This window comes from Gambusia affinis, linkage group LG15 (assembly GCF_019740435.1).
Source record: "Gambusia affinis linkage group LG15, SWU_Gaff_1.0, whole genome shotgun sequence".
In the NCBI taxonomy this organism is placed as follows: domain Eukaryota; kingdom Metazoa; phylum Chordata; class Actinopteri; order Cyprinodontiformes; family Poeciliidae; genus Gambusia; species Gambusia affinis.
In genome coordinates, this window is record NC_057882.1 from 24,140,411 (window position 1) to 24,428,768 (window position 288,358).

A 288,358-nucleotide genomic window follows, 5' to 3' on the forward strand; every position below is an offset into this window, starting at 1 on the left:
AGCTGTGCCAAATTACTTTAACTTGAAATCATAATGCAATCTATCTTTTTTGGACATCTATCAATCAATTCAGAATATGTGTATTTTAAGATGAATGCAATATCTTAAGAAGCTGAGGTAAATTAGAAACAAAAGAAATCTAATGAAAATGTACAATATCAGCCTTCGGAGCTGAAGTGTTATGTAGTTAAAGTGGTGACACCTGATATGTTGGGCTTAGAAAGTAAATGGTAGAAGATTTCCAACTCTGTAATTTCTGTATATATGTGGAGGTGAACTCAAAGATTGTTAGAATGCTTTCAGAGCATTCACACAATAAGAAGAGTAACTGTGTTATGCAGAAAAGAAAAAGGTCACAAACTGTTTATCGGAATATTTATTATTTTTTAGTGCATTGAACGTCATTCTGTGTTCTTACAAGAGAAATGAACAGAGTGTTGATGTGAACTTGGGACAAAATTCCATCATATGCTTTTTAAGGCTAAGCATCCAGATTTGTTTCTTCTAATCTGAATAACCAGCTTCAAACCGTCACACAAGATGCTTAAACTGTTGTATTGGGTTCCTTTTTGACAGAAATGTAAAGTAAACATTTGGTATGTCTTTCTAAGTGTTTGCTTCTTTTTTCTGTATAATTATTTGGCATTATTAAATAAAAAACACCACAGTAAATCTAATGTAGCCAACCACAAACTCTGCAGAAAGCGCCTGTTTTTTCATGCCCACAAACTATAGTCATAGTTCAAGCTACAAATCGAAGAAGTCAATGCGCTGAACTTTACTACACACTCAAACTGTTCATGATTTCATTGTGCTTTGAATTTGTCATTATAGAGAGAGAAATTTCTGTTTTGGAAACATACCTATTATGACAGAAATATTATTAATATCAATCTTGAATTTGAAAAGAAAGGTGCTGTGTTTTACTTTTGACATGTGGAGACAGGCTATAAGGATAGGCTCCTTCAATTTTTTAATTCAAACATTCAGTAGATTCTCCATATTTAGCTGGTTGCTATAAGGCCTATGACTTAAAGAAATAATTTGCTAATGAGACAAGACAGGACATAGTCTATTTGATTAATTATCTATATGACAGTACAAATTATTCCTTCCTTTGAAAATCTTTCACTGACTTGAGATTTAATAATTAAAATAGTTTCATAATCAGAACCCTTGTTAGACCATTAACCAATCACTAACCCATATAGCTTATTAGTGAAAGGTAAAGGCCAACAGAAAAGTAGCTAAACTTTTCTAAAATCCCTGCAGTTGTTTGCCATCTGTTCAGGAGGCCTATACTGTAATAATTTAAATACAATGACTGTGACTATAAACACTTTACATAGCTGATTGTCTTCCTGTCCTCTCTATAGCATGAATGTTCAAAACACTCAATGACTGTGTTAAAAGTATGTGGCTGTGGTGGCGTTTCAGTTCCAGCGTAGATGCATCCATGGCCATGTGATGAAGGATAAAGTGCATTTAGATGTACAACTGAGAGGCGGCGCTGGCATCAGTCCTCCTCATCGCTCCAGAATTCATCATCATCCACATCGACACCATGGAAGAGTCTGCAGAGGTCAAGGACAAAACAGTCAGACAGCTTAAGTACTGCACAAACACACTGGCCATCGATCTTGATAGAGCTTTAACATTTTCTTATGGTACAGTGAGCATCAAAAGGGTTATTTATGACAGGTTTTAGGCAGCTCCTCTGGTCAGACATGGTTGAACTTCATTTTCACAAGAACTGGACATGGAGAACACACAATAATGTTGCCATTGCAGTTTCCTAAAAATCTGCTTAAGAAACTGGTTTATTATTTAAAAAGTGGCTAGATTAAAAAAAAAAAAAGTTGAAAATTGAGGAATTTAATATAAAATATATCCATCCATCCATTTTCTTCTGCTTTATTTGGGGTCGGGTGGTGGGGGTAGCAGCTTCAGAAGGGAGCCCAGACTTCCCTCTCACCACGACAGACCAGTACAGCGCCCGCCTCGGATTTGGAGGCACTGATCCTCATCCCGGCCGCTTCACACTCGGCTGCGAACTGCTCCAGCGAGAGCCGCAGATCACAGCCTGATGAAGCCAGTAGGATCACATCATCCGCAAAAAGCAGAGATGTGATCGTAAGGCCACCAAAACGGATCCCCTCAACACCTTGGCTGCAACTAGAAATTCTGTCCATGAAAGTAATGGACAGAATCGGTGACAAAGGGCAGCCCTGGTGGAATCCAACTCTCACCAGAAACAAGCCCGACTTACTGCCGGCAATGAGGACCAGACTCTGACACCGGTCATACAGGGACCTGACAGCCCGTATCAAAGGGCTCGGTACCCCACACTCCCGGAGAACCCCCAACAGAGCTCCCTGAGGGACACGGTCGATCGCATTCTCCAAGTCCACAAAACACATGTAGACTGGTTGGGCGAAATCCCATGCACCCTCCAGGACCCTGCTGAGGGTGTAGAGCTGGTCCAGTGTTCCACGACCAGAACCAAAACCATACCACTCTTCCTGAATCCGAGGTATCTGACAGACCCTCTTCTTCTCTTCCCTGAATAGACCTTGCCAGGGAGGCTTAAGAGTGTGACTGCCCCCAATGTCCATGCAATATTGCAGAGTTGCATCAGCCAACACAACCCTACAACATCCAGAGCTTTAAGGAACTCCAGGCAAATCTCATCCACCCCCGGGGCCCTGCCACCGAGGAGCTTTTAACCACCTCGGCGACCTCGTCCCCAGTGACTGGAGAGTCCAACCCAGAGTCCCCAGGCTCTGCTTCCTCAATGGAAGGCATGTTGGTGGGATTGAGAAGGTCTATGAAGTATTCTGCCCAAAGGCCCACAAAGGCAGTGTAAGGGCAGTATAATTATAATTATATTATAAAATATAATTTAATGAAATATAGAATCTAGCATATAAAAGTAGTATATAGTGGTATAATTAAGGCTTAAATTTAGTTTTTTGATTTCTTTTAAACATTTTAGAACAATTAAAAGTTTGTCTTGTTTTCAAACATCACATAAGATTTAAGGAAATGTTTTTAAAAAGGGCTGCAGCATAATTACACTAAAATTGAGTTATTCCTCAGGAAACAAGATAAATATGTGAAAATGTACTTTTTGGTCAATGTTAAGGATTAGAAACTAATTATGATGATGTGGGTGTTTTTTCTTTAAAATACTCTAGGAACCTTTGTAGAGAGCAAGCTATTATGTTACTGTAACAAAAGCAGCATTTATTAGAGCCTTTTTAGCCATCCATACTGAAAGTGCCTTTAAATGTGGATAAACCCGATAAGAGAGTCTTACTGGTTAAAGCAGAGTGAGTGTGGGTTGTTGAAGTGGCTGTATGGGTTGACTTTGCTGAGGGCACCAAGGCACAGCCAACAGAAGTACTGCTTACAAGATGTGCACGTCATCTTATTACAGCCATCCACTTTCTGAAAGATACAAAGTGCCGCAATATTATGTGAACAGGCATAATTTGGATGGAACCATTTTTAAAGGTTCTGATGTCTTAAAGCATTGTAACCTCTAGGGGGAGATAAAGGCCACCTGTATATTGGTTCCACAGCGGGGGCAGCATTTGCAGTTCTCCTTGAGCCAGTCTCTGCTGAAGGATTCCTCCACCGCTTTCTGGACCACCCTCTTCCCGAAGCGTTGCTCCATGAACTTCTGGCCCTCAGGCGTGGCTGACAGGTACTCATCTCTTAGGTTACGCAGATCATCTGAGGAACAAAGCAGAAGCTAAGACAGTTAGAAAATACATTTTCTAACATTTTCTACAAAATTTTCTGATTTCCAGTGGGGGATTATTTTGCATTTGTGTACATTTTATTTCTGCTCTGGCACATCTTTTCAATGCAACTCATCTCAGTCTTTCCACAGCTCCAACCCAACTACTTGTCTCCCACTTGACTCTTATTTGTAATGTGCTACTTTTTCTTTTCTAACAAAGTTTCACTCCTGCCAACTATTTTTAAAAGGAGTTAACTGTGGTCACCTGCTGTTATTTTACAATGAGAGACGCCATGGTATCCCAGCTTGCACAGCGTGCAGAAAGCGTACTGACAAGCTGAGCAAATTCCCATGGTTGTGTCTGGCTCCACCATAACAGCTGTCCCACAGGAGTGACGGGGACAGTAGACGACGTCAGCCATGAGGTCCAAGCTTGACTGAAGGAGCAAACGGTCATATCGGGCAAATAACTCCTCGTCCACAAGCTGTTTCACCTGAATGAAAAAGTCATGTTGTGAGAGAACTGCTGATATGAACGAAAAACGTAGAGAAAACTCAGTTAATCTGCCGCTCTTACCTGTGACGGAGTGGCTAGAGAGGTACATTCGGGTTCAGGGCAGTTAAGGCACTGGACGTTGCCGTCCCGTATTTGAATCTGAAAGTACTCTGTCATGCACATCTTACAGTAAACATGTTGGCACCCCTTGAAGCAGAGACAGCTGGCACCCAGTTTGTCTGAAAAACAGATGCCACAGCAGAACACCTTTCCATCGAATGCCCTCTGCCGCTGCGCCTCGTCAAAGTCCAGAAGCTGAGGTAGGGGGTCCGAGTGGGGGTCCATCAGAACCACAGCGCGCGGGTCCAACTGAGAGGACGGTGAAAAGTGCTGGTCAGAGTTCTCTTTCTTCACATCTGTTTTCTTCTCCTCTGGTTTTTCAGACTGGCTCTGTGTCCCAGCTGAACAGAGAAAAAAAAATATGTTTTTCCAAATGCAATTAATTTTTAAAAAATCTTTAGCATAAACATACAGATGGCTGAGCAAGAATTTTTTAATTCAAAGAAGATAAAAACATGTTAACATCTGATATAAAGCCAAGTCACGAGTAAATCTAAGAGGATGCTTCTAATAAAGCTGAAGGTGTAATTTGCATTTGAAAAAAGTCACCAAGCCAAAATCTACAACAGACAGAGTCAATGTGTCAGAAATAGTAAAAGTAACTTAAACTGATTTATTTCATCAAGTCATCTTTTACACATTATGCATAATTTTCAAACAGGTTAAGGATCCAGAGCACAAAACTAACTTTATCTATCCCAAACCAGTTTGATGTGAGTTTACTGTCTGTGTTCAAGCTTCAATCATCTGACCCAAACTGGGAGCCTCAGGTGGTTGACACTTACACTGATAATACAAAGGACTCTCAATTTAAAAATAGCCACTCCAAAATGAAATTTATATTTTTAAAAATGAGCTGATTCTGTCACCTAAATGTCAACTGACAAAAATTCCTGGGTATAGTCCGGGAGCCTGCACCTTTTACAATCCAAAGAGCCATTTTTGTCCTCAGACCAGCTAAAAAAAAGTTGTTTAGAACCACAAATGTTTCATGGCCTTTTCAGAAAAGACAACTTATTACTGTAAATAATTGATGTAATTTTTGAAAGAAAAAAAAGCACCATTCTATTTATAACTTCAAGCTTCAAAACATAGAAAAACATTAAACTTTTCCAATAGAGAATGTATGCGTTTTATTCAATGAGTTTATGATTTGTGTGTTTCTAAAGCAAATTTTGTTAGCAAGACAAATTGATTAAAAAAGTATTACTAGCACTTTTGGGTCATTCGGTTGTGCTTATTGATAAATTTTAAAAAACGGCAAAAACTTGAATTTCTTATTATATTTTACTGAAGCTTGCTGTTAAAATTAGTTAGTTATTTATCATTTTTACCCAAAGTTATATTGCAGATATGCAGACTCCCGGGAGAATCTTGTTGACTGAAGCAAAATACCTTTTGCTTCAGGGTCTGTTTTCCTCCGTTCACCGCCGCCCTTAATGCTGATCCTGTTGAGTTCAAGAGGAGACTGGATGCTCAGAAAGTTCAGCGTCTCCTCTTTCAGGAATTGGATCCACATGAAAAGGACCTCAAAGCCCTGATTTTCTTCCCACAACTCATCCAAGCGCTGGCACAGAGAACTCAGCTGAAATGATCAAATATTTCACATCATAAACTGTATTTGTAGATTTGAATAAAACTACAAGTCATATTTCTGGAATATGGGAGGAAGCCAAAGTACCCAGAGAAAACTTGTTTTTGTCATATAAAGAAATATAAGAGTTGGCATGATGAGTCCTACCTGAGCTTTGGTCATCCATTTGGAGCTGAGAGAAAAAACCGGTGGAGATGTAGACGGATAGTCTGCAGGAAGCTCGAAATTGAGCACCAAGGGAGGTAAAAAACAGACATTATATTCAGCTGTCTTCTCTCCTGTAACAGAGAAGGGGGGTAATTAGCATTTCTTGTTGTTATATGAATAAACTGAACACTCACACCTTTTCTAACGGATGTACCTTTCACCAGCAGCTTGAAACCGGGAGGGAGCTCCAGACACAGCTGTATCTCTCCACCCTGAGCAGACTCTGCGCGGCGGAACTCCTCTTCATCATAGATACTTGCTAAAGCAAGCAGTTCATTCTCCTGGGCTTCCTTATCCTCAGACATTTACATACCTACAACAACAACAGTACACGATTGACAGCATTATGAGATGCAGTGGCAGTAGCAGCGCCTGTCATAACATAAACACTGTCAAAATGAACTGTACCTAATCTTCTCGTGAATCTGACAATAAACTGTTAATTTACCAACTGGCTTAAACTGTTAAGCATTGTGTCTTAAACTGCAAACCAAAAAGAAAGTGAACAATATAAGAAAATTTAATAAACTACTACAGGCAACACGACTTTTCATATAACTTAGCTTTAGCAAAGCTACGTTGTTATACAAAAGTTGGAGGATGTATTTATAACCCCTTAATATGTGTGCTAATAATGCAACACCGGCAAACATAAAGTGTTTTAGAAACTCTGATGACATTATTCAAGCTGTCGATTAGTTTCCGACTTAGCTAACAAACTTGAGGTAGTCACTGCATGAGGCTAGCAAGCCCTGTTAGTTAACTGCGGCTTTGTTACTGCAGCTAAGTAGCAAAGCTAGGCCCTGTGTCATAACCATTATTATCCAGATCAAAAATATTACAAATTCTTTCACTGAAAAGTACACTGCAATTAAAACGAAGACATTAACTACCTTATATGTCCCAAGTGCAAGTGACTTCTGCCCCCTTTGACTATCATGACGAGTCACTGTAGGTTCTTACAGCGCCACCTCCAGGAGTATGGAGATCTCAGCTAGCTCAATAATGGCTGGACCTGTTCCTTATCAGTCCGCCGGCAAGCAATCCGGCTGACCGGCCAGGATGATGAGCAGCGAAGAACGATTCCACCGAACTCCTTTTTTTCATAATGTATGTATTTTTTAAGGGGGATCAATATAATATAATAAATTTAACTTAGTCAAAAATATATCTACTTAAATTTACTTTGTGCATTTATAATTTTGATAAACTGTTATGGCCTACGATCAATTATAAAGCTTTTCCAAACAGACAAATATTCAGACACACTTCCTTTCTTACTGGGTGCACGTTTATATATATATATATATATATATATATATATATATATATATATATATATATATATATATATACATCGTGTACAACTTTTAATTTCTTTATAGTTTAGAATGTTTGTCATTGTAAGTTTACAGCCATTTGCAATTTTGTCCTTCCTTGTTTGCTCGTTAAGTTAGACAGTTGACATATTTGTTACAACTGTCACTATGTTGTGACAACATGGTATGAAACAGAAAATCTGTGAAAAGACAGAGATCCTCTGCTAACAGGAATGAACAGTTCAGTCAGAAACAACCAATCACACCCAGGAGGCAAGACTTAGCACTGTCAGTTTTGATCATGTAAGCCTGCCCACAGCCTCCAGATTGTTCTCTACTACATGTCATGAATACTCAGGTTAGTTAATATGGCCATCAATCACAGCGGATAAACGTATTCCCTTGAAAAGAATGTAAAAATTATTTTTTTTGTAAGTTACATATCCCAAATTTAGTATTTTGTTTAGAATCTTTAATCCCTGTCATTGCAATGCCTCGTACTATTTTGTTGTGCTTTTCTGCTACATTATCATGTTTAGGTGGACAAGATACAAGACAAGACAGGACAAATTGTTAGCGATATTTCATCCAATCTTCTTGTGCAGGATTGGAAAGGGGCTTCATTTACCAGTTTTCTTGAACAGTAATAATTACATCCCAGCTCAGTTTTTGTTTTAAGGTTTATTTTTGCATTTTTCAGTGATGTGGCAACAACAGCAGCACCCAAAAAGGAGATTTGTTGCACCAGCAATCTCACTGTCAAGTAGAAAAAAAAAAATAAAACAACAAGGCTACCGAGAACAAACGGATCATTTGCTTTTGAATGAGAAAAGCAGAACAGTGAAATACTGCATGACAGTAACTCTTGGTATCTAAATTCAACTTACAGTACAAGAGAAGAAATTTTTTTTGAACTAAATACATCATAACCCAGGAGTTACAAGTGTTTGTGGTGAAAACCCCGAAAACAAAACCCCACCCCACAAGATGACATTTACAACTTTAAACTATTGATGTCCCCTTCACCAACGCATTAGATACCTTATTTAAACAATATTTTACAATTTCAACTTTGCTGACATTCTTAGCTTAAAGGTCTTCAGGAAAAGCTAAACAATCATCAAAGCAGCACGAACTAAGCTAGCAACCCACACCTGCTACTTCCCCGCCCTCAGGAAGTCATTTCAATATTATTATTATGCAATATTTCTATATTCAAAGAATCCAAGAAAGCACATGCCGTGAAGGCAGTCTGATGAATAGCACTGATAAAGGACGATGTTGTCTGCGTCTCCAAAAGAGGCTACCATGTCATTAAGAATTAACTCCGAAAAAAAGGGCTGAACAAGGTGAGAAGCAGTATAAATTGATGGGAAACTCAAAAGTTGGCAGCGGCAAAAGTTTAGTCAATGTCCATTTCAGGGAGCTTGTTTTCTGCAGTTTGCTGCTGTGTGGCTGTTGGTTTTGTTTTATCTGGGTTTCCAGACTGGCTTTCTGGTTCAGCCTGTCCATTGACTGGACCGTTCTCCGTTTTCTCCTCCTTAGGAGGCTCCACTTTGGGCTTGGGTTTATTTATCACTGGATTACAGGATGAGTAAAGCTCCTAGGGGATGAACAGATCAAAGTAAGCAAGTGGATCTTAGGTCTAATTTTCTATGGAAACATATAAAAACATTTGTGTAGCTGTCTCCAAGTACCTTTGTCTTGGCCTTGATTTCTCCTACTTTGACCACTGGGTCCATTGAGAGGTTCTGGCTGTTCTGCTGGTTCATTTTGGTATTCATCCAGACCATGGCCTCATTGACCTGCTTATCCACCCGAGTCACCTCCAGCTCATCCAGGTGGTCATACAGCTCATCCTGTAAAATACAGAAACAATTAACAGCCGTTTACAGTATTTCAACAAAACTTCCAGATACATTTGTTTATTGCATTTATTAAGAGCAATTCTATTTTTAACGTACAGATATTATTACCTTTGCCTTGTAAGATTCAACAATCTTCATGTACATCTGTATCTGTCTACCAAGCTCCTCAAATGCTTTTGGTCTCTCTTCAGCTTCCAGGTATCTATCGTAAATGGGCTGACCGATTTTCTGTAAAAAAAAAAATAAAAAGGCAGATCAAAAAGTATTCCCCCTCTCCAATTCAATTTTGTACTCTTCTAAGTTTCGATTCTTTCAACTTCTTCATGTATGATGGGTCGCTTGCTATAAGACATTTCATTGTGACCATAACAGGTGAAGTCAAACAGGCAGGTGGGAAATTTTGTAAACATTTTGCCATCCAATGCATTCATTTTATGTAATTTTATTTAGTTTATTTATATGATGCAGAATTGCTCCAAATGTTATTGCAACATATTTTATGAACAGGTCTGATTGATATGCCGTAATGTAGAATCTGCTTCATTTCTCATAACTTTAATGCAAATAAGCATTAAACATTCAGAAGAACATCCACAAGTAATTCTGGTAGCAAAGAAGGTTTATTGTTAGTATAAACTGCAGAATGAGGGACAAAGAGTGTTTCATCTAAACCAGCTAGTAAGGAAAAGTGATTGTTACAGTCACTAGTGCCCTTTACCCAGAGGAGAGACTTCATTCAGTACCTTTTTAAATTTGAACTTTTTAAGCTTTTCAAAAGCTCACCTTCAGTTCTGCTAGTTTGTCAATGTAAACTTGTTTCTGTTGGTCCTCTCCATCTTCATACAACCAGGTTTCCGTGTCTTCCAGTTTTAATGAGAACGCATCACGATCCTAAAATTTCACAACAAAAACCAGAAAAACATGAGCGCACGACAGAATACTACATTTATACACAGATGTCAAAAATAAACATACAGTTGAGAGGGTAATTGAGTCCAATGATGAATCTCGTTTGTACTTACAGCTTCATTCACAAACTTCTCCAGTGACCCGTGGAGTTTGTCCCTCATTTCATACACATATTCTTCAACGTTGTTTTTTGCATCATTTCTCTCCTTCTCAAGCTTGTCCTGCATGATCATCTTCCCCTACACAAGGCACAGCAAAGGTCTGATCACTTTACTTAAAAACAGTTAAGCACCACATCAGATAACATAGAGCTCTACTGTAATTCATAGCCATCAAGTGACCATGGGTTTTAAATCTTAATCAAATACAGTAACAGAAAACACATCTGAGACTTTTTTTTTTTTTATGTGTGCATGCCGAACATTCCTGGTGATTTTTTAGGACATTACCTCATTCTCCATAAATGTATTAAGTTCTTCAACAGGCAGCTGCCTCTGCAGTTTGCCCTCTATGGGCAGATCCACAGACTTTGTTTTTACTTTGGCTTTCTTGGCTTGAGGTGGCTGGTCGTTCTTCTTCTCCTCCTTGACATTCTCCGGTGACGTCTGGAAAAATAAAAACTGTTAAATATATTTAGAAAATCTAATTCTTAATGTTTAAACAATCACATAAAAACTGAAGTGAGTAACCTCATCATTATTAAAGTTATGTGGAAACTTAAAAGCTTGTTTCCACACTTTCCACATCACTTCGTAAAAGGTCAAAGTGTAACCTGTAGTTTAAACGATCCCAAAACCTTCATAACATCACATTTCTGTTGCATTAACCTGATTTTTGTCCTTTTCCAAGTGAATGCATCAATCGTATGTAGAAATTAAAATCATCAATTCACCTTTATTTTAAAGCTTATAAAACTAACGTAAAAAAACATATCTTTGAGAGGAACAACTTGAGTCGTACAACTTGAGGAAACGGTTTCCAGAACAAATGGATCAGCTGTCATTTTATGAAACAATGTGATACTTGAACATTTTAACTGTAAAGAAATAATAAAAATATTAAAAGTAAAGTGGCAAAGGGAACACATTTCAAAATTGTAAGTCCTAAATCTGCAGTTTTATTTTTTTAAGTTTTTCCATAAACCCCATGCTAACCATCAAGTACAAAATTGTAGCTAGAGAATTAGAAAAGAATAAATAAATAAAGCTGATGCACCTCCTCCACTAGGTACCTAGTGCTGGGCGATATGGATGGAAAGTTTCAAACAAACAAAGACTTTTAGATTTTGTGTCATTCAGGATTAGGCTCTGGAAGTGTGATGAAATAAAAACAGGGCATTTCATTAGCTTCATGTAATATTGTGATTGTGTTCCCACTTGACTTGTATACTAGTGTCATTTTGAACACTGTAATATTCTATTTACAATAAGTTTCTAAGGATGTGTGTGACCCGTCACTGACAGACAGAACTGAAGCAGCCAATATAGTTTCTCTTTTACTTTACATGTCATCATAAAGGATAAAAACACTTGGAATGATCAACATTTAGCAAATGTTGATCATGAACACTGGTGCTGCAGCGGACATAAAACTACAGACTTTACAACAGCAACAGGGATCGAGAGTTTAGTTTGGTGAGAGGCTTCGATGCAGATTATTTAGAAATGCCTTGAATGGGTCCTGACATTTAGGATCAGATCATTTATTTTTGTTTATTACGAGTTTCTAAATTTTTTAAAAACTAGAACTGATGTGTTTCATATACTCTAGCAACATAGGAGCATTGATTTAGTACTGTACAAGCGTGTTTTTAGTTTATTATTGATATCTTGGCAAAGAGATATTTTTCCTTTATATAAAAGGATTTGATCAAATGCACACTTGAATTTGTCCTTCTTTTTTGTCTTTTGTAATTTGCATTCCTTACAAAGACATTAGGAGCAACTCCACTTACAGAGGACCAATCTGTAAGTGTGATTCTGCTTCATATGCAACAGAGCAGCATGAATACTGTCCTATCGCCCAGCACAAGGTTACCTCCATTTCTTCTGCCTCTGATTTCTTGTCTTCGTTGTCTCCAGCTTGGGGTTTCTGATCTTCATGGTCCACTTGCATTTTGTTCTATTGCATGGTAGTAAAAGAAAGCATATACAGAAAATGTATTAAGACAACACCTTGTAGATGATTTTTCAGAACATCTCAACAAATTAATTTGTTTCAGATTTACTAATTTAGAGCAGTTCATGCAGGTTTTTGCTTCTTTTCAAGTTTTAAATTTGTCAGCAAAGGTTGCTTTTCCACAGATAAAAAAGAGAAATATTCTAAATCACCTTTCTTTTTAATTCACAAAAATTTTTTAGAGGGAGTAAGAACTGAAGTGGAAATGAAAGACAACAAACACATTTTAGTATCTCAAAATTACTTAATTTGTAACCTTAGTTTTGACCATCTCTTTCCAAAAAAGCAAAAAGCTTCTCTTTCTCCCTTGCTATCTTTTGCCTGACTGCTGTGTTTTGTTTCTTGTATCCAACGCAGATACATACCTCCTCTTCCTTCACCGTTTGGTCCGTCTCCATCGGCTCCTCTCCTTCCGCATCTTTTATGACTTCTACCAGAGCCGCGCTCGAGACACTGAACACACCGTGAACATTGACGCGCACTTTCACTTTCACCTTGGAGCTCTCTCCTGATGCACGAGGAACCACATTCTGGATCAGAAACTGACCTGAAAGACAGATGGATGATGTCACAATGCCCAAGTATGGTAAAAAACAAAACAAAAAAACTCAAAATAACAATCACATGAAAGTTGGTCTAATGGGCATCCTGTATTACCTATTGTTGCGTTAGGGTAGTTTAACTCCTTCAGATTATTGTAATAGGCTTCCAGCATGAAGGGCTCTTTCCGGTAAAAAGTCAGCACTTTGGAGAAGGGAGCTGCATGGTTCTTTGGAAAAACCTCACAGTCACTAGAAAAAACGTAGAGAGATACAAGTGAGATGCAAGTATTCGCTTAGCAATTAAAGTTTGGATGAAGTGTATGCATCTTCATCCAAACTTAAGCTTAACTACTAGCAGAAGCTTATCTCAGGACACTGTATTATCTTATGACCAGGAATGTTTTCTTACCTCAGTCCGTCCTCTGCAGCTGAATTCCACTTTAGGGAAATGGAGTACGGGACAACATCTGTGATGGAGAACTCTCTGACTTTGAAAGCAGGTGACAAAATGGCACACTGAAAAAAAAAAAACCCAATAAGAAATCAATAGTTACTAATTAATATCAATAACCTTGAATTTGGGTCTTTATTTGTTTGTATTCCTTTTTTTGTGCTCATCACCTTTACTTAACTTCTGGTTTATGTATAATGCTTTTATTTTGAAGTGACCACTTCCAGTTTGTATGTTAATGAACTGCAACTTAACAACAAAAGACACAAGACAGTTGTTTATACAATGTATCTTGTTATTAAGTATCCACTTAGAGGCATAAGCTTTGTTTATTTTGTAAATAAGTATGTTTTCAATATTGAGTTACTGAATCTGTGCATATTTTTTATTGTATACTAAGTCTGGAGTTGTCTTTAGATCACAGGCAGTATTTTAAGATGTAAAATGTTATTTTTAAGATGTGAATGTTAACGGTTGTAAGAGTGTGGTCTTTTAGCTGACACAGTTTTTTCTGTGGACATATTTCCAGCTCTTACAGTAAAACTCAGGGTGTTCCTTCTAAACCTGAATGTTCATCAGTAAAACCGGAACCTTCAAGCGGGAGGGTAGGGTATGCTACAACTAAAATAGGCTTCAGTGCATAAGACACTCATTGTAAATAGCAAACTGAAATAATAAATGGACTGAACTTGTATAGCGCTTTTCCAGTCGTTTTGACCACTCAAAGCGCTTTACACTAGAGTCACTTTCCCACATTCGCTCTCACAAACACACACACATTTATACACTGATACGCAGATCGGTAGGCAATTTGGGGTTAAGTGCCTTGCCCAGAGGCACATCGACATGTGGCAGGAGGAAGCTGGAATCGAACCTACAACCTTCCGATCGCAAGACGACTACTCTATCATACAGCCACAGACTTTATTCACACCAAATCCTTTTACTTCTGACTATTAAAGAATAATAAAGCATAAAATTCCCCTGAACCAACTGCCAGTTAATCTGCTGTGTGTGAAACTAACTAAACTGTGGAGAACTTAAATGTCTGAGCCGTACCTGCAGAGCACAGCCCCGGGCCACCGCCTCATCTGCATTGAGGGTGGTGCTCAGCTCTTTGCCGAAGAATTTGCAAATCCGCTCCTTGATAGATGGAATTCTGGTAGCTCCGCCCACAATCTCCACGGCGTAGATGTCTTCCTTTTTCAGCTCTGGAAGCAGAGCGAGACGATCAATTAATCCCGACTTGTTAGGGTTACAAAGTCACAACTTCCCTATCAAATGCAGTCGGATTTAAAACAGCCACAAGTGATGCGCTTCGCTTTGTGTAAACTGTTCATGATTCAGTCAGGTGAGGCAGGAGCAATAAGAGATTAATATATAAGAGGAAATTACAAGAAGAATCCTTCGCCTCAAACTACACGCTCATAATGACTTTATGTGTTTACACATGATGGTGAGGATAGACCAGTAGTGATTAAAGTCATATGTACTCACTGATCTGTTCCATGACGCTACGCAGGGGACCCTCAACTTTGGCCAGCAGCCCAGCACACATTTCTTCAAACTGACCTCTGTGAACATGGTCATAAATTATTAATAGATATAGCTTAGCAACACAAACATACGCACTCTAAAAAAAGGAAAAAAGGCACAGCACTGGCAGACTAATGCAAGTCTTTAAAAGTACAGATTTTTTAAAATATATTTTGTAATGTTAGACCTGCAGACTTCATTGTATTTCATTTGTAGGGCATAAAAAATACCTGAACAATAACAATAAGCTGACTTTTGAAAGCATTTTTTAGGTTTACCAGTCTAGTAGTGGTTAAATATAAATGCCGTAAAATTTTGATGATTTTTATTCACACAAAACGTTAAAAATTGTGAATCATTTTCTGGGTTAATTTATCACAAATAAATAAATAAATCACACTAAAGTTTATTGACAAATCTTTGGACAGGTTTTATTAATTATGTATAAACATAAATCTCACCTGTTCAGTTTACTGGAAACATCAATGTCGTTCATGAAGCATTCAATGTTGAGAGGCAGGTCAGAGGAGTTGGCACTCATCAGCTTCTTCAGCTTCTCACACTCCTGGTAAAGACGCACTAAAGCTCGAGGTTTGGACCTGACATCCAGTTTATATTTCTTCGCAAACTCTTCGCAGAAGTAATTCACCAGGATGTCGTCAAAGTCCTTCCCACCGAGGTCAGAATCAAAAGCTGTAGCCAGAATCTTACAGAAAGAAAAAAATGTAAATATTGAAAGTAATCCACAGTAAAATAACTAGTAGTTTATTTTCTTCTAATTTACTTAATTTGTCTGTCTTATCAAGGTGTGAAGTTATACTGAGTTAGTGGTACAAAAGCTGAAGCAGCAGTACATGGTAGCACAACTACTAACATTAGTATCTATACAAAACTACTCAAAAGTTCTTATTAACTTACCTTGAGCTTTCCTTTGTTAAAGGCACAAACGGATACCTGGTAACCAGAGTGGCCCAGATCCACAAACACCACTATCCTGGGTTTCTCCTCCGGAGCTGGAAGATCCTGCTTATAGATTCCATAGGCCAGAGACACTGGAACAGAACAAACAAATGGAATAAATATGCTGGGAAAAAACAAACAAAAAAAACCCAACAAAAAACAAAAAACAAAAAAAACACTGGAATTTTATGAGGTTGTTAAAGACCCTTTTCTGAGCAGAAAAGGTAAAATAGGTTTGACTGACACCCTGCTTCTGCTGAAAAAAATTTGTCTTGCATCAAATTTCACAGATATTGTCTCATGTTGCAGTATCTGCAGCTAAAATGGAGTGTCAAACAGTTTCAGATGCCATGTGTACCTGCTGTGTTCTCATTCATTAATCGCAGACAGTTGAGGCCTGCAATCTGAGCTGCATCCATGACAGACCTCCTCTCCGCATCAGTGTAATAGCTTGGTACCTGAGATGAGGAACAGAAAATATTTAGTTTACACATATATTCACATCAAGAAATGTGAAAATGATGCATGGACGTTTATAAATTAAAAAAAAAAAACAAAAAAAAACTTTTATTCATCTTTGGATACTAGGATCAAAAGATAATCCCAGTACCATCTGGGATCAGCTCAAATAGAAACTGCTTTTCTCAAAAAGGTGTCCGGATATTGTCACTACTTTAGCAAGTTGGGATGCCAAAACAAAACGTCCCAATGTGGAAAGGTTCAAGAGCTAAATTTAGAGACAGGCCACAGCACGAGTAACATGTTCTCTATCACCAGGGCCTGATGTCACCTATAAATTTAGCTTTGGTACAAGTCACAGCCCCTCTGTGCTAGATCTATAACATTACATAACGGTTGCTATTTGTGCTCTCTCATGCTGAGCTCAACACACACTTCCCACTCTTTACCGACTGGGTGCAAGAGAGGAAATGCAGCTTTCAGACAGACATCTGGTGAGGAGGCTAACGCTCTAATGTCACATGAACAGGTGACAATCCACATATACACCAGAGACTTTTTATATACATGTATACATGCATAGATGAACCCAAATCACATGTCATTGCAAAAGACATGATGGCAACAGCCATAAATGATAAGTTCAGGTTTAATAAGCAATTTAAAGCGCTGAAGGAAAAAAAAAAAAAAAAAAAAGATGTCACGTTAGAACTCATTAACAAATCATCAAAACAAGACTGCAATACAGAATCCTAAAATCTCCTGAAATTCAGAGATCTTGATACCGAGATGACGCAGTCGACAACTGGCTTCTTCAGTGCACTTTCAGCCGTCTCCTTCAGCTTGGTTAGCAGCATCCCGGTTATCTGCTCCACGCTGAATACTCTCTCTTCCTCCATGTACAGCACCTGCAACAGGATATTCTCAATGAATTACCCTTTTCTAAACAGAAAACTGGGCTGCACAGTGGCACAGTTGGTAGAGCTGTTGCCTTGCAGCAAGAAGGTCCTGGGTTCGATTCCCGGCCCGGGATCTTTCTGCATGGAGTTTGCATGTTCTCCCTGTGCATGCATGGGTTCTCTCCGGGTTCCTCCCACAGTCCAAATACATGACTGTCAGATTAATTGGTCTCTCTAAATTCTCCCTAGGTGTGAGTATGTGTGTGTGAATGGTTGTGTGTCCTGTATGTCTCTGTGTTGCCCTGCGACAGACTGGAGACCTGTCCAGGGTGAACCCGCCTCTCGCCCGGGACGTAGCTGGAGAGGAACCAGCAACCCTCCCGACCCCATTAGGGACAAGGGTGAACATAAAATGGATGGATGGATAAACAGAAAAGTCAGCAAACTTACACATGAGGTGTAAAATTTGTTCATATTCTTTTTTTTCTTCTTTTTTTTTTATAAAAATTGGATTTTAAGGCAAAAATAGGGCCATGCAATTTTTAGGGTGGCGTCCTGCTGGACTAGCTGGCATTATCATTTATGAACTCACAGCAAGGTGTATAATTCAACAATTATTAAAACTGTTAAGTAAAACAGAATCAGAACAAATACTTTATCTAACAATAAAATGTCAATGTATTTTACAGAAAAACCCATCATACTTTGAATAAATTCATAATTGGAACAGACTATATGTAAAACATATTTAATGGACAATTGTTATGCCTGCATTTCAATAAATCAAACATTGACCAATGACAAGAAAGGACACTTTACAAAAAGAAATCCCAGAGGAAAAAATAAAAACATAAACAGCTTTCTGGGTTGTTAAATATTGGCATACACCACAAATAAAATCCAACATCACTTGACCTCTAGCCCTCAGTATCAGAACAACAAAATAGGGGCTAGCCTCACCTTTATACCGGTGGCTCCTGAAGGCATCTGTGCCAAGTCGTACACCAGGTTGGACTTGGCTGCCTGAACAACTGGGTCCGAGAACGCCCTGCCATGGAAACGCTTGAAGCCTTGCACTGTGTTCTTACAGTTGGTCACCACCTGGTGATTATGATAATTGAGCAGGAAAATAAAGTTTGAAAATGTTCACTCTTTAAAATACAGTTTTGGATTTTTGGGCAAAAGATTAAAAATATAATGCATTTAATTTGGAAGAATCGATATATACCTGGCTTTTTGCAGCTGCTCCAATTGATCGATTTCTTGGACCAAATGATACAAATGACCTGTGGGAAAATGAATAAAATGTAAATTTGATTATTATAATCAAGCAATTGGAGGTTATCAAAGTAGAAATTCAGTTTGTAACTACAAGCAAAACAAAGGTAAAGTTTGTTGCCAGAGGTTACTACACAATATCCTGAAACGCGAGTGGGTTGAGCTTAGGCTCAATCCACACGCAAACACAACTACAACAATCATTTTCATAGTGTAATAACACCAAACTTTCCTTTAGTTTAAGCCTACTTTCATTCTTTTTAGGGTACATTTACAGCCATTTTTCATATCTAGTACTACCTGCCAAGTTTTAAAAAGTGGCACTAAGAAATGACATAGTATACAAATAGGTTTTGGAATAAACATGTTTATATTCACAACATGTTATCAAAAGAGAGAAAACTTTTGGTTTTAGGCACATGTGCCATGTGTTTCACAAAGACACTTAATGGTTTATCAAGATTTTAAACCACAACAGTAAAAAAATTGTAACTTAAATGTTAAATCATACCAATCATATAGTCTAAGGTTTCTTTTTAATTGTACTGAGGAAGCAGTGCTTAAAGCAGTTAAAGCAGTGCTGCCTTAACTCCACCTTCTCTGCTCACAGCCATTCAACTGGATGAAATGAGGCTGTTGCTGCTTATTTGGAACTATTTCCAGGCCCAAAAGAATCACTTAGTTGTGAAGTAAAAAGCTAAAGGACTCCTCACTCTTAATCAGGTACTGTATTTTAAAGGCTATGTTTGGCAAGACTAATAAATCAATTAATATCATGTCTGTATATTTGTGTTACTCAATAAAGACAAAATCAGCTAAATGTACATTTTTAACAAGATGCGATCTAAATTCCCAAATAATAGAAAATAAGAGCATTATTAAAACTGTAATAATGTGTCATTTAATTTTAATGTAACTATGAACTATTTATTAATCAAGATTATATATATATATATATATATATATATATATATATATATATATATATATATATATATATATATATATATATATATATATATATATATTGTTTCTCCTGTTTCAAATAAATGCATTGAATTGCATCAAATACAGCTTTTGTATTGTTTTTAGTTTACAAGTAATAAATATTTTTACTCTACGTGTAAGAATCTCGAGTAAAAGAATACATGTTTTTTATATTCAAGAATAATACAGCGGTTATCGTCAGCCTTTTGACTTCGCCCCCAAAATCAAATTCACCAATTATGACTTTTATGATTTAAGATCTTTATGCATTATTAATTATGAGTCACATATAGCTTTTTTGGCAACAAATACACAAATTCAAGCAAAGCAACCTCTTTAATATCTCAAAACATACAAAGGAATTGTAATAATTATTAAGACGACAAAAATAACCAGAAGCATTACAACACGAGCCGTTTATACGGTTTGTGTTTTTAAACTGTTTAAACGGTCTAAAAAGTAAACTCATGGAGAAAATACTTAAGAAAAGTTAACGAATGTGCAATAATTATCTAGTTCATTTTTAATCACTACATTTTCGGTGGACATGATAATTGCTAGAATATTCCACCAAAAGCTCGACTGATGTCGTCATCGAACGAAACCTTTCACGCAAGACGCACGTTTTGTCACACGGGACACACCGGAGTTTAGGCCTTCAATGCATGTAAGATAATTAGAACGACAGAAGGAAGCACCGCCTGCGCGGGGTCATCAGGCAACTAAAACACGTTTTCCAACAGTCAGTACCGTTAATAAAACTGAGGTGTTTAGCTGTCTAGGTTACAATTGTAGCTCCGGTGGTAAATGTTTTTAATATAATGTTTACCATATAAAATCAAAACAGCCCTTTTTGCAGCTAAGACTCAAGTGCACAAATAAATATATCTTAGAGAAACACACAGTGAAATGAAGTTTGATTGATCACACACGAACGTGTATGAAAGTTCGGCATATGGGTTTAAAAATCCGACTTCATTATGAAGACAACACACAGAAAATGATAAGACATCCAACAAGGTTACTATTTCAGAATTTTAACATATTAAATGTGATGTTTAATACTTACGGCGTACATCTGTCGCTGTAGTCGTTAGCAACTGTCTCAATTCCTCCAGCTCGGGCTACAGCTACATAGCAGCTCTGAAAACCCAAGTCAAATCCCACCACTGACATCTTCTACAATATGCTGGTCTCTTGGCTGTAAGGTTGTCTGCAGCGGAACTTAAAGTAAAGTTAATGTTTATTTAAACCTTAAAGAGTACAAAAATCCTAATAGAGTTGCTGTGTTGCTCTCTGTTAAAAAGAGATAGTACTCTTCTTAATCCACGCCGCTGTTACCGGTGTCCCTGATCTGCACTGGCAGCCCTTAGCAGCAAGGTGGTTTAACAAGCTTCTCGCGCTCTCGTCGGTAATTCTCGCGAGATGTACGTTATCCAGACGTCTCTGGATTTTTCTATAACCATGTGAGGTGAGAGAAGTTTCTCTAACTCCTAGCATTTTTGAGATAGATCCTGAGACTTTTGCGCAGTTTTTACATAATTTCTGAATGTAGCATATGCCTTAAATTACAACAACAAAATTACGAGATGTGAAAAAATATTATTTATTATTTTATATTTAGTGTAAATTATTTTTTCTTATACAATCAAGTATCACCAGGCAATTTCTAAAACAAACAGGCATAATTTGTAATTCAATTCTTGTTAGAATTTGAACTCAAAATTGTAATCAGAAATCAATTGATTTCATTCCACAACAATTCAAACATAAGATCCACTTATATAATACGGAAACAGTCGGTAAGGTTGTTTTCATTCTTGTTACAATATTAAGTGTTAGTCTATGTGGGCCGATGATCTAAAAAGTTGAAATTATTGAAATAAGCTTTACAATGGATAGAAGAAATAAGACCTTTAAAACAATTATTTGTTCAGCGTTTAGTTAAGCTCTAGCCAGTGTAACATATAGTCATTCAAATAAAAACTAGATATTTTATTAGAAATACAACAATCATTATTATTTAGGTTACAAATGGTGTGATAAGTTCCAACACATATTTGGATTAAGACAAATAAAACAGCAGATAGGGAAGAAAAAAGGCAACAACAGGACTAACAGTTCATTATAAAAATACAGCAACATAACGCAGGAAAATGTCTACTTTGTGGAGGAAATTAGATATTCGAAGAGTTATTAAGTGTATTACAGAGAAATTCAGACATAAAAAGCACTTATATTTTAAAAACATTTTTTGGAAAATAGATTACTTGAATATATATATATATATATATATATATATATATATATATATATATATATATATATATATATATATATATATATATATATATATATATATATATATATATATATATATATATATATATATATATATATATATATATATATATATATATATATATATAGATATATATATATATATATATATATATATGAAGACATTTTTAGCCATATTCCATATCAGTAGGTGGCAGTAATACCACCTTTAAAAATTTTTGGCAACTGCCAATAAAAAAATACAAGAAAACAGAGACGCCATGATGATGTTGCGTCTCCAGTAGGCGCTGTTGCTGTTCTAGACTTTAACCGTAGAAACGAAGAAGAAGCTAAACCTGGGAACATGGCGACACCCATGCACAGAATAATTGCGAGGAGACAAGCGTAAGTATACCCTTTATGTTTGGAAGTAGCAGTGAAATTGTTGTACAGTTTGTGAGCTTAGCTTTCTGTTTTTTTAACACCAACAAAATTTAGGTCGTTAGATGCCATCTTACACGCAGAAAGTCAATAACTGACTGCAGCAGAGAAAACGGGGAGCGCAGATCCTTCGCTGCTTCTGTTTACAAGATCTTTTTTTTATTTTCCATTGGTCTATTATTTGTGCTGAGGTGTTTACGTCTTATTTAGGTCAGATCGGGAGTAGCATGTCGTAACTGTGACAAAAAAAATTCATTTTATTTTATAGTTTCCCAAACCAGTACATTTATGTGAAAAAAAAATTGTATTTAAAACATGAAGGTCTACAAACTTCATTCCTCTTTCCAATATCAGTCACACAATCAGGTAAAAATTTCTAGTCCTGTTTTACAAAAGAACAATTAAATTTAAAGGGTGCAGTTTAGTCAGTGTGTGGTATAGAAGTTAAGACCAGAGTAAAAATATAAATGGTACAGATTATACAAAAAGGCCACTGAAACAAATAAGATGATGCACACGGGGGAAGGATGCAAGATTTTATTAAGAATTTAGCCATGATTGGTCTTGGATAAAACAGTTTCTAAAACATAAATAAATGTTTCTATAAAAATAAAAAAAATGTATAAAAAATATATCATAAAAATTTGCTAACTTTAATTAAATGAATGCAAATTTTCTAGTCCTGTTCTGTCTTATTTAAGTCATATTTGTCTTTTTTTTCCTTTGTCTACAGGGAGGCAAACAAACAGCATGTGCGATGCCAGAAGTGCTTGGAGATGGGACACTGGACATACGAGTGCACTGGGAAACGCAAATATTTGCACAGACCATCTAGAACAGTTGAGATGAAGAAAAAGCTGAAGGAAAATGAAAACAAACCTCTCAGCGTCACAGGGTAAGGGCTTTTCATGCCTTTATGCTATGAGATATTCTTCCTTTGTGCATCCATTTGTGCACTAAAAAGCTGATTGCAGAACTTTGCAGTGATCATTCCCTGTGATAATTCAATAAAAGTATATACTATCCAGCAAATGTCAGTGTTTATTTTAGACACTGACAGTGTCAGCTTTTAATATTTGGATTTGATTGCCATTTATTGACCTGTTTCATTTCCAGTTCAAATGTTTTATAAATTAATACAGGCGCAAACCAATAGAATTTTAATGCATTCATTGTCATTGTCATTTTTCCTGTTAGCAGATCAGGAGGAGAAAGCTCAATTGAAAAGAAAATCAAAAAGAAGTAAGTATATTTTTTTCTTTATTTTTAACTTAATTAAATTTATACCTATTAGGTGTTTGAAAAAGCATATGTACTCATGGATTTCATGTTTATTTAATAAATTAATTTATTTATTTAAATTAATTTTCTTATGTGGTTACTGGAAAGAAGCAACACATTTCTGTGTAGAATGGCTGGTTCTACTTTTATTTCTCTCACATAGACTGTTGTCGGCAGTCTGTTCATCATCAAAACACACATCAAACCATCAAAGTAGCTGAAATAAATTATAGTTGCATATTAGATTATTCACTAAAGACAGAACATATATAACTGTTTTTGTTTTATATTTTTAAAGTGATTGTAGAGTACTGGTTGTCAACTACAAATTTGTAAGAACAACTGTAACATTTAAAAAGGTTAAACTTTGTCACCTCTGTCCAGCCCTTTTTAATTTAATACGAGAGTGATAAGAGTCCATGGAACAGTCCGGTGAATGTAACAGGTACAGTTACATTTCCTTCTTACTCTGCGCTCTGCTTCTTGCTCTCAGGGCAAAAGACTTGAGCGACGACAGCAGCAACGACTCAGACGACTCGTCCAGTGACTCATCAGACAGCAGCAACTCTTCCAGCTCCTCTTCAGACAGCGACAGCTCTTCCTCCTCCTCTTCCTCCTCCTCCTCATCCCCTTCATCAGAGAGTTCAGACTCGGAAAGCAGCAGTGATTCAGATGAGGGACCTCCAAAAAAGAAGAAAAAGAAGAAATAAACATGTTGGGAATTGAGGAGCGATTTCTTGACAATACTCAGTGTTTCAAATAAATGTTCTTTTTCTAAAAGCAGCTGGTTGAAAATTACAGCGGTGTGCTAAGGAGCGTGGGCTAGTCTTGAGCTTTGTTTCCTCTTGAGTTTTAAACACTTTTCTGCTGTTACTTCTGCAGCTGAGACATTTTCTAATGTTTGTATTTCTAGCAAGAAAATAAACTTCAAAACCTGTTAAGAATACACAATTATTTGAGTTAATTTTTTGAATTTTTGTTCTTAGTCTTTCCAGATGAGCAGGTTCTGTACAACCTGTCAACCTGTTTGAATAAACTTTAAGATTATAAAGTACTCTGAACAAAATAAGTATTCCTGCTGTAAAAATATTTTTTCTTACTAATAATTAAACTTGGCTTATTGTTTGTGCTTACAAATGGTGTCTTGCAAAAGTATACCTATGCCTTTAACCTTCTCAATTTATTTCCACATTATAACCACAAAAGTCAACAAATTGTATCAGGTTTCTCCAACAAAATGCAGTCTAACTGTAAACTGGAGGGGAAATAACATATTTTTTTTTTATAAAAAAGAATCTGAAAATAGAAAATGGCTTATACTTGTATGGTGCTTTATCAAGTCCAAATACTCCAGAGATCTAAAGTAAGATTTTTTTTTTCTTAAGAAAAAACAAAAGCATTGACAATTATCATGCTCTACTTTGTATTATTCTATCTCAGAAAATTTCTACAAATTCAATGGAAGCTTGTGATTGTGACCAGGCAAAATGTGAAAAGGTTCAAAGAATATAGCATGGATCTGTAATTGACAGCTCTTTTTTATGTTAAAACATTTTCTTCCAACTGAAGCAGAAAGCCCTTTGGGTATGTAAATGAAGCATATAAATATATTCCCTTTTTGTCTTGATTTGGTCTGGTCACAAGCTATGTCTCATGCTGCAGGGAAATATTTAAAGTGTGTTTGGTGTGGAGGAGGTCAGCCTTTGAGGCTATAGAATCATTTTGGGGCCAAGAGGTCAACAGCAGTGAATGACCTCCAGTGAACTGGTCTTCTATTCAGAACTGAGATGCCCCTTAGCAAAGTACAACACCTCTTGGTTGTTCACCACCCTGGAGGAATTAAGAGATAAAACTCCCATGTGAATGGTTATTTTTATATTAACTCAAATCTGATTTGAATAAACAAAAACTACTACCCACAAAGCTAACACACTCAGGTACTTGCAAAATCAACATCCATCCAGAGCGGAATGATGCATATAGAAGTGCATTTGTTTTTATTTATTTATTTATCCTTTCATTTATTTCCTAAAAGTGCATAACAATCAGAATAGGTCATTCACCTTATGGTTAAATAACAAGCTCTCAAATGACCAGGGAATAATGAGACGTGCGTGATTCCCCTCTTTGTTCTTTTTTTCTCCTGTAAATAAATTATGCGTCAAACAGTGCGGGTCCGTAGTTAGCAGACAGATTTCTGTGAAATAAATAGAACTTCACAAAAAGGAAAGGTACACAGCAGAAGTGAAACATTCCGGCTATCTTTTCTTCTGGCTTACATTTTTTTTTTTTTTTTTTTTTGCGTGATTCCCTTCAGTACGTCAAAACATGGGCAACCTTTACGTCACTAAAATGCTACGTTCAAGTACAAGTGGAATTATCCCAAGTAACTGGCCTCGATCTCAGTGTAAACAAAACAGGTTTATTTGATTTTCTCAATTAGATAAGTAAGTTTTTACTCAATGTAGCCATTGAACACAGTATTAGGCATAAAAACAGGGAAAACGTGCAACGATTTATTAAAATGCGCAGAAATAATTGTAAATTAAAGGAAACAAATTACAAGAAAACCTCTATTGCATAACCCTTAGACATTAAAAGCGTTATTTGGAAATACTTTTTAAAATTAATTTAATAGCCTTTTCTTATATACGTTATTATAGCTTATATACATTTTCTCATCTTTTGACAATTTCTCTTATTTCTTGATTTCCTTTTAAATACTTTTTGTCTGCTGAATATTGGATTTATTTATTTTTTATTATTATTTTCCCATTCAGGTGCCTGTTTTTCTAATTCTTTTATTTAAATAACAACGGTGTTTAAGCTGTTCAATATTTTTCAAAGGATGGTTGTGTTTGACATATTTCTGACGGATAGTGAATGCAACACTGGCTGCTGCCATCCACTCCTGTCTGTTGTACCTGCTTGGCTGCTTAACTTAGCTATCAGTCACTTTTATTTAGATATAAGAACATGAACGACAGAAAAAATGATCCCGTTTTGTTTCCCATTTGGCGTGCAGTTGCGGTTTGAGAAAACCATGGGAACCGTCCGTTCGGTCTCAATAATTTAGCTGTTTAGCTGAGTCCATTTTGCGTCTAACTGGAAGTGGAAAAAGACAAAGAGAAAACAGCTTTCCAACAGCTAGAATGGTTTGGGCCTAAAAAGAAGACTAGAGGTAAGGATTGTCAGTGTCGGGAAAGGTCTCGTTTCTCAAGTAACCGTGCTATGTAATTTTGTTACGTTTGAAACGATTGTTAACTTCAATTTCCGTAAAAAATAAAAATGTTTTATACAGGCTAGCCGCTAGCTTAGCAGCTAAACGCCGCTAGCTAGCAAACGTTCTGCTTAAAGACGCAGGTAGTCCTGCAGGTTAGTCCCTTTTTAAACCTAAATAAGTTTAGAAATTGGGTCTTCCATTGACTTTAGTTCATGGGTAACCTTCTTTATTTTACAACTAAATTGTAGTGAGTACTTTTGTACGTGTTTTGGAGATTTTGTTGTGGCAAACTGAGTCAAACATTAAGGTGGAAGCTATGTTGTTTTTGTTTCTATAATGTATGTCTAAAAGCCTCACATTTATGTTTTCTGTATTAACAATGCCTTTTATTACTTGAGAAAATAAATATACACTTTGAGGTAAAGTCACATTGTTAACAGTTAAGCTCAGAATCCGCTGTTGATGTATGTATAATGTACAAGATTATATAAGAGCCGCACTCTGGATATTCCCAAAGTCGGTAAGAGGAATTTGTTGTTTAGTTGTTTATTTTACACAGATTTGTTTTCTTTCACCAGTTGTTCTTTGTGCAGCCAGTTAAAATTCATACTCATGCAAAAGTATAATTTGTTTTTGGAAGGAAAGCCTATTTCAGTTTCTAGGAAGCATTTTTAAGCCACGCACTGGGGGAAGGGCCAGAGAATGCACTACAAGTCTAAAGTTCCCTTTTGCCAGCTAAATACATAAGTCAGTAACGTGATGCAGTCATCCGAGTTTCTTTAGACAAAGCAACCTTTGTCATTTGGCTACAGTTGCCTTAATCAATCATCCAAAGATTGAAATCAGCCAATTTTTTGAATGTTCAGTAAAAGCTGGATTTTGTAAATTCCACTGCAAATCTGTATTGACTGAGAAAAGCGTCTCCAGAATTGAGATTATGTAATCAGCTGAGTTTCACTGTAATATAATATAATCCCAGTTGAATTACACTTTGTGTCTCTATACAACTGGATTACATTGGCATAAGTTTGATTAGTGCAATTATACATTTCTGAATAATTGGATACAAATTAGACTTGTAAAGTGCTTTAAGATGTAAAGTTTTGAAATTACATGTTAATAAGAAATGTAATGATGTAGATGTTTAAAACAAGCATAATTGACTTCAATACATAACCATTAATAGGTGGATATTAAAAAGAACAGGTGTGCCACATGAGCAAAAGTTTCTTACCTGTTGATTTTGGTTGATACCTCCCTGGTTGGGTCATTTTAAGGTCAGGGACTGTTATGGCAGGTAGATTTGAACCCTTAGAGATTTAATCAAGACAGAGCTTAGACATAAGCCGTTTGGATGATAAACAGTCCCGTTTCGAAGTCTGGTGCCTTATTAAGTGGATTAAACATTACCCTGTTCAGAAATTTGACTGATAAAAATAAGAATTATCAACCAGAGATTAAAATTGGCAATTTTTTATTTGATCTAATCTGTAATCTGTAGGCCAAGTACTAAAAAAATATCTGAACTTAAAAAAAAAAGCCATTTAAAGGGCAGTGCTTGAAAGAGAAAATATTGGGGGGTTTTTCACTTTCTTCTAGATTTAAAATTACTACTCGTATCAAAAAATATTGAGCACATTATTTACTATTTTACACATTAAAGTACTCAAAATCAGCAAGTGAGATCTTTGGTGGAGGGAATTTAAATCTGTATGATCAGTTTTTCTCTAAATCCTTTTTATACCACCAGAAGTGATTATATTCCCAGTTTATGATAGTAGAAATGTTCCTTGTTGTCAGTGTTCAAACTTCCTATTATTGCATGTTTGTACAAAGGCAAAAATTAGTAACAGTTCTCCTTTCACTTTCATGTTTTTCAACACCATGATTTGGCAAAGAAAGCTATCCACCTGTCAGGTCAATGACATTTTATCACACTTGTTGAGCAGCAACATGTTCTTGCCAAACTTTGAAGGTTAGCTTTGTTTTATACTACTGGAAAACTAAATTGAAGCTCGTTCACTGATTAATTGACCCATTTGTAAATGAGATATTTGACAAATATGTCAACAATATTTACCATATAATTTAAAGTCAGAGATAAGCTGTTGATTAAAAATAGCCAATTGTTTAACAGAGGTTAGTTTTCCATGCAGTTCTATGAAGCCTGGATGTAACAGTTTGTATTTGCGCTTGCACTGAAGACAAATGATGCAAAAGCAAAGTAAGATTAATACCAGATGTTTGACTTCACCAGATGATTTGAATGATACTAACAAAAACAAGCAGCTAAAGCAAACAACACATTAGTAATGTGTAACTGTGCTCCCTGTGACATGACTCGCACTGAATTCGCATCCTGTTTAAATTTTGCCTGGGGGCTTCTGTCAAGCTGTTTCCCCTGTTGCCACGGCAAAGGGCACATGCTCTGTGAAGATGTTTCAGTGATTTGTTCGTGCAGTCCAGACGGCGCACAGAATGTGTGTTTTCCTTGGCTTTGAGGCAGTTAGTGTACACTATAATGCAGTTTTCCTTACTGAATGTTTTGGAAATAAGAGATGCCTGGTTCAGGCCAGATTTTTAAAAGACAGGATAGATTACATTTTTGTTAAAAGTTGGATTCAGTTTAGAAGTTAAAATCATATTGTTTTCATACTGCAGCTGATATTTTTGAGCATTGGCTGTCAGAATTTAATTAAATGTTGGTTAGGTTATGTATTTAGGTCTATAATCAAATAACATTTCTTTAGCTTGACAGGGGTAAGTTGCTTGAGTTGCTCTTCCAGAGTCTGCCAACTCAATTAGTCCAAATCTTATCAGCATCAGTAGCTGTATTTTTTTTCAGTCTCTCAGAGCTCTTGCTCACACAGCAGAAAAATCTGCAGCTCTCTGTGTCCTGACCTCGTGCATCTGTTCTTCTGCTTTTGTTCTGTAGGATGAGAGTTAAGCTCTCATGTGGCTACGCAGTGCTGTGAAGGTGAAACTCATTAAGGCCGTTCTGCTTTCTGTGATCTGGCGCAGACATGGACTGTGAAATACTTTGTTCTTGCCTCAAAAATATTACAATACCAGTCTTTGTGTTGCATTGGGGGAGTCAGATGTCTCATAAACACTAATGGAATGCATTGAGCACAATGTCCTTTGTAAGCAGGTTAAGTACTTTGCGGGAAATAGAAAAAAAAGATGGATCAGTGTAACAAATTGCAAAAGTATCAGAGTAGGATGTTCTACAAGAGTCGTTGCCTAAAATAATCAAATGCATGGATACAATTTATGTGTGCTATGTTGCTATTTTGCAAAGTTATATATTTAAATTTTGGGGTTTAATTTTTATCATGTCATTCTTTCTGCAGCTGCTGATTAGGCATTGACGAGTACCCTGTTGTTACTGAGAAAAAGAAAATGTCTTTTTAAAAAAAGAAAATGTCTTTTCTAAGTAACAAAGTTCTCCTGTGATAATGAAGTCAATTTAACATGGTCAGAATGTCTTAATAAGCCAATAATAATAAAAAAGTTGTTATGCTGTCAAATGTGACATTGGTTTTTACAAACCTCATTTTGTTAAGATAAAGATTCCTCTTTTTGCTGTTTTAAACGGTGTTTTCACTGTTGGTTACAAAATACTGTCAACAGATGCTGTGTTCATGTGTTAAAGTATGGCAGTGCTGTTCCTGTTTTGATATTGTAACTTCTCTATTAACATCGTATTTGTATTTTGACTAAATGTATGCATTGGCAGATTTCTAGTTAGATTATGAGGAAACTTTCAATAGTCTTTCTCACCATTTTAATAAAGTCAACAAAATACTGTGACTTAGAATTATTCGTCTATTGCCAGTCTTCAAGGCCTCCATATTTTAGAAAACTGTAGTTGTAGCAGTAATTTTTGTTTTTTGTAGTTGGGAGTACTAACTGTCGATAGTGACACTTGTTTTCATGCGTAATCCCTGTAAACTGTTGATTTAGCTGAGATTTTGCTTTCTAACCCAGCACTCTCAGACAGACAGAAGCTGAACTCAGATTAGCTGTCTTCTTATTTGCTCTGATTTTTTTCTCTCACACTCTGGATGAGGTGCAGACATGTAGCAACATGTGGAATATACAGATTTCTTTTCATTTGCATGTCAGATCTTCTCTGACTTTACTTTAAAATGCCTTTCAGATACTGAAAATTACTAACTTTGAGTCCTCTGTAGTCCTTTCTCAACATGTCTTGTGGTCAGCATGACAATATAATAGTATAATTTTCTTAAAACGGCTGTTTTCACACCTATTCAATCCAAACGTGATGTTTTGAATTCCTATTTTCTTGGAGTAAGATGAATCTTGGAATTTTTTTTAAAAACTGACCAAACTTAATCAAGGGTTTGGACAAATGTTGAAAAGTTCCTGAAAAGTAGATTGGTTTGAATGACATTCTTTCAGCAAGGTAACAGGAAGATGTGTTTCATGTTCCAGTTGCAGTTTGGCAGAAAGTACCCAGAGCAGTGTGTTATCTGTGTAGGAGCTCAGAGTTGGAACATTGGCTGATTGAGATGGGCTAAAAGCAAACATAATCCAAGGTACTATCAAAATTCCCTTCCCCTTATAATCAATTTATTATTTAACTAAAAGACGGGGTTAGAGGCTGCTGGAAATGGACTATTTATTTATTCAGTTTCAGTCCTAATTTTCACTTTTTACATTTGGGATAATTCTCTTACCTAATCAAATTAAAAAAGCTCCTAAGACTCCATAAAAGAATAATTTGTACATAAACATTTTTTTAGATTTGGGTCTGCTGAAGGCATTTAACTGGTCAGGGAAGACATTGTAGGTGGAGAACATTTTACAAAGCTTTTTTTCTTTGAAGAAGAAAGAAAAAGACTCAAACAGTTCAGAGATTCTGAGTCTTGAAAAGAATTGAATTTGATTTGATCATTGTACTAGTATAAAAAACTAAAACATATTATGAGAAAAAGGTTGTCGACCTTTTGATTTTCCCCCATAACTAATAGATACAAATTTTAATTTATGAACGAATATAGTGCTAGCTCTTTGCATGCTTATCACATCTTTAGCTTTTTTTTTCCAATTAGTTGATCATGTAGGTTCTAGACTTTCTAGCAGTAAAGAAGAGTCAGTCAAAACACATTTCTTTTTTCTTTTGCCTTTATTCCTTTTACTTGTAGGTTTTAACCTGGGCCAAAGATTCTTGAGCTAGGTTCAGTTCAAATGCCAAACCAAGCATTAAAATTATTGCTAAGAATTTTGTAAACCCTGGCTATTATTGATCACAAACTATGAGTTAAAGGTTGCTGTAGTTTATCTAGAGACAAAAAGTCTTCAATTTGCAACTGAGATTTTCACATCATGAAAACTATTATTTCAGGACAGTTTCTCATTTTTTCGTACTTTGCTTTGATTATAACAGCAGCTCTCAGGATTCCTCCCTAAACAGCTGCTTACAGAGGAAAGGTTCAGCTGAATTGATGCTCTCTCTGGAATTCCTGCCGTCAGCAGGTTCACTTCAAAAGCACCGGGGGCAGGGAGGAGCTCTCACCTCCGTCTGTACCCATTATTTCCCCATACTTTTCAACTGAGGTGCATTGGCTGTTTCTTTGGTAGCTTTGTCAATATAGCTGTGAAAACATTTATTTTTTCTTTTTATTAACCACCTGTAAAACTTTGAGTGATACAATTCAGCCTTGTAAACATTTATTAAATATTAAATATCTTTTAATAAATATTCATGTGGACTGTTTCAAAGATACTTGTAACTTGTACAATACATCATTCAATGTGTTACACCACAGTATTTCTGGAGTCAGACTTTTTTTTTTGTAATTCAAATTTTTATTGATTTTCTGAATATTATCTCGCATAAAACACAAATGCAAAACTAAAAAGGCTGGTGCACCACCCCCCAACCCCCAATACCCAGGGTACAGTCACATAGTATATGTATGTTACAGTGTCAATTCAAAAACATTCAGTAGTTGAGAGAAAGGTAATTGTCTGGGAAAATCAGACTTCATCCAGATACATTACTCGCCATAGTAATAAAAAAGAAGCCATAGTTCTTTTCAATGAGTCCCAAAAGCTATCCCATTCCATGTCCCTGTTCCCATCCATGTTGTTGAGCATGACTTCATAAGAAGCTGTATCCGTCATTGATTTAATCCACTCATTTAGCTCGGGACACTTTGTGGTCTTCCAATGTCTTAAGATGATCCTGCAGGCTGTCACCAGACCGACCATCACAACTGCAAAAGCTCCTTTTGGGGTGTTTGGCATTTGAGATCGGTCTCCCAGTAAACAGTTCTGGAGTCAGCCTTTTTCATTCTGTAAAACATACCAGAGATAGATTGGATCTGCTGAGGGTAAAAAGCTTTCGGTTAATAAGCATTGTTTTCTGAGGAAATCTTATTTTCAAGAGTGGAATACTGTGAAACCTGAGCAATTGTTGCTTGTTGTAATAGGATCTTCTTAGTTGGGCTTCTATTGCTTTTAGTGATTTGCATATGGCTAGGATCAATGAGGACAGATAATTTGAATTGGTACCTTCAACAATAAGTAGAAATTTGGATGTGCTTTACTTGAGGGGATTATTTGTTTTGAATAGATGTGTGCTGATTAATTGGTGTCAGTGTCCTTAATTTTGATCAATGGGCAATCAGCCCATGCTTACATTTGAAACCAGTCTTATCCTCTGATCTTATTCACATCTCCAAAGTTCTGAAAATCAAGCAAAGGTTGCTTTGCTGGAATGGAGGGCTGACTGATGGATCCCCCACCAGGTCATGTCTGCATGTGTGCGGTTAACAATGGTCACCTCTCTGTTGCCAATCCATCATCTTTGTCTTTATATTTAGGAACAATTTCGTCCAAAGCTGCAGTGCAGCAGTGATATGGTCTTTGGTCCAAACTGTGGGGTTTATTTTAGGTTTCAAGAACCCATTCATACTGCAGGTGATAGTTTTTAAATGAGACTATTCCAATTCTGACTCACCATGTTGAAACAGGTTGCAACAGGCCATTGATATTTGCCATCTTTTAAGCTGTCAGCCACCAGCTGATATTTTCAGAAATCCTGGCTGACAGACTCCAAACATGGTTGTTCTCTCCATGTTGCAGGATTAGCTTTTGATTGGTTAATAATAACTCTTTACTATAACAAAAAAATGTTTCTCATTGATGTGCAAATCAAGTACTGAAAAATTGTTTTCCCCAATTGCCTAAGTAAAAGCTATGATAATTAAATTTTTTTACTGCTGGTACTTTGATGGTGTAATTTTGAGTTTCTCCTGCTTCATTTTCTACTGGATTTAAAAGTACTAACTTTATCAATGAACTTTTTGTGCTATGGTCTTTAAAAAAAATATTAATCATAATTGGAATGCATAACCCAAAGAAAAAAATTGGTAATCATTATAGGCTGGGAAAAAGCTAATCAGTTCATCTACATTAGACCTTAAAACATGAATAATTTGTTACTCTTACTGTCTTACTTAAAGGCTTTAGAGAATCAAAAATGCCCCTCAGAGGATATATCTTAAAACCAGATTGTATGTAGATAACTCAAGATTAAGTAGTTTTATATTTTCGCAACATGTACTCGATGGAAATTCTTGCAACATGTTGTGATGCCACATCTGCCCGCTTGTTTCATCAGCGTGCGTAGCTGATGAAAATGTGTCATGTTTGTTAGTGAGCAGTGTCAGGGCAGAAACCTGTGCACTGTCTCTTTAACAGACTCCATGGGTGCTTTGCCTTGTGCCTGGGGCATAGTGGGGAGGAGGGAGGGAGTTTGTAGACTGAAAGATGAATTCTGATTGGCTGTTCTGTGACATCACGCAGACAGAGGGCCTGTGGTGTAAAATAACATCTCCTTTTATGGGAGGAGGTGGACAGTGCCACTCTCAGAGAGGTGAGATTTATTTCTCTCTTATTGATCCCCTTTTTCTCTTTTTGAAATATTATTTATTGTCAGTCTTGTGTTGTTATGTTTTCATACTTTGATTTACTCTTCTTAGTTTTTATTTTGTAATATGTATTTCACTCCAGCATATTTTCACCATTTTCTTTAATAACTTAATCACATCCAGTAAAAACATACTGATATTTAACATTTAATAACAGTTCATCCAGCATTCCTGATATTGTATATTCCTAATTATCTGAATATGTCCCCCATACAGTTAGTCATTTCCACTGTTTTTTTTTATGTACTTTTTTTTTGTAAAAAAAAAAAAAAAAAAAAAAAAAGCTTTAACTTCCTACTAAATTTATATATTTACAATTAAAATGTCTGGACAAAGTGGCACCAAAGTCAAATTCCTTGTTTTTGTGCACAAACTTTGCCAATAAAGCTGATTCTGATTATTCAGAACAGCCTTCCACATACATTTGCACCCCCAGGCTCTATTCAGCTCTCCAGGTCTCCATTCATGCTTTAACATCAGAACAACAGAACGGAAACAAAAGCAGCCTCAGCCTCTAGACTTTACCTTGCATGTGACTCCCCTGCTGTTTGCAGACTTGGTATCTACCAAGAGCAGGCAGTCCCCTCCCCTCTCTGAGTCAGATTTGTCTCCACTCCAAGGAAATGCACTGAATCTTCGGGTCGAGTAAAGAAACTGGAGTTGTAGTCTTACGGCTGGACGCTAAAAGATAACATTTACTGGAAAAGGGGCTTCAGAGGAGGCGGTCTGTGCTCAGGTCAAGGTTGAGAGAACTTCTGAATCCCTAGGAGATCCTTTGAACCTTCTTCTTCCAATGTTTCAGTGGTTGAGGCCATGGCCTCTCAGTCAGGGTAAGACATACAAGTTCTTGCTTTGTTGCTCTTTTTTTTCTTCTTCTGTTCTTTTTTTTTAATCTCTTGTCCATCAAGAATAAAATCATCCAATGTTTTATGCCCAACTTGGATTTCTTTTCTCTATTTGCTTGAGCTTGCATAATGACTGTGTGACATAGGCCCTGTCCTGTATTCATGGTGATCAGATAACCATCGGCTCTCCCTTTTTCTTGAATATAACACAAGGCCTGGCTGTTATGTTGTGAGTTACAGAGAGACGGTTGAGCTGATTAATTTAGGTACAACGTGACTGGAGTTCTCAACTCTGGAGACTTTGACCTTTTAAGTTTGGCAGACTATTGATTTCACTACAGTTACACATGGATAATAATAGTATTTAAGAGAGTTAGACAGCAATGAGAGCATTTTAATAAACTTTGCAGAAGTCCAGAAACCCCAACTTTTTTTGTTAGATTAGTGTAGAAGGGCTTGGATTTCAGATGTGGGCTTGGCCAAATATGCAAGTCAAAGTTGACCTGACTGTAACTTTAACCAATTATGTGAGATCAGAATTACCATCTGTTTGACATTGATGTTTCCAAAACAAGTTAGACCTTATAATGATATTTTGGGGGTGAACTTTGTAGAATTGAGGTAAATGGTGTCTAACATGTGATTCAAGTCACAGATTGTACATTTTGGAGGCTTCTGACAAAATAGTAAGCTTGTATAGATTAACCTAACTTACAGTAACAGTTTTAATCTGTCAATTACTGAAAATTAAGGTAAATGAAGGATGTACAAATGCTATGGTGTATTCTGAGGAATTATGAATAAGACAGGAAACGCCTTCTACATTCATGTAGTGTTGACTGAAGCACATTAAACAGGTCTGCATTTTATTAATAAGCTTATTTTTGTATAGTGTGTAGCTTGTTCAATTTACCACTTTGGTTACCTTTGTACATAGTTGCTTTTGTATATTGTGGTCCTTTGGGTAGTAATTTTAGTACGGTAGGTTGAAAGTTGTAAAAAATTGTGTAGTGCAAACAAACACATCAGAAATCACCTTTCACTTACAAGAATTGTTTTTCTCCAGGTCAGTTCAAAATGCCCCCACTAACTTTTTATGTTTAGCAACAACATTTTCCAATCTTCAAAGTGGTTATGAGAGGTATTTTTATTTTTTTAAATATTGGGGTTTCATTATGTTAAAATTACAGGCTTTTTCTTTGTGGGGCTCCAGGTTAATTCACCAATTCATGCTGTTTTGTAGACACATGTAGCACTTGGGTGCTGATCATTTAGTCTTGGGATACCTTTTGAAATATTGCTTGTCTCATAGCTAGCCTTATTGAGGCCACTAACTTATTGGTGGCCTTTTTTTTGCTGTTTTCGCAGCATTTCATACCAACCATACATTAGTTTTTACCTGGCAGGAAGACATTTTATATTTGCTTTGATAATCAATGATTTTATCAATGTTTTGATCAATGATTTTATTATGTGTTTTCTAGGCACATAGTGCCATTTTATAGCACAATCAAGTAACTGATACTTTCTGAAATAAAAATGGTGTATATATAAAAAACAACCTGAATGAAATTTGACTTTGGAATTGTCTGTCTCTTTAAGAAGCCCATACTCTTTTTGAGACTCCCCCTTCAGCACATAATGGCAACAGTGCTCCTCCTTGATACCATTTACAACTGTTCTTAGGAGAAATCAGAAGCATTTTGTATGATATGCTCAGCAGACATGCAGTTCCACCAGGTGTTGGTAATTGGTAATTGATGCTGCCACTAGTCTAGTGGAGTTGAGTGGAGGAGGGGTAAGCTGGGCTGGAGACTGAAGCTTCAAAGCAGACCTGTAGGTAAATAGGTGGCATTTTTTGAGCAAACATGTAGGCACCCTGAATGGCTGCCACCAGAGATATTTTTAAACATGCATTAAAAAAATCAAAAAAGCAATACTCCAGGTGTATTTTTGACAAGGGAATTAGAACGTGACATAAAGAGCTTCAAAAAGTTGATTTTATATAATATCACCTTTTAAAATTTAGGTGGTTAGCATAATGGAGTATATTCATGACAATTTTTTTATATTGTCATGAACAAATACTTGTTTACAATAGAAAATAATCTGAAACACTGTCATTTAGGTACCATGGTATCGTTGCCTTTTTGTAGATTGAAACAGCTTTCTTCCCATCCACCAACAGTTTATTTCCTTGTTGAATGGGAATTAAAGTGCTTAAATTTCTCATATCTGTTTTAATTATATATTTTCTGAAAACTTAATATCACACCCTTTATCAGGTTATTTGAGTTCTGATCCCCATTTGGGCCAGTTGGCCTTTATTTGTTTGACACCAGATCAATCCAGAAAAAGTCTGGACTACCTCCTGCTTATAGGTCATTTTCATTTAATCCATAAAACCATGATACACCAAAAAAGTTTATTTTTTATCATCTGTTGAATTTGCCAGAGGGAACAGACTCCAGTTTTTATGAGTTGAGGCTTAGTCTGTACAAAATGTCCCGAGACAAATGACTCCATCTTGTACCCCAAAAAGTCCAACATGAAGCGGCCAAAACTGCAAAGTTTCAAAGTGGTGAAAGGGTGGAATGCTCTGCTTGCTTTGTCCTCAGCGCAAATGCTTTACTAAGCATGAATCTATGCAAAATGTACGCTTTGCTGCTCATTGTTCAGCCCAAGTTACATTAAAACTAACTTTTCTCCAGTGATGACTTTCCTCTTTCTCCACCATTTTTGTTTTCTGGTTTGGAAAGGGCTCAAAACTAAAACTGACTGGTGCTTCATACGTTTCTCCACGTCTCTGCTTCAGCTTGCTAAAACCAGCAACAGTCAGTTGAGCCTTGCGTGTGATGATTTCCTGAGAGGTCTACCACAGTGTGACAGTCTCTCACCCCTGCTCACAAACATCAACAGATCAGGTCAGTTCGTGGTCTGAATGGACACGAGCTTTGTTTACAAAAGATCCGGTTGCCGGGGCCTTTGATTAACATTGTGGTAATGGCGGATCATTCACACATGCAAACCTACTCCTTACTAACATCAATGAGCGCATTTGCATTTTCAATCCCTATCACTTTGGTGCACGAAAGACACTATAGCTTGGTATCAGTTTCTGTCTGAGCAGTCAAAAAGTATGGAGCAATATTTCTTCAATGCTTTTTTCTTAAACCACAAGAAACATTTATAGCTTGAAAGACCCTGAAATAAAAGCTTGTTCCTGTGAGTTGTGAGGTAGAGGAGACCAAATAACTATCATTAAGCACAGTTTACTCAAATGTGGCTTTAGTAAATCATCCACACAGGGAGCTGTTGTAGACACTCAATGTCTGAAGGTGGTAATCAGTGGTGGGACCAGTTGTATTAAGTTTGTCATGAAAACTATTTTGTTACTTTTTTCGTTCTGTCCTAATTCATCGATGTGCTGTAAATCAAATGAAGTCCAGAGATGATTCATGTTGTACATGTTTACTGATTAAAACCAGGTTGAATTTAATAGTTATGATTCCAGTCACTTTACTTTCTATGAATATTTCTCATCTATGACGGAACCTAATATGAATGTGTATTTGGGAGTGGCTGATGACGTGAAACACGTTTGTTTTAGAAATGTAGAACCTCTGAACAAGTGGTCTCCTTTAAACTCTGTTCTGGTTGGGTTTTAGTTGCTGGTTCTGATGACACATTTCATCTATGACTCATTTCCTACAGAAAGCTCATGATTTCAAATGGACACTTCCCCCAGTCTTGTATTTTAATGCTGGATTATGCAGCATGCTTTGGAATAGCACCTGTATGAAGTGTGTTTAGTACGTAATCTAGGAGGAGGCTGGGCGGTTGCCGTACAGCCACACTTTGTCAACATGCGTAAAGTTATTGTTTTCACTGATGGATTTAGAGGTTGTCTGTTTAAAGTGGCAGGTAACCAGCTAAACTGAAATGAGTTTGTTCCCATTTTTAAAATTCTGTGGCTGCTTTCTGGTAAACCTTGAGCACAGAAAGGAAAAATACTCATTGGTCCTAGATCAGATTGGAATTAAGGAATGCTCATGTTTTGTCTAAAATCATGTTTTCATCGAATTGATCATATCAGATGAGAGGTTTTTATATATGTAAATATAAACTATATGCACTGTCATGCTGTAAAACTGGCTCGAATGTGGTGCCTTATGGATGTGTGTTCACTGAAAACATAAAAGCTACAGTGAAAGGAAGCTGTTTAATGACACTTTGGTAGTTTTATATTTTCATTGTTTTTTTTAATGTTGCTTGTGTCTAAAAGTATAAATTGCAGATAAGATTATTATTATATTGCATGGTTTCTGAGGGATGGAGTGGTCAAATTTTAATAAAAAAATAAATTGTGGAACAAGAAGGTACCTAAATTTGATTTAATGGCATTGGTCCAAGTAGTGACTAGCACTTGTTCTGGCACAGCATTTAGTTTTAAAATGTCACCGGTGAAGCCAAACTCAATTTGTTTTGAACAACACACCTTTCTACCTCTTGATTCTATGTAGATCTCTTTATTTATGTTTACTTTGCAAATAGTTTTGTCGAAATTCTCTCTGAGTACAAAGGCAGCTGAAGCATGATGTTTGGTATTTGCACCACGCCTTGAAAACCTGAATTTTATTGTTTTTGCTTCTTAGTTGGATCAACATTGATGTTCAAATAGAAAACAAGGAGCAGAGAAGTATTTTTAAACTGGTTTTAGTGAAAACTGATTTTTGATTGCACTTTTTTGTCTTTTTTTTAAATCAGTTTTGTTCATCATTTCAATAGTTTTACTACTTTTTGTGCCAGAAGGATAGAAAAAAAACAGTAAGACAAATATTGCGAAAATAATCTTTGCCTATTTTTGAGAAGATATTGTTCTTACAATATTACATCAGTGCTGTTGGTTGTTGTGTGAAATTACATTGATCATCTGCTCAAGAGGATTATTTACAGTAGAAGTCGGAAACTAAATTGTGTGACGAGCCTAAGCTTATTAGAGGTTACTTTCTCCACCGGTCGTCTCTGTTATTGTCTCAGTGATTTCTCTTGATGTTATATATAATGGCAGCTTGAAAAATGTGGTAATGTTTTATGAAATGTTGTGGGGGGGAAACAACCAGGGAGCTTTCGGCATACTTCTGTTTCCTGTGCAACCTAAAATTGTTCATTTAAGATTATGTGAGCTGGTGTAGCATATTTTTATGTTGACTCGATGCTCTGTTTTGTGTTGACAGCAACATGAACCGTGAGGACCGGAATGTGCTCCGAATGAAAGAAAGAGAAAGGAGAAATCAAGAAATCCAACAGGGAGGAGGAGGAGAGGCCTTTCCAGCAAATTCCCCCCTCTTCCCTGAACCATACAAAGTGGTACGTTTTCTTTTTCTTTCTTTCCCCTCACAGCTGGTATGTATTTGATCAGTTTACAAGTATTTGCAATATAGGCAGGAAGTGAAAACTTCATTATCAAGAGCTTTCACGGTGGTGCAGTTGTCATTGTTGTGTCATCTGCTTGATGCAACAGAAAAACACCCCACAAGATATGTTGTTGTGTTCCAGCATGTCTGAAAAGTCTCATAGTGATGCTTCACTTTGTTTTAATCCAGATAATCTCAGAGATTAAAGTGTATTATCATAATGATTTGTTTCAAAGAATATTAGGTGATTAATGTAGTCAACTTTCAAATCAGAAAACAGTATGCTGACAACGAAAGTCCATCAGCTGTTTAAAGTAAACAAAGCAGCTGACTATGTCGTTGTTGCACTTCCTCCCATGTCTTCCGCATTATACCTGCATGCGGAAATGTAGGCCAGCCAGCTCCTGTCTGCCAGTTTAATTGTAAAGAGGATTTTAAGTTCTCTGAACCAGTTCTAATCTTTGCCACTAACCAGATTTGAGCAGATGTAAGTGGCTCCTCTCTCTTAGTTGGAGCTAGCCATCAAAGAAGCAGGAAGGAATGTGTTCTGACAGGTTGTTCTGATGGGAAAGCCACCAGAGGTGAGTGAGTGTTAGGGTGTATGTGTGTGTGTGTGTTTTGGACCACAACAAAGTGAAAGATGAAAGCTGACATTAAAGACGGAAGACTCTTTGACCTTTATCAATAACATACAGTTTTTTTCTGTGCAGATTTTCTCAAGTTTTCTTAGAAAGTTGTTTTTAAAATGAAGTTGACTTTAATGGTAAAGTTGTGCAGATGAAGAATGACAAAAGAAACTCAAAGTCTCAATTTTTTTTTTACTTTGTGTATCTTGCCAACAGCTTGTGCGACCCTTATATGAGCTTTAGTTTTTCTTTCTGACTGTCACGCTTCACTAAGTGGAAGTTTACAGCAGTATGCTTAAAAGGCCGTGTGCACACACAGCTGCAGCTGCGGCCTCCCGGATCTAGACCAGTGCACCAGGAACCTTTTTATGGGGCAGAGTTTATATGCTTGCTCATTCGCGCAGAGTGAGGAGTATTTAACTTTCTATAAACGCTGTTGTATGTAGTGCATTTTATTCTAATTTAAAACAGAGGGCCTATAAGCAACACCTCTCAAATCAGTCTCTTTACCAAATTGTGCCTCAATTTGATGAGACCTGAACAGGACAAAAAGTATGTTGAATGTTCTTTCTGTTTGCACTGCATCTACTCTAAAAAAGTTCCATACAGGTAAGCACAAGTAGACATTAGGTTAAAAAAATATTTGAATTTACTTTACTTTTGTATGATGCTTGATATCTGGGACTAAACAATGATTTTTGTGGGGTCAATTTGAAACAGAGGTCATTTTTAAGTTCTTTTTTTCTTGTAGTTTGAAAAAACTCTACTTTGTTTTAGTAAGTTTTGATGCTGCTATGACCCCTGAACGGTTATGGTTTGTTACAAAAGTGCAATACAATCAGTTTTGCACAATGGACTCATTGTTTAATATGCTCACACAATATTTATATTGCTGCACAGCTCTAGTACTCTGCAAACGCAGTGAGAAGTGGTGCAATCAAACATCTTTACAAACTAAGACAATAATGAAGCTGTAATGTTTACAGTTTTAAACTATAATCCTTTGTGTGAACTTTTCTCAAATTTACCCAACATTTTACTTATTGGTCATAGTTTAATTTTGCTTTCGTCATTGCCATTCGCAACATCGATTGAAGCCAACAAACTAGAAGCCAAAGAGGTGCTACTACTCTTCCTCCAGCTGTGCTAATGAGACCCAGGCCCCATGCTAGCAGGAGGTGCAGGAGTGCACATTATGACCAAGCCGCTAACATTTCCTGCTGCAGATAACGGCTTGTGTTTCCTCACCCTTGGTGTGAATCTGTCAAACAAAACAGAGGTGTGGGACTGCATGTGAAACTGGAGACTTTGCACAGTCTGCAAACAAATCAACTGGAACCCGTGGCCCTCAGAGTGATTGATTAACCTCTGTGCCGACACCGACTCTTATCTCAGTTCAGAATAAACAAACGGGGTTGGTGAGGCTCTTGGGCTAGTTATGTTCTGGAAATGTTTTTATATTCCATCACTAGTGGTATAACTCTTGGTGTGAAATTTTGTTATTTTTTTAGGGTAAATTTAGAGACTCATCCAGTATCATTTTGTGGCTGATTTCATGGTTTAAAAGCTGTGATCTGCTCTTAACAATCTTACCACATTCTGATTTCTTTTAAAGAAAAATAATTGTACATTTAAGACCAGCATTGAAAATATTTCTTTCTAGGCCCTCTGGTGTTGAAGCAGAGGTGACGTCACACAGTGTGAGTCAGAGAGGAGTTTCTCTAAACGGGGGTTTTATAGTGACTTTAAAATAATGACAAAAGTATTGAACAGGTGTTTTAAAGCATCTTAAAAATGATTTATATCGTTAGCATAAGTCACTGTAAATATCTGAATTTATACCAAATTCTGAGGATTTTTTTAAAAGGCTGTTAGAATTTTCAAGTCTGGCATATTCAACAAAGATGAAAAAGCTTCATAGTTATATTTGAATGTGCTTCATGCAGTAACCACCAGAGTGGTGTAATAAACACACAATGCTTAGAAATGTTACAAAACAGATTAGAGTTTTACATTTTACACCAGGCAGTTAATGGTCAGGGCTGATCAGGCTTAAAACCTTCTGATTATGTTTCAGTGTATGACCTCAGAAGCAAAAACTACACAAATACATTTTTTATTTTCCCTTTCTCGTTCATTGATCCCTCAGCTTCCTGTTTTTACTTATTTCTGATATCTGCATCACTCATTCTTTGCTCTTTATTAATCCTCACTCCATCATCTGCTTCTTTTCTCAGGCCAGCAAGGCAGATTTACTGTCCAACCGTATCCAGAGCATGTTGGGCAATTACGACGAGATGAAAGAACCGATTGGTGACACTCTTCCAAAGCTTCCTGGTAAACCTTCGAACAGCTCGTCTTCCTCCGAGGAGAAGTCCGGCCCGCCTTTGTTTGGCGGAGACCAGCGAGGTGTGGGTAGTGGAGGTGGTAGCCAGAGCAGTAAGTGGACTCCTGTAGGCGCACCACCGGGTGGATCTTCCTCTCAGTCACAGAAGCGTTCCGGACTCTCAGGCGGACACAGCAGCCAGAGGAACAGCGGCAGTAGTAGCGGCGGCAGCAGCAGTAGCCAAAGAGGGGAAGTGCGGGAAAAGAAATCTAGTAAGCACAGCGTTGGCTCGGAGCACTCAAAGTCTCACACTTCAAGTCCGGCGAAGGGTTCGTTGAGTTCTTCCAGCAGCCACTCGCGGAGCTCCTTGTCTGCTGAACAGCATCACCCCAAGTACCGCAACAAGTCGCCCAGAGACAGAGAGGCTAACTGGGATTCCCCCTCACGGGTTCACACGTCTTTCCCCAGCGGGCAGCACTCGAGTCAAGCCTTCCCCCCGTCACTCGTCTCCAAGCCCAGCTCCATGCTGCAAAAGCCCACGGCTTACGTGCGGCCTATGGACGGCCAGGAAACGGCCGAACCCAAGAGCTCACAGGCCGAAAGCTACGGCGGCCAGTCACACAGCAGCACCATGGGAGAGGTGAAGACCATGGGCAAAGCTTCGCTTACAAAACTCAAGATCCCATCACAACCTGTTGAGGTAGGACTTCTATAAAACTTATCAAGCTAGAAAAGGATTTCTTCATGACTATTAAGAGAATAAACAGAACATATTTCTGCTTTCTCAACACCATTCTAACTTGTAGTGTCTGAAGGATGACTCATGGTACTTTATGTGGAAGCCTCCTCACCTGTTCTATTGAAATCATGCTTATGAAAACATCAGCTAATCATTAAATTAATGATTTTTTTCAACAGGGATCCGGTGATGCCAATTGTGTTGATGAAATCCTAAAGGTATGTAAAAACTGGTCCTTTTTAAAAAAATAGTTCATCAATCATCAAAATACAGAGGGAAACAATAGGACCAGGGTAATTCAGCGTTACCCTGGTCCTAATCTAAGTTTTTTTTTTTTTACTCCTTATGTTTATATGCCTCTATGTGTGTGTGTGTTTTCTGAATTCTTTTTTTCTTTCAGGAAATGACTCAGTCATGGCCTCCTCCACTTACAGCCATCCACACTCCCTGTAAAACAGAACCCTCCAAGTTTCCATTCCCCACCAAGGTCAGCATTGTGCCAGCAGTTTAACTCATTTAAGTGATTCTCTGATTGTTCCATAAGGGCAGTCAGGCTGTTTTTTGCTTTTATGAGGAGAAAACAACCAAACCTTATTTTGTAAAATGATGATGATGATGATTACTATTTTAAATTGTGGATTTAAATATGCAAATCAGACAACTTTAAAGCGAAAGAAAAAGAAATAAACAAATTTTTGTTTTATCTTGTTTACCTTAGGATGCACACCCTTTTCCAAGTGGACATAGTAAGTTCTGCAATTCAAATTTATATTTGCACTTTTTGTTTTTTTGTTCATGTTGACAATTAATTGTACACATACTATGTATTTCTGAAAAGTTTCTTTTTAATTTTCCTTGTCTTAGAGCGTGGTAGTTCATCAAAGAGCTCCAGCAGCAATCAGAATAAAGATATCGCGTAAGTGTGGCTTGTCAGAAGTGCATGTTTTTTGTTTTCTTTCTTCATTGATTCACATTAAAGTTTAAATAACTACATTGTTATCTTGGACTTAATAAAAACTAGACAAAGCTCAAGCCCTAGTACTAGCAGTTGTAGCACTTAAAGCTTTCATCGTCTTGAAATTTTGTTTGCTCAGCATACTGAAGGAAGATCTGGTAGTAAGTAGCAGTGAGGACAGCGATGGAGAACAAGAATCCAAGAATGCCTCAAGGAACACATCAGCAAGGTGAGGTTGGCAGCATGAAGAAGTCGGTGTTGTTTGAGTCCACCAGGTTATAACTCAAATGGCGTTTTACATTTTATTAAAAGCGTATTATTGCAGTATGCATATTTTGGGATACTACGTTTTCTAAAACTGGCCCTGTAGTGTTATTGTCTATTTTCTTTTATATAAAATGCCTACTTAGAGCCAGCATCATATCTGGTTAGCAGTATGAATCCAGCCTTTAAACATATTTCACTTTTCAGCACTACGAAGCTCGTCATTGTTCTTTTTAATTAAGCTAGTCAAAAAATATCACAACCAAACCTTTCACTATTATTAAATTGCTTTTGTTTGAAACAGAAAAGATTAGATGTAGAGCCATTTACTTAGTATTTTAATGTTGACACAAATCTCTACAATAATCTTATACAGTGAATCAAGAGCTGCTACATTTAGCATTGTAATACTAACTTACTTAGCATTGTAAAAAAATTACAATGGTAAATTTAACAAAGATCAAGATGGTACATGTTAAAAAAATATTTCAAATTTTGTTTTAAATCTTAAAAAAGCATAAATGTTACCTAAAGCCATATGTGAATGTAAAGGTTTTATGTCCTCATGGAGAGTCAGAGAATTACATTTACCTGTTGCTGTCTGTAAGATGTAAGCACTTCCTGTTTTTATTCGTGAACAGCAATAACAGTGAAGCTGCTGAGCCGTCCAGGGATGACTCGAGCAGCCACAGCGGCTCCGAGAGCAGCTCAGGTTCCGACAGCGAGAGTGAGAGCAGCACGACGGACAGCGAGGCCAATGAGCGCCCACGGACCACCTCTCCTGAAGTAATCACTCACTCAACATCGTACTAAACTGTGGGGCTGCAAAAAAACATTTAGACTAATTAGGTGTGTTTCAATAAGTTACAAGAGCAACAAAATGAAACCCATATATAGATTTACACATAGTCAAATATTTGAAGTTTTGTTTTTCTTCTACTTGGATAATTATGGCTAAGAAAAACAAACAAAAAAATCTGTTCACCATTTTACCACTATGGACCAAACATTTGGTCCATACATTTTGGAAACTAGATTTTACTTAAAATAGGACAAAACAATAGTTCAATAACAATATATATTGTGGTAGATATATGATCAATATCAGTAGATAATATATCTCATAGAATATTCAATATGTCAAATATTCATTATCCAGAAACACACAGCATTCTGGGAGATTTAGGCAGAGGAAAGACGTTGCTGTTTAACCTCTCACTGCCAGCTTAGTAAGGCTGATGGCATCAACTAACTCATTCACCCTTTGGTTACCTAGCAACTCATTCACTCTTTGGTTACCTAGCAACAACCTGTTGAGTAACTTGCACTCAAAATTGTTTAAAAATAAAAAAACAGAAGCGTGGAGAGAAAATAGTGGATAAAACAGGAAAGGTCACACCACACCAAAAAAATATACTGATAAATAATTATTGATATCGACAGTTATTCATATCAACTGTTATGAAGCGCTTTTATCATGTTAAGTTTCTCGGCTATGCCAAAGATTTTTTTTTCTTACAGCCTGTTAAACTCATAAGTTTTATTTTATTTTATTTTGTCCATTTTGGCTGTTAATCTATTGCTGAACTAAAACTTAGTCATTGTAAAATGGGTTTTAAATGGCAAACAAAAAACGATATACTTTTCCAATCCTTCCTGAAAGAGGGTGAATAAGTAGCAAAAGCCTCACAGGATGCTTTATCTAATCACACTGGTAAAGTTAAGTGGAAGGAAAACGTGGCATAAAATGGTCTAACAAGCGTATCAATGATATTTTAAGTTCTTGAGAGGCATCAGTAGAATGTGGAATAGTGTTTGGTCTTTCTTGTGTCCAGAGTAATTTTGAACATTGTATTTGACTTTCTGAGTACCTCTCTTAATTCTGCATTCTGCTGTTTTCGCTTCAGCCTGAACAGCCTGTGACCAACAAGTGGCAGCTGGACAACTGGTTCAAGAACGTTCCACCCAAATGTAAAAAAGAAGGCCGAGACTACAGCTCCAAAGACTCGGCCCCACCACCACCTAGCAGGGACAAAGGTACAGAGGGTGGCCGGGGGCGACAGAAGTCCCCCGCCCAGAGCGAAGGTGGAACAAATCCCAGAATACGAGTTGGTAAAAAGCAGCCTAAGAAGTCTGAGAAGCCCCCAGTGGTGGAGGAACCCAAGGGAGGTCTGAAAGTGGAGACTGAACCGGCTCCAGAGATTCCTCCTCTCCGGCCCATTGCTGCCACAAAAGGCTCACGCAAACCAAGCATCAAAAAAGAACCCAAGTCTTCTCCACGGCCGTCGGCAGCTTCTGTCACCACAACCACAGACAAGCGGAAGGCCAAAGCGCCCACCAAGTCTCGTGAAATTCTTTCTACAGACTCTTCTTCGTCTGATTCCGAGGGAAACGACAGCATTCCGTCCTCGTCGCAGACTCCCAAGTATACGGAGAGCATCAGGACCCCCGTGTGCGTTTTCTCTCCTGTGTTGTCTCCGCTCAGCGACCCAGAGGAGCGCTACCCCACAAGACAACCTCAGCAACAAGTTTTACTCGTCAAGATTGGTCAGTCAAAACTTCTTATACGCCTTACAGTAACATGGAAACTAGGCGTTCCTTTTATTTTGGACAAAATGAACCCATTCCCTTCCCTTTCCTTCCTATTTCCCATAGATCTCAGCTTGCTGTCGAGGATCCCAGGGCGGCCCTACAAGGAGCCTGCAGAGATTAAAGTGGAGAGGGAAGATTCTCAAGATCGAGAAAGCAGTAAGCAGAGCAAGTCCAAGAGGAAACACAAGGTAGGGGTTTTTATTACAAAGGTTTTTAATGTCTTAACACTGGAAATAAATAGAAGTAAAGACATTTTTAACATCTTAAAATGTTTAGAAAGAGAAGATGGAAGCGTTTTTAAAAATATTTTTCCCCTTCTCTCTTTGATAATCACAATCATTAGTTGTCTTCCACTTTTTTCCATTTCATAGTTTATGTCAGCTTAACCGTTTTTGTTTCTGTTGTTTCATCATAATTTATTTGTACATATATGGACCATAAATATATCTTCATATTTGTAATTAAATACACATACCAGTATGTAAGATTATTTACATACACATACAGGTGCATCTCGATAAGCTAGAATATCATCAGAAATGAACTTTCTGATGAACTTTCTGATGAACTTTCAGTTATTTCTTCTGTGAAGCTCATTATTTACATTTACTACACTCACAGTGATGTCAAATATTTTAATTTTGTTGCTTACAATTACTAACTGAATTTTCATTTTGTCATTACATTAGAATATCACATACAGGCAATAAAAAAAGATACTTGTTCAGAGTCCACTACCCAAGCATATGTATTTAGAAAGTTAAGTGCAAGGAAAAACTCTGTTAGAAAAGGAGGTAAAAACAAGAATCAAGGTGGTCCTACCAAACTGAACAAGGCAGATAATTTAAAGGTCTACACTAAACAACTTGGGCTTTCTAATACTGACATAAACATACTTTACAGTAGACCAACACTTCTTTATTTAAAAAGTGCATTGCTTTTATTTAATATTTCACATTTCTGGAAAAAAAACGGTTTTGTTTCTGTTGCTGTCAGCTAGAGCTCCACAATGTATTCTGACTATACGGTCAACAGCAACAGAGTACGCAGCATTAAAATCACTCCAAGTTAGCATATTCCAGTTGTTCAAGTATTTTTTCTAATATCAGTCAATGTGAGAGGAATAATTTCTGGATTTTATGGCCATTTGGATACTCCACAAATTGAATTTTTTCCAAAGCAAGTGTCTCACAAGGCTTTGAATGTGGAACAGAGGGAAAAAAGAAGCAGAAAAATGTCCACAGGGCTTTAAAAGTGTCACAAAAATAAAATAAATTCAAATAAAAAAACAGAGAGATTTATCTTTCACTATTGCAAAAAATGGGAATACGTAGTACAAGTTTATAGGTTGTTAAATAAAAAAAATTAAAAAAAATACACAACCCACTTATAAATCAAAGTTTTCCTGAGATTTTTTGATGTTTTTTTTTTCAGGCCGATGAGGAAGGCACGAAGCCAGAGAGTAAGCGATTCAAGCCAGATGATAAAACTCAGTCTCCTCATAAAACCAGCAGTAAAGAGTGAGTATTCTGTCTCTTTGTCCTTATAATGATTCACTCCACTCTGGCCCACTTGGTGCAGCAGCACTAGCTCATTTTGTAAGGAAAAGCAAATGTATTTACAAGCTTTTTCACTTCTCTTACAATTCAGAAAATAAACCCATTAGCATTAAGCGTAAACCCGAAATTCACATGTTATGTGCTTGTTAATTACATCTTGGTCATAAAGTACCTGTAATGTTAACATGTCATCTTCCCCTGTTTTCACTCTAAGAACTTTATAGCTGCAAAATACGTCTGTTATTACAGTTTTATCAGAGCAATGCTTTGTATTCCACCAGGTCAAAGAGACCTTTGGAGAAGAAAGAGGAGCCGGTACCCTCTCCCTCCATATCGGGTCCTCAGCGGACACCCAAGTCGGACCATCCAAGTCGAAAGGGGACGGTAAACCAATCATCCACGTTGCTATCGAGCGGCAGCACGAGTAAAAAAGCGGGTAGCCATGGCAGCAAGGGTAGCTCCACTTCCAAACACAAAAAAGGAGACGACAAGGGACGCGGCACGCGCGAAGGGAAAGTTGATGTGAGGAAGAAATTTTCTCTTTTAATAGTTTTCATATGTCCAAATTTACAGAATCATAATGTTTTTTGTCCATTACTCTGTTTTTCTAATGTAACAAAACAATTGTCTTGTTTTTCTGCAGGAGAAAATATCTACTAACCAGCTGGCTGTGCCTCCTCTTTCCACGGATGGCTCTAGGTCTCAAAGATCCAAGATGGTGTTTGAGGACAGGTAGGAGGATCTGTTTCCTCTGTGGAACAGAGAGATTACTGTGGGTCTTTTGCATTGCCTTTGTGTGAAGCTGCTGGAGGTCAGGGAGGTTGTTTATAGATCTGCCTGGATGACTGAAAAAATCAGGATAAATCCATTATGAAAGACCAGCTGATAGAACTCTGTTATTTTTAGCCTGTTTATTGAAGAGATGTAGCTTTAAAAAATAGTTTTTTAGGAAATTATTAGGCTTTTGTCAATTACACATATTAATAAATTTGTTTGGCCTGCTTATAATTTTGTTTCAGGGTTCATTCAGCTGATCACTACTTGCAAGAGGCTAAGACACTCAAGCACAATGCAGATGCACTGGTAAGAACAATGTTTACTGCTAGAATCTGTAGTGTTTTTATGCAAGTTCTTGTATATTTGAGAGGACTTTTGAAACCAGGTTGAAACAACGTACCATCACTCTCTAAGGAGTATATGACCAGTTTCTTATGATGGCAGGAAAATTATTCTATTTTACTTTGTCAGTTTTAGAATGTAGTTTTTTTTCCCACCTCTTAATTTCATTCAACAACAAAACAAAAAAAACATTGTTTAGTTTCATGTTTTGCACTGTAACATTAAAAGGCTATGGTAAACTTTATAAAGCACATGAATTATCTAAAACTAAACTGCAATATTAATTATACTCTAAATAGTTTACAATTTCATTTAAACAGGAAGAGGAGAGAGAAATCAATATGGTAGATTAGTGTTTGATCTAACGATCAAGCATAACATGAACCAATAAAAAACCCGTCTCTCCTGGTACTGATTAACTAAAATGAGAGCAAAGGAAAACAAAACTTAATCTAAAGACTGCTTTTAAATGCAACTTAACCACAAAAGTAAGTTGATTATGAACCTAAAAGTTAACAAAACTCAGTTTCGACTCAGTAATAGTGATTTTTAAATTCATAAAACAGTACAATAAAAAATTTTACATTTCATTTGGGAAAGCCAGTGTATTTCTAATATGTTTGGTTTCAGCAACTAAACTAATGGTTCATATGACCTAAATCATAAATGAAGTGAGGCCAGCAGCACTGGGTAGATGAGCAATGAATGTGTGTTCTTCAAAGGTCCAAATTAATATTATTTACACAAAATTAGCTCTATGCAAGATGTTTAATCTTAATCCTTATCGCAGTTTCTATGTTTGTTACATTTGATTTGCAAAGGTTAGATATTACGTCTCGTCATTTATTCACATTGTGCTCTCCAACAAAAAGTTGGAGGTCTACTTTAAAATATAATTTTGTTTTATTGTTCTTTTTCAAATTCATGAGTCATAATCTCACTGCTACAGAACCAACATCTTTTAGCTGCATACTCTCACATACATATTTACAAGCTTAAAAATGTTTCAGTTTTGTAAAGTTATTATTTGTACCCTGTTGCTGGAGTCAAATGAACAAAATGTTAACATTTAGTTCTGCATTTAGAGACACAACAAAAGTATTTGCCCCACAATTTATTAGTATTTTGATCACACTCTTACAGACAAACCGTTTTGAAAAGGCAGTGTACTACCTGGATGCTGTGGTCTCGTTCATTGAATGCGGCAACGCTCTGGAGAAGAGCGCGCAGGAAGCCAAGTCGCCCTTCCCGATGTACGCTGAAACAGTGGAACTCATCAGGTTAGTAAAAACACAACAAAACCATTGAGGAATTACTAAACACAGTTTGCATGTGTTTTGTATGAAACTTTGAGTGGCTCTAAAATTTAATGAAGATTGTCAAGTTCTACTGCTCCTGCAAAGTTGAAAATGTTTTTATATGTTTCATGTAAATCTCCTGCTGTCCTTTTCAACTAAAATGTCTGGGTTATTAACCTACAACTCCATCCTGCCTGTGCACTCAGATACACTATGAAATTAAAAAGCTACATGGCCCCAGATGCCACTTCAGCGGACAAGAGGCTAGCTGTCCTTTGGTAAGTGCATTTGCTGACACCACATGATGATGCTTCATTTCACGTGGCTGAAGTGTCCTGAACCCTCAAAACTACTTAGATATGACTGTTAATTTATGGAAATCTGTTTGTAAATAGACTCTTTACGAATTAACGGTCACTCTATTTTTGAGTTCTAAAAGTTTTTGAGTTCTAAAAGTCTTTGTCCACATTTTTCTCTGCAGTCTCAAATGCCAGTCTCTTCTCTATCTGCGGTTGTTCAAGCTGAGGAAAGACAGCGCTCTAAAATACTCCAAAACTCTCACAGAACATTTGAAGGTATTCCAGCTTTTATAAGCTCCAATCCAGTTTTCTTTGGAAAGCTTTCAAATGTCGTAAAATATTCCATGCATGATGTTTTCATCTGTAAATATGCATTTTTCTTTGCACTTAATGTTCTTTCACTTTTTTTTCTTCTGACAGAATTCCCTGAGTAACACCCAGGCTCCCTCTCCTGGATTGGGAAAGTAAGTCATCTGCTTCTGTTTGTTTGGAAATTTTTTCTTATTGTGTAGGAGAGGAGAAATGTTTCTTGCAGATTTTGTGCAAACGTGGCTGATAGATTTTCAGAAAAAACATGATCCCCTTTATCTTTGCATTTAAATATTTACTTTTCATACATTGTCATTTCTTAAAGAAGTTAACTTTATTATTGTATGTAAATTTAAATATTCTGCTACATGCATTTCATATGTAATGCCATGCAAAAGCATTCACAACCACCGCTTCATGATTTCTCATGCTTGCCATAACTTCTAAATCTGAATTTATGAGTAGTTTTGTGAGGCAGTGCATGTATACCCTAAAAAACAGCCATTTTCTGTTTCTGTCTGCAGTAAGGCAGCAGGAATGCCTTCTCCAGTGTCGCCCAAACTCTCACCAGGCACAACAGGAAGCTACTCGTCAGTCAGTAGTAACAGCAGTGCCAGCTCATCTGTGACCATACCTCAGCGTATCCACCAGATGGCTGCCAGCTACGTCCAGGTCACCTCCAACTTCCTGTACGCCACAGAGATCTGGGACCAGGCGGAGCAGGTTTCCAAGGAACAGAAAGGTAAAAGGGCAGGTTTTATAGTTTGTTATTCCAAACTTATCTGTTGTAAGATGTACTTAAGTTGGCTCCAGATGTCATGATTCTTTCATTCATATTTTAATTATTATTTAAAAAAATATAAAATCAGTGCTGAATAAGAAATGCAGACAGAATTTATTAGATAAGGTTTTATAAAAGGTAAAACCCCCAAAGAAATGTCAAAACTCCAAAAGCAAGGGATAGAAATTGGGTTTCTATGTTTTTAGAAAACAGTGGGCCGGTTTTAAAATGACCAGTTCACATATTGGTAAACTGGATTCAGAATCATTCAAATAACTGAATTTATAGTATTAACATCCCTTGAACCTTTTCAACCACAAACTTTGAAGTGTTTTAATTAAAATGTATGATTGACCAAAATAAAGTAGGACACACTTGTGAAGTGGAAAGAATAAGATGCATAGTTTCTAAAATGTTTTCCAAATGAAAACCTGAACAGTCTGATGTGTATATTTATTCAATCTTATTTTCTGTACAAGTTCTAAAAAATAATTACCAAATTATCCTAATTAGGAAATAGTTCTCCTGTATTTGATTATAGATGTTCTGTAAAGACCATCTCCACTATGGTACGTGGTGATGGCAGCATCATGCTATGGGGATTCAGATCTTCAACAGGAAAGAAATGGAAGAAAACTTGTTGGAGACTGAAGAACACTTGAGACATATCATATGGATTTTGAGTAGTTGCTGTGTGACTTTTAGTGTCACAATCTTCTGGCTTTTACTTGATGTTTAGCTGTTACCTGGTGTTTAGCTTTTGTTTGTTTTCTCTTCCTTTCCCAGACTTTTTCTCTGAGCTGGACAAAATGATGGGTCCTCTGATCTTCAACACCAGCAGCATGACAGAACTGGTGCGTTACACTCGGCAGGGTCTCCACTGGCTGCGACTGGACGCTAATCTTAGCCACTAGCGAGGACTTGATTGCTGCAAGCTGCTTCCTCAAACACACACACACTCACACCTCAGCCTTTCATACTTAGCAGCCTGTGCTCAAAGACACAACACGGATACATACTCTGCAAACACAGCCCACCTCTGGTCCTCCATGTATTCTTACATGCTGTTAACCTCTGAGACATATCTCCAACACTGTGTCCATTTTTCTGCACCAGCTTGCCAAAACAACACTGAGCAATTTAGAAAATCTCACACCTTCAGCAGCAACGCATCAAATATCCCAAGAGCTTCTGGCCTCTCTTCACATTTCGACGTCTCTATTAAAGTCTTCAAGGTCTTTTTTATCTCTTCTGCTAAAAGTGCTGTGGGGATTATTTCTTATGAGTACACTAAACCTGTGATTTTTTTTGTTTTTTTTTGTTTTGCTTTTTAGGTTACTTTGGCTTTTAACTTTGTTTTTAAACTTTATTTCACCAAAGTACCTCCCAGAAACACCAAAGGTGCTTTAAAATGACGGTTTCTCTTTATCATTTTTGTGCCTTGTAAATGAGCTACAGGTAAAGTCACCAATAAGATCTGATTTCTTTTTTAATATGTTTTTCCTCACTTAATGGCATTTTATTCATCTTTTAGTAGCAAATTAGGGCTGGCAGTTATACCTTTTTAAAAAAAACAAACAAAAAAAAACAATTTTAAATCTTTTTAAGAGGATTACAGAGATAGTCATTTTCAGCTCTCTGGAGGAAAGGCTAGGGAGGATTCTGACCAAATTTAAAAAATACCAGAATGGGCTTCAGGTGATACAGTCTCATTCAGAAGTTCTATTTTATAAAGGTGTAATTTTATTTGTCCGTCAGTAATTTAAATTCTTATCAAACTGGAGATAGCTTAATCATTTAAACTTATTCTATCAACAGCTCCTGAGAGACACTTTTATCACTACATTGTTTTAGAAATTTTCTCAAGCAAGGGCCACTCCCACATGGTGTTATTCCCTTGTTTTTGATCCCTTTGTTAACAGTGTATTTTTCTAAGGAACTGCAGGGATTGTAAAAGTATTGCAGATTGTGTCCACACATACAATGCAAATGCAGTTATTTATTCTGTAGTTTTTAAAACAAACCAAGGTTTTTCTGATTCGTCAGGGCTAAGACAAATTAAAAGTAAAGATGAGATTTTTTTTTCTTATAAGAGGGACAAATCTTATCATTGACAGAGATTAGCAGTGTTGTATTTATGTGATAAAGATTTTGTATATCTCAGAAAAGAAATATAACGACCACTATAGATTCTATTTATATGCCAAGCAGATCATTTGTCTTTTAGCAAGAGCAAAATGCAAAACTCATTGGGGGAAGTATATGAACGTGTTTGTACTGTTGTTCCTAAGCAATGACATTTTTAAAATTGAAATTATACTTTTCTTACAAGGAAATTGGAGACGCATTGAGTGACTACAGCTGGTTGTTCTCCAGAAATGTTAAATTACTAATGCTAATAAAGCTTATAGTTAAAGATGCACCAGTCAGGCTTCCTATTTTCTTTTAAATCAGACCCACATGTTACGATTTTGACCAATTTGATATTTATTTTCCCTTTCTTGAGGAACATAACATGGAAAACGGGAAACATGTTCCGCAGGTTCTTTGATAAATCCATGAATCAAACCATATGTTTCGATCATTCATCTGTTAATCTCCAAAAAGTTGAAATTCAATTAGTTGACACTTTTACACATTGAAAATAGATGATATTCAGTGAACTAGGAAAAAAAATCAGCATTTCTCTATTTGAGCTGCAGGTTGAGGTGAAAATGGTCTGATTCTGATCTCTGACTGGTGCATCTGTAGTTATAATGCTTATGGGTCTTTAAACGCCATTGTCACTTGAAGAAACTTTTATGTTTGATTCCTAAGACAACATGCGGGAAATCCCAAGCTTGGGTCAAATAGTACTTGTGCTACAGTTATTGGTTGATTTTTCTTGATAAAATGAGAAAGTGCCACAAAGTTTAGAAAATTTATTTAGCTTCTTTTTTAAACCTAAATACTGCTTACTGTTTGGCCCAGCTTGGACCATTTTTCTTGTTGCTTGTATATTTTAGATTTTTCCACTGGCTCCCTGGACTTCTATCGCTAGAGGGAATACTGTTATTTTCTCTTATACTTAAAGAGGAAAAAGTCAGAGGAGGTATTATTTTTGATCTATGCAGGATTTTTACAAAAACAAACAAAAAAATCTTTAAAGGGATAGAAATCATTTTTATGCTTTGGAGTTTTCTTCCTTTTTTCCACCTCAGTGAGAAACCTGTTCAACTCAAGCGGCCAATGCCTTTAGCTTTTGCAATTTTCTGTAATGTTGTATAATATTTGTGTATATATTAATTACTTTTTTTTTATAACCAAACACAAAAGCTGGAGTTGTCTTTTCTTCAGTGGGTTTTGCCGACCCGATCACTGTCTTCATACACTGGTACACTTTGTAAGTTAAGATTTGCGCCTTGTGCTCCTTACACTATCTTGTAGTGAAATTTAAAGACAGAAAATAGCATTAGAACGATCTTTAGCAGTTTTGCTACTCACGCTTATTTATTTTTTTGCCCGTTTGTTTTTTCCGTTTCACCTTCTTAACAATTATTTTAAGAAATAGGAAGATGTAAATGTTTTTGAACTGTTGATGAGATTTCTTTGTAAGTAGTAATTAATCTAACTTGAACAAATCCAGGGTAAGATGAAGTTGTTGCTTTTTTTTCTTCTTCTTTTTGGACGTTCGTTAGGAAGATGTTAACACTTGCATGTTTCTATTTAAATACAGTTGTATAAAATGTAAATACAACATGTCTTTAAGGGTAACTTTTTACTCCAGGTTGGCATTTTTTTAAGTAAATTGAAAGAAAAAAAAAATGCTGTAAATATATTGTGAGAGACTTTATGCACATATTTTTTTCCTTCTCTTCCCCCAAGTTGTTACAGATGAAATCCCAGTGTGTTAACACTGCAAATCAAATTGATTTCTCCATGTTTCTTCCAACGTGCTTGTATACTTTGTCTTCTTCTTCACTGTCTCATGGTATCACGGTCACCACATAATCGGTAACGTCTCTTAAATCCAAATACGGATATTTTTTGTCTTCTCTGTATTTGATATGGAGCTGTGTATTTCATTACGTGTATATTGTTGAGCTCACGTGTTGGATGGATGACATGTACAGTCTGTTGTCTGCTTCCTCCTGAGAAAGAGACATGAATTTTCCGTGCCCAACATGTCTTTTGAAACTGAGGGATTTCGCCTCACCTCAGAGCAGTTGTAGCAGTTTCTACAGTATGTTGTAGAAGAACTTTTCTAAAAAAGAAAAATAAAAAAAAAGCCGTCTCCATAGTGAGACCAGCAGCATACCCAATGTACAATAATCTGAATTTGGCTACTTTTAAGAGAACCGATAGAGATACTATATATGATGGATGCAATATGTTTTAAAGGTACCTGTTGAGTTTGATCTTCAAACTTAGGTTATGTAATTTAAAAGCATTCTTGTGAAGTGAGTATTAATTGTGACTAATGGGAGTCTGTCCTAAATATTCTTTGTATTTTGCCGTATTGAGAATAAAATATATATATATGGATATGTTTAAGCGAATGTTGATTGCTTTATGTGCAAATAACAAATGCTGTGAATTAACTCAAAAGCAATGAAATCCTGTATCCTTACACCAGAAGACAGTCTAGTGCTTTGGTACACCTTTAATACTAACTCAAAAGACAAATCCTCTGCAGAAACGTTTTTCCCTTCCCCTTTCAGCTCATAATTGAGGAAATACAAGTCTTTACCGCTGTCGTTTTGCTGATTCAGAAGCTGAAACTTTGGGAACCACTCAACTGAGCACTTCTAATCACCAAGAACAGTGGCAGATAAAGATTTTTTGTCTACACAGAACACAACTCTTGAGCAGCATTTCAGTAGTTAGTCAGCTGAGCAATGTTAAATTTACATGGCGGTAATTAATAAAGATGGAGAACAAAAGGTTTTAGCTGTTTTAATAGATGTTCATGCAGTATCTGCATAAAAAGCTTGGATTGAAATGGTCCAAGGCACAAATGAAAGAAGTGGCTGTTTGCAACCACCACACCTGCAGGGGTCCTCCCAGGTCTCCAGGACTGCCACAGAGGTCACACTGATACATTTTCTGGAAAGGAATATTGGACTAACTTTCATTTTCTGCTTACCCAGTATTGACTTATGTGCTCTTTAAATTCCTGTTGGGACTTTTTATCAACAAATATTTAACATAAAACATGCAGTTGTACAGTCAGTTAATGAACTATATAGTTTGCTAACTTTGTGCCTAGTTTTACACTATAAAATTCCTATTGGGATGTAAATAACGTGCATTCAAACCTAGATATTAGTTGAACTTTGGTGTACAACAGGAGTTGAAAATGCCTGAGTCAAATTCTCTCTTTAGCTCTACAAGACCTTGTCAGGTTTAGTAAGTAGGTTTTAGACTTGAAATAAGTGCAAATGACTCTAAAGAATCTTTAGCTATTTTATCATAGTCACATTTAATGTGGTTTAAAAGTCCATGTTAAATATTTAACAGACTGTTCTTCTGCAAATGTACAAATTGTACAATTCCTAACTTTGAAACCAATCAAAATATTTCAGCCTTTCTTGTTTAGTATTTTTCCAAATAAAAATTTGTGCTCAGTTAATCTTCTTGTGCATGTAACCACAAAACTATTCAAAGTAGTTTATATAGCTTTGCATTGCAGAGCTTCTTATGAATGATTAGCTTCTCTCAGTTCACAGTGTGCTGACCTCAAAACCTTAACTCTTAATGGCATTATAGCGTTTACTTTTTTCTCAGTTTTTTTTTCTGTTTGAATTTTATTTTATTTATTTACTTTTGGAATATGCACATTTTATTTTAAGAGTCATAGACCATTGGTTAAATTTTTATGCTATCATTGCACTCATCTCACCTTTCTCAGCAACCATAGCACTCTTTTATATTATTATAAAAGAGTGGTAACATCTTTTACCAGTAACCTTGAAACCAATGACTTGGTTTCCAGCACTTCCTATTGCATAAGTATGGAAAAGAGATCTCTGTTTTTGTTTTCCTTCTTTTGATATATATGGCATTTTTATGACAACTAAAGGTAAAATAGTTACTTGATTGTGCTATAAAGAGGTATTTTATGTGTCTGGAAAATACATAATACCGTCAATTTGAAACCTTCTCTTTTGCTGCATAAATTTGGTAATTTTTTTTGTTGATTTATAGTTGTTTGTTCACCCTATCAGCCTTTAGTTTAAAGATTCAAGACTAACTTTACTATACTAACTTTACTACTCAACGGTTTATTGTTAGTTTGACTCGTTAAAGAAATTTATTTTGTTGGTCTTGTTGATCCTTAACGATTATCCTGTCCTGTCCTTATTAAAACAGGAAACATTTTTTCAGTGGTCTTCCATGAGTTATCAACTGACCAATGCCCTTTCCTGCTTTCCAAAGACCCGCCCACCACGGCATTTGATTGGTCTGATGGTTTCTCCGTTACCTTTCAGCCTATTCTCTCCCCAGGGAAGGGAATAAGGTAAGCTCACTGCAAGTAGAGGAAAAGGAAAGCTCATTACTAGCCACACCACTCATGGCGCAGTGAAAGGACTTGTTCCTGTGAGGTCATGCGGTTGTATTTTCGCTGTTTCCATCTCTAGGACAGGCAGCCCAATCGAAGAAAACAAGAAAAGTTATAACAGCCCAAAGTGAGCGCGAATGTTGTCAGGTAGGTGAAATGACTCGGCAGCAGCAGGTGCATATCGGTATCGCCCTTACGTCTCAGTTTCGGTTGTCAGCAGTTGGCTTTTTGTTTAATAATTCACTTACTAAGGGGACATCTATGTGAATGAATATTGTTTACTTTAAAAACATTTTTCAGTTTTAGTTATTAAAGTTGCACTATTAGAAAATCGCGTGTCCTTGAAGTGGATCTACCGTTGCTTTCAGTTACTTTATCCAATGTAGCAAAGCAAATAAATATGTATTTGTCAAAGACTATTATTACTTTTGCTTTACAGTTTCAGCTTTTGTTGCCTTTTATCTCGAAACCTGCTGTGATGACTAGTCGGGCTGCATTGATTAGAAAACAGATAAGAGGCAGGCAAAAACATCTCCACCTTTCGTGATTCACTATTTTCAAACATGTGCTGTAGATAACTTAGAATATACACCAGTCTGATGCAATGGCTGGCGTGAAACACCGAGGACAGCTCTAAATACTGATATAATATTTCTAATTGCTGTACAGTCTGTGTAGCAGAGGAGGCTACTTTACAAGAAAGAAAAACGCTTCCCTTAAACTGATACCTGTCTCTTGAATTATGCACAAGGGGATCCTTTTTTTTTTTTTACCAAATGAGTGGGCTATGTTTTATTTAAAGTGGGAACAAAGGGCAGCAGTGCTTTGGCCAGGGTTGCTGAGAGGAAACCAGACACTAGGGTTTTGTGCAGCGACAGAAATTGATGCACTCATACTGACGGTGCGTTGGTCAGATGGTGTGTGGAGGAGGAGCACACTGAGCTCTCTCTGCTCAGACCGCTGGATGTGTACCCCCACATGCTGTGATACCTGGCCTGCACAGAGACCCTTTTTATTGCATCTTGGAAGTGAAATGCATATATGGACAGTGTCTTGCAAAAGTATACACACATCTTGAACTTTTGTAGCATGTTGTGGAGATAGAACAGTCGATTTCTATATAATTTATTTGGATTTAATGTGATAGACCAATATAAAGCAATGCATAATTAAGAAGTGGAAGGGAAAACTGAAAAGTGTGCAGTGCGTTTGTATTCAACCTCCTTCAGACAATGCTTTAGAGTTTTTGCTAGAGTTAGAACTGCAAGTCTTGCACATCTAGAGCCTGATTGTTTCACAAGATCTTCCTTGCAAAATGGCTCAAGCTGAGTCGCACTTGTTGAAGAACTTATTGGTATTTCAGAGGATTCTCAGTTGGATTTTTGTCTGAACTTCACCTGAAATATTCTAAGCTATTTCAGCGTTGGCATCTCGCAACAGGTTTTTCTTATTTGGCACACATACATCTTGCATGTGGGTCAAAAGGTTTAATTTTGGTTTTAATGTGGACAGGCCACCTCTCTTTACATGTTTGCTGTGCCTCTTACACAGCCAGCTGCAAACAGAACGTTTTATGGCTTCCTTTGAAACATAACATGTACTTGCAACTGTTCAAAAATAACTTTTTGTGGAGTACTTTTGAGTACTGCTAAAATCTGCTTATTCTGTGATTAAATTAAGCAGATTTGAGCTTAATTAACTAATTAAATTAATTCTGATAACAGCTTATTGAGCTGAATTCATGTTTCTTTTCAGATTTCTGAAGTTTTTTGGGATTTTTTTTGTACGCAACACTACATATTCAACAGGATTCCAGCCAATGGTTGCCACAGAAGCACCTGTTGATCCAAGTCTGTTGCACAGTTAAAACAACTGATTGCCCAGTAATGCAAATCCAGTTTGTGGAAATGTAGGAGTATGCACACGTTTCGTAATGTCCAATATTTGGTGGAAGTGATTAATCCAAGCCTAAGTTGATGGGTTTTTTTGTGTTTGCTTTAAGATTATAGAAGAAAGAGGCGGAAACAAAAGGTGGAAGTAAATAGAAGGCAACGACTATAGTAAAATAACAGAAGTCTTGTAAACGTAGCCAGTGGGGTGAAACCGGACCTCTTTCGTCAGCCTTGTTTTTAACCTTCTCTCTTTATCTAAGGAAAGAAAAAGACAAAAAAATTTGAAAAAAGTATTTGTTCTGTGTAGCCATGGTGCTAGATTTAGGCTGAGAGGAAGGGGGACTGTGTGGTGTGTGTTTCAAGCAGTGGAAAATTACTCTTTGTGCATTTGAGCATGTGGTAGAGACTCAGATGTTTACATTCTTTATGTGACCTTTTACTCAGCCCACCTCCACAGGGATGGCCTGGTTTGGTAATGAGGGATCAGCGAAGATGTGCTGAAATGTTCCCTGATATTTGTGAGGAGCTCATGCCAATGACAGCTATGGCCGTTGTGTTACCCTGAGCTGAGTAGGATGTAGCAGGAAGGTGTCGCAACTTTAAATCAGTTAAGAATTCGTTAGTTTTTGTCATTCCAACCCTTATGTTGTTCACACCTTCCTGTAATGGAATCCTCTTCTTTTGAACCTGCATGACGTTTTCAGGAAATAAACATGTTTTTAAGATTCTAAGGAAGGAGCAGAAGCAGTGCATGACTCAAACTGCCTGCAGTCATTCAGAATAAATGAATCATTGATCATATTAAGTGTAAACCTCTTCAGTGAGATTAAATTCTGATGCTGTTATTGCTAGAACCAGGAAACAGGATACACTGAAATGATAAAATAAGATTTAGTTGGTTCTTGTTTGATAACGTTAAAAGTAAAGAGCTCTTGGCTGTTCAAAGTCCTCCAAACACATTATTAGCTGCATGATACATACAAGAAGTTTTACCTGCTCATTCTGGGAGATTATGTCATGAAGAAGTTACTCGTTTAAAGCTTTGCGACGCAATGGTGATACTGTCACCTAATAATTAAACAGAGGAGAGCATGGAGGTTAGTCATCAGCTGTGATAGCCGTTCATCAGCTGATTGTTTGACGATAACGTCCTTGGAAAGGCGGATTAAAAGATTGATGCTTGTTGTAGAAGTTAATGAATGCATACGTGCCATTGCTACAATGTAAGGTGACATCACTGTAGTAACTACTGGAAAGGTCATGTCAAACTCTGACAAGAAGAATAACAGCAGGTTATTCGATTCTGTTGAGTGAGGCCAGAATCCACTGTTGGCTGGCATATTCAGGGTGCAATTTCTCTGCAGAATGAATAAATGATTAAAATACCATGGAAAAGGTTAACCAGCTGGGTGAATGGAAACAGTCGCCTTTTTAATTTTCAAAGAGTTTATTGTTGTGCACTTTGCCCACCCTGTTCTGAGTAGGTTCAAGATTCCTCTTATTTTCTTCTTCTGCCCATTCACATCACTAAAATATGAACTCTCTCTTTTATACGGTCCATTTTTTGTCTTTTTTTCTGCATTTCAGTTTGTGAAACCTGCAGCTTCTAATTGTGATCTATTATGAGACCCTCCCTCTTGTGTCAAGTGAGCAGAAAGGCTCTTTAAACCATATGTAGCACAAGAATGAGGAACATAAAGAAGAAAATGGCCGCCAGAGGTTATTTTTGGATGACACAAGAACTCCTCAGGTTATTGAGTTTGTATTAAAATTTTTGTCCTGTTTTTATTAGTCTAATTACAATTTATTCAAAATTACTTTCCGTGCCACTTTCCATTATGTATTTTATTTCTGTTTGTTTTAACATGCAGACAAAAGATTGTATGAAAATGCATTATAAGTAATGGTTGATATACTTATGGACATTTCAGCAGAAATTCTTAAACATTCAAAACTCAAGAACAGTTATTTTAGAATTGTGTATCTAAAGTAGTGACAGCAGGTATGGACATAGATTAAAGTTAGTCTTTGATCGTGTGGAGTAAACAAAAACACTACTGCCTGAAAAAACATTGCAGTGACTGGCTGACAGGTTGGAGCTTTGACACCACATTGTTGTGGTGTTATCACATTACATCAAGGTGCTGATTGACGAGAAGGAGAAAAAAGCCAGTATCTTATCAGAATACTGTTTTAGATTTGAATACTTTCAATTCTGATTTTTGCTGCTGCAACAAGCTGAGATACAAAAAACATTTTAATATAAACATTTTTAAAAGCTCCACTGCAGTAGGAAGAGTGTTTTTTTTAAATCCTGTCCAACGATAGCAAACAAAACTTATTATTTGTCATATTAGCAATTTTTATATGCCAGTTTATTGGCTAGGCAATGTCTTCTTCTTTTGTCTGTTTTTTGCTGCATCTGTTTTCAAGATGGTGATATAACCGTAATTTCAATTCCTTATTACACAGAATATATATATATATATGTATATATATATATATATATATATATATATACACACATACACCCAACACATAACAGCAGGGTGCAAGATACTGGCAGGGAAAGAATACATGGAACGACACAACCAAGTGGCAGGCATAGTGTACAGAAACATCTGTGCAGAATATGGACTGGAACCCCCAAGATCAAAGTGGGAAACACCTAGTGGAGAATGATCGAGCTAAGATCCTGTGGGACTTCCAGATCCAGACAGACAAAATGGTGAGGGCGAACCAACCAGACATAGTCGTGGTGGATAAACAACAGAGGAAAGCCGTTGTGGTGGATGTGGCAATACCAAGTGACTGCAACATCAGGAAAAAGGAGCATGAAAAACTAGAGAAATACCAGGGCCTAAGGGAGGAACTGGAGAGGGCCTGGAAGGTGAAGACCACAGTGGTGCCTGTGGTCATCGGGACCCTCACCCCCAAACTGGAACAGTGGCTACAACAGATCCCAGGAACAACATCAGACATCTCAGTCCAGAAATGTGCAGTCCTAGGCACAGCCAAGATACTGCGCAGAACCCTCAAGCTCCCAGGCCTCTGGTAGAGGACCCGAGCTAAGAGGAAGAAGAATCACCACCCGCGGTGGGTGAGAAGGGAATTTTTTTTTTTTTTATATATATATATATATATTAGGTTAACACAAATAGTCTGCTGCTTAGAGCATGCATATAGCTTTAAGTCAGTGCTACATTAATAAGAGTGATGATACCCAACTCTTTAGTCATTTTGAAACCATAACAGTTTTTTCCCTTCGTATAACTTTCTATTAATCACATGGTTTTCTTGTATTGAACGCATTACATGGAAAAAGACCAGCAGTATATGGAGTTCAGCATTGTTTGCACACTGATCCTTCATGCCAGCCGGGTCTGTTAAAGGTTCCTCTCATGTTTCACAGATGAAAAGATGTATGTGAGGAGTTATCACTGAAACCTGAACCAGCAGCAGACTCATTAATATGGTTATATCAGGGTAATAAAAATGCATTTACAGCCGTTTGACATGGCTGGACGTACCAGCTGTATGTCTGAATGTGCAAGTAGAAGCTGAGCAGTGAGTCATTTAAATTAGAGCTTTAGTTGCTTATTTTGTTATGTTGTAATGTCACATTAACTATAGTAAGCATTTTTGTTGTTTTCCAACCAAAGTTTATGTGACATTTCTGGCTCCAGCCCTTGAATATTCTTATAGTAGTTTGTTTCTGTAACTATAAAGAAATTAACTAAATAAAGAATACTACTGAATAGAATACAAAGCAAAAAGTCAGTTTAAACACCAGAAAGCAAAAGTTTTGTTCCTTCCCAGGTTGCAAAGTTCAGGTTTTGCTTTCTAGTGATGTTTAATCTTTTGATTAATTGTTTTACAATCTTAGACCCCCTCTTCACCAACATTGCCTTTCCTCCTCCTCTTCTGCCTTCGTCTCTCCACAGAGGTGGGAAACCTTCATTGGCAGCAGTAAAATGACTCCATTGTGATCCGGTCTCCCAAAATTAACCACGGTGGCAGATGAAGTGCTGCACAATGAAGATTAGAAATCACTTGACTCCCGAGTGTGATTATCGGTGCTATTAGGTTGCTGTATTAGGTTCAAAAGCAAGACTGTTAAGACTGAGCACCAGGTAATTTAGGTGTCATTTCATCAGACCCAACAGATTTATAACAAAGGGTGTGGGTGGATATAGCAATTATTGGCCCACGAGACACACATTTGTTCTTTCTCTCCAATGTCTGTTTTATAATATAAACTACAAAGAGGTGGGCTGAATAGGAGAAAGTCCATCCTGCAAAATATGAAAGAATGCAAGTATTCTGAATTTTTAAAAAAATTCTTTGCTATTTTTACTTTAAACTTTGTGCAGAATAAAGGATAAACTTTTGACCAGGTTTTTGAGCCAGTTCAGAAACACTATCTGGAACTGCTGTGACTTTTGTTTTCCTAAGTAATAAAATCATTTTTGCCATGGTGCCAAGAATGTTAATGATTCCCTTCACTTGTGACAAAGTTGAAGAAAGTAGGCCTTAGGATAAAGGTTATTTTTTAATTCATTGTTACTATGTGAGTATTAAAGTCTACTTTCATACCTGCTGAGAGCTAAAATCTCTGCTCTGTTTTTGCTGAAGCTAAATAATTCATAATTTAGATGTGATAAGTAGAGTGAAAGCCAGCACATACCTTTTTGGCAGAGGCATTACATGATTGAAAATGGAAAACACTTAGGTATGAGGTAATCCTTGGGTTGTACTCTATAATTAATTTCAGATTCTGATGCTAACCTCAAGGTAAAATATACCCACTTAAGGGAGGATTTTCTAAATCTTTTCACACAAACCTAAAAGCTCAGGCCTTAGAAAAAATAGTGAAATGAGATACATAGAGATTTTATCAGGCCACATTTTATTTTAATTGGTATGCATTTTTCTTATCTCATATTACACTTTGACGAGTAAAATACCACCTGTGACTCCTTTAACAGATGCTGCCTTGCAGAATAAACTCTACCTAGACAGCCGTCACTGTTTACTTTGATTGCTGTGATGTTTCACAACTTTTTAGAAACTGCAGAAGCAGATGTGCTGCAACGTCTTTTTACGCAGTGGAGAAACTTTAAGAAAACACTCGGTACTCCTCTGACCGAAGGTAACTGATCCTCCGCAGAGGAATGAGTGGGAGACGGTGGAGATAAGGAGGAAATAGGCTCAGAAAAGTTAGATGATTGGATATGGATGAATAATAAGTGGACAGCACTTTATTTACTGTATATCTACTCTGGGAGTAATTGCTTACTTCTAGCAATTAAATTTTTTTCATGATCTAACAATCCTTCAGTCATATTCTTAGAGCACTAGAAAATGTCACCACAAATTTATTTGGATCTTTTGTATCTCTTCTTCCATAAATGGGTTTAAGAAGAACATAAGGTTCCAGACATTTGAGTATGGAGTCTTGATTTTAGCAATGTGTAGGAATCCTGACAAGTTGATATGAATACAAAACTAAAGGGGAAATTGTGGCTCACATTTGGAATTTTTCAAACGTCCTGGGAACATCTCAGAAGCTAAGCAATCTCTGATCAAATCAGAGATTGCTTATGACACGCCTGTTCTGCAGTCTGTTGCTGACTTCTCGGTCACCCTTGTCAGTGGAGTGTGGGGAATGTGAGTGCTAATTGTTAGCTCTTACACTATCTTTGTGTCTGCCTGGTGGATTGGTTTGCAATTCAAATTTCCCATGCAACACTGAGCAAACATTTCCTTGTTGTCCTAAAGGTGCAACTCTAAAGGGCAGCTCATTGTGTACCTGGGCTCTTCACTTCCTGCTTCCTAAAGTATCCTGGCTGGTGTAAGAAGGCATAGTGCAGAAATGTCTGATACTTATATCACACCATATCATAGAGAACTGTGATTTTCAGAGCTTATGTTATTTTCATGTTTTGGTATTTCTCCTATTTGGGCTTTTGTCTGCAAAATACTTGGTTTTGAATGATTCATCGTCTAGTAGATAGGGAAAAAAAGGAAACTTTGCCAAGTATATCTGCGTTTACAGACAATAAGTGCATGCTGTGTTTATAGTAAAGATGTTGGGATCTGTACTCAACAACAGTCCTTTTTTTTAAAACCATAATTGCCTGATATTAGACCGGTTGGTCTGTGCAAGGACTGTGATTGGACCCCACTTCTACATCTTGTTTTCTTCCGCAAACAAGAACAAAATTCCTCCTCCAGGGCATCCAACAATTCAGAGAGGGGAAAACACCTACTTTCAATAATTTAGAGTCTCTAAGGGGAAGATTTAAAAATTTTCTCTAGAAATAAAAAGTAAGGTTTTATGTTGCCGTTCTAATTAACTCAAGCCTTACAGTAAAATTGTTTTCCTGAAGGGTTTTTAATTAAGGGTGGTTGCTTACAGTTGCAAGTCATGCGCTCAGAATTGGCGCTTAGGCATCTGCAAAAATCGCCTGTGGCACGTCATTAGGTTGGCACCTCTTTCCTTGTGTATTCTTCTCACTTTGGGATTAAATATGTAATGTTATTATGTAAGAGGTATTGACGCTCAATCTTTGTCCTTATGATATAACAACTTCAAGATGAGCTTATTTTTCCAGTCAGGTTGTGGGAGGAGAACTATCTGATGACAAAACAAAACTGAGCTATGTCTGGGGAAAAGGTGGTTTAGACCAACAGCACTCTCAGGTAGCATTAGAACTGAGTGGGAATTATTCACTGATATTTAAAGCTGTGACTTCATATAGCTGGCTTTGTGTTGTATGAAAATTTTTGTTACATTTGGAAGAGTCCCACTCATTGTTCTTTCATCAGTTATCAATGTAGACTAACAGCAGGTGAGTGGTGAGAGCACTGCACAGGTATCTGTATGAGAACAGAGGTGTACACTGCAAAGGTTATTATAGTTAACTAAAACCAATGAAAACTGATAGTGAGAAAATATTTTCGTTAAGTGAAATAAATAAAAATGGTAATTAATGGGGAAAACTATAACTAACTGGAACTATATTTTGCATTTAGGAAACTAAATAAAACATGCACATTTATGAATATATTAATTAGCCTTTCAAACTGATGGGAAATACATTTTTTTCCACCCATCACAGAGTTTATGTCAGCTGTTGGCAAATTACGACACTCAATAATTCTCCTGGCGGCGTTTGCGTTGGTCTGCAAAATGGCAGCAACTAAAAGTTGGTATTGTTGTTCAACAATAATTGAATAATTTTTTTTGAAAATGGTATCATAACTCAATTGATTTATACATAATCACAACTATGCTTCGACCTTTTTGAATTCTACACCTAAAAATTACTCAAAGTATGAAAAAACTAAAACCACTTCTATAACTCACAAAAACTAAACTCAAAACTGAACAATATTTAACTAATAAGTAATAAAAAGTAGCAAACACTCTTTAAAATTACAAACAAAAAGTTACAATGAAATAAAACTAAACTAGAATGAAAACCCCGAAACTAAAACTAAACCTTGGTATCCTATTCTGTACTTAAGATTTTCTGTGATAAATCATCATATTGTAAGATGGACATGTTATGCAGCTCTTGAAAGAGAAAGAATCACTTTAACAAATGTAGTAAAACATGGGTGTCCACCTAAAGTGGCAAACCTGACGAGGGGAGCTGTATTAAGAAAAGCAAACAAGAGACACAAGTAACTCTGGAGGAGCTGCAGAGATCCATATGTTACTGGGGACATGGCCAACATTCAGAAGAAGTTACTTTATTTAGAAAAAACAAGCAAAAAATAAGCTTTTGCTTAAACATACAGTCAGAGCTACAAGATAATGATTTAGATCAGAGAATAGACAGGAGCTGGATACACATACTGGGCACACTTTCCTACAAAATCCCAACAAAATACATGAGTTTATGGTTTTATTGTAACAAATTATGAACTACATCAGGGTTTATGAAAGCCATTGTAGGGCACTGTATGTGAGAACACGTTGTCCGACTGAGTGGGGCCATTGTGTAACTGCTAACTGCCCAAAGCTCGGCTGAGTTAGGTAAACGGCAAACACAAGTATGCCAATGGGGGCCGGGGGGTTAATCTTTGAATAATATTTGCATATTTGGTTTTTACCAGTCAAATGGAGGCCTGTGTCCTGATTATGAAAACCTGTTTGAATTGCCTGCTTTACCTGCTCCACCTGCTTATCCAGGACATTCCTTTCAATGTGCTTCTGCCAAGCCCCCAAACTTTCAGAGATAACACACTAGCCACCATGTTGCCATAAAGTGTTATGTGTTTGGCCTGATGGTAGATTTTGTTACTCTGTTTGCTTAGCTAGCAAAGATAGTACATTGTTTGGCTTTATAGTGCTTATTGTGTCAGATTTTGAAATTGTCTAACAAGCTTATCACAGTTTTTGTCATGGACAATTGTGGAATGAAACAAAAAAAGGTTTTGAAATGGACATACCATTTTGGGAAACAAGGTGTGGTAGAGAATGAGCATCATTTAAAGAGCCTATGGTTTGATTCCTAGTTCAATCCATTTACTGCATGTCCTAAATATTTAGGACATTGTCTGCTTATTTTTAGTAGCTTTCTTCTAAGCTACTGATAAGCAGGCAATAACCGAGGCCAGAAAATGGGTGCTTTTGGGTTTTTTAAATAAGATAAATAAATATATAATTTTATTCCGATCTTCATCTTTGATCTCAGATTACTATCACAGATGTGATGTGTTTTTTTTTAACATGTTTGGGGTTTGCACAGTATGACAATCTTGAGTGAAATATTTTTTCTTAATTTTAAACAGAAAATGAATAGGTATTCCTACTGTAGCTGAAAAATGTTACGTATTGATTATTACAGTTGTGAATAACAAAAACAACAAGAGATGAACACCAACCACCCTTTGCTTATGGAAGGATAAGATGGTACAGATTACTGATGTATGTTATTTTAATTTTGATTCATAGATGCAGAAATCTAAAATAAATGCCTAACAAAATAAAGGATTAGTATTCAAGCACATATTGCAGAGAATAATATATCAATTTGACAATGTGTTTTTAATAGAGTAACACCCATATAAGAATCTAATAGTCAGTATTACAGTTATATGTCCATGTTTTTGGTGGTTGGAAATGTTCCTTAACTGCTGATTTAGTTTTTCATGTCAGCTTAGAAAAACTGGGGAAGCTTTCTTTCAGCCAACTTTCCAGCAGTGTGCAGCAACTGCCCGAGGAGCGCATTGCTGCATTACTCTATGCGCTGTTCAGCCGGAGAAAACTCCGCTTGCACATTTGTTGAGTAGCACAGCTTCACACACTCGATGAGGCCAAACAACTTCCAGTGTAATTGATCTCCTCCAGTCTTAGAGCGCCTGTATGCTCTACATCACAAACCCGCTAAACCTTCAGTAAAAATAATTTTAGAATCTGACCAGGGATTCAGTTTTATGTCCTGATTCATAACTGTCTGAGATAACCCTTTATTTGAGGGAGGTGTGCATAAGAAAGTGCCATAAACATGATATAACATCTGTCAGGAACATGATGGAGTCTTCATGAATGTTTGACTGTTGTCATGAAGTGTAATTCCATAAATAATAACACTTTAAATGAAAAGTTGCATTAAAAGTTGCTTTTAAAGGGCTTTACTAGCATCAACTTTGCATTAAAATGTTATTATTTACCGAAATACACTTTCTGACAATAGTCATACGCATTCATAAGGGCTCCTAAAAGTCAGTCTTAAGCACACCCCTTCAAATAAAGTGTTACTCAGTCGGGAAATTAAAGTTGTTTTGCCATCAGTTTAGTTTTGTCACTAGCAAGATTTTTAATGCAAAAGTAGTTTTTCTGCTTTATAAAAATGGAGAATTATCTGTTTATGACTTAAATTTACAATTGGATTAATCTGTGTTTGAATCATCTTTTAAACCAGCTGGAACTTTTCTTGTACGAAAAGCCTTGCAAGGATCCTGCAGAGTCACAGAGTCACTGCTGTCATAGAGGAGGCTCAGGGGCCTCTGTGGGTGAGTTTCTTTGTGTCTGTGGTCAGCTGGTCTGAGGGCAGTTCATTATGCAGATGGCTACCGGAGCCTGAGCTAACTGCTGCAGCTCTCTGATATGCAGAATCCTCAGTAGACGTCTCAGTTGATTAGCTTTTAAACTTTGAACAGACAAATTAATTAATTTACCAGAAAAGTTTAAAGTGTAAAAAATGGCTTTCATTTTTTTAGTATGTTCTAACCTCATCCTCTTTTATTTCTTAACAAATATGGCTTAATAGTAGAGATTATAGTTTTAACATCAGATGTCTGAATGCCATACTTGTTTATGTAATTTAGATGTATTTTTGATATAATTATTCTCTCAAAGAATTTATATGTTTAAAAAGGACTAGACTCATCAAAAATGAAAATAAATGAATCTTTACCCCCAATGTTGAAGGATAAAGTAAGAATTTCAACCTCCCTGTTTATTCCTCAGACAAAAAGTATTCAGGGACAGTCAATAGGTTAAGGCTAACTAAAGAAAGCAGTTTAAACTCTGAATCAGCAGGTTTCTCCAGAAGGATAAACTTTTTTCTCAATGATGGAGACTTGCCCGTTTTTACACAGGAAGTGGATCAGTTGTTGTTATGCTTGCTGTCTCCTGGGCTTCCCTCTGGGGCAGGCTTCTCTTTGCTCTCACTCTTCTTTGTCTAATATATTTTTCATATACATACACCAGCCAGGCTTTTCCTGATTTCCAAATCTGTGTCTTATTTCTTTTAAATTGAAAAAAGTGCCTCAAGGACATGCTATTTGGTATTTAGATGGTGGAAAAAAGAGAACTACTTAGCTATGATGCATTGGACTTGTTGGGAAACCCCCAGTTTTTTCAGTTGACTGTTAACTGAGGGTAATTCCAGTTTCTGGCCATTAAATGACACATTTCTAATTTGTTGTCATTCATTTAATTCTGTACATTGTTATGATGTAATTTGTTGTAATGATTTTGAAACCTGAACCAAATGTAATAAATGTCACCTTTTAATTGGTATTGGATTTTGTTTTACTCCAAAAGGCATGCACGTTTACATCAAATGCCCATCTACACACAAATAAAAGCCGGCGTCCTGAAGCTGTGAGCTATTCCAGTACTGAGGAATTTCTGCAGTATCCAGTTAAACTTGCTGTGGTCGGGTCAGGTTGCAAACCTCTGGGGGTCCTTAATACAAAAGTAATTGTGTTCGCAGAGGCCGGATGAATATAATAAGTTTGTCATTCACCGAGTGTTGTGCTCATTTCTCAGAAAGGGATAATGTAGTTCCTGGTTAATGGTTGACCAAAGATGATACAGAAAAAATGCTATTTATACACTTTTGATTACCCCATTGTATCGTGATTGTGTTGTTATGTAACCATGCTGATGGCACTTTGCACAGCTGCAAAGACAGAAAAAATACATATTGTCACAGTTAAAAAGCTCACACATTCTTTACTGTAAAGTAAAGTGATATTTACAAAGTTTTGTAAATATCACTTTCTCCAGCAACCTGCAGCGACTAAATAAAGTAGAGTAAAGGTCTCTGCTGCTATTTGGGCCAGATCTAGCCAGGAATGTAGAGCTTATTAGACTGTGACAGCTTGTCTTGGTCAGCTAGAGATTTTAGACACTGATGTGAGCACTGCCCAGCAACTGGCAGCCATGGTTTCCCTCTGAAGCATACATGATGCAGACATAATTAAATAATTTTTTTCTGTGTTGACACTGACTTTGGAGGAAAAACTGTTGCAGGTGTTGGTGCCTTTCCCTTTCCACGCTGCCGGAGGCTTTGCTCTGTGAGCGCTCGACGTCCCACAACTTCCTGCTTTGCTTAACCGGCTTCCTATGTTTCTGTTGGATTAGGAAAAGGAATTATCTCTTTACAGGCTTATTGGAAACTTGATGCCAGAAGTAATGTCATAGCTGGACATTTTGAAATTTAAACTGGCTGTTCTAACAGTTTTTTAGTTGGTCAAAGTTTGTGTGAGATCAGCCACTTATCTGCAAACAGTCATATAAAGTTCTTTAAAGTTCTTCTTTGTTGCTCTTCTTGGTTGTCATCTCCAGAAACTCATGAGTCACGATGACACGATGAGGAGAGTGAGTTTAGGTATACACTTGTTTCTTTTGTTTGTTTCTTTAGTTTGTTTCCTCTGCTACGCCTGGCTCCTATTTTCTTTTATGTTGTGCAATTTAGGATCCCCTTTCAGCAGATCTGAAAGAAACTCCAGTCCACTCAACTGATGAGATTTATCAGTGAAAAAGAGGTAAAAGTTTCCAACAGCAAATATGACTTTTTCTTTATTCCTAACATTAAGCCCTTCTCGACAGGAATGATGTTAACGGTTAAACTAATAATTTCATACTGTCTATTATTTTGTTCCTCCTTCCTTAAATCAACTTTGTCTTTTTATCTTTTTTCATGGATTCATTTAGTTAAATTACTCTTCTAACTGGAAACATTTCTTAGTATCATGTAGCGCTAATAACATTAAAACATAGCTGGAGATTTTAAAATTTAAGTATTTCTTATACAGAGAAAATCTGTTTCACAAAACCCTATTAATTTATTCAACTACATACAGTTTAAAGATTCCCTCCTACTTTTATTTTTTCTTGACAGCATTTATTTTGTACCTTTTAGAAAAGCATATGGTGGCAAAAAAGTGTGGTTTACAGTGAGAGAGAAGAATAATGTAGAGGATGACTTAATGCTAAAAGTCTGCATCTGATTCCTTCCAGCCTCATATCTGTGGTTTAAATGTAAAGTCATAGCTGATCTATTCTACAACATATACATAGCCTTGGGACACAGAAAGTCATGGATTACTAATTAACAATTCTTCTTAATTAATTTCCAGTTAATTCCTATTCCTTAAAGCATAAATACAAAGAAAAAAGATTCAGTTGTTTTATTGAAATTGTTTGGGGCACTGTTAGTTGTGGCACCAGTGGTGTTTAAAAAACACAATTATTAATTATGTCTGATAGTTTTTTTTATAAATATTGTTAAAATCTCATCTCATTTTCATGAACCATTCAGTCTTGCATCATGAGCTGAATGTGTTATCTTTAATCTTTAGGTTTCTCTCTCCTCCATGCACCATGATGTATCACTTATCTTGGTGATGTAGTTTCTGCTCTTCTCGTCTCTTCCAAACACATTCGGCTTTCATAAATGCGCATTATGCTGGAACGAGCCAGAGCCACAAGCAGGACGTGAATGCAGCTGGTTGTTGACATTGTCCTAACAGTAACAAAACCTCTGCAGAGCTGAGCACCAGCTTCAATAGCAAACAATAGGGAAGGCAGCAAGAGTCTTTGTTGAACACTGAACAGACACACTGGAGTTCAGAATGCTCATATTGTTAACGAGCGTGGGTTTGAACCACATAACAGACTAATCAGTGTCCTGTTTGAAGGCAGTGGTTTACAGGATGGTTTAGCTATGAGTGTAAGTAATTCATGACATTTAGAAGACTAGCTAGTGTTTGTGTCAACTATGTCTTGAGTCAGAAGGAAGCTAGGAATATTGGCTTTATTGTATTATTAACTTAAAGGGTTTTTTAAGCGCAACAAGTGTCTAAATATTATACATTAAGGATGTAATGAGCACAATATTTCTTGTCAAATTGAAATTTGTCTTGGGAAGAGTTGTGTAATTTATGTCAGTCTTACTTTATTTGGTGAACTAAGTCTAAATTGATATTAGAGAATGTTAAGGTGAGTGATTTTTGTTTGACACTATGTTGTATGTTGACACTTTTACTTTGAAGTAAGAAAAAAGGCAGCTCTTGAGTTTGGGTGATTAGTTAGCGTTGATCATCCTTATTTTAAGTGCTAAAGTAAAAAAGACTGGTCAAATCCAAACTAGATAAATATACCCTTAACAGAGATCTAAAACACTTGACTATAGTAGGCAATATTTGAAACTTTCTAAAAGAACCTGGAAAGATGGATAATATTTCTATTTTCAGTCTTTTTATTTCCTGTCCAGTAAAGGTGCACCAGTAAATTGACAAGCCAATAAATTTGGCTTGTCAAATTGTTGCTAAACTCTCCCCCATCTCATTTTTGTGAATCCGTTGCATTTACAAATGTTTAGTTTAGATTATTAGGATATGTAAAAATCCAGCAGTTTTTAGAACTTTGGAGACACTAACATGAATTGTACAAGAAAAAAACTAACCTTGAGGAACAGAAAAAATCAGGATCATTTTGAGGAATAGCTAGTTTTATGACTTTTTTTTTTTCTTCTATGTGGGGTGGAGACTGGAAGGTCACCCATACACCCACTTGCCGTTATCCCCCTCCTCCCTTTCCCAGTCCTCCCTCCTGCCTTGGCTAGTCTCCATGCGCCAGGCTCAGGGCCTTGGGAATGAATGGTGCCCCGGCTCTGCTCCGTCTTTGAAGCCAGCCAGGAATGCGAGGCCTCTCTTTTTTTCACCCCTTTCTCTCTCTCTCTGTTGTTTGGGCAGCCGGCAGCACTAGCAGCTATCGGCAGCGGTGAAATATTCCCTCTGCTGCGCTCATTGTGCGTCTGAGAGCCGGACGTCATCGGCTGGCCAATCAGTGGCTCCCACTAGGCAGCCTCAGGTCTCTGTGGGGGGAGAAGGAACCCACTTAGAAGTCTTCCCTCTCACACTTGCCTCTCCTGGTAACTTGCTCCGGTCGTACTTTGGAAGAAGGCGGAAATAATTTGGCTCATCTGCATGCAGGAACACAACAAAAGAAATCTTTCCTTTTCAGACGGGAATGAGGGAAGTCAGTGACTTAGCCTTAAAGTTTTGGTGAGTTTTTCTTTCCATCTTTAATTGCAGCCTGTTGTACACAAACTTTGTATTAAGTTCATTTTGCAAACTGTTGAAATAGAAGCAGTTCCCAGTACGTTTAGCAGTTTGCGTCCGTCTGTCCAGTCTCCCGACTTATCTCTGCTCGCTGGCTGTCATTGTTCACTTCTCCTGTCTCTTGTTGTGGTTTGCGTGTGAGAGTATTTGTCTGGGCTGGTCACCCTTTGCCTCACCCTCCCTCCCCCACTTTGCTCCCCTCTGTACATTTTGTCAGTGCCTGTCCCCTCCATCACTTCCACTTGAGCGCTCCTCTGTTTGGTCATCTCTCTCTATTCTCAGAGAGGAGAGAGAAAGGCTGGAAACACTCAATCAGAGACACTGCAGACCAGAAGCCTCTTCATAAACGCCTCCATTTCCCTTTAACACTTTTCTTGGAAGACTCTCCTTTATATGAGTTTTGTGTGTAAGCAGATTGACCACCTTGCATCATGTTTAGTGCAGGTTTGCAGCCTCCCCCACAGACTTGGCAGATCTTGAAGGAAATACTGATTTTGAAATACAATGCAAGAGTTTTCAGTCATCAGTTTAGTTAAAGCTTAACAGGGAAAACATTTATTTATCATAAACCAGAAAACAAACTAATTCAACTGATTCAGGATGTGAACAAGATGTTTTGTTCCCATCGCTAATGTAATAATATTGATTCTGCTAGGTCACTGTTTGATAACTAGTTGGTGTCTCTTTGTTTTACCAGCAACATTTACTTTTGTTCATGCTTGACAAGCATCAAGCTTCAAACATTTAAACAGCAAAGTCATGGAAAGGCATTTGGGTCATGAGAGAGTCCTGTTATTAGAGTCTCAAACCCATCATTAGTTTGCTGGAGCTCATCTCAGTACCAACAATGAGTTCTTTGGATATCTGGTAATGACAGAAGCTTTCCATGTGGTGCAAAATTGCTTAGATACTGCCAACATTTTAACTAAATTGTGTTTTTATTGGTAAAAATATAAACTTAGTATAGATTTTATACACAAAAAAGTAGGGTTGCCTTTTGTTGCTTTTATGACTTGTTCCAGATTAAATGAATGCAAGGATTCAGCAGCAGCCTGAGCTCCTTAAGTCATGTCACGTTAGTCAACAAACTGCTGCTTAGACAATTTTGGGTTTTAGTTTAGAAAATTAAAGATTAATTTTGTACCACTTTTGCAATACTTTAAGAAAGATGTATATATGTGTATGATTCCCAATGTTTGCATGGTTTTACACTTGAGCAACTATGACTAATCCTTTCCATTTTTGTTTTTGAGTTTTCCATATTTGAAGTCTGTTGTTTAAATATAAACTACACTTTTTAAATTGACTCTTTAAGGAATAAAAACTTCAGAAATTTGACTTTGTAAAATTTTGTTTGAAGTTTTTCATTGAAATTGTGTTGGGGCTTCATGTAAATCAGAGAAAAGCTGTTTGTGTGAGGGTTCCCTAATAAGTTTAGGGTTAGTCTTACAAAGTTCAACTAGTGACTGAAACGGGGGGTTAGCATCGTGTGGTCAGAAATATTAACATTGTATTTGTAATTATTGTCACAAATATATTTTGATCAAGCTATCAGACATAGCAGTTTTAAAACGCAACAATGTAGCATTTCTTGAAAGATGAAAGTTTTTCTAGTTTTTCAGTTCAGAAGTGTTTTTCATGCCACATTGCTGTATTATATCTGTCATCTGACTAATCCGCAGATATTTCATGTGGGATTCCTGACATTTTTTCATTTTTGTTCTGCAATGTGCTCAACCAGCCTCAGAGCCTTTAATGAGAATGAGAGGCTTTAATGATGTTAAATAGCACATGCCTCCTTTTGCAGGTGGTTAAACCCTTCTGATCCTCAGATCTACATTGGAGACTCAAATAAAAAAATGCATGTTTGGAAAAACCCTCAAAAACATCTTTCAATCTAATTGAAAGAACTTTAATGTAGACCAGTGGTTTAACAAAGAAAAACAGAAACATCAGTAAAGCTTGATAACCATGACTAGCTCATGTATTGTGGTAATCCTATTCAACACAAACATTTATATTAGTCAATTTTATGTCTGTTTTTCCTCTTGCAGTTTGAGAACCCATATTTTGGTAAACTATTCCACCCTTGATCTGTGGTTTTTAAACCATATACAGTACAGACCAAAGGTTTGGACACAGTTGTGTGTCAGAACCATGCTCTGTACTGTATATGCCTGATCTGATTTCTGAGTCAAGATTTTAGACTAACAATGTGTTTTGTTTGTGTTTATGTTCTCTCCACCAGAAGCAAACTTTTTCAAGAGGCTTTAACTCAACAGAGGGAGGAACATGACCTAATTTGAGATTAATAAGACAACTGGGTGCAGTCAAATTAGTGGTAGTTCCCCAAGTTCCCCCCTCCACCCACAAGACGGACAGATGCATCACTGTACGTTCTTATACGTACAATTTACAAGCCCTGCCTTTCCCTTCCTGCCTTTTACCCCAACCCTTCATGGATTCTTACAGCTTGCACTTTGAGAGAATGAGCAACGTGGACCTGCATCCTCTTAGCCTGTCTGTAAGCCGGCTTTCGCCAGCCAAGTCCAACAACAGTATTGCTGACCATCTAAGCCACCACCAGCACGGCAAAGGGGATTCTGCATACAGCTCCTTCTCTGGTGGGTCCACTGCCCCAGACTACCCATCTCCCTTCCTCCCTGATGACCTACAGTCCAGCTCATTCAGCCACTATGCTGACCTTAAATATGTAAAGTCTATTTACCATCCAACCCAATTTCTGCAGTCTGACTCAAAGACCATGGATCAGCTCTACCGCTCTGTCGAAGCCATCTCACAGCAGTATCACAAAAACTCTGATTTGAACTACCATAGCCTCAATGGCAATGAGAGTTTGCACACCAACAACAGTGCACACCCTAAAAAAGAGGTGCAGTCGGGGACTCTATCCCAAAGTGGTCAGGCCCCACCGGTACCATTACGCCTAGATAGTTTTATAGCCACTAAAAACTTGGAGAACAGCAGGGCTCGCCTCCATGGTACTGAATTTAAACCCCTCCCCCAACAACCTCAACAACAGATTCGACTCCATGGCCAACCATATTCTCAGAGCCTAAATTCCCCAAGGTCAGAGACAGCGATCCTAGATAAGAGCAGCTCAAACCTGAGTTCTGAACCATTGTACTCTGTTTGGAGAGGCTCTCACGAGATGCAGCAGGTCCAGCATCCACCAAGCTACCAGCTCCACCTCCAACTTCACAACCAGACAAGGGTGAACCCAGAAAACCCTTCCATTGTGGACAGCAATGCTGCCTCTGAGCTCCACAGCCAATCACCACCTCACCGTAGAAACCAGCCTGAACATCTGACACCCAAACAGACTTCTGGCATGACTGGCTGTAATGGAGACCATCAGATTAAATCTGGTGGTTATTTTCAAAGTGAGCGCAAAAGGGCACACTCAGCTCAGGAAGTGCATGGTTCTTCAGAACTGCAGCGAGCCGACAGTCCCCGGAACGGCAGCCAGAATTGTCTAAGCAGCAGCATTCACCACAAGGGCCAGTTCTACTTTGTCACAGGGGTGTACAAACCATCTGAACTTGCTGTGAGGACACATTCTGCAGCCATAAGTGGTACAGAATTTGTAAGGGAGGTCTCGGCTGTGTTAGAAACCCACCATCGAGACAAACCGCAATCCCACAGCTCTATAGATAATTTTTTCAGACCTTTCTATGAGAGTTCGCACACGTCCAGTGGTATGATTCCAGAAGACGAGGAGGTTTTCACTCCTGTGGATCAGGGAATGGTCCAGATGTCCAAGAGCCTGGACCAGGAGAATTACACCCCACCCCACATTTTAAATGTCCTGGACGAAAGTCGTGAGATTGGCCGCCACACAGCAAGCAACCCAATATTCTACTGCGGACCTGATGGAAAGAGCCCACCACAGTCAGCCACTCATCAAAATGACGTCAATTTGGTGATGGGCAACAAGTCGAGAAACTACAGCAGAAGAGAAGATCATACCAACAGAGGGAAGCAGCACCCTTTGGAAGACCTTGCTAGTGAGAGGATAAACAAAGAGACAACACCACTGCTGTATCACCTAACTGGAGCCAGTCGAACAGCAATGCAGCCCAATCCAGATCCTGGATTCAGTGGAAGGAAGGAAGGTGTCCTTAATAAATCCGTCCAGGAAGAGGTAGCAGTAAATAATAATGAGACACCTGCACAAGGTGACGCTAGCAGGAACCACAGAGGAGATGTTCTGTCTGCTGCTTGCGGCACCCTGGATGATTCTTTTAAAAAGTACTACAAAGAGAAACTTAAGGATGCCCAGTGCAGAGTCTTGAGTAAGACGTCATTTAAGAGGCGAGACCTGCAGCTGCCTTTTCCACATTGTTTGACTCAAAACTCTGAGTGTGGGCCTGCAGTGATTCACTCATTTTCCTCATCACAAGACTCTGAGATATCAACAGACACACTTACTCCATCTTTGACATCCCAGGACACAGAGAAAGGCAGCATAACAGAGGTCGGGGACATTCAGAAGGAAATTGAAAAATCGTTTGAGAGGAAAAACATGCGGTTAGCAAATGTGGCTCAGCCTCAAGTGGCGCGTATCGGAGGCAGAAAAAGACTGACCCCAGAGCAGAAGAAGATGTGCTTCTCCGAGCCAGAGAAACTCAACGAGCTCGGCAGCACGCCCAAACACTCGGTTTGCTGCTCATTTGGGAATGAGAGTGAAGGATTGTTTGCAGCTGTGTTTGAAGTTGAGGACGCGACGCAGAAAGCGGAGCAGGGACTGGTCGCAGCACGGAGGGAGATGTTTGAGTCAAGAGGTCGAGCTCTGTCTGTCTCAAGCGCATCAAAGACTAACCTAAAGCATGTTCAGCATCAGGCCCTCGTGGAATACATGGAACGAAAGACGGGCCAGAAGGTGACTGAGCCGCAGCACCCAGCATCTCATTCACCAACTCCATCCAGACAAAGACATTCTCTCGGTGAGAAACCATTTGACTGGAATCCTCGCCCACAATCGTGGAATCATGAGAAACACACAAAGAAGAAACACCATAGACCCCACTCTGCTGGGCGTATTCTTGATTCACCCAGTAGCTCCATCAGGTACCAAATAATCACACATTAGGAGAGCTTGACTGTTTCTACCTTGATACTCAGATAAATTCAAGATTATGTTTTAATCTCCCAAAATAGGTATGCCCAGTTCTTTTCTGCCCAGTCCTGCTCAGGCCACTATCCTGGCCACCAAAACTCTTCCAGACTGAGGGAGAGTCATGGTCCACCTCAGGGAAAATCTGCATCTGCAGAGAGTCTGTTGGACCAGCGGGAGTCAGCCAGTTTCCTCAGGAACAGATCCACATCCACACCACATACATTTCAGGTACATCACTAATAGATTTACTCATCACTTTCTTTATTTTGTTTCTACTCTTAAACTAAATGTATCTTCTCAAAAAGATAAAACTGGCAAAATGCACATGTTTCTGTTGTATTTTCCATTGGGACAGCAGGCACATGACAAAGAAGAGAATCCAGAACCAGTCAGCACCATGGAAACCCAGAGGTATGTACCAGTGGCAACAAAAAGGGACATTTTAATTGGTTTTTAGGTCAGGAGAGTATTAGGTCAATGATGTGTTCACCAAGCATAAATCTCATCTTAATTCATTGTGGCACCTACAACGTTAACACCCACCCACTCCAATGAACAACATTCTTTTGAAAAGATTTACACAAGCACCATAAACCAGGAATAAAAGAGCTGCTGTACAGAGGAAAACCATTTAGAGGATGCAAAAGATATGAGACTGGGCCAGTGGTTATTCTTTCAGCATGACAACATCAATTAAAATACGGCCACAATGGAACCATTTAGATCACAGGATAATCATGTGCTACAATGGCCCAGTTAAAGCCCAGATGTAAATCCTATTGAGAAACTCAAATCTCCACCTTTCCATAGCTTGATTTGAGTTCTTTCCTTCTGTTTTATTCTGAATTTTATTTTCAATTTCAGTTGCTGGAAGAATGAAGCAGAACAACCATCAGAGAAACGAGTTGCTGAAGGCCAGCAGCATTCTCGGAAGGTGGGGCAGAGGGGAAAGTCCATGGAGGAGCTTGGGGCATCGAAGATAACTAAAGTATCGACCCTGAGCAAAAGCTCAGAGCACCTGGATCAGCTGCGGAGGAATTCAGCTGAGCCTGCAGGAAGGAGCAGAAATGACAGGAGTATTTCACACTTTGCTGAAGACAGAGACGCTCGACGACAGGAAACAAGAAAAGAAGTAGAGTTTGTTGGTCAGAATAACTCTCAGGGACAGAACCAACAACAAACCCAGAAACATCTTCCCCAGAAGCAAAGCTCTGAGCAGAGGGAAGATGCAACAGGAGAAACGGGCTCTGCTGGATCCGTCTCTCCAGTCTCCAGTGGAGAACCCAGCGAGACATTTTCCAACCCACCTTCCCCCAAAGGTCAAAAGATCAGTGAATGGGAGATCAAATCCACCTGTTCCACACCCACCCAGACAAAGCGCCCTTGTGAAAGCACACCTGTCTCCAGGTAAGAGGAGACTTTGTTATTCTGTTTTCTGGATGCTAACTGAGGTTCCTAAGTTATTTTATTATCTACCTGGTTCTGCCTTTTCAGTACTTAATTATGATTATTGTATTTCTAGTAGAAGTGGGACTTCCCCAAGATTAGAGAGGGAGCAAACTGCCGACGAATCAGGTGGCGAGGCAAACCACGAAGTGACTCTGAGCTGCGGCGTCACCACTGATCCGTCACTGTGGATTCTCCCGCCAGAAGAAGAGCTCAAAGAGGATCTCCGGAACTCCTTTCAGACAAACATTGTTTCCGACGAGCGTGGTAACTCCATCTCCATGAAGCAGACAAGCAACTCCTCTGTGTCTCCTTCCACGTCTGCCTCCAAAGCAGAAGTCAGTCACCAGGCAGACAAGCAAAAAGAACCAGATCTGGAAGCTGAGACGGTGGGACAGAAGGAGGAGACGAAGAAGACGGAAATGCCAGAGGGAGAGACAGAAATGTCTGCTAAGAAACCTAAGTGGGAGGAGCTTGTAAAGGCGGTGGTTACAGCTGACCAGTCACTGGCCAGGGTACTCTGTCCGCTGGCCAGTCGTAAGACTGCCCTGATGTTGATGGAGCAGCTTCTGTCAGAGGACACCCTGCTGATGGAGGAGCACTACAAGAAGAAACAGGAGCAGAAAGGAGCTGGTGAAAGGTGAATTTAGTGGTAAAACCTGCTTCAAAAGTGAATTTGTTTCACACATTCATCCCTCCAAGTGACAAAAACTGAATCTGGTATCAGAAATTACTTTATTCACACATTTGGACAGAGCAGACAAGTTAATCATGACTGCTTGATGAATGTTTCCATGAAACTTTACATTGGGTCCACAACAGAGCTTTGCCAGTGTTGCATTACATTTTGTTACGCCACATGTGCAGACACACCTGGTTATTTGCTTAGACTTGGATGTGTGGCTGGGTAATCAGATACCTGGAGACAGTGTTCTTCTGTTTCTGCTTTTTGTAACGCCTCGTGTCCTTCCTCAGCGTTGCTTAAGCCTGACACTGCAAATATGACGTATTTGCCAAATCATGCCTGGACTGCAAAAACAGCAGAGGACGTATAGATGAATGAAGTTGTATTGACATAAATGTATTTCTGTCTTTAGCAACGAAGCAAGTAAAGGAGCTGAACCGTCTGAATGTCCGCCTGATTCAGACGGCGAGAAATCTCAGTGCACGGATGAGCAAAGCCAAGCTGATATCACTGAGATGAAGGTAATTATTAGATTAAAAAAGCAGCTCAAATAATGAGCTCATTATGAAGAATCAAGTATTGTCATGTAAAGTCTTTCCTGGGTTTTAAATAAGATAAACAAGTTTAAATATGTCCTAATGTTTTATACTACTTCACTATTTCCTGAATTTGGTGTAAACAGGAGGACAATTACATAACTACAGCTTCCTTTGGGTTTCCTCAGAAAACCAAAGGAAGGTTTGGGTGATTTTGAATTGATACCATCTGGTTGCTATTTGGCCTTAAGCGGACCCATCTCACTGCAGATAGCCATGTCCCTAATCACGTTATGTTCTGTCTGCCTCTTATCAGAGTCTCTAGCTTGTGTAATATCTGGCTGTGCAGCTAACTATCGTTTTTTTTCCTGGCTGCCCTGCAGACTCTCTCATGTAACTTCATATCTTCATCTTTAATCATTTTCTGTGCCTTGGAATATTATTCATGCATGTTGAACTTTTCCACATTTTATGCTGTGACAAACACAAACTCCAGTCTATTTGATTGTTGTTTTATTTGATAGACCAACCTGAAGTATTACATAGTTGTGAAATGGAAGAATAACAAGGCACAAATTTAAACTTTTGCAAATACAGATGCAAGTCTGAAAGGATTTTTCTCTACCTGGTTTGGACATTAAATTTGTTCCCATTCGTTTTTGCAAAACACTTCAAGCTCAGCCAGGCCAGACGAGATGAGATTGAAAGCATCTGTGAATTGTGGTTCAAGTCTTGTCAGAATGGCCCAGTCAAAGTATGTTTGTAGACAAAATAGTTCAGTTTTGGTCTGATTTGGCAAGAGCAGCTTCATCCAGGTCTTTGCTGTGTGAGCCAAATTGCTCATGGCAAACAGCAGATGAAACTTCTGACTTTCTGTCAACAATGCAACTTTAAAAGTCATGTATCTTTTTCCTTCTGTTCCGCATTTATGCACTATTTTCTGTTGGTCTTCTACTGCATAAAATCTCTTATAAATATATTAAACTTTTTGCTTGTAGCCATGGCAGCAGTGAAAAGATTCAGAGCTTGTGAATAGTTTCTCAAAGCATATTTCTCTGTTGTGTTTGCAGCGTTTGTTAGTTTCTTATATCAATGAGCATCTGCGTTCTCTGGAGGAGTCGCGTGGAGCCCTGCAGACAGAGGTGGAGGAGAACACGGCCCTCGGGGAGGAGATGAAGCTGCTGGTGGGTGAGCGCTGTCTGCCAGTGGAGCTGGAGAGGTACAACCTGTTCATCGGCGACCTGGAGAGAGTGGTCAACCTGCTGCTGTGCCTTTCTGCCCGGCTGGCCAGGGTGCAAAACGCCCTGAGTGTTGTGGATCAACACACCGACGCTGAGGAGAAGGTAGGAAGCCTGTTTGTTCTTGTTGCTGTTGGAGTATTGTTGTTTTTAGATTTTCACTTTTGCACTGCTTTGTTGTTATACGATTGATTATTAGGGTTATATTAATTCAGTTCAGCTCAATTGAGTTCATTTATGGTTCTAATTCACAACAAATGTCATCTCAAGGTGCTTTGCAAAAATAAAAAATTAATAATGTCAATTCAATCACACATACATTCCAATTAATCCTAGTTATTAAACAGTACAGTATGCTCAAGTAATTATTCAAAATAGATCTAAAAAATAAAAAAAAATAAAATTATGAGAATAAAGTCATAGTATTGCAAGAATTAAGTCATAATATTGTGAGAATAATGTTGAAATAATGGATGAAAAAGGTGGTGAGAATAGAATCATATTTCCAAAATAAAGTTATATTATTACAAGAATAAAGTTGTAATATTATGACTATTCTAGTAATATTACAACTTTATTCTTGCACTTTTAATTCTCTTGTAAATTTCAAAAAAATCTTGTAGCACTTTGAAAATTACAAGAGTTTAAAAAATATATTCTTGCACGCTATTTTTCTTAGCGTGGCATTAATTCCATCCATCCATTTTCTGTTCACCCTAATGGGGTCGGGAGGGTTGATGGTTCCTCTCCAGCTGCATCCCGGGCGAGAGGCGGGGTCACCCTGGACAGGTCGCCAGTTTGTCACAGGGCAACACAGAGACACACAGAACACACAACCATTCACACACACACTCACACCTAGGGAGAATTTAGAGAGACCAATTAACCTGACAGTCATGTTTTTGGACTGTGGGAGGAAGCCGGAGAACCCAGAGAGAACCCACCATGCACAGGGAGAACATGCAAACTCCATGCAGAAATACCCCGGGCCGGGAATCGAACCCAGGACCTTCTTACTGCAAGGCAACAGCTCTACCAACTGCGCCACTGTGCGGCCCTGCATTAATACCACATTATCTTTTTTGTTTCATTTTTATGAATCTCGAAGAAGTTTTCCTCTTTGCTGTCTGCATAAAATATAATATACAATGAAGTTAAAAGATTAGCAATGAGTTAAAGTTTTGATAGTAATCAGCTAATGTCCTCTAAAGCCCTACCATCAGCACTGCATATAATGTTTCCTTTCACGCTTCTGCCTGTCCCTCCTAACGTTGTTTACACATACACACTAGTGCGTGAGTAAAAGCAGAACATCAGCACGTGCTTCTAAGGACACGTTATTTTATGTGACCATGCAGATTTCTGGATTTACTGCAGCTGATTCAGAGCTCCTGGATAAACATCAAGCACGAGTGGCTCTGATGCCTTCAGCTTTACGCTGGTTGAGTTTACTTTTGCCAAAGCAAACAGAGCAGCAGGGAGAAGTTGAAGGGCAGCTCTGATGAAGTCAAGGTTTCCAACTGTGTGGAATGTATAACATGCTCCTGAGTTTATCTGTATTTAATGACCAAATTTTCTACCTTATTTGCTTCCAGGACAAACACTTTAATAGACATTGGAGGATCAATTAACAAATATTATATGCAAACTTTTTCTAAACGTTTAGGACGATTTTTAAAACAAAGAACAAAGACATATTGCTTTTTTATTAAATTGTCAGCCTTGTTGAGAAACCTGAAACTTCCTGTCCCTTATTGTCTCTTGTGATGTAATGCAACCCCCATCCCCTCGCCTTTTTATTTCAACTTCGGCTCATGTTTGCATGGATGCATTTGATTTCTCGATTTCTTCTTGAAAGCATTCGTTGTTCATGTGTCCATAAGCTGGACATGACTGCAGAATGTGCTGCACACACAGAGCTTGGTAGAGCCTCATTTGCTCTCTTGCTGTTATCAGCAACAGTGCTATTTACACTGACTCACCGAAACTCTGCTCCAGTTTCGATGACATTTGTATCTACCCTGCCCTCTGTTGACATAAGGACACACTGCAGCTCTGACGTGATGCTGCAACTTCCACATCATCTAGTTCCAATGAGAAAACTGCCTCCAAAGTAAATTTTTTATATTGTACTGTTATAACTAAAACTTCAGCTTAATGTATGTTTTTTGTTTTATGTGGTAAACCAGCAATAATTGGTACAAAGTTTTTAAATAAAAGAAAAAGAACCAAGTTTAAATTTTTTTAATACATCAAAATCATAAAAGTGTTGCATGCAATTGAATTCAAATTCTGAGTTATTAGTTTGTAAAACTATTCTGTGCTGCAGTTGCAGCTGCAAGGCTTTGGTTTATGAATGTGTAGGATCTGAACATTTTGCTTTTTTAGAAAATCCTGCAGTGGCGATATATTAGTTGCAATAATTCCACATTTACCTCACTCCTAACTTTTTGCCATTAATACATTAATATAAACAAAACATAAAAGCATTTCAAAAACTATATATTGAGATGTAACAATACAGGCATTAAAAGCAAAAAAGATACAAACATTCTAATAATCCCTGTGACCTTTAGCATGTTTGACACTAATCTGTGACAGGTGTGTATTTCTACTGCAGTGAGACTCCATCCAACAGGTGGAATATTACATTTCCATACAAAGTGTGAGGTTTATAGCTAGTTACAGCATTCTACACAATTGCAATAATGTTGTATTTGCAACATGTTGTGCAGCCCTACTTATACTGTGACAGGATTTAAAAACATTAAATTATATGAACACCTTTGCAAAGCACAATATAAACCTGGACAAAGACCTTTGACGATATGAAGTCTGTTGAGTCTACTGTGTACTGTGCTCCATGCAGGAGTCTCTGGACAGTCGCCACCGCCTGCTGTGCAAACAGAGGGAGGATGCCAAAGATCTGAAGGATAACCTGGATCGCCGAGAGAACCTGGTCTCCACCTTCCTGTCGCGCCAGCTGTCCGCTGAGCAGCTACAGGACTACCGGCGCTTCGTCCAGACCAAGGCCTCACTCCTCATCCGCCAGAAGGACCTGGAGGAGAAGCAGAGGCTGGGAGAGGAGCAGCTGGAAGCGCTTTCTAACAGTCTGAACATGTGAAGGAACAGACACTGTGGCTCTGGTTTTCAGGCTTTCTGGATGTTATCCAATCATGACTCATTTTTCTCTCTCCCTCCTTTCAAGAGTTTATGGAGGACAGAAATATCTGCTGAGAGTCACGTGGACTTTTTTCGCCCATCTCCGTTTGCACAAGCAGCAGTGTGCATTAAAACATGTCTAATGTTGTGCATTTGTTTTCACTTTGAAAAGAATTGAACTGTCAGTGTGCCTTTATATATATTATTGTAGCCGTTGGAACTTTTTATCTTAGAGCTGGTGTGCAGAAACTTGTAGTAATTCAGATACTGTCCTTTTGTTGTCCATTGAGATAATAGCCCTGCAGCCCTGTATCTGCACCTGTGGAAACCTACAATAAGCTTTAAGATCGTCTCTGAGCAGCGACGAGGCTTCAGTAGCCTGACGGAGGGCGATGTGCCGTTCCATGTCTGGAAAAATGTACTGTAGATGTAGAAGAGTTAATATTCTTCTTTTTGGTTGTCTATATTTCTAAATGCATTTCAAATTAAGGTTCTAAAAACCAAATGAAATAAGTTCAATGGAAAAAAAGCACTTTGTAAAGATACATGTATGCACATTACATCAAACTGGAGTCTAAATAATTTTAAGTGAAAGCCTTACTCCATTTGTTAAAATGTTTTTTCCTCCTCAGTTTAAAGGGCATTTATCATCACTTTTACAACTTTTCCTTTTTAACTTTGTTCAGGCTTGTATTCCATGATAGTTGCATTAATTTTCATGTTCACAACAAATAAGTACATGGAATGCATAGCACAATATTCACCAAAGGCAAAATTGATGACTGCAAAGTCTCCACAGTAAATATGTTTATAAAATGGGGATGTATGTGAGGAGAAAGAAGAAATCTCGTCTCTGTCGGGTATCTTGGAGACTTAGTATACCGGCACCCATTAAAAACATTCTGTGGTGAACCCAGTCTGACTGTAATTTGTCAGTTGATGTAATTTCTGCTCCTCTTCTGACCAGCATTGTTATCGATCAGCAATCCAATTTCTCCCAGCTGTGTCACCAGTAAAATGTATGTTAATGTACTGCTTAGTTATTGCTCAAGTCTCATTTTTTTATATATAATCATACATGTTTTACTTGTGAGCGTTCAAGAACAGAATCACACATTTCTCACAAACCCCTCAGTGAATGGCTGCTGGCTATTGGTTCCATCTGTATTATTGACTGTATTATGTCCCTTTTTCTCAGCTCTGCGATTTCTTTTACCCATAATTCCAAGATTTTAATTGCATATAATCCCAGGGAAATTAAGGTCACCAATACACAGACGGGTTAGGTAAAATCCACCCCTCATATCTGTGTTCACTAGATGATTTTTGTATCAAAAGTTCTTATATTTTGTGTGTTGCCAATAAGTGACCACACATGCATTTGGAATATTTGAATTAAAATGGCCTTTTTGTGTCAAGAAAATAATACTTTGTATGATTTAAAGATCATTATCCATAGCACCTTACTGTTACCCATAAGGTCCTTTTTCTTAGAGACTGACTACCTGCTATTCACTGCTGTTCAGTAATTTAATCATTTTTAGGTGTCCTGACTACACAACATGAAGAGTTTCGCATATCTCCTTACCTAAATCAATAGATACTAAACTCACAAAAGCAGTTATCATGGAGTATTTCCCCTTATGTCCTTTTTCAGAAGCGACATCTTATACTTGAAACACTTTTCTTTAACAGGTTTAATTTACTTCGGGTGTCTTTATTCCTGGCTGTCTTTTGGTACTTGAATCAAATAACCCATCTACATGCAGTTGTACTGCATTTAGTTCAGCCATATTTGTGTCTTTCAGTGACATCAGAGAGCTGTTAGATAATTCTCCGAACTCTCTTTTTGTCTGTGAGATCATGTGTGTTTAGAAACTGATCCCCCTGTTATTTTTCCCTCAGGTAGTATACCTGCTGCCTGCACCGTCTCCAATATTTAAACTCTTCTGCACTGACTGACTCACTTTTTGCCACCAGCAAAGAAAATCTTTGGAGATTTTTACCTCTGTCCGTCACTACCGGACTTGTTTAGAAAATTTGTTTTTGTCTTTTTTTTCCTGACATCTAAAGGCTGAAAAGACTTTCATGCTGTTTTCTGTAGCTGGCTGGAATTCCTCAATTATGCAAACCTCCAACATTTTGAACAACCAGACTCGAGGAAAGACATAGGAAAGAAGAAACACTTTTTTCTATATTTTCCAGCTTCCAGGCTTGTTCAATTTAATCAAAAATAAACTACAGATCTCTGATGTCAGAATGAAACAAATTTATGTAAAAGCCAAGTCAGAAAAACCTTTTTAACCCATGGTGAGATTGATCATAGCAAACAATTCAAAATCTGTTTTCTCTGCTTTGTTCCACTCCCATTTTCACTTGAGAGTTTTGTTTGTGCCTGTTTGGGGTTTAAAAAAATCCATGATGTTTGTAATATTGTGAATAAATTAAGCTTTCACTGTTTATCTGTGGGTTTTCATTTTATATTCCCTTCAATTTATATATGTGATATGACATCCAAACAGAGAAGATATTTATTCCAATTATTTCCCAAAGCTCTGAAATAATTAATTTTGCTCCAAACACTGTAGATAAGCCTTTTTGTGCAGGACAGTACAAGACGTGCAGATAAATTAACTAACCACAGGCAAGTTATGTGGTTAGTCTGGTTGCCTTTTAGTGTAGAAGGCAGATTTGCTCCATATCAAGGGAAAATGAGACTCTTCCTGTTACACAAATGACTTTATTAAATTAATGGCACGGCAGGGGATACATGGTTCAGTCAGTTTGCTGGAAAGGACGTAGAAAACAGACAGAGAGGCAGACAAACAACAAAAACTAATGGTGTTTCTTAATACTGGCAATATTAATAATAAAAACATAAACTACATAAACAAAGACACCAAATGTGTTCACTGCACCCAAAACCACATGAGAGATTAGTTCTACCTGCTGTTTTATGCTTCATGTGTGCTTGTAATTGGGTGATGTGTTGAATGTGTGTGTTTACATGCAACTGTGCATTCATGTACATGACAAAGTTGTTTGCATTAAACTGAACTGACTTAAATCAGAGCTCGCTTACGCCCTCTGCTGGCAAATCAACACACTGCTTTTTAACAGAGACCTGGGGGGGGGACAGGAGGGGTGGGGGGGGACGTTTCTCATGTATTTTTAAGTAGCATTTTATACAATAACGAGAGGAAAGATTTGTAAATGTTTTTTTTTTGTTGTTGCTTTTTACCACTTTTATGAGCTTGAAAGATCAAATTAAGATTATTTTTGTTTTCAACTAAGTTGAAAGTTGTAAGACATTTTTAGTAATTATTTTGTTGCTATTTTTTCAAGAAAAGCATATATATTTTTTCAAAACAACCAAGTCAGAAGTGTGCAAATCAAGCCACCTGTTACCACCCACGGTCCTTGTTGGAATTTTTAGTTTTGGAACACAGAAGACCGCAAAACAGTTGTTTTCTATATATGAACATATGTAATCTGTGTGATTTCATTCAAGTCACACTTGCAGTTTGGTACAAAGAACGTAAGTGACATAACAAATACATGAAAAAAAGTTTGGTCAACATTTCAAACTCAATGTGTTGAAAACAGATACTCCACATCACCCTGAGCATGATTATATGGTGAGGCACAGTGGTGGCAACATCATGCTGTGGGATGTTTGTTTTCAACAAAAACTGGGATGGCAGGAAAAATGGATGCAGTCGGTCAACTCTCAAATCTGTTTTGTTGCTGTTATTTTCTTCAAAAGGCATGAAAAGTAAATGTATTTCTATAACACTATTCACACATGATGTAAGTGGTTTACATGAAAGTAAAAGGCCACTTTTGTATCAGGAGGTAAAATGATTACAGATTTAATGATTTAGTAAATCAAGTTGAGGAAACTGAATGTTTGAAATCTTCAAAGATGAAAACAAACCATAAAAAACAAGCCTATGAACACCTCCATAAATAGCTACCTGACTGTTTCATACAAAGAGCCGTGCAGGCAAGTTCAACAGTGAGATGCAGTTAATATGTGAGGTGTGTTGACAGATATATTGTTGAACTTTGAACAGAGTCATGGTAGCAGCTTCCTGTGGTCTGTAAACAGGAATAATTATCTCCAAACCCAACCTGAGAGTTCAGTCTGCAGCTTCCATGTAAAATTTCTGTCTTTCCTGCTTCTATTTTCTCTGGCCTCACCAAACTGGTAATGAAAAGGAAGGGGAAGGAGGATGAACTGCAAAAGCGACAAAACCTGTAATAACAGTAGCAGTAGAAACAAGAGAAGGAGATTAACTGAGGGGGATTTTTCAAAAACAAGATATTTGTTGGAAAACAACAGCACAGAGTTACAGCCTTAAACAAACCACAGGATGAAACCCTAAAGCTGCAGCAAGAATCAGAGTGAGAAACTGGTGAAAAAACTGCACATAACATGGTTGTTTTTTATGTTTTCTTTTCATCAGCTGTTAAAATAGACAAAATATACACAACAGATGATTCAGGTACTCAGATCTGCTTCAAGGCTCAGGTTTCAGTCTGAACTCTGAACTCTCCACCCACAGGAATGTCAGCACACCTTGAGCCAGCCTCCCACCCCTGGTAGTCAGTCATTAGTCACCCAGGAAGATTAACCAAAGATTGTACTCAGACTAAACACAAATGTAAAGATGTGGATCAGCAGAAGACAAAACAGCCTGAACATTTTTCTTTATATTCAGCTTTTGTTTAGCTCTGTTAAACTTTGCATCAATCTTCTGCTATTGTTTGTCTGTCTGGAAGTAATTATGTCTCCTCATGGTTGCTGGCTGACAATTTGAAATGAATTTTTGGTGATCATGGCTGTTTCTGGTTATCAGAGCCGGCTCAAGATTTAACGGGGGTTTAGACAGAATTTGATTTTGGGCTCCAATTCTAGATTACCTTACCTATATATAAAAAACAACATTCTTTATAAATTGTTTAGAGCAGGTTATTTTTCTGACAGATTCATTTGAAAGATCAATTACAGTACAACATTTCAGTGTAAAGTTGGTAGAGAAGATCTATTTGCTATTTGTGAAATTATTTTGTTCTTTTTGAGAAATCACACATTGAGCCAGCCATGCTGGTTACTTTAGGTCTCATACAGTTTTATTTTACTTCACACTGCTGGAGCCATTTAATATTTATTGTTAACAGGAAACCTTCAGCGTCTGACTTGCTGGGATAATGGAAAAACTGCAAGCATAGGGGTTATATTGTTTTTTATTGTGTCATCACATGAGGGCAGCTGCTTTGAGCAAGTATAGATAAAATACTTTAAACCACAAATTCCCTGTCTAAGGCTATTTCAGAAAACTTAATGTTCTGGTCCATCCTGGTAAAATTTAGAGAGAACCCATTTTAGAACAATATGTCCTCTCTAAATTTGGCCTGAAAAAAGACTAAGGTAATGTTTTAACTCTACTGACATGTTCTTTTGTATCCAATGAAAGTTTGACCAGGAAATTGACTCTTGTGAAAACGCTCTAAACATCAAAACTGCAAATAAAACTAAATTCAAGCAGAAAAAAGCAAAACAACTATAATTTTTTTTTGATTTTTAAGGAAGAGTAGGGAAAACTGCTGTACTCCTTCCTGTTAGCATGTCATGAATATCTATACATGTCCAATAGAAAAACCTGTATGTGCTTTATTTTGTTGTTTAGTTAATGTTTTGGAGCCAGAAAATGTGAGCTTTCTGAAAAATTGACAGTAAAATAAAATAAATATGAACAAAATCCAAATAGACATTAAAAATGCAACATTCACTTTTCTATGATGTGAAATATGGATAGTACTCCAGACTCATTGAGTCTGTGTTTAGCAGCATCTCTTTTCTGGAAAAGCCATTTTGATTTTACAATTAATATAAACTCTTTGAGATCAATAGACAGTACTTCTGGCTCAGTGTTTCTGTGCTTAACTGTATTAATTTCCTCGATGAGGCCATGTCTACTCTTCATTTCTGTTCCTTAGGAAGTATTCTTGCTTCAGTGTTTTGGTTTATCTGTGTCCCTTTCCTGATTAAAGCCACTAAAAAAGTTTGTGTTATTATAGAAAGTGTCCCTAGCTCAGTGCCACCATCTTGTTAGGTGCCTTGTTATGATATTTGTTGTGGATTGATGCTATTAAAATTTCAAATCTTTCTTCTCAATTGCAAAAATGGTATCCGTACCTTCCTTCCCTCATTCTGCTCATCCCAGCCTATTTGTCCTCATAGCTGCCCTAGAAAAAGACATGCGTAACAAAGCCTTCAGGCGAGGAGATGACCCGTCATCCTGATGCAGGAACAATGACGGCTGCCGGGGAAGTGACATCATAAGTCACAGAAGAAGCAGCAGGGAGGGAGAGGTTTTTTTCCCCCTCCAGACCTCTTCATAGCTTCAGGCTGCTGGTAATAAAGTATGACGATACAGTTAGCTCTACAGCTTCCAGCTACACATGCACACACTAAGTCCCAGTCAGCTGCTTATCAGCCTGAATCACAGCTGTCCCAACAAGCCGAGCAATATTTCAAAGAAATCTTGGCACAGAGACGCATAACAGATTTCAGGAAAACCTGGACGGCTTTTAATAAATAACCCATTTTAAAGCTTATAGCCAGATTTAATATACTTTACTTACATCAAAATACTTCAACTCAGTGACTTAGAATATCTAAAAACATTATAATTATGTATTTTTTTTTTGTTACAGAGGGAGTAAATATTTTCACGCATTTCACTTTTGGTTTATGAATGAACTTTCTTGCTGATAAATAGTTGGATTCACACATAAGTTCAACATTTTGATTCTCTCCTTTTGTAATCGCCCCGTTCTGTTCATCTCTGACTAAACAATTCAAGAGGTGAAACATGTCAAGTCTTGTTTCACAAATGTTTCTAGTGAAAATAGATTCCAATTGTCAGCAATTCTTTCTGGAACTGAAATGATTGAAAACCGAATAAAATATCCACAAAAATAATGTAGAGTCTGTAAACAGACTCTACATTAAACACCACCTTAAAGGTTTCTTATTCAGTCGTCTTTTGAACAGGACATCCGTTTTTCTGGATGTCAAAATTTCTTGATTTTATATCAATAATGTGCTATGGATTACTTTATTACAACTGTAATTGTCAATATGTTTGATTGTTTTAGCAGCAGCAGGCTGATGAAAATTTAAATAAAGTCATGTTTCCATCATTCATCAGCACACAGAAGCGTTAGACATCACTCTGTGTCTGAAGCCAGAGGCTTCTTTCTCCTCACTGTTGTCCTCGCTCAGAGAGTAAAGTCCGGACCTCTGGCTGGGTTTCTTTTTGTGGCTGATCACCGTTGGCTGGAAGAGACGGCTAAAGGAGTGCAGACCCCTGGAGAGGTCTGGCAGCACGTCCTGCTCCTCTCTCTGGGACAGAGGGTCCGTCGCCTGAGGTTGGGTCGGCGCTTTGGGCTCTGTCAACATCTCCTTGACAGTTTTAGAAATGCCCTTGTGCAGGTAGTGGCAGGGCCTGTTGCCACAGTTGTCCCTGATCCTGATGTTGGCCCCGAACTCACCCACTAGCATGGCCATGACGTATTCCTGGTCATGCTGAGCAGCTATGTGTAGCGGAGTGTAACCCCCGTGGGATTTTGCGTTGATGTCGATGTTGACCTTTCCCTCCCGGACCATGTCCATGACCACAGAGAGCATTTTACTGTTCCCACACTTGGCTGCCCAGTGCAGGACGGTGAACCCCGAGATGAAATCCTTCTTCTGGGCAAGATGGTAGTCGCTAAGCAGCAGGCCGTGAACTTGGGTCCATTGGCCCGCAGCACACTTCACCAGCCAATCGTGCTCCATCTGCTCCAGGGGGAACATGGAGGAAATCCTTGAGTCTTTGGGTTCCTCCGTCACCTTGGAGCTCCTTGCTGCCCTCCTTAGTTGGGGCGAACAACTCTCCACCGAGGATGGCTTCCTCTTAGTCTTGGAGGTGTCTGCTTTTTGACTGTAGGGAGGATCTTCTGGGTTCACCCTCAGTTTTTGGATCTCCACCCTGCTAGAAACAGGTATTCTCAGAGGAAGACCATAAGGTTTGCTCTGGGCCCTGATTTCATCGTTCTCTTTTCTGTTAACATCAAAATTCAGCATCTTTTTAACCTTGACTTTCTCAGATTTGCTCCTCTGCAGAGCCAGCTCTATGGGAGATAAAGATGCAGGATTTCCCCCAGAAGCAGCTAACCCTTCTGAGTTGTCAGTCTTTTCATCTTTCTCATCTGGAGCCTGCTCCTGCTCGCCTGACACATCCTTATTTCTATCATCATTACCGTTTTCAGTCGTTTGGCTCCCTCCGAGAAAATGCAGGTACGGTTTTCTGAGAATAACGAACCGGGTCCCGTCGATCGCTTTGACGTAGGCGACATTGTTCACCAAAGTCTTGAAGAGCTCTCTGTTCCGGTCCTTCTCCGCCGGATCGACACAGTCCACTGAGGATTTAAAGTGTGCCTCCAGATCAGATTTCTTCACTTTCCCCCCCTCAGCCACTAGCAAAGAAATGATGGATTCCTTTGTTAAATCCATGAATAAAACTGTTAAAGCCAGAACAAAAAGAAGAAACTTGTGTTTCACAGGAGCGCCGTTCAGACACCTGGCTGCTCTGTTCTCCTCCCTCTCTACCTGGGGGAGTTTCTCTATTTTTGTCCCGGGCAAGGTGTGGACGTGGAAATGATTTGAATAATATACCCACGTGTTTTCAAAAGAAAGTGAACTGGTAAGACGTTTAATGCTTCATGAGAAATGAGAAACTTTTACAGAAGCGTAAAACACTAAGTAATTTCATGCGAATAATTCCAAAAGGTGGAATTTCTCCTACATAAGAAAGAAAAGAATCGATTAAACATTTCCGCATGAATTGAAGTCTTTTCCCCCCCTCCTGTAAAAATCACCCTACAATAAAGGTAGAATATGTCACATGATGGCTTAATTATCCACTGATTGGCTGCGAACAGTTGCAAGCTCAATCTTTGACCGCATATGTTCATTTAAACGTAACAATGTTTTTTAAAAATAATTATTGCACATAAAGTAGCCGAAAACATTTTATTAACCTCACATATTTGTGCTGTCATGTCATACATCAGATCCTGCCCTGTCTTGCACTGTAATGACATTCCTGAACTGAAAGGGAGGGTCTGATAAGAAGTGGCCATATTGAAACCAATGCAGTGCCGTCCGTACCCGAGTCAATTCTTTGTGCTGATTCATTTAACGAAACGAGAAAGAACTCTTGTGTTCCTTTCAACACAAACTTAAGTTGTAAATTTTGTTTTGCATAAAATTTCAATATTCCAGTCCAATAATAATAATAATAATAATAATAAATTTTCACATAGCCATGTTAGCTAAAGGAAACAGCCCACACATGAACTGTGCAATTCAACTTTATTGTTGCTATGCTTGTTTCCCCTCACAGTCCTCTGTGGCTGCCCCTTTTGCACTGTTGTCTGCCAAACATTTCTTTCCACTCAATTTTACTTTCAAATTCATTTTATGGAAATGTTTGTTTTAATTTGCACAGAGGCTACAGACGGAAACTAGTTTAAGCTAAATCTGGTGCGGAGTATCTTTTATTAATGTTTTTATATGAACTAAATTATATAGTTCAAAGAGTGCCAGATTTAAATAGACAATTTTGGTGACCTATATTTCTTTTACACTTGCAAATTACATTTGGGTGATGTGTATCAACTTCAACAGTTTTAGTCTTTGTCTTCCAAAATAGAAAAATGTACAAAACTTATGATCTCTAAAAATTATTATAAATATACTAACATACCCTGAAATGTTTTTTCATTCATTCAATAAACACACATTACATTTCAAAATTATGCACAGCCATGAATGAAAGTTAATGCTCTTTCTCTAGGAGGTCAGACAATCATTAGCTGGAGTAATCACATTGAAGGTCATGCAGTCAGTTTCTCTTTCAGTTCCAAGCATTCTGAAAAAGGTGTATAAATCTTTACAGGCACAGAGTTTACAAGGCAAAACATGAGATTAAGCAATGTTTCAACCAAGCCATAGCTTTGACTTTTAATTTATTTAAAATATCTCGTACAGATTATTAAATAGTGTGGAACTCACAGGGTGCCTTATAAGGATATGGATTTATAGTCTTTTTTGGCTCAGACCATTCAAAAGTCAAATCCTGGTTCAAAGTAATATTTGTTGTAGAAACTCATAGCAGTCTATTTTTTCCCGACATTCAGACTCTAAAGGAACATGTCAACAAACACAGGTTGACTTGTTGCCATTAGTTTAAGAAACTCGTTTGTTTTAAGCTGTCAATTTCATTTCTAGCTATGTCAAACATATTACAGAATTACAGCATTCAAATTAGTTTACCAAAGATGGCTTCCACACAACTATCAAAGATTACAACAATTAAATATACAGCAATTTCAGCAAATCAGACTATACATACAAGTCTCATTGTATGTCAAATTAAAAGTACATTTTGAAATTAACAACCTCTATGCCGATATTAAACATACTTTTCATGTAGCCTACGTTTCTGTTCTTGAAAATCGTTTACACAGAGACCATCCATCCATCCATCCATCCATCCATCCATCCATCCATCCATCCATCCATCCATCCATCCATCCATCCATCCATCCATCCATCCATCCATCCATCCATCCATCCATCCATCCATCCATCCATCCATCCATCCATCCATCCATCCATCCATCCATCCATCCATCCATCCATCCATCCACAGCTACATTCCGGGCGAGAGGCGGGGTTCACCCTGGCCAGGTCGCCAGTTTGTCGCAGACATTTATTAGTCAGATGTAATATTCTAATTTAAAAGTATTTCATCAGCTGTAAAATTATGGAAAATCATCATAATTAATAGAATACTTTAAAAATATAATAAATGTAAATAAATAAATAAATGTAATTAATCTATATAATGTGTACCCCACTAAAATGATTTGGGAACTGAAGTTGTCTGTTTTTCAGGAGCTAAGCCAAATGATTCGGATCTCTGAACGGAACTGAAATTCCCATCACTAAATGAAACGTGTTCGTCACGAACAAAGATGTAAACCATGTCAAGATAAATAACACCCTTTCTTTAAGTTAGGCACTAGTCTTCGTAAACGTTTTACTGCAAAATTACCGATACTCTATTTTGGACGAGTGGGGGGAATTAGTTGTTACATAAAAAAAAAAACAGGTAAACCTGAAAGCTAATGTAACACACAATAAGCTGTAATTTTTGTGACCAAGTGCAAAGAGGATAGTTTCAACAATTTGCAAACGGTTCAATTCTACCTTTACTTATTTGATTAAAAAATTTTTTAAGATCGCCTATCGGGTAAAGATGAATAAAATGACATCTTTACCCTGCCTTATTTGATCGACGATCAAACAAGGCAGCAGGGAACCATCTTGTCATGGTTCGCCTCTGCCTTGCAGTTTGTTCCTCTGTTCCCGTCCCTGTCAGCTCGCCTTCAGTTAGTTTAGTAGGCTAAGTAAGGAGAGAGGAGGGCTGTTCCCTTTCGCTTCTGCTCAGTCTGCTGCTCAGCACGCCGTCAACACACATTCCACACCATGGCTGCCACGGACGTGGACGTATTTTCGGTAAGCAAATGTCACTATGCTTCGTGTTTAGTCCCGTCAGCGGAGCAGAAAATAGTAAAAATGCAGCGTTTAGGAGGAGCACTTGGTTGGTTGTCGTAAATATGCGGGTGTGTAGCCAAACCTCCCCCGCTTATGGAGCCTGTTCATCAGCGCCTGACGAGATGGTGGAAGTGATTTCTGCGACGGTGACTCAGTGGGTTTGTCGCTGTTAAGTCTAATCAATGTGGCTGCAATTTCTAACTTGCTTATAGTAATATATTCATTTTCTACCCATGCATGTTTGGTTGGATGTTTGTTAGTATTATGCTAACATTAATGGTTGGCTTTAAATGAAGTGCCTCCAACATAACAGCAAGGAAAGAGAGCAACTAACACTGTCAATGTGGATAGTTGCAGATGAAAGTCCTCCCTGCTTTAAATTGGAATTTATTTGCTGCTTTGAATTGTAAACTATTTGGAACCAGGTATGCTCAAAATACTTTCAAAAGATTCAGTTTCACCTGGGAAAATACAAATACACACAACTTACACAGAGATCATGTATGCAACTTTAAAAAACAGACTTCATATTTTTATTTAAAGTACTGGCATTAATCTCACAATGGTCAGATTAAACACCAGTTATTTACCTTAATTGTCCCATATTTTAAGCCAAAATGTCATGTTCCTTTTTGTAGAACATTGTTTCCCAACCCTGGTCTTCAAGGCACTCTGTCCTGAATGTTTTAGATGTTTCCCTGCTTTAACACACCTGACTCAGATGATTTCTGTTCATCCAAACCTTAATGAGCCATTAATTGAAGTCAAGTGTTACTTGAGAATCATGGTTGGGAAGTAATGCTGTAGAATGTGAAATTAAATTATTTTTAAATAACTTTTTAACTAAAGTTTAAAATTAAGTTTTTATTTTTAATTAACAACAGACCTTGTTTGGGCTGGAGAAGTATGTGGTCAATAAAGTTGCTTGATTTTATTTTGTATGTATGTGTCTGAAAATATGAGCATCATTTGAATAATGCAAAAAAAGCTATTATAGGAAGAAGTGTGAAAAATTAAGATGCGTGTGTATAAACCTTTTTGTTGTGAGATCCGTCTGCTGTGGTACTTTTAGTACAGACTTTGTTTCAGTTTGTTTATTTAAAGCAATTTTCTGTTTCTATTTGGCAATGTTTGCTTTCCAATACATAGGCACACCAAAGTTTTAAAGCACTATGGTTTGCTAAAAATCTCCTGTTGCACTGGAGTTACCTTTAACTGTATAGAAGTAGAGCAGCACAGCTCCTCTACTGTTGTGCACTGCTGGTCAGCTGTCTTAAAGAAGACTACAAGAATGTTTTGTTTTTTTTTTGCTTAAAGACAAATTCAACTCTTACAGAATGTTCTGGTTTGAAAAGTAAAGTAGTCCTTATTAACAAGCTAACCCATCTTGTTATGGCAGAGTTACTGTACGAGTAGCGCAACAGCAAAAACATGCTCAGACTTGAACCTTGAGAATTGCATAAAGACAATTATAAAAACCCACTTGTTTAGAATTGCCTTTGATTAGGGGTGACTGGAACATTGATCAATAATTTTTAATGTGTATTAGCTTGATAATTTTGATGTTGGTAGTTGACAAAATGTAATGTTTATTACATGGTTTATAATAGATAAGTGTTCAATTTAAAGCATTTTGAACTGCCTTGTTGCTGAAATGTGCTATTCAAATAAACTTGTTCGAGGCACAAAAAATAGCTAAGGTTTATTCTATATTCTAAGTCATTTTATTAAAATCCAAGCAAATACTGAATAAAATAACTATAGCTGTATTTATCGGTATGCATTTACATTTAGCGACTTACATGTTGTATCTAGTGCAGTTTTCAATCTGATTTGGTGACAATAATTTTGTTAATCTAAATAGAAGTTACACATTCTAAATTTTTATAAACAAAACGACAAACACATGATCTGTCAGTATCTTACAGTGTAATTTGTACTTCTTAATGCAGCTAAATGTGATTTGCATTTAAATGTAGTTGAATATAAGATACTATAGCAGACATGAATATGTTTACTGTATAATTTTCCATGCGCACTAACACAACGGCTGCCAGTGTAACCATAGGGACTTAACACAATTCTCCAGTAATAGACTGTAGAATATGTACAGGGTCTCCCATTGGTTTATAGTAGATTGACATTTTTTTTCAGTGAGACAAAATGGATTTCATTCTTTAGTTTAAATGATTACTCATTTTATGTTTGCAGTGTGTAGATATTCTAGTCAGATGCTGAATCACTGAGCCTTTCTCTATAGAGGATAGCAGCAGTAGGAGGGACATATTTTCAGATTGGGTTGGAGCTTGTTTTCTATTATGCGGATTTTAATAATGAGTGTTACCAGTCAGGTGCGACCCAATGGAAATAGCAGCAGGGTTGGACAGTTTATAGAAAACACCAGTAACACTGTGTAATAATAGTAGCAGAGAGAATTTCATAGAAGAGTGGCTGGCGCAAATGACCGGGATTTAAAGAGTGGGGATTAACTTTTTTGGCAGATGCTTGAAAAGGTTCTTGAATTGGACAGTAAGCAGCACAGAGATCCAGGGATAAAGAGATTAAGTTCACACTCCGGGCCACTCCTACTGCTTAGTGGTGCAACACGTCGTCGAAGAAGAAAGGAGCCAATCCAAAAGAAAGAGAACCCCATATTGCTCAATTAGTGCTTTTTAATTTAGGTCCAGCACTCATTCCAAGAGATCTTGCGCACTGGTGATTTATATATATATATTTTAATGTCTCTCTTGGAACACAAAAGCAGAAGATTGATTGGAGGGAAATGCTGAGAAAGCAGGGGAACAGGTCAGAGTTTGCAGCTGGCTGTCTGACTTCCTGTTTGACTTTGTGAACGAAGTGAGACCACATTGAACAAACTGTCATGCCCTCCTGCCTGACTGCGTAAAGCCAGGGCTGTTAATTATGTGCAGCTATTGATAGAGACATGCGACTTGTCAGACTGTAGGTCCACATCGACCCTGTCTGATGGAAATGGTAGCTTTGGGATGAATTTCTGAGCAGGATGCACGGGAGGTGCTCGATTGAGCCCGACTGACCAGTAACTTTTATTGTTTTCATTTAGTAGCCGCATCTGATTATACATCGTATAAATGGTTATGTAATAAAATGCCCCACTATGTATCCAGCATGTACAGTGCTTGCTGACCATGAAGAGCTTCGCCCTGGAGTCTTGCATGCATAAAATGAAATTAGCTTCATCGAGTGCTTAAAGCAAAGAGACAAGGAACAAGGAAGTGTTCATGTGTGCTCTAGTTTGAGGTCCATTCTGAAAACTCACTAGTTTTATGCACCAAGAGAAGTGGGAAGAAATGTCCTTTATATTTCAGGTCCGATTGTACAACAGATGCTGATGTTGGTGGCTTGTTTGTGTTCTCGGCTGCATAGGAAATATAAAATCCAGAGGTTTCTTTAGGCAAATTCATCACAACCACCATAACATTGATGGAGAGTGACAGCTCAGTTGTAGCGTCTTCAGTGACGATGAGTACTTACAAATCTGAAGAAAACTCAGGAAATAAGGTCAACATACGTCTTAATATGATGTTAGCAAACATTTAGTGTTTCAGGATGTTTCTTCACCTCAGAAGTGAGATTCAATCTGCTCCCATCTGACCCATCATCACTCTGCCGTTTGCATTATTGATGCTTTTATTGATTTTATCAGCCTTTAAGTAGGAATAAAATCCCTTTTCTAGGTTATATGAATTATTTCAATGCTGCTTTCATTAGTGTGTTTTTAATTATGAAAAAAGTAATCTTCAGATTGATTGCTTAGATTGTAAATAATGTAACCTATAGATTATTTTTAATGTGCTTCCTCTTGAAGACTTGAAGTCCAGCAGTGTGTGTATTTGCACCAAAGATGTTCTTTATGAGGCCTTGCAGTGTGTTTTAAACTGTACGGATTGCAGGGTGTGTGGACTGTGTGATATTAGGAAAACATGATTGTAAGAATAAATTGATTGCTATAAATGTGTGTATAATAATTTTCATTTAATTAATAAAACATTTATTTTCACTGAATTTCAGCTCATGGAGATTCTGCTGATTGAAATGTTGATACTTTGGATCAAAACCAAATCATAACTTTAAGAAATAAATTTGTTGTTGAAATGTGAAATAATTGTTTGAGAAATTTTATCACATTGGTGACAGATTTTTGAATCTTAAAAAAAAAAAACATTACAATTTTTGATTTACAAGTATATAATTTTGTATTGTGGTGCATATATTTGTTGGATGAACTCAAACTTGAGATGCTAAAACTCCCGGTGTGGTAGATGAATATGGAGGAAAAACTTGCTTCTGTCTCTGGTTCCTTCCTTTCCACCTTCACTGCTTTCTTCATTTCTGTCTTGTCTTTTCTTCTTCCCTTCTTAACTCCTTCAAACCTCTTGTCTTGTTTTCCTTTTTTCATTCCTTCTTCTCTGTTTCTGACTTTTCCAGTTCCATGTTAAAAGTTTTTTTTATTATTCACTATAAAACATGGGAACTCTCTAGTCTGGAAAAGGTGGAACTTTTAGGTGAAAGTAGGAACACAGCATCATATTTTCCAAAAGCAAAGTATATCTATCTCATGAAATCCTTCCTTTCTCTCATCACATCTGTGTATTTTTTCCTCTCTTCCTGTTGGCATGAATGAAGCGACTTTGTGGCGATACAGTTGATGTGCGTGAGTGATAAATGCCAAAAAGAAACTAGTTTTCATTCCTTTGTTGTAGTTGAATTCCTGACGTGGAAATCTCAACCGTCAACATTTTTTGCCGTTGCAACATCACTGCCGGCCCGAGTAGATACAAGAAGGTGACGGCATGCGACTCTGAGATGGGTAGGTGTGGTTGGAGCTGGTAGCTTGGGAGGAACGTCAGGGCAAATAAAAAGTGTTGCTCAATGAATTCATGATTTAAAAAAAACCTTTCTCCTGCTGACTGAAATTACTCAGTAGTCATCAGACAGGAAAAACCAGTCAGCAGCCACTTCATGTAAGGAGTATAGCCTGGTTTGTTGTTGAGGTTAACAAACCCCCTCACAAAACCTAATCTGATTTATAAAGACAGCATTTGGTTCAGAAACCCTCAAACTGACATTTGCAGATTCTCAACGTTCTAGACATGATTCAGTCTTCAGAAACTCTTAAAGGATGTGCAACACAAGTATTTATAGTTATAGAAATGTTAGATTTTCACACCCGAGACCACTGTTTGTCTCTTTTCACTATCAAGTCAACAGTTGGTTTCTGGTGGTTAATGCAGTGACTGTGTGAAATCATGATTTCTGCTGGGAGCATTTCCTGTCAGGCGGAAAGTCAAACAACACCAGACTTATTCAAACATCTATTCATAGAGACTGGAAGGGTGAAAAACCCTGAAACAAACTTGTACTACAGCAACTATTGATAAAAATTTTTGAAAATTTAGTACCAAAACATCACTGAGTTCAAATTGTTCAAAGAACAACCTGCATACTCGATGAGCATCAGCTGCAGTGAAGCGTGGTGGTCTGTCAGATGACTCAGAGTCTTATCAAAAACAAGACAGTCGATGCAGGTATGGACAGAGACCTGGAGGTGTAAAAGATGACCAAAAATGGTGACTAAAACAAGAACAAATGCCATCTGATTGATTCACTACTGTTGGTTTATATCACCTTGTCAGTCATTATTGCAACATTTGTCATATTTCTCTTGACTACTCTACAAAGGCTGACTGAGTGTGGGGTAGGGATGGGTAATAAATCAGTATATAGCGAAAGATGTGATCAAAATCAACAGATAATATGTCTGATATGTTCAATAATTTCACTGATCCAGAGTCCTACAGCATTCTGGGTGATGTAGGAAAGACTTTCTGTGCTCAATCTGTTGGTGACATCAAATCTCTCTCTCTCTCTCTCTCTCTCTCTCTCCCTCTCTCTCTCGTTCGTTCGTTACCTGGCAACAACCTGTTGAGTAACTTGAGCAGCAGCAGTTTAACTTTTCACCACTGTTCCTCATAACGGCTTAAAAACAAAAAAAACAGCATAAAGTGAAAACTGTGGCTAAAACAGAAAAGGTCTTTCCACCAGTTTACCAGTTTTTCCAGATATTTAAAACAAAAGCAAATCAAAAATCTATCATTTATATAAATCCCTTGTATCTTGATTTCAATTCAGACATATTTAACGGTGACTCCCATGAACGTAGGCTGTCCAAAATAGCCGTTACACCAGCAGCCACATTGTGAAGCTAAATCATTGCTTTAATGGGTATTATTCACTCTTCATCAAATACCACTCAGAAAAACAGCACAAGAACTGACAGTTTATTCATTACAAACACAAAGACAAACTTTACTGGTCAGGGAGGCCAACAGCAACACGAAAGAAGTGACTTCTACATGTTCCTATGTGTGGACTAATGAGAGACGTGTGACAGAACCCCTTCCTTCCAAAATAATAAATAAATAAAAATTAAACACCTGACTAAAATCTCACAGAACCTCAACTTTTGGGATGTAATGCTACATGGCATGTTTGACCCAAAAGCATGAGTAAGCATTAGTGTATGATATCCACAGTGAAACAAGGTGGTGGCCGTATCATGATGTAGGTTTAGTGAATCCATGCATACATCCAAACTTTAAAAAATTGAAATAAAAGTTGAGAAGAAAAGCTATGCTAAAAGAATCCCACCAGGGGACTGAATGTCAAAACTGAATCAAAATGTGCTTCAAACTAGTATCTTTTAAAAATGTTTTATTTCCCCTTTTTAACAGTTATTTGTTTTTGGCTGCTGAATTGAACAGGGTAGTTCTCACTCAAAGTTTTGAGATTATTCACAGTCTTCTTTTGTCTGTGTGACAAAATAAGATCTTTTCTGTGACCAGAAAAGATCTTTTTAAACTCTGCATGTTACAAGCCTACTGTGCTGTAATAACATTGTAGTAACTACCAGATAATGTTTGCGCCTCATTTTGCTTTAAAGCACCTTGGGGCCTCTGTGCATCCATTTCCTGTTGGCCTGATGATACGGTGGCCTGGGAGCGTTGTTGTCTCGTCACTCTGGGACCCTAAACCAGGAGCTTTTCATTCCTCTCATGCTCCATGCTGTCTCTACTGTTCCTTTGTCTGTATGAGCTCGGGTTCAGATTCTTCATAGTTGGTCTAACTGTAACTGTTGTTGAACATCCTGTGTTTCTGGTGATTCTTCTTGTGGTGTTTAAGTTAAATTTATGCTTCATGTATGCAGAGCTGACAGGCTTGGTGTTTGTTTGAACTTTGTGTACATTTTGTGGGTGCAGCTGGTTCCAACTGAGGGGAAGGGTTGTACACTAGAGTGATAAATAATATGCTATATAAAAATACTGGAGGAAGTAATTCAATGTTTTATTGCTATTGATGTGAAAAATTGAAGGATCTGGGGCCGTTATGATTTAGTCCAGTTTTGACTGACTTGGTTGCGTCCCAGCTGGAGAGCTTTGTGTCCACGTCTGCACTTCTGTTCAGTCTGAGCCCAAAAGATAACACTTTTGGTTTTGGTCAGCAGGCTCAGTTTGCAGCATTCAGTCACAAACCCATTTGCGTGTGTGTGTGTGTGTGCGTGTGTGTGTGTGTGTCACCACTACAATCACTACACAGTCGAGCTCGATGTGATTCAGTGTAGGAGGTTAGCCCTAAATTATCACCTGAGTCATAATCCTTGTTTTCTGTCTGGAGTTTGAACAATGTTGTAACTTTTAACTTTTTTGTGTTAGAAAATGTTAAGTTACAAAAATTCTAAGCTGTATAAGCACGCACCATCGTTTTGAAATGATAGCCAATGGCAGGTGCAGGGATGGAGTAATTGTTGCATACCCCCTTCTGCCCACTTGCTTAATCTGTCTTTAATGTTATTGGTGTGTAAAACAAATCCTATTTAGGATTTAACAACATTTAGCCTGATGGGGGTCACATAGTCTGGTGGCCCACCAGGCTTATAACACTCTGGGGAAACTCTGCAACTTTTCTCTACGCCCCTTCCAAAGTTACTCCTGGCATCCTTAGTAATTCCCCCATCAACTGTTTCCTTTCCTGAGCTCTTGGTTAAAGTGGACAGCCATCTCTTGTGTGTTTCAGATATAATTATGTGCTTTCTGCATCTTTATTCCTCACCTGTCTGCTGTGTTCCTTGGTCTTCATGATGCCGTTTGTTCTCTAATAAACTTTTAAGACCTTCAAAATGGCTGGATTTATTCTGATCTGTTTGGATTTACTAATTCAGTGACTTTGGAAAGCAGCCAGGTTTTATTTTGGGGTGCCAGAGTAAAGGAGACTGAATACCATGTATAGAATAAGTGCAGCGAGTCCCAGTTACCTTAGATTTATACTTTGAGCCATGCAGACTGAAGAAATGAATCAAGACGAACAAAAAAGGAAGTTTTATTCAGTTTTAGGTGTGCTGCATTTTTATACAAATATGCTGATGGAAGCATCGTGACATCCTTCATATAGATCATTTCCTCTGTAAATAAAGACTTGTGTAACTTCTTCTTTTTGAAACGTTCCCCTCATGAAGCTTCAGTGTGATTGCACTGGTTTCCTTCCAGGCATGATAGTAGAGCCAGCAGCCTCCTTCTCCTCCCTCCTCCTCCTTCTGCAGGAATCTTAGTATCTCTGCAATGTTCAGCCAGCTAGCTAAATACCACAGGAAAACATAAAGTCTTTAAAACAAGTTCTTAGTTTACAGTGAATGACAAACAAGGGCTCCTCCTCATTCCTGCAGTCTTTTCCTGAGTTTTTGTTTGTGTTGATGGCTGCAGTTAATTCAGTTATGGAGAATTCAATAGCTTCCAGCTGACAAATTTTCCACTTAACAAATAACTGGAAAAGCATTATGAACTTAATGCCTGTGAAAAATTTATCAGGGATTTATTAATAAAAGAGGTTAATTATTGAAGCAAATCTGCTGTTTTATTGATAAGATTTTGCAGCATAACTATTTCTTTTGGTATTTTCTTGTGTAAAAGTAGTGCTATAAATTCTGTGCTTCTGCTCATTTTTCTTTTGCTGTGCTCCATTTTTTTTTTATTTATTCACCCTAAAACTTGCAGATCCCTACTATCCCACACTCTGCTCTTCCTTCATTGTGAACCTCAGTGAGGTCATTTAGTGATCTGGTGAGTATTGGAAGCCAGTCTCCACTCCCCAGCTGAATGCTTCGGTTGCATTCAGCTGAGCTCTCGTCTTTAGGCTGCTCATGTTGAGTGACATCAGCCTTCAAGTATGCGGCCCGTCGTGGCTGAGCCAGGCGGGACTGGGTGGCTGTATTCATCTCAAGGTGCAGTCTGCTCTCTCTCGACCGCTTCAGTTCAGATAGACGACCAAACACTTCCAGCAGATTTGTCTGGCAGGTTTAGTTTGTTGTATATTTGAGATCTTTGTCTGTTATGTTCTGGGATGCTGCTATAGACAACAGTATATTGGTTGTGGACTCTCATTTGTTAAAAATAGCATGGGTAACTTAATAGAAGCTTTAATAGATCCCATAAGTAGGAAACTCTTCATTTTTGAGGCTTTCCATCCATTCTCTGTTCACAAGTCTCTTGTCCCTTCATGTGGGAGATTATTTGCGCTCATCCCTGCTGCAGGCGCTGATTAACTAAATCTCGGCACACATAACTGATGGTTTTTACATCTGCGCACTGAGCAGAACGGCTTTGATGTATAGAAAAGTGAACGTGTCTTCTTACTTTCAGTTAATATATTTACCATATGTTTTCCTCCTGACATGCACCAGATGTCTAATGTTTTGTCTCGTGTCTTCCAGAATGAGGAGAAACGTAACCTCAGCCTGGGCGGCCATGTTGGATTCGACAGCCTCCCTGACCAACTGGTCAGTAAATCGGTCACACAAGGTTTTTGCTTCAACATCCTCTGCGTAGGTGAGTAACAAAATGTGTTTGTGTGATGATAAAGTGTGAAATATGGGATGTGCTGCAGACATGGTAACCAGAAGAGATCTGGTGGTGGAAAAACAATCCATAGACACAATCACGTCCAAGAGCTTTTTCATGTCAACTTTATTTAAAATGAAGTAAAGGTAAATGTATGAAAATAACAGTGACTACAGAATAAAATAAATAAAACAAAGCGGTTAGCCAAAACTAAAACAAAATTTGAAAAAGATCCTACTGAACATAATTTAGTGACGTTTTTAGGGTGAATAAATTCTTGGTAGTGAATGCACTGATCAGAATTTATTGGTTGATTTCCAATCTAAGCTTTTTGTATTGTGTTGAAATAAAACTACTATTTTAAATCAAACATGGAGTTGAATTTAATGACATGGTTTTGATTTATCTTTACCATTCTGATTTAGCAACAGCATGGCTGGCATAGCACACAGTCTGTGTGTATCTCCTACAGAATTGTATCTTCACCTTAACTAATTAAAGGCTGCCCACATTTCCATGACGACAGGATGAAACAGAGTTAATTTCCCAGCATGGTGGGGCTGCAGTTGAACTGTTGATGTACAGTCATGTGGTTCTTGGATGTTCATTTTCACACTCACCCTTCACGGTCCTCAAGATAGGACAGCTTTCTTGCAAAGTGAAAGAACCGCAGACATGTGCTGACATGTTGCAGAAAAATAGTTTTCTTCTAAATGGTTTTGATCAACTGTGCTTTCTTTCTTAATCTTTATTTCTGAAAATCTCCTTTATATTAAAAATAACTCTGCAATGGCATCAACACTGAAGAGTTATTGTTACCATGGTCTGGTGAGACTTGCATATGGTGAGCTCATATATCTAGTTTTTGTTTGACTATGAAAACCATCTGCTGTTGATGTTATTTTGCCTCCACTAATTTTGTAATTTTTCAAGTGCTCTCTATCATTTGTTCATGCATTCCAAAGATCTCAGATTTTTTGTCAGGACTTTTCCTGGTTTTTATTGACTTCATTTCAGGCTGCAAGAAGCTCTGGTTCTTTGAAAGTAAAGTGCCAAGAATTCACAGATAACTAGACTTTTGCACAGTGGTCTCTGCATAATCATGTTGACAAGATACCCAGGCTATCACTGAATAATTTAGTCAACTAACTTTGTTTTATCGTTTCTTTCTCTCTCAGGAGAAACTGGCATTGGCAAATCAACGTTAATGAACACATTGTTTAACACCATGTTTGAAAATGAGGAGGCGAGCCACTACCAGAATGGTGTGTATCTGCGGCCGCGAACCTACGACCTCCAGGAGAGCAACGTCCACCTCAAACTAACGATTGTTGATACTGTTGGGTTTGGTGACCAGATCAACAAGGAGGACAGGTAAATTTAATAAAAAAACAGATCACAGTCCTGAAAGAGCTTAGTAAATATCAAGTTTTCTGTAAATCATAAGTGATGTCGTTTTTTTTGTTTGTTTTTTTTTTTTTCAAATCCATGCCTCATCTTTACATTTCCACTTATAAGATGTTGCCATGCAAATGTTGATGTGGATACCAGTGAGAGAAACGGAGAATATCACTCTGGAATTCCACACATATTTCTTCTGTCTTGTGGGACTAGAAGTGGAGGAGGTGGGAAAAATAAAGAGGAAGTAGTTTATTTATTTATTTTAAAGCATTTAGCTGTGGAATGAAGCGTACTCGCTGTGGCTCAGCCAGCAAGCTGCACTCTCACGCTTTTTGATAGCAGCGTTCTCTTTGGGCCTTATGAACCAACATGCTGAAGGACAGACCCTGCAGGGAGCTGGAAATGAACAGAGGGAGCTTCAAAAGGTCAGAGCGTGTGCATACCACAGGATGATTGAAGAGAGATGTGAAGGTAGAGGACAGACGACTGTAAACATGGTGCTTACTGAGGAAATGGAAAAGATTGTTAACCTCTGTCTCACTATGAGCAATAAAATGTTAGTGATGTGGGACATCCTGGAGTTGAGGAGGACATTCAATTAACAACATTCATCTGCTTTATTATAAGCTTTTCTTGTTAAAATATTTTGCAATGTAAGATTAAAATGATTATTTGAGAGCAAACTAAGGAACGTGGTGTTGAATTTAAAGGCTGACTTCATACAGCAGCAGCTCTGCACTTTGGACTCATTTCTGCTACGTCTGAATGTGCTTCATCTAAAATAAATGTGTCAAACAAAACGTGTCATACATCACAGGTAGAATTTCAAATGTGGTCAAGGCTGGGAGAAATAAGACAGCAGCAGAAATGACTCATGGAAAGAAAATATTAACAGAGGAGCTAATGAGTGGTCAGATGATTTTGTGAAGATTTTGCTACCATTAACAATATGTTCTTTTTTAAAATTTATTTTGGATGGAAACCACTGCTAGTCTTGGGCTTGTAAGTTTAGCTGAATTGAGTTATTGACTCTCCTGAACTCTGTGTTCCCTTTATTTTTTCACCACAGTGCTTCAGTTAATTATTTGAGTCTCTTTCCTGGATAGACAGAGCTATGACAGCTATTAACTTTCTAAAGTTTTTTTTTTTCTTAGAAAGTACTCCTGGCTTAATTCTTACTTGCATAGCTGTGCCTCTTTAATGAATGAAGCCATTGGTTAAGCTGTTGCTGTCACTAGCTCTCTGTACAATTAGTTTTTCCCTGCTCATAGAAAATATCCCCAGCCCAGAGCTTATATTTAGCTTTGCCTCTTTTCAGGTCATTTGACAAATCTGTGACTGCCATTCTGTTTTCTTTGTTTTTGAACATACCCCTGCCTTCAGGACTTCTGTCCTTAACAGTTTCTCTTCACTGACTGAAACTATCAATTGGTGTCTTGCTGAGATTTTGCTGTTCCTAACTTTGTGCAGCCTTTTTAATAATTCTTATTTAAAGGTTATTTGTACTGTTGTGTTTTTTTCCCCATAGAAATTATTAATTAGCTTTTCTTCAAGAAGCCATAAACAAAGCTGTTGCACCCTCAAGTCTATCTACATTGTGTTTCTTCTTGGGGGGGAAAAGACTCCTTGCTCTGTGTTATTTCTTCATTTGGTTTTTGTCCTCAGTCCTTAGCCACTCATGACAGATGCCACTTTTTGCAGAGTCTGCTGTTCAGATTATTTTAATTAAATTTGGACCGAATTGTTTGACTTGCAGGTCTTTAAAGGGATTTAACTTGACACTTGTTTCAAATTGTTGCTACATATAAAACTACTAAACTAAGTACATTTTACATATTTACAGGGTGTAGGTTTCTACTGAATGCTCTGTGACAAGTGTTAGTCAGACTTGGTTTTGGAAAACACAGCATTTAGTGAGATTTGTATACGGAACAAAATGTCTTGATCCGGACATCCCAAACAAAGATAGCAACAGAACATAAACAGAGAAAACCCTGGGGCTGAAAAAACATCATCTGGTCTAAAAAGAAATTAACTTGTAATTGTGGGACATATTCATGATGAAAAATGAACCAAACTGTACATATTATAAGCTGCTGTATTTAAATCAAACAATTCAAACACATGCTTACTTCAAAGGAAATTACTGTTTTCAGGTCAAGCCAACTGAAATTAGACTGCACATAAATTCTGCAGCTGCACTGACAACTGATTTACCTTGTCAGTAAATCGGGGTGTGTGTGTGTGTGTGTGCGGGGGGGGTTATCTATTTACTTTTTGGTCATGTTATCAAGCAGCTGTGAGCAAGTTGAAGTGCATTTCAGCCATTCTGTTAGTTTTTCCAGTGCCATATTTTACATTTCTTTAAATTTCTTTGGTTAATTAAAGAAACTTCTTCTATGGTGTTAAGAAACATTCTGCTGTTGCTGTCTCTTTGTAATAGTGTTTGACTTTTAGAAAAACTCTGGGTTTTATCCACATCTTTAAATTTCTCATGAGAAAAACATGACCAAACTGAAGTTTTTATGTTTATATCCCACAGAGAACAGACTGATTGCAGCGTTTCAGTCAGATGTCAGTAAGATCATTTTGATCAGAACTAAGCTGTTCAACTCTAAGCTGAGATCTTGGCTTTGAATCAGAACATACAGTAACTGAAAACATAATTCTCCTTGTTTGTTTATTCAGCGACAAGTTCATATTTCCTTACAGATTCATTATCAACACATGAATGGGAAGAAAAATATTTAGCTTTAGCAAAAAGGCATAAATCCGGCTTGTCTTTGGCTCTTTCCACAGTTACAAGCCAATTGTGGACTACATCGACACCCAGTTTGAAAACTATCTGCAGGAGGAGCTGAAAATCAAACGCTCGCTGTTTAACTACCATGACACCAGGATCCACATCTGCCTTTACTTCATCGCCCCAACAGGACACTCCCTCAAGTCCCTGGACCTGGTCACAATGAAGAAACTGGACAGCAAGGTATACAAAAGTGACATGCACACTCTTTTACCCTATGGCCTAGAAACTAACTCCTGCTTACCTGAAATCCAAACCTCTGCTTCGCTTTGAATGGAGGGGATTTGAATGAAGTGCTGGGATTCCTCATCTCTGTCAGGGTGTGGATTCTTTGTTCTGAAAGAAAAAAGACTCAAGTTTCCACTTGCTGGTAGGGTTTCAGGAAGACGTATTTGGAGGTAACACGAGTTGTTTTTGTTCTTTTTTTGTTATAAAAATTGACTTTAAACAATCTGTTTTTTTGTGAATAACATCAACTTGAAAAGACAACGTAAAAGATATTTACTGCCAATGTAGTTTTTTTTTTCCGAACTACAAATAACTATTATATTTTCCTACTTTCTTGATGCATTTAAATTGAACTATCTGAACAAGGCCATTTTTATCATGAAAAGTATTTTAGTTTCAGAGCGTGCTGTCTCCAAAAGGCACAATGCAGAGTCACAAACATACCATTGTTAGTTAAACAAAGGATTCACATCTCTAAAAATATGCAAATATAAGTTCCTCCAAGTTTAGCTCACAATAATAATAATAATAATATAATAATAATTTCTACAAAATTATAAAAAAATTAAAGCTGCCTAAGACGTGAGAGAGGGAGTTTTGAAACTGCCGAGTCTTTTTGACTTCATATCAGCTTCTACATGGAGAAGGTTGTTTTCTTCCAGTCAAGGTTGCTCAAACATAAATCTGCTTCAAGTCACTGCTGTTTTCTCAGTTCATTGTTCCTTTTTATTTGCTTTTGTTTAAACTGTAATCCAGAATCATTTTCATAAAAACCTTTAGAAATTGTCCTCTTGGTGGCATGTCTATTACATTTAAGTTTTTGACATATCTGCAGCTGACATGTTTGCAGGTCAATAATCAACTGCGTTCTAGTCAATAGTCACACTCAAACATATTGATTTCTGGCATTTTCATTGCTCTCGTGCAAGTTTTACTACCGACACTATTGGCTTGCGGCTAATCTGTTTTGCTGCGTTTTTGTTTAGTGTAGCTGACTAGACATGAAACCCCTGGCATTATTCCAGCCAGACAATATGATGAGAATAATCTCCTCCCAATAGAGAGCGTGAAGTAAATCAGTTTGATTTTAAACAACATTTTGGGATTGGAAAAGTTGAACTTGTAGGTTTTTGCATTTTATTTTTAGTTGTAAATATTTTTACCTGAAATAAGTCGGATTATGGCTACATTGTTATAACCATAATTAATGAATAGGAGGTACATCATGAAAATCTTTTAAAAGTCATAGGAGAGACAGAGGCAATTTTTAAAAGATTGTAGTAAAAGTTCATTAAGCTGTTTTGGATGGTTTGAAGACAAAGATTTTGTAGTTTATATAATTAACATCAAGACATTTTCAGTAATCAAACATTTGTTGCATCATCAATTTGATGCACAGCGTCTTGCTCTGAGATAGTTTACTTGCCACCCCCACAGTGTTTCTTTGTTATGGCTACTGACAGCTCTGCTGCACAAATGACTGAGGCAGTCTTTGTTGTTTCCACAAATAATAAATCCTGAATAAACAGATGGAGATCGTGTAACTAGAACCTGCTGCTTTTACCTCTGCCAACCTTCAGTTCATGTCTGCCAAATACCTCCTGATACTATTCATAGCACTTACTACTAGCTTAGCCAAGACTCTCTCTCAAGGAACAGAAACTGGGTCATGTTTAGGGAAAATATATAAAATGAGTGTGCAATGGTTCGAAAGAAAACTTCAGAATTAGTTTAGGTTTTTTATTTATTACGACTTAACCCAATTCACAAAACTTTGGCCGCTGTTAAAGCCTTGATAAGGGAAGCCAGACTACAATTTTGAGCTAAGAGTAAACCTGTTCACACTTCAGATAAAGGGAAGAGATCCAAATATCAGAACTCATGGTGAGTCAGTTGAGCTGACCACTGAGCTTCAGAGCTGTTTAACAGCCAATAGGATAATCAAATCCTGGCACATGACATTTGCCAGCTGTCTACTGACACAATCCAAATAATCACAGCACACACAGCCAAGTCTCTAACCTGTCATTGTGAAAAGAAGATGTCATTTACCTGAGCTAAGGTTTTATAGATTTTCAAGTTGAAACTGGTGAGCTGTTGATGTTTACAGGGTGAAGCCTCAGTACTTTATTCATGACTGATAGTGTTTTTTAAAGTAGAGATCCAACTTATGTTTGCGATCAGCTTTTGATTAAATGAGAGGTATTGTCTCAATGTATTGTGTTTCTATTTTCAAATTTATGAGCACAGCGGTCAGACGCATTACACACACCATCCATACTGCTGCTCTCTCCTCTACATGTTTACAAGATTTATCTGCTAGCAGGCGATGCAACACACTGAGCACCTTTGTTTAAGTCACTGTGACTGTGACGGGCTCCAATATTATCATGTTGATGTTAGTTGAGGACATGAAACATGAAACAGTTAGCTTTGTTGTTTTTATCTGATTTTGTGTTCATGTATTTTGTATAATTTTGCATTGCTCTTGATATGGATTACCTTTGCTAGATGTACTTCACTGATTCTAAACTGCTTTTATTTTATCATTGAACTTAAAACAGGAGATTCAGTAAAATAATTTAGTTTTTTTGACAGTGTAGAAAAAGTTGATGGTAAAATTATCTTCCATACTGTGTCAGATAAAGTTTAGTCTGAAAACTGATAAAGAGAATTGATCTGTGTATTTTTGTCTGCCATGCATTTATATGACAGGTGTAAAAAAAACAACTTATCAAACTTTTTTTGTCTTTAAATTTTTACGTCAAACTTGGAATTGAAATGTTATACAAGCAGAAAATGATTTTTATATACATTATAATTTGATATGATGATGTACACACTGTTAAAAAGAATCAAGGCTTCTAATAAATTTTTCAATTCAAGATTTTTTTTAATAAATATTTATTATATTACAGTCTTAATTGAGTGAATTATAATTAGTCATTTTATGCTATTATGACTTATTTCCTGAATAGACAGTTTACAAAATCAACTTCATTATGTTTAGAACTAAATTACACTTCAGAGTGGATAAATAATGAATGTTTTTTTTTTAGTGGCTACACCATTACAAATAGTATATAAAGTATTATTTTCTTTGGTTTCCACTGAAAGCTAGTTAAAAAGATCCATCAAATAAGTTTATAACAATACCAATATACACACTGTACACAAATATTTTATTGGCCCCTTCAGGAGATATAAAGCCTCTAAGAATTAAATAACCAATAGCATATCCTCTAAAACTATAATTAATATTTCTCCATGTTGCTTGTTCAGTATTTTTGTTCACTAAAGGTTCAGTGCATTGCCATTAATATTCTGCTGGTTTAGGAAGAATAAAAAGCAAAGTGTCACAAACTGCATCCACGGCTGTTTTTCTAGTGATTTTTTATTTTTTCTACATGTGAACTGAAAGGTATTTACAGCTGGTGGTCCTGGTTGTTCACAGCAAACGGGGCTATTTTGGCTTTTTGGTCAGCTGGGAAAACCCGGCTGTGGGAAGTGAACAAGCATCACTGTCCGCTGCTTCCTTAGCTTTCATGTCCAGCCATCTTCCCCTCCATGTCCTTCAGGAGACGTTTCAGTCCCGGGTAGCTTAGTGAACACGGTTTGTTAAATAAGGGTGAGAACATGATGCTGGGGTGCCCAGCTGCAGATTAATGATCCAGCAAAGTGTGATGAGATTGTAATTTGACTCCTAATGAGAGCCTAGCTTTTGCTCAGAGGCTCACTGTGGGATTGATTTGAGTGGATCTGTGGGAGTTTTCACATCATCCCAGATAGATTTTCAGCAAAGCAGCTGTATGGAGGAATGCAGACAAATTGTATTTATTTCTGTTACATCTGTTGCTGATTCTGTAAGGAATGCAGTTTGTTTTCATAATGGCAGCTTGTTCTATGAATGCCCATCAGTTCTAGCTGAACTTATTTACTGTTTCGCTTTCCTGCCACCTGTGGTAAATATGTGCAAGAGTAATCAAATAACCTCTTTCTGCAGGCCTGATGACTCCAACGTAGCTCCTTTTTTAGCCCTCAGCTTTGGACATTTTTTTTGGTCTTATTTATGATGCAGCTGTTTTGTCGCTGTTGCAATTTTTTTATACTTTTCTAATCATTTAACTCACTGTATATATGGAAAGTTTAGATGAGTTGCTATCTTCATCTTAATATTTCTTAGTTAAGTTGCATGTTGTTATTTTGTAGGACAGCTGAGAGTTACAGGATTATGCGCTACATTTTATTTCTTCCCCAAAGATACAGGAAGTCATGAATCATGAATTACTGAAAAAAGTGTTAGTAGATATTCTGTAATTCGTATCGTACGACTTTCTTCAGCATTAATATAGATGCTGATGGTTTGTGAATCTCCTGCAGTGCCCTGTGTTACAGCAGTTCTGAAGAAGCCTCTGACTGAAGAATCACTGAAAAAGTGCTGCTGTTAATTATTGTGAAAGACGTGTCTAATTCTGAGGCAGATGGGCTCAGATTGAATACACACTTGCATATTTTCATGCATATGGCAAACTCATAAGTGTCACATAAACTGAATGTTTTTTTTTTTGTTGTTGTTTTTTTTTTTTTTTGCATAAAGATGTATTTCACCGTCTACCCTTTTGGTTGTTTTCATCCTCTCTTTAGGTCAATATAATTCCCATCATTGCCAAAGCGGACACAATCTCCAAGAGCGAGCTTCATAAATTCAAAATCAAGATAATGAGTGAACTCGTGAGCAACGGCGTCCAGATCTACCAGTTCCCGACAGACGATGAAGCTGTTAGTGAGATCAATGCCTCCATGAACGTAAGTCACATTTTGTTTTACTTTACAGAAGTGGATGGTTTTATCTGGCAAATTCATAGATTATTTTAAGATTGGCATGAAATGTTACCTTAGTAACAAGCCAACAGATTTTTATTTATCTGCAGAATGACCAACACAGCAAAATGTTACCAGGTGTTACTATGATTCGAGTGTATTTGTAGTAGAATAAATACAGAAAAAGGAAACAGATTCTATAAAATTATTTTTCCTTCTTTCCTTCCTTCCTTCATTTATTTATTTATCTGTTTTCCAAGTTGCCATGTCTGCCTTAAATCCATGATAAAATTTGATATTTTGGAACGGAAATCTTTGGAAATTTGAGGCTCATGCTGTATATTACTGCTGCAATTCACCAGGTTTCACATTTAGCTGCAAATGTCATTCCTTACATTTTGTATCATCTTGTAAAAGTAGCTGCAATTTCTGCTATTTTGTTTTCTTTCTAAACAATGCAAGTAAAACTAATCATTTTACTCCAAAAATATAATTTTATGACTATATGCAAAAAAGTCACAAATGATTCCAATGAAATACTGCAAAAGTGTTGAAATAAAACTAGAGGGACTGATTTTTCTGGGAAGATTTCCATTTTTACTTTTGTTTCTATATGAAGAGATGTGTTCAGTTTACCAACACACACCCACTTATGTTCAGATGCACAAATGAGAGTGCATTTAATTCAGCGGTTTTATCCTTGTGCGCTCTCCTGATCTATTTATAGTCCGTTGCATCAGTGCCTACGCCCACCATCTTGTCCCCCTCAGCTTCATCCCAGCTGGTTTCAGCTCGCCATTGAACTGTTGAGGAAGCATGTTGGGTCTGTTTCCACACGGCCCCCTGCTGTCAGTCCCACAGAGACTCCGTGTCTAAAGGAGCAATTAAAATACCTTCATCAGAGGCTTGTGATCAGTAAAACTGATGCAAAAGATATTGCATTCAGAAAACCATTTCTGTGGTGTAAATGAGGAAAAGCAAGAAGCATAAAATTGTAACATGGAAAATGTAGGCCAACTTGGAACCCCTGGTTATGTCTCTATTTACAGCTGGATCTTTTGATATTTCTAACATTTATGGGCCTTTCTGCCTGTGCAGGCCCACCTGCCATTCGCTGTGGTCGGAAGCGTGGAAGAAGTCAAAGTGGGGAACAAAACAGTGAGGGCCAGACAGTATCCCTGGGGAGTGGTGCAAGGTAAGAGCTGCTCACAAAGACTCAGTCACAAGAAGGGTGTGTTTGTTTCACTCAAGCAAACAGGACTGTGTGCTGAATGTTAGTCGTGTTAGAGATCACACAGACAGAGTACCAAACTGGGGTTGGTCTAAATACCAATGAGTTTAATTAACATTTCATTCATAGTTTCTTGAGGCAAATGTTGATTAGATGCCAGCAAACACCCAAAACAACTAAACAAAAACTTTAATTAAACCACATTTACAACATCAACATTTATTTTTCTTGTCTAGTTTTGGGTTGTGGATTTCAGGTCTGGTCAGATTTTGTAGCTTTTTATTTTCAGTCATGAAGTTATGAACTGTGTACTACTTGAAAGGAATGTTGTTTTGTCTTTTCCATTACGAACTGTAATCCTAGGTCAAACTGTTATAGTCAAAATATTTCATAAGTTGTTTAACATTCTGATCAACCTTAAAGTAGATATGAATCACCATTATGTGCAGTTTATAGAAATTCATAAGATTACAATTAACCAGTTTTTATTTTCTTTAGTTACACCAAAAGTTTTTTTTTTTTTTATTAGTTTTAAATTTATTCTGTAATAAGAATATGATTATTGAATAGGTGAATCAGGATGCTGTAGCTACTTATAAAAATTGTGAAACACTGGATGTAAAATATTAGGACAACAGTGACTGACAAGAAATAAGTTCAGACATTTTGCAACCATTTTGTAATAATATGTAGAATGAGTGTCACTATTTACTTGATTTATGTTTATGAAATGTTAATTTGCTGTTGTGGCATATTGCTGTGGGATTATCATCTGTTCAGTGTAAAAGCAGAACCAAAATTTAAGATTTAGTAAGTACATTAAAAGTAATTCCTTTATAAAGTTGCTAATATTTGCTGCTCTAGTGCCTGCTTTCTTAGGAGTTTTCTTTTCCTGCTCCTCATTCCTCATTGTTTGTCAGTGCTGGTAAACAGTTTAATTTAATAACATGACAGAGATGCACAGTGAGAATGTTGCTGCTCATGTGGGAGCTCCTCTCAGGAACTGGCTCCCTCCTCTTCTCCTCGGTTTACTGCTCTCTCTGGCTGATCCCTCTTCCCATTATGCTCTGACCATTCTCATTCTCCAACCCTCAGAGGATGCTCGCTGGTTATTTATGAAGCTTTTTGTGTGTTTCCTGGGGGACAGTTTTTTTTTTTTTTGTTTTTTGTTCTGGAGTCACAACAAAGCAACAGCTCAGTAACAGATTAACAGCAGTTGAAAACGGCCGACTTTCACTATTAAGCTGGACATTTTCTACATTTACTATGTTGGAAATTATGAATCTCAGTTAAAAGGTGGCTAATAAACATTTATTTACCCCTAATTTGGCCTTTAACAGTTGTTTAGCTAATAAGCTAATGACACTTTGTAGAAAGCAATTGGATTAGCTATAGTGTTTGTTTTTCTGTCACTATTCCTCCATTTCTGCCAAGCATGATACGGCTGAATTCAAAGTGATATAAGGTTCACTTGTCTTTTTCTGAAAAATGTATCACATGTATTTAATTATTATTCTTTCAACACATTTTTAGGTGAATGTAAAGCCAGGAGGTGCAGGACAGCAGCCCTCTGTTTTCTCTCTGGTCCCTGAAATGAGGAGCTCCATCAGAGAAAACCGTTAGTTCATGCGAGATGTCATATAGATTGGTTATGTAGCCTCTTGAAAAGAGCCATGAGAAATTTCCGTCTCCTTGAAGAGAGACAGAGGAAGGACTGTGCTGTGACAAAAACAGAGTAATTGTAGGGAGCTTAGTGAGTGTGTGCTTGTCTTCCCTCGGGATCTCATGGCTCGGTTATCTCTGTGCTCTTCCTGACTTGTGTGACATAGGGCAGAGCTCTGGTATTTCTGCTCTGAAGCCCGATGGTCGAGTGTTTGTTATGCTGCAAAAACATTTTCAAGTACTTTGTGTGAGAATGAATGTGTGGAAGCAATGCATGCATCCAAAGAATGCATTTCATTCTCAGTCATCATGTTGCAATGCTGTCAGATTAGGACCGTCAGATAGTTGATATGTGAGACGCTCTTATACTATTAGGTTAAAAATTAACATCTACTTTTGATGATCATAAATTTTTAATTAAGTTTCAGGTTTCTAATAACTATTTTAAATCATTCTTTCTCCAGTGCAGTGTTTTTGTTAAACTGGAATTATTATTCTTGATTATTCAACAAGATTTGGGGTGTAAAGTTTAAATTGCAAACATATAGAAACTCATTAATATGTTTATGAATGTTCCAGAAGGACCAGAGGCTTTTGAAGCTTTCAGGAAGGTCTTGTCAACTTTCTGACTGGATAGTTGATAGTTTCTTCTTCTTCTTATAATAAATGGTAGTGCTAAAATAATATCTCTACACCTACAAACTATTCTTCATTAAAGCCAAACAACTCAACTTTGATTTCCTCTGACCCAGTAAACTTTATTCAAATGTCAAAATGTTGATTTTTAATTTTTAATTTCTTGGGTAACAGTCTCTGTCTTGGTGTTGATGTAAAGTCGTCTCAGTTTGAGGTCTGGCGTTTCTGTTCCAGCAGTTTTAAGTTCAGTGCAGCTTTGAATTTGTTCCTTCCTTGGTTGTTCTTGAGCATCCTAAGTAGGATCTGTTCTGGATACAGATTTTGGTCAGATGGGTAAAAAATCTGACTGAATGGGACGTTTCAACTGAATGTTCCCAACAAAGGAAGCGCTGTTTAAAATCAGAATCTGTGCCAGGAAACCAACCAGTTTCAATGAGCGTTAAAGTCATCATTAAAAAACCAGAATTAGATTATTTCCTATATTTTGTAGTTTCTGTGTGTTATCAGATCACTCAGGGGCTTGTGGGACCAGGACACGCCTCAGTTAACAGTTTTCCCAACTTCTGATTACTTAATTGTTGAAATGTTCCGTGATCCACAAAAAATGGCTTTAGTGGTTTTTGTAACTCCAGAATCTGAGATTCACAGCGGTCGAATCGTTCATAATTTAAGTGTAGTCATTTCATTTTATTGTTTCTATGTTACTGGGGCAACACACAGTGCTTTTTGTGACTATGGAGAAAAAAATCACATGTGTTTATCAGCTTGTTAGTGACGGTGCAGTGTGGATTCTCTGTTCATCTTTTTTGGATTGAATATTAATTAGCCCAAATGAAAACAAAATGCATTCAAATATATTATTATTTGCATTTAAAAAAATGAATGGTAAAAATAGAATAGGACAGGATTTATTTTTTTACCCCATCAGTCGAAATGACAGACAGTAAAAACAGTAGCCCAACCTCTCCTCAGGATGCCTGTTGGCACCAGGATTCAACCTCTCTGCTGTCAGGTTGGGCTTTCTCTCAGCAGGAGGCCAGAACAGGGAGGTGATTAGGAACCCAGTGAGCAGGCAGCTTCTGAACTGAACAGAGCGGTTTCTTTTTTTTACCGAGCTTTTCCTGATGGGTTGTTAGCCAGCAAAATTTGTTCACATGTTCTTAAAGGTGTTTAAAAATAAATATAGAGTTTCTGTAGTTTTCACAGCAACAGGAATGTGCTTGTTTAGTTGCTCTCTTTTGCCTTGACTAATTTTATTCTGCTTAGCTGATATGTTTGTCATTTTTCACCAGTCAGACTGCTTTGAAAGCCTCATGGTGGTTTTTTTTACGTTTTAAAGTCTTTCGGCCTGTTGTGGCATTTAAACACTCACCTTCCCCCATCCCCTTGCTGCCATGTGTGGGGTCATGACCCATGTAGTCCATGTACTTTCAGTCTGCACATGCCCCTCGGGTTAAGATGGGATTGTACTTTGATTTCAATTCAACAAAGCTTTGTAGATTTTCCTCTTACTTATGGAGCAAAGACTGGGTATTTGATGGCCCCAAAATCCTCAGAAGTGATTTTTTTTCTTGTCCACCTGTTGGGATTCTTTCTATGGACCTTCTATGAACAGTTTTTTGAGTAGGCTTCCAAGAATTGATACAGAACATTATTACACCATCTTCACTTTGAGACCTGGTGGTGGCAGCATTATGCTGTGGGGATGTTTTTCCTCAACAATGGAGGGGAATCTGGTCAGAGTTGATGGGAATGTGGTTAAACAAAAGGATGTCTAAGAAGAAAATCTGTTAAATGCCAGTTCAGCTTGAGCTTTTTGTTATTTTTTAAAAGAAGAATAGACATCAATTTCAGTATCTAAATGCGCAAAGCTGATGGTGACATACAGCAGCCCGCAGTTATAAACGCAGATGCGTCTCATACTTTTTAGATTTTTATTTGACAGAAAGTTTGAAAACCATTTCTCCTCTTGCCTCCACTTAGCATTTATTATTACTGTGGTCTGTTAGCCGACGAACACATAATAAAGTTTATTGTTCTCACAACATAGTTTGAACAAGTTCAATGAGTATATTTCATATTTTCCTGCATATTTCAGATCTAATAGTAATGTTTGCTTGTTTTCTTTTTTAGTTGAGAACGAGAGCCACTGTGACTTTGTAAAACTCAGAGAGATGCTGATCCGGGTCAACATGGAGGATCTGGAGGAGATGGGCTTTAAAGACACAGACCCAGACAGCCAGCCCTTCAGGTATACTGAGAGACCTAAACCACAGGGTGCAAAACCACAGAACTGCTCAAATGCCAACGTCAGAAAAAAAAAATCTGTATTATTTAGCAACAATAACTTTCTCTATTTTTAACTATTTGCCGTCTCATTTCATTCCTGCAGTCTTCAAGAAACATATGAAGCCAAGAGGAAAGAGTTCTTAGGGGACCTGCAACGTAAAGAAGAAGAAATGAGGCAAATGTTCGTAAACAAAGTAAAAGAAGTTGATGTTTCACTCCTTGATTTACATTTTCTGGGCCTTCAGTTTTGCTCAGGTTCATCTAACAGTTCCTGTTTTAACCTTTTTCACCGACCAGCAGCAAAGATACATCACATGATGTAGATTATAATAGCAAATTTTAGTTAAGACAGCAAAGGAAACTCAGAGGTGGTCTTGATACTCAACAGAACAGCAACAGTTCTGGCTAATTAAGAAACAAAAATATTCTTTAGTTAGTATCTTGTCCATAAGTTTGATTTTGAAGTTGGGTTTAGGTTTTGTGATCATTTGCCATCAGGAGGTCTTAACTGAGACGTCTTTGGTCTCTACCAAGGCAGCATTACTGTTTCAAACTGGAGATAAAGACCTGAAACTAACTGTAATGAGTTTCTCCTTTTCCCACGCTCCATCTCTTCTCTGGTTTTTCTTTTGATAGAACCAGCTGTGGTTCTTTGCTGGTTGTCCTCTCTGGTGTATGAACATTCATTCATGGATGTTGTTTCAGAGTTCACACTGTTCTATAGTAACACATCAATTTCCCAGGATGTTAAAGACTGCAGGATGTTAAAGACTGCAGGCTGTATTAGAATAAAAGTTGAAAAGACGAGAGAACGTTTATACCAAGTTCTGTGTTAACATTTGACAGGTCTGTGTTGTCACTGTGTTGATTGACAGGTCATTCCATTCATTTCTGATGTGGATTTAAATCTAGAAATTCTTACAGGTGCCACAGCTGTTGTTTGGAGTTGGGATAAACATCTCCAAAATTAAATACCTTTACTTATTGCTAATATTGTTTGCAATTTTACTTGTGTGATGGCTTATATAAGGTATTATTCTGAACATGAGTTGTAAAATTATCTATACATTTTTGCACTTCTGTATAAATAGGATCAGTTTTGGTTGTGTTGATTTAGAAACTTGCAGCGAGTTTTCAAGGTCATGTTGTATACGTCATAAACAACTTTTTGTCAAAGTTTTGGTGTGATGTGTGAGTGAAAAAGAGTGTCCTGAAAAACAGGAAAGTGTGCACACAGTTTTCTGTCAGGTTTGGTGAACTGGATTTTATTTTAGAGGAGCCAACTCATCAGATGCTTTTGGGATAATTAGCACACCACAGTGTCAATTACTAAAAGAAGACATGAATTTAAAGCATGTACTTTGTGGATAGTGGTTCCCATTTTATTATTTATTTTTTGAAGATATCCGTCCATCCATTGGTCGCTCAATATGCTTGTCTGGTTGTTAATTCATCTGTTTTTGGATGCATTTGGTGGTTCCTTCCAGTCATTCTCTAGTTATGGAAGCATCCATTTTAAGGCCTGACTACTGCATAAATATTTAGCATGAATAAAATTGGACACAAGAGAACCGAGTCTGGAAAAGTCAGAACATTTGATACAAAGCTGGAGAAGAATGAACCAAGGTAGAGTTGATCAGTTAAATACAGAACTGTAATTTAATGCAGAACCTATGTGGGGTAAAGCTTTGTCTAGTTTAGTTTCAATATTTATTTAGCACATTAACTTCCTCCACAGCTGTGAGAAAGAAGTTCCAGTTGCTGAATGTATAATAGGAAAACAAGAAGAGAAATCCAAAACAAACTATTTTAGAGACACAAAAAAATCGGTTTCAATTTCTTTCACCTTTAACTTAAAAGTTTTTTATTTCACATAAACTTGTGATCCACATTTGAATATTAAATGACATATAAAAACCCGAGCTTTTGTTTTTGTTTCTGCTCAGCTGCATGAAAAGTTTGAGCAGCTGAAGCGGATGCACCAGGATGAGAAGAGGAAGGTGGAGGAGAAGCGGAGGGAGCTGGAGGATGAGATGAACGCCTTCAACAGGAAGAAGGTGGCATGTGAGACGCTCTCATCTCAACCCCTCAAGAAAGACAAGGACAAGAAAAAGTAAGGCAGTCCTTCCTCTTAATCACCAATTTCCTGTGTTGTTCTTCTAATAACAGGACGCTTCGTTTTCCAAGCTTCCTAATTTCTTTCAGCAACTCTCCTTCCTTCCATTGTGTGCCTCAGAGTTGAAACACTGTCTACTGCTAGATGTGCTGCAGTTTTTCTTTTATTTTGCAGTTTTGCTCTTTTACTTAGAAGCAGGAAGTGCACATTCTGCCATGTCCAGCAGCAAACTCTTTCACTAATGACTTTGTAAAGGAGTGTGCTCTGCTGTTGTGGAATCGTCTCCAAAACATAAAGCACTTTGGCGTTTTTTAAGGACCTGGAAAGTGTTAAGGAAACGTCTTCCATTTTTGGTCTGCCCAAGTTGAACGTTTCCTGTGCTTTCACTCTTTCCTTTCGTTTCGCTCTAATTATTCAGGATACTCGGGGTGGAGGCAGTCAGCGTGCTCTCAGGCACCAAGAAGTGAAAACTGATGTAGCATTTAGCCAAAAAACAGCTACACTTGTTCAAATTACAGATGTGCTAGTGCAGTTCAATTGCCACACATTTTTATTTCAGACTACTTTAAGTTCACGTTCACAACAATAACTATTATAAGTGACATTATGTTATACTAGTAAACATAAATCAATCAGTCTCATAACTTCTCTAAATATAAAAAGTAATTTTTTTCAGAGCTGCATATAACTCACTAAATATATAAAATATAATAATTAGCAATAAATTGTGAGATGTTGCTCTCAGAGATCTATCTATGAAGAAGCTCTATTATTGAATTTTGTATTACTCATCTTTTTCCATAATCATAATCAAGAAATATGTTTAAATTTAATCCAGGTCTTTCCTGTTCAGTTCAGTTTTTCCACCTGTTTGCACAAAATTTGCTTCTTAAAAGGGCCTTCTTACAGAAAAAGGCATCTATTTTTTACCCAAATCAAGGACCAATTAGAGCTTCATGTTTATAGTTCCAGTGAAATATTTTCTCTAAATTTACACTTGAAATGAGCTACCGGTAGTTCATGTTAATTAATGGGAAGTATCAATTGTACTGATTGTCACTGCATTTCCACCCTGTTAAAAAGCTTTTTAATCACATCAACTGCAGTTTTATGTTGCAGAATATTCAGTAAAGTTGTTTCATTTCCATATTTTTATGCTTTAATTGAGAAAGTAACTTAAGTTTGAAATTTGATAATTTTGCCTATTTGCACTATGATTTTAATTAGTGGGTTTTTAAGCCTCTACATGGATGTTGATGAGTTGTGACATCTCTGCTGGTATTTTGACTTTACTTACTTTACTAAGCTCTACGATGGTAAGAAAAGTCTAAACTGACAGAATTGATTTGCTGCAGGCAGAAAAGAGATTGACATATTAATTTATAATTTTTGATTGCTGGGGCATAAGTCTTTGGTTCTGATTACGTTTAAAGGGAGAGGAGCCCAGTTGCTGCAGAAAAAGTAACATTTGTGCTTTACAGCTTAAATTGTGTGTGTGCCCACAAACAATCTTTCTTTCACTTCCTGTTTAATGACTTCAGGGAGAGCCGTGGAGAGCAGTTCAAGTTCATCATGTAAAAAAACAATCCAAAGTTTAAAAACAATAACCCCGCTCATAAGTGTTCATTTGAAAGTCTCCATGCACAAACTGAATTAATAGCAAAGCGTATAAAAACACATAAAATCAGTGGGTTTTTTTGGTCGTCTTCTCACAGTTTTTCATATTTTAGTGAATATTAACAGAAAGTTGCAGGACATTTGTCTTGCAAATAAATTTGGGTCATTGTTACAAGAATTAACAAGTTTCAACTGAAAGATAAGATTTTAGCTCTACTTTTTCTTCAGCTGGTTTTTCATTTCTGGGTTTGAATTGTAAGAGTTTACAAGTAGACCAGTGGCTCCCTCTTGTGGCTGCTCATGCACACTGCCTGTATGAAACAATCCAGTCTTCCATTTTGTGGATATGTTAAAGTTCTTCCTGGGCTTCTCAAATTAAATTCCTCAAATTAAATGTGGCATTTTATAAAACAGGTGATTAAACAGACGAGCTTTATTTACTTTACCCCCTATCACTAACGCTTGATTTACTTTTTTTTATTGCTCCAACTTCTATATTTCACTGTTTTTATTTATAATTTCAAAAGGCCAATCAGCCATTTATTCACTTTATTTTCTTTATTGTTTAATTGTTTTTCAGTTAATTTTTGAGGCGCAGCACACCCATCCACACACGACCATGGATTTGTCCTCCATCACCATACCAACGACCACATCTGTGTTTTCTTTTTTTGTTTGTTTGTTTTTCTTTGTCTTGTTTTGACATTCCATCTTGACATTGTGCACATGGACCTAAGACACTGAGGATGATGATGATGGTGAAGCCACAGGAGAGAAAAAGAGTGAAAGATGGTGAGAGAGAGAAATATTCACGTCCATCAGTGGCCATCTCATTGATTCAGGATCTTTCTATGTGATTGTTGGACATTTTTTAAATAAATATATTTGTTTATTTTAATTTTTTTTGTTGTTTTAAATATTTCTGTATCTTTTCTTTCCTCATTAGCCACCCAAACTGATTAAATCTTGTCAAGCATTGTCATTTCGTGGTACTACAATTTTGGAAATATGGGCAAAATATGTATTTAAAGAAAATATAAAATATAAGGGGCACCCAGTTTTTATAGGCCTGATGTTCAAATCAAAGATTAAAAGGTCCTCAACTTTTTAGAAAATGTATGACCCATTTAAAATATTCAGAGGTAATTTGTCTTTTTGTAACCCTGAGGAATTAGTTTAGTATAATCAGTCCCTCATTAGTGAATAATACATTAAAATCTTAGCGTGTCAAGCAATAACTGAGTACCTGCACTTAGAGGTACTGACAACTTAACATGTAGTCCTACGTCTTAAAACCTATGCAATATTCTAGTGCTGTAAGTCAGTTAATGTATGTGAATATTTTCTTGAGCTTTCCAAGCTTCCAGTAATATGCAAATATGTACTAGTTTTTAATATGATTAATGAATATGATGCAAGAAGCCCATTAAAGTGTGTACATTATTTGTGAGTGACTTAACTATTGTAAACCTTGCGTGATCGTTTTGTTACGCCAGTGGAATCACGACTATGAAGCCAGTAAACATTTAAGCCTCAACTCGCTGTAGGAGAGTTTACGCTCAGACATGGAGAAGAGAGCAGCTGTATTTACTGTCTGTTGATGCAAATAAATGCAAACCCTCCCTCCGAAATGTGAAGCCTCTCTGTGCTCTGATTTGTTTGTCTGCATTTACTCCTGGGAGATGAGGAAGGTGGTGAAACATGGGCAGGTAAAGACGCATTCATCGCGTCTGCAACCAAAACAGCTGTCAGATGGAGGCGATTTGGAACTGAAGCAGCTGCATGATGTTTGCTCAGCGTGTTGCTTTTTCTAACTCAACACTGTGTTGCTACACTGTGTGGTTTCTCTGTTTGCTAAAGGTGGAGTGCAGTAGCAAAAAGGAGAAGTACAGAGCCTTGAAAAACTGAAGCATTTTGTCATTTATTTCACTGTATGTTCTATATTTATAATAGTTTTTTCAGATAAGTCTAAAATACATGGCATGGTATTCAGATAATAATTTGTAAAACCATCTCTCAGCGTTGCACATCTAAAGAATGACACTTTTGCCCTTTCTTTGCAAAGTAGAACCAGCTCATTCTGTGAACATCAATTTTAAGATCTTGCCACAGATTCGTTTACATTTTAGCTTGGACTTTAACTGGACCCTTTTAGCACATTAATGTGCTTTGAACAAACTGGTCCCTTGTTGCTCTAGTGGTATATTTAAGGACTTTGTCCTCCTAAATGGTGAACCTTTACCCCATTTTAAGACTAGAAGGTTTTTCCTTCAGAAACTTTCTGTGTTCCCTTAAACCCTGCCCAGTTTCCTTGTGCTTTTTGGCATGGTGCTTCCACCACCATTTGTCTCATTGATTGCAAAACTATCTGCAGTTTCAAGATCCTCTCACATTAGGAATAAAAATGTGCCTAGCTTTTCCTTTTAACAGCATGATCTGTGAAACAAATTTTTAAATGCTTGATTTTGTGCAAAGATCTTTTTCAGATTTAGAAACTCTTTGGGATATCTTTGATCCATTCTCTGTCTCTACCTGGAGTACTTCAGTAATTCTTTAAAACGGACTGAGGAAGTCACACCACAGTAATACAGATTCTCTGTTTATGTGAATCTCTTGCCAAGTCTATTATTATTCTGTGCACCACCTGCAGGGCTGACTGGATTTCTTCCAGCAGCACAATATGTTCACAGCTCTATGTCGTGTCCTTTAAAGCACCAGGACACTGTGCTAACAAAGCTGAGTGATAATCACTGACGTTCTACAGCAGCTGCAGCTTTCTGCTGCCGTAACGCGTTTCATGGTTTGCTGCAAAATGGAAAGTTAATCCCAGGTGAAGCCACATCCTCGTGATTCCACAATGTTTCAGACCGCAATTAGCTTGATAAAATACCTTAAGAAGATATTAAACTTTCTGAATACTCTGTAAAAGACAGTTTTTTAAACTTTCTTATTGTAAAGGGAATTATAAGAACTTTTTTGATTTTATTTTATGATATAACACACAGGGGGTGGTGGCTAAAAAAACAGTTCATAATCAATCCAATAACTTTTAAAGCAGCATTCAGTCTATAAAAAGGAGCAAAAAGAAAAAAACAAATGAGGTTTGGCCTTAAATAGTTTATCACTTACTGCATGTCTATGTGATAGTGCAGCCACTAGTGTTATTACTGAGTATTGTAATTTAACATGGCTGTACACAGACTTCTGATTTCTACAGTCCTATTCTGCTGTAAAGGACTGTTTGACAGTTTTTGCTCATCTCCAGTTTGAAGGTTTAATTTACTTAAACTGGTCAGTCCTGAAATTAAATATCTTCAATTCTAAACTATTTAAAAATTCTGAAGAGCATTAAGCTTTGGCATTAGAATCCCATTAGATAAAGACAATAATACATTTGCAATTGTTTAAGATAAAAGGTGTCATTCATGCAAAAATCACTACTCTTAACCTGCTATTTTAACTTCCTGTGGCAGCCAGCTGTACTGCAGTTATAATGCCAGCTTAAATGGGAACTTGGAAAAAGCTAATATTTGGAATCCACTGTGTTACTCTTGTCTCGTGGCATAGAAGCTAACATTTTTATTTCAATTTGCTCAAGACAAAAACTCCAGTTTAGAATGGGAACATATTTATAGAAAAATGAAGTGAAATTCCCCCACTGAGGAGTTCCCAAACTCTTAAGTATTAAGAAACTGACTAAATATTAACCATAAATTACACCATAACTGTACTATTTGTTACAATACCTTAAATATGACCATTCCATTCCTGAACAAAGGCTGGGAGAAATCAATTGAGTTTGATTTTCTTCAGATTTATACAACGGTGTTGGCAAGTAAGCACTTTCTTCAACCCACTTCTATTCTTTGAGATTGACAAACCAAACATTTGACCCTTCAAAATTTTTAAAGTTGTAGTTTATTTGTGGTAAAAAAAAACCAAACATATGATATAGCTGCCTTAGCACACAAATAAAAATGTGAAACATCTTTAAGGTTTAGAAAACAGAAATTAGTTCACATTGCAGACATTATTGCTGAGTATTCAGTGTCTTTGAGCTTCAGAGCTTTGGCAGAGGAGACACAATGTCCATTCAGAAACAACATAAAATGTTGTTCAAATGGCCACATTTTTCAAAATACTTTGATAAAGTAAAGCTCATGGCACTGGCTAATCTCTGCCTGATTAAATCAAAACATGTCACCTTGATCCCGAACTTCAGTCACGCATTACTTGTGCTCTCACACTGAATGCACTTACAAAATACCATAAGATTAATCGCCTTTTGTCAATCTAGTGTTGAACTAATCTCCCAAAAGGTGCTCATATTTGATATGTAATGACAGTTGCATGAAGGAAATACATGTTGCAGCATAAAATACTAAAAACATTTGCATAATTTAGTAAAACAAAGGAAAGCTTATATGTGTAAAAGGTTGCGTTTGTAAATAAGGTAAATAAAACATGTTAAGTACAAGTAAGTTTTATATATACACATAAAAAAAAACAAAGGCTGGAAAAATATATTTGTAAAAAGCTTAACTTTATCTTAAAGTGCTTTGTGGCTCTGGAGAGAAACCTGAGCACCAAGATGCCTCACATTAAAATCCTAAACCAGGATTAAGACAAAACTGAAAATAAAACTCCTTTCATCTAACGTATTGAAACAGTTCGGCTGATATGCAAAACCAAACCTCTCTGAAGAGAAACATTTATGTTTCTTTACAGTTAAGCTTATTAAATCCTCCTCAGTTCCCCCAAATGTCACAGCAAAATAAGAGTTAGCTGGTACCCAAATCCACATTCAATGTGGCTGAAGAGAAAAGCAGAAGAGGAGCTAAAACTAAATAACTAGCTTGTAAATCAGTAACCTGGAATCACAAAGCCTGTAAAAGCTGGATTGACATCCTGCTAGTTGCCAGCAGGGTGCAGTGGCGGGCAGGGAGACACACCTTTCTGCTCAATTTCAAACATTTCCTCTATTTCGCTCTCCTCGTTATACAAACGCCTGAAACCGTCATAGTAGTCATCCAATTCCCTTTGCTCTCTGGCGCCACGCCCCCTTCTGGCCGCCATGTGGCGCTGCGAGGGGCTCCAGAGCTGCTGCTGCTTCTCCTGGATCTGGGAGCTGTCCAGGATGTACACAGCGTTGGCGGGCAGGGAGAACTCCATGCTGTGTAGAAACTCGTCTACAATCTCTTTGCAGTGGATGAACTCGGCACTGTCAACCTGGGAGGAGCAACACCACCGGAACAGGTTGAATGACGGCTCAGAGGTGATTTCTAAAGCGGCATCATGCGTGGGTTTTTATTTTTCAATCATTTAATTGGCCTCAAAGAATTAAAATACACAGCCTCTACACCTCCATTTAAATAAACTTAACTATTGTTTTTCTGGGTTAATTACAGAGGTTGGAGTTGCAGAGGAGGCTGTTTTAACCAAATATTTCATTTTGTTTTGCTTTTCTTTAAACAGGAAAGAACACATTTCTGCCATCTGGATGTACCAAATTGTGCCTCCTTATAAAAGATAAGCAGCAGACCTGCACATTATTTGACAATAATACTGTTAAACACTGTGATGTACGGGTTTGTTTTTCTTTTCCTCTCATTACCTGTGATTCCTGAACTCTGGACCTTTGGCATTTTGGACAACATCTTTGGTAACCAGTTTTAGCATCCACTGACATGAGACTGTCTAACTGGCTTGACATTAAAAACGCAACTTCTCAACACTTGCAGTGCATTAAACAATAAATTCACTCCAAACAGTCCTTTGCAATATTAACATTGCGTTTACGATACATTTGTAATTTATTGTGCAGCCCCAATGGGCAGAACCCTCAGCTATGACTAGCACATGTGGCAATGATGTGCAAAAATGCCTTTTATTCTAATAACATAATTTTACAAAAAATGTTTTAGAAAAATCCTGCCTTTAGATTTTATGATGGAAACAAAACAATTGCATTGAATTTTCTACCAAGTCATTCACAGTACGTATGACGTAAATGATGCCAATTTCTCTTATCCTTCCTTTAAAATGGGAAAGACAGGTGAACATGATGTCAAATAAGGCTGATATGTATTCATCTTTAAAAGTCAAAGCAAGAAAATAGCAACTTGGCTAAACCTTCCCAAACCTTCTGCAGTAGCACTCTTTAAAGTGAAGACGATTGTCCTTCAATTAAATAGAGGGTGCTCTATTTCCTTCACTACAATAAAAAAATAAAGCTGAAGTGTTTCTCAAAAACTGAATTTCCTACAAATTGAAGTGTTAGATTTTGCACTATTAATTATTTCATCACAAGTTTTTCTGGAACTCAGCTCAATATTTAAACGCATTCCTGAGAGCGGCAACGATTTACACCATGGATTAATCTCCCACTGGGCCTAAGCTGCTCTCTTACCTGCGCTTTTTTCAGTAGGTCGGTGAAGACAGAGAACCAGTCCGGAGTGAGCGCCTCCAGCTCCAAAGTGATGATGGCCAAGGCCAGCGTGGAGCCCTTGAACTGCCAGAGCTGGTGGCAGGCCATACAGTGCTGCACCTGCCTGGTCCACAACGCCGCCTGGAAGCCTGAGGGGGGCGTCTTCTGATGCCCAGGCTTCACAGGGATTGCACCAGCAATCGCCCCGGGGTCCATGCTGGAACCGAGACTAAAGGACGGAGCCAGGTGGGGATGGCCCGAGATGAGAAGGGCATGGAACTGGGAGCAACGAGGACAAAGACAAAATGTTAGCATTATGTCATTTTCAGTCCTTCTTTAGCCACCTCATTATGATTATTACTATAAAAACCCTTTGATCCAGTTAGCCTAAACTTAAATCTCCTGTCAGTTTACAGTTGGGGATTTTGTAGTCCTCCCAAATTGTTTGTAGAGGGTCAGTCCAGCAACTGTTCATCTCGCCCCTTTAGAAATCTCCCATTCTGTCTCATGGCCATCCTGTTTGTTTTGTGTTGTCTGTGCAGTGCTCCTCTGTGTTCTCGATTGTGTGCAGACAGTATAAAACCTATCCTTGTTGGGATCATAGTGTGAAAAAAAAAACATTCTTCCTTTGCTCAGTGAGTCAAACAGCTTGGGTAACATTTCTTTCAAGCAAAAGGATTTGGAACTCATTTGGTTTACAAGAGAGGAGTTTTTGTTATCTCATATCATGTATTTCCTTTATTAATACATTCATGTTGTGCTTTAGTTGTCTCTAGCAGAAATAAGCCATGTTTTTAAAAGAAAGTGGAATTGCACTGGGAGGTAAATTCAGTATCGTTGTGCCAAATGAAATGAAGCTGAACTAAAACTATCTGAAAATCCTCCATTTCTCTGATTATATATAAACAATTTGGCTTTAAAGGATTCATCCACACATGATGGCTGTTCTTCGCCACCATCCAGCTGAACGGACCTCTGATTTTATTTAGATGCACATCAACTTTAATGGCGAATCTGTGAATCTCTGTAAATTTATCCCTATCATCATGTCATGGTGGAGAGTCTGTGACAAATCGCTGTTTTGTACGTAACAGAAAATAACTGTTCAGTATTTAAAAAGGGAATGCAAAGTAATTTCTTCAGGGCAGATGTTTACAGTATCGATGTGAAATATTTAAAGTAAAAGTTATTTAAAATATATTTATTTAAAGTAAAAGAGAAAAAAAAATCTTTATTTTATTATAGTTTTGTTATATTATGGCTCTTTATTTTAGAAGTCCTGGATTTTGTATTATCCACAGTAACTCAAATTCAGATCCTGAAATGTAACAGAGGGTTTGGAGTTTGGGAGATGAATCCGCTTCTCGATGAAAGGTTTTACGGTTTGTGGCTTTATGGAAAAATATGTCTAAAGTGTTTGCAGACAAATCCAGCGCTATTGCTGAAGGAATGTAAGTTTTCCCTGTCGGAGAATGAGACTGAAACTAACTGGGAATGATATATGACTGAAAGGTTGATTTAGCAGAAAATGGTAATCAAGATTTGTATCAAAAGGAGTCGTCTCATTGTAGCACAGTGTGGTCAATATTACAAACTGGCCTGTATTCATAATGCATTCAGCACTGGGCTCAAAGCTGTTGCTCTCTGGGGGATTTAAGGTGCCTTGCAGAAGTATTCATATCCCTTGAACTTCAACGTATGTCATTGGGATTCTTTGTGACTACGTATAAGGAAATGACTACTTTCAATGTAAAGTCTAATTGTGAAGATGAAGGAAAATTATGGTTTGCAATTAAAGCTGTAACTTTAATGCATCTACCAACTTTGCAATCTGATATTTCTGCTTATTCTTTGCTAAATAGACCAGCCAGTTTGGTGTCTAGCTATAAATGATCAATTAGATTCAGTGTTGGACTGAATTGGTTGTAGTTTAGGTTTTATTCACAGTTTCAGGTCTGTTGAAGCCTCCAGCTGGTTTTCTTCTAGCATTGGCCTGTATTTGACTTTCTCTCAGTTTCCCTGCCCCCACTGAAGAAACAAAAAACAAAACACACTCAGCATGATGCTGCCACCTCTATGTTTCACAGTTCAGACAGTATGTTCAGACTGGTGTTCAGGGTTAAATAATGGTTTGCATGTAAATAATATGTTTGAGAGTATAAGTGTCAAATGTACTTCTCAAATTTTTATTAGTTCTGTAGTTATTATAGTTATTGGTTCTGTTATTGATTCGTGGACACACAAAATCCAGAAAAACAATGTAAAGTTCAAGTAATAAGGACACTTTTGCAAGGCTCTGCTTTTATCTTGAACTCAAATTAAGAAGTCGTGCTCATTATTAACCATCTTCAGATTAATTCTGTTTAACCTTAAAAGCCTTATGAAAACAGCAGCAGGCCCAGGTGTGTTTGTCTGTTGGTAATTCAATCAGTGGGTTCTGCTTTGGGCAATGATTTTTAGATGATGGGGTACAGATCCAAGCTGTAGACCTAAAAAAATAAACATGATAAACCTGTTTAACACAGTAAAACCACACTATGTTGTAAACTGCAGTGTTTGTGCTGCATGAGGTCTGGAAGCCCAGACAAGATCAGCTCATCCAACCCGCCATCTGGTGGCGACAGGGTTTATATTTCCACAATATGGCTGCAGAAAAGTCAGAAGTGCCTTGGCCCAATGCACAGCAGGCATGCTTTGTGGGTAGCTTGCAAATGCATTCTTGAAATTTGGAACAAAATGTTTTGCTGCATCCATTTGGTATTAAAAGAATACAATATTTCTGAAAGAAGCTGTTATTGTGTCAGAAAACAGATTTGCTGGTTTTTTATACCAACAAATGTTTGCTTTTGCGACTAACACAATTAGAACCCGTTTTTACTTGAAGTTATAATTCATCAGAAGGTGGGAAATCTAACAATCTCCCATCAGATTTTCTGTCTTGAAGTTTGCATATCAATCAGAAGTAGAAATGTAGTTTGTAATTCTAATCACAGGCACATGACATCCAGTTAAATAAATGCACAATGTAACCTAGGACCAACCCTTAAATGTGGAACAGAGAATCTTGAAGCATGATGGTTTGCAATGTCTGCTTTTTGTACTGCTTGTGTTTCACTGTAAGACCAAAAGTAACTGAGATGTTGAGGTCTAATGGGAAAAAAAAGAACTGTTAATTAATCTGCTGTTCTGTAAACTCACGATGTGAATGAAGTCGACCGGTGTTGCCGTGTACAGATCCCAGTGCAGCTTGTCCAGAATGATCCGCTCCATACGAAGAATCTCTGCTGTTGAAAAGTTGCATCCACTCCGCACCACCAGGTCTTTAACAGAACCAATAACCTGTTGCAAACAGACACCAACAGAAGCCAAATAAACATATTGTTTTGAAAATGTGTGAAGTCTTTGTGTTTCTATGAAAGAGGTTACCTCGTCTTCCTCGTTGATTTTGGCTGCCAGGACCAGGGAGGTAAAAGCGATGCATTTTAGGTATTTTCTCTGAGCCTTGGGGAAAAGAAAAGTGTCCATTTGGCTGTAGCTGCTGCCAAATGTGAAAATAATTGGACAAAACAAAATGTACGCCCTTGTAGACAAGGCTGCAGCCATTTACCTTGACAGTGGACAGCAGGCGGTTAAGGACACACACTCCCAACGCAAAAGTTTCTGGACAGAACTGAAACAGCCGGTTCATTTCTCCAATCCAAACGATCATTTGCTGGTGTTGGGACAAGGAGATGTCAGCACCCTGCCAGATAAAGAAAGGACAAGTATTGATCATTAACTGACAGGAAGGGAAAGATTGGTCACCATGACAATGGCCAGACATCATGCATTCTTTCACACACAGTAAAAAGAAAAAACAACAAAAAACTAAAAGTATCGCAGGAGTAGAGGGAATGCTCTTCAAAAGCAGATGGAAAGAAAATAAAGTCAAATCACCCAAACAATGAGTTCTTACATTAGTAGTGACTTTGCTGGCTTTTACTTGTAACTTCCTGACTGAACTAAATCTGTATCAACACACTGCTACCGATGGCTGGTGTTTAATGGCCGTAACAGGACGTGGGCTCCAAGTCACATTCTACTTAAGGCCCCCAACATCCATGGGCTGAACTTGCTGACTGGCACTAAAATTCAGTTCTTTGCATGTCTCAAGCAGAAACAACGGGATCTTTCCAAAATATTTACCAATAATTATGGTAATTATTACCATTAATGATGCCATTATAATGCTAATAATTATTAGCTCACCTGAATGCATCCATTTTTGAAGAGCGGGACCTTCCACAGACGAGCCTCTCTGAGCAGAGCAGCCTCCAGCAGGCCGAGCAGCCGGCGGCTCTCTGCAGCTACCGGGTTCTTCATTCCCTCCACAGCACAGGCCAGCCTGGACCCAGCGCTCACACACCTGACACAAACATCCCAGGGAGGTCACATTTACTTACACCGAACACAACTCTGTCCACGGCTAAATAATTAATGGCAATGGTAATTAATGCAATAAATTCATTTTCAAACTGTGTTGGTATTCATGTAAACATTAATAATTTATTAAATAAATACTTAAATGTGTGAATTACTACATTAAATTATATTCTAAAATCCTATGAATTTTTTTAAAATATTAATTTAGTAAATCTTTTGCTACAATCAAACAGAAGGCTCTGCACAGCCAAGTCTTCAGCCCTGCCAACTGACAGGCAGCGTCATTTTAGAAATGCGTATTAAATAAATAAATAGAAAAATTACCAGTTGAGCTTTGCATTTTATGAAAAATAGAAACATTCATATTCATTTAATTTAATGAATTTGTTATTTTAACTGTCCAAATAAACTATTATGCAATTTGATTAAAATGATTAATAATTTTATAGACGAATGCATTTATTTACTAGAATAATTTCCGATTTTATTTAAATTATAAAGATTTATTAACACCTAATTATTTATTGAACTAATGTACTTTAGGCATTCAGCAAATTACTACATGCATTATTTGAGATGCACTTTTCTTTCCACGTAAACATCGATTTTAATGCAGTTTACAAACGTAAGAACTGAGAGTTGACTCTTTGGAAGAATCATTGTGCATTTATATGTTCCATTATTGTAAAAATTCTGTAAATATAGATTGTTAACTCTTCAAAACATCCGAGTATGCAGCAGGAAATAAGATGCGCGCTGACTTTGTTCAAAAACAACGCCATTTTCAGAGTCTGCAGGCAGACATGAAGTGATGCAGCAGCGTTAATCCCCAAATTTAAAAGACAAAATTAGCCTAAATCTGCGGCGGGTGTATCACAACACGACTGAATTCTGGCGGAATAATAAAGTGCAGCTGCAGCAGCTTCCTGCACAGTTTCTCCTGCAAACAAAAGCATTTAGCTTCCTGTTATTTAGTTGACTCTCAGACAGCATTACCTCTTTGATTTCAGAAGCAGGCAGTGTCTTAGACGGCGGTTGCATTTATACGGTATTTTTTAATCAAACCATATTCACCGAAGACAACAAACCAGCAGTCAACAGTAGGATGGATCTGTTCGGAAAAACAATCTCGGAACAAAATGTATCTCGGAGAGCAGACGCATTATATCTTTATAATAACAAAAGTAAAACAAAGAGTAAAAGCGCAATAAAATTCCACAAAGCAGATGATAAAAAATAAAAGAATGCGAAAATAAAAAAAGAGCGCAAAAGAGGCAGGAAGCAGAGATCAGGAAGAATTGGGGACAAGCTGTGTTTTGAACGCTGCAGACTCCGCCCCCTTATGACGTCTCGTGAGCAGATTTGTGTTAGTGGGTCAGACGTGCGGGGCTTCACGCACAAAATGGTCGAGCTTTGTCTGGAAATGGAAGATCTCAGCAGTCTGTGCTTCTTTTGAAGCTGTTTGTTCAGATGCTGTTTTACAATAAACGCTGCTGTGACGCAGCGGCTGTTCTTCCTTTAGAAAAACCCAAACACTAAAAACTTGTTCTTAATCATTAAGTTGACCTGACCTTTTTACAGCCATGGAAACAAAGAAGTCAATAATTTCACCTTGTCACAACACACAAAACACATAATCTGTTTCTTTTAAAGTTCTGAAATAATTTAATCTTAAGAGTATGAAGATGGCGGCTTGTTTCCTTACTCATTATTCATTAAACAAAGATGTAGCCAAACAGTGAAAACAGACAGCGCTAATAAAATGATAATAATACTCCTTGAACCTTTTCATATTTTATTCACGATGCAGTCAAATACCTAAATGTATCTATATGTACGCACCATGAAGAAGAAACAGGATTCCTTGGTAACTAGAACTCAGTCATTACTTCTTTCTGTAGATTTGCTGCTGTGCTTTGGATCATGATCCTGCTGATGACCCAGTTTGCTCAAACTTTATTTTGTCTAGATTATATTTTTGGAACACAAAAAAAGTTTATGGTCAATCAAAACTAACTGCAAAATAAGCCCAAATCATCAGCTTACCACCACCGTGCTTTGCTTTGCTGATCTACTGTTTCCTTGTGACAGGCATGTAGTTTTGAGCTGATTGCAATGTCTCCAAATGTTGCAGCATCTCACCTTGTGGTGAGTTTGGTGGGATGTACCCTCCACTGAAACTTGTCAGCTGTCCTAACTGTTTGTAGATACTCTGTCACAGAATGATTACCTTTGGATAGTTTCAATCAATTAATCAATCAAATCTATTTGTATAGCACAGTTCAGCAGCAAGGCAGTTCAAAGTGCTTTACATCATAAAGGCAAAAATACAAAGTTGTAAAAATTCAAAATTAAAGTAAAAATTTTATTAAATTAAATAAAAGTTCAGAAATATTGATGAGATATTCTCTTATATACAAGAGAAGGGAACTCTTTCAGTGTCATAATTCTTTCCTGTTTCCCACTTTGTTAAATCATATCTTTGTTTCTTAATCACCCATTTCTATTTAACTCCTTCTTATTTTCATTTTGTACCTAAAGAAGACTATTTTGCACCTAATGCATTTAACAAGTTTGTATTTTTAATGAGTTCCTTCCAATCAATACATTTAATGTGATTATTTAGAAATATGTCTCGACTAGCCTTGCACATCTAGAGACAAAGATTGTTGCCCATTTTTTGCAGTTTTTCACTTTGAGTCAGATTAGATGGAGAGCATTCATTGGCTATACACTGTTATAAGCTATAAACTGTTTGCCAGTTTAGTGACTTCTCTAGGCAGTTGGATGCACTTGGTTTTATGTAGTGGTATTTGAGTAAAGAGAATTGAGTACAAATGGTTTTCTTGATGGTGAGAAATGTTTGAAATCTTTCTGTTTTACTTTAAATTTCTAAATTACTTTGTGTTAAACTTGTTCATAAAAACAAAAATAAAACACATTAACATTTTCAGGTATAACAAAGTAAAAGTTTAAAGGTTTAGGGTAAGTGGGGTTGTGTCTATGTCTGTGTAATTGAATGACAAATCGCATTGGAGCCAAATTGTTGCATTAGGCTTGTTTGTCATGAAGTTTCTTTCATCAACAGACTTTCTGAGTTTTCTGGCGCAACAAATCAAACAAACAGAAGAAAAGATTGCTGGTAGATTGGAGCGGTTCTGTTGTCAGTAATAAACCTGCTCTTATCCTAAACCCCAATCACATCCCTGCTGCTCTTATATCTCTGGCTTCATTCAATTTAGCACCAGCTCTAAGAAAAGAGACGACAGATGGTTGATTAAACTTTTTCTGTAGAAATAAAAGCAAAAGAAAGACTTTGAAAACAACACAACTACAAATGGATGCTTGATTAATGCGGAAAAATACAATTTTAAACCCTTTGTTATTCAGCCATCAACAAACTTTCTCAGTGTTTTGTCTCTTCTTTAGCTCTGCAATGAAAGCTGCCAAAGTAGATGATGATGAACATGCCCTTTGGCACAAAATGTTTATAGATGCCTGCATAATTCGTGTTTAGAATAAATGAAATTTTTTATTGACCAAATGTATTTGTATTTTAAGCAGAATAACAGAATCTCAGAGCTTGTCTGTACACAGTGAAACCTTCAATGTGGCCCAACTTTCTTTTTTTCTGGTGCTCTATAATTTCTTAGCCATGCAGACAATAATAATTTGCAGTGGCAATCTCAATTGAGCGAGTAATTTAAAGCTAAATAGTAAATCACTACATTTTGTTTTTCACTTCCATTTAAATCCTGTGAATGGCTTTGGACATTTGCTATTAGCACTCAAAATGTACAACTGGGATTGTGTAATTTAGGTTGATTGCAGCCCTTTGGATGGAGTGAAAGAATTGTCCATAATTGCTGTAACTCAGATTTATGTTAATATAGATCAATCTCAATAATTAGAATGTCATTGAAAAGCTCATTTGCAATTGAAAGTATTGACTTTTTCTTTTTTTATTACACTTAAGTGTTCCCAATCATCTTTTACAGGTAAATATGACTATTTGCAAATGTTTTGTTGGGTTATGTAGCAGAACAAGGATCCAAGCCATTCTAGCAAATTCACCTCTGAATGGCTGTATAAACAAAAGCAAAATTATGTCTTTTGAGTGGCCTAGTCAAAGATGCCATGACCGTACACAAGCTCTTCATGTTTGAATACGCTCCAATGTAGCAGAATTAAAATAACTCTGGGAAGAGGATTGAGCCAAAATTCTTCCATATCGATGTTAAAGACAGACAGCCAGTTATTGGAAATGTCATGGAGTTAATGCCACAGACAGTTTTTTACCCAAACTGAGCAACAGTCTTAAAGTGTCAGAGTTTGACTAATATCTGATGAATTCAAGTTATTCATCAGAGAACTTGAATTCATCACTTATCTCTACTCACTGTGGTAGAGGAAGACATTAGCATGTTCATTTCCTCTCTGTGTGCCTGCAAGCATCATCAGAGATAAATATTCAGAAATGGATCAGATTCCAGCTATAGTGTTAAAATATATCACCTACCGTGGGAAAGTATTTGCTTCCACTCTCAGCTGAAATTCACTGAGAAAAAGAGCTTCATTGTGTGTGAGCGGAGGTCATGGCAGGAATGCTGATAAGAAATGACGGTCGCAGCAGGCAGCAGCAGATCTGTGAGTTGACAGAGTGCAAAAAGCAGTGGGAACACACTGATTATGTTTCTGCATGAGGTCAGGTTGTGTTCGACTAAAGGGAAATTTATTTGTTCTTTACGCTCTGAGTCACTGGGATAGGACAGGTTTGTGTACATCATTTAGGCTCAAAAGGTTGAATAAACATATGGTGAGAGTTTTCTCCTTCAGTGTGCATATTCTCTCTATGTTTCAATTTTCTGCATCACCTCTGACCCGTACAAGGTTGTATATTAGTTTTCTCACTGGTTCTGGTAATTAGAAATGTCAGTGCTTTTCTGTCAGTGTGTGAAAATTAACTGAAAAGAAAACTGTTGGCATTAAAGGACTGGGTGGTAAAGCTCATCTTTACTGTCATTTTTTCCCTTGTATTGTAATTATGTTCTCTACAGATAAAAAAAAAAAAAGTCATGTTTTCATTTCGACTCTCCATATCTTGGATTTGGGTGAAATTGTGTCCAATTCCAAATAATTATTTTTTCTTTATATCCTACAGAAGAGAGGTGAGTTTAACACTAATTTATTGAAAATGTGAATAGAAAAATGAGTAAAACGTATCTGCTAAAGCTAAAATAAAATTGCAAAAGGACAAAATCCAAACTTAATGTATTTTTTAGTTAACACTCTATTCACACTTTGTTTGAAATGTCAGAAATCAATGACAAAATATGGTAACATGTCTCATGTGCAGTGAGGTCAGAATATCCGCGAGGCAGCTAAGTCTGACATCAGAACACTCACATAGCCTGAGGGTCCCTCTGCTTTCTCGGTGTGATTCTCTGAGAGAGAATCTACATGTTGAGCTTTTCTCAGTGAAGGTTGGAGGATGAGTCTGCTCCGATCAGTTTAACAGGACCATACAGAGCATCTGCGGTTCCCCTGGCTCTCTCCGTCTCTTCATGTGTCCGCTCTCCATCACATCGTAAATTAATGTCAGCCCTTAACCAACTTTGTCCTGTCAGGAGTGCTTTGTGCACTTGGCCGAGCACATTATGTTCCCAAAGTCACATCTAATCTCTGACTTTGATAACTGCCTGTTGGGCCAAACTGAAATGGATTTTCTTTGCCTTTTGGTCTTTAGAGGCCCCTTGCGATCTTCCACTGATATTTTAGGGATTTAGTGTTTAGATAGAATTAGGCTCCATTGGAATCTGCTCATAAAACTGTAAATGTATGTTCTGTAATTACATTTGACAAAACCATGGTCAATGTAATCTACATTTTCAGTCATTATGGGAGTGAAAGTAATTTTATATTTAGGATTTTAATTATATATATGAACTGCTCTTTTTTATAGTGTGATGTTTAAAGAACCTGCAACTTTAATCATTTTTTAAAATAATTCAGTGCACAAGTTGGAGTTTCAAGCTCCTGTTAATTCTTCAAAAAGAACTTTCCAGAACCTTGGTTAGTGTGATTCATCTATTCCACAATCACCTTTAATGTGAGTTTTGGAGAGTTAGCACCCATTTATCTTCATGTTGTTCGATGAAAGGAGCTTAGTCAGGATGTTCAAGAACAACACAAGAACTACAACAACTCAAGCTGATAGTAAACTGGAGGTTACAGAAAAAAAAACTGTTTTGAATTAGTTAGATCTCCTGGAGACAAAGACAGAGCAATTTGTCCACAAAAAGAATGTTTGGAGGAGCCAAGATGGAGTTTTAACCCAAAGACACTGGACTAATCATGGTGCTGATAGCATCATACTGAGGTATGTTTTCACTCCTAGAGGTCAAGGTGCTTTGTACAGAATGGGTAGAATAATGAAGGTGGAGGATTACTATAATATTTTAACATTGTAACACATTAAAGCCTAGATGAATGTTCCTGGAGGACTTTGATCCCAGACACACATAAAAACATTGTAGATTTTAGAATAAATAAAACAAACTAAGTTTCTGGAAGGACCATAGGTATAACCACATTTAAAAAATGTATAGACTGCACTTAAACACCAGTTCCACTTCAGAAAACCAAACATTTTTAATAAGAAATGTGGTCAAGTATCCAGTAATGAATATGGCAGCAAACTGTTTGTCCCTGTGTCCTCAGAGAGTTGTTCACATATTAGGCTCTAAGTAAACATTTGACCCAGTTAGAGAAAATTCACAATGTATTGAAACAAACTGTTACTTGTTTATTCATACATTTGAGAACCTCATATTGACTACTCTAAATCATTTTTCTAAAACCTTTGTCAAATTGCTCAATTTTTGTCCTATCAAGCATAATAACTAGGATGGACTGGAATTGGCATTTTACCCAGAAAAACATTGGATTGATGCCAACCAACTCCAGCTTTTTACTCTGACTTTGAGTAAAAATGGATCAGAAAGCATCACATCTTTGATCCCTTAACTTTCTTATCAGATCATAGCTAATGTTCATGTTACAAGATTTAAAAACTTGCTTGTTCCAAAAGGTTATTATAATTTAATCATACAAAACCTTAATTCAAATGCATTCAGTTGTCTTTCCAATGCCACCAATTTCTGCTTTACATAACATAACATAACATAACATAACATAACATAACATAACATAACATAACATAACATAACATAACATAACATAACATAACATAACATAACATAACATAATTTAACACAAAAATTCTAACGACATATGCATTATGAATTCAATCAAAGTATTTTGATACAGTCTATTTAAATCTGACATAATGTTCCTATTTGCAAATGATGACACTGCAGTATGGTATGTTTTAAAAATTCATTATTCCTGTCCAACTAGAAGCATTTACTGCCTTTGCAAAGTAAGGAAACATAAACAGATCAGCAGATGCTTCCTGTAATTGTTGCACTTATCCATCGACCTCCTATAATGCATATAAGAGAGGAGTGACTGAAAAACTGGCCATCAAAATGCTGCTGGAATCACTATCCAGACTGATTGGTTCATTTCCTGCCCAGCTTACATTTAAATTAACATGATGATCTCGATGTATCTGCTGCCAGCCACTGGAGGGAGACAAAGACCAGCTCATGCAAATAAACATGTCTAAGGCTTCGTTAACTTCAACAGATTTTCTTCATCATTTTATTGCCTCCGTGATTTAAAATAGCTGAAAAGGTGGACTGTACATCCATTATTTAGTCGTTTTAAAAATACATGTTTCTCTTCGTCTTTTTTTTCCTCTGCTCAAGGCAAGCTTTTCCTATTTTGAGCCCCACAGATGACAGATTTCACCCTTGCTTGCCTTGAAAAGCACCAGTGCATCATTTCCAGAGGGAGAGACTTCACATTATTGGAGATGAAAGAAAGTGCTGAAGAAGAGGTGGGAACAGGGAAATGCCCCGAGCTTGACCATCTTTGCTAAGCCGGCATGAATAGCTCAAAAACATGATGTTCTTTTCTCATCGTTTGCACACTGAAGGTGAAAAACATCAAGATAACAGGAACAAGGCCAACTCAATCAACGTCACAGTGCGTTTTAATTTAGAGGTGGCTATATTTGCAAAGACAAAATGTCTGGATGGAGATGTGACAGTGGGAGGTTACATAAGTCCGTGTCTTATTAAACCCCAAGCAGAGGCTTTAAATTAAAACCAAATCTCATAGGATGTGGTATTTATAAACCTCTTCTGAAGGCGACTACAGAGTGCTTTGTGAAAACCTTTTAAGCTTTTGCACATTTTGTCAATTTGCAACCCCAAACTTTAACAATCCCAACACAAATTAGTGCATAATTGTGAAGTGGAAAGAGAAAGATCTACATTTATCTGCAACTAAAAGTCTTAAAAGTGTGGTGTGCTTTTAGATTTTTATTTTTGACCAAAATAACTGAAGGTGTCTTCAGTTCAACTATATTTTCATTTGAACTTTGACCTTGCCAGTTAAAAAACAACCTAAGCCACAGTAGCTCTAGTTTACTGAACAATGAATTCAAGTCTCAAGTCTTTTGCCAACTCATTGTGCCATGTGGTTTTCTATTTTATATGATTAATTGAACAGCTCTGTGAGAAGCTGAAAGCCTTTGATGTTGTTCTGTAATGATCACTAATGTTCTCCAACAATCCTCTGAAGTTTTCATTGAAAAGCTGCACCTATACAGTAATATAAAAATATACACAGGCGGACTCTTTCTGGCTGACTTCTGAAAAAATAGTCAGTGGATTTTATTTAGGAGAATAAAATCACAACACACTCTTCATTTCTTATTTAAAAATAATGTATTGTGCTTGTTTTTAATTATACATTAATATTCTGCTCTGTGATATTTTAGTTTATCTCTGTAAAATATTTAAAATTTTGCAGTATATTGCAAAAAATGTGGAAAAAGTTCAAAAATTCCATATTTGTCATTTCTGTCATATGCCAAATAATGCAACAGCTTTTGTGATTCATGTCTAATTTCTCCCACAGTGGCTTTAAAAAGTGTTTGAATCCACAAAATTAAAATTTTGCAATTGACAACATCTGTGAGTCTGCGAATGACTTTCTATTGATTTGTGTAACATTGCAATTTATCTTTATGGGAGTTTGATATATTTTTACACATGTAGAGATTGATGAAATATATCTCACATTAGGCCAATTCGCTCTAAATTCAGAAGACCACAAAGTGTTTTGCTGTTCCCATCCTAGATCAAGAGGGGGCAGTGTGCTCTCATAGGAGCAGAGTCATTTCTCAATGAGCAAAGACTCTAAGTACAAAGGCAGAAAAATATTATATAATGAAATCATCCTGGGAGCAGAGCAGCAGTCGCTGAAAAATTTCTGGAAACTCAATAACTTTTATTGTCAGAGTTAGAGTTCCAACCTCTGATTCTTGTGTCGCCTTTTGCCTTTCAAGCTTGTATTAGAGCCATCCTGATGTTGTGAAAACGTTTTCATTTTATTACTGTTTAGTTTTGTGTTTGCTGTCTTTCTCCTGCTATTTGACTCAGTAATCAGACTTGCATTTTTATCCTCTCCCTTCCTGAGCGTGTGCGCCGCTCAATTTGAAAGCAGAATTGATAATTTACTGTGTCCAAACAGTTTATTAATCTAATCACATATATCCAATGTCACAGTCTCTTCTTTTTTCACAGCTCAAGTGGAAATGGATTTGTTCTCAGTTCCCTTTCTGATTGACTAAGCCCCCAGTGGAGCCCTTTTTAACATACCTGTTAACTTTGAAATTAAATTCTAATCATCAGTCTCATGCATAAACTGGAATAAGCAAATTTCCATTTAAATCACTTTTTGCTTGTATAGCTCCTCTGGTGGAGAATTGTATTTAAGACTAATCGGTACTGAGTGTGGGTTTACTTCAGGCATTAAACAAATTAAAATTTATGCTATAAGATTGCTTTGCTGGAACCACCCACTGTATAATAATCATTACTGCACAGCTAATCTTCCACTGCTGTACGTATTATAGCAGAAGTACCTGCAAGGCTCAGATTGAAAGGGGAAATTCTGCATTTATGGGAACAATTAGCAGTTTTATAATCCACACAGGACAATGCAACTGTGGTCAAAATGAACACAACATATAAAATCCAGCATGCTTCCTTTATTTTGCAAGCTCCCCTTTCAGAAAGCAGCTCTGTTACCGCACTGAAATATCAAAGTGTCTTCTGATCTAATTTAACCTGGGTGAAGGAGGAGATACAGCTGCTGATTTTCCAAACTGCACACCCAACTCCTCCAACTGCTTCTCCTCGGCTTGCTTTTCTCTAATTATGTTATATAAGAAGCAAACTGCAGTCCTTTGGAAGTGTGGGAATCTAAGACATTGCTCTTTTTGAGGTGGGATTGCAGAAGTTTCGGCTAAGTGAGTAGAAACTTCCTGAGTTGCACTGATCAGTAGGTCAGCTCACCATGTTGCCTCTGACAGTGCAAATTAGATTTTGTGAAGGTATTCATTCTAAAAAATAAATCGTCCATTTTACTTCCAGCGTTGGCTAAAATGCATTGACTTGCTCATTGGAGTTAAACCTTCATTTCAGTTATGAATTGGCAGGCAAAACCTGAATATAGATCACAAGACTATCAAGATAAAAATGACAGCTAGAGTTATTTGTGAAACTAGTTTGTCACATTTTATGACATTACAACTACAAACCTGAATGTATTTTATGTAACAGACAACAAAGTGTTGACTTAAAAGAGGTAAATACAAATGCTATACAACTGGACCTGGAATCTGGACTGACATCAGAACAGAAGTACATGCAGAAGAGCTTGAGAACTATTACGATTATTGAACCATTCGGAATTGAACAACAGTTAAATAAAATGATGACACACCATGGAGCGGCTAACTTTTGTTAAACTGGAATAAGGAGAAATGCTGCCTGAAAAAAATAAATAAAATTGAGCCCCCTACTGGATAGTTGATGCATGACTTTAAATTACTTAATCTCATGCTGCACAGTGCAAAAGCTCTGTTTGCATTGAAGAAGACTGGAGTGACAAAAGCGGCGGCAGACTTGTACGTGTTATTTTATATATTCAGCTAAGAAATATTTTACAGTGTGGACTCCCGTAGGCTGTATTTAAGTAAAATTTTCAAGGAGGAACTTATTCCTTTTGGGAGGATCAGGGTTGCCTTCATGCTGCAAACATTCTAGGAATTCTGAATTCATTTTGATTGTTATGGTAAATTTAAACCAAAACTACTTAGGAAACTGGACATTTTTAAAAATAAAATTTACCTTCTAGTCACTTCTTGTTTCCTTTAAACGATCTCAGAGTTCCCATTTGGCATCAAATGCTGCAGTGGCTAACTGCAAAAAAAAAAAAAAAAAAAATCTAATCTATTGTCTAAAACACACAAACATCCACAATTCTTTGCAGAGATTATAGCTGAGAAGATTTCATCTGAGATTCCTGCCAAAAATTTTCTGAGTATTTCTGTGACAGATTTAATTAACTGCTTCATTTTTTAGCCTCATTCTAAACTGTCATTGGCTGGAGTCTTCATTATCTCTGCCTATTTGCTCCAGCCAAGAACACCCTCCCCACGTACAACACAGAAAAAGAAAAAAACAAGTGAAATACAGACAAAAAGGCACGACAATGAGGATCAAAAATACCAACATTCATTCCTACTATGTTATGAGACATGATTGAGACAGATTATTTTGATACAGTTTTATAATTGCCAGCAGAGAGAAAAAAATAGTTTTAATGTTGGTTTTGTCCCATCATTATCCCTTTAATCTTAATGTGACCTAAAAAAGTCATCATTTCCACCCGGAGCAGTTTTGCCCTCCAGGCTGAGAACAATAAATCAGAAAAATGTTGAAAAGAGTTTTCAAATCTTCTATGAAAACAATGTCCACATATCCTCCCTCTGCAGTACAGATGGAAGAGCACGTTAAAGCCCTGCTGCTGGAATCTAAAAACGATCGAAAACCCAGTGGCGATGTCTCTTCCCGTTGGAGAGTGTCTGGGGGGAATATGCATCAGAGAAAGTGACTGTTGTGTATGTGCAAGAGGAGGTGCACAGCATACAAACCTTTAATGGAGGAGAAAAACCCACCTGAAATACAAAACAAATTCAGAAAAGTTTGGCTTTTTATCTTAAACGTGATAAACTAAAGGAGACATGTGAGTTACTGGTTTGTTTATTTTCTAATTAGAAATTTTTGGTTGCCACCATCATTTCCTATCTCTGAGGAAAGGAAAGCACCAGTCCTCATCACATCAACCTGTCTAAAACATGCTCATTAAAAATGTGGTACACACACAAACGCACACACACACACACACACACACACAGAATGCTGCCTCTGCCTCCATCTGAGGGGAAGAAGAAGAAGAAGAAGAAGAAAAGTTACGTCTGCAGTGGACAGTGATGAAGAGATCCAGCCAGCCGGATCACTGAAATGTTAACATGCTGAGCAAACAGAGCAGCAGCAGAATCACTCATCTTCTGCATGAAGCTGTTTGGACTGGACCCAGCTGCAGCAGGATGCCTGTTGCACTGCCGGACCCAGAACCGGGCCTGGGGATCCAGTCTGCAGAACAAGAAGCAGGCAATGGTAAAGCTAAAGAGTTAAAAATGAACAGAAATAATTTGGAGAATTACCTTCAAAATTGACTGCATGTACTTTTTTTTCACTATTGGGTACGCATTGAAATTTGTCATATATGTTGCTATAAATTTTATTTATTTTTATTTTCTTCCATCAACCTGCTAGAGGACTACGGATGACAATTAACCTCTTTGGCTAAATGGAACCCTTACATGATGTATTCCTGTTGATGGATATATACTGACAGAGGTCAGATAGTTTGTCAGGGAATGTTTTAATTCACTGATAGTCCTATATGGTTTAGTTGATTTTGTTTATGAGTATTTTACTTTGTTTTATGCCACTAGGTTACATAAAATTGCCTCATAACTTTCTAAATGTCCGGTTTTCTTAAAGGCCAATGCTAGAAAGCTACATGCGGCTACAGGCTATAAAAAACTTTCTCGATTAGCAGCTTTCACTAATAAAAGGTTAATATGATTATTTACGGTGCTTCAGATGTAAATAAGATCATTTAACAGAAAAACTGAATTATTTCAGTCTGTTTATGCCGTAATTTTGAGAGTGAAATTCTCTCGTTCTGCCATTTTGTGAGTGGCAGGACTCACAAAATGGCATTTTTCCAAAGAGTAGTTGATTTCTATTCAAGAGGCAGACGGAGGAGGCCAATGGTGGAGCAAAAGGGGGGATCCAGGAGTGACAGAGGAGCCAGGAGAGTCAGACAGCTTTTAGTTTTTTAGCATTAGTGATGCTGTAATTTTTGTGATGATTAGCTCTCTAAAATTACAGTTTAACAGGCAGTGAGTGGTATGTTGCCAGTATTTACAGAATATTAAGGCTCAGAAATATGAAAATAGTTGTATTCTATTGTAGATATATGTATGTATGTATATATATATATATATAAAAGGCTATAAATTATTATGTGGCATTGTTTATTTTTTGTCATGTAACTGCATCAGATGTCAAATACAATTTTGGTGTAAAAACTTTCAGGTCATGCTTACAAACATGTGAGTATAGCAAAATAAATTACCTTAATGTCATCTGTTGAAATATGTCTGGTATTCCTGCCATGGATTTGTCTAAAACTGTGTTTGCTGCCAAGAAAAAACCCCCATCAAATACATATACAAACATTATTTCCCACAGCTACAAGTGAAACTAGGGAAAACTGTGGTAAATTATTATTGTGCAAACCCAAGAGATGGGGATAAATGAGCAAAAGCACTAAAATTGAAGTTGGACACTGACTGGGCAGTGCAATTTCTGTCAGTTGACCTTGATGTGAAAATGTCTCTATTATGAGCCTCCATCTGGTGCAAAAATCTGTTGGTGGTCCTGGAGCAAGTTTATCTAAAGAATGCAGAAGACAAAAATGGCTCTTTTTTCAGCAGGTGGCGAATGCTTCTGTTAGTGCAAGATAGCACTGGATTTTCCAGGCAAACAAAAAAATGTTCCATCTTTTCTTTGAAATGAGAAAACCATAATGGGTTTTAAAAAAACACATTGTCCTCTGTTGCGTTCTGATTGTCTAAATATTTCCCTCCTTTGTGTTTTGCATCTGTAAACGCATATGTGAGAGAACTGAAATCAAATCTTTGGATTAGAAAATTATTTTAATAATGTAATTGAGCATAATGAATAATATAATGTAAACATTCCTGCACATAGTATGAAGGGACAGTGCTGGCCAGCGCTGCTTTCCTCTGGTAGAATGTGATTACTGCTAATGTGATTTCTGCCTCTCGTTTTTCTCCGCTGCATTGCTTCAGGACATATATGTTGGGGTTCTTCTCAGGTCCCTTTTTTTCCACTTGCTTCCAGCAGCGACAACATAAATACTACTGTGAGAAAATAAAGCTCTTATGACTTTATGATTAATAACCAAATAAATTGGATCTGTAAACTTATTTTTTGCACACACTCTCACTGGTTATCTTTTGAAGTATTTTTATTATCAATGCATTGAATTCTTATAGTTTGCAAGCATCCTTTAAGAGTCTCATCTCACCATCACCATTGTATAATCAGCGAACATTTATTTCCAGCTGAGTCCTTTATAATAATGTGCTTCACATCAACTGAACAATAGCCAGTTGATTTTTCATTGGGATATTTCATAACTGCACTATGTGATCTACAAATTACAATGAACCATAAAGCATAACTTTATCTCAAGCATTTGTTAAATAGTTACATAACCATATAATATAATCATATGTTATGTTCTGTCCTTCCCCCATGATCAGCCAGAACAGTTTGATCACTAACAACACTTTGTCTTGAATCAATTCTTTATTCCTTTCTTGTTCTGTTTCTGGTTCATTTAAAACAGCAAACATTTGATCTCTGCAGGAAAGAACTTTTCTCGGCTTTAACTTTGTGGATAGTTTTGAGCCAAAATTTCCTTTCTTCTTTTTAATGTAAAAGATTGTTGCTGATCAATTTATTGCATTGCCTTTTCTGGTACAACATTAAGGAGGTTTTATGCTACTTTCTATCATACTGCCTTCGCCATATGAAATGCAACTAGACAATACAGCTAAACTCTTCCTGAATACCAAGACTCTGAGGAAAGTTGACCTTTTGTCCACAGGTTTATTGAATCCAAGGAAGTGTGAAACTGAAGAGGATCCATCACTTTACATTCTTTTTATAAACATGTACATATAAATTAAAATTAAATACTGTTCCAAATGAATTAGCAAAGTAGTGCAAACTTACAATAAAAATTCAAAAATATTTAACATCAACCTCAACAAACCAGAAATTATGTAAAAAAATAATGATGTACAATCAATGATATACTAAACATAACCTACACACAATGGGACTGGACTGACTCAACACATGGGTGACGTGAAATGTAACTGCACCTCTCAAAGGGAAAGCCCACACACAGACACACCCACAAAAATCCACAACACAGACAGTTTATATTTATTAGTGTGCTTGCTATTTGTCAGCCATTTTCTTTTAAGACAGTCTGGGGAGTACCTCAGCAGTCTGTTGTTGGAACACCTCTATTTTCTTCCAGCATTTTAAAAAACTGACAAAATGGTACAAACATTGATCAGTCTTGTCATAATAATGTATAGTGTATATTTCTTTTTGATAAAGTTACTATGAGTTCTGTTGAAAATATATTGTCAAGCAAAAATAAACAAGCAGGACTTAATATTCTGAATGCAAAGTTGTTAAAATTGCAGAAGATATATTTATTACATCCTATTTGTCATGTGTTTAATTTGAGTTTGGAGAATGGAGAATTTCCAGCAGCATGGAAATAGCAAAGATAATACCATTCCCAAAAATCACAAGAATATCTTTTCCTGCTCTAAATACTCATCTAAATAGTGTTTTACCTGCAGTAAATAAAATAATGGAAACAGTGTTATATTAAGAAATACAAAGTTATTTTTTTGAAAATAATTTTAAGATTATCAATATGCATAAAAACCACGTTGCACTACTCAAACTGCTTTGATTCAAATAACCTATGATTGCCACAGAGAAATAGACAATTTCTGATTATTAGACTTCTCTGCTGCCTTTGATATAATAATTGAGGAAATACATGCGTTAGTTTCAGTTCACATGCAATCATCTGGTAGAGAGCTATTTAATAAATTGGAAACAGTGTTCTCTTAGGGTACCTTCTTGTAAATAAAATCTGTTTCTTATGGAGTTTCTTAAGGTCCATTACTGTTTAAATTTTTACAAATTATTTCCTACTTTGATTAAAAAATTCACCAGCTGTTATTTATGCAGATAAGTCCATGACATAAATTATTCAGGTTGAGAAGAACTCTCAAATATCTTAAATCATGATGCTGATGATGTGAAGCTGTAAATAACTACTAACCCACAGTGACACGTTTAAATTAAACATTCAATTATTTTGCTCAATGGCACAGAACTTAGACCATCTTTAGGCTCCAGTGCACCTGAAGCATAAGGTACATATCTGTTCTTATTGTCTGTACAGTTCATCCAATACTGTGTAAGATCTCAATAGGATTTCAGACAATGTGAATTTAGTTGCTTGCAAGGTTCATGCAGCTGAAACGACCCAGCAAACTCATTTTGATTTTATAAAAAATAGTTATTGACAGTTAGTTGTGCTATAGCAATGTTGGCTATATTCTTTGTTTGATGAGCAATGCTGGAGAAAAATAAATTCATGAGTTGTCGCATGAATGTTACGACTTAAATGCACACCCCTTAGCTGCAGTTTATCTTTTACATGTGAGATAACTGCAACAAAAATAAAACATGAAATATTAACAATTTCAAAATAAAATTTTGAGTACTATAAAACAGTGTTTATCTAACCAGATTATCATCCTACAGAATACCCAGATTGTTCCCATATTGGGCCTTCAATCAAGCTGCAGCATAATTTGTATAGAATTAAAAGACTCCGGCATTACTGTTTAATGGCCCTGAACCAAATTAAACATTTAAAAGGCTCCACCATCAAAGTGATGTAAAGGGAAATAAATATTAATGAATGAACCATCACTTGGTTCAAAGAGCTAGAAGCTGGAGAAATTAAAAAGGGCCCATCTAAGGAGAAATTCTCACGGTAGTGTCTTAAAGGGCCACTAAAGGGACCACATTTTTAATGTGACCGCATGTAAACCAAAGTATGGGTTCTGCTGTGAGGCAAATACAATAAACAACATACTTTACCTCTGATGCTGAGATTATTGCAAGTACTAGATCATAAAAACATTTCCATATATGTTGGAAAAAAAAGATCCCAAACCTTTGGAAGTGAAATTTAAATAGATCATATTTTAGAACAACGATGAAAAATGTTAATGTTAGCACTTAAATTACAAAATTATAGATATTTCCTGTGAATCAAACTGGAGCACTTCATTACACTAAAACCTTTTTTAAATGCTACTAAAAGAGCCCATTTCTAATTCCTGCAGAATCATTTGTATTACAAACTACCGTATTATTCTGACTTACAGGTATTCTGTAAGTCACCAATAAGATGCTTACAAACTTTGTAAGCATCTTATTGGTGACTTACAGTCTGTGTAGTTTGATAAAGCAAACATTTTATATAAAACAATAAATAGGCTAAAACAATGTCTGTCTAGATTTCATTTTATCTCACAGGAAAGTAGATTTTCATTTAAAAATGTTAAAACTCTCACAACTACACAAAGAGGTTGTTGTATTAATCAGAATATATTTTTTGCAAGTTGTTGTTCTAGTTGCAACTTTAGGAATTAAGAGTGAAAAGGATGTTCAGAAGATCAAAAGAAAAACTAAAGTCATGGTGCCATCACGTGACACTTTTCCAGTGCGCTTTAATCCGGAAATATCTTTGTTTGACTATCTGAACCGGGAAAATGTTTGACATCAAAAATTAGAAGCCGGGATGGATATGACAACTGAGGCAGGAACACCGCGTGTTCACCCACGTCAAACCGCGTGGGTGCATGAGGTTCGCCAGTACCTACAGCTTGAATCATCATTTATAAATGTAGCTAGTTTTGAATGTTTTTTTTCCTCCATCCATAGAATTGTCATCATTGTCTGTGCCCTCAGGCGCTCTGATCCCTGACCATGTGAGAAGGTAATGGTGAAAAGGCCGGATTATTTTTCATCTTCAAAATTCTTCAGTATTTGTGGCAGCCCAGGGAGGTGTAGGCAAAATGGGCTACTCATCATGGTAGAATGACAAGTGTGTGGGTGTAAACTTGACCAAAAGAGCTGAGAAAGTGAAGACTAATGACTCATTTTTTTTCTTCCTTGAGGCAAAAAGTTACATGTTGATGAGTGAGGATTCCATGTTGCCCACTGGCAGAAATAGTGATGTCCTCCATAATGCAGTATTGCATTGTAATGACCCTGTGTCGGCATGCCACAGTTTGACATTATTATTATAGTTGGAGAACTATAAACTTAAACCAGACCAGTTTTTAAAAGAAATCATGAAGATATATACTGTATAACAATAACTGTCAAATCAGTAAAACCCTTTTCAGGGTTTTACTGATTTTTAGGACTTAAGAAATTAAATCCTAATCTTAATCTTTACCTAAAAAAGTTCTAAAAAAGTTTTAGGACCTTTTTTTAAGTCCTAAAAGTCCTAATCTTTTAGGACGTAAAAGATTAAGTCCTAAAAAGAAAGAAAAAATGTGGGATTTTTCTATTTTTGAGCCATACAAGACAAGACACAATTTAGAAATCCTCAATAAACCACAAATATTTTTTGTATTTGCTGTAATTGCGAGCAATTGGATACGAGGACTGGTATAATATAACAGGAGTTGCAGATTTTCCATTCCTCTTGTACTGTGGAAAGTTACATAAAATTTTCTCATCATGAGCAAATTTCTCCATGTTTGGTTTCTTGACAAAACCATTCCTAAGATTGATGTTTTGAGAATGTCTCATCATTATTTTCTCCCTGTTTGTTTTTCTACCAGAACTTGAAAATACCTGCCAACTATCAGGCAAGCAAGTTTCAGCTCCCAGACTATGTGCTTGCATTTCAAATAGTCCATAACTTTAACTACTTCACCCGTCTGTCTCCAAGGCCCCAGAAAAGTAGCAGAAGAAATGCTGTGCTATTCTAAAAGAAGCATCCAGGGAGTATTTGTGTTTGACGGAACGCTCTGCTGCCATTTAATTAAGGCTTACATGACGAGGTTTCAAGATGAACTGCACTCATTTAGTTTGAGCACAGAGTCTCTAGTGTGGGCTTGTATAACTTGCGTTCAGACAGTGTGTTTATATTTTTAGATTGCATTTGTGTTTTGCTTTCAGTCAGTATTGAAATAACGTTTTTTTGTGAGATTTTTTGATGAACACATTATCTTATTTAACTTATCGCTGCTACAGAATTTCTTTTACTTGCATAACAAATGGAAAAAGTAAAATATGACAAAGTGATACTCTGTGGGACAGATGCACAGTGCAAAAAATGAAATAACAATGTGTTTGTGATGCCATTATCTGGCACCACTATTAAATTCACCATAAAAAGAGGAAAGAAAAGCTCTGTAAGATCTGCCATCTCTCAGAATATTAAACTGCATATGAGCCCATTTGAATGAATAATTCAAAGAGATGAAATGAAGCATGCGCAGGCTGCTAAAATGCATGGTTTTTTTTGTATAGCTTTGAGGCTGTTACTACTGTGACAGTCAGTATTGAAAGTCAATACTGAATGAGGCAGTGCAATGAGGTTGCACTGCCTCATTCGCCATGATGGTGAATTTTCTAATTTGATTCTGTGCTCCCTCTGATAAAAATGAGTTTACACCACACTAAAGATCTGTTTTAAAGCAAAAAAAAGAAAAAAAGAAAAAAAGAAAATAGCTTCCTGGCTGACAGTTAAGAATTAATAAGGCATAAGGGAAAAGATGTCCTTAGAACATTGTGAATATCTGTATTACATAGCCCACAGATGTGTCAGGACATTGTGATTTCTGTGCAGGGCAATAATTACTGAAGTTTGCCATCAACCAGTTATTATTGGACTTTGCAAAATGTATTCAGAACCCTCTACACTCTGTCACATTACAACCAGAAGCTTCAGTGTGTTATTTGGGCATTTCATGTGACAGACAAACAAAAAGCAGAGCACAATCTTCAGCAGAAGGAAAGGATAAATCATTTTAAAATAGTTTTTACAAATGAAAGCCTGGTGTCCATTTGTACTCAGCCCCTGTCTGTCAACATTTTGTACAACTACCTACAAACTGAAATGGCTTTTCAAGTGAGTTACTACCAGCTTTTGCTCATTTTTCTTTGCAAATTTGCTCAGGATCTCTCAGATTGGTTGAAGTGTCTTGATCAGAAATTTTCAAGTTTTGCCACAGATTCAAATATTTATTTCTGACATTGACTGGAAGACTGAAACACCTGAAAACATTAATCTAAGCAATTTTATTGCGGCTCCAGGTTTGTGTTTTGGCTCGTTGTCTTATTGCAACATTAACGTCTTTTCTCACTATTGAGAATTTCTTCAAGGATTGTCCTGTATTTAGCTCTGTCCATCTTACTATCTGGTCTGACCATCTTCTTTGTCCCTGCTAAGAAATTGCATTCTTCTACATTGAATATGGTTTCATAACCTAACTCTGCTTCGAAAATCTCAACAGCTTTTTTTGTAGTCTGTCTGGTATGTTCCTTTGTTTCAACTTGTTGACTTGTTCTAATTTACCTTTGGATCATTTTGCCCCAATAGTTATATTGTGTTTAAGTCACAACCATGGAGCCAATTACACACCACAAAGATATGAAAATGCTTCGGTTCTGTCTAAGATTTATTAGGAGCAGACAAAAATATGAAAAGTCACGTGATCTTCTCCAGCAGAGAGCTCTGCCTCACTCTGTCTGGATTTGGCAGCTAAGAAGATGGAACTATAGATCTATGGATCAGGATGTAAAAATATGGAAACATATCGAATCTCATGATTGAAATTGAACAATATTGTAAAAATGCTCAGTATGTGTGCCAGAGGCCAAAATGAGCAGGAAAGCAGTGTGGGAAAGTACAGGTTCTCGTGATTAAAATTAAACAATATTGACACGTATACAAAAAACCCCAAAAAAAACAAAACAAAAAAAACCCAAAAAAACAACAACAACAGCAAAAAAAACAATAAACAGTGTCAATGGTATCTCCAGAAAAAATGCAGTCTTTCTGCCATGTCAAGAAGAAAAATTCACTCAATTTGTGCGAAAATATATTTTTTAAAATATATTTTAAAAATATATTTTAAAAATATATTTAAAAAATCATGCTTAAGATTCAGTTAAGCTATTAATATTGGGGGTTTAGTTAAGCCAGTTCGTTATAACCTGGAGAACTCAGGGTGTAAACTGAATATGAGGAACACAGCAGGCTTGAGGCATTCTGTTCACTGCTATGGGGAAGCTTTATGTAGGCAGACTGACAATGAAACCAATATTATATTCTCTCAGTTGTCTCAGAAATGTTTGCATGGTTGTGTCAAACACAAAATAAGATTGCAAAGATGTCAAAATCATAATCCATTCATTTTCCAACAACGACTCAACCTGTTTCAGCTGAAGCAAGGCGCAGCATCTGCCACTGGTCCTCTATCTGTGACAAGACTAGATAAAAAAACACAGAACAACATCAGCTGTGTACCAACATGTCATGCATATATATATTTTTAAACCTGTTAGAAAACTGGAATACACAGTTTGTGGAAGAAACTTTTCAAATTCCAACCAAGACTCCAACCAAACCTGTTGTTTCAATAATCTGACAGTCCTGAATTTAACATTACAGAGAACTTAGTAAAAAAGTCTTCCATCAAGAGTGCATTTTTACTATCTAAGATTTTTCACAAATCAGTCTTGTTGCACAAAATTTGAAGATTTGAGACATTGCTGCATTAAGATTGTGTTGTGGAAGTCAGTTTGGGTGCTAAAAACCGAAAACTATTGTCTTTGAACTCAGTTTGGTGCTACATAGGCAAATGAAAGTGAAAGTGACTCAATCAAGCTGGACTAAGACAAAGTAGAAAGCTGTACAGCAGACAGACAAATCTAATTTGTTTCTTTTTATCTTTTGTTTGGAAACCTTGTCTTCTCTGGCCCAAGAGAAGATGAATCATCTGGCTTGTTTGGGGGGGCAATTTCAAAGTGAGCATTCATGATGGTTATGCATTTTTACTCAAAGTCCTAATAAATGTGAATAATATAAAAAAACTTTTGGAGCAAAATATACCATGAATACAAGAACTCATTTATTCTGCAAGATTAAAAAAAACCTTCTGGCCTGACTAAACCACAGTTTAGTGATATTTCTTATTGAGTGCTAAATTAATCTGTCTTTATTTATGACCCTACATGTATGGGGATAGGGAAGATGTAAACGGTACTGATGGTTAGAAACTCAGACAGGAGAGATGGATAAAACAGCACTGAACACAAGCTTAATCTCCACATTCTTTGGGTCTGTGATCTGTCCACGTTCTTCAAAATCATCTGAAAAGGTAATGGCACAGAATGGGGGATGGAAGTTGTTGAACTCCTGTCCTATCTTTGATCCACCTTGGGAAGTGGCAACAGAGCTGCAGCAATAAAGAACTGGAACTGAAAGAGAGGACGGGACGGGATCTTCTGCTTCTGGCAGATATTTGCAGGCTGGCAGAAGCAGCCTGATGGTGCAAAGAGAGCAGAGCTACTTTATGATCCCTCAGTGTCCATCTTATCTAAGAAATATGTTCGGCAGAATCCAATAAAGACAGTAACATGCTGAGAATGGAACACAACAGCATTTCACATCCCTGGATCATAACAAGGTTGTAAGTTGAATTTCAAAATGCAAAATTACAGTGGGCACATTAATGAAAACAATCAGGTGATCTAAAGTTTAAGATTACTTGCTAAACTTCTGGGGGGAAACCGAAACAAAAAGTGTCAACAACAAAAAAGACTCAGTGTTGGGTAGCTCAGTTTTAGATGACTCCAAAAATGTGTTTAGCCACTTTGGATGTAAGTATTTCTACTCAGCAGGTGGGATTGTTGCTCCTTGTGGTGAAGATGACTTCATGAATGCAATCAGTGGGCTGAGGTTACATGCTTGCCATCCATCCCAAATGTTTTCAGTCGATTTAGATCAGGAACTCATGAGCCGGTCCAAAAGAAGGACGAATCCTCCTGAAAGAAGGTGTTTCTGTTGTGATACAGGAAATTGAATCTAGTGTGAGTATTAATTACAAACAATCTGAAATGATAAGTAACTGGTTCATTTTAAACAGGAATAAAAACAATCTAGATACCTGCTGGAGGTGAATGAGGTTTGACCTGAGTTCACTTTGAAAGAAAGGCAAGTGATTCCTGATTGATGGCTGAAGGTGAATGAGATACTATATAAAGAGAGTGCATGGAGAGTCCTCATTGTTTTTGCAGGAGGAACTGACCAGAAGGGATGGTAAACGTTTTCCCAGAGATTGAGTTTAGCTGGGAGAAGGGGTGTGGTTCAGCGGGTGTTTTATGTCACCGGTTTGTTTTCCAACAGGTGCAGATGAAGCTTTGAAGGGTGGATTGACTGGTAAGCAGTGAAGGATCCAAGTAGGGGGTTTGTTGGAGCAATCAGAAGAGTGTCAAGGAGACTGGTGGGTGAGTTGTACCACAAAACAAAGGAAACAATGTGACAGGGAAGCCAGGGAACCAGGAGTGACCTTTTGACGGAGGAACAGAGGAAATACGTTAAGGAAAATAGTTTTCTTCAACACGAGGTAACAGAGAAACAGTTTCACCACAAGCTCTTTAACACCAGGTAGCAGAGAAACAGTTTCACCACAAGCACAGAGATAATCATCTGACATCTGCCTCAGGAGACCTCAGCTGCTAAATACTGCTTCTTAATTGTGGCTGGTGATCACCGCACCTTGCAGAGAAGGAAACTTGGAAAAACAAAGATGCACACAGCCCTGTGGATAAAAGTTTGTCGGATGGATGTTGTGAACCACATAATTGTTTCATTGCTGCTGAAATATCTCTACAGTTAGCTGCACTGTGACACACCTGAGACACGGCTAAGAAGTAAGCCTTGTGGAACCCCAGAGAGACTTGTTTCAAAAAACAACTATGGTAAAGTTCTCTCCCTTAAGTAACATTAAAACTTGGAAACCACAGGGCCAAGTTAACCACTGAATCCTGAGGACTGTGAATTAAATGCCACAGTTTTACAGGGTAGAAATGCATAGCGCAGCAAAACGAAGGCATAACAACACCAGGCTGAATTGAAGGTAAATAACTGCTTGTCAGTTAATAATGGCTGTGTAGTCTGATGGTTACTGGGAGAGAGGATCTCTTGTGGTGTTCGTTGTTTTCATTTATGACAGCAGAATGTTAGTAGTTGCTCCTGTGCTCATTTAGAAATGTGTTGAGTGGGTATGAGGCAGTGATCTCCCCAGTGGACTGTCTGGTACTTGTAGTCCTCAGCTACCACTGCTAAATCCATCCCTTTGATGAGGGCAAGTGACAGCAGGATTCTTTTCTCTCTTGAATTCTCCCCTGCCAGCCTCTTCTTTTCTTTGTGACATTGAGCTGCAGGTTGTTCAGCCCTCACTGTGCAACAGACCCACATCCCTGCCGGTGCATCCTACAGTACCAGTTATCTGAGAGTTTACAATAATGTCTGACATCTGAGGTTTTGGAGGAAAATCGTCAGGAAGGAAGGTCTGTCCACTGGGAAGTTGTATTGCTTCCCAGTAAATACCTAATATAAATGTGAAGCATTTCATGGCAGACCTGATGTAAAAACAGGTAGAGTTTTCCTACTCTTTGCTCTATTCAAAAAAGGTTGGGACCCAAGGTGGTGAGCTGCAGGATTAAATTGCATCTAATTAGGCATGCAGCAGCAAAACTGTCTATGCATGTTTGCTGCTATTTTGTTGTTGTCTTTAAATGTCCAGATTTTAAAATGATTTAAAAAACATATGAGATACAGCATCACTGACACAATTAACACACCTAAATCCCACCTGGGTCTTTCATGCATGTGTTTCTGTTACATTGCTCTTTGGAGCTTTTTAGCTTCTAAATCTGCACAATTTTCCATAAATCAGTGTAATACATTGTGGTCTCGTGTGTGAAATAAGGGGGAGCTTGAGAAAGCTGCCTGAGGGTCATGGTTACTGAGCAAATGAAAAATATGTTAATTGCTATACACACTGCAGAAACACAATTTAGTTTTGAATGAAGCCAAAATGTGCACACCCAGACACACATTATGGGAAGTCAAGAGTGTTGAAGATACGCTTGCACCTACACATACTGTAAAAAGTATACAAAAGAACTTTTCATTTTCCCTCGGGCCTTTCTAACCTTCAATGTTTGGCCCTATTGATCTGGTTGCAGTTGCAGTGCATTAAGCATCGCATTGTGGGATTCTATGCTCTTGGTGCTCTTTAGAGAGTTACTGCAAAGTTTTCCATATTCAATATGGATTCTTCCACTGCTTCCTGTAATGCAGTACCGAGGTATTTTGATTCACATTTAAACTTATTGGACAGAGAATCTTTATGGCATGGAGTCTCTTTTCTTAAAAGGCACATGCAGTTCTGGACAAAAGTGTATATATACTCCCGTTTGTACAAAGGACATAGTAATGTTTGGCATTTAATTATTTACAATGTGCTGAAAAAGCATTTTTCCCTTTACCGATTTCTTCCATCAGTTTGTAACCTTAAGCTCAAGCTCACTTGGTTTATGAACCATAGTGAGAGTCGTTATTCAAAGATCACTGCTGGTCATAAACAAAACAAAGACCCATTTCACTTCTACCAAAAAAGTCTAGAGAAAGACTTTTGAGATAATAGTCCTTTCAATCAATCAATCAATCAATCAATCAATCAAATTTTATTTGTATAGCACATTTCAGCAGCAAAGCATTTCAAAGTGCTTTACATCAAATCAAATACAGAAACACAATGCAACATAGAATCAATAATCAAAACACAACATTAAGTCAAGTTCCATCAATAAATTTGTAATTGATTACGTTTCAAATAGAATCCTAAACAGGTGGGTTTTTAGTCGAGATTTAAAGGAAGTAAGATAAAAGTTAAACTTTTTTTGATGGTGTGCATCACGTTACATTTATCACCTGCAATCTAAAACTGACACATCAATCCATTGTTACAGCTTCTTGTCCTTGCAGGATCAGGCAGGGCTGGTTCCTGTCTCTGGTGGTCAGTGTGCAATAGGTGGGCAACACAAACACAAAAAACACCTGATTAGACTAATTAACCTGAAAATCATGTTTTTGACATATGGGAGGAAGCTGAAGTACTCTGAGAGAAAACAGGCATGCAGCACGTTAACTCCACGAGAATCTATTTGTTGCCAGGCTGCTCCACTATGCAGATAAAATAAAACAAAGGATTGGGTGCAATTCTTTGAAACTTTGGATTCAGTGCTACAGATATCTGTGCGTACCAGCTCTGACAGATTTCTCTACTGTGATTAATACTCCAGCTGTATTGAACCTAGCATTCCCATCCCTATTTGAAGTTGTATTCATGTATTAACAGGGGTCTGCAACATGTCACTGTTGTATGACATGTATCGACATGAAATTGTCTGCTCCAAGCCATAAATCATGACATGGGTATTAATTTGATGTGTTCCAGTTTATTAGCATCTGATGCATCATTGATGTGACTTAAGGAGGGCAGACATTGTGTTAGTTCAACATATTTAACTTGCCAGTCTACATGGCAAAGGACAGTAACTAATGCTCACTTTCTACAGCTTGTCCCGTTATCCCCAGCTGGTTTTAGGCCTTGGCGTCTTCAAGTCTATTCAACCAATAAAACTGAAACAGTATGTTTCTGAAAAAGTTGGTTAATAAAGGAAGTTTCTAATTTTTAAAAATTAATGTTCACAGTGTGCAGTTATATAGGTAAACTGAGATGACTGACTCAAAATCTGGGTAAACTTGTTGGATGTCCAACATTTAGACGATAGACAACAATACAATATCTGTTCATGACACTGACCTGACATTTTATGTTTCGGATTGTTAACAAACATCACAATAACACATGGAAGGTTATCTGCAATAATGCAATAAAAGCTGTCTTCTTAATGAAAGCAGGGATTAATCCAGATTATTTGTTCATCAACACCTTAATCTGGATCTTAATGCTCATAATTCTATTGGAAATTGTACTGTTCTGTAATTTACATTGGCTCATGACATTGTGTAATATGATCTTATATTTTTCTCATATTAAGGCCTGGAAATTATTATGTTGTTTATTTCAAAGTTAAGTAGTTCAATTGTCCCACAAGTTTTAGAACTTTAAAACACACCTGAGTTTGTTTTTGGATTATGCCCAAAAGACATAATCTAAACTCTGCTGAGTGTACTGCTCTGTCCTGATATATTTTATGCTCAGAATCTAACCTCAGAATGTTGCACTTTATGAAAACTGTTCCTCTCAACCTGGAAGCAGCACAACATGCTGTATTGGATTGTATTCGGTCTATTAAAGAACATTGAGATAATGCTTCACAACTTAACTGTGCATGTGACCAAAACAATTTTAAGCAATAGCTTGAAGTCCATTTTAATATCATGACACCTTCTTTGTGTGCTCAAACTGTGTGAGATTTCTATAAAATCTAAAAGTTTCACTCTTTAGACAATTAAATAAAAGGTTTAATTCCCCAAGCCAATTTAACCAAATTAGAGGACAAATTACATGAGTAATGAAAAGTAATTGGGCATGCTGTAAATGAAAGAAAGACAAACGGGCCTGTCACCTCCACTTCAACCCAGCATTTTCCCTTATTCAGCTTTTAATTCCCCCATTTCTCAAACACTGACATCCAATCTACAGTTCCAAATATGTAAAAGCACTAAAGACCTCTGACAACAAAAGAGTTTACAAAGCAAGACAAACTCACTGCTTTGTGCCTACAATTACTTTTATTTTGCACTGTATTCATAAAAAGATAACTATCAAGTCCAGAAGATAGAAACAATTTGCTCCTATTTTGTGCTGAACTGCAGTTATTCTGTCACCAGACACAAATGTAAGGAGCTGTAGTGATCAAAGACAGTGAGGTGGAAAAAATTTATGTTTTTCTGTTTTGTATTATATATTTCAGAAAATTTCTGGTGTTGATCTGAAGAATCTTCTCTTAACATATGATTGGATGGATCACCTTTTGCTTGGCATATTTACATCAAAAAGTGATATGGATGCTTTTGATGACTTTCAACTGCTTCATCTGGAGATTAAAATCAGTAACAGAAACCTGATGTGTGACACCTAAACCCATCATTTATTTTAAAATGAAACTATCTTATTTCTAAAAAATAATAATAAAAAAAAAATATTTTAGTTCTAAAAAATTCAAAAAAACAAAACATCACAAACACCTTAGTGGGAAGAGAGGATAAATTATACATTCAGTAACATCGCTCACCCATTCAGTGTGACAAAGGTCCTATTTGGTTCTCCTGCTTCAAAATTGCCCAAAGTTTGTAATTCTAATTCTCTAACAGGTTAGATAGGATTTATTGCTCGGTGTTTGAGTGTAACACAGCTGTATTTTTACATGACTGTAGGATTTTAATGGTTTGAAAACAGAAAACTTGCTGTTGGTTCGCTGTCCCTGTTGAGCTGTTGTGTCTATACCTCCCTTCCTTTTATATTCCCTGTGCACCGATTAGGCTGTACTGAATTGACTGTCTGTTGCTCTTCAATGAAAATGACTCCTAATGGGCTTCACTAAATGGCCAGATCCTAGGCAGTGGAGGAGAAACAAGGGGTTTCTGCACAAAACAGTCGACACAGCATCAGTAAAAAGACAGAAAAGTCAGTGTGGATTGAGCGAGAGAGCTGCTTGCTGTACTAAGGGGCTCCAAATGTTGGTGAAATATAGTTAACGAGCCTGACCTGGCAGGGAACCAGAGGGTAGGTGGCTGTCAAGTAGAGCCTGGCATTTTGGGCTTGTTTGAGTGTGTTTGCTGGCCAGCGAGTGCCTTGTGTGTTTATTTGTTTGACTCAGGGACCCAGCAGGCGAAATAATTGAGTTCACGTGTCGATAAGGTCTTTAAACATTAGCTTTACCATGGCAGCCACAACTGGGCCATAATAACCTTAATAATTGGTTTTTAGATGTCACTTCTATTCTAAATTGGATATTAATTGTGATGTTGATTTAGCACGACAAGCATGCACGCCAACAAATATACACCAACTACCTAAAAAATATATTTTCTCTTTCAAAACCAGTTGTCTGCCGTGAATTGCAATTACCATTAATTTCCGCAAACCTGATGTAGAAGGAAACGGTGTTGCACCTGCAGAAATTAGAAGATTTTACCATCAAGTTGATGATTTTAAAAGTCAACTTAATTTGCACTTTCAACTATCACCTTAAAAAAGATTTTGACTAAAACAAAATATATTCAAATATTTGCGCACACATACTTTTGGTCTCTAACAATTTTGGCGCCTACTCAGTTCCTTTAACATAAAATAAACATATTGTACTTCAACATATGGTCTGTTAAAATACTGAATTACAAGTAAATGTCTGAGTGTGTAACTCAAAATGCTTCAAGAGAAGTTATTGATGGTAAATAATAACAGGATTAAATGACACTATCATCATCCATATTGAATCCAAATTAGTTGACTCTGCAGTCTAATGCTAACTGCTGGTCCAAACACTAGCAGTTAGCATTAGACTCTGTACACGTTTTACCCAGGAAGATTATCGGTGGCACACAACCTCAATCTGCACATCAAATTTAAAGGGTGGAATGTAAAGCAAAGACAGCAGTGATCTATACAAATACTGTATATTTATGCTTTTCTCTTTACACTAAAACTGTAAATGCATTTCCTGAGGGAATATTTTCTCCTATGTTTTCTTCCAGTTTGCTAGCAGATTTAAATGAAAGTTTTCCAATCATGACCGTGCACCTGTATACTCACAAAACTGCTGTGATAGTATCCAACACTGAACATAATTCAAAATGTTAATGAGACTGAAAACACATGCAGCCCCATTTTTACAGCATGACGATTATTTTTGATGTGCATTCATCTGCCATAAGTAAACATATATAATCACAGACATACTCAAAGATGTAACAAATGCTCCATAAACAGCCTACTCACAAGCTTGTTGTATTCGCCCAAGAAAACAATTAACCTTGAGCAGAGCCAATGGATTTTGGAGGCGAAGGACTGAAAGGTGAATGCTAAGTAGGCAGTTCCTGCTGCTCAGTGACAGGCACAGAATGTACAGATATGGAGCTATACCATAAAAAAACATTATTGTTTTCAATGTTAAAAAATGTTTGTGCTTATATGCTTGCATGTTTATGTATGAGTCATATGTTGATAGATTGGAATTTTGCATCTGCCTGCATGAGAGGACTTTATGTGTCTGCTAGGTTTTAAAAATCCTTAAACTTAACAAGGATGCAGAGATGAGAGCTGGACACAACTCTCAATCGTTTGAAAAAGAAGGATGAGTTTGCTGCTATTTTGTGTTGATAGATGAAACATTCATATATCAACTGATAAGTTTGTTTCAACAAATCACACATGAAAACTAACCTGAAGGTCAACTATCAAGCCAAACAACCAAAGAACAGACTAAAACTGCTGTTGACCCAGTCACCCAACTATAACACAAAACAATCATCCAACCACAACCAAAACAGCATATTGGTCAATCAGTTGAACAACCAACCAATCAGCAATACACCAAAGCACCTGAATTATAACTCTGGGTTTGAAAAGCATTTTGATTGCTTAGATATTAAAACTAGTCTCAAAAAAGCAATAGCCGTTTTTCTAGGAAAGTTAGGTGATCATTTTGCATCTACATTGCTTTAAAAATTCAGTTTATATCAAGATTTATAGTTATTTATAAGGTTTAAAGATTTGTTGCCAATAACTGTTAACAGAATTTATAGACATAGTATCTAAGATCAGTCAGAGTCCTGGCCTGAATTGTTTCATTGTGTTTACATTAAGGGAATTTCTAAAACGTTGCGGTAACATTTCATAACAAAACTTGCCAGTATTGCAATGGTAGTACCTAAAATGCATACAAATAATTTAGAAAAAAATATCACTATTGCGTTTGATTTTTACATCCTAAGCGGTGCACCAATTTGTGAATAATATAAAATCAAAGATGTTTCCTCCTTTAAAAATGAGGTGAGTCACATGCACCAACAATCGTCATCTCATGAGATAGAGAGACCTGAAAATGACAGCCGTCTGTTGGAAGGTCACAACCTGTGCACTACAAATCCATTTGAGCTTTTTGGCTTGGCGATCTGCTATTACAATGGCCACCCAGAGGGGAAGTGCCTGGATGGATGGAGTTTTTTTAATCTCAGAAAAGCAAACCTCTATGACCTTGTCAGGAGGTGTCCTAGGTCCAGGTGACTGACGAGACTCCCCACTGGGGTGGCACATAGCAGGAAGCCAAACCGCTGGGAAGAGAAAGATGAGACGGGGAGTTTGTGGAACTCTCATGACAGCCTTAGATAAAAGACAAGTATTTAGTGGCTGCAGAGAGATGAGAGATAGGGTTGGTATTTGTCAGAAAGTTGACAGTAATTATTGGAGCAACTCTTCCATGTGCAGTAGAATGTCAATCTTTAATTCTTTTTTTTTTTTACCAACTCTAATTCTTTTTTTGTTAGAGCTGCTTTACTTTGTTAAAATGATTTAACAGATAGGGACAGTGCAGCAGAAATATTCATCTTAAATCCTTTTGTTTAAGAAGCTAAAAGGCATGAGTTTCATGATTCCTTTGTCTGATCTATTGAAATCAGTTTGTTGGTGAATGACTCTTGACTAAATAACTGAAGATCTTTATTTATATCTGACAACACAAGGCAATAAATTATAATCCGTGTGAAGATATTTTAATGTCTGTATTTCTGTTGACTGTTTACAGGGATGGCTTTGTTTTCCTCAGGCTTTCAGAGAGGGCAAAAACTCATGTAGCACAGAATATGGGAAGAAATTAGCTACATAAACAAACTCATAATCCAAATGTATACTCATGAAGAAGTAAATACATCTACTAATCTATTTTAAACCTACCTGGCCTCTGAATGTCCCAGAAAGACTTGTCAAGTCCTCTACGGGGACCAAATTACAGCCATGCAGATGCCATTTGCCTTATTTGGCTGCAGGCTATTTCATTAAAAAATGAGGAAGTGGAGTACAGAATGGATAAAAGGGTACTTTTTTAATCAAAAGTCCGACTGACTCTGAAAAAAGTGACTGATAACTGGGATGAGCAAAAAGACAAACAGTTTAACTGGGTAGCAGCCTGTCACATGCCAGGACCTACGAGAAATTCATTTTACACAAGTCAGGGATTATGAGCAGCGTCTGTGAAAGTGTTTAGACTTTTAATGTCAGTGTTTCTGTTGACTGTTTACAGGGATGACTTTGTTTTCCTCAGGGAAAATCATGGGTGGGTTGAAGGTGCTGCTTCTGTGTGTTTTGTCAGTTTGGCTCAATCCAGTATTTACTCATACAGGTGCATCTGGATGAATTAGAATATTATTGAAAAGTTAATTTCATTTCGAGAACTTCATTAAAACCTACCAAGGCTGATGACCTCTACATCAAGTCAAATTGAAGCAGTTATGTGTGCAAAGCAAATCTCAACAGAATACTGAGGTTTTCATTATATTTCTGTTATAAAATATTTCTCCATTGGATTTTTAATGCAATTGACATATTTTGCTGTTTGTGTGATATGATTTGATGAGCTTCATTTTACTTAACTGAACCTCTGAAATGAATTAACTTTTCAATAATATTTGAGCTCAATATGATGCAGCTAATAACTGCTGCTTGAAAAACACTGGATTACAGGTTGACCTTTGCCCCTGTGTACCTTACTCCTGAGTAAACAGAAAAGAGGTTGTCAGTCATCAGCTCATTCAAATCTTCAGGCTTATAAAAACACGAGGGAAACGCTATAAAAACTAATTTACACCCACGGATGAAATCCAGAGTACTGGGGAATAATCTTGCAGGCTAGTGTTAGTTTATTTATTTAAAAACATGTAAACCTTTTTCTCATGTGGTTACCAGCCTAATCACTTCTCAGTCTTGAGTTTGAACATATTTTTGCATAAACTAAGTGAAAATCAGGGTTTTATCAAGGCCAGGTCGTGGAGGTCAACACATTCACACCTATGAGTGATTATGTGTGTTTAATGAACATGACGGTGAAAATACCACAGGGACAAGATTAAGAGACAAAAATGCAAGTGAACTTGTCTCCTTATGTGAAGTCCCATGCTAAATAACAATGTATGAAAATTAGTTTTATCTTTGAAATCCAATTTAATTTTGTGTTGTTTATCATCAGCAGCTAAGTATTTAACAATTTATAAATAAAACTTAATAAACTTAACTTAATAAGAGGAATAAACAAATAAATGCACAGGGCTGTTTTCATAGAAGGTTCTTTGAGAGTTAAAGCAAAAGAAATATGTGATAATAAAAGTGGTTTATTTTGAAATGTAGAATGTAATAGGTCATAGTTTAAAAAAGCAGATAGAAAAAATTTAAATACAAAACTTTGTTGAATGATGAATTCGGTTATTTCACATTTGACATACCAGTATTTAAGGATGTTTTGCATCTTTTCATAACCCTGTTCACCTTTAGCTGGTGTACTTTAGCCAGGCCAGCTGCAAAGATTGGGTTGGAGTCTAGTTAAGGTATTGACAGCCAAACATTTAGTACAAACACTGTTGCCAAAAATGGAATTCAACTCTTATTATATTGTTTGTTGGTGTGTTAGTGAGTTTTGTTCAGCACTTGAGTCGCTGTGGGATTAAGAGGGCAACCTAACTAAAGTACCGTGGAGTGCTCCAGCTTTTCTCCAGACATCAATTATTTTGTTCTTCGGTTTAAAACTAATGTTTGCTCTTTTTTTGTTCAAAACTGACAAAATAACAATAACAAGGACTCCACAATTTCCTATGCTGTTTCACTTCATGGCTTCTCCATAAAAATCCTATTTTTCATCAGCCATAAACAATTCAAAGGACAGGGTTAAGCAAACCTATGCTACAATTTCTAATGAATTTATCAGACTATCTGAAAGTCGTTACATTATGATAACATGAATTATTTAAAAATAAAGGTAGTTTTTGTTGTCTGTAGAACTCTCCTAAACCATTTGCATCAGTGTTACAAAATATAAAGTTCTCCATACATTTTGACTTCAAATGCAAACAATTTTTAGAACACTGTGAAAAAAATCTTCCATCCTGAATCAAGATATTTATAAACTCTGGTTGCCATGCTGACATGCAGAGAGGGGAAAATCTGTCTTTTTTCAGAAACAGTTATGCAGACACCCACATGGTGCCTTGTTGGGTCTATCAGTCACTGAATGTGTCAAATCATTGTGAGCTGTGCTTGGATGGAAAGAAATTCTCTCTCTACGTGAGACAAAAACATTTATCACAAAAGAATTGGTCAGTCTTAGCTACTTAATAGATAATCCTAAAGTTATGATTCAGTTAGACACACAGATACAGGTTAAAAACCTGTTCACTAATCAATTATTTTACAATCTGAACAATTTTCCATTGCAGTTTTCTCTATGTCGTATTTCTCTCCTATTTTATGTTATCTGTAGCAAATATACTTTTCATGCATTTACTATGGAGGATTAACCATTGCTACCTTTGACCTTTCACTATATCTACCTGCATAAACGTTTGATGTAGGATTATATTTAAATCCTTCTTTTAATGCGAGTTTCTTTATATTTTTCAAACCATAAGCAGCACATTGAACTTTTCTCTCCTGCTACAAAAAATTAAACCTTAAGTAATCACAAAGCTGAAGCAATTTTCACAATGCACTGTCAGAAATACTTTTTATTTGATTTGTATGCAATACAACAGAAAAAGGGCATCAGTGCAACATGAAAGAAAAATAAACATACTTCCACAGCAAAACGGAAATGGCTCAGATCATATCATGTTAAAATGTTCTAAAGTTCCTGTCAAACCCTAAATCCAACCAGACATCTATGACAAGATAAGGAAACTGATGTTTAGATAATGTGCATGACTAATCCTGAGCTATTTTACAAAGAATGGGTAAAAAAATCTATGATATAAAAAAACTGGTTGAAATACCACAAAAGTACAAATATATTTTGTTAAATATTGTACTATTTCACTATCTAACAATTATTTGTTTGTTTTCTTCAGTTTTTTCTCAAATATATCTTATAACTCCTGTGCACAATTTTCTCCGCCTCTGTTTTTGTCTCCAGAGTTTATACTTAACTTACATCATATGTTATCTAAACTGATGAGGAAATAAGTTTGTGTCTGTTTCCCTAGCTGAAAGGAACTCAGGATTTAATGTGGATTGGACACGAGGAAATCTGACGATCTAATATGCGTGCAATGACAGTGTCATACCCGTGAGGATATAAACACTGTCAGAAGGATTGCCAAAGCCCAGACAGCATGTTCCCGCAGGGTTGGTGGACCAAGGCTGGATTTGTTAGGGGAGGAATTGGAGTATGCACACATACACATATTTAAATACAGGCAGATGCACACAATGCATCTAATTGGCAGAAGACAGCTGCTGCCGACCAGAAAACGCATGTGAAAGTGTACTCATCACTCTCTGGCCCGTGGGCAGCCACGCCACGCTTAACAATTTGCCCCCTCTTGTAATGAGCACAAATGTGCAGCGAATTAATTTCCTGTCCAAAGTGTTTTATTTACACATCATGTGGCAGCACAAAGGCTAACAACCTTTGATTGTCATAATCTTCTCATCACAGATGCACGATAACGTCTGGACTATAACTCAGCAATTCATGAGAGCAGCATTAATTTGATGCGTCTCGTTTTTGACAGTTTATAGTTTTATTGTGTTTCATTGAAGTTTATAGCATAGTTGTATGCATATGTACGCTCTCCTCTCAAAATATCTCACACTAAAAGAAACTGAGATTTTTACTTTGCCATACTGAAAATGTAGGATCTTCATAATTAGATAAAATAAAGTATAGAAAAGGAAAACAACCACACAACCAGTTGAAGTTGCTCATATAAGTATATTTATTATAAAAATTCACTACCTAAGTCCTTCATTTGGGTTTTTGTTTGCTGTTTTCTTTGATATAGATGTCTACTTTTACTTAAAGGGATCTTTTTAAAGGAAGATTTCACCATGACTGCTAATGTTTTGCAGAATGACACTAAAAACCCAACAGTTTAGAGTTACTTTTGAACCATAATAAATGGAACTTTAATCAATATATTTGACATGTATTGATTTTTTTATGCAACTTGACAAAATGTGATGTCTGTTACTGGTTACACAATTGTTGACTGTGTTTTTGTATGTTTTTATGATGTAAAGCAGTTTAAACTGCCTTGTTGCTGAAATGTGCCATACAAATAGACTTGATGGATTGAGCGTGATTGATGATGCATGTAATGTGTTGCAAATTTGACTTGGATTGAAAACTTGAGATATGTTTTCTTCCTCTTATTCAAGGTCGGGTTGAATAAATGGATAGAAGCCCCAGGAAAGAAATGCAAATATCTTTCTCTCTAGCAGCACTCATCAGCTGTTTCTGGGAGGATTCAGCGACATTCCAAGGGCCATTGAGTTTTTTAAGCATCCAGTACAACTCCAGTATGCCAGAGTATCAGATATGTCCCAGTGTGACATGTCTGGATGATCTTTAAATACAGATGTCCGTACATATGCTGAGATTCCCAGGGTATCAGCAGAATCTCTTTGAGTCGATGGAGGGTGATAAAGTGTGATGGAGTTCCTCACTATCTGAAATCTAAACTTCTTCATTTGAAGTAGAATAAATTTAGCATAAAGCATACCAAACTCATACTCATGAAATTAGAATATGCATTCCAGTGAGGCTCATTCATCAGATTAAAAATGTTGTTGGAAAATGGATAACCTTAAAGCAGGTATTAAACATAGTTTTCATCATTTGTGTAAAAACTTATTTTTATTGGTCTGATGTAGTATTATAATTCTAAATGTGATGTTTTTACTAACCATATGCAGAAAATAACACAAATAAAGGCCTTCACATATCCTGTGTAAATAACCTATATGTGTTTCAATGGCTGTAAAGTTCCCAAAATAAATATGATTGACTGAAGGAGTCTGTATGTATAATACTCTCTTCTGTTAGCTGTAGTTGCTATGCTGACTCTGTTATGCACTTCAGCAAGAAGAACTATTCAGCTGAATGTGTAAAAATAATAGATAACACAAGGGATTCTATAATGCATCAAACATTTGGCAATCTACCAGCATATCATTATCTGACTAACTGAAATGTCTACTTTGTCTATTTAGTAGGTTACGAACTGGATAAAAAATCCAGCAATATATAAATACAGCAGGTCAATAAATCTATAATTTCCATGCCTTTTCCTCCTGTATTTCAGACTGCTGCTTCTCTTCTTGCTGTTGAAGTAAAGCAGAAGAGCGAAGCAGACCTGTAAGATTAAGAGCTCTCGTTTCCTCTCACAGAGCAGTCTGACTGCCTAGTAGGTCTCAGGGTCTCTTTCTGTTGACTGACCAGCAGGGAATGAATGTGAGCTCAAGAAGTCGGTTATATTTAAATATATGGCATGTAGTAGAGAAGCAGATAGTTGTGGCAGTATGGGATTGGCTGAATGTAAAATAGAAATGCATATATAAATTCTCTAAAGGTGCATAAATAATGGTGGCATTTTTCATTACTATTTTAAAATATGAAGATAAAAATTTTCTTGGTCATTACTCATGCCAACACAGCTGTTTACTTCCTTCCTGTCTTTAAGCTGTGTGGCAAGTTTCTTGTCTGTGCATATTCATGTAATATTTATCACCCAGCTGATATTATAGCTATTGACTCAGCTGTGGAACCAGTGACTAACGTATTGTGATGAAAACTTGTTTTTGGAAGGAAGATGGTTTCTACTCAGAAGGAAAACACATATGCAAACTCAAAACAGGCAGAAACTAAAGAGTTTTATCTCTTATCAGTGAGTGGGCCATATGCACTACCAGATCATCCTAACCTCAAGCACTCCTTTGTGAGAAAGTGAGTGGTGCAAAAAAAAAAAAAAAAGAGACTGTGCACAGTATTTATTTTATAAATAAATTTAGAACAACTTGAAACGGTTTTGAATTAATTTGAAAAAAAAAATTATCTTGTGATACCTTCAGATTTTAATGTTCAAAAAAAGGAAAGAAATGTTACTCAGCTACAGTCCTATTTGTGAAACAATGATTATGCTGTAATTAGTTTTTTTTTTTTTTACTGGGTTTTATTTGTACTGTCATATAACAGGATTTTCATGTATTGGAAGATTTTCTGTGATGCAGAGAGAGAAATGCAGGTTTTGAACTTTGGGTTGCTTGAGAAATTTCATTTTATTTTACTGATCATTTTTCCATTACTCTGCAGTCACACTGTTTCCCATCATGCTTATTTAACCAGTGTTAGATGAGGGGAAGGTTGACTATGTTTGAAGTACAGTACGTGTGTTGCCTTTGGTGCCCTCTCTTCTAGAATAGTGCATGTACATGTATATTTGGATCAAGGCTGTGCTCTTCTGCATTCTTACAAATATGCAACTATATGAATAAGAAATAAATAAGACAATTAATACTGAATCAAGCAGAAAGTAGAGCCAGACATTCGTATGGACTTCATACATCCTGAATCCCAAGGCAAGTAAAGCACAGAATGACATTGTGTCATTTTCTCATTGCTGTGATCATAATAAAAAAGAAGATACAATATAATTTGACAGAAGATGGTAAAATTTTCAATTCATTGGGAAAGTAGAAGAGAGTATTTTGTTGTCATTTAAAGCTTAAACATAAAATTGAAAAAATTTGTGAGTGTTAGGTCAGAGCTTTATGCAATCTTTATTAGGAAAGCTGACACATCATCGACTGTTGCATCTGTAGTTAGAATTAACATAATAATCTGGATCTTTGTGCCCTTGCTGGCCTTTGTTGTGAGATGATAGAGGGCATCTATCTGAATGGATGAGGAGTGGCTGAGCAGCTCACATCCCACAATGGGCCTAAGATTCACATTTACTATTGTCATATATTGATCTGGTTGGCCAGAATTGTCACAGTGAATGAATTGTGGGAGTATTGATGGCCAGCTATTGAAGAGAGAAGGCATCAGTTATAGCTGAAGCAATATTTATGCATTAGGGGAGCCACTTAGGGTGTGTATGAAAGGGTACATTTGAGTAGAGGAAACTAATGGTTTGATTGTTAACAAAGATGAACAATAGTTGTCACAGGTCATATGACCTGTGACCATATGACTGCTTTTTTCCTTTTGCTGTTATTTAAATAAATTAACAGATGCCCCTCCCTATTCCTCTTCTTATTTCTCTCACTTACATTTCATCTATGCCCTGTAGATGGAAGCAAAGTCCCATGGACAGAGAGAGAAATTTGGGTTGATGTAAGTTTTTCCACACGATGAGTGGCACACTCGAAGCTTCTCTGCTGGCAGACAGGTCCTTTAAACTCTCTTCAATCAAGTTTCCATAAAGGCAGAAAGTGACCCAGTTCTCCTTACGATGGGGGGGAGGGGGTGTCGCATGAGCATCATTCTGAAGTGACAGATATCGCAGTTTCAGATCCAATCGACCACAAGCCTGACAGGGAGAGCAGGAGTAGAGGAGAAAATAGCCTTGGAGAGAAGGAAAATGAGAAGGAGGGCACTGGTACTGAGAGGCTACAGATTTGATTAGCAAATGCAGTTTACCAGAAACCCTGAGGTCTTGAAAACACAAATGAAATAAAAGCAGATGGTTGACTCAGGCTTTCTGTGCAACTTTCCCCCTCCTGGACTCCTTGATCAAACTGTGAACTTGGAGTTTAATGCCTTAGGTGCATGCGATTCCAGCTCTTTCTTGTTCTCTCCGTTGCTCCATCTCCCTCTCTAATTAATGCTTAGCTATGTGAACCCAGGATTAGATCAGGCCAGGGAAATCAATGCCTGACAGCACACAAAAGAAGATGAGGGGAGCCATAGGCATGCTGTCACGTTTTAATCAGGGTGGGTATGGACAGGAGAGGGGTGATAGTTACTCTAAGTGTGTCACGTCAATGCTTATTTGTGTCCACACATGTAAGCGGGCTTTTAGGGACGTTGTCTGTGGGAGAGTTTGGACCCTGAAGTTCCCACTAATCCAGCTGATCCCTGAAAGTCTTGGAGACGCTCATGGCTGTGGTGGCTAAGCAGGAGTGTGACCTCAGCAGCAGCAGTCGTGGGAATGGAAGGTACAAGAATATATGAATCTAGGACAGCAGCTTCCTTTTTTGATTTATTAACTGTTGTTGCAAAACTGTATGAAGAAAAACATTGAATATGTTTGAGAGACCCCTCATTTTTCATCATAAGGTCGTTTTCCAGTGTTGCAGTGTTTTACCCTAACTCAGAATGTTGTAAAGCTAAATGATATCAAAGTTTAATGCTATGAACTATAAGTTCTTATGAAAGTTCTTGAGAGTGACTATGCTTTGCAAAAGTATGTATACCCCTTAAACTTTTTCATATTTTCATACTCAGACTTGAATGTCTGATCTTATGCGCTGCAATTTTGTGTCATAAAGCAATACAAAATAATTCATAAACGTGAAGAGGAAAGACAATGGTACACTATTTTCAAAATATTTTACTAATAAAATTCTGATAATTGTGGCATCCATTTGTATGCTGCCTCTGTTACTCTGATTCCCCTAAATAAAAGTCTAACACAACCAACTGCTTAAAAAAGCCAGGGTTCAACATTGTGTAATTTATTCTCAGTTTAAATACTTCCCTACAGAAGCAGTGAGATATTTTTAACAGAACATTAGTGGATTAGTGAACAAACAAGGTCATAGTTTGGAAACGATGCATCATTTTCGTTCCACTTAACAGCTTTGCACTAGTATTGGTAACTTAGTATTAACACTAACTTAGTATTGGTTTATCAAATAAAATCACAACAAAAGACAATTAAGTTTGTGGTTGCTATGTGTCAAAATTTTGATGGTAAACCAAAACAAACGGTAAAAAAAGCAAACATTCAAACTCCTACATTTGAGACTGAAAAGAGAAAAATACTGTGGCTTACAATCTGAGTAGTGAGTGAGACTCAGACTATGAGACTAAGTTGAATCTTGAATTAGATGAGATATTATTATGATAAAATAAGGCAATGGGTCACGAAAAGGAAACTAGGAAATTCAAACAGGTAGCAAGATGAAACCTAAATCCAAACTACAAAGAGGAGGTGAGTTAAAACAAGAAGGGAGGCTGATTGATATTCTGGGAGGAGAGAAACTGAGGGAAGCTAATGAAAGAAAATGGCAGGACTAAAAATAAGGAAAAATAACACTATTAAAACAAAATGGAACATAAACCAACATAAATATTCACCTAAAAATTATTTAAAGTGGAACACAAAAACTAAAAATCAAACCTTTGCAGTCAACACAAAAACCAGGGATTTTATACTATTCACCTTCAATGAAGATGGTTGTAAATAATACGTTTAGCGTTACTTTGCTTTCAAGAAAAAATATTTTACAAGTTGTGTTTGTTTGTTGCGTGTGTTTTAATGTCCTCGGCCTCATACTGCCAGCACCAACTTTTCCAGAGAATTCCTCTGAGAGAAGCGACTGCCTTTACAATCAGCAGTAATGTCCAATCATTTATTGTGTGATTTAATGCCAGCCAATAAATGTAGAAAGGCCCTTGAGGACAACCTTAAAGCAGAGCACTATGCTGAAATGGTGGTGCACTTTTACATGAAAGATTTACATTGATTTTGGAAGGAGTTTGCAAAGTGTGTGTGGGTGTGCGTGTGTGTGTGTGTGTGTGTGTGTGGGGGTGTCATGTGGGGGTGTGCGTCTGCATGTGTGTGGACCATCACAGAGAGATGGAAATTCAGAAACTTTTGGCAAAATTTGAAATAAATATCCCTTTTCACAGAGTCCTAGAATTGTTCAAGCTTAATGTGGGTTTATGTTTTAAAAACATTTGCACACTATGTGTACATCATCCCAGATGATGCAAATCTGAGCTGGGAATGGATTACTGTCTTTAAACTGAACATAGAAATGCTGTTCACAAAACACACACACAGCCCTCACTCCATCTCATCAGTCCAAGGGACAAAAAACAGACAGAGGCAGGACGGAACGGGTTTTTCTCAGTACTTTGGAGTGTTTTGTTTTTCCAGAACAATTCAGAACAAGAGAGCTCAGATTCCCTTCATTGGTTTCCACTTCACTGAGACTGAATGTGACTATTAGGGCCATGATTTTGCTGTATTTTATTGAAATAAACAGCCCAGCAGGCCTTTATCCAACGATTTGAGACTAATCAGAACTTGCTATCAGTGGACCTGAAGGTACCATTTGCCTCAAATACAACAAGCTTTGACTGGACAAATGTTGGAGGATGTGCATAGCTAATGGATCAGAGAGGAAGACGGGAAGGGGAAATGGGAAAAGATCAGGTGTGATAATAAATGAAGAGGGAATATAAATTGGAATTTGCATATAGAATTGAGACTAAAATTAAACAATAAGACTGAATGGAGAGTAGTACTCACCTGAAAATGAATTTTCACATATTTTTTAAATATTAAAATATATTACATGTCTACTGGGAAAAGATACTGCTTTGAGCTCATAGTTCTATGAAGTGAATATATACAAGTCCCTGGCAGTCTTACCACTAAAGTTCACTAGCATGTTTAAGATGGTCAGTCTCAGATCATGTGTGTGTCTGAGTTAAATGATAATTCACAGAAATGAGACTACTCAAGATTCATACATTCTCATGAATAAAAAAATCCTTCTTTGCCCTGTTCAGATTTGATCACATAGATAACTTGACGTGTAAAGATTTAAAACTGTGTTTGAGGCATGTAATGTAAAATCTTATGCAACAAAAAACTTATTCAATGGAGGGAAAAATATGAAAAAGCAAAAAGTTGCATTTACCTGTTGGTTAAGTCTTATTAAGGTAACGGTTGCTACTATAAAAACTTCCTCTGAAATAGAGTCACAAATGTGAAATACAATTTAGCTATCATCCGAGCCAGGAAAAGATATTTCTTCTACTAGATATGATCTAGTACACAGGCGTCAAAGTCCAGTCCCTGAGGGCGGCTGTCCTGCAGTTTTTAGATGTACCACGGGTACAAAACACTGGAATGAAACGGCTTAATTACCTGTGCAGATCAGTTCTCCAGAGCCTTGCTAATGACCTAATTATTCTATTGAGGTGCAGCAGAGGCACATCTAAAAGTTGCAGGACTGCGGCCCTTGAGGACTGGAGTTTGACACCACTGACCTAGTAGAAGAAAATGTTAAATTGTGGTGAGGCCAAATGTAAAGTTGCCATTTTGGTCATATCCTGGCACCAGTGTAACTTTGTGCATCACTAAAAGAACACCATCCATATGGTGGATGATTCAGTTTTGGCAGAAGAAAATTTGGGGTCAAAAATATATGCAGATCAAAGAATAATCTCAAACACAGGGAAAATTAAAGAATCAGTAACTGACTAATTGGACTATATTTTTTCAACTGAAATAATTGTTTAGATTTTATTTGTATTGTACAGGATACTTATTATTTGGAAGAAATATTTTGAAACTATTCAGCACAGAATCTTTTTCTACATAACAAAGAATAGCCCTTTTACCTGGGGTCAGACCACTTTTGAGAGTTTCTGTAGAAGCATACTCTGATGATTATTAATCTGGGAAAAATCAAGCCTATAACAACTACTGAAAGAAAACTTGCTGCAACATACTTCCTTCTGCTAAGAAGAAAAAACAAAATCAAAAGGTCAAATGAGATGAAAAAGTTATTAGAGGACATATGCTGCACAACTGTTTCTCTCTCTCTTTTTCCCAGTGAGATCAGATAATCTTGGCCGAGCATCAGTAGCAGAGAACTCAGATTTAAAAATAGGTTTCCCCTCAAAGTATCAGTGGGGGTAAATTGGTCCTACATATTCTTCTGACATGCTTTATTCTAATTATGGCCTAATTGGAGTATTGAACAATAAAATTAAACAATGATGAAAAGCAAATGGGACAGTAATACACTGACGTTTAGATGTAGTCCTTTTTTCTGAGTTGGTTTAATTATTTGGAGTGCTACAGTTAGTACATAAAGGATTAGGAGGGTCTGTCAAATGTGCAGAAAGGCTATTTTGGTATTTGACTGAATTTGAGTCATTTTCTTTGCCTGCTGAACAAAACCATCTTTTGGTCTGGGACTTCTGTTTAATGCATTAGAAAGTGGAGTAAAAATATGTGTACAGACACAAACTGTAACATGAGTGGCATTAGAGTATTCAACAAATGTGGTAAACACAAAAAATGGAGTTCATGTTCTATCTCTAAGCTGTCTATGTCATCGTGTCCATCTCAATATTCAAAATTCACACTAAACTGTGACATTCTTACATCATTTTATTGGTCCATTTTAATATTTTTAAGATTATTTTTTAATTTTTCAGTCATTTATTAGTTTTATCATTTTATTTTTTTAATCAGTAGTTGAGTGCTACTAGATTAGTGAGTTTGTTGGATAAACTATTTAAATGTACAGTTGAATTCTTATTAAACTCTTATACATTATAGAGAAGTTGTCTGTATTTATTCCATACTCATCTGTATTGTCTTGTTTATCAAAAAATGCCAGTGATGCTCTTATAACGTCATCTATTATTTTTAAACCTAAGACTTATCAGGTAGGTTTTATAGACAGACTGAATTATTTGACCATTATTTTCCTGAACATCAGGTGGAGCCTCAACTTTATAATTTTAATCTACATTACTAATTTACATCACAGGAAATATTTTGTCATTCATAGTCAAGACTAGATTCCTACTGTCACAACAATGTGCATTACTATACATCTCATAGAAAAGAATTGTCTGGTTCTGCTGTGTAAGTGTGTGTATGTTGTGTGTGTATGTTGTGTGAGTGCAAGCCTCTGACTGTGGTCCTGTTTGACAGCTGGGTGTGTCTGGGCTGCTGCCTCCTGCACACCTGCAGGAAACTCCTTCATTTGGCAGAGACACTAAAAGCTACAGAATGTCTTCTCTTCGCCTGATGATACCTGGTAAAGTTTTGCCAGCATTTCTCTTAGATTCTTCCAGAGTTACACCTCTGGTGCTTTTTCTGAAAATGCTTTTGCCATTTTTGCAAAAACCCCTTTTGCTCTGCTGACTTTGTTCCTTCTAATTGGATTATTCAGGTGACTGATCACTTAGAGGTTCCACCTCCATCTGCCCTCAGAGAAACTCCTTGCACTATCTGTCACGAACGCTGACTGCAGTTTCTCGCTCTCTGTCACGCCTTGCCTGCCCACTCTCCAACGCTCCACCCCCACCTGCTAAATATTTCCAGCTTCTGGTTCATATAACCTGGATCCCTTCAGCACACTCACTTTCAGGATCTACAGACAAAGTAGATCCCCCTGCCATTTATTATCATCCGCCTGTGTGACTGGATCTAACTTCATCTCACTCTTAAAGTTGCCATAGCTTCAATTCTTTACCCAACCAAGTTAGGGCAAAACCAGGCTAGACATACCAGTAGCTACCTCCATAAAGTGACTTCTACAACCTTAGCATTAACTAAGAAAAAGCATGATGAGAACCACAGGTCTGGAAACCCAGACAGGTTTACTGAGAGTGGACAACCAGATGTGGACCACTCTGAAGAGTTTTGCTTCTGATCGGGCAGTTTCCTGGTTATTGTTGGTAAAACTGACAGACCTAAAACCCCAAATTACAAAAGTTATGAACCTATTAAAATCAATAAGAGCATCGACACTGCCTCCACAGTGCTGTGCTGCACTTTCACACCACCATCTGGCAAAATTAGCACAGAGTCTATTTTTGCTGGATGCCAAAATAAAACAATCACACTACACTAATAGGAAAATGAATGAGCATTTTTAAATGATTCCCAAAAGACAGACAAATGATGTGCTATACAAATAAAATTTGATTGATTGATTGTAACAAAGTGAAGGATGACACTTTTCAAATAAAATGAATGTTCGTAAAGCATCATTTATGTTGATTTGCATGTCACATGCAGAGTTTGCAACCTTTAAGTTCTCTCGTTTTTCACACATATAATTTTGCTTGAAGTTACTGTCAGGTATTCTAATTCATAATTGGACAATAAAAAATAAATTGATGTGCTTAGATTCTAAAATCAAAGTGCAACATTTGTTTTTGTTTCTTTTTTTAGGTTTTGCAATAATGTCACAGTAATTAGTCAAACCAATACAAATAATTACATAGCTTTGCTAATAAATATTCACATTTGTTAGCAAGGCTGAAAACCTTGGTCACATAATGGATAGGCTATTTTAAATGTAATGGAAAAATCAATTTAAAAGACATTAGATGTCTTTTAAATGCCATTTGGAGACAAATGAAAGAGGAATTTAAGGCATAAAGGTAAGTATTGAACAGAGGGAGTAAGACAGGAAGAGTGGGTGTTAGAGGGGAGTAAAGATGACAACAACAAAAAAAATATTGGAGAGAAGCACCAGCGGAGCACGAGATGAGATGAAGAGTGTGAAAACGTGAGATAGAGTGTTTAGAGAACTAAAGAAATAACTGAACATGAAGTAAAACTGTGTGATGCGGTCAACAAATTTACAGATCAAAACAAACATGATGACTGACTCGCAAAACACATCTTAAAGTGACCGACATGTTTTCTGGGAATAAATCTGTCCTCATATTTCTTTGAGCTATTTAAAAAAGACGTGTTGCTATGAGAGGAGCCTCTTTAGAGTTAAATTACAAACGTAATCAATTGCAAGTTTATTGACAGAATCTGACTTGATGTGTTTTTATTGTTGATTCCATGTTGCATTGTGTTTTTGTGTTTGATTTTGTGTAAAGCACTTTAAAATGCCTTGTTGCTGAAATGTGCTATACAAATAAAATTTGATTGATTGATTGTAACAAAGTGAAGGATGACACTTTTCAAATAAAATGAATGTTCGTAAAGCATCATTTATGTTGATTTGCATATCTCTTAGTGCTTCTTAAATCTGTTCATATGTTCATTTGCACACACCCAAGCTCTTCATCGACTCGTCATTATTTGTCAAAGTCTTAAAAAGCGTTAGACATGTGTGTCAGGTTCTCATTGCCAAACACAGATGAATATTATGATACAATGGCAAGATGTTTTCAAAATAATTTTTTGAACATAATACTTCAGAGCACTAGCATCTTCAATGAAACGAGCTAACATGTGAACTTTATTGCAGCCCCTTATCACTTGAGGGTGGATTCCTTGATAATTCATTTCTTTATCCTGAAAAATAGATAGGCTTTACAAGCTTATGGCTGCTTGACCAGAGTTGTTTTGTTTCCAATTAGTCTGACCTTATATATGTTTTTGCTGACATGAAGCTTTGTATTTTACACAGACACCTCATGAGAAAGGCTGCTTTAAATTGGTAAGGCAAACACAAGTTTAAAGTTCAGTTGTGTGGATAAAACTATTGTTAATGTTTTCTTTGAAGAACTTTTTAATAGTCGTCTTACCAACACGTACATAAAGTCTCCAATTATTTTGGAGATCTATTATGCCTGTACAAAACAAAAAAGATATAGTCCTTGGAGCAGATGTCTCACAATGACTGCAGGTTTAATTTAAGCTTTGTGTGTGATTAGAAAGTGTAAAATTGTTGGAGCGTGTTAAATACAACCATTTTTTGCATATATCAAGTAAGTCTCAAAGGTTAAAGCTATAAAAAGGATCACATATTAACCTCCAAAAAACTGCTCCCCTATGTAGTGTAAATGTGATGCAATGATTAGAAAACGAGGCTGCCATTTTCTTTTCTTTCTTACCTGCTCAGTCGAGGTTGTCTGATTTCAGCCAGCCGTGCTATTAAGTAAGATTCTCCAACATTCATATACTGAAGTGCATCTCAATGCATCCATTATTTTTATGGTCTGTGAAACTAAACTAATAAAACCCTCATTTGGAGTATTAAAAATGAGTCACCTTATCCTTCTGAGTCTCTGCTGAATCAGCACCGTCGTAATCAGCCGGAGACTCACCTCCTTCTGCATCTCATGCCAAGCTGCAATGAATTCTCTCTTCGTCAGAAATACACAACGAAGAAATCTGACACTCATGGTGAGCCTGAAGTATGTTTTATTCTTACTATTTATAGAAGGAGGGATTGCACATTGTTTAGCTCCCATACATGTTCTCCAGTTATTTATAGTTATTATATGCATCAGGCATAAGAAGCGCTTTGATGTTAATGACAATATCCATATCATTTAATGAACATAAATCTGTTTTTTGTTTGGTGCATCTATCTTATAGCTGACTTTGAAGAAGTAGCAGAATTGTTCTTTATTTTCTGACATTTTAAAATGTGATCAATGAATGCATTGCTGTTTTTACCGCTATACATAACATATCTTAAGACATAGTGAAAGGTGAAAATAGAGGGTTGACGCTTGACATAAATAAAAACACGTACATGTAATTGCTGACAAACATGCTCTCTTGAGAAATAAAAGTAAATATAAAATATGAGCTCATCTTCCCATAGTCTCACAAAACAGGATTTCCTTATGTAAACAAATAATAGTAAAGACAAAATTAAAATAAAAGAAAACTAGAGAATTATGAGTAATGATGTATGAATAATTAAAACGATTTAACTCGCCGTTCTAATTGAATGGTCTTTTAATTATTAATCTTAAAAGGAATTAATCAATGCAAGATGTTTAGAAAGTCTAATAACTAAAAAGGAGGAATACAGTCCAAACTCTGCCTGCAATTTAATAAGGAGCAAATAATTCATCACACAGAGAGAGAACTGAGGCAGGAATGACCTTCAACAGAAACTAGTTGGTTCCTTTAGCAGCACTAGAGAAACCTGCAACTTAGTAAATTACTATTCCAATTAGGTATTACTTCATAATCACTTACAGGTAAAGGGAAATACACTGATTATATCTTTATCATTACATTTTTTAGTATGTGGAATAATATTAAGCATGTGTTTGTATTCCCTGATGGCGCACAATCCATTCAGAAGCACAGTGCACTCTGCCATGAGGAAAAATAGTTTCGGATTAGTTTGAGGGTCTTGCAACAAATTTGAGGTTTTGGCTTGGTATGAACCAGCTCCGGGTTCTACACTTTGCTGCACTCAGAGGGTTTGGACCCTGGGTTATTTAGAATAATTGTGTTAGCAACTGTACCCCACTCCAAAAAGAGAAGTACCAAAACAAACAATGTGGTTGTTAATGTTAAATCAATATTTGGCAAACATGGACTGAATGTCTTTGTCCACTTCTTCCACTGCCATTGCCAAAGTACACCCATAGGCAGACTACAGCTTTAAAACACTGTGGGAAATCAACATCATTGTTCACAGATCCCAGATCTTGAGTTCATGAATTCATGGAGGGCCATCTAACTCTACATTAAGGAGCTGCTGCTAATATCTTGGTGCCAGATACCACCCATAATTTGACAGGTCTGGGTTGTTTTGCAATGCCCTCTTATAAACAGCTCCAGTGTTAGATTTTTAGTCCAGTTTGCTATCATGGCAAACTTCCAGTAATCAGTCATTCTACACACCACTTCTGGCATTTTTCTGATAACTGTAATTCATTTAAGTTAATAAAATAATTTTCTTCATATATATTGGTTTAAAAGAAAAATATTGCTCCTAGTGTAATTAGTTTTGCTTATAATTATTTGCAGCCCATTTGTTTGGCCTACAGGATCATCTGTGTGATGTGGTCAACAAAACGTCCCCTCAATCTCCTTGTAAGTCAGCACTATGTTACAGTCTGACATCTCTTAACACCTTTGGCTGACCGTCAATCAATAGGTGCTGCTGCTGTTTAAGCAGCGCTACAGTTTAATTAACAGCTCTGATTTTCATTTGGGTATTTATCTATTGGTCTATAGATGACCTCTATTGGGACTAATTTTGTGTGAAAAGGTTTTCATTCATCTCTTAACCCCTATGAGGTCTGGTGATATGAAGACAGCAGGACAAAAATAAGGTTAAAATTGGTAAATGATTTTACCCAACTTAGTGTCTTTTGGAGTTTATTCCTTCGTTTGACAAGAGACTCAACCAGATTTAATAAACTTTTCTGCAGAGTGGCAAGCATTTGTTTTGCAGCTTTTCTCTGCTTCCCTCCTCTGATGCTTTAAATAGTCTGAGATTCACAGCATTTAAATGCGATGTTTGATAATGCAGGGAGAGGATGAAGAAGTGCAGGAGATTAGCTGGAGATATGCTGTATGCTGATGGGGAAGAAATGTGGTGAGCACAGAGCAAGAGGAATAAATAAGAGAAGAACCACCTCGGGTTTAGAGCTTGATGATGGGCTGGGAGGAGATTTAATGCAGAGGAGGTATTTCATTTCCTCTGGAGCTAACTAGCACAAAGCTTTATTAGTGTGACGTTTTTATTTTAAGTTCCTGGTTACATTTCTAAAGCTATCGACACACTGGTATTTGTGCTACTTTTAATATTTCCCCCTATTGCATTTGTCTTGGGACAATTAGTGCAGAATCCACAGTTTTCAATTATGCCAGAATAGTATACATTTTTTTATTTTTACATGACATCACTGTCTTGTTTCATTTATTTTTTTTTCTAAATTTAGAGATCAATTGATCAAGATCTGCTGATAAACGTCAATGTCCTTCATTCTTTTCTGATTAATTTACTAGCTATATTAATAATAAAAAAACAAGTGGACTGCCATCATTTGTAGGGAAATCAACTATTCAGCATGTCCAGATGAATGAATGCATCGTCATTATTATTTTAGGGTCACTGCTGAGAGAGTTGGGTAGTACATGTAAAAAACTGTGCCATTCAAAGAGAGCAGTGAATCTAACTGCCTTATTCAATTCATTTCAGTGTTTTACTAAATATAATTTCACAGAAAATATTGTCTAAAGTCACTTTACAGAAAGAAGAAAAAAATCCAATACATCAAAACAATGTTAAGCTTTTTTCAAGAAATCCCAATAGATTGCATCAATTCACTGACTTGTAGCAAATGCGCCTCCTGGATGAGCAAGTAGCAATACTGGACAGTAGGTTACATCAAATTGTTCACTTTACAGCAATCCATCACTCTAAGCATGCATGTAGTGACAGCAGTCAGGAAACTACCTTTTAACGAGAAGATCCTCCAGCAGAACCTGGTGACATTGCTCTATGTACAAAACCCACTGGAGCATATATGAAGCATCTTTCAAAAGGAACACCCTTCAGCAGTGTGCAGTCTTCTGCTGGCCAGACAGCATACAGAGAACACAGCTCAGTTTAACGAGCGAGCTGAGGCACTCAGCCCAACAGACAGTAACTGCTCTGGCTTTAAGCACACACCAAACAGCCAGCCTGGGTCATCAATCTACAGCATTTTTACAGTAAAAAAAGTTTACGTGACATCATGTCAAAATGCCAAAGCTGTCAAGTGCTCAGGAAGAAAGACAAGAGGAGGCAAAACAGGAGAAACACAGATAATTCAGGTGTTTGTTGAAAGTTAATACTTAATGTTGTATTTCTAGCTAGCTTAACTGAAGCAGAAGATTGAGAGAGCTCAGCACTACATGCAGCAAGTTGATTAGCTAAATATAGTTCACTCTGGAGGATAATGGAGTAAACATAGCTAATTAAGCAATGTTTACTCCATTAGGTGGAAAGATAATAGCAAGAGCTATCAACAGTGACTCCCACCTTAGGAGAGGTTAGAAAGTATGGTAGCACTTTATTTGATGGGTTGTGAATAAGACTGTCATCACACCGTCATAAACATGACATAACACCTGAACGCATGAACATGAGTTAGTCTTCATGAATATTTATGACTGTTGTCATAAAGTGTCATTCGTTAAATCATGACACTTTTAATACAAAGTTGACATTATTCAAAATGTCTTTGTTATGACAACCTGACTTTTACCAAGAAATCATGATCCGACATAAATTTGTTACAAAAGTATTACTAATTAAACTTTAGCTTTAATAACAAAACAGTGAATCCCAATATATATATATATAAAAAAAAAAAAAAATTCCCTTCTCACCCACCGCGGGTGGTGATTCTTCTTCCTCTTAGCTCGGGTCCTCTACCAGAGGCCTGGGAGCTTGAGGGTTCTGCGCAGTATCTTGGCTGTGCCTAGGACTGCACATTTCTGGACTGAGATGTCTGATGTTGTTCCTGGGATCTGTTGTAGCCACTGTTCCAGTTTGGGGGTGACTGCCCCGAGGGTCCCGATGACCACAGGCACCACTGTGGTCTTCACCTTCCAGGCCCTCTCCAATTTTTTCTCTAGTTTTTCATGCTCCTTTTTCCTGATGTTGCAGTCACTTGGTATTGCCACATCCACCACAACGGCTTTCCTCTGTTGTTTATCCACCACGACTATGTCTGGTGGATTAGCTGGCAGGATAGCTCAATAGATAAGTCAGCGGGTTTTCACCCGGTCGACCCGGGTTCGAATCCAGGTCGAAACCGAAAAAAGGGCGCTATCCTGTCTGGGTCCTTAGGCAAGATCCTTCGAGCTACAGCCTACCTCATAACATGAGAGACACAAAGAAGCAAGGAAACATGCCGGCTCAGACGTCGCCCGGCCAAACAAGGTCTGCGTCAGGTGCTGGGGAACCAGAGCACCTTGATGATAAATGGGCTACTGGAACAACGAGGCGGACAACGAAGCGGAAATGGGCAAGAGATGAAAACTTGGATCTGTTGGAATGCTACTACTCAAGTAGCCCCGATCGGAGGGGCTATATGCAAAGACTGAGGGAGGAATGGTTACTTCGACATCCCCAGTCCACACTAAGTGCTAAACAGCTAGTAGCTCAGTGTTCCAACATCCGCAAACGGCAGCTACTATCACAGCTATATATATATATATATATATATATATATATATATATATATATATATATATATATATATATATATATATATATATATATATATGCCACAATGATGGAAACAGAGCTGAACGAGGCTGCAACAGACCTGAGAAATAGAATCATCATATCATAAAGATGTATTACACATACTGATATGTTTCAAAGCATTTATTCATGGTCATTTTAATAATTATAGCTCATGGTGAATAAAATTTATGTTTCCCAGAACAGCAGACTAATACACAAAACCAGCAAAGAAATATAGAAATATTGTGCAACCATTGAGAATACATATGTTCAAGAAACAGTTATTCTTACTAAATAGAACTGCTCGAGTAACTGGCTGCTGTCTTTATACAGTAGTAATCACATTAATGAAGAGCTGGATGGAAAGAAAAAGTGTAGCAGAAAAAGTTCACAAGAAACAGGAATGGATACAGACTTGAGTGGAGGAAAGGGTGGAGAGGGACACAATCCAAGTTCTTTAATGTTATTACAGCCAGTGATGATTTGGGAGCCCAGACATCTGCTGGTGGGGGTCCACTGTGTTTTATTAAGTCCAGAGTCAGCACAGCTGTCTACCAGGACAGCCTCCAAGCTTCCTTTTGCTAAAATGCTTACTGGAGAAGTAATTTGGTTTTACCAGCCCTGCCAAAAGTACAAAATCCTGGTTCAATGATCATAAAATCACTGCTTGACTCGCCTGACCAAAACCTTTATAAAGAGTCAGATTAGAGACACCAAACCCAACAATGCAGATGAGCTGAAGGTCGTCATTAAAGCAACATTGACAACATCAACACCTCTGGTTGATCACCATGCAATGCTGCATTAATGCAGTAAGTTATGCATAAGTAGACTCTAACCAAACAAATGTGCATGAAGGTATTCTAGTTATCTGGGGAAACGAATTTCAGGTTTTTTCTATTGAACAGCCATAACCATCAAAATTAATAAAACAGGAGCTTGAAATACTGGATAGTACTCTGTATGCCATAACTCTATTTGACTTTCTCTGAAATGAACGTATTTTAAAGATAGTCATAATTTAGATGAACTTATAAAGCAGAAATGTCAATATTTTCTGCAGGTACAACAAATAAATACATTAATCTTGTAGTGTTTTTCTCTGTAGTACTTCAAAAAAAGATACTTCTCATTCGAAGTCAAAAGGCCTTCTTTATTAACTGGACTTGTAAAAACTGCCAGTGATCAGACATCACCACCATTTGAGGCCAGCAGACCTCAACAATGTTCCTCGTAGTGGTAATGAAATCTCCATTAAGGCCACATTGGGGCCGCTTACTCGACAACCGTCTCTTACTCCTGAAATCTAAGGGCCATTAGACTTCAGCGCCGAACAAGCCCTGACAACTGCAGCTGCTCATGACAGTTTAATCAAATGCTGCAAGCAGCTTTGGGGTTTTCACAATGTTCCTTGCATGTAACTGTGTTTACATCAAACGTTGATGAGTGTGTAAGTGCTGTACACTTGCACACTGACATTGAAACATTGCTGATACTTGTCTCATTAGAAAACTTCATACCATGAAATTGTCTTTTCATTTTCTTGTTGAATACGTATAAGCCTATCAATTGATTAATGAATACATAGATACAATGTGAACAATACTCAACTGTGAAATTCCCATTTGAATGAATTACCTTTTAACAGACACATTGCTAAGGCTTCAATTTCCAAGTCATAGGTGAAATATTCAGTTTTCAGTATATTGCATTGCTTCAGTTTGGGCACTAAAAATATGTAAACTAGTTTGTACCTAAAATAATAATGCTTTTGAAGCATCAACAATTCTAAGCTGTACATAAGTAAATTTTTATAGAATTAACCATTCATATGCCTTTATGGTTGGTGTCCATTCCAGCTTTGGTTTTCCGCTACACTTAGGTTTGGCATTTTCCTGGAAAAAGTTCAGTTTAGATGTTATCAGACTTTGCTGTGTCCCCAGGTGGATAAAGCAAATATATTAGATTCTTATGTGTGTTCTTTCTATTGTGTATTTTTTCCCACTCTTATAAAAAGATCAAATTTGTGGAAAGCAGTACCAACAGTTGTCATGCCAACAGATTCTTCTAGCTGAGCTGTGGATGTCTAACGTTTATTTCTGTCCAGCTCATCAGTTTAAGTGGGGATGTCTTGGTGCATTTATGTGAAGGCGTTGCTGCATGATGAATTGAAATGAGCAAAATGATAGGATCAGAGTAAGGGACATTGCTCAATAACTTGACCCTACTTTTTAAACTTCAGCTTCTGTGGTTCCCATGTAATAAAATGTGAAAAACTATGTCAGTTTAAAAGTAGAAAATGTCCATGTTTTCTACACTTCTAGACCTGTTTTTTTGTTGAATTTTAACACTGGTCTAAAGTAGTTGTTTGAATTTAGAGCAATTGACTCAAAGAATGATGTAACTATTAGTGAGAAGAGTTAATAGCCAGGAACTGCTTTAAGAATGTCAAGTTTTCCTTCTATCTATAGGGTAGGGAGGGCATGTTTCTGGTTTTATAAGGGATATTTATACATGCATTGTTTGAGGAAGTGCAAATTATCAGTCACCATTGACAGGCTGCTGATATGGCTGATTTATTGTCTGACTTTGATGAATGCTTAGTGTTAGACATGGTGAAGATGAACCAGGTGTGATAGGAAGAGAGGAGGGACTAAATCCACAAAGCTTTAACAAAGTTTGGCCTGTTTCTAACCTTGCTGCATCATCTTGCCATTTTATTGAAGGGTATTTGTTATTTGAAGGGTATAATAAAATTATTTCCAATTTTGAAGACAGGGTTAGAGATTAGCTCTGAGCTCTGTAACTGACTAAATCAGATTTTCTACTTGTCCTGGTGAAAAGAATGCCATATTTATTGAAAAAAATGCATTTCTGTTAGATACCAAAGCACTAATCCAGAACCTTTATCTTTTTTTTGTGAAAGCATCATTACATTTTTTCAATCAGAACCATTTTGACTGAAGAGAAAAAATAAAAAAATGACTTGACAGGATTAAGAAATTGTTGAATGAGGTGACAAAAGAAGGCAAGAGTAGCAGGTGTAGTTGATGAACCAGCTAGAGGCCACAGCAGACTGTTGGAAACTTGTCCCAAGTGACGATGTACATGGTCTGCTCTGGGCCATCCATCTGCTCTCCCAGAGTGAGGATGTTGTTTTGTATGTCTAGATTAGTGGTAGGATGGGCACTACTGTGAGAGCCAAAGACGTGCACTCTGATGTACAACGTGTCAGTGATTTATAGCTCATGATGTTCCTGTTGGCCAGGAACCTGAACAATGGCTGGTGCCAGTGAAATTCATTCCCTATGCCTTTATGAATTAATACAAAGTAATGGAATCTCCAGGTGTGACGCATAAAGTGATGCAACAGAGAGTGCTGAAATGATAGAAAGAGTATTGGACTGTCCTGTGCTGGCCATTTTAATATCCACACTAAGATAGACATTTATAGCAGTAGAATAACTTTAGAAACATGGTGAGGGAGGAGTTCAGTCAGGACATGGAAAATGATTTTTTACGGCTTCCAGCTAATTATGGTCTCAAGGTCTTGTTCATCAACAAAATGGAGCAGAAAAAGGATAGATGGACAGGTCTGCATGTCTGGATGTTTAAGAATTTTAAAGTGGACTTATTATGCAAAATGTACTTTTTGCACATTTATGTACTTCCATCTGGGTCTTTAGTGTGTCTAGAAACAGTTCAAACACTAAAGAAACCATCCAGCCATTTTTCATCAATAATTAAGTGCTTTTTGCTTCTTCTTAAAGACACTTAAAATATGCTGAACTAACCAGGTGAAATGTCATAATCTGAGAAAGAGTTTTGCAAAAAAAATAAAAATGTAGTTAACATGTTTTTATAGCCCACAGACTTGTTCAAGAAAGGATAATAGATCTCCTTAATGTTGTACTTACTTATCAAGATAAAATGGTTATTTTTTGCTAGAGATCATTTTGTTAAAGCTTGTTAATTTTTATCATTTCAAATGTGCTTCCACTCCGAACAAGGATTTCTGCTGGAATGTGATACACTGAGAAGAGAAACCCTTGTTTATGTCTGCTCTAAGCTCCATGTCTAAGTGCATAAAAGTGTTTTGGGGACAGAGAATCCTGTCTCAACCAGATACAACACGTGTCAAAAATACAAATACATGCTCACATGCACTCTGCTTTGGGTGTGATAAAAAAGCCCAAACATGCAAATGGGAAAATGTTCTGTGTCTCCGTGCAGGATCACTCACTCACACACACATAAACAAAGGCAGACCCCCACACACGTGCACTCAGGCAGCCGTGCACACTCACTGTCACGTGAGTCTGCACGTGAGTTTGGAGACACTGGGGTAGAGAAATGCAAATGCTCATCTTTTCAAGTCAGCGGCATGGCATCCATTGGGAGATGAATGTGTGTGAGAGAAAGGGGGACATATTGAAGAAGAGAGCGAGATGCCGCTGATTCACTGTGTCCCCCCCTTTGCCTTAACATTCATTGCTGTGAAAAAACACGCTTGTCAGGGAGCGAAAATGCATCACATGGTCTCAGGAGGACGGAGCGTTGCCACAAAGTCTCATTTTATTTTATTTATTCTTCTCACTTCTCTTTTGGTCTATTTCTTTTCACCCAGTATAACATGCCTTTCACATATTATTCTCAAAGATGGCAATCCATACCCCTGGTTTCTTTGCTCTCAATTCTCACTTTACCCTGCCTTATCCCTCCAACTCCCATCGTGCTTTTCCTGGACTGTCAGGATGCCAATCCTGTGAATGCAGGATTTCTGTGAGCACGCGCAAGCTGCTGAGACACTGTGACTGACCTGTTTGCTAGAAGAAGACACGGGTCTGGGAGACGCAGAGAGATAAATATAGTGATAATACTGATTTTAGACATGTTAGAGTCTATATTATTTCATTCTACTGAATACTAACAAAGACATAATACATAAAAAAATAATTAGTAACCAAAATAGATGTTTTGATAATGGAAAGTAATTAACGATAAGAATAAACAATGATAAAATTTCAAAGTATTTTTAAAGAGTAGAACCAGAGTTGCACTAGAATACTTTTCTATGAAACAAAATTTAGAAAAAAATTCCAGTAAAAATGATTATTTACTCAAATTTGGCCAATAAAGCTGATTCTGATGCTTAAATAGCTGTTTATTGATTTCAGCCAAACTGTACTTTGGGCTAAAGTATAAATCTATTTCTTTTTTCTCAACCATTACAAAGAATGCACTAAATAAATGTGCCTGGTTTTATTGTGCAGCGTATTCTACTGGATTTCAATGTGTTCCTCTTTTTATATCATAATAAATACCTCTACAGAAGAGAACAATAACATAATATTTTCATATTTATGTTTATTGGAACAGAGATGCATTACCACAGGAGCAGAACCAATTAGCAGAGTCCTTTAGGGACAAGGGACATGTCTGTATATGCACAACTCTTTAAAAAGTGTTGTAGCATTCGCTCATGATGTTAAGTTTTAACACAGCAGCTTTATGAGAATCATTACAAGTACTTTGTTTTTATTCTGTACAATCACACTGCAGCTTGTTTGTTTCTTCATTTTGACTTATTTCCTGTCTCATACATTTCCACATTCATAATTTACAAGCAATAATTTGTGTGCTCCCCGTACTCCATTTCTCCCCAAGCGAGTCGTTGCATTTCTTCGTAAGAAGAACACTGAGCAGTCCTAGGCCTGTGGCAAAAATTAAAAGAATGTGTTTAGTTTCAGGCCAAATCCATCAGGGACATATTTGTGCCACCAACCGATATATTTGAACCACCAAGATTAAATATTGTTCAGTCTCAAGGTGCTCACCTTCTATTAACCTGCCAGTTTCCTCGAGATTTGTTCACTTTTTCAATCTAAAACCCACATTGCATTTTTGCTCCTCTTTTCCACTTGTGCAGTTTTTTTTCTGTGGTGGTAGTAGAGGTAGGAAAAAGTAAGCTACTTTTTCTTTTTTCATTATAGTAGTATCTAAAAAGCGTCACCTTCCTTTTTTTTCTAAGGACCATTGTTGTCCTACGCAGCTGAACTTTATTTTCATCCCTAGACTGCTCTTCTCCTGGGATTTCTCCCATTGAGCTCAATTTGTCCAGTTGAATTTCAACTGACTTATATCGATTTCTGACTGTTTTAGAATTGTAATCTGCCTACGGCTGTAGCTTGACAACGGCTGCAGAGGAAGTGAACTCCAAATGTTGAGCAATTAAAGTTGGAGCAAGGGAAATGTATAGCACATTTTATTTCTGGCCCTACTCCCTACAGGGGCACCCACTTTCCATAAAACTTCCTCAAGCTGGTGCATAAAGTGTTTTGAATGACTGGATTTGATTTTACCCAGTTGCTGAAGTCTTCCTGTTTCTCTCCGTACGAAGCAAAGCTTAGAAGAAGGGGCTGGTTTTTACCAGGCTACCAGATAGTTTGTCACAGCTCCCCATGTGATTAGGTGACATGGTTAAAAAAAGATCAATAGACAACTGAAGCAGCATGGCTTTTTTGTTTTGAAAAACTTGCTGAAATGATCTTTTCAGTACTTTCCTTCTTATTGTGATCTAGTACAACTTTGACATTAAGTCTTTAAAATGTCTTCTGCAAGTCATTACCTATTGACTGTATTCTTTCAAACAACACAAATGTCATTTGAAAGGGACAACCTTTACCATGTTGTTGTTTTTTCTCAGTAAAGGTCATAGTCTTTGGAAAGTTGTGTCTAAAACCCCTCCATGTCATCTAAGTCTTGCATTCTCATCACATTTTTCCTGTTTGTTTCTGAATCATTATGTTAGTGAGTGTGTGTGCTTTGTCCCGGTGTGAATATCTGTGTGTGTTTCTCAGCTGAGCAGTCAGCCTACCTACTCACCTGTGGTGCCATACATCTCAGCTCCTTAATGTGATTTGACTGCATTCCTCCAGCTCCTGTAGCTGCCAACTGCCCTCAGCGTGATTCTGTTGTCTTGCGCAAAGTAATGAAAACGCATAAAGTTCTCATTACGTGCCAATGGCAGTGGAGTGCAGCACTGTACACACTCTCTGTCTCTTTCATAAACACACACACTGTGGAGAAGAGGAATATGTTCTCACATAACATATACATTGACATGCACACAGCTGCAGACACTGATGCTCAAGCCTGCACCATGCAGCAGTTATATTACACAGCTGTCATCCAACTCTGATTGATGGTTCCTTCTCTCGTGGTTTTTATTATGAGCTCTTATTGGCTGGGTAATTTTTCTCTGGCCATGTTAGGATGTGTGGGTAAACTGATTTGGAGTAATACATAAGCAGCCTCACATTCATGCAGATTACAGCCTCTGTGCTCTTGGAGTGATATCTGCATTTTGGTACTCCTGTACATTTTGTTGCTGCTTGTAGAAGATACATTTGATCATACTGAATTTTAAAGATCTAAATGAACTATTAATTTTTTAAGTTTGATCCTTTTTCCTGTTTTTCCATCTTTTCAAATATTAGTAAACCTTGCTAACGGCATTTTAACTGCAGCCATCAAGAAACCTATAACCAGCCCTGAGTTCACTGAAGTCCACTGAAGTTAATTTGCACGCCTGATTTTCTTTCTTGAGCTACCAGTCTTTATCTTCACTTTGTTCAAAGTGTGTCACTGTAGGTGCATGTCATCAATCTTCAACAGAAAATTAAAAAATTACAGACAATCATTCAGGAGCAGGTTCATTAATTTTTTTCACTTGAACCTATTACATTAATTTTCCCACTGTGTGGTTTCTCTGAGTAATCTCTCCATTGTGGTTTCTGCGAAGGGTTCGAAGCAGGACCAAAGGACAGCTATAGCTGAACTTTAATCAACTCCAAGACAAGACAGAGTGATGGGAAAATTTGGATATATTAAAAAGAAATAAAGAGAGAACCAAATGACATAAAAGAAAAAAAGCTAAGAGGGAAAAGTGCTGCCAAAATAAATGATTTTAATAAATATATATTTTTTTTTGTTGCTTCAAGCAATCATCAAATGTATTTTATATACATATATAAATGCATATAATTTTTTAAATGGTTATATTTATAGTGTAATATTGTTATTGAATGTACCTGTTAAACTTTTTTTTTTTTTTTTTTTCCAGATGATTTATGGTGTTTTAGTAAAAATAACATTGCCTTGGGGTTTCTTACAGCCTCAGGCCATGTTCCCCTTCAGGTTTCTCAATCTCAGCTGCATTTGCAGAATGTATGTTAGATTCAACAGATCTTCACTGTGCTTTGATTTTTACCACTTTATCAAATGGACTTTGTAGAAAGTACATAGATTTATTTATGAATTACAACATAATCTGATTTGTACTAAAACCTCTCCTTGCAGAAAGCCATAAGATATTAACCTGTCTTGTGGAAATGGAACTTCACTTTCCTTTCATTTGAGGTAAACTTTCAAAGACAAAGAGATAAACCCCAAAGCATTCTGAGATGGAGCTTTCTGTTTTCCTCACAGTTCTTTCAAAACCCATGTGCAATATGTATATTCTTACAAAATTAGATTATATTTTTTGTTCTTAAATTAGTTTTGATAATACATTTTGAAATGGCCTGCAGAAAGGACTAATGTGAATCTTATACTAGTTTTCTCAACTTGTGGTGACTGAGTCATAGTGTCAATACTAACTTCTGTTTAAAGTGGAGAAAACTTTAGCAACAGCAGCCTTCTAGTGTTGTTCTCAAACAACATTTTTGTTTGCATTTCAGCACCAGGAAAACATAAAATAGTATCTTATGCATCTTGCATAACATTGTTGTATCAATAACTTCCTCTCTCTTTCTTTCTTTCTTTCTTTCTTTCTTTCTTTCTTTCTTTCTTTCTTTCTTTCTTTCTTTCTTTCTTTCTTTCTTTCTTTCTTTCTTTCTTTCTTTCTTTCTTTCTTTCTTTCTTTCTTTCTTTCTTTCTTTCTTTCTTTCTTTCTTTCTTTCTTTCTTTTTCTTTAATTCAAACACCATTTTGGGGAGATGAAATTTTTGCCACAAGGTTGACAAAAAATCTTTTGCCTTTAAGGCAGAATTACTTGTCCCTTATCCCCTTCCTCAGTATTTACACTCCTTGGTGTATTTATTCATTGTTCTATTCTTGTTTTTGCACCTCATGTCACATTGAATGAGTGGCTGTTTTTCTGTTGATCTATTTTTCTAGAAAGTAAAGAAAAGAAAAAGTTTTTTGAGAAATTATAGCATGAAAAAAGGAATCTATTTTTATGTATTATTTAACAGGTTATATAATCCTGATTTGTATGGCCACTGTCTTGGCCAGATTTCTAACATCACTGGGACTTGCTTGTTAAAAAAAGTCATAAAAAAATAATATGCTAAAGTCAGCATGATTTTGCATGTGGGTGTTACATTCCTCATGTCAAACCACTAAGAGATACCACGGTCAGAAGAGTCTTACCTGGGCTAATCAGTTAAAATAAAAACAAAACCTAAGCTGTTGCTCATCATCTTTTTGGAAGAAAGTAAAATTTGCATTCCATTTGAAAAAATTCTGGGGGAACAGTGGAGAGGACAGAATTACAGTATTCATGTTGCTTCAAGTCCAACATGTAGTTTCCAATATGTATAAATAGAATTTTCAGAAGTCAGACATTTCTATTTAAAATATATTGTTTTCATTGATCTCTTAGAATGTCCTAATTTTCTGAGAAAGTAATATGGAGCCATAATTTCAGTAAAAAAATTACAGTTACAGGCAAAGGCTGCACAGTGGCGCAGTTGGTAGAGCTGTTGCCTTGCAGCAAGAAGGTCCTGGGTTCGATTCCCGGCCCGGGATCTTTCTGCATGGAGTTTGCATGTTCACCCTGTGCATGGTGGGTTCTCTCTGGGTTCTCCGGCTTCCTCCCACAGTCCAAAAACATGACTGTCAGGTTAATTGGTCTCTCTAAATTCTCCCTAGGTGTGAGTGTGTGTGTGAATGGTTGTGTGTCCTGTATGTTTTTGTGTTGCCCTGCGACAGACTGGCGACCTGTCCAGGGTGACCCCGCCTCTCGCCCAGGACATAGCTGGAGAGGAACTAGCAACCCTCCTGAGCCCAACAGAAAATGGATGGATGAATGAAGTTACAGGCAATGAAAGCTTGTAATGAATGACTCAGGTGTAATGAATCTACGTAACGTACAGTTTCACTTTCTGAATGAGTAATATTGGCATTTTACATGATATTATATTTATACTTCTCTTTTATTATTGTAAAATCTAAAACTATCTAATCAACAGGACAGAAATACAGTCTAGTTTTTAACCTTCTCTGTCAAATCTTTATTCTCGAGTGGATAGTTCAGTAACTGATGTGCTGCACAGCTTTTTGTCGTTTACTGTGTCCTACATGCACTGTAGGCCACTGACTCAGGTACTGAGCATGTTCCATTAAAAGAACGTTAAAGGAAAATGCTTCTCTGCCGAGTGTGAAGTGGAACATTACAAGGCTGATAAAACAGTTGTGCTGTGTTCGGTTCAGGACATGAAGGCAGCAACACATATTTTACCCAGAGTAATTCTAAAATAATTTTTATCTGATTAATTTTAATCTTAAATTATTTTGAGGAATTTCACATAAAAAAAAGCGATTGTGGAAGAGTGAGGTGATGGTTTGCCACAGCTGGTCAAATTTATTATTTATTGTCTCCCTGTTTCACATAACAACTAAGAGAAAGTATGAGAGGAATAAAAATGAATTTGCTATGCTATTTAGATGATAGGCAATATATATTTTTAAAATGAAAAACAAAATCTTTCCCTCAGTATAAAAAATGGAGGTTGCTTTTATTCTAATCTGTTTCAGATTCATTTGCAGGCCAAAGTAACTCTCTGTTAATTTATGAATGCTTGGCATTTCATGTCATAGTTGTGAGGATATAAAACTCCACCAAGTGTCAGTGTATCTCTTTGATCAAGTGTCTTTTCTCTGGGTGCCCCTCCAGGGTTCTTTTAAGTCTTCCAGTGAAACTTTGCTGTTTTTCCCTCCATCTGTTGTTCTGTTGTCTTTGTCCTTTCAACATTCCCTGCTGCATGTTTTGTTTTCTGACTTAATCAACGAGTACTTTCACTGCAGGACCCTTAAGGACAACATTCAACCGACTGGTGTAGTAATGTAATCCTCAGCCCCTTTTTACCCTTACTTCTTTCTGGCATCCCAGTTCTCTCTCTTCTTCTGTTCTTGCTGTGTCCCTGGGGACGTCACTGAATCCATTGGACGTGTTAATTGTCCTTTCTTCACATCCTCATTTTGACGGTCTTTCTTGTCACTGCTCTATCTTTTCTCTATTTTTTCTTTCATCTTAAGTTCAGTTTCTCCTGCTGCATGCTGCTTTTCATTCCCTTTTCAAGTTTTTTTCAGTTCCCTTAGGATGTCTTTTTATCCTCCAGACACATCTACTCCTAATTCTTCTTCATCGTGTACTTAGCAGGCATCTTTTCCCTGCTCTTTTTAGTTTGTTCTCTCCTTTCAGTGCCATTTTTTGTCATTATTTTTGGAATTTTCTTTTCTATCTCTGTCCTCACATAAACCGTATGTGGAGACGAAGAGCTTTTTTCTGTGTTTTGTGTATCCAAGCTGTATCTAAGCTGTCATCCCACACAAACAGACCTCTGTTTCTGTGACAAAAAGGCCATTATCTCGAAGATGTTCATGGACTTGAAGGTAATTGTTACACAACTGACTTTCTGGTACATAGAGTGCTTTTACTGTGAAGAAACTCAAATATATTTTTCTGTTGTTTCAGAAGCCCCACTTTCTGTGTGCAGGATCATTTTAAGCAAAGAAATAGTACTTTAAAGATTTCTTGAGTAAAATAACTAATAGTTATGTTAAAAAAAAGAGTATAAGTAAAAAATATGTAAATGTAATAATAAACCACACTAAGCAGCTATCTTTCTGTTTATCTTAATGTTGAATGATGGTCATGTATTTTAATTGTATTTAAGTTGGTTGTCATTGCTGAATCTGAAAATTTAAGAACGGTTTTCAATTCATGATTTTTCACTAATCAAGTATTCTTTACACAAAGCCTGTTTACAAATTGTAATATTAAGTTTTTTATATTGTCATTAATTACTGAGGCAATTATATTGAGATGAAGAATTGTACATGACTGTTGGACATTTAAAAATATTTTATGGAATATCTCAGCCATACACAGTGAATGAAGCTTTCTAAATGTACATGTTTTATTGCATGCGATACACATGCTGACACTCCACAGTCTGTCTTACATATTTCATAAATATGTTGGACTGTTTTGGCTTTAAAATATTTCTGGTTTAGAAAACATAAGGTGTATGATCAAAGAAAGAAAAATGTGTTTTTCCTCTTATTTTTGATCTCTCATTCTTTAAGGCCAAACATTAGCAGACATGACTTTGATATGCATTAAAATTTAGCAGCAAACATTGTTTCTTAATGTCACTGAACATTTCATAATTGTTAACAACCAAAAGATTAATGTTGTGAAATGATTAAAATCAGCCCATGTTTTTGTGATGTAGTCAGGGTTAATTTACTGATGAATTATTGTGAAAAACAGTAATTACTTTTACAATCAAAACATCATAGGGTGCATCAGAGCACCAGTGCTGTCAAGTTACTGGAAAAAGGAAATTTGGATACAGATCTTGACAAGTTATTTACAACAGATGACTTCTGAATGGACCATGACAACATGAACAGTGATTATAAAAATTATGGGCCATTGTTAAGCTTGGTTAGACATTGTAATTAATTTCTCCTGCAACAACAAGTTGTGTCCAGCCCCCTGCTGACAATGCCTAATCGGTGATGTGCTGAGTCTGTTCTCACATCTGCTAACAAAGGATCTGACAACTCATGAACCTGATGCTAACAAATTCTTGCATGCAGCTAAAAGGGTCCTGTCTATTTTTCCAGTTTCTTCTTTGAGTCATAAGCTTTTTAGTAAAAACAGGGGATAAAAAAAGAAAGTGATGAGTGGATAAACATTAATGAATGCAGTTTAAACAGACAGAAATGTCAATGCCTCATTCAGTGTCTTACGGTATGTTTCTCTGTTCTGCGTTTCTCACGCCTCATCAACTCTCTGGTGTCTTTTGAAATGCCTGATCCATCAAAGATTCTTTTTCTAGCTGTCAAGCTGAAAATGGTTTCTGTGACCACTTGAGTTTGGACATCCATTCTTTTTTACACAAAGGACATATTTTAAAAATAAGATAAATAGATAACATTCATACCTCAGGATTTAGCTGTAGTTGTTAGGATGCCTGAAGGAATCAAGCATCCTTATTTTAGAAACTTTAAAATGTTGATGTTACATTTCTTCTTGCCAGAAAAAAACCCCATGGGGGAGTATTGGTGTTGTTATTTTCAGGGATCTAAAAATGATGCTATCCCTATTGGCAGTTTACTAAACTCTACTGTAAAATATTATATACATTATTTCTGTCTTTGGGTATCTGAAAACTGAGTGAATGGTAACGGTTAAAGGTAAGCCAGGAGATCTGTTAAAAGATTTTCCAAGCTGTGGATATTACTTCTCTTCTCGTATTCACCTCCTTGCTGTCTCGTCAATAGCTCAATCATCACACCCAAATGGATTTGTCGATATCTTCTGGGCATTGTAGTCTATCTGTCAAAATCTTTGAAATAAGTTTGAAGAGGTCATGTGCAAAATACTGTAGTATTTACACACAAACACCCGTCCTGCAAACCTCAGAGTGCAAAGGCAGTTTTTCAAGTACAGTTTCATGTTTTAGGCCTTTAAAAATTAAATCCGTCACAGATGAGGTTGAGTTGAAAGACTTAAAAAGACAGAAAAGGTCTGAGTTGATAATTAGTGCTCAGATCTTTAAGAAAGCTTGTCTAAGGTTTTAAAGTTTGAATCTATCACTTTGCATTAAAATTTTAATTCATTCAAAAGAAGCAAAGACATTTTGTTTCTGTGTTTTAATCTTATAAGAACAAAAACTATCTTTAAACATTACATTTCAAAAGCTGAGGTCAATTAGTTGGACCTCGAGGGTTCTCATTTACTTTACTTCTGTCCCTCCTGGGAAGATGGTGTCTTTCTTGGCAGCTCTCCTGTTACTCTCAAACATCAGCTTACTTTAGTGCCTCTGTTGAAAGAGTTAAAATGTGCTTGGCAGGTCTTTCAGGAGTTATAAAGGCACTCAATTTAAGATGAAACTACTCTGAAATTGAATTAATGTTACTCCAGGAGAAATGTGAGGATGTAGCTATTTTTACCTGCAAAGCATAGATTCTACTTTAAAAACGATATACTCAGTAAAACTATGATACACTGCATGTTACAAAAGTATTTGTAACTCTTGGCCCTTTTCCCTGCTTGTCTGCAACAACATACGTTAATTTATTTCATAAGGTTTTATGTAATAAAAAACAATGTGCATGTTGTGAAATTAAGAGAAAATTATTGCAGATTTTCAGAAGAGCAAAAAACTCATAATTGTTCCACACATTTGTATTTAATCCTCATTTCTCTCATACCCATAGATTTATTTCTGAAGTCACTGGGTAGAAGTGTAAAGCAGGTTTAGGTTACAAAACATTGTATCAAGCTTTGAACTTCTCACAGACTTGTTCAATCTGTGGAAAGATTGAATTGAAGGGCAGCATCAACAAACACCGATACAGAATGTCATATTCTGTCATAAAAAACTGCGTGGCAGCAAGCAGCATTTGACCTTAGTAGTGCAAAAGAAACCGACCTTTTTGAAGAACTGATGAATATAGATGAAGGGCTTTTGACAAAAATGGATCTGCCTTGGATTAAAGATTGGAGCCATTTGTGAATGCGATTACGCATGAATTCACTCCATTCAGCAGATGCAAGATGTCAATCAATGGCATGCATCAGCACTTTTTAAGTTTTAAAGGCCAGTGACCTGCCCTCTGTTTCTGCTTGGGTATGCATGTCTTTTTAATGTCTCAGAGTGTTATGAACTGAAAAGAAATGCCGGACATGAACATCTGTTTGGCAAAGATAAATTGCTGTTCAACCATAAAAAACATGTATCGCTTTGTGTGTTCTATCACTTATTTTACAGTCATCGCTCCACTTCTTCCTGAAAACAGTGTGGATGTGTGTGTGTGTCTGGATTAATATCAGCGGCTGTCAGTCAGCCAGCAGGACTTTAAAAGGTGCTGATCAGCAGGACCAGTGATGGGTTAAATACCCCACGTCTTGATGCTTTGATCTCACTGCTGACAAAGTAAGAGATGTCTGTGTGGGGTGGAGGCTGACAACGTGGGAGATGAAGAGGGAGAGGCGATCAGACGAAAAGATCCAAGAGGCTGTGTTTGAAGCATAGGGAAATGGGGTTAAAGTGTAGCACTGCGGGTAAAAGAAAAGATGTGGGGAGAGAGAGAAAGAAAGAGAGAAAGAGGGAGGGAAAGCACAGAAAATATGCATTTTGATAAAAAAAAACTGCCACAGCAAACTGATAAAAAAGGATTTTAGATGTTAACATTTTAGCCACTGACCTTTTTATCTTCCAGTCCATAAAACTATAAGGAGAACATACGATTCATAAAAACAATCGTATATTTTTATGAATACGTCTAAATCATTCATCAAGAAAAATTAAGCTTGATTTTGTGGATGTACGTGAAGTGCTTGACATATAAACTTTATACCAATTATTTGATGGCATTCATTATAGGTATTTTTCCAAGTTAACTTCTCACTCCATATAATTAAAAAATTGGAATGATTTTGTGTATATTTTCTTTACTTACATGGAGATTTCAATACATACATTCTTATTGCTTTAACCTCACAGAATGAAGTGGAAAAAACAATAAAACCAGCAAGATGCTTTATGTTTTGATAGATTTGGCTTGTGCATTTCACAAATGTTATGTTCTTCAGACAGACTTTTCAGGTCTTAGAGAAGATTATGTTTTGTGTAGCTGAACAATTCCCTCTTAGTTTGTAACTGTGTGACATTGTAAACCAATATTTGATGAGATAGAAACTTTTCCTGGCTTGTGACAAGTTTTTAAAAGTACACAAACATTTTGACTTCACTTAGGAGCTCAGATAGCTTCACAAAACCATCATTTCTTACATTCTGTTTTCATGTTTATATTTCCCTTCAGCTTTATTTTACGGCTTTTGCATCTAGCAAAAGTTTCCACCGTGAATCATTAAAGATTTATCTTATCTTCACAGAGAAAACGTCACGCTGACAGGGAACAATGCAGACAAAGATATGTGGAAAATGGGACAAGACAAAAAAAGTGAAAAGATGGTGCAAGCTGAGCAGCAGCCCAGCAGATAGACAGATAAAACAGCCCAGCAAACCGAACCATTGAAAAAAGAACATGCTTTCTCTCTGTTCTATTTGGCTCTGTCCTCTCCGGCCACAGTCTTCAAAGCCATGGCAGAAGGTGACACTTGCAGCTCTGCTCCCCAGCTGCTTTATAAAACCTCCTTGGGTCTATTTACCTTCTGCAGGGATTACATTCAGCACTTTCACTGCGGCTCATTTGGGAAAATCTCTCTTGTGTTTCTCTGGCTCAGCCACTATATGCTTTAACATGTGTGTGTATGTAGGAATGGGCACAGACAGGCTGTGTCAAATGGAGAAAATTTGTTTGTCAGTGTGTGTAATTCTATCAAGGGGAGGTTTCTTTTCTGTCTGTGAGGTTACTTTCATCCACAAGTGTCTTATTTGGCACAGAGATGATTTTTTGACTGCGTTGTTAGTAATTTCCCTGGCAGGCACATCTCAAAGAACAGGCAGGGTGGTTGGTGTTTGTTGTGGAGATCAGAGCGTGTCAGTGGAAGACGTCACATGTCAAGAGGGATGATTTTCTTTTAAAACTCTGGATTGAGGCAAGTTATTTATTCAGCTTTGAAAGGTGAAAGGAAGATTCACAATATGTAGATTGTCTGGATATTCTGTCTGCATTTTAAATGAAAAGTACTACCTCTTTCTTTTTTTGAATGACCCTGTACTTGAATATGGTGAACAGGAAGGACTTTATATATATTTTGGTTTTTCAGTAGAACAGTAGAAATGATGCTCCAACAATTTTTCAGCTCAGAACCTTGTGCAGTGTGTGCTTTATCTGTTTCTAAATGTCAATAACAAAGATGTATAAATAAAGTTTTGTTCAATGTTTTTATGTAAACGTTTCTACATCTCTGACAAAACAGAACATTTTGTTAGAACAGCATGCAAAGCTTCAAAATTAGATTTTAAAGCTCTATTTGCTCAAATCTAATGGCCAAAATGTTTAATGTGTGTAAAAGGTTTTGCATTAATCACCACTGTTTGCTTAAAATGAAGCGGCGCTATCAGATCTTACTTCCATGCTTTGAGGAACAGCTCCTGTTTGCTTAATGCTCAGCTTCACTGGTTGGAAAATATTTCCCTGGTTGAGAATAGATTTATCCTGATAGAGTGGAAAGTAGCCTTTATGTAGTTAAACCAGGTATACAGAACAAAATACAAGTAACATAAAGTCAAGAAAAATACATTGACTTTTGCAGACGTGACATGACAATGTCAGAAGTATGAAGCTTTTAGAAGGATCTGTATGTAGAGACCTGGAAACTCAGACCAGAGTCCCATGTTGTCTTTCACAGAACTGACATTCTTTATTTATAACTTCCTCAGATTCTTCTGAAATTTTAAAATATTTTTTAGGGCTATTATTACTTATTCTTCTGTCAAGTACCAACCATAAACCAGGGGATACCTGAAGGGTAAGAACGGATTTGACAGGAAAGCCTGTTATTCTTGCTACTTTGTTGACAAAATCTGGGGCTCCTTTGAGGCATCATGGCTGCGGCTCCTAAAGCTTAACGTCTTCATGAAGATGAAAAACCCTCACAGCTTCACCACAGTCATCAAAAGCTCAGTGCTGAACATTCCTGTCCCTGCAGTGACCAACTCAAACAGAAACCTCCAGCAAGCATCCCAGTTTTTTTCTTAAACATGGCAGAAATGCTTTGCATTGCTAATACTGTATTAAAGTGGCACAGATGTGCCTCTGGTATTGCCCATGGTGGCTGAAAACCAACAGCGTGCTGCTACAATCCGTCGTCTTGCATATGAAGGCAAGGAATGTTATTTTTGTGATGTGTGTTCAGGCCAAGACAGCTTTGACTAAATTTCTCAGTTCATTTTACAGCAATGTGTTGGATGGCAAATCACTCCAAGTTAGGAAAAATCTAAACAGTGAATACATCTTCAGATAGTTTTTTTGCCTTCAGGTTATCCTGGAGGGTTGTTGAAAAAAGTCATCCAGTAAATTCTGCCTCTATTCAAAGTACCAAACACCTTTTGTTCCCTGTTCTTTGTTAAAAAATTCTTTGGTATGAAAAACTCCTGCTTGTTTCAAATTCATCTGAAACAGTGAGGAAACTGTGGGCCTTCACAGTGGATTCTAAAAGTAAAATGAAAAGAAAGTGAATGTGACATGTGTCATCCTGCAAAATCTAATTCTTCAAGCCTGAAAACATCAAATAGTTTTTGGTTACTGGGACTAAATCCTTTTATTCAAGTCAGTAGAGTTATAGAAGTGCTTTTGTTTGTTGGAATCTGGAGAGAAATAGAAGGGCATCCTGAATGAGTTGGAAGAAACGTTTCACTGTTGTAGTTGGGCTGACATTTTCACCCACATCGTCCTCTGATCTGAAGTCCTATGGGATTGCCATTGTGCAGTTTTACTATGGTTTGAAAAGTCTATAGTCAAAAAGTCTCTACATTTTACAATTCTTATACCAGAGAAAGTGCAGGAGGGAAAACTGGGTTGACCAGTGCTGCCCTTTCCCCACCTGTTGCTGTACATTGCCAGTCAGCTGCAAGACTTTTTATATTTACGGAAAAAAATCAATAGTGGGATGAGTTGAAGTAATCAAATTAATTAGGTTATTTGTTATTAATAAATTGCAACTAAGGGCTGCATGTTGGTGCAGGTAGCAGCATTGTTGCCATGCAGCAAGAAGGTTCTGGATTCGCTCTGGCTTCATTAATTGGTCTCTATAAGTTAGGCATGTGTTTGTCCATATGTTGTCTTAAACAGTGACTATTAGAGATAAGAAGCTCCTCTGCTACACCAAACATTTATATGGATGGATGGAAAAAGCAATTAAACACACATTTACCAAAAAGGAATATTTATCATGTTTAATGTTTTTCACATCAAATAATTTTTAATTGATGAAGGAATAAATAGTCATAGCTATATGATTTATTTTTTGAGTGTGTACAGCAATACGTAGCTGAATAGAAATTTGACTTTATGTTTGTACATGAAATTATTTTTCATACTGCTCAGTCTGTAATCTGAATAATAATATAAATCATTAAAAAACTAAAATCTTCTGAATTAAACACGTGATTCATAATGTGTCCTCTCACCTCGTCTTATTCCACATGTTTTATAGTAATAATTACTTACAAAGTTTACTCTCAAAAACTGTTCCACTATTTTTTTTATTCAGCACTGTTTAATTATATAACGCCATCATTAAACTGTGCTGCTCTCATCACACACTGTGCTTCCTGCCACCAGCAAAACACACAAGGGAGGAAGAGCATGTAGATCATTCTGCTCTGCATTCTGTTGCTCTGGCATTTACTTATTTAAACACTTGTTCAGACTGGTTATGTGTCTACAATCCAGTGCAGTTGTGAGCATTATTTCTTCATTAAACTATTTTTTTTCAGTAATGAATTATTGGGATTAAACATGTTCATTCTAAATGTTGAAGTTTAGGGGATAATGTCACAACCTACATTTTTTTTTGTATTTGTTTTGGGTGATATGTTCTGTAAAAAGCAACATTAGCAAAATATTGGATATTTTTTAGTTGTAATTCTCTTGCTAATTCTGGCTAAATAATTTAGATATATATCTGGGTCTCGCCAAAGATAGATTTGGTTCTACCTCTGCTAATCAGTGGAATAAAGTCAATTCTGAATACAAGTGGTTTTACTAAATTTTATTTAGAGGTTAAAAAAAAGCAGTAAATGGGCCTGATTAACTAATTGATGGCCTGCAGTGTTTACATATGAAATTGATTTTTTTAAACTGTTATTCATCTTGAACTGTTTGCTCTGGCATATTAGATTTGTTTTCAAAAGTTTGATTCAAATATCACAAAAGACACATTCAGCCATATTTTTGTTTACAGTCAGTGGGATGTGGGGAGATGTTTGTTCCCAGCTGCTTACAAAATCCACAACTTTCTTCTAAAGGAAAACATCAACTTACTTTGAAACATCTGAATGGATGCTCTGGCATATGAAAGCTAAAAAGTCTTTTATGTTATGTGATCTGTATTTCTCCTTTGGCAAAAGCAAACATCTACCACCCACTCTGTCAACTGAAACAGTTCAGTGTGGAAAAAATATTTTCTATATTTGTTTTTCATACAGTGACACTCATATGTTCGCAAATACACTGCAACCCACTACAGTTACTATTATAAAGTGCGAAAAATTGCATAAAAGACAGAGCTGCTGATGAATAACCTGCCCTCGTTCTTCAATTAATTGGACTCACTGCCATCAGTGTTTTTGATTCCTTTTACTGTGTAAATATCTGTGTGTGTGAAAAGTGTGAAGCTACCAAGGACAAGTTTCCTGTGTGCCGTGCACACTAACTACCCTCTCAGATTATTGTCCTTTTGTCATGAGTGACGCAGGGAGAACGCCTGACGGAACCAAAACGTATTGAAGTTATAAAACACTTTCATATCCTACTTTTAGTCATCTGTCCTTTTCTTTCTTCTCACATTTTCTTGATGTTATTCTTTCGCCAGGTTTTTTCAAAAGAATAATGGAGGTCATTGTGGTATAGAGTTCTCTGTTTATTAAAGTACACTTGTTTCTTTGTAGTGTACTATGCAAGTCAACGTAATTCTGTGCCTGTTCAGCTTCTGTCCTCTAGTTTTATCCACACCAGACACCAATCACTGGTAAACAGTGTTATGATAATGTCACAGATGCAACTGTATTTCTGGTTCATACATGATCATATTTTAGAGCCAAAAAACCTAAAAATCTTCAAAGTATGAAATGTAAATAACTTGTAGTTTGCTTTTCCATTTGTTTCCAAGGAGGATCAAATTTTATGATGCCCCTATCTAAATCAAAAAGACACTTAAATATAAAGGGGTTCTGTCCACAAATTAGTAGTGATTTGAGAAGGGTACATACTGTAGTTAAAATTATAATAAGTGAAAGAAAGAACATCAGTAAATAAATAAATATAATTATAAATACTTCATTACATTATAACTATATAATATTTAATTTGATATTAATACATTTTATTAAAAACTATTTACCTTAAACATGACAGAGAAATTCCTACCGGTATTCAACTCTGGAACAAAATAACAGAAGTGCACAAAATGTAAAACTACGAGGAAAAAAAGCTGTGCCATTGCAAGGGGCATCGTACTGGTATATGAACTTCTTGCTTGATTTTTGCAATATTATGTACAAACTGTAAACAAATATATATATAAAAATAAATCAATTTTGTTTTTAAATTGTGATCCTGGTGGTTAATTTTTGTCAGGACAGATTAACAGTAAAGTGAGAAATTCTCACAGCAGAACACTAAATAGCTTGATCCCCTTATGGGTCCCATTAAGATGTAACTTCTTTTCAATGGCCATTGGTCACTGGCCACTGCAACACTGTAATTAGCCTGTCCAACATTATAATGGGCCCAATGGTAACTAACACAAGTGGTAGACTTTTATTACCTTTGATCAATGAGACATTGCATTTAATGTGCAGAAGGATAAGAGCAGATTTACAAATACCGTTATTTAATTTATTGGTCACTAAGCCCAGACAATGCAGCAGCTGAGAGTAAAGTCAGCAGTCATAAAGGGCACTCTGGGATTTGCCTTGACATTTAAACTTGTCGTCAGCTTCATTATTTAATTTTGGTGAAATTCTGCTCCTAAGTCTCTCATGTGGGATTTTTTTTCCCTTCCACCAGATTTAGTGGAAGTTGCTTGTCCTGTCAGAGACTTACAAGAGAAGAGAGAAAATCCTGCATCAAAGTGTTTCTCAGCAGCTTTCTTGGCAAACCTTTACTTTTCTTGAAAACCTTGTTTGAATCAGCAGTATTTGATTCCTAATTTGTTTAGGAGAGTAGGACTTTCAGCATGAAGCTCAGCTAATATTAGCACAGTTTGGTTTTCTTGCAAAATGCCCATATTTTCTCATCCTGCATGCCTGCGCAGCTCAGAAACCAAAGGAATGTGCTGACTGTCATGAAGCCAAGCGCAGACCAGGACAGCACTGGACTGAAATTACAAAATAAACAAAATGATAATATTTTAAATGATGCTAGAAATTGGCACCAGTATAACACTTATCCTGTTATAAGTTAATAATTCATATCTTAGTTGAGATCTGTTTTGTTATTAGTGAGGAAATGTGTAAGCATCTTCTGTGCAATCCATCACTGCCACAGCGGGATTTGATCTCCTTTCGCCTGGGGAATAACTGTGTGAGAAATATGAGCTGAGACTGATAATGTGCTGGCGAATACAGATTGGAAACATTACCGCTAATAGTGCAGAGGCTACTTTTTGGAAGTCAATAATGACACCCTCATCCTTCACTGGCTCAGGTAACTTCCCTGGCTGTCATATCACCCTTGCTAATGCAAAGCAAGAGCAGTGTGAGGCACAATCCGCTGTTCGCCAGGTGAAATCAGAGCCGTGAAATAAAGTTCATCACCAAACATTAAGGGGGAAAGGTGACTTGGACTTAAGCAAAAACTTGTGTCTGTTGGTAAACCTTAGCCTTCTATTGAAATTCTCCATGCACATAGTTGCAAAATATTTAACTTTAATTTTAACATCATAGCTTCTCTTAAGCTCCAATTGTACTGGATCAGAGCCTTTGATGCACTTTGTAGATACTTTTCTTTGGTTAACTGGCTGACTTCCAATCTCTACTACTTCTGTTTGACTTAATGACATGTCATGTATGATGTGAAATATAAACATCTGTCTTAGAAAAAATCTGAAAATTCTGCATCAGATTCTGAATAAAGTCAGTTGTTGGTCATTAAACCAACACTGTGAAAGTAGAGATTATATACTACAACCATCTGTTCACTTTGGGTTTTTATGACCGACCACACTAATTATTTAATGTCCAAAAATAAGATTTGCTTTTTAAATACTTGTTTTTGTAACATTGTGTAGAAATAAATTGTCATTTATGTTCCAGTTGTGTTTGACTTTGTTTTTACAACTTGCAGGTTACTCTTGACAATTAAAGACGTAAACCAGTGGAATAATAAACTAACCTCAGTAAACAGATTTAATTATATTATTAAAATATATACACCACTATTCCAGGGTTGTTACATAACCCTCATTGAATCCCAATGTTTTGTTATGTTTTTAAAATTATTTCTGGTTCAGAAGGATGAGCCACTGACATTGATTTAATGTATTTCTGACATGATGCACAGCTGCACACATCACTGCAGAAGATTTTTTCTTAGGCTGTTTCCTGGCAACCAGTGCTGTGGTTGATATCTCTGTAATAACGATTCTGAAGAGTTCTTTAGTGTTTTAGCTATTAGGGTCACTTTGACACTGCAGACAATTGTGTCAGATATCAGATGTCATAGCCTCGTCTAGAAATAAGGAAAGTCAGATATCAGACAGAAAGAGTTTCCCAGGACATGGTAAAATATGGCTCATGTGCAATTTTGTGCATGTCAATTATTTGTTATCTTTAAATTTAACTCCACCAAATCTCCTGTTCCATTTTAAAATAGCATATTTACTTGTTTTACACACATCAAAATTTGACCTACTGCTCAACTGATTATTATCCAGTCATCATATTTATCAATAAATGTTAAGAAAGTCGTTCCACATTCTATTTGAGTCGGGTTTGCAAGAATCTTAGTGTGTGTGGCTTGGGAGCAAGATAATCTGTCTAAATATTTATCTAATTACTAATCATTTTCCTAGAAATATAAAAGTTTGTATACTTTCATTTATATTTTTTCTCATATATACTCAAGTTACCAACATGCCAGATTCATGTCTGAGTTGTCTTTCCTGAATGGATATCTCATTTCATTAGAAAGCTCTATCACACAAATGCTGGATTTCTTTGTCTTAATGAAAAGTACGATCAACTTATTTTGTAAACAAGGTAATAACATATTAGGTATTAATGTTTTATTTCATTTTATGTAGAATTAGTGTTTTTATGGTCAGGGAAAACAAATGTTTTCCAACAGAACCTAAATTTTATCATTAGCATGCAAAGCAAAATAATAAAAATAGATTTAGTAACCAATAAGAACATTCTTTTAGTCATTTCCCTTATATGAAAGCAGGCTGACAGGAAAGGGGAAAGACATGCTCTAAATGTCGGCGGGTCCGGGAGTCGAACCTGCGACGGCCGCGTCGACGACTCAAGGCGTCCAAACATGGGTCACGCTGTCCCTACGCCACCACGCCACGCCCCCAAATTTCTATCTTTATCTTAATTTCCACCAATATTTTCAATACATAGCAACATCATATGTCCAAATATTCCAAAAACAACAATTAAATAAACATGTACCAGATTGTTTCAGATGTTTTATCGGTGTGTCACAATGTTCTTTGTTTTTGCTTTCATGCAGTGCAGAAATGCCCTAAATGAATTAATATTCACAGATTGTTTTTATTGTTTACACTGTTTACTGTTTGCTCTTTAGATAGACATTTTAATTCACTTTCTCCTCCTGTTTTTTCATTCATTAATTTGCTTTTTATTTTTTCCCTTTGCGAGATAAATGTTACTTTTAAAAGCTGGAACAACTGATCTTTCCCATTATAGGGATGTCACATCTCGGCCTTATTATGGGCTGATGCCCTGTGTTGTCAAGGTGACCAGAATGCTGAGATGATGATAAAAAGGATGAATGATCTATCAACCACTGTTTAATCCAGAACACATTCATACATTTTCAGAATACACTTCAGGATTATTTTAGTAAAATGTTCATGTTTCTGTTTACTTTTGATTATTTTCTTATAAAACATGTTTGTTTGTAACTCTGTTATATCATATATATTAGAAAACATCTTGTGATGAGACTAATTTGATGTAATAAATGTACTTTTTGAAAACAACATGCTTTGAGCTGGTATTGTACATAGTTTTTATTAAGCCTATTTCTCTGTTAGGATGTTCAGTTAACTGGACTCACCTACTTCCTCTGCCACTGGTAACACGCCTCAGCTTTTTAAGTCTAGTTCTAATCATTGCAGAATCATTAGATTCTCTCTCTTAGTTGCTGGTTTTCCACTTTTCCACTGTTTGTGGCAGATTTTGGCTTTTGTTTTGTCTTAAATATTATTTTTTGGACTCTGCTTATTCTTACTGGTTTTGGATTTAGCAACAAAAAAATGACACTTACAGCAAATCTGTGAAGCCTTCCTTACTAAATTGATAACTGAACCAAATCTATATGTTTCAATTTGAACTAAGTTACTGAAACTGATTCAATTTTCAGTAATATAAGGTAAGTAAATTTTCTTTTCAGAAGGTTTATTTATTAAATAATTATCACCCCTATTGTTTTAGATTAGTCTTCTTCCTTTTTGCTTCATTTATTATCATCTCTCTTTTTCCTTGGCATCTTGTCCCATACTATATATAGGATAAAAACTGGGATCTACTTCTTTCATATACATCCATTTATTGGTCAATCCATTATATTTTCCATTTGCTCATAGAGGCTGCTTTTTCTAAAGTGTCAGAAATGCAAGCGAACTTCACCCAAAGCATTTGTCACATGCCCCAACTGCATCAAGTAGACAGCTTTAAAGTCATTTCAGAATTTTTTTTATTTGATTTATTCTAAACAAGTAAAGTGTCAGAGATGCCCTTCTGGAAGATTGTCCTTGGATTGAGAGGTAAAATACTTGAACTTAAAAACAAGGACACACTCTATAGCAGTTGCAAAATGCAGGGGGTGAAAATCCATTTAAGTTCAGGCAGTAAAAATAAAAGAGAGCGGACCTTTTGATAACACCATATGTGCTCTAAACCAACAGAAAAAAGGCTACAACAGGCATGGACATTGTGTAGCTGGGTTCCCGGAGCAGAGGAGCTTCATTAACAGCTTAGAACTGTGGTGGGTTATTGCTCAAAATCAACAATCTCATAAGACTACAGTGCTGACAAAAAATATACCCTTAATAAAGGTTAAATACTACTGCAACTGATTTGTTGTTTAGTTTTGATGTTTTTGTTAATCAAGACTTCATTCAAAAACAAACAATATTTAAATTTTCCAAATACTATAACAAATCTGAACATAACTGAACAAATGGAAACCAGATCCACTGCAAAAGCCCTGTTCCTCTGCAGAGATGGAGGAGAATGGTTTGATGAAAAGGTGAGGCTATAAAAAGAGATTTTGTGAAATCCTAGTGCTGTTGATGGTGTGTCTAATATGGTCTTTCATGTCTGTCCCTCAGAGATAGATACTTGAGTTTGAGACTTGAATTTTACTTGGACTCCAGGTCTGAGACTCAAATCTTATGAGCAGTTTTCATCTAAAGAGGGACAGGAAGCTGGTATGAAAGCTCCAGCCTGCAGCTGCTGCTTTATTGTGAAAGGATGAATTTGAATTTTGTGATGTTGGAAGAATAAGCACTGCTAAAGGCTTATTGCAATCTGTTCATGTTATATGCAGCTTCACAATAATGACCCTGCAAATTTCTCCCCATATGAGGATTTGGATCTTTAGGGAAACAAGATTAAAATAACTTACCTCAGATACTGTCTCACCATTAAACTAGCTGCGACAATCAACTGAAAACATAACAATAAAAGCAACTTTTGTTCCATTCATTCAGAAATTTAACATCTCTTTTTATCTACTACATTTTGTCTTATCTATTATGTTGTAATCCTTACATTATACTTCAACATTTACAGCCTCTCCCTGCTGCTTTAGTGACAAATATCCCAACAGATATCTCATTTGTGACATTAAAAAAAACATCCCTTCACCAGCAGTGTCCTTTTTCCTGTTAAATTTCTCCGTCCTGTGAAAAACTTGTTTCCATGGTTTTGTGGTGTTGGCAATAATCCAAAGACTACAGACCAGGCTTTTCTCTGCGCTGCAAATGGGTTGTTAGTTTTTTTCCTGCCAGAGGTCATGGTGCTCTGTCTCCTTTATACAGATGTTTCAGTTGGGTGTTCAACTGGGGTTCAATGCAACTCATGCTGCAGAGTCTTACAAACTCTGAAAACAAAAAAAATGTAGTGGAATATGGGTCGCAGAGGTAGTAAATTTTAATACACTAGACATTTTGCTTCAATGTCCGACTATCATGGTTCCATAGAGGAAAAGAATCGGTGCCTGTTAGTGAAAGCTGCTTTTTTTATGCCAAGCTGCTGACAGTCTGTGTAGATTCATTCATCTTACTTTCCTAAACATTTCCTCAAATGAATGACAAACAATGTTGACTTACTCTCAGCTGTTTTCCATATCTGCATGGGTTGAATGTCAATTTATTAAACTCATGCAGAGAGTCATGCTCAACAGACTGAAGGTTAAAACTCGTTGTAAATCATATTAGAATCAGAGTGAATTGAAACAAATGATTAGTTCTGTTATACAGCCTCATTTGATCAGTTTATGAGTTGGGTTTGGAAAGAATATGGGAAATTAAGACCTTTATCTGGTATGGTATTCATAACTTCTAATGTCTTTACTGTCTCAGAGTATTATATATTTGTGTGTGTGTGTGTGGGTGTGTGTGTGTGTGTGTGTGGATGTTCTCTCTCTCTGTGTTTGAGTCTGTCTCATTAGGCTGTTTCAGTGACACTGTTGTGGAAGAGGCCACCTATTAATCCTCTAGGGATTGCATAAAGCTACAAAGAGAACAGATGACACAGCAAACAGGTCCCTGTTTTCTGTAGGGAGTTGATAATTAGGGTTACTATTAGTGTTAAACAGCCAAACTTTACAGCATTATGGGAAATGTGCAGTGATACATGTGGAAACAAAAGGAAAGAATCCAGGTGTGTTGTGAACTAACTCAACCAATCTAGGTTGTTTAACCCTGAAGCCGTAAAGCAGCTTGACACAACTACAGTCTTTATTCTAATTTCTTTACAATGAAATGGTTAGACAACTACAGTTTTGAGTTTTAATAAGTAGAATTGAATGCACAAGTTAGATTTTGTTTATATACATGGAAAAAACTACACACAGGTTCAAATGTACATGTATAAACTGTAGGAATAAATACATAAATAAATGTATTTATTGTGCCATGTTGCACAATAAAATATACATACATGTACTTTTCAGCTTCTTGCATTTCAAGCATATATCCGCAACACTTTTCTTTGTAGAACTTTTAAAGCTCATTTAAATTGTTTCGTTTTTTTGGCACGGATCCGACTCTTAAATGTAGTTATGTAGTCAAAAATGTTAGGATCCTTTACACATGTATTCTAACACCAACTGTGGGAAAACCCAAATCTGAGTTTCAACCACCTGGCTTAATTTGTCACTCTCAGAGGGAAATAGATTCATTTGAATCATCAAGAATGGTACAAAAACAATTAGGGTGCAAGCACATTTGACGGCTCCAATAAGTCAAAGATCCCAAAGACACATTAATGCTGATTTTGGGACGGTTAAAGCAGACTAACACTAAGCTTCTGGATTCACACATCAACCCTTTTTAAAGAAAAAGGATATGGACTGCATCTACATCTGCAGGGTGAGAAACCAAATGATTTACCAGAATATTACAATTCTGTTAACATCTTCAAAATGTTACACCTTGCAGGTGTCACATTGCAGTTCATCTTAAATTCCAGGATTTTGACATTTACTTTGTTTTTAAAGTTTTCTCTCCTTTCATGTGGCATTCACCTCTTAGAATCTAACCGGGAAAATAAAGCTGCAACTTCACAACCTTAAACTAAAACTTTGTCAAAGCACCTTTTTCAGTGCCACCATTCAGTTATCTTCAGTACACATCAAAGAGCAAAAATATTTGATCTGGAATAGAGGAATAAACCAGAGATAAAGTTCAGCTGTCCTAGTAGAATCGTCTTGACATTTTGTCCTCTGTGTGTTTTAGTTAAAGGGACTGAAACTCTTTTCGAAAATAAAAACAAAAAGAAACAACAGTGACATTGCAAAAGCGGCTTCTCTAAAAGCAATAAACTCACAAGATGGAAAATGGTGAAGGAGCTCCACCAATTTCCAAGAATTCTGGTTGCATTGTCCATGTGACAACAGTCTTCTGCATTTTCCATATTTCTGGACTAAATAGTAGGATTACAAGATGGAAGCCTTTAGTGTTTTCTGTTGTAAACATATCTGTAATTGTAGCTCACAGAAAATGTATATTAACAAGAAGATGGAGGACCTTTCCTTTCCAACAAAAACAGACTCTGTTACTTTAAAAATTATTAGTTTTACCTATTAATTATAAAGCTATATTGGAAGGAATAACCCAAGGCTGTGCAATTATTGCCACTTATATGACAGAGAGTCTACAAACTCCTGACTGGTTTCTGTAAGTCATAACACATTCTTCTAGGTTTTGTTTGACATATTAATATGAACGTGTATGCAACCAGCCTATTGCTGTTTATTAATGTTTCTAGTTTATATAAGTACATCTTTAAAAGTCCAGATTTTCAGTCCCACTGTGAGGGGGCGTCAAAAGCCCACAGGAGGTGCTGACAGGTCATTTAGGTTTCTGCATTTTTCATCATCCTATATGTTTCAGTGCTTTTTTATGAACAATCACAGGTTCATGGTTGTTACACCAGGTTTTAATTAGCACATCCCATCAGGAATCAGCATCACTGTTTAGCTTAACCGTCTTCTCACAAAACAAAATGCCACAAAACTCACTCAGTTGTAAAATTCAGATGTTCTTGTGATTTGCTAATGAGCGCGAGTACAAATGCAAATTACTTATTCACAGAACTTGATCTGGGATGCTTGATACCCGCTGCCACCAGCAAGATTCATGTGGATTTACTAATTGGTAGGCTTACTCAGTGTTACATGATGCACATAATATTGCATCTTCATGATGAGTCATCTGACATTCTTGTCTCTTCTCACACCATCAGTCAGAGTCATTAAGATGACAACACAGAATAAACCACTGCAGTGAAGAGCAGGAACGAAAACTAAACTGGTCAAACTTTTAACGGTTTAAACCTGACTCAAGAAGCAACACAAAAATTCATCTTATTCTAAACCTTTACAGTCTTCATTAACAAACTGATATTATGAGAAATAAAAATGAAGAATTGAAGAGATACAACCTTGAAGGATGAAAACATATTTGGTATCTAAATTCTCTCTACAAGTATCTATTAGGACATTATTTTCTAAACGATGCTGAAAAAAAATATCAATGATGTGAATGGCACAGTAATGAAGGGCATCATGGCCACCCAAAAAGAAATAATAGTAAGTTTTTGATTTGCTCTAGAAGCTGATGTCAGGATGTCAGCTGATGTTTTTATCCAATTTATCCAGTAAAACAAATGTTCTCACTTCTGTTTCTCCATAAGGAGCATGTTGACTGTGTCTTCTTCCCTCTGTCCTCCATCTTCTTGTTTACAAATCTCACCTAACTTTCCTGCAGAGCAGAATGTTTGAGGGCAGTCACCATTTGTTTCTCTCGGCTGCCAGTCACATATCCTTCCTTGAAAAAGACCCATATTGAAGGTCTTTTTTTGACTACAAAATAAATACATTTCAATGAAAGAAATTGTTTGATGCTCTACTATTCCATCCACAATGTCATCCTTAATGTATTGCTTAGATGAATGACACTAAACACTCTTTTTAAGAAAAATATGTTTTACAATCACTTCTTTGCTTCAAAATATAGTTAAAGTGCACTAGATATTTTTATGTGTACTTCATACTTAAAAATCTATAAAATATGACGACATCTATTCTGTATGAGTTGCTATAGAGCATAATGGCGCATCCCACTAATGTCAAATGGCTGATAGACTACCGGGTGTTACTGAGTGAAGGAGTTTGCTAACTCTGCATGCAGCTCAGACATCTGCCTGAAGTCTGAATTTTAATGACTTGTAGGTGGCCAGGGTTCAGTGTAAAGTATACAGCAGTGCCTTGCACAGAGGGGCATATGCTAATTCCCATGCAGTGGTAATAGAAAAGCTGGTGGTTTTGATTGCACTGCAGCACTACAAAAAATAAATGCTTGCAAATAAATGTCTTGTCACACTGGTGTTTTCATGAAACTCAGAGTATGTGTTCCCTCACAACATGAACAACTAAAGTCTTCTTCACATCAGGAGGAAGGACACCCATCTCTTGTTTTGCATCCTTATTAGATGTGACATCCAGTTTCTTTGCCCATCAGCTGCCACCCTTTGCTGCTGCACTTGTGGTACCCAGACATAAAACCACTATAGATCAATTCAACCATGATTATTAAATTATAGTGGAAAAGTAAAAACTAGCAGTTGTTATTTAACTGCACATCCATCAGAACTGATTTATCTTGTGAAATTTAGATTTAAAAGTGGAACCACAGTCATATATAGAACGACTTCACTAACAAACCTATTCACTTTCACCACCATTACAGTGAATTACAAAGGTATTCCTACAAACTTCAAAGGATTTCACTATGATTTTATGTGGTATGGAACCACAAAATAGTCAATAATATTAAAATCAAAGAAAATTGATGTATGTTTTTAAAACTGTTTACAAATATAAATCTGAAATGTGCGGCATGCATTTGTAATCAGCTATTCTGAGTGGAGATTTGATGCAAAAACATTTAGCAGCACTCTCTGCTGCAAACATTTTACACACATCCAGAGCAAACATTTCATCCAGTCTTCTTTACAAAGTGGTAAAGACTGAATGGAGAATGTCTGAACAGTAATAGATTTAGGTTTGACATTTGAATGAGTCATCCTTATAAGCATGACTAAGCTTATATCTATTCAAGCCTGGCTGCATGTTTAGGGTTATTGTCCTGCTGAAAGATGAACATTTACCCAAGTTTCAAGTTATTTGCAGCCTCTAGCGGATCTTCATCAAGCATTACCCTGCTTAGTTCCCTTCATCTCCCCAACCTCTCTGAACTGCTTCTCTGAAGAAAAGCATGGGTCAAGCATAACACTGCCCCCACCATGCTTTACTATGGAGACACAACAGAGCTGCCAACACAAAGTTTGCCACTGCAGTGATGTTTTGTATGAAGCCGAAAAGTTCCATTTCAGTTTCCCCTGATGGAAATGCCTTTTTCCACGTCTGTTAAAGTAACTCATTTACAGAGACCTTTGGGATATTCAGAGTTTGACACTTTCAAGCTTCTCCCATTATTATCCATTCATGATGCTGTTTGTTCACTAATGTTCCCTAACAAATGCCTGAGGCTTGAACAGAAGACGGAACAGCTGTATTTACACTGACACTAAATTGCACACAGGTGGATTTTTTATTTATTTTTTTACTTTTTGCTGCTAATATGTTTTCTTATGTTGACTTGTGCATTGGTTTGCACTGAATTTCATTCATGTTATATTTTTATAGTGGTTGTAACTTGGCAAAATGTAAAAAATACACTGTAAACACTAATTGATTCAGAAATACAGTATCTTATGTAGACTTAAAAAAAAAAAAAAAACGTTTGATTTTGAATTAAAGGTGGCAGAATTACATGTTTTCCAGGCACAGTGGGCCATTTTAAAGCAAAATCAAGTCTCTGTGTTACCTTCATTTGTTACAAAATACTGTATATATCAAACATGACTTAAAGAAAATTTGACTTCCTAATTTAACTCTTTGAAATTTGGACTCTATCACTATAAAAAGTCTTGCTCTTCATGTAACCCCACATTCAGGAGTCATCATAACATTGCTCTTCTATTAGCCTTTTAACATCATTTTTAGCAGAGTTATGCTGAGAAGTAACTGGTATACTGTAATGAGCTGAGAAGCTAGCAGTTCCACCAGATGTCTGCTAATTGCTGCTTGCTAGTTTGAAGGAGCTGAGGGAGGGAGTTGGGGGGAGGGGTTATTCTGTGAGGCAGGAGCTCAGAAGCTTGTTAAAGTCGAAAGCGGTGCCAGGTCCCTCATGGCGTTTTGCACAGCTAAATGGTTGCCATGGAGATTACGGTATTTATCAAACATACATAAAATAACAAAGGCAACAGTCCAGGTATGCTTTTGATGAGGGAATATCATATGATGTAAAGCTCAAAAAAGTTGATCTTACATAATGCTTTAAACTGGACTCCTGTTTGATCACCTGGGTGAACAAACTGATGTTTTCTTTCTCTTTCAGAAGACAAGATATGTTGAAATCACGATCTTAAATTGCACTTGCTTTCTCCTGCTGTCACTGATGTTGGCACACAGCTGCAGCTGTTTCCATGCCTGGCCAGTCATTCAGAGAATCAGCATTTATTTTTTATTAAAGCAGTCTTTAAAGGCAGTAAAAAGTGATTCCTCCACTTCCAATTTATGAGTCTTATTGATTGAAATTCTGACAGAGAATCTGCCTTAAGCATATTTTAAGTAAGAGTTGGAACATGCATATCAGTGAAGCATGAGGGAAGACTACAGAGAGATCCTTAATGTAAAAAGAGCATAAATTAGAGCACAGTTATTGAAAGAAATTCACAAGTGATTCATGTAATGTATCAATTCCCAAATTGTCAAAATGTTCTTTTTCTGAAGGAACATAAAGGACTGGTGAAATAAAACAGCTATATGTTGATCAAATAAGATTTTGTGACTAGGAGAAAGACTTTCAACAATTTACGACCAACAGAGCCCATGGATGGTATTTTCAGTTCACTGCAATAAAAAGCTTAAAAAAATAACGTTAAACCTCTGATTTAACCATTTGCAAAGATTCCTCTTTGTCCAAGTTCTACAGCCTTTAGGGGGCAGTGTTGATTCATATCTCACCTTGTATCTCATAGCCATTGGAAGAGCTGCATGTAGGAGGGAAAGAGTGAGCACAGCTGAAGATGAGGAGGCAGAGAAGTGTAGGAGTTTGGAAAAAGAAGGAAATCTAGAAGAAAATAAAAAAGAAAGAAGCAGATGCGTACAAAAAGGTGGGCGGAGAACATGGGAGGAAAGCTGAGTTTGAAAAGGATCCACAATTATTACCATTAGCCTATTATACTTCTTAACACAACCAGTTAGAAAGTTAATTATACATATTTATCTTTTTTTTCTCCCACTGTTGAACATTGTTGCACATACATCTCTTCCCGGTTGCAAAAATGTAAAGATCATTTGTAGAAGACTCCAAATTAAAGTCCAGTTTTTGCCATTCAAAAAATGCCTCCTTCTCTGAATGAAGGCTGAATATGCAGTGGAGTGTGGTAGTCAAACCTCCTGAAAAGAACACAATCTCTTTGCTCGGCTTAGCCGTCCCTTTTCTCATCCCTCTGCGCCCATCTTCCTTGATACACTCTCCTCTCTTCTGTCTCTCCAGGTAGATAAGGTCATTGATCAAGTGAAGGCATTTGCGTCAGTGTCAAGCTGTGAAGTTGATGTTGAATTAAGCAAAATGAATTTTCTCAGGAAAAAAAATTAAAAGTCAGGAAACCTTGTCTTGAGAAGTAGGTCAAGGGGAATACATAAAAAATAATTATAGGGTGACTAATCAACATCACATTTAGGTAGAGGAGGTAATAATTGGGTAAGTGAATTGAAGTTAAAAAGGAGAAGAGAAAAAAGGTAAGAAAATAGAAAAGTAGTTAAGCAACCACACCACATTGTCATGGTGTTGTAGTTAATCTTTAAGACTGTTGCTGTTAGCTAATACATCATGATAATGTATAATAACACGTTATTATTCTATAATAACACGTTTTGAGGATACATATAGTTGGTGTCTAAAAGTTCCCAAGAAATGAAGACCTGATTCACATTTTTATGTTGTCTTAATCTCTCTAATTAATTAACACTTACTGAAACAGGGAGAAGCTCTGTCTGATCAGATTTCAGAACGTCTGAAGTGCTTTAAAAGCCAGTTTTCTTAAAAAAAACATGTAAATGCTGATAGCAGAGACCTGGCATAGCCAGTGTTTTGGTTATTGATGCCAAGTTTTTTTTTGCATGTCAAAAAAAAACTTGGAAAAAAAAGACAGTAAGATTATTCAAGAACAACAGCAAACAAATATTTCCAAGGATGTTATTTGAATACATTTTCTTACAAAAGTCCTCATGAGCTCATTTTTATATTTTATAACAATCTGAAACTTTATATATCTTATTAGGATTCTATCCTGTGGAACAAAACACATTACTAATAGTGTAGTAGAAGAAAAATTACAAATAATTTTCAAAATACTTCAGTTTGAAAAGAGGGGCATGCATTTGTACTCAGACGCACTGAGACAATAATTTGAAAACATTCCTTTTGCTGCAAGTCTTTTGAGGGGTGTCCGGTTTCGAATAAGAAAATTTTTCTCAATTTTCTTAAGCAATAACAGCTCAAACTCAGTCAGATTGAATCGAGAGTGTATACATACTGTATATATAGATGTCAAATATGAATCCTTGTCACAGATTCTCCTTTGGATATCTGTCTGGACTTTGATCAAGCCGTTTATTAACATGAATATACTTTGATACAAAACCATACCTCTGTAGGTTTCCCTGTGAGATTTTGTTTTGCTTTTTCTAACAGGTTTTCTTCCAAGCATATGCTCCGCCATTAGCTCCATCCATCTTCTTATCAACTTTTACTACATTCCCTGTCCCTGATAAAGAAAAGCATTGACAAAGCACAATGCTGCGACCTCCTTGTTTTACGGCAGGGATGATGTGTTCAGGGTGAAACGCCGTGGTCGATGTTGGCTAGAAGGTTTATTGTTTGGTGAAGGATTTGTGTGAGACATTATTTTATAACCTAACCATGATTGAACCGAACCACCACCCAGCAAAAATGGCTTATTGCATCACTGATTTTCTACTGATACATATTGTAGGCATAATAAGGATCATATTGTCACCATCTCAGTAATCTGTCACAGAGTACAACAGGGCATTATTATGCATAGTAGAGCATAGTAATGCCCTACTCTCATTATTTGCATACTAAATATTTAAATTTAGCAGTTCTTTTTGGGCTACGTTCAATAGAAAACACTCCGCTGACATCAGAAAGTGCTTGTCAACACAAACAAGCCGTTTGAAATTTATATTTTTTCCAAATGCTTCAATCTCTCCTAAACATTATCCCTGACCATGCAGTGTCCCGTTTTCATGTTCACTAATGTTTTCTGACAAGCATCTGAGGCCTTCACAGAACAACTTTATTCATAGTGAGATTAATAATTAATGTTGTATTGATAAACATAATTTTTACATGACATAATGTAGCTGTTAGGGATAGTTTACATATTTAGCACCCTGACTGATGCTTAATTGAGAATCATGCCTTTTGGGATTTTTTGGATGCAGAAACTTTATGTAGAAAATAAGCATTATGTTTTGAGTTTTTCCACTGTTTTTGTAAGTGAGAAAAATTAAGAACCTTTAGCTCATCTCCACTGCATTATTCACTCCTCTGGCTGTGAAATAACACAAACAAGAGAAGGATAAAAATAAAAAAATTGGTTATTTACAAGGTGGACTAAGTCACTCACTATAAATTCTTATGGAGATTAACAAAAAAGATTTCAGCTGAACATATGCATCATATTTTCTAAGATGGCTCGAAAGATCTTCTGTAACATCAAACATGTTTTCCAGCAAAGGAAGTAACTTTAAAAGGGGCCTTCTGACAGCACCCAGTGTAATGAAGCCAATCACTTTTAATTTAGCCTCCCTGCGTCAGCTCTGTGATGGTATAATTGGGTTACATAATTAACACTAGCAGGAAAACACAGCACTTCTATCAGTGTCTTGCAGGAGGATGAAGAGCTAAGAGCTGTTGCAAACAGGAGGAGAGGGGGAATAAATAGTGTCAGTGTGCTGACAGCTATGATGTGCTAGATCTGGTAAGGAGATAAGCTAAAGGTAGAGAAAACAAGAGGAGAGAGGAATCAAACTGCTTAAGATTGATGAACAGAGCAGAGGGGGATTTAGATGAAATAAGACTAAAGACAGAAAAGGGCAAGAGAGAGGACATATGAGAAAAGAAACTTACTCGTTACTGCAACTAGCTTTAAATGGTAAGCATGAATGAATGCAAATGTTTTCACTCAAAAGGTCACCAAGCAATCCAGTGGCAATACTAAACCATCGCATCTTGATTACCAGCTCTCTTCTGCTTTTTTTGAGGTTTTTTTGACCGTTTCTATTAAACCTTGATGATCAACACAGGAAATAAAATCAAAGCTCTAATTTCTCCTTTTCATGTCACAGGAACATGACACTCCAAATGAAGCAACACTGGAATGAATGTACTCATTAGTGAAAAGGATGAGCATATATTAATAATGAAAACACCATATGCAATCTGTAGTGGAGGACTGGTACAGGAAGAAGAAAGAGGTTGATGAAATAGAATGCAAGGCCTTCATTAAGTGCAGTGACAGCAACCTGCTTTCGATACGGAGGGAAGCTGCTGCTGCTCGGGGACCGCTTGTACTCTGAGGCTACAGTGTGAACTCCAGGAGAAGACTGTGGAATTTTGCTTTGAAGCTCTGAGAGCTACGGAGCTGCAGCGGTGACGGACAAACTTTCTCCAAAAATGCCTAGTCAGAGACAGAAAGGAATCTAGAAGAAGAGAGCAATCAGTCATCATTCTGACTCTGCAGCAGAAAGCAGCCAATCAGAAGCCAATCAAAATCTCCACTCTCGGGACATCAAAAATAACTCGGAGTAATTCAGCTGCACAGGCTGCTGGGAATCAGTTCGTGATCACTGGGTCCTTGCTGGGAAGGCAGAAAAGTTAGTTTGGAGTCATGACTCACATTTAAACTTACAGCTACCCGACAAGTTCCTCTGCACAATGTGGCACATCCAATATGCCACATCATTTTGAAAAGAGTGCAGAGGTATTTTAAACATTGAAATAAGTTAAACAACATAAACATGTCTTCCACTATTACATTGGAGAACATTTTGAGTTAAAAGGTTTGTTTAGTGAAGTATTACTATTTATTTTACCAGGTTTTGGTTATACATATTCAGATAACAATGATAAGAAAAGACTCCAGAGATCAAATTAAATTAAAGGAGTTTGCTAATTGCAAGATAAAAACATGAGTAGTAAATAAATGTGGTTGCTGTTTTCAGAAGGGTGTGGTGATCAAAGTAAACTACTGCAAATATAACTGTCAAATAACGAACCTTCAGTAATAAAATATTCAAAGTTTAACAATGGAAAACACATCATGTGTATTAAGACTGAGTAGTCTTACATCTTGAGCATTTTTTATTTTGTCAAGCTGTACAACAAACTGTTTTGGAAAGTTTATCTTTGTGTTGCTCTGGGTAATTTTTAGCTTGTCCAGGGTGACCCCACCTCTCGCCCGGGACGCAGCTGGAGATAGGAACCAGCAACCCTCCCGACCCCATTAGGGACGAAGGGTGTTCAGAAAATGGATGGATGGATGGATGGAATATTCATATGCGAGTGTGGCCGGGTAAGAGCTCAAACCTAAATCTAATGTAAAAAATTTGACTTGAAAAAAAACTTGAAAAATTAGCCAAGCTATATTTCAAAGAAAAATAGACAAAAACTTCTGTTAGAGTAAAAAAGTCAAACATTTATTGGATCCAAAATTAAATTTCACGACCCGTTTTTTCTTACTTTAACCTTGAAATCAGTACAGGTTTTCTGTAAAAACATTCTAAGGCATAATGGAAATTGTAAACTGTTTGCTAAAGTTCTACAAAGCACAAGCAGCATTTTTTCTGTATTTCTGACCACCATGGGCCAGTCTGGTCCAGAACTTACAGTTTAAGGAAAAAGAAAACTTGATTTCCTTGCTGGTAAGCAGCCCGAGGCGACACGTCTTCATGGAGTAGGAACAGAAAAATGGAAAAAGGAGCTGCCATTATATGTCACTGTTTGCTTTCTTCTTTTGGAATATGTGGTACATTAATTATTCAAATTCTTAAGCTATATATGTTAATGTTAGTCAGTTGAAATAGCTGTGAACATTTGATCATGTGGGCTTTGGTAATCTAGCCATTTTTGTGTGTTTTGTTCAACTGCACATGCCAAATTTTTCTGTGTTGTTCATGAATCAGGAGAGGGCCGGTCACTTGCTGTGGCAAATTGAGTCTATGTTGTGTTTACACCTGTATAGGAAGCTCTGAGACTGATAATCTGCTCAGAGACAGCTACGACAGAGGAGAAGGTGGGTGTTTGGAGAGAAGGGGAAACAACTATGTACTGGAGTGATAAGAGAAAAGGGAGGAAATTGGGAGGATGAATTTAGATACTTCAGGAGAGATTGTTGAGAAGGGATGAAAACAGTCAAGTGGAGGACATGATAAGAATATAGAACACATGAAAGCCAATGACACTTGAATCAGAGTGATGTGCACCTTTTGTTTTCACCCGTATATAACATTTTGGATGAATGATAAGAATATATTTGGACCTCATAACTTTCAACAATCACTTTCTTCTTAAAGATCTTACCAAAGAGGTTTATTGGTGAAATGCACAACAAATAGCCATCAAGTCCAAGGATTCTCCCACTTGAGCTGTGGTTTTCTGCAGCTCCCCCCCAGTTATGATCAGTCTGTTGGCTTCATCACTAATTAGTCCTGTCTTTACTTAGATTGTCTGCTCAGCTGAACTGCCATGTCTTTGCAGACTTTCAACTGAGTCATTCCTATTATTTTTAGGTGATGGATTTAAGAGCAGTCTTTGAGACGTTTAAAGCTTTTGATATTGTCTTACAATACATTTAGTTTGGTAGCTGAGACATGATAAACTCTGAAAACGACAATATATTGTTAAATGTTGCTTTAACAAGACTAACAGACAGCTGTCTGCAGGAGTGTGTGTTGCTGTCCGAGTTGGAGCTTTGTCAGCATGCCTTACATTTTCCCAGGCCTGATTATTGAAAGACGAGGAAACATGGCTAGTTACAGCTGGTCAAAACACGCCTAGCCAGCATGTAGGTGTCAGTGAGTACTTGTGTTTCTCTGCCCTGAAGGCTCAAAATATTCGCCTAGCATATTTCATCTTGATGAGGATCCCAGTGGGACTCTTTGACAGTTTTAGAGTCCATGTATTTTCTCATGAAGGTGCACAGCGATACATCATTCACTCTAAATAAACTAGCCTTTAACCTTGGAGATAGCTACAGACCATAAAGGGAAAAAGTAATTATGAGCCTCACTTTCTTTTACGCTCTGCATTTGTATTTTGGATCACCTTGTGTTAAATGACATGCTGTAATAAGTCATGTGCTGTTACTCATCTGAAGTTACATGCACCTCATTTTGAGGTCTTGTAAAAAGTTTTAAAATCATGTTCAAAACTCAAATGAAATAAATAAAAAGCCACAAAATGGTACTTTACCATGTAAGGAGCAAAAAAAGTATTATTTCATTGTAGCTAAGGAGCACTTTGATTGCATTATTAATAATGTCAATGCGTATTAGAAAAACAGGAGTCATGCAGGGATAATCACCATTTCTGTTTCCACACTGCTTCTCTATAATTCTTACAGTTCCTAATCTGCCGGAGATGTGGATACACTTTCTGCAGCAGCTTATACATGCTGTCTGACAGAACGACTCCCTTCATGGTTCATAAGAAATGTCAAGAATCACCACCGGAAAATAAGCGTAAAGTCAATGTTAATGAGGGCCCTTTTATTAGAGAGCCAGTAGTTTTTTTATATTAAGACTCCTGACGAGGGAGACTCTGACCGCTGCACCAAGAACATTCATAATAAATTTAATGATATGAGTTTGGTATTTCTAATACTAGGAAAAACTGCGTTCAGCTGCATCATCTTACCTGCATGAGCTCCAGGTGGTGCTTCCACCTCCAGAGTAATCTTCACAGTCTAACTTCACTCTCCAGATATTAGAAATAGTTCCACTGAAATTTTATACCTTGTCTTCTGTCACACAATATTCACAGCAATTCTTAAATAAATAGTTTGGAGTAGATCAAATGTGCCTCTATTGAATCAATGCTAACCAAAGAAAATTGCTTGTCTACTCTAATGAAAAGGTCCAATCTTAAAGAGCTACTTTTAAGTATTTTAGTGTCTATAGCACTTTATAATAGTTATTTTGTGTTTACATAAAAAAAAAAAACATTTTTCAAGCTGCTTTCAGCTTCTAGCATGCTGAACTTCCTGTTTTGCAGAGAATACACTCACAAAGTTACGAGAATAGGAATGTGCATAACCAATAAATACAACAGAATAAACTGACTGCAGATGTATTTCAGAGAACTAAAGACAGACACACAACAGGTATAAAGCTGTAAGGCTGAAACTGATGGTGAAAGGATTCTACACCTCCTGTATAAAAAGAAACATTTCCCAGATTGTCAGGAAAACATCCAAGTGCAAATGTGTTTAACAGAAGGAGCATCACTGTTTGATGGCTGGGAAAGCAGGAGGTAATAAACCTTTGTTTGACAAAAAGAGCACAGCAGTATTATACTTCCTTTCACACTGAAACTAAGTTCGACACATTTACTGCGGTGCAGCAAAGTTTAAACACAGGCAGTCCTTAATTCAGTATGAAGAAGGGCATATGTAGGTTAAGAGTTTGCACATATAAAATTTGTTTATGCAAAGTTTGAAGACTGAAGATGAAAAACAAGAAATTTTAAATCATAAAGACAATAACTTTGAAACTTAGTTGTAAAACTTGAAAAATTAATCACCAAACAGAATACAGTACAAACCTAAAATAAGTTGTGTCTATACAAAGCTTATTTTTTTTTTTAGACTGAAATAAGTATGAGATTAACCACAACATCTGAGGTCAAATATTTTTTTATATTTTGCAGCTACATATAAGATTGATTGTGGGTGGACTGTGGAGTAATGTGACTAATGCTTGTCTGGGTTTGTGGAGATTAGATACAACATGGTGACATATTTTTTCCTTTTTTGAAGTAAAAAAAATAAGGACTGATCTTAAAGGTTTAGTTTCAACAGATTGGTCTTTTAGCTCAGAGATATCAGAAAGTCACACTCCTGCTCACTCATTGGTTCTCCCCTGTCATGCCTTGAAAACTCTGAAAAGGTAGATGGGCTACACAAGAGCTGAGGCTTATCTTGGATATGAATTTTCACTTCAGTGAATATATCATTACGATATAGGTATTTTCAAGGCTGTATGCACTGGTAGACACACTTTGGCTTCATATTACACATAGCCTGCATAACCTGTCGTGGCGTGCAAGATGATGCACATAAGACTCTTATGTGCATCATAAGAGCTGTGCTGACCCAAACAGAAGCAGATACCTGTGTACAAAGTTCACATTGAGATGAACATGCTGTGAACTTTAAATGGACTGCACACCTTTTACTGTGCTCATTCTCCAGAAAGCATTTTCCTGGGAAAGAGACGGCTTCTTAATAGTCAAAGATGTCTTGCTCATCTTTGAAAGCATTTGAGAAAAAAGCTCAGCTTTATCAGTGTTATGTGGTGGAGGTTCGTAACAGAAGTCCCCTATGCAGGCTGGAGATATAAAGACTTACACTTTTGCACATTTGTCTTTGCAAAATATCTTAATTTCAGTCAAACTGGATCAAAAGCTTCTCTAAACATCACTTTTCCAAGTCTTGCTGCAGATTCTAAATTTGATTTAGGTCTGGAATTTGATATGACTAATTTAAAATATGTGCTTTAATCTAAACTGTTTACCAAGATATTTCAGGTTGGTGGTGCTGCAGAGTGAGTTTTTGCTTAATGTCAATCTTTTGCATGGTCTTCCTCTGCCCTCACTCCAGAATCTCTTGTTCTTGTTTTTGTAAATAAATGTTTGATAAATGTTTGTGTGAATATACATGCTCCCACAGAACTTATTTTATTTATTATAAAAGTCATATTGATAGCTCATAATATTCTACAGTTAAGAAAGAAGTTCAGATTTTACAAGTTGGTTTGATATCTTTAAGTACTTGGGTGCCGCTGAATAAAGTCAAACAAAATGCAATTAAATGATTTCATTTTTTCCTTTACAAAGATTGATCAATGAAAGAAAAAAAAAACAACTATAGATTGTCATCAGTTATTTTGGAAACCAGCAGAATGTGGCAACATTCTCTAAGCATGATCTCTAAACTTGAAATATTACCTAGTTTTCTCAGATATGGATTGATGCACAATTCAAAAACACAAACAACAAAAAGCACATCTAATTTGAATTAGCTTTAATTTTAAAAGCTAAAACAACGAACATTCCTTCTAAGTATATTCACACCTTAGCTTGATGCAAACCAGTTTATTAAGCATCAGAACTGATTGCAATCCCAGGATCTTAAGTTTAAGATGTGGAATGATGAGGTTATGGAGTTCCTTTGGATTTTATGTTGTTCAACAATTGTTAATTTTGAAGATGAAAGATTCCTCATCCCGAGACAGGCATCTGTGTAATGATCAGTATGACAAGACATCCTGACTAATTTAGAATAATGATGAGGGGAAAAGTGGTATTAGCCTGGAAGAAAAATATGAAACATAAACAAATGTAGCATCTATTTTGGGAATGTGCTCATTTGTGTAGAGATTATAACTGTTAAGGTGTTTCAGAGGGTCATTCATCTTTAAAGTCCAGGTAATGGAGTGTGTTTAGGTTTCAGTCTGCCTGTCTACTGGTCTGTGGTGTGTGAGTTTGTGCAGGCCAAACAGTGACATTTGAATTACTCCTTATTCACACCGACTTCATGTAAGGCCTGCAGTAACAAAGTAACAAGTCAATTTGTCCACAGTGGCACTGCCATACAAAATTTATGAATGGTTCACTTCACTCAGACACCAGAGAGGAGTATGATTCATTTTCTGAATACACACACACACACACAAACACACGCCCACACACCCTGCTCATATTTACTTTCAGGGTTTGTACTGGTGGCGTAAATTGTAACCCAGCATCTCCAATCTTTAATAAAATGTCCAACAAACAAACTAAAAAGGTGTGACTGGACATTCTGAATTGCACTTAAAGTAATTTCACAAGCAAACAAGATGTACTGTGATCTCATAAAAGATGACTGTTGACTTAACACCCACAATGCTGTGCAAGTTCACACTTTCAAAGATCAGTCAATGAATATCTAAATTAACTCATAATTTAATATTTAAATGCAAGTCTTGCAGTCTTTATAAAGATTGTTTTACTTTTTAAATCAATCTTTATAAAAATATAAAGCATTTTTATATGCTTACATCTGTTTATAGACAGATGCAAGATGCCATGCACCGTTTTCAAAATATTCACTGTTCCATCACAGCCATGTTTTTAGACTGTGGGAGGAAGCCGGAGAACCCAGAGAGAACCCACCATGCACAGGGAGAACATGCAAACTCCATGCAGAAAGACCCCGGGCCGGGAATCAAACCCAGGACCTTCTTGCTGCAAGGCAACAGCTCTACCAACTGCGCCACTGTGCAGCCCAGTTTGATATAAAATTTTATATAAAATTAACATTTTTTTAACATCAGAAATTACATTTTTGTTTCATTGTACAATGCTGTGAAAAATTCTTTACAGATTTCTTCTGTTTTAGTTTTTTTTTTTTTGATCATATGTAAATGTAGACCATTAAATAACTTCTAATGAACAAACAAACAAATGTGCTAGATTAAATTAAATTTAGAGAAACAATTGCCCCCTAAACCTGATAACAGATTGAGTCACCTTTGGCATAGACAACTATCTTAACGGGTTCAGAATGACTGACTGAGTCTTTTACGTTGCTGTATAGGAATATTATTCCACTTTTCTGCAAAGAATCACATTAATTGACTAGATTGATTTAATGAATGAAGAGCCTGTTTAAGCTTATATCACACACATCAATCTTATTTAACAAGACAAATTTGCTGGTGGGCTTTGCGTCACTCAGAGAAAATCTGCAGAGAATAGGAAAAGTGTTCTTTAGGATCTTTCTGAAATCTAAAAAACATCAATTAGTTAAAAACCAATTTAGTTAATTGGTGATTCTACAGTAATAGTGAGCTGAACAGTTTTCTTGTGTCTCTCTGTGCTGGCGCTCCAGTAGATGGGTGATCTGTCCAGGGTGTACATCGCCTCTCGCCCACAGACAACTTACTGCATACAGTACAAGGACAGATATAAAACATTACATGAAAGAAAAATGACATACAAACTCTGAGTAATTTTAAATCACATTATCACTGCTTTGTAATAACTCTAAATTGTCTACAGTTCTTATGAAGACAGTTCAGAAGAATTGTCTTATATACTACATTGTACAAGATATAAAATATATCTTATTTTATACCTTTTATAAAATAAGATATAAAAGTCAATTGTGATAAAGTTTACATTGAAATAAACTTTGTCTACAAACACTTAAGGTCAGGTTTAATCAACTTTTTGAAAGGGATCTTAATAAATTATCATTAAAAAAATAAAGAAGACAACTTTAGACAATAGGCTACAAAAATTTGGAGTTAGTAACAGAATCAGTATTTCAGTTTGTCTCAAACCCCGTATATAATTATTTGAACAATCTAGTCATGTGGTAACAGTGACCTGAATAACTCAAACACTGTCAAATCCAAATTAACTTCAGTGACAAAGATAAATCTGATCTTACAAAAGCCTCCAGTTCAAGCCGGACTCTTTGGTTTTTTCCTGACTAATTACAGAGAACAAGGCCCAACATCTTTCCATAATCCTTGGCTATAATGACCAGATCTATTTAGTGATTTCAGACCCATCAAACCGACATGGCTCCGAGCACAGCGAGTCTACTTCATCATTGTAGCATTATCTATTCCTTCAGAAAGTAGAAGAGAGTGAGACAGACACGCATGAATGTCGAAGGAGTTGCATCATCCCTGCATGCTTGTCAAGATGGAAATTGACTTTGGACTTTAATTCAAGCAGTTTGATGGAAAAATACAAATACACAACGGTTTGTCAAATGCTTCACCAGAGTGAATAAAACACTTCATAGTATATCAAAGATCTTTTGGCTATTTCCATAACGGCTGACAGACTACAATCTGTTCAGCTCCAACCACGTCTCCACTGCTCAGGATCAACCTGTGATCAGTATAAAGAAGAACTTGGAGGCCATAGACTTGGATGCACCATGTAAGTCAATGTTGATGGCTGCACTGGAAGCTCCAGAAAATCATAGTGAATATCTCCATGACAATTTCAAATGGATCAAAATACTGGTATGGGAATTTCCATGTTTGAACAAGAGAATTAAAGGTGAAAACAATCGCAGAGAATACAGCAGATGATACTTCCCAAAACCTACATATGTTTTATTCCAAACAGGATGTCAGCCATCATGAATTGATTAAAAAGGGCGACAGTATCATCATGCAACCTAAAGAAACGTGTGAATCTAATACTAGTTGGAGACAGAAGAGAAATCCTACAACCACTAAATTATGAGGCCATTTCATTTTTGTTTACATTTTGTGAAAAAGGAAGTTGCACTCATGTCTTCCTCAGAGGTCTTCAAATGACTTCCTTCAATAGCTCTTGGTGCAGTGCTACTACAAGCAAGGGGATGAATAAGTTTTTGAAAGGTTAGATTATGTGAGCACCAGCTGAAAAAGTAACAAATGTTGGACATTTTGTCTCCAATCAAACCATTTCTACTGGAATAGCAGGTGTGAAAACACCCTTAGTTGACCTCAAATTAAATTTAATATCATCTAAATCCTACATGCCACCAGAGGTCCAGTCCAAACCGTCCATAACTCTTCAACTCGCTGTCAGGTTCCAGTCAGAAAGAAGCATTTAGTTCAGTGTCTATGAGATGATGCTCAGAAAGGATTTTTTTTAATTAATTGATTTTAGTTGTCTCTGTGATGAAATATTTGTGTAAAGTTTATAATGTCTACCCATGTGCACCTGTCAAATGATGGACGGGCCTTAACTTTTCTGGTCATTTAAAAAAAATAACCGCTCAAATACAGAAAATATTTTTTTAATGCGACCCCTGCATGCCACATGTAAAGATTCTGTCCAATCACCATTCATTTCTTGACTCTTGGTAAATACAAACTTCACCACATGTTGAAGATTTAACTAGCCATTCAGAACTAATCTTCTTAAAAACCTTTTCCTCTAACTGTACATATCTGATATTTATTCCATTTGACTCACGAAACACAGCTGCTCGTCTGAAAGCCCAAACTGCATTATGCTCTATTTATTGTTCAACAATGAAGAAAGAGGAAAAATGGGATGAGAGAGCAAAAAAAGTTTGAGACTTTAAAAAGATAAGGCAAAGTGCTGACTTATGAAGAGTGAAATTGAGATGAGCACAGATTTTAGTGCAGACAGGTGAAGCGGTGTTGTGTAGAGAAATGTGCCAGAGTTCTTTGTGAGCATTAACCTGAAACTGTGGAACAAGGTTTAATTAGCTTGAGAGCCAAGCAAGGGGTTCAAATTATGATGAGACACTCAGAGAATGATAATCAAAAATAGGAAAGCCAGAGTGAATAAATGATCACAGGGACTTTCTCTAATGCAGCTGGATGTTCATAGAAAATGTCTGAAATGCATCTCAAAAAGCGCACTGATTCTCAGGAACAGAACTAATTTCCTTTTAGAAAAAGAGAATTACAAAAGAAAAGATAGCAAATAACCCCATCTGGTTGCATCATTTTCTTACAATTTTACCAAATTATCATGAATTCTTGTCAAGATATCCAAAAAATGGGAACCCAATTTGTCAAGATTCCAGCTCAGAAAAATAAAGACCTTGTTGCAGCTTTCTTTTACATGAAGACTTTTGAGAGAAAAGTTGGCTCCCTCCAATCCCTGGCAGAAACTGGTTTCTACACTCTCAAAACTGCTGAGTTACATTTTTCTCCTGATCCTTAGTTTTATACTGATGGAACAAAATAATTTAATTACCATTTGTGGTAAAACTATGTCATAGTCAATTGGCTGAGTGGAAAAACATCATTCTTTAAAGAAAAGCATTCAAACTTTGCAATTATGTGATCAGACTTCCCTGAACCACTACTATGCTTTTAAATGTGATTAATAAATTATGGTATACAGAAATGTTAATTTCAATGAGTTGCAGTAATATTTTTCCTCCAGAGTTTTGTGACTTAACATACAGTAACATTATCCTTTTAGACACACTTGAATTTGTGTGTAAATTCAATTGTGTCTAGTTAAATTAGACAATTTAATTTAACTAGACACTAGCAGATCCAACACATTTGATCTTCTAGTGAACAAAGACTTGAATGCCAACTGAATTGTTTAATGATCTCTTGGTGAATATTTCTCCAATTTACAGAGTATTTTTGGCTAAAGCCACAGGGCAACCCTGTTTTTATAAATCAACCTGCATTTACCTCAAGTTGAATTTGTTTTATATGTAGTATAATGTTTTTATATTACTAGTTTGACATGTATAAAATAATTCACACTTGTATTAGTGTTGGACTTCTAAAAAGATATTCTCTCATCTAATGGCATTATTCCCATTTACTCTTATTACTTATTTGTGTTGGACTTCTTGGTGATTGTGCAGACAACAAAAAGAGGCTGTTGCCTGCAGCTCTTCACAACAGTTCACAGCCTCACACTTGTTCTACAACTTTTTGCAATATTTATCTTGGCAAAAGGGAAAGCCGAGAAGCGACACATATCCATTTATAAAAACCAGTCTATAAGTAAGAAGTACTACAATTTTAATAACGCATATATCCTGAGGCTGCCTTGGAAAAATGGTTTGCTAGACAAAGCTTTTGGAGAAGGTTGCTCTTATGTTATTGATCTCTTCTTACCTGTGTTATGAAAATATAAAGGTATTTCCTTTCCTGCCTGAAGTCTCTGAAAATATTTCACTTATTAATGATCCTATGTTGTAAGGAAGAATACACACAGATAGAGAGCCTCCCCATCTACCAATGAACACTTCTACATTAAGCTATTCGGATATCAGCAAAATATGAAGAAAGGTCCATATCTCCCATTGTGCAGGAGAGCGGACTGATTGGATTTCTCTGTTACAGGGACCTGTCAATGGAAATAACTTCAAAGAGTGAACAGAAATATAAAAAGGTGCTCCTAAGAGGGCCCAGGCTCAGTGGCTAAGTGGGAAAAGGGCACCCTGTCACAAAGAGAGGAAGAGTGAAGACTGAAAAGTAATGAATCTTACAGTACATGGCAGCTGCTTTTTTTCCCAATAGAGGACAAGGTCAGAAGTTATGTTGAAAGAGATGATGTTCATTACTGAGCTGTGAAAGACTCACAATATTCTTGACATATTTCACTAAAGATTATTACAAGTAAACAAGTCTTGGTAATACAAATGATTCTTTTTATATTACACTTATGCTTTTAATGACACCTTCATATAATAATATATTTTTTTTAAAAGCCTGTAAATAAAAGTCTTTTGTGGCCTGGAAGCAATTCCATTTTCTGATGTATTTTACACACCTGCAGCAGTGCCCAAAATAAAATAACAGGACTGATTGTATATTTAGATACAAAACTATTTTGTTCACATGAATTGGAAAAAACATTTGTAAAACATACTAGTTTCGATGTGAAATTCTCATGCTTGTCCAATTTTAAAGTGGTTCTAATAACATTTCTTTAAAATGGATGGCATTTATGAAAAATAGTATTTTAAGGACCATCTCTTCCATTTCCTGTTGTTATTGCGCCACATCCCCCCACCCCCCTTCCTTCCCTCTCTCTCTACTCACTCACTCTCTACTTCCTCTTCTGAGAGGGGAGATGTGGTACCAGCTCTCCATCTAACGGGTTAATCGAGTTTCCTAAATCTGCTGAGATTTACCCTGTCCAGAACTGAAGTAAACTCTGTTTAAGCTGGCATCGAGAAACGATTCGCCTGGTTTCTAACGACCTCCATCCAGGTGTCCCAACCTTCTTCCCCCTGTGAATTAGCCAGACTGAGCAGCCTGCAGCCAACTAGTTTCACAGAACACACCTGTTAACGGTCGCTCGTTCTCTTTTATTACAATTTGCTCTTGTTACTGAACCAGGTAGGTTTTAGTGACTCGGGCGAGTCCCAAGGATGATGTTTTAAATTTGGGCTATCAGGAACCAATAAACATTTTCCACCTCTTCCTCTCCAGAATCGAACATCATAGCTATTTTACAACCATCAAAGAACTTTAAGGTGACTCATTAATCGAATGTCCACAACATCTTTTAGATTTTCTTTATGCTAAATATTTTATTAGTAAGGCAATTTTGCAAGGGTCAGTACAGCTTAATTCAGTAGCAGAAATAATCAAATAAGAAAAATCTATCATCTAGTCTATCTTTCCCTAATGCTGACACTGAGAACTAAAAAGGGAACCTTTGAGAGAGACGGACAGAGTTTGGCTTTTCGAACCCCAGACCTGGCCTGATGATGAAGGAGGTGTTGCAGCAGTAGGAGGATGTTGGTCGACGAAGGCAGGGATCTCTGTAGGTCTGATGAGCTTTCTTCTCCTCATGGATGGTGAGGTCACACAGGACTTGGGTGCTGGCAGAAAGGAAGGCATCAGTTCTTCTTCTTTGTCTTTGTTCTTTGTCTTTGTCTTTGTCCTTGTCTTTGTCTTTGTCTTTGCCTTTGCCTTTACCTTGGTCTTCATCTTCGTCTTTGGGGTCTGAACCCAGCTGATGAGAGAAGTGCGATTTGAAGCCACATGTTGCGGGGCAGACGGGTTGGTCCCCATGATCAGGACAGTCGTCGGCTCTGTGGCTCTTCTTCAGCTGCAGAGTTCTTTGTCCATCTCGATCTTGACTCGAAGCTGCCTGGAGGATCCAACCAAAGTTTCCTCTTTTGCACCCACCTTTTATAGGGTTTATCCACCCTTTTGGTTCATTTGCATTGGCTAGCACTGTTGCTGTGCTTATTTCATTGGCTACCTGCTTGGACAGATGATCTCATCTCCATCACTGTCTTAGAGACATTGTGTCCTGATGTCTGTGCTAATGTCTCAGGTTGCTTAACAACCTGTTTCCAAATAAGGCGTTGACCATCTCTGCTCTCCTGTTAGTTCCCCTTTTTCCCTTAACCTTTCACCTACTATCCACCTCCAATACATCAGTGATCTTTAATTGTAGTTACACCTTTGACACCATTTCAAGTTCAGAGTAAAAATCACATTTATAAGATTTCAAGTTCAGAGTAAAAATCACATTTATAACTTCTTTTACTTCTCTGATTTATCATTCATTTATAATGTTATGATAACCATAATTTATCAGTTACTCTTATTATAATCTTAATGTGAGTTATTACAAATGTTTTCTGTAAAGAAACCAAGAATAATCCATGATTCTTATTATTTGATATCAAAGTTACAGTTACTTGTTTTACTTGTAAGAGTTCCCACTAATGTAAGTGTAAGTGTAAGTATTATTACAAGTAAACCAATATTAATATAAGTATTTTACTTTGAATCTTATCCAATTACTCACAATGTTTAGATTTCTTTCTTTAAAACTTTCATGCTAAGTAATAGTCTGAACTATTTTTATAAATCTGCAGGCTGGAAACTTACTTCCTCTTTTTCCAGGAAACTGCTTTTCCTGTTTCATGACTCTCTCTGTCTTGACTATGATTTCTTATGATTAAATAGAAAAAAGTAGAATTAAAGCAAAGTTTGCAGGAGACAGAAACAACACACACAACCAAATTGATTTTATTGACATTTAAGTCTAATGTTGGGTCTAGATTTTACTTGAGTAATTAATTTTAAAGATAACTTTATTTATTTTTACTGTTAAACTAAAATCTCCAGCATGGGGAAGTGGGATGATCTCGGATTTTCTTGACACTGTTCAGTCAGCTCTTTTCATTGTGATTCTGTTATTATGCCATTCTATCTTTGTTCATCTGAGTACCAAAACTGACAGACATAACTAGTGTTATTATTCAGTGCTTCTGAAAAGCAGTGATAACCAGGTTAAGGAGCAACAAGAGCAGACTGATTTTTTATGAAAAGCAGTCTGCTCTTCATAAAAAAGAAGAGCAGACTGAAAGGAAAAGCTTTGCTTTCTTGTCAACATAAGAAAGCAAAGCAGAAAGTATTTCTGTTTAAATTTCACATGAGCATCAGGGTTTCAAGGTGAAGTCCCTCTCTTTTATATCCTGTAGTCATATTTCTTTGAACTTACTGCACCAGGAAAACTCATGCAGACAATAATGAGTTAGCACTTTATGAGACAGACATGACTTTGGTTAATCATTCATGCTACTAATTCAATGTGACTGCAATGCATGTGCAGAAGAAGAATGCTGACATCACACAGCATCGTATGGCTTACAAAAGTAACAATGGATGCCAGCTTAAATAGATCAGTTTAAAGTTATTCAGCAATGGGAGCCAACAGGATCGTCACAAGATCATAACTACATCAAGGAAGCTAATAAAAGAAAGTACAGCTAATGTGATGGCCGTTAGTGGAGCATTGACTGCGACAACTGTATTGAAGTCTTTTTGGATGTGTGTTCAGAGCCAGGAGTGGTGGAGTTGTGATTTCGATGTGTAGTGAAGCGCTTTAAGTTCATAATTTTTCCAATTATAATTTTCAGCCATTGAGTACGTCTGAATTTACTGCTTCTGGCTTCTGCTGGTACAGAATTATGACGAATGTCTCACATCAATAAAATAAAAGTTTCATAAAATGCAACATGATCGTTCAAATTGAAAACGCTTTGAAAACATTCGGATACATTTCCAAAGTAGAACCAGATATAGAAGTGGCACAAATTGGATATTTTGGCAGAGAAAAGATCAGAATTGTGTCATTTAGACAGCCATGAAAAAGTTGGATTTGGGTTGTATATGTGCAAACAAAGCAGATGTGTGTTGCATTCAAATGCTGTGTGAACCCCTCCACATTTGTGATATGCAATTACCCCCATACACCTTCCATACCACTAGCTCATACATTTACCAACAGATTCTACATAATACTGCGACCACTTACGTTGGACTGTTTAAACTTGTGATTATCAATGGTAACACGAAGAAAGATGTCTAAAGTAAAGTTTGAGTGATGCTCTGTTTCATAGAACTCATTAATCTGAGAACTGTTATCAAAAGGTAAGAAGACAATTACTGACACAGGAAATGTACTGTGGAGTACTATAAAACAGAAGTGAGTGATTGGTCATGGTTTCTTCATCTATGTCAGCAGATGTGTAGATACCCAGTTCAGGTTTGGTAAGTAGAGTAGGTTCTTACTTTACTAACCAAACTTTAACAGAGGTGAGAAAGTTTCCCAGGTGAGTGTTGCAATAGTGGATTGAACCAAGAAAATTGAGAAGAAAATCATATAGTGGTACAAAGTAACCTCCAGGCAGGTTATTGCTATCAAGGCAGAGAACCTGGCTGATTCTCCTATAGTATGGTTGAAGGAGTTGATGACTTGCAGGTCATAGCAGGAACAGTCCAACCCTCAAGGAGAAAAGGAACAAATAAAGAAAAAAGAACAAAGAAAGAGGAGAGACAAAACACACCCACCCACACACAAACCACATTAGGGACCATAACTGACTTACTTTTAGTTTGGAAAGAATATAGATGTACATAAAGTAAATTGAAATGTAGTGTATTGTCTGTTAAATTCTTCTCATATCATGGGATATTGGACTGTTGGAGGATCAAACTGCAGACAAGAGTTCAGGAGCCACATGGTCATGAAACAGAATATATTTAGGTTTTGGGTAAAATCATGTATTTATCTAAATCTCTGAAACAAATTGTAGTCTAACAGAAATGGTCTCAGAATTGCCAGCAAACACTATTGTTACATTTTAGTTATTTAACTCCAACTTTCTGCAGCCTCAAATAAATCTATAAAAAAGGAAGAAAAGTCTTAACAGCATTCAGTACAAGAGAAGCCTGACCTCAAACACTTGGCCTGGACAAAGGCCTTGCAGAGGATTTTTTGAGTCTGATCAATCTCTGAAATGTCTCTGTGAAAAAAGACAGAAGGAATGGAGCTCCTGTCACAGACAGTTTTTCTTTTCCCGCAGGTTTTGTCAGATTGTCTGCTTGTCTACCTTGCTGGAAGTCAAGGTTTGGCAGAATACATCTAAAAGTAATCATGTTCTTGGGTTTTGAATTGCACGACCCATAAGCAATCATTATAATGGAGGCTGCTTTGCATCTTTACTCTAAAAATGCACAAATTCACTGTAAACACAATACACTGAGTCACTTCCATAATATCCTTAAAACGATGCATGCGCATAATTTAGGGAAACGGTTGTATCTTCTGCTTACCTAATTCCTTAGCAATTGTTCTGCACTTTTTAAACTACTTGTAGCAATGAAAGGCAAAGAAAAACAGATGCTGCTTATACTCAAATTCAGTTTTCTTTTTCATCCCTAACACGCTGTTTATTCATGTGCTTCTCTCTCAACTCTTTTCTTTCCGTAGCATTAGTTTGAAAAGGTCCAGTGCAGTTTGAGCCGTCACATGTTCAATAATGGTAATGACGGTAAAGACAGACAGAGTAATCTTACTTCTTCTTTGCCCCAGAGATGCTCATGATTGGTGCTCCACTGCTCCGAGAAAAGGATTGTAATTATTTGTCAATTTATTTCTGTTTTCATTTTTACAAATATACTTTGTTTTCTGTCAGAATGGAAAATGCTTTTTCAAAGGACTAATGCAATTAAAGTTGTTTAGCCTAGTTTTGATTTAGTCATTTAGCTGCAGTATTTAGAATTGCACTTTTTTAACTATATAATTTTACTTAACCTTAATTAAGTAAAAACTAAATGAAACAAAAATTGCTTTTTCAAAACAAATTAGCAGATGTCTGAAGAAGCTTAAGAAATAAAAAGTTTAACTTCTAATTTATTACCACAGATTTCCTATTACACAGAAACTTTAAGATTAGTAGAAAAAAAATGTGTATGAGTGCATGTTTAAGCAAAACCTCAGATGGTTGCCAAGGGAGATTCAAGGATTCCTCAAACATGCATGAAAGAGTCAAAACAACAAACCAAGTATGTTTTGTGATGACACAACATTATAATAGAACATACATTTTTTTTAAAAGTCCATTTTAAATAATGACCCTCAATTTTTGAACTACTGGACTTTGTAGGAACTTTATCAGATACTTCACAAACAACAGCAATAATCTACACAATAGCCAAATTTCAAAATGCAATCAAAAGTCAATCACTGATTTTAAGTGTTAAACAATATTTTCCTAGACTTAATTTCAGTTCACCAATTTCTCTTGAGACTAGTGTTTTGGACAGAATAATATCCACACAATGCCGTCTGTCAGAAAGAACTATTGCTGACGTTTATCAATCCAGTCATCTGTGCTTTCACACACTGTCAAGAAAACTGTCTTCAGATCGAATGTGTCACATTTGTAATGATGGACTAGCTTGAGGAGAGAGTGAGTTGCATAAATCACAGATGTTTTTCTGTACTCAAACATATTTGACACACAAATTGCAGCTACATAAAAAATGGTGTGATTTATTAAACACACCCCTACCATATTCAAAAGCAAAGCCTGTTATCTACTTTTAACCTGTCCTGTATCTACTGCCTAATTGCTCATGTCTGATTGATGGGTTTCACAGAAGAGACTATCATCTTTTTGTCACATAGAACTAAAGACACTGCATATCATTGTCTAGAATGATAAGTCATATCTGCTGAAATTATATTAAACTGTAGATGTCTAAAAGCTAATAATATGCAAACCCCGAGGCCTGGGCTTGTTAGAAGTGATAAGGACATTAATCTTAGTACCAGATCAGTGAAGTTTTACAGCGGGTCTTACTGGATGGTGCTGCAAATTTGGTTTACACAAAGAAAATAATATTGTACAGATTTCACAGGGAGGTCACCACTGAAAGTCAGCCATTAAAGAGGTTTTTTGGACAGAAACAAATCCGAAAGAGAGAAGGAAGAATGGAGAATGGAAAGATAAAAAGCGCAGCATTCGCAATTTCTGCTGTCTTTGATGGTGTTAAAGAGAAAATGTTCTGGATAGACAATCCATGCCTCTGGTGACATTCTTCCTTTGTGTTTCTGTTTTAAACTAGAGGCTTCCACATTTTTTCCTTTCTTGTTTTTTTCCCCCCGTTTCTGTTGCTCTATTCACATTCGCCTCCATTCCCTACATGCCTCATTCCACTTTCTTTCTTTCAGGCCCTCTCCCTGTTATGCCCCTGTCTCTTGGTTTCATTTTCAACTATCACATTCTCCCTGCTTTCTTCATATTTCTCTCCAGTCATTTGCAAATTCTCTTTCAGTCTTTTATGCTCCTATCCTCAACTATTCTGTCTACCAACTCCTTTGTTGTTTTCTTTCCCTTTCCTCCTTTCCTCTGGGTGGATGGTTTGCTGTTCTCATGCATGCAAACCACATCTTCCAATATCTGACCAAGCACCTGGCAGGCGTTAAGCTGCAGAGACCAATTCGTTACCTTAGCTGGCCCTCAAACTGAAGTGCTTTTCAGAGGATCAGAAGAATCCAAGCAATCCCACTGACATCCAACAATGCAACTTCTCATAGGTGTCACATTGTTTCTGTGCAAAATAATAATCATACACAATTTTCATATACATGTAAAATGAATCAATCAACATTTCCAAGTAGCATTCAAGCAGTATGAGGGCCAATAGTTGCTTCTTATTGACAATGGTTCAACATGCTTGCCCTTGAAAAGTAAGACAATGACCTGATTGAGATGCAGTGGCTGAAATGGGTTCTCTCACTGTGAAATTTTTCAGAGTTGGAATAGAGAATAAGCAGATCAAGATAATGGAATCGTTCAGATTGAAAATGGAAGAGGACAGTTTAGCCATAATCACATCTCCTGTTTCAGTTTTTCACTCTCTGCCTCCTTTTCTCTACTTCTCATTTTGTTTAGTTTTCTCCATCATAAGCATGCAAACACCATCACTCTTCTCCCTTGCTGTTCTGTGCTTTTATTTTTCCCTCCAACTCCTAATGTGGCAGCATGGAAACAGAACCTGCATAAAAAGCAGTATCCAATTAGGATTTCTCTTTTCATGTTGAGGCACTGCGCTGAATATAAAAAGGAGTGAATATGCACGCATGCTCAGGCCATAGTCACTGACAGCATGCAAATTCTCACACTTTCAGGCACTCAAGCAGTGAAGCCACAAACACACTTTAACACACATGGATGCACAACTGTAGAAGCCCAGCTTCCCTCTTCACTTTTAGCTTCCATCCAAGGCTATTGGAATATGAACCCTCAGTGTCATGTGCACAGCCAAAAGAAATAAAACACCAAAAGAGCCTTTCTAGATATGTCTATAGTGCTTGAACAAGCATGCAAATTAAAGTTTATCTTGGAAAGTGCTTACTGTAAAGTAGCAGCAAAGAGTTTGAGGTGAAATAAATTATTTTTCTCTCTTAGGTGCATTGCAAATCAATGCTCTTTATGAAACGATTTTAGAATAAAGTGCCTTGCAAAAATATTCACTCCATCTGAACTCTTTCACTAATACAAATCTGAAAAGTGTGGAAAGCATTTGATGTAACCCTTTTGATACATAAAAAAGCTTCAGTTGTTTTCATAAATGACTCAGTTAGCAAATACTATTTTAACTGTACCTGTCCATCTTCTGAAGGGACGTGAAATTATATTTGTTGTAAATTGGTGGTTTATGAATAAACTGAGCTGTAATTGAATCTTGCCCACAATGACAGACATATAAAGCAGAGGGTCGAACCAGCAACTCCCTGGTTACAGGGTGAACTCCTACCTCCTGAGCTACCATTGCCCCATTTTAAAATATATTTATTTGTTTTTAACTTTTTGGTGACATGTTAAGTATAAATATATACTCAGGAACTTCTGTCATTGGTCTGGGGCGTGTTTGACTTTAAATTAAACCACCATGGGATTTCCACACTCTTGTCTGCATTTTGATCCACCAACACAAAGCATGACATATTGAACTTAACAAGATTTAAGGCAAAATACTTAATCATTTTCATTATTTTTGAAACTGAGTAACAGAGGTTAAAAGTTTTCAGTCTTTGATGAGGCCCATTATTTATATTTTAAATTACCTAAAAACTAGAATAGTTTTTAAGAAATCTATTAAGCTTCAAATATAGTTAAATTATTTGTGATTGGTTACAGTTTTAATACTGAAAATTACAGCTTTTTATGTTATGATGAGAAAATCTCTGTCACTGAGTGAGAGCTCAGTCAACTGAACACTGTTGCAGTATTTGCTGAGCTAACTGTCATGTTCCACAGTTGGGATGCTCACAAAAACTTTTCTGGAGAATGTTCATGAAAATAACATAACAAATGATAAAAGAAAAACTGTAAAACTTTAATGGGATATGAAAAAAAAAGTAAGAACTGGTGAAGTTTAATTTGGTCTAATGGGATCTAAGTTGTACTGAGGTTTTAAGTGCCACTGAAAAGAAAAGATCACAAAACCACACAATGTTGTGCTCAAAGCTCATTATTTTTCCATCTGCTGATTCCTCTTTTGTAAACTTTAATTCACTAAGTACTGCTTCATATGTTAACTGAGAAAGAAACAAGCAGATGCTGAGATGGATTTTTATTTGCTGGCACATTTTGTTATTACTGTCATCATGATCACATCTTTTTCGCCTGGCGTGAGCCATATGCCTAATTTCTGAGTCAGACAAAGTCATCCGTTTAAAGCTCTATGGAGCTTTTTCTACATGGTTGAAATATATCAGCCAGCAAGACAAAGCAAGTGGGATTTCTGTTCACGGCCAATGGAGGTGGGGGAGAAAAGAGAAAAAAGAGCCAGTTGGGAAAAGATAATAATTCAAAACCTGCCAAAATCATCCCTCTCTAATTCCCAGCCGAGGAGGTGGACTTGGTCACTAAAGCTCTCTGGTAATGTATTATGGAGGCTCTGGATAAGATGGCCGTTCTGCTGCTACACAAGCAGATTTGGATGTCGGCACCAAGCCCTTCACTTCATTGCGGTTTTTAAAATAAAGCCTTTCCGGCTCCATGACTGTTCTATCTCAAGCTGTAAAAACAATTCTCCTAACTGCTGACTTTAAAATGAATCTCACCAGATTCTCGGTGCAGATTGATGCAACAGGAAGTATGGAGGAACATGCATATTTGTTTCTGGCTACTGGATGTCAATACCTATACGTGATGAACCATTGTGTCCTTTACTCCTGCTTGTCACAGTCAACATCAATTAAGGACAAATAACTTTGATATAATTAAGACTGATTTTCACTGTGCCAAACCATTGCTAGTCATTTGGATCCATAAGTACAAATGCTGAACTAGAAATGTATAATATTCTGAAATTTCTGAGTAGATTTCCCTTTCTTTGATGCAGTTTCTCTGATCTAATAAAAAAATCTCATAACTGTCAGTTCAACCTCCACCACATCTAACCTTTTGTGCTCATCATAATAGCAGTTTCTCATTTTTAATTTTAACAAATTAAAAATCATTTAGGACCTGCATCAATTACTTTCATACAACACTCTGTTCTTTTATAACATTTGCTTTGCCATGTGTGTCATGAACCACACTATTGAATGCTGAAAAGTAATTCTCTCTAAAACTAATAGTCCTCATTTCATTGCTTGATTCATCAGAAACAAGTGTTGACCTAGTTCTCAAATTTTATGCATTTTTTATCATCCTTACTAGAAAATATCTCCCAAATTGAACAATTTGTCTCAGATGAACCTCCAGTATCACTGATGATTTTGTTTTGCATTGCATCTTTTGATATTTAGAGAATATGAGAGTGGTAAAGAGGAGGCATTGCATTGCATTCATTAGAGTGGTGCAGGACATGTATGAGATCTGTGAGACAGCAGTGAGGTGTGCTGGTGAAGTGACAGAATAGTTGAAGGTGGAGGTGGGGCGGCATCAAGGATTGGCTACAAGCCCCTTCTTATTTTGGAGGCAAAGTCAGAGAGACCAGACTGAGATGGCTGGGTGAGGTCCAGAGAACAGAGAACAATTATTATACTGTTAGAAGGATGCTGAGGTTGGAGTCAGGAAGAAGCCAGGAAGAGTGAAAAGTAGATTTATTGATGTGGGGAAAGAAGACTTGACATTAGTTAGTGTAAGGGTAGAGGATCTAGTCAAAATCCCAAGAGTCACAAAAAACAAAAAATCTTTAAAAATCCCCAAAAAACAGGTCAGGAAATTATGAACCATTAGATGAAAGTAATGGTATTGTTGATTGTATAAAAACCTTACATTTGTTTGTGCAATTGTTTCAAATGCACAAACATTTGAAACAACCTAAAATCAATCACCTGCATTTACTGGATTTTCACTTTTAACTGAAATTAATATACAGTGAAATATACACAATTCATTTGAAGTTTTACTTGCAAGATCGATGCACCCGTTTTAGTAGCAAATTGAGATTTGTGTGAAAAAACTAATTAATGGGAATAAATCCTGGCATAACAACAGCACTGTTTCTCCTGTGCTACAAGAGCTGATTGTTTAAATTCAGTGAGACTGACAGGCTTGATAACTGGGTCAGAGCAAGGTATAAGAAATGAGAGCAAAAATAATAAAGCTGAGATAAATGTGGATGCAGTACGAAGTTATTTTGGAAGGAGTCTGTACATGTGAGGATAAGAGGTGCACAGGGAACGGCTGATGCGTCTCGGTACATTTGACACATCTCGCAGCCTCTGGCATCAGATAAGTCAGCTGGCAGAGGAGAAGTATTTTAAAAATCTCTGGGATTATGATAACTCCTGTTGAATCTTCTTATAGGTAGACGTGAAAGATTAATGTGGACCTTTAAAAAGTGATGATGGAAGTCATGAAAGTTAACTAAGCTCCTTCATGCTCAACAGATCACTCAAATAGCTTATCTTTCAAACAGCCTCTGTCATTCTGATTCTCTATTAAGTAAATCCTAAAGTTCACTGTAATAGATGGTAACCCTTTGTCAGCCTGATAGTTGGTCAGTTGTGTGATGAAAGTGAGGAAAAAAAGATGAAATTCAATTCAAAGTTTTTCCTGTGATGATAGTTCAGAGGATTTCTGTTGATTCTTTAATAATCCATATAAAATGGTACTTTATTTTTTAAGAAATGAACACATTCACTCACAGCGCTTAGTGTTCAGAGGGGATTTTGTTTCGGGTGACACAATATAATATCTGATCTTTTTAAAACTTTGTCAGTTTATATAAAATAAAAAGACCCGACAATGTCAGCAACAACATATTACAATACACGTTTTTCTCATTTGTCCATATCGATTGAAACAATGAAGTTTTTTCATTGAATGTGTGGGTGAATTTTAATGGAGATACCAGAGGACACACTGGTGTGTCTGTCTGGCAACTGGAAGCTGCTTCTGATCCACTTCTGGTGAGATGCCACCTTATCCTTTAATCTGTGCCCAACCCTTTCAAGTCACCGTGACCTGGCTTCCCATCAAAACCTACTCACCCATGAGACAGTTTTTATGATTTTTTTTGGCTAAAGGTCTTGGGTATGGTAGTTGTTTTTCATACAAAACAGACAATGAGGTTTCTGTGTGGCAAGCATTTCTGCAAGGTAGAAACTGTTCCCCATCCTGCTTGTAAATCTAACATGACGCCAATAAAACATGAATTCCTTTAAATGTTTTTTTTAAATGCCAGTACATAATGTTTTCCACAACTAATAATATACCTAAATATATTTTTTAAAAGTCTTTCCTGTTGCAAACTCATCCTACAACATACTGTATTTAGACCAACACAAATAATTCAGAAATGTGAAAACACAAACAAGCATGATTTTTCAGTTGTTTGCAAAAAATAAAAATAAAAAATTGAGGCATGTATATCTGCATTTTGTACAACCATCTGCAGTTTGAAACTTTTGCCCATTCTTCTAGGAAATAAATCATACAAGCTTAGTCAGAATGGGAAGAGTGCTGTAAACATTAAACATCTATTTTTAATCTTCCCACAGACCTTTAGATGAATCCAAGTCCAACATTTTATTAGGTCTTCTTTTATTACCAGTTTACCTTGTGTTCATTCATTGTACAACAGTAAAGTGGTGTGCAGATAATTAAGCTGAAAGACAGAGATGTGTTTTTTGTCGTTCTTTTGCTTTAACAAGTCAATCATATATATTAGTATATTAGTGACTTATTATATTAGTGAAGGACATTTGTATAGCAACTGAACTGAAGCACTTCAGCCCACAACACTTGTATAGAAAGATATGGGTCTATCCAAAATAACAAAATGTAATACAACCTAATTTTACCTCGAAGGAGCAATCCTTTAGCTTGTTCAGGTTCTTTGTTGTTTCTGATTCAGACTCGTTCCACTGCTGTGTCTGAGTCAGCCAGGTCTAGTTCAGCAGACATTCCCTCAGGGATCACAGTCAGCAGTTGCCATACTGGAGTGAAGACATGCCAATGGTGGAAAGAGCTGCACACCCTAAAGGACAGGAGGTGCAACATGAGAGAGAGTGAGAAACTACTCATTGTCCACCCTAGCCTCACAAATGCACCTCTTAAATCAGTCAGGTGTTTCAAAGGCTGTAAAAATGACATTGCGCATAAGCAAAGTGATATTTAAAATCACTAATAAATAAATGGGCAAGTAAAAGTAATGCAACTTTAGTGCATTGTGTATTTTTAAAGGGTATACATAATGATTTGAATGTGAAACCCTTGTTTTGTTGCAAGTAAACTTTACAGTACGTCAAGACATAAAGAACTAGGTCGTAAAAGTATCGTGACCTTTGGATTTTGCAAAATCTTTATGTAGGTATGACTACATTGTGAAGATTTGGCAGTGTTACAAATATAGCACCTGGGAACAAAAGCAGACTCAGGAGATATATGGAAGAGACAAGAGAAGAGGAGATTATATCAGTATTTCTAGTGCTGAACAGCTTTTTGCTCACCTCTGTTATCTCTCATCATTCCTCACATCGGCTCTCGTACTTTAAACTGTAAATCATATTACACGCTGGGTGTCTCTGAAAAATCTTACATTATCTGGGAGGAATGGGCCATAATTAAACAGAACCTTTGCTGTTCACTACTGTAACATTTTGGCATTGCTTAGAGAAATTACTTAATATATAGAATGCCTTTTTGTCACTTCTAACTTATTTTTATTGGATAAGAAACAGGCATCTGCTGGGATGTTGAGATAAGAGGATAAATTCATGAACTGTATTCTCTGTTTACTCATTAGCAGTCATCAGGCAATTTCTGAAGGTAATTGGTTGCACTCACAGAAAACGGGGCTGAATATTTTTTCACACTGTACTTTTCATCTTTTTATTTGTAAAAATATTTGCATCATGTACAATTTTCTTTCTATTTCACAATTGTATACCACTTTGTCTTGGTGATGACTGCTGATGTTTCAGAATATTCACAATCTCTGAGATTCACAGAAAACTGTCCAAGAGAGAAAATATCCAGTGAGTGACAGCGATGTGGACGAACATGTAATGTTGATGTCAAAGGTCAGAGGAGAATTGGCAGACCGGCTGAAAATGACAGAAAGGCGGCAGCTGCTCAAATAACCACTTGTTGCAGTCAGTGTGTGAAGTGTATCATCTTTAAATGAACAACATATTAAGCTGAACCAAAATTAGACAGTAAAAGTACAAAATATGGCCTGATCTTGTCAGTCAGTATTCAGAAGTTACAGAATGTAATTAGTAATTTTCTGCAAAAACATGAAAACATGAATTCAACCTACCTTATTATTATGGTTTAGCCTAGTGTTTGTGGTATAATGATAACTGGAAAACATGCACATGATGGGCTGCAATTATACATTGTTTAAATGCCACATCTGAGTATTTTTGCTGATTATGTCCGTTCTTTTATGACTGTGGTGTCCTGATGGCTACCTCCAGTAGAATATCATCCATATTACAAAGCTCAGATCATTAAAAACTCGTTTGTCTGGTTCTGTAGGAGGAGGAGAGATTCATATCATGGATGTCTGCAGCTGCTGTGTGACGCTGTCATTTTTGTATGGACCATCATCTCCAATTAACATTTCCAACACCTTGTTGAGTCTATGCTATGAATAATCAAGGAAGTTCTGATGGCAAAAGTGAATCGAACCCAGTACTAGGAGTACCTTATGAAGTGTCTGGTGAGTGTATAAGCAAACTTTATTTCATTAACAGGTTGGACAGTGTGGCTTCAGATTTTGAATCAAGAGCTGCTGTAGGAAAAGAGAAACTTTTTAAAGAAGTAATGGTGACACAAGACTATACCAAATCATCTTTATCAATGACTATCAATTTCTAATTATGAGAAATTTATTTACCTTGCATTTGACAGTGTAAGGCCGTGCCAAGGCAACAAAGGAGTAATTAATTGTTAGCTACTAATCCATAATACCTAGTTTAAAGGAGAAAATATCTTAACTATAATACATTTATCTTTCTGTTTTTCCTATAATGTCCTCATCCCTTTGAATAAACAAATGCTTCTGTTACAAAATTCATTTTTTATGCTCTTGTTTGCATCTTTTGTGATTTGTCTAACTTTGAATTTAAGAACCATCATGATACTAAAAATAGCTCACTTTGTTTCCCACAGTAACAGTTTTCACACTGCTCTCCAAGTGACAGTAGATTGCTCTGCAGATTCTTGTGTGTAAAGCACAGATAGTTTCAAATTCAAATTCATGTACTGCAAGCTAGTTAGTACAAAGTAAAGTTACTAAAGTACAAATAGCTTTAGTGGCTATTATAAATGAATGTTAGAGTAGTTACACTTATAGTGCAACATAACACAACTGAGCTGAAGAAAAACTGTAAGCCAGCCAGAAAAAATTTAAATTTCAATCTGTGGGCATGGTGTTACCCTGTGACATCCCATAACAGTCGGTAATTATGAGCAGTCCTTCAGCTAATTAACCAGCCTGCTGACGCTATAAAGTATTTTGTGCCTATTTAATTACTGATTTGGTCACCATGGCAAACAGATTGAAAGCTGGCCCCCAAGTTTGTTTACTTTCTGTTTTTTCTGCAGGGCTATGCCTGCCACGTCAGATGGTAACCAGAAATGCATGCTGACAGGCCCTTTAGCAGCTGAAGTAAATAAACATTTCAGATATTGCTTCAAAACCCTTTCTCTTTTCAAAATAGTACAGACACATTTTCCTTCAATTTCACTGTGTATCAAGGATTTTTAATGAAGATTTTACATTTACCAATACAACAATGTCTTCAAATTGTTTTCATGGAAAAAAAAAATCTGTTTTTAATTTGTTTCTTATTCACTTTGTACATTGGAATTGTCATTGTACTCTGGAATTTGAGAGCCTGATTATTAGAAAAGTTATTTTCAGTTTAGATTTACATCATTAAAGAGACTTTTTAAAGTTAAATGATTGATCCAAACAGAAATATTAATAATTAATTTATATTTTTGTAAAAAATTTAGTCTGCATGATGAAAAATATATAATTTCTGATCAGTTTTCTTTTTACCATAGATGGCACAGAATCGAATGATTACATGTAAGATAAATATCCCCAAATAAGTGACTTCTTTTCCAGTCTAACAATATTGTTTGCCATCAGTATTATTTTTCAATATAGAATTCCTAAATGCTTGTTCTCATTCTTATTTTATGCTTTGGGCAAACCCAGCCTTATAAATATTTCAGTGTCCTATTAGGCTCCAGAGTTGTATCCGTCAGGTTCTCTGACTTTTAGTTCAACTATCTGAGTTTCACGCAGCATTTTCACATTACTCTTCAATGTCCCTAGAGCTCTCAATTCTCTATTTCCTTCTGATTTAAACTATTTTATGCCTGGGCCTTGAAGGCAGCAACGATCCAAGAGGGTAGAAATGACTGACACATCATTCTCTCCTTGCTCATCTTCTTCAGTTTTTTTCTTCTATGTATGCTTAATCTTTCAGTCTCTATTTAATAACTTCTCAAGACTTTTCTGCCTCTGTTCTTGTATCTAAATGTTTCACTGCACTTTTTACTTTCTACTCAGGATTTCTTTAGTCTCTACTTACTCTCACTCAATCTCCTATTTTCTCTTTATATCTCTTCATCCTGTCCTTCACAGATAATTTACTAAGAGGAGCATTCACTCACCTTTTAACCTTCATGCTTCCAACACCATTTTACACAAAGTAACTCCGTAGGTGAGAAAACAAGTTAAGGACAGCAGCAGGATCGAGAGCTAGAAAGGCAGAGCAAATGAAATGATAAAGAAAGAGTTTGGGCTCTGGAGTATTTGGATCTGACTTGGCAAAGTGCTCTGCAGTAGAAATTCATCCCCTGGAGTGAAGGTCTAGGAAGAGTTGGAGTTTATAACTTTCAAAGTGTCAAGAACAAATTCTTGGTCCTAAACGTCTCATGCTTTTTAAACTTCTGTTTTGTGTTTCTTTAACCAAAATTCTTCTTTGCTGTTGTTTGAACTGAAGTTAAGTAGTTTGAATCAAGCATCATGTCAAAGGCTTTCACTTACTTTGATTTCTTTCTGTCACAGACTGTCTTTTTGAACCATACTGTTGATCTGTATCTGACACAGAACTAAGCCAGAATAATAACAAGGCAGCTACTCTGCCACCGAGCCACATTTGCTAGACTTCAGCAAATATCTGAACCCATTGTCTACTCAATGTTAAATTAAAGTTTTTGAAGGCAATTGAAGTATTACAGAAAACAATGTTTATATATATATATATTTAGCTAGTTTAAATGTAACTAAATCAAGCAGAAACGATAAGCTGCAAGACCTAAAAATATTTATCCAGTGTGCAAATGTTTCCTGGGCTACTTAATTCATCGGCATGATTGGTGTGACAAATACTTGGCAGAATAAAAAAAAAATTACAGCTCATGGCAACCTGAGGCTTGAAATGAATATTTATGAAAGTACCTGTAGCCCAAGGAGAAGCACATTATACAGACCTATCAGGCTTAGCATTTATTTCCACCTAATATCAGCAAGCCTGAAGGTTTATCTCAAAACTTCTTTGTCATAATAGCTGCTTAATATTTTCTGTATGGAACAATAAAAAGAAAGTGCCATCTGTAACTTAGTTGTAAGTGAAGAAATTGAGGTTACTGCCATTTCCCTTAGACTATGCTAATAAGTTGCTTCGGGTTGTGCCATTTTTTGGATACAGTTAAATTTAAAGTGATACTTGGAGGCTGCAGGGAAGCAGCTGTACAATCAGATGAAACCGCAACAGAGACAAGATGTAACTAGGTGAGACAGGATAAGTCAAGTCAGCACGGGGCAATAAAGGGAGACAGAGAAGGGCAGAAGATGGAAGACACTACCAGGAAACACGCATGTCATAGTGAAGTTTGAGATGGTAATGCAGAAATAGAGCAAAATAATAATTAAAAAATCCCTTGATTGCTAGGTTGCTTTCCCTTTTATGTGATGAACCATTTGTGCAATCTTAGCAACACTGGAGAGCTACTAGCTGAAGGCCTTAGAGAATGTTGACCATCAGGAACACACCAGGGTACTCGAATGAGAAAACTGGAGAATGCCTCCATTTGATTTCCCTCGAGTCCTTTGTCCAAATCCCTGAAAAAAAAAAATAAAAAATTAAGCTTCAGCCTCCAGTGGGCAGCAGATCATGAGCTAAGCTTCAGACAGACAGTAGAAACGGCATGCTGAGTCACCAGTATCCTGGTTCTACACTCACTTATTCGTTGTGGGGAAAAAAATCTCAGGTGGTGACTTTGAATCAGTGGTGAGATGCATCAACAGTTGAAATAACAGCAATTAATGGAAGTTAAAGAGTAGGAGAAGAAGAAAATGAGGTAAGGTGGTCAGTTTGTTTTCTAGCAGCTTTCGCTTATAGCAGCATAATTACAAAGATGGCTGAAAATAACCCGACTTCTTAGAATGAAGAACGAGAGTCAGAGCTAAGGAGAACTGGCTTTTCTGCCACTGAATCAGGTCAGAAAAGACACTGTGTCCAACAATGATGCAACCCAACTAATCTACTATTTGGAGGTCTGATTCCAAAGTAAATCTGACACTTTATTCAAACTGTTCAGTTTGAATCCAGAATAGTGTTTAGATTGACTACAAAGGTTTTTCTGTAGTGTTTTCCCTGTCAACTATTAATCCAGAAATGGTTCATTGCAACTTATCAAGATGGCAGACACAACATTGAACAACAACACTTGTTGTTATATATGTCTGAAGTTAGTTGAGACATCAGTTTAGTTGATCTCTCAGTTAATCTGATGTATGGGTTTTCTTCCACATTCAGGAAAAACCCACCAGAGTCCAATTGCAGATGGTTAAGTCTAAACAACAGATGATAACAGAGAGAAAAGCCCATCTTCTTATTTCCAACAGTCTTTTGAAGCCTCATCAGGTCTGTAAGTGCCTCCTCTCCTTAACACCTGTACACCATTAACACGGTTAATTTACTCTTACTCTGCACTCTGAACCTTTCTCTACTTGTACTCATAACCTCTTCAGGAGATTTAACTCTTGAAGAGGCTCGATTTCATGATTGTGTTTGAGTTTGTAATTTTATAAAAGGTCTAGTTGTGCTTCTTAGTAAGTGGTTTTAGCCTAAGAAGTTTGCTATAGCTAACACAAATGACCAATAACATTCCCCCCAAAGAGTACAGCAGGCTATTGAATGGAACTTGAGTCATAAATAGACTTTAAAAGATTTAACCGCAGTACTTTACTCAATTCAGAGACATTTACCTAAGGGCTCAGCGAGAGAAAGTTTTACTTGCCTAAAACTTGTGCTCTGTTTTAAGACTCGGACTGTGAGAGTGGATTTGTCAAATCCTTTGATTTTCCACTTCATAGAACATCAATTGTGAATTGATCAAGTCAGCAGGTAGAAGTTTGATCAATCAAGAAACTGCAGGGAGTCATTTAGATGAAGCTGCCAATTGTAAACTTTCATCTCCTGCAAAACTGGAAACACCAATCTATAGAAATTGTGTTGGTTATGCAATTAGTAAGCATTGAGTTTATCATAGCTCTGTTCTGTGACATAAAGTTTTTGTGTTTGCTTTTAATAATTTGACTGGAATTATAGAATCTATTTTTAGTCTTTATTCAGTCATTAGACTGAGACTAACGTCAAAGAGGTGGCATTTTCTGTGATAAAATCTATCCAAATGAAAAGATGCAAAAAACAGTCACTAGCAGGTAGTGTCCCTAATACGTTTATTTTTGGTCCAGTATGATATTTAAATATATTCGTCATTACTGCTATGCAGATTACATTTACTTCTATGTCTCAGGAGCCCTGGATAAATTTCTGAGCAGGATGTCTTACCCAGGTGCATAGATTCTTTTAAGCATGGGGCAGAAACTTGAAATTATCACTTTTGCCCTACAGATTATTGCCTAAGGTCACGGTACACAAGTCCAGTCCTCTACAGCTACCATGCACCCTTAGTGAGCATCTGATAGTGGGTTGCCTGCCTTCTTCCTTCTTATTTGCAAAGTAAGGCAAAAAAGTTTTGCAGAGTTTGCTGGTCCAATGGACCTTGCAGAAGAGTTCTCCTTAGTAATTGTGTCCTCCCTTCGGACAGGTAACTTATTTTAGAATATGGGTCAAAATAAATATTAAATATGCTTCATTTTGAGGGAGATACTATTAGATCAGCACTTTTCCAACAGGGTGAATAATTAATGTTTTTGAAGCTACACCTGCAGGTTACAGAGCAGTTTCTAAAGTTTTACATGAGCATATTAAAACCAGATGGAAAATTTAAGTTAAATATTTAAGCAATTGTAAAATTTTGTCAATCTCTGGAAATGCCAAAGAGAGCAAAATTATACATAGTTATAAAAAATATGACAAGAAAAATTTTTATTTCCAGAAGTATTTTTAGTTAGATATATATTTGCAATTTTGTATGTAATGTATATTCTATATTTAAATCTCATTTTAATATCCAGGAAATGGAGAGTTTTACAAGCTGCAGACTGTATGTGTCAAACTGTCACGGGAAAGTGCTGGCATTACCATATGATGAAAAGAAGGTAGCGATGAGCCGCAGAATTGAAGGTGTGGGTTCATCATGTCCCCAGAATTGTGGAGAGTTTAGGTCTGTTCAGCAGCTGCAGGACTACTTCAGACTGTGTAACGGGAATTTTGACAGTTTTTTGGCATGTTGTGGACAGTGACACTGAGACTCACAAAAAATAAGAAGTAACTTCAGGTTTCCAACACAACCTTGAGGGGACAGAGAATGTTATGGGCAGCACAGATCCACTCTGCCTTTGCACAAACCATACACATGGATAATTTTGGAAACCGACAGCAGTACTCATAACATGCTTTTTGAGAGCAGCCCTACTTACTTCATCTATCATTGTTATAGTTGATGTGTAGTTTCCTGCCTACCCAGCAAATGGTGACATGAGTGGGTAAAATAACATCGTAGAAAAACAAAACACTCAAAAAACCAAACCCACAAACATAAACAAAAATCAATTTGAAAATCAATACAGAAAGTTTGTAATGATTTTGTTAAAGTGTTAGAAGCATCATTGCTGCTTAGTAGAAATCCATCCATCCATCCATCAATCTATTCTTCCTTGGAGTGTCACAGGGATGCTGATCCCCATTTCAGCATCTCTATGACTCATTGGGCAAGAGACCAGTTACATCATAGGCAAGTCGCCACTCCATCGCAGGTTAGTAAAAATGTCTGTTCTATGTTAATCCCATCAGTTAAAATCACAAGAAAAGACTTTCATGATTTGTGGAACTTGTGTTATGCTTTCCTTTGGTATATCAATGTACTGATATTCTGCTCCTTTGGTTCCTGCATGTTCCATCAGCCATTTACCCCCATTTTCTCAGTTCTGCTTAACTTCCCTCCCAGCTGCATCCTGTTTCTAATCAACCATCTGCTCCTTGTTCAGTAATCAACTCCCCAGCTTAAATATCTGTCACTTCTTTCAGCCAGAAAATCTTGTTATTCCCACTAACAAGTTTTTTGTGAACCCCTTGCAATATATTGTTCAGTTTTTGTAATGTTTTGTAAAGTAAGTAAAATTGTTTATTTTCATCTGTCTGGTTCTTCCTTGCATTTGCATCATATTCTTCACCATTACATGACAGACAAGACGCTGCCAGGTATAGGTGTAACTCTGTGGGTTGGAGGTACTACAGTCTATTTACTCATGTTGTGGGCAATTTTAATTTATGTTCCATAAATATGCAGAAGGTCAAAGAGAGAATCGGAGGATTCACAGTAAGACATTGAAATGATGGTGAGGAAATCTTACTGACTTTGCTGTTTAACAACTATAATATGGCATGGATTTCTAATATCATACAGTGCTAATCTTTAGATATTTCATAATAACACCAAAGATACATTACAGCATCATTTTCAATTCATCACTGGATTCTGATTTGATCTGATATCGCCAGTCTATGACTACCACTCCTTCACTCACAGGAACCTTGTTTGCTTTTTCATCTGTATCTGCACATTTGCCTTTCATTTCTTTTCCTCAAACATATACCTTTTGGAGGCAAGATGATGAGTTTGATTTGTTCCTTAGTCTACCTTTATGTTGCCCATTTCCAGCTATTTTATTTATAAGTTATTAGACATAGAAGATTGGGACTCCCCAACATCTTTTGGGGAGTCCCAACTACGATTTTTTTATTACTTTCCTTTGTTTAATGTGGCATTTGTTTTGATGGGACCATGCTTCCTGTCTCTCAACTTCCTGTCTCTCAGCTTCCTGTCTCTCAGCTTCCTGTCTCTCAACTTCCTGTCTCTCAGCTTCCTGTCTCTCAGCCAGTTATAAAAGCTCATAATGTTCAAAAACGTTCTCATTTAACTGTTTTCTAAACATTGAATGATTTCATCTTTTTTGGCTACTTGATTTGAAGATCAAAGTTGTGCTGCTGATAACTATGTCATGTCATTTTTTTCAAGAAATGTTTTTTTGTATTAGTTTTTGACTCTCCTTATGTAATTTATTCATTTGCTAGTCTTCAGCTCACCAGTTTTATTTTGTCAAGATTCTTCAGCTTAATTTGAAAGAAACTCATGTTCTACCTATAAACTGCCCTTTGTCCAAAGAATTCTTGACTTTGTACGTTTTCTTTTTGTAAATACCGTTTACTGTACCTCATCTGTTCTTTTGAGTTTTGTACCAGTTATGAAAATAATATCTAATGTTCTTTGTTTACAAAAAAGGGCACAGTTGGTGTTGCCTTGCAGCAAGAAGATTGTGGGTTTGAATGGGGATTTTCTGTATGGAGTTTGCATGTTTTGTCCCACAGCCCAAACACTAGATCTTAAATCAATTACCCCCCCTCCCCCCGGTATCGATAATGAATGGACGGAATTTCAATTCAGTCTGAAAATGCTGACAACCTTTAACAGTTTTTGTCCTTGATCTGCTGATTAAATATCCGAGATGTAACTTATTTTAAATTCAATTTATGCACTGCTGTTTTTGTAATGTTCAATTTGCCTCCACACTCCACGGTCTTTCTTTTTGCCCTTTTAAATCAAGCTTTTTGTTCATGCACTTTAGACTCATGGTGCTTACAACCAGCATATCATTACTGCTTTTCTTTACCCCATAAGTGATTTGGAACATTATTGACCTAGCATAAACAAAGCAACCCTCAGTAATGTAGTGAAAATATAATTGAATTTCAAACAGTCTGGAGAGATTGAGAGGACCTCATCCCTTTTTCATACGGACATCCACATATATGAGGTTAGGCATTCTCACATGCCTACAGACACAGAGAGGCTGCATGTGGTAATGGAGACAATATACTTGTAATGGAATCCTGCTGTCTGAGAAGATAATTGTGATGGATTAGCATTAGATTAGATTCGATTACAGAAAACAGAAGTGTACATTATCTGCATCTTTGTGTCCTCTGCATTTCTACAAGGCAATGAGCTGTATTGACTCTTTATGCTTTTACCATAGAGATTAATGAAATTATCCTTTGCCGACTCATCTATCAGTAAGAGAGTCTCTGGGGAGCCTGATGCTTATCCACATATTGTAAACACAAAGGTGTTTTGTAATTGCTGTATGTTGGATAAAAAAATGCTCCTGGTTAAAATTAAAGAGTTAACCATGTTGCAATACCAAACAAAGAAGTAGTTAGACATGTAGCATTAGCATTAATTAAATGAATATCCTAAAATAGATGTGTTCTTAATACAGGCATCACAATAAGCAAACAGATAAACAAATCAATTGAAAAACATAGATTCTTCGACAACAGACTCACTTCTATGCATGATGAGATTAGAGCACATTTCAAAGATAGCTCTCGTTTGTCTTGTAGCTGGCAGGGAAATCTGTCCAGAAGTCAGATGAATATCCACCGGAGGAGACGTTCACAGCAGACTGAGCTGCTTCTGGTCCAGAGGTGATTTGTAGCATGTTGAAAGTCTTTTTGAGGTCATTTTGCCTGCAGCTTCTTTTACGATGGGAACTTCAAACTGTACTGAGCACTTGTATTATTTACCACTGGATATTTTGTATGTTTATGGTCTCCATGTTCTGTCTATTCCTTCCATTCTTGTACCCAAATTTAAGCTAATGTTTATGATATTTTATCTTCATGATGGCTTTTAAATATTAATTTGGTCGTTGCATTTCTTGAAGCAATGAATAATTGTTGCTTTGCACTTTCAGTAAAACTTGTGCCCACTGACTTCACATGATTTAATTTTATTATTTCGAAAATGTTATTCATTTTTAAAATGAATAACATTCATAAAATATTATAAAACACAGGGTTGTTTTATGAGATTTAGGATTTAAAGGATTTCACAAATATCTCAAAAGTATGTTTGTATTGTAATGTGAATTAGATTTTTTTTAAAAGTTATGAAGACTTTGCAATAGTCTGTAAAAGTGATCACTATGTAATGACACATACTGCTTTTTCATCCTTCTGCACAGTGAACAATAGAAGAGTCCATATTTTCCCTGAACCCAGAAGGTGAGCTGGAGGAGAACTTGACATCAGATGCTGACAATAGCGGCTCTGATGTTGATGTGAAAGCATGTTTCAGTTCTATACGTTTCTCAGTGGACTGGCAGGAAGAAAATGGGAGATAATTTTCAGCACCTGTTTCATGTCTTCTCCTTCTGTCTTTGCTTTTACAGTTTTAAGTCTCCCAGGCCCAGCACAAGGTAGTTTCTCTCATCATGTATGCATAATAACATTAATAATTGGGCTGCTGTTAGAGCTGAGAGAAGCAGGTTGTGCTGACAGCAGAAAAACAGCTTGCCAAAAAAATGCTACTATTAAATTAATGTTTCGATAGTTACTACTTTTTATCTTCCTACATAAAATGACAGATTTACTCTCTTAATCTTACAATATTTTACATACTCTTTATGACTCAAAACAGGGCATTACCAGTTCAGTTACATGTCAGATAATTTTAAGTTGAATTTGAACTATAGTTTGCACTTTTACAGTTGCTAGGCAGTGTGTGTATTCCAGAAAATTACAGGAGAGATAAACTGTATTTAAGCTAATTTACACTCTCATATACCAATCAAAAGCAATGTTAGTAATTGATGGGCATTGTCAAACAGATGCTTCATGACTATTTATAATCTCTAACATGCAACAGAAAACTACATACTCTGAGGTAAAACCCAGAGGGCTACACATAATTCATAAACAGGAAGCAAAATTATCCAGCGCTGCACTGAAAATGCCAAAGCAGCATTTCCTTCCTGTTTATCCCTGAAGGAGTGGGCAGCCTTTTCATTGAAAATAGATAAGTATTTAGGAGGCAGTGTGCAGGCAAGCTGATGACTATTTATCATTCAACAATGCAGAAGCAGCTGACTAAATGCTAACGTGGTCGTACTCTGCCAGGTCATTATGCTCATTGTTTCAGGGATTTGCAGGTGCTGTAGAAACCTCTGGCTGCCACCACAACTGTAGATAAGGTCTCTTTCACAGCAAATATTTTTTCATAGCTGGTCAACAAATGTGGCTAAAGTTGGGATACTATTATGAAGAGTCTCAATCATTGTTGTGTATGATGTGCATGACAGTAGATCACAAGTTTGTTGTCTGTAGAATTAAATTCAAAACAAGTTGTTTTACTATCCACAGTGAAGCTAACTTTATCTAGACTTGTGATCAAATTGTGATGTACTTGGGTTGCTCTGCTTCTTCAAAACATAGATGACTTGCAACAATTGATGGAATAATAAATTCAGCTCTCCACTGAACCCAAATGTCCACCTGAAAGGTTGAGACTTCAAGGTCAAGTGTGCCATGAAAAGGACAAAATAGAGCAAGTCCACACTTTGGAGGTGTCTAGTCAAAGTCTAAACTTAAATGTAACTTTTTTCACAGCACTTAAGATATGACTTAAAACTTATATTGAGTATAAATTAAACCAAATTAGACCCCTTATGTTGCTATCTCCAGGTTATATAGATAATGTAATAGATTTTTAATTTTATTTTCAGGACTTAATTTTAGCCATCTTTAGCTGTTATTGTATTTATTGTATTTGTTTGCATATGCGTATCTTTACCAGCTCATGGCTGAATATGGTATGCACTTTCCACTTTTATTAATTTTTCAGACCAGCCTCTGTTATTTTCTTCAAATTCTAATTTTGTTTGAAGTCCTGATGAGAAAACACATAAAAATAAAAGTTAATGAAATCAAGTTGCTTTATAATTGAAAATAAGAGTTTTTATTACTGTCATCCCCAAAAGTTAAATTAACATACAGCAAATATTAACTTTGAGTATTCACTAATGAAGAAGAGGCTGTAACAGATTTAGTGGTGGAAGAAAAACAGTTCAATATTCAGTAATGAACATAAAAAAACAAATGAAATTTTCTCAGTCTGTTTTGCTCATTAGCTCATGATTAGCTTCTCTTTTCTTTATCGTTGTGGGTGTTCATTTCATTAAATGAATGGACGTCTCTGCTGATATGGGAAACAAATATGCACAAATTGGATTTATTTTTTCTTCATGGCCACAACTAATTTTGATCATGTCAGCTCACAGGCCTTTCAGACGCAGGTTAAATTTTTAACAAAGTCCTGTCCATCTTTGACAAGAAGTGAAAGTCAAAGGTCTAAAGTTCTAATAAAATAAATTTCCAATCAGTCCTCAATTAGACTGAGGTGTAAAATCAACCTTGCAATTTTTCATCATAAATTTTTTCTGTACTTTAATTTAAGCCAGGGTCAGACTTCAATCTATTATTTTCATTTAATTAAATGTATATATTTTAATGCACTGAAAAGTTAAACTCGCTTTTTTTATATTCACACGTTTCTGGGATGAAAACAAATCTGACTCACAAACAACAGCAATGGACGACAAAGTTTTGCAGCGGCAACAAGGCTAAAGCTAACGTCAGAAGCCAGAATCCACTGTCCACATTTCTAAAGAAATGTTTCTTTCAGAAAAGTTACGAGTGATCAGAGGCTCCTGAAACACTTAAAAGTTGAATAGGAATAATAATTTACATCAACCTGATGGTTGAATAACCTAAATAACAGATTAAAATAAAACATATCTTTGCTGTTGAGCTCATGTGTATGTAATTCTTTAGCAGTAAAAAGAGTGCTTTCAGTTTTTGGACTGAAAAAGTTGCTTTTGTTGTTGATATATAGTTTTCGATTAAAACGCAATTAATTGTGATTAATTACAGACCTGGAAATGAACTCGATTAAACTTTTTAATCGAGTCCCACCACTAATTCAATCTTGTCAACATGAAATAATGACATTAAAATAATGTGCTGGTTTTGATACCAAGCATCAACCGACATTCGTGTGGATTCATTCCAGCGTATGAAGATGCCCAGCAGGGCTTTCTCAGCTTGACGGCTCCCTCTTTCTCTTCCTGCCCATCTGTTTTTACAAATAAACCCTTCCCCGCCAGACTCCATCACCCCAAGGATTTCATAAAGAGGTGACCCACACATATGGCCATTTCATTCGACGGCCATCAAATCAGAGCTGTGGCTAAATAAGTTGTAGGTATTTGCTCGTTTTGGTTTACTGAGGTGATGACTGTATTTGCTTCTGAAATGAACCTTTGTCATTACAACTTATAAATTACAACTTATTGTTGGAGCATTACAAACAAGCAACTTCCTTGTTTTCCTGCTAAATGTAGTAAAATACATGCAATATGAAGATGTTGGTCTACTTGTCATATCTCAAAACCTAACCAGAAAAAACAACAAAAAAAAAACTTATGTGATTTTTTTCCCCCCATCACTTTTATCATTAGTAGTAATAAATGTGATGAATTCATACTTCATAGGATTTATGAGTTAAGTTCTATGAATTAACTGTCCTGTCTATGCAGGTTTTGTGCACCGAGGAGAGGACACACTGAGCAGCCGTGTCTCCAAAAAAGACCAAGGACTCTATTTTTAACTGGGTCTTTGCTGCAACCTTTAATTAGAAAACTCTTATCCATAGCCTTTGTCTATCCTCAGAAACGTTTTAAATCCCCCATTAGCAGCATGGAACATTTCTATCAGATTGTTTTATTAGAATTAGAGCTAACTTTGTTTTGTCTTATTTCTTCATCAGCACAAACCAGCCATTGCAACTTCTTTGCTTCAAAATATTTTCTATAGTCATATTGACCACAAAACTTTTTTAAACTCATTGTTCATTTGTGCTTTTACGAGTTCATTAGATTTATTCCTTAGACTTCATTTAAACTTTGTTGCATTTTTTATGTTTTCCAAATGTTATTCCTCCTGGTGGCAACTTGACATCTGATTTTCTTCCGTGAGTTTTCCGATGACGAATCATGTAGAGTAAAACGAATACAGGGGATAATGGCACAAGAAATACATTTTTTTGTTGTTTTTTTTTTTTTGTTCACGAACATTCTCATGTTTTCTGTAATAAATTGATTTTAAGATATTAATCTAAAATAATGACCACTGCCCAGATCAACAAACTCAAGTCATCAAGTGCACCATAACACAATAGTGGATTTGACAACCACACTTTGTTTTAAGAAAACAGTCTTTTTTTTGTCAGTATGTTTAGTTATTTGTGCAAACATTCAGAGCCATTACTGACAGAGAAGTAACTAATTTCAGACTAAGACTTCTTAGACCCTTCTCCTCCCTCTCCTCTTGCAGCCTTACAGAGTTAGAACTGAAGCTCACCCTATTTCACTTTACAACCACCCAAAATCTTTTAAAGTGAAGTATGGTGCTGCTTCTTCTTTCGCTTCCAAAGATTTGATTTTGCTGTAATTTGGGAAAGTAAAGAACACAGCATATGACAGTAAAATATGTCTGTCAGTATACCAATCAACAAGGTGTGCTCATGAAGCCTATGATTGTTTGATTTGTTTAAAGATTTAGTTGGAGTTTGAAAACTCGTTTTTGAAAAAGTTGCAGTGCATGCAGAGTATTGACAACTACTGACCCAGAAGGGCTTTAGTTCCCCTCATCTTTCCTCATTGTTTTGGAAGTCTAATCTTTTCTTAAGCAAATGTTTTTGACATTTTCACCAGTCGCTAGATTTGATTGTCTCAAAATGAAGCAGTTGAATAGAAGAGACAGTGACTAAGCTTAATTTGCATAGAAGTCAGGCTGTGCTAATTGCTGTTTGATTTTAGTTGAGAGAGAAATGTGTCTGACTGGCTCCATCAACACAGTATGCATTCTCTAAAGGGAGGATGGCATGTTACTGCTATCTGGTGTGTATGACAGTGTGTGCTTAATTATTTCTGAAACAGAGAGAACCAAAAAACAATACGTATGTTTTAATGAAAGCAAACAACTTTTTAAAAGCAACTGCTGCGTTTGGTTTGGTCTTGGTACTCTGACCTCCTCTCACTGTCCAAAGAACTGGATCATATCTAGATGAGTACAGCAAACCGGCTGCTGAAAAATTCATGAGTAACAATATACTCAGACTCATTTTAGTCCTTGTTTAAATCCAGTTATGATTTTGTTTTAACCGTTCCAAAAAAAACACCTTTAGAAAATATGAGGGAGATTTTTAAAGCCTTTATTTATTGATTCCTTTCTTCGAAATTCACATCCCATGTGTCAAGAATAGAACTGGCAACAGCAGAAGAAAAGCCTTTTTCCTATTTATGCTACTGGTGACCAAATGTCTCTACCATGTAGCGAAAAGTGACATTTTTATGGTTGTCTTTAAAAAAAACAAGGAACACTGTTTTCTGTATTGTTGCTCCAAAATGTTAGTAATTTCTCAATGGATCACATATAATCTATTTGATTATGATGAGCTGAGCAGCACTGATGTCACTGTCTATATATTGGAGTAAATTATCTGGTTTACCAATAAGTTCCAGAAACTTGCGGATTACGAGGCAGAATTTAAACACTGGTTCTGTTATGGTTTTGTAGTCCAACAGGCCAGTTCTCCCATCAGCCCTGGTTCTTCACGTTTCAGTATCTTTTGAAAACTCAATACTGTAACTATTGCATGTGATTTAAGGATCTCAGGGCTCCACGCTGTTGTCCCAGCAGTCATTTAAAGCTTGTTTTCCTGATCTTGTAAATCTACTTTTGACTTTTTCAGAAATATATACAACTCCTTGCAGATATTTTGATTGAAGGGAAGAATATTTGGGATTTCCCTTTTCCTGTTAATTATGAATCAGTTGCCATATCTGTTGAAACCCTTTTTCTTTTTTTATGTTTCTTTCCAAAGCTAAGAGAAGAAAAGGCACTGTTACACCCCCTACTTTCAACATGGATAGCAAGAAGCAGAGTCTGCCTGAAAGGATTTTCCAAACCATTCTCTTCCACCATACCAAGATGTTAAAAAGAATGATCAATGACATTTTTGTGCAGTTATTCTTTTTTGAGATCTGGCAATGCATCGACTGAGTGAAAATTGAAAGATTGTACTGGGTTGGACATTACTGGGTAAAGTGTCAGTAGAATAAAATTTTATGTGAAGCATGAATGAGTGAGATGGTTTTTTTACCCGAATTCAGGGCTGAGGAGTAGACATTGACCAAGCTACACTTTTGGTAACCAACAGAAAAATTCATCTGCAGTAACAACCTTCCTACCCATTGAGGCCAGCACTGAGACAATTTTGGGTCAAATATTGAAAAATTAAGCAAGTTCACACTCAAGTGTCATAATTTGCACAGTAACATAAAATAACATAGTACCTTTAATTCCCAATTTGTTCAGTTCATCTGCAAAAACAACATTGATTTGGGATTTATCTACCATTTACATTAGGAGGAGTGTCAACTTAACAGTGTTAAAGTCAATAGTCCATGTTTTAAAAAGGATGCATAAATTCAAAAGATTTACTGGACAGCATAGTTTGTTTGAAAGGGTGACCCTTTGAAAGTTTAAAATTATTTTGGTGTGTGTACAGGGCTGCAAATTTAGAAACTAAGATTTTCTACTTTGCTAAAAAGTTAAGAGTAGTTAGAGTAAATAGATGAACATCAGTTTATATATACATTGAGTTATATGAATTAACACTTACTGCGTTTAAGACCAAACAATGTTTATAATGGAGTTGTTTGGTAAGAAGGTTGTGGACCCATCCACTGACAAAAGTTATTCACCTCTGAGCTTTTCTAATCTTTCAGCTGCTGTTTGGTTTGGTGTTTAAAGGACCAGATAGTTTGTGATAAAAACAGTCTCAATTTTGGGAAAATTTTTCAGATTCTTTCAAACTCCTTATGAGAAACATGTCACATCCAACATATTTCATCCATCCATCCATTTTCTGTTCACCCTTGTCCCTGATGGGATCGGGAGGGTTCCTGCTGCCTATCTTCAGCTACTTTCCGGGCGAGAGGCGGGGTCACCCTGGACAGGTCGCCAGTCTGTCGCAGGGCATCCAACATACTTGTTAATTAGATTTTTATATCTGTCTTAAAACTGCATGTAAAGCTCTACCATGCAGAATCTCTGAAACGGTTGCCTTCATTAACTCATTTAAAAATGTTAAAAATGTTATTCGAATCTATTAAATACATGTGAATTTTGGCAGATTCTGTATTTTACATATTGCTTTATTGCTTCAGTTTATCAGGCTGTAGTGCATAATTCCAGTCTGCCACTGGTGTTCTCCATGCCGTGTCTTTGCTCAAACCAATTGGAATTGCTAAATTACCTTCTCAGCATGTCTTTACTTTGGATGGATTTTCCTCTCTATGGGCCCTGAACAGATTCACAAAGGATCTTTAATGTCACATTAAAACTAACCTTGAAGCACCATGCATGGGTTTGTATGACACAGAACAGCACGCACCACAGTTAAAGCAGAATAATTAAAAGAACGCCGAGAACAAATCTAAGTCCCCAAATAAAATTCAATTTCTAAACATTGTTTTGTTGTTAATGCAGTCAAACATTTAAAAATTTTACAGTATTAGTAAAAAAAATAAATTAATCAAATATCAAAACTGTTGGTGGTATTAACTGACATAATGAATGGAAAGGTGAATTTCTACTAATCTTTTGAGCAGTACTACTTTGGAGTGGATTATTTACATTATTTTGCTTTGAAATTTATTTTTCTACAGGGCAGAAGTAGCAGCAGCTGTTTGGAGGACCTTTAAAGTTTTCAGATGAAGTGAAGAAAAAAACATGGGAAGCCAAGTTTTGACAGAGCAGGTGTTGGAAGGAGGAAACACAAGAGCTGGTGACCCTTAGAGAGAGGGGAAAGAGATGAAAAGAGGAACAACTTCCTTGTAGGACTGTGTGGAATCAAATTAAAGAGACAGAAAATATACTTATGACTAACCTGTGAATATATCAACATTTTTCTTTGTCTAAACTGATGTTATTTCTAAAGATGACACACTAGCATCAACTGTCCAATACAATGCATTCTATGAGACCAGCAGTAAAATAAATCATGAAAGGAAACACTTAACAGGTTGTTAGTGAGGTGCTGCCCCCAGTTTTGTTTCCACAAGGTAATCTCCTGAATAACCAATCTGAAAATAATGTGAATTCATAAGAGAGTTGAATTACTTAATGTTATAGTTTCTATTAGCATTAGAACCTATGATAATATTTGAAACCTTGAAAACCTAGAAATGTATCTCATGATGGTTTCTTTATTCACAATGAGGGCTCATTTAGGTCTTCTAATTAAATTTAATCCTTAAGCCAAAGGCAATGATATTTCTTGGAGAGGCACAGATATGTGGCTCTCATAATGGAATAAAAGATCTCTATGCTTTGTTTAGCTGTGCTCCAAACAAAAATTCCTCTGGCACAGTTAAGTTGCTTTTATTTTACAATAAAACTGTACTGGTAACAATAAAATGCCCACCCTTCCACAGAGAATCATTTTAACAGTGTCATTAAATCCTACAGCTCTCCTGCGTCCCTAAATGGGTGCTCTAGCTGGCACTGGCGACAGCAGAGGCTCATCCAAATTACTTCTTGGGACTCTCAAAATAATTGGGAGGCCATTAAATTGCCCTCGTCAGCTGCTGTTAATAAAGCTCAGCTGAACAAAATACCCCAAAGACATTGTCTCATGGATAATTTATACCTCAACTCTAGCACAAACAAGCTACCCTTAAATAAGTAATGAGATCCTAATTAGCTTCAGATTGTCTCTTTTTAGCGCTGATGCTTGTTTTTAGCCTGATGAAACAATCATAACAGAACTAAAAATTGAAGGATACAAGAGGGCTGACCACAGCTCATATGATCTGATTCATTCTTTGACTCTTAGTAGTCTGAAGTGTATTATTCATTAATCAGATCACTAAAGATTGATGGACATTTTTGGTCTTAGGAAGCCTCTGATGTTGATGATGATGCACTTTTCATCATAGCAGGGTTTGTTTCTCCAAGATATCTGCCGTTATATAAAATTAAAATTTTTTCTTTGCAGCTACCTACCAGACGCTTCTTGGCAGTTTCTTTGATTGTCCTCCTTGCCTTGCCTCTCAGTTGTCATTGATGGCCACATCTTGGTTGGTCTGCAACTGTGCCATATTATCATCTGTAAAAAAAATTTGAAAGCCTTGTATACATTTCCTTCAACTTCAGCTATGCAGTCCTTTGTGTGTCATGCATATGTAATAGTAGTAAAATATATTGCAGTTTGTTAACATGACAATAAATGAAAAAGTCCTATGACAATGAACAGTCAAGCCATAGAGCACACTGTTGTAACAAATGTTCTCGTTTTTTATTTAAAAAGAAAGAACAAATTTGCCATTTACATGGTTAGATAGAATTACAAAAAATAGGCAATAAAAATAGTAATTGACAGTAATATGTCTGACAAAGCATTTGTGTCACACAAAGCTGAAAATATCACTTTTCCATGAGTTTGACTTTCCTGTTCAGTTTTACTGCTGAGGCTCTGATTGATCTGCAGAGCAGTAGCTGTCAGCCTGGGACTTATTTAGCACACTGAAAACCTACTAAAAATATTTCCCACAGCTGAGGAGCCTTCTGGCCTTGCTGTACCCATGATAGCTGGTGAGCTGGACAGTTTTTGCTGTTTGTGGAACGTGGACTCCGTGTAGCGAGTCAGGGACTGCATAGTTGCCGAGATACAGAAGCATTAATGATGCACTGGCGGCAAGCTGCAAAGGCATTTCTTCAGGGAGAAAGATACATGACAGGTGGGTGAAGGCAGTGAGTCAGTTATGGCACTGATCTTACTGATGGGAAGTAATTAAACCCATCAGTTGTTTGAAACTGTCCACTAAAACAGTCACCATCTCTGGTCTTAGGATCTCAGCTCTGGCTTTCCTGTGTAGCCACAGTCCCAGCCAGAGAAACCTGTGTATGACGAGGAGTTTCTACTTTCTTGTAGATACAACTGTGTAGCTAAAATTTATATTCATCAAGTTTTGTTTTTACTTTCCAGAGTGTTTGTATTTATGACTGGACTTAGTGGAATTACACACCTGCAACTTTAGATGGTTTTTAGTCCGCAAACAAGGAAAAAAGCTAAAGAGAAGAGAATGATTTTCCAAGAGATGAGAGAAAGAACTACAAATCAGAAAAAAACTGAAACAGTCAGTAAGATTGAGAAATCCTGGATTTGATCTGAAGAAAAATTATACAAAGTCTTTTATAATACAAAACTCTCCACAGATCTCCATGCAGCTCGAAGCATTTATTACTCCTGTCAGAATTTTGATCCATCTATGGAGTGCTTTGTGCACATACATTGAAGAGCTTTGCAGCATTTCAATGTAGTCAAAATGAGTAAAACTGAAAACGTCTGTGACTCCAAAATGCTGGAACACTTATAATAAAAGTTCAATGCTGGTTTTGTAAACTAAAATTAGTAACATGACCTTTGAACTATCAGTTTATCCATTCAGCTCTGATCTTAAACTCTTTTAGGTGAGTGGATATAAGCTGCCAGGCAGGTAATGTTTGATTTGAGGTGTAAAACTGAACAATGCAAGGTGTTTCAAAATGTCTCAGTTGAAATGCATATATCCCATACAACATTAGGAAACTACTTTGAACAGCAGAAACTCAGACTGTCATTAAGATAATAAAAATCAAAGTTTAATCTTGAAGTTCAGCCTTAACTGAATCTCTACTTCACATCAAATAAAATAGTTCTATTGCAGCTTGGAGTGCAAGTTTTTTATGTTCTAATATGGTGTATTATTTATTGAAAGAAAAAGTAGGATTTTGCCTGGGCTGAGAGAAAACCACACTGAAGTGTTGCAAGAACATCTTGTGACAATAGAGAGCTTAGGCAGGAGGAGACACTGGAAATGTGATAAAAGCCTGAAGAAATGGGACACAGGCATTCCTTCTGAGGCCTACCTGAAGACAATAATATTTATAGAAGATCTAACAGTGCTCATCTTTTTAGAAGCTGATGTTGCCACTGTTTTAAAATTATATTTTTATGAAGCCAATATTTGCTTTTAGAAAATACTGACAAATGGAAGAAGAAAAAAGCTCAACAACTTACATCAGAAGAAAGCTATTAAATACATTGATTTATTTCTCAATTTTAATCCTTTGGTTGTTGTTCTTCTCAGTTAAGAGTTGTTGTTCTTCTGAATTAAGTAAATATCTCATTAGATTAAGAATATTTAGCAAGTAAGGTTCAAAGGAAAAGTTAGTTTAAGTAATGAACTGCAACAGGAAGAGAGGTGTTTTAAATTATTTCAATAAAACTTGGAAAGGGAAATGACGAGAGTAATTGCTTGTCAAGTTTGTGACACGTTGACTTGGTTGCCCAGATGTCTTATAGAAATCCCATTTTTCAAAGTGGCTCGCCTTCAAGTTGTTTAAAAGCTTATTTAAAGTTATAGATCTTTGGAATGTGTATTGATTAAAAGTTAAAACCACTCAACCCTTCAACTCCTCGAAAGTCAATTTCACATTGACCCAAGCAAGTGGATTGTACAAATCCCCACTTTGTCTGTAGGAACTGTGTTCCATGTGCTTGCTACTCTGGTGCACCTTTAATTGCTCCTTAAAGTCTGTCAAAATCTCAGACTCGGATTCCACTGTTGTCAGTCAACGTAATTGGTCTTAAAGAAAACAAACTAATACACATCACCTCCAGAGACTCCTCCGACAAGATGAGTTAGCAAGTTTTGGAGAGACGTTGTGGCTATGCTGACCAATAAATGTGTTGGTAATGTTTCCAAATAATACATCAAACAGTAAGTCTAATGAGAAGAGATCTTTTGATCTACCCAAAACTCTTTAAGGGACACTTTGAATTTACTTCAGGTGAGTTTCTGTGAGAATGTTATTTGGATGCAAGTTTGTAGGACAGTCAATACATCTTCAAAGCAGTGGAAGGCTAACAGATGGTCAGATAGACATCTGGTTTCAGCTGATTTTATTAAACTGAAAATATTTGCATCCAGGGTTACTGGATGCCCACATTGTTGCTTGTTGCAATACTAGAGTTAAATTAGTGAGGGTAACTTGCTATATTAAGCTGCATAAACCCAAACAGCCTGTTGTATGAATCGATGTTTGCTGATGCTCATAGTAATATGACATCTACTACAGGTATGGCAAATAACCCTGATAATAACTTAATAAGAATAAGAAAATCTGAACCATCCCTGTAAGAATAAAACAGATTAAAAAAAGTTGTGTCCCTCTGCTCAGGCAGATCTTTTTCTTTGTGATGCCTAAAGAAACAATGAAACATTTTGGCAGGTTGGACACTGAAAGCGAGGCAAGTTGGCAGCGAACATCTGCTAAAGCCCTCTCAAGCTCACAAAATGAGGTGACAGAATGTTTGGCAGGGAGTTGGTGGCTTGTAAAGTGATAATCCAGGTGAGCAAGATAAAGTAAATCTCTTTACAAAGGTTTTATAGAGATTTGAGCCATTCTATTTCAGTTCCACTAAGTTTTCCCAAAAATTCAATTTAATTTTCAGGGTAGTTCTATTCTCTATGAATTAAAATAATCAAAATATGTATGACATAATCCAGCACATCTGATAAAAAAAAGAAAGATATATTAAATGACATTTAATTTTGTTTATTTATAGAAGCAAGACTCACAGCAGATAAAATGTAAGGCACTACAGCAGATAATCTAGAGTCTTGTGCAAGTGGAGCTACAGCAGTAAGCAGACCAACTAAAAGTAAAAATGTACTACCCTTAACCCTATCCTCCCATTTTGTTTAAAACTGAATTTATTCTTTGCTAAAATAATGCTGCAGGGTCAACTATCGCACAAACAATAACCATAGCTTAAACGAGGGAATGTGCACAGTGTCATAATTTGAATTTACTGAAGCCAATTAAGCAACTAATGAGAATTATTAGACAAGAAAGTATTGAAGACAATGTGTTTTGCTCTTCAGCACATGTTGAAAAACAACCAGTTCAAGAAGTCTTTAAGGGTAAATGCAATATATGATGAAACAGCAGAGAAATGTCATGCTCTCACTACACCTGGCTGTGTGACTTTTAGTCCTAGATTTGATAATGACTGACAGGAAAATACATTGGCTCATATTTTTTGCTGAATTATGAAGGGGATTGAGTTTTTACATTTAAAATAAAAATAAAGATCATATTGGTTTTACAATATATAGATTTTATTATGACTGCAACAAACTAGCAACCTGTCCAGGATGTACCCCGCCTCAACCCTCCTGACCCCTCTAAGGGACAAGAGTGTTAGAAAATGGATGGATGGATGGATTTTATCATGAGTTACATAATTAACAAAGACACTTTAAATACTTGGGGGAAGGAAAATTATATATTGTTCCCATTTTTTTATTTTATTATTTTTGTTGTTATGAAAAAATAAACTTGAAATGTTTGGTGTGCAGTTGTGATAATCCCCCAAAGTCAATATTATGTTGTTTTTTTAATTTTGTTTGTTTTTTGCAATTAGGAGAGATAAATGCTGTTATTTCTTATTCTAGGCTTCCCATGCTGTCTTATCGTCATAGTTATTGTAGAGGTTCTGAAATAAAATAAGTGAAAGTATTTTAATGTCAAAAATTACTTCAATGCAAATAACCAAAGGAACTTGATTGTATGTTGCTGCTGCTAGAGAAATATAACTAGGCACCTCAAATAGTCATCCTTATTTCCACATAAAAATGTAAACAAAAAAATTCTTATTTTCATTGAAAAACATGAATCAAGAGATAAACATACTTATGTCCCTCTTTTCCACTTGTGACATTTATATTCAGTATACACAAAATGCTAAATAATTTGTCACCTAGTTTACACACTTATTGAAGTACGAGAAAAAGGTATTTTTTTTTTTCCTCATACTATGATTAATCTCAAGTGCTCACTATTAAAGAACATGTTGAAATGTGATGGTAGGTTGGGGGGAAGTACAGGATAAAAACATGTGATAGTGTGATATCCAGACCAGGGTAATTAATCTTGTGAAAGTCTTGGCAGATTGATTAGTTAAAATAGATTGCAGGTGATATGGAACCTAGTTGCTGCAATGAACCATGATGTCTGCATTATTTCATTTAGTTCTGCCTAATGTACCAGGGCTGTGGCACCTTTATGTTACCTGGCATGGAAAATTAATTGAAGGCTCTCCGAGACTCATGCATTAGTCTGGGAGTTATGCTATTCTGAAATGCAAAGGAATATTTGTTTAGGTAACATTTTGTTTGCACATGATTTATTCACTTAAATTATGCACTTTGCAGTGCACTTTGGCAATAGTTTTTGAAGTTGTGAAAAATGTCTTTCTACATGACGGTTTGTAGACAAAAGGAGTTACACAGTCTAAAAAAATATTATACTGTTAAGGACAGACGAGAACAAACAGGTAATATCAGTGACAGGGTGGAGATAATGGGGGATTACGTAGGAGGGATGAGGAATTCAATCAAGTTTCAGGTTATTCTAGCAGAAAATGCCATGCTGTCTGTAGCTGTGAGGAAGTTGAAACTTGGGCTCCACTGGACCTTCAAACAGGACAGCGATGGCAAGCATGTCTCAATCTCCAATAAGGCTTAGTTTCAGAAAAAGTCCTAAAAGACATCAGGGACCACAAAGGTCAACATGAATTGAACTCAATTAAAAATTTCTGGTGGGATTTGAAAAAGGCAGCTGCAGCACAGAAACTGAAGACTGTTACTGAACTGGAGGAGTTGAAAAGTGAGCCAAGATTCCTCAGGACTTCTTTGTGGCTATGAATCACATTTGTAGCATTTTAATACACTAAGCATGTTTGTCCTCAGGTGTCATCCTTCCACCTTGATGACCCCATCCTTAAGGGATTTCAAGAGTGTTACCATGGGCGCCAGAGCACTTTAGGGAGAGTGAGGGAAAAAATAAACCGGAAAAGCTATCTGCTATCTTGGTACTGTGGGTGCGCGGTGGAGTGGGGATCAGTGGAAATGTTTCCTTAGAGGATGTTTTGGCCAGTGATAAACGTTGAAATGTTTGACGGACCAGTTTTTTCAGTAACCAGTAATCTAGACGTTTGTTTTATTTCAAATCCAGTAGTCAGACTACAGTTACTTATCAAAATCATTTTTGCGTTACTGCGTTACTATCTTCTTTTGTTATTTAATCGTATTTCCTCTACTCGTCTTGTTGAGTGACCGACGTCTCTATGCGACAGAAATGTAAACAATGGAGGGAGATGCGCATTTTGTTGGAGGAAAAACTGGAACTATTTTGAGTTTCTGTCGCCAAGTCCGATTATTATAAGCGGCTTTGGGCTTCATTTTTTTAAAAAGTCGTTTGAAAATTTAACGAGTTGCTGGTTGCGCCTTTTTGGGCTCGTTTTTGAACGTGAAATTACTCATTTGGGGTTGGAAATAAGCAGAGACTCATAATAAATCCCAGAATTTGTCCGTCATTAAGGTAGTTTTACTCAGTCTCTCCTTGTCCATCATTTCCCGGATGATCCGTCCCGCTGTGTCTTTGTTGATGTCAAGTTAATATATTACCTCTGAATGACGTCGAGTTTGTTGCGCCAGAAAACTGCAAACATCGAGACCAATATGAACAGCGCAATAAACATGAAAACAGCGAATGAATGAACGTGTCCGGAGTTTCCAATAGTTATAATGGCAACTTAACATCATTATAATTATTAATATTAAGATAAGTGTCACAAATCTGTGCAGCCATCTGAGCTGTGGAGCTGCAGGAGGAGCTCTGTGCTGTGACACCAAACGCAGGGCCGTAACGCAGAACCTGGAGGCTGGGGGAGGGGGGGGGCTTTAAAATCCTTCTTAGAGTTTTCCAGACAACAGTGGACCACACAAATTACTCATGTTTTTTATTTTTTGTACAATCTCCTCTTCAGTTCAACCTTATCAGTGGAGACACATTGTTGATGTTACCATTATAAAATAACTTACAATTAAGTATTAGCAAAGATCAATGTGATTTTCACAGGAGGTGGAGCGTTGTTGTTAGCAGCTGCTGAAAGTAACTAAAAAGTTACTTTTAATGTAACTTAGTTACTTTCCAAGTCAGTAGTCAGTAATATAACTAAGTTACTTTTTCAAGGAGTAATCAGTAGTCCGATTAAAGTTACTTTTTCAAAGTAACTATGCCATCACTGGTTTTGGCCAGAGCGGGGCTGAAGGTGGAGTTTTTACAACCCCCCCCCCACCCACCACCCTCGAGGGGGGGGGGGGGAGGCGCAGCAGGCATTGTGCTCCTTGGAGGGGGGCTCACCCTTTCATACTTTGAAAACCCCTGCTTTAAAGCATTTAAATGAGGCCATTATAGTTTTCCATTCAGCCTCCTCTCTCTGATCAATAAGTGCTTTGCATAGTCCAGCGTCTTTGCTGAAAGGCCACAAAGTGTGGCAGAAAATCATGTCTCTGTGGTTAATTTCAGTTGTCCATGCAAAAGATACGTAATGAAAACAATGATAGACTGATGTTTGGCAGAAATTACTTTGCCCTTTTCAGTAACAAATGGCATTTTTAACACCAGTTGCCATTTATTAGTAAACAGTGATTGCTTTTACTGTCCTTCCCGGATCTTTATTGCTATCTAGGAGATTGATGGAGGTGATCACAGAAAAAAGTCATTATTTATAGGAAAGGAATGGGTCTGACTTTAAAATTTGGTATTGATTAAATCTAGTCCTCCTCAGTTCAATCTGGCTTTCTATGTCAACATGATTGCATACAAATATAGATACAATATTTAGGTAAAAATCTGTTTTTGGGAGTACTGCCGATCCAAATTCTATTCAAGGAATTAAAGGTTTTGTTCTGTGATTGTGATTCTTTTACCTGAGTTGATTTCTTCCTGTTTGGGTGTACCAATCAGTGCAAATGGTGGTGCCAGACCTGACACTGACCAAAGCATTGGAAAATATCTCAATATATTCAACCTACATCTGAACTGAGTCTTATTTGGGGGCACAGTGGCCAAGCCTGTTGAAGCACAAAATATTGATTTTTTTTCCCCAAGCACATTACTTTGTCAGTTTTTTATCAAATAGCATTAAGAATGAAGTCCTTCCATTATGTCAGTTTGTATCTATTTCAAGTCTATTTTTGTCTTTTCCACCCAATCTCCCTCCCATAGCTTCATTCCTCCTTCAACCTTTTCTCTGCTTTTATTCCATTCTTTTGTTCCAAACGTGTTGTAATTACCTTTGGAAATGTATCAATGTTAATGATATTGAATCAGCATTTAACTCAGACGTACGCTTTTCTTCATGCACCACATGCTGAGCTTAAACAAACAAGCAACATGTCAAATTGCCAACAAACAACTTTAACTTTTTTCTGTAGCCTGGAGTCTTTTTGTTTTCGATGAAAATAGGTGAACAGCAGCAAAGTAAACAGGAACAAATCTCAATTTTATCTCAAGCTCGTTTGTTTTTGATGTGCGGTTAATATAATTTATGTTGCAGGACCAAAAGATTTTAAATAGCAAATCATTTTTATTTAGAAACCTAAAATATGTTACAATGAAAGACAGAAAACAGGGAGAACAAATAAAAAAATACATCAATATCTTTGAAGAAGAAAAAACAGAAGTAGTTGATCAAACACTCCTAATGCAAAATCCCACTGCCAGTCACATTTGTGGCTTACTTACAGGCTTACTGTAAGCAGAGATTCAAAATGCAAAACTAAGAAAAAAACATGATGAGAAAAATAGCTGAATTGGCAGGTATCGACAAGCTTTTGTTTGGAACTCTTTCATGAAGTGTGCAAAGCAAAATCTCTTATAACACTCAACCCCTGTTGAGAGTGAATGCAAATGGATAATGTAAAATTTCTGTCAACATCCTGATTGAGTTGATCAACAAAGAGAAGTGAAAGAGTCTAAAACTTGATCTGCAGTAACCAGAAGAATCTGTTGGATTTCAACGAAGTTCTTCTACATTCTACTAAATTATTTTGACGTTTGTACTCTTTATGTACTGGAAACTGAAAAAGCTCAAGGGTGTAAACACTTTTTAAAACAGTAAATATGATTCTTTTAAAAATCGAATTTTTCTCATTCTCCTCATCGTTAATGTGCACCTCACAGTTCATCACCATGAATACAAAGTACTCTAAATAGCTATCATGTTTGACTCTATGCAAAATGAGCTTTTTATGGCACCACATTATACAACAACCATATATCAGAAGTGTCACTGAGACTGTGGCCTAGAAATGCAAAAGCCAAAGCAGCTCACAATTGCATTTGATCTGCTACACACTTCATGATAGGCCATCAACTTGGCCAAATGTTGCAAGAAAAAGAGAGAGAGGGATTTCCCTGACATGCTATATAGGATTTATGGAAAAGGCAAGGGTTTGCTCATCTTCATTGGATCTTTCAGGAGACGGTAAAGAAACTCAGACCTATACTTCCAACTATCACTGAAAAGGGACAGAAGCATAATCCATATTTGACAAAGGGGCCTTCAGATTTGTTACGCTTCTCAGACATTTGGTGCCCATAAAAGTCAAATACACTCAAAGCATATTTCAAGGTTTTGCAACTTTCCCATGTTTTGGAAGTGAGGAGGAAAAAGACACGGCATCCGAGCGACTGCCAGCCATTTTCTGTTGATGAGATGTTTCATGCTTCTTTAAGCATAGATTGCAAAATAAGATTCACATTGTGTCCTCCAGTGCTGAGGGAAATGATTATGGCCTTGCGGGCAAAGCTGTCTCAGACTACAGAATGAATATGCCAGTGAAGCATACCACATTAAGACGCTATGGACCAAGGCGTGCTCTTATTCTACTGTTGATAATGCCCCTTGGTGTTGCCAACTCTCAAAGAACTTCCCACAGTAAGAGAACAACATGACAAGGAGTTATAACTTAAAGTAGGAGAGGAATGTTCCTGCACACTTCCACGTGTTTGTCTGTAATAGTCACTTACAGTACATGTATGAGTAGTTGCTGTGAGTCTTGTCCTTAGAAACCTGTCAGAGCTAAATACAGAGTTCTACAGATATTGATTTGGGGGAGATTGTGTTTTTTTTAGGAGGTTGGCTCAGGCAGTTTCTTTCTGAGTGGCTCACAGTGATTGATGTAAACCCATCACAAGGCTCCAATGAGACCTTTTGCAGAGCTCAGACAACAAGTTGCAAATCTCAGGGAGACAGAGCGTTCTCATTTATCACTGATACCTATTTAGCAGTTGTTGCTCAAAGAGCCTCCTGCTGCTCCCTCACAACATTTGTTAGAGATTACATTTTGCCTGGTTTTCTCCAAGGTGGAACAATAAAGGATATTTAAATTTTTAAAAAGATTTTAAGCACTTTACTTGTTTCCATGGAAACAAAGTATTTTGTCAGAAGCGTTACCTAATTAAAATGTTGTCATCTCTTTGGAACAATTCTTCAACAGCACTGATTGTGTTTTAGTAAGGAACAAAAAACCTCCAATTATGAGGCGGATTTACTGTTGATCTAAACGGAAACATCCACCCGTCCATCCATCCATCTTACACTCTATTGGGTTACGAAGGTTACAAGCCATGAAGGCACATGCCAGAAAACATCCAAAACAGTTACCAAAACTTAAACAAATTAAAAAAAGAAATAAAAACAAACAAACTAAAAAAAAAAACAACAAAAAACAAAAAACCAGAAGGGCCCTGTTTTGTTATTTTTCTGTGAACATGTGCCTGCTCTTGGTCTGTTTCATGCATACAGTCATTGCTTAAGTTAGGCAGGAGATTTCTGTGCCAGCAAATATAGTTTGCTCACAGCAAATACTTAAGCAGGTCATAACAGAAACAGAATGAGGTTTACTTCAATGACTGTAACATCTTGTCCTGCTACAGATGCAGCGGAACAGAAACTGGGAGCTGTTGTGGTAGGATTTTCAGGATGTGTTTGGGACTCTCTAGGAGTTTTCTCATCTGCTCATGGAGAGGCTGAGAGATGCAGGGGTAAAAAAAAGAAGAGGGTGAAATGCTGTAGATAATGTGACGATGGGGGTGAGTGAAAAAAAGACAGCATTTGTTTACTGAGTGAAAGTTTACACCACAGAAAATCAGCAAATGTGGAACTATCCAAACTTTGGTTTTATTCAGGTTACTAGAAAATATTCACATTTCACTATCAGTGTGTCAGCAGAATTAGTGGTGAAAATAACTCACTCGGAGTGAAAAACTAGACGCTAAAACTCTTTGCAGTTATTCTATACTTTGTTTTTATTCACAAGGTTCCATTCAGGATACTGTGATGAAAGGCACAGAGTGACAAGATTAAAAGTGAGGATAAAAGGAGACAAAGAGAGCAGAGGAGCCTTGTTGCTGTAGTCAAGGGTGAATGCTGCACTTTTCAACTGTGCCTCCCTATTTATTATTAAAGCACTCAGATGAATCTTTCATGCGCCGGAA

General features: G+C 36.8%; 8 protein-coding genes across 15 annotated transcripts; 4 read left to right on the top strand and 4 right to left on the bottom strand.

Moving 5' to 3' along the window:
* Positions 1 to 361: 361 nt before the first annotated feature.
* On the bottom strand, positions 362 to 7,163 carry rnf14 (ring finger protein 14). The gene is made up of 9 exons (XM_044140847.1): positions 7,059 to 7,163; positions 6,320 to 6,478; positions 6,106 to 6,236; positions 5,760 to 5,949; positions 4,326 to 4,705; positions 4,014 to 4,242; positions 3,566 to 3,738; positions 3,320 to 3,450; positions 362 to 1,574 (listed from the first exon to the last, which is right to left on the bottom strand). The coding sequence occupies exons 2-9, from the start codon at positions 6,468 to 6,470 to the stop codon at positions 1,517 to 1,519; spliced, it is 1,443 nt and encodes a 480-aa protein (XP_043996782.1). The 5' UTR covers positions 6,471 to 6,478; positions 7,059 to 7,163; the 3' UTR covers positions 362 to 1,516.
* A 983-nt stretch (positions 7,164 to 8,146) lies between these two features.
* hspa4a (heat shock protein 4a) lies at positions 8,147 to 20,928 on the bottom strand. The gene is made up of 19 exons (XM_044140689.1): positions 20,621 to 20,928; positions 18,515 to 18,572; positions 18,247 to 18,387; positions 17,173 to 17,295; positions 16,287 to 16,386; positions 15,887 to 16,020; positions 15,430 to 15,674; positions 14,930 to 15,006; positions 14,492 to 14,643; positions 13,391 to 13,497; positions 13,097 to 13,230; positions 12,805 to 12,986; positions 12,299 to 12,382; positions 10,711 to 10,866; positions 10,375 to 10,500; positions 10,136 to 10,243; positions 9,461 to 9,580; positions 9,182 to 9,343; positions 8,147 to 9,087 (listed from the first exon to the last, which is right to left on the bottom strand). The coding sequence occupies exons 1-19, from the start codon at positions 20,725 to 20,727 to the stop codon at positions 8,887 to 8,889; spliced, it is 2,517 nt and encodes an 838-aa protein (XP_043996624.1). The 5' UTR covers positions 20,728 to 20,928; the 3' UTR covers positions 8,147 to 8,886.
* Positions 20,929 to 22,133: 1,205 nt separating this feature from the next.
* zcchc10 (zinc finger, CCHC domain containing 10) lies at positions 22,134 to 24,504 on the top strand. Of its 2 annotated transcripts, none has more exons than XM_044140690.1 (4): positions 22,134 to 22,236; positions 23,006 to 23,167; positions 23,470 to 23,514; positions 24,047 to 24,504. In XM_044140690.1, the coding sequence occupies exons 1-4, from the start codon at positions 22,196 to 22,198 to the stop codon at positions 24,261 to 24,263; spliced, it is 465 nt and encodes a 154-aa protein (XP_043996625.1). In that variant the 5' UTR covers positions 22,134 to 22,195; the 3' UTR covers positions 24,264 to 24,504. The 2 variants fall into 2 exon arrangements, with proteins under 2 accessions (XP_043996625.1, XP_043996626.1); XM_044140691.1 differs by having other exon boundaries at positions 23,473 to 23,514.
* A 1,932-nt stretch (positions 24,505 to 26,436) lies between these two features.
* Positions 26,437 to 58,393, top strand: aff4 (AF4/FMR2 family, member 4). Of its 2 annotated transcripts, none has more exons than XM_044141636.1 (21): positions 26,437 to 26,734; positions 40,823 to 40,955; positions 43,866 to 44,654; positions 44,873 to 44,911; positions 45,094 to 45,180; positions 45,412 to 45,439; positions 45,558 to 45,609; positions 45,788 to 45,877; positions 46,554 to 46,698; positions 47,820 to 48,459; positions 48,568 to 48,692; positions 49,939 to 50,024; positions 50,345 to 50,585; positions 50,707 to 50,795; positions 51,083 to 51,146; positions 52,326 to 52,462; positions 52,687 to 52,758; positions 52,962 to 53,055; positions 53,200 to 53,243; positions 53,613 to 53,830; positions 54,656 to 58,393. In XM_044141636.1, exons 2-21 carry the CDS (start codon positions 40,827 to 40,829, stop codon positions 54,781 to 54,783), a joined length of 3,297 nt encoding a protein of 1,098 aa, XP_043997571.1. In that variant the 5' UTR covers positions 26,437 to 26,734; positions 40,823 to 40,826; the 3' UTR covers positions 54,784 to 58,393. The 2 variants fall into 2 exon arrangements, with proteins under 2 accessions (XP_043997571.1, XP_043997570.1); XM_044141635.1 differs by lacking the exon at positions 26,437 to 26,734 and adding an exon at positions 35,055 to 35,570.
* Positions 58,394 to 60,275: 1,882 nt separating this feature from the next.
* Positions 60,276 to 91,539, top strand: shroom1 (shroom family member 1). Of its 5 annotated transcripts, XM_044141637.1 has the most exons (10): positions 60,276 to 60,368; positions 60,490 to 60,557; positions 79,425 to 82,267; positions 82,358 to 82,544; positions 82,672 to 82,727; positions 83,181 to 83,723; positions 83,839 to 84,402; positions 84,860 to 84,968; positions 86,054 to 86,326; positions 89,091 to 91,539. In XM_044141637.1, exons 3-10 carry the CDS (start codon positions 79,635 to 79,637, stop codon positions 89,343 to 89,345), a joined length of 4,620 nt encoding a protein of 1,539 aa, XP_043997572.1. In that variant the 5' UTR covers positions 60,276 to 60,368; positions 60,490 to 60,557; positions 79,425 to 79,634; the 3' UTR covers positions 89,346 to 91,539. The 5 variants fall into 5 exon arrangements, with proteins under 5 accessions (XP_043997572.1, XP_043997575.1, XP_043997576.1 ...); XM_044141640.1 differs by lacking the exon at positions 60,276 to 60,368 and having other exon boundaries at positions 60,375 to 60,557; positions 83,842 to 84,402; XM_044141641.1 differs by lacking the exon at positions 60,276 to 60,368 and having other exon boundaries at positions 60,375 to 60,557; positions 82,675 to 82,727.
* Positions 91,540 to 96,119: 4,580 nt separating this feature from the next.
* On the bottom strand, positions 96,120 to 98,160 carry LOC122845385 (ankyrin repeat domain-containing protein SOWAHA-like). The gene has a single exon (XM_044141642.1). The coding sequence runs from the start codon at positions 97,947 to 97,949 to the stop codon at positions 96,600 to 96,602; it is 1,350 nt and encodes a 449-aa protein (XP_043997577.1). The 5' UTR covers positions 97,950 to 98,160; the 3' UTR covers positions 96,120 to 96,599.
* A 2,713-nt stretch (positions 98,161 to 100,873) lies between these two features.
* Positions 100,874 to 131,424, top strand: sept8a (septin 8a). Its single transcript, XM_044141645.1, has 12 exons — positions 100,874 to 101,021; positions 110,863 to 110,977; positions 112,168 to 112,363; positions 115,190 to 115,376; positions 120,066 to 120,227; positions 121,341 to 121,437; positions 125,905 to 126,022; positions 126,164 to 126,269; positions 127,265 to 127,285; positions 127,806 to 127,811; positions 128,007 to 128,173; positions 130,374 to 131,424. The coding sequence occupies exons 1-12, from the start codon at positions 100,992 to 100,994 to the stop codon at positions 130,375 to 130,377; spliced, it is 1,209 nt and encodes a 402-aa protein (XP_043997580.1). The 5' UTR covers positions 100,874 to 100,991; the 3' UTR covers positions 130,378 to 131,424.
* ccni2 (cyclin I family, member 2) lies at positions 130,472 to 145,292 on the bottom strand. Of its 2 annotated transcripts, none has more exons than XM_044141644.1 (7): positions 145,162 to 145,292; positions 140,469 to 140,625; positions 139,828 to 139,962; positions 139,647 to 139,721; positions 139,419 to 139,559; positions 136,203 to 136,499; positions 130,472 to 135,022 (listed from the first exon to the last, which is right to left on the bottom strand). In XM_044141644.1, the coding sequence occupies exons 2-7, from the start codon at positions 140,580 to 140,582 to the stop codon at positions 134,705 to 134,707; spliced, it is 1,080 nt and encodes a 359-aa protein (XP_043997579.1). In that variant the 5' UTR covers positions 140,583 to 140,625; positions 145,162 to 145,292; the 3' UTR covers positions 130,472 to 134,704. The 2 variants fall into 2 exon arrangements, with proteins under 2 accessions (XP_043997579.1, XP_043997578.1); XM_044141643.1 differs by lacking the exon at positions 145,162 to 145,292 and adding an exon at positions 141,639 to 141,981.
* Positions 145,293 to 288,358: the final 143,066 nt, after the last annotated feature.

What these genes read in the sequence shown, in the direction of transcription:
- ccni2 (XM_044141644.1), bottom strand. Translation starts at nt 140,582, where the DNA reads ATGAAGAACCCGGTAGCTGCAGAGAGCCGCCGGCTGCTCGGCCTGCTG. An exon ending in GCCTGCTGTCCACTGTCAAG is followed by an intron (nt 139,722 to 139,827) that starts GTAAATGGCTGC and finishes CTTTTCCCCAAG; the next exon opens with GCTCAGAGAAAATACCTAAA. An exon ending in AAATCAACGAGGAAGACGAG is followed by an intron (nt 139,560 to 139,646) that starts GTAACCTCTTTC and finishes TGTTTGCAACAG; the next exon opens with GTTATTGGTTCTGTTAAAGA.
- zcchc10 (XM_044140690.1), top strand. Translation starts at nt 22,196, where the DNA reads ATGGCGACACCCATGCACAGAATAATTGCGAGGAGACAAGC. An exon ending in AAACCTCTCAGCGTCACAGG is followed by an intron (nt 23,168 to 23,469) that starts GTAAGGGCTTTT and finishes TTTTCCTGTTAG; the next exon opens with CAGATCAGGAGGAGAAAGCT. An exon ending in GAAAAGAAAATCAAAAAGAA is followed by an intron (nt 23,515 to 24,046) that starts GTAAGTATATTT and finishes TCTTGCTCTCAG; the next exon opens with GGCAAAAGACTTGAGCGACG.
- aff4 (XM_044141635.1), top strand. An exon ending in TCAAGGAACACATCAGCAAG is followed by an intron (nt 45,878 to 46,553) that starts GTGAGGTTGGCA and finishes ATTCGTGAACAG; the next exon opens with CAATAACAGTGAAGCTGCTG. An exon ending in CATAAAACCAGCAGTAAAGA is followed by an intron (nt 50,025 to 50,344) that starts GTGAGTATTCTG and finishes GTATTCCACCAG; the next exon opens with GTCAAAGAGACCTTTGGAGA.
- sept8a (XM_044141645.1), top strand. Translation starts at nt 100,992, where the DNA reads ATGGCTGCCACGGACGTGGACGTATTTTCG. An exon ending in TCCCTGGGGAGTGGTGCAAG is followed by an intron (nt 121,438 to 125,904) that starts GTAAGAGCTGCT and finishes TTTCTTTTTTAG; the next exon opens with TTGAGAACGAGAGCCACTGT. An exon ending in CCAGACAGCCAGCCCTTCAG is followed by an intron (nt 126,023 to 126,163) that starts GTATACTGAGAG and finishes TCATTCCTGCAG; the next exon opens with TCTTCAAGAAACATATGAAG.
- shroom1 (XM_044141637.1), top strand. Translation starts at nt 79,635, where the DNA reads ATGGATTCTTACAGCTTGCACTTTGAGAGAATGAGCAACGTGGACCTG. An exon ending in TCACCCAGTAGCTCCATCAG is followed by an intron (nt 82,268 to 82,357) that starts GTACCAAATAAT and finishes CTCCCAAAATAG; the next exon opens with GTATGCCCAGTTCTTTTCTG. An exon ending in CTGATATCACTGAGATGAAG is followed by an intron (nt 84,969 to 86,053) that starts GTAATTATTAGA and finishes TTGTGTTTGCAG; the next exon opens with CGTTTGTTAGTTTCTTATAT.
- hspa4a (XM_044140689.1), bottom strand. Translation starts at nt 20,727, where the DNA reads ATGTCAGTGGTGGGATTTGACTTGGGTTTTCAGAGCTGCTATGTAGCT. An exon ending in GTTTCCAGTAAACTGAACAG is followed by an intron (nt 15,007 to 15,429) that starts GTGAGATTTATG and finishes CCATGTTCACAG; the next exon opens with AGGTCAGTTTGAAGAAATGT. An exon ending in CCCGGGGCTGTGCTCTGCAG is followed by an intron (nt 13,498 to 14,491) that starts GTACGGCTCAGA and finishes TTTTTTTTTCAG; the next exon opens with TGTGCCATTTTGTCACCTGC.
- LOC122845385 (XM_044141642.1), bottom strand. Translation starts at nt 97,949, where the DNA reads ATGGATTTAACAAAGGAATCCATCATTTCTTTGCTAGTGGCTGAGGGG.
- rnf14 (XM_044140847.1), bottom strand. Translation starts at nt 6,470, where the DNA reads ATGTCTGAGGATAAGGAAGCCCAGGAGAATGAACTGCTTGCTTTAGCA. An exon ending in AATGGATGACCAAAGCTCAG is followed by an intron (nt 5,950 to 6,105) that starts GTAGGACTCATC and finishes TGATCATTTCAG; the next exon opens with CTGAGTTCTCTGTGCCAGCG. An exon ending in GCTGTGGAACCAATATACAG is followed by an intron (nt 3,451 to 3,565) that starts GTGGCCTTTATC and finishes TGTATCTTTCAG; the next exon opens with AAAGTGGATGGCTGTAATAA.